The following is a 288,358-nucleotide window of genomic DNA, read 5'->3' as shown; positions in this document are numbered from 1 at the left end:
TCAGTGAGGGTTTTGCCTTTTATTAGTATAGATAGCACATGAATGAAACTAAAAATGCCTAAAGTGGCCTATTTTAGCTTGATAAATCCAATATTATGTACTGTATGTCATAACATAACAAAATAACCAGTAGTTTGGTGAAGGTATTAAAAAATATTCAATTATGCCTCTTTAATAGGAATTACTCATTATAAAATACACTGTCCAATGTGTCGTGTAAACTGGCTATGCTTTAATCAGATGTACACTGCAGTCAAATATGTTACCATACAGAGTAGCCTCCTCTGTAGACTAGCTAGACCTCAAAAGTTAATCACTGAAGTTTAATTCTGTAGCCAGAAACAATCTTTTATTTACCTGGGTTCCTGCTCCATATGTGCCTAAATTCACGGTGCTTTAATGTATGTTTTGTTGTCTCAGCACTATATCACTTACAAAAGAGAGTTATAACTACAAAAGAAAAGAAAAGAAAGGAAAATTTTTGATACCGAATAACTGAAGCCCCTATGGTATACAGTAATCCCTCCTCCATCGCGGGGGTTGCGTTCCAGAGCCACCCGCGAAATAAGAAAATCCGCGAAGTAGAAACCATATGTTTATATGGTTATTTTTATATTGTCATGCTTGGGTCACAGATTTGCGCAGAAACACAGGAGGTTGTAGAGAGACAGGAACGTTATTCAAACACTGCAAACAAACATTTGTCTCGTTTTCAAAAGTTGAAACTGTGCTCCATGACAAGACAGAGATGACAGTTCTGTCTCACAATTAAAAGAATGCAAACATATCTTCCTCTTCAAAGGAGCAAACAAATCAATAGGGCTGTTTGGCTTGTAAGTATGCGAAGCACCGCGGCACAAAGCTGTTGAAGGCGGCAGCTCACACCCCCTCCGTCAGGAGCTGAGAGAGAGAGAGAGAGAGAGACAGATAAAAAAATCAATACGTGCCCTTTGAGCTTTTAAGTATGCGAGGCACCGTGCAGCATACTTAAAAGCTGCACACAGAAGGTAGCAACATGAAGATAATCTTTCAGCATTTTTAGACGAGCGTCCGTATAGTCTAGGTGTGCGAACAGCCCCCCTGCTCACACCCCCTACGTCAGGATCACAGATAGTCAGCGCAAGAGAGAGAGAAAGAAAAGTACGTTGGGTAGCTTCTCAGCCATCTGCCAATAGCGTCCCTTGTATGAAATCAACTGGGCAAACCAACTGAGGAAGCATGTACCAGAAATTAAAAGACCCATTGTCCTCAGAAACCCGCGAAGCAGCGAAAAATCCGCGATATATATTTAAATATGCTTACATATAAAATCCGCGATGGAGTGAAGCCGCGAAAGGCGAAGCGCGATATAGCGAGGGATTACTGTACAGTGTGTTAGTACTATGTTCTACACCTACTTACTGAGTACTATGGAACCCCTGATCATATTTATGCTCAAACTGAATGAAGTAAAATTCACTGGAATTACAAAATCATTACCAGTCATAAAAGAGAATTTTAAAATATACACAAACAAATGCATATAGCACATGTACAGTTCTATGAAAGAAAAGCTTGGGTGGTATTATTTGTGTTATAATATATGACAGTTTTCCTCAAATTGTTAATTTAAGATTACAAAACACAAATATGGGAATAATACAGATGTATGAAATTACAACCTGATGCAATTTATCAGCTGAGTCCCAAATTCTGCCATGGCCCTTTCAGTACATTCAAACTGTGCATTAAAACAAGAAAGGCTTAAAGTGAAGCTGAGAATTTATGTATTTTTAATGAAAAGCAGCAGTAGAACCTTCTGTCATCAGAAGCATGCTTACCTTACATCAATATGCTTGGAATCCATAGTAAGATCACTTTATCAGCTTATCAGTTATCATTTATTGTTATCAACATAAACATCAAATGAATCACATAATCCTTATATATATGTTGTGGCTTCATGATAAAACTTCAACAAATGTTTGCGCTATGCATTAGTATGCATACATAATACATAAGGTCTAATGCACAAGGTATACTGTCTCAGCTTTTATCTTTTGATATGCACTAAATTTCTATAGAGTCTCTGTAGAAATACTGTTGGTTTTACTGTGTTAATTACTTTACTAACACTGCCCTATGGCTTTTGCCACCATTATAGTATTTTTCTCAGCTGGTATAGGAATGTCTGTGAATCCCCTAGAAAGACCTAGAATCTTTAGCTGGGGACAGAGAAATCTGGACTGATCTGTGTGGCCTGTGCCACTGTGATCATCACCAGGAAAAATGGTTTGACAACATGAAATGAGATTTTACATGGTCCTGGGCACTGAGGCAAATTAAGTTAAAATAATTTAAAACAATTTTTGCATGAATAACTACATTAAGGGACAAGGTCAGTATTTTTTCCATGTCAAAGCTATTTCTTCACAATTGTGCTATAAATTAGTCTACCACGTGAAATAGGCTATATGCCAGCTCAGTCTCTTGTGTTGAGAATGTCTGAGAAAAAGAAGTTTAAGTTTCAGCGTACAGATAGCTCTACAGTTGAACACTGTAGTTAGTTTTCATAAATTTCCCTGCAATGTGGATAGCAGTTGTCGACCTACCGCTTGATGGAAAAATGTCTCTCAAAGAGGAGATCTCCAGCTGTGGAAACAAATTGAGACCTTTACAATGAAGCATCAGTTTGGCATTCACCGTTTTGCTGGCTCAGACAGAGACATTCGCTTTTTTACAAGGTAAGATGTCTAGCAGACTCATGTTCTTATCTACGAAGCTTACATACATATTCACTTGTCCCTGAAACAAGTTTAATGACTAATTATATGAAGTTCTGTTTTTTAAAGAAGTCTAATGTAATCATATATTTGTTACATGTAAATTCATAGTACACACAAGTTTTTACATTCGTAATTGAAACATATAGTTTGAAGCCCTTCTCCTTTAAGCTCCTGACGTTTGGCATGATGTTTGAATAACGTGACTTGCATTGTTTACTGTAAGTCTGGGCACGACTTGACGCAATCTGGTGAAACACACCATAGCTAGTCAGTTTTGACATCGGCGCCAGAAGTGCAGTAGCTGGCTGACGAGTAAGCTGAGTGTGCATATAGCCTATTGCATTGTAAAGTGAAGCATATTTTGCAAAATTAGAAAAACAAATAGCCCACTTTTGCATTTTGTAATGGAGCTAATGGGTATCGGGGTCCTGATTTGAAGACAAGTGTTTAAATATACCAAATACTTCCATTTTGAAGTAGCAAAGTCTCAATTTAGGTAAGCATGCCTTATATATTTCTGAGTTCTGCTTGTGGCAACAAAAGTGAACTGGAAATAACGCATTTTTCACAGATTCTTAGCACTATCTTCTTGAGATAAGGATGTGTTTCTTGCTGGCTTCTGTGCTTGAAGCGGGCATTATATGTGGAGTTGTGACAACCCTAATCCCCCCCTCCTGGCCCTCCATCACTTAGATACACAGTATACTGCTTATAATCCTATTTTTGCCTCTGCAATTATGTTTCTTTAGGGGTTATGTTCTGCCATGGTCTCTAATAACAGACAAATGCACACTCAAATCATATACTGTAATTTTTCCAAAACGACATCCACTGTACCTTTCACCTGTTACATTCTGTGTTGTTATTTTATATCGCTGAAGGAGTGAGATGCAATGTGTGGACAACAACACGTATGAGATTCACTATGCTTTGTATACATAAAAATACAACTGAACTGAACTGATTACACTGCATTGTATTTTTAATATAAGCCTTAGAGTTTTGAAAGGGTCAAGCCACCTGTATACTGTTTTTTCCATGGTAAGCCATGCGCCACACACAATAACAAAAAATACTCAGAAAATGAAAAGGGCAATGTGCATCACAGAGCAAATAAAATAATTGAATTTTTCAATGCATGATAACTAGAGCTTGCTGAAGATATGGTAACAAACTGAAGACAGCTTGTTTGAGTGACTAAACTCACTGACACCAATCAGTTTTTAAATACATTTGGAGAACATGGAATGACACCTCTGCATTACCGCTCTGCCTATGCTAAAAGATCTGTCCTAAACTTACTAAACTTTAACCTGAATAAACCTAGGTGAATTGGTGTTGCGAAACTGGCCCTATAGTGTGGGTGTGTCTATGTGTGTGTGCATGTGTGTATTTGCCCTGTGATGCACTGACATCCCATCTAATGATCGTTGCTGCCTTGCATTCAATGCTTGCTGGACATCAGGCTCCAGCTGCCCTGCAACCCTGCCCTGGATAAGGAGATTAGGAAGATGGATGGACTATTATTATTACTGTGTCTATAGCAAAGAAAATATATGAAAAGATTAATGGATGGAAGATACTGAGGACAACAATTATGATGATTATGTTATTATTATTTTTAGAACATTAGATCATTATTATTATCATCAATTAGAACATTAATATCCAGATGTTGTTCCTGCCTTGTGAACTATGATTGGTGGAACAGGCTCTGGCTGTCCCACGACCCTGCCCTGGGTAAGCAAGTAAGGAAGATAAATGGATGGTTTATTATCCATTCAGAAAAATATATAAATAATGGATGGAAGATATTGAGTACAGCAATTATTTGGCTTGAAAAAGAGACATATTCAGTAAGTTTTAAGGCTTTTCTTCAAAATGGGACCCCAGTATCCATTATCTACTATATTATATATATATATGTGTGTATATATATATATATATATATATATATATATATATATTTATATAAAATCCTAAGCCTATTTTAAAACCTTCATGTATATGTTTGATATAATTCTTTTCAGAATTTGTCGCACTTTAATATGATGTTGTTAGATTTTCAGATTCTTATTCCGTTTTTAAATTAGAAACTAAAAATTCAAGAAAGCCATGGTTTTTGGTCCGTGTACTTTTTGGCATTTGAAATTTCATTTTAGAGGCAAAAACGAAAAAAAACGAAAATGAAAGGAATTTTCAGATTTTGATTTTTGATTAAAGAATAAAATGATGGAAAATAAGGTATTTTTTAATTCTGTGGTAACAAATAGCAGTCATAAACTTAAAATTACACATACTTTTCTGGATTCATTTGTGATTCAAATAATGAAAGTGTAATAGCTCAAAAACAACAAAACAGACGCATTTTCGTTGTCTGGCACCAGAGGTGGTACTTCTTCTGTGCGATTTTTGATGACACATGCGAACAGTTCTCCTCACAACTCATCGACCGATGGCCTTGAAGTTACACTGCATGGCATCAGCAGGGGATGGACCATTATGTTGTTTTTCAGAACATTAAAAGAACATTTCAATGTTCACTCCGGGACGAGGACATGACTGTAGAAAAACTAAGTCGCATCTTTCAGGTAAAAATACAATCTTTGCAAACTTTGCTTCATTGATGTAGCAGTTCTTTTAAGAAAGTTATTGTTATTACTTACTGAGAAACAGCTAACATTTGGTGATTTCATTTACTAACACTAAGTCTGGCAATTTTTATAGTGCTAGCATTTTGAATGTGTGTAAATGTGTGAATGGTCGCTCATTGACAAGTGTGACACATGTTAAGAAAACTTTCTGTAAACCACGTTGCTCTCCTAACGTGTTACACTTTGCACACTGTTAATACTCGAAACGTGTTTACTAGCTGTAGTAGCTGGTGAAAGTCAATGAGCAACCATTCAAAATGTGTCTGTTTTATTGTTTTTGAGCTATAACACTTTCATTATTTGAATCACAAATAAATCCAGAAAATTATGTGTAATTTTAAGTTTATGACTGCTATTTGTTACCACTGAATTAAAAAATACCTTATTTTCCCTTATTTTATTCTTTAATCAAAAATCAAAATCTGAAAATTCCTTTCATTTTCGTTTTTTCGTTTCTGCTTCTAAAATGAAATTTCAAATACCAAAACGTACATGGACCGTTTTTAATATCAAAAAAGTCATGGTTTTTATTTTTGATCGAGTAAACTTTCTTTCACAGGAACAAACTATTAAAAATAATCTATTCATAAAACCAATGTTTGTATTTAGGAGATTTAGTTAGCTGAAGGTCAAGGCACCAAAGGCGCCAGGGGGCTTGGGCACTGAAGGCGCCAGGGGGGCTTGCCCCACTAGTTTCAACTATAAAATGCAAGAGCAGGCTAGTTATTTTTTAAAATGTAAAAAACATGCTTCCACTTATAATGAAATTTCATGTGGCAAGCTAATAAATACAATGATGGTGAAAAAATACTGCTGACTTGAAAAATACCATACGTATTTTTAAAATCTGATAACTAATAATTCTTATGGCACAATCTTCTGCAATCACTTACAGTTATACTGTGGAAGTTGTTAAAGATCTCACCGGCAGTTGTTCTGGTCATTTTATCTATTGTTGACTGGAGATATGTTCCTCACTAGATCTGGCCACTGCTGATGATTAAGTGTACCAGCAGTCCCTTTCTTTTCGAAGATTGATTTTCAAGAATTATCCATTCAGCTAGTTCCAAATTATGTGCCACGGTTTCTTTTATTATCCAAAATAATTGCTTATCTTTTATAGTCGTAAGTCTTTATGCTGGTTTATTACTAATCACAGCAAAAGCAAACACCAAGCAGAAAAAAAACAAATTCAGCTCTACACATTCTTAACTCCTTAATGTCAATGCAACAGAAAAGTCAATGACATGGGAACTAAAGAATGCAATGAACTTGAGTAAATAGTAACATAAGTAGGTAAACTGTACTTTAAGAGAGAACCTAGTAATTATGTATCCAAACAAAAAAAAAAACTTAAGTTGTTTATTCTAGACCCAAAAAATAAATCTGCCTATAAAATGAATCACTTAACCCTACAAGAAAGCATAAAACCAGTCTGAAATTATTTTTGTTAATAGAAAATCATTAAAATATGTAAGATGAATCAGAATTACAAATTATAAGAATCATAATACAACATAAAGAAAGTGAGTTCTTTCCCAAAACTGATGAATTTCTTGCCATGTCCCGCATGTTAAAATTTGGCCAATGAAGTCAGTAAAAAACCTTCTTTTAATCCAGCAATAACTTTGCTATCACAGTCTGTAATGTTCAACTGTCTGCAGTTAAGCATAAGTAGCTAAAGCATGTTGGGTTTGTCTAAACCTTACAAAATGGTGGCACTGACTTATTAGATTGTTTACTGTGTATTCGATATACAGTAGGTCTGTATTTTTAAGATAGTGCACCATATTTATTATGCTTTTAAATCAAAGGTGATTAATGCAAGGTATGTTTAATCATAAATTCAGTAATAGCTCCCAGAAAGTAAGATAAAGTTCCAGCTGCATACACAGACATGTCAAGTGGTAAAGAAATTGGCTAAATGGCTGGACTTTTTTTTCCTACAAGCAAAAAATACCACTTAGGCCAGTGATATCAAGAAGGCAGAGGCAGAAGTCACATACTCTGCACATCCCTGTTGTGGGGCATAACAGAATCGAATATTCATGAAGCACATATTAGTTCGCCTTGCCACATCTCTATGAGGTGATTTTCTTATTATATGACTACACTGGATTTTCAATGCAGTAGTGTGCCAAGGCAGCACTGTATGTAGCAGAGGAAATTTTACTAAATTCCAATTATATTAGACACTAAAGAGGCTTCACAGAAAGTAAAGGAAAGAACAGACTTAGACAATGAAATAACATTTACAGGTCCTAATCTATAGGATATACCCACCATCCCAAGCAAAACCTTCTTTAAAGAATATTAATAATAATAATAAAATTGTTCAAACCATAAACCTGTGCAAATAATACAGTTCAACTGCTGTAATACTGAGACCCAAACTGAATCTGCTTCAGTCAGTGAGAAAATATTTGTTTAAAAGATTCAAGTAGTCATCTTCTTCTGGAGATGTAAATTGGCTTTTCCCACACCAGAAGAAATCTTTAAACAAGCTGAATATTTTAGAAAGTTTACATTATTTGTCGGGCAGCATGGTGGCGCAGTGGTAGATCTGCTGCCTTGCAGTAAGGAGACCTGGGTTCGCTTCCTGGGTCCTCCCTGCGTGGAGTTTGCATGTTCTCCCCATGTCTGCATGGGTTTCTTTAGAATTTAGAATCGCCAAAACACCTAACTTACATGTCTTTGGACTGTGGGAGGAAACCGGAGTACCCGGAGGAAACCCACTCAGACACAGGGAGAACATGCAGACTCCACACAGGGAGTACCTGGGAAGCAAACCCGGATCTCCTAAGTGCGAAGCAGCAGCGCTACCCACTGCACCACCGTGCCACCCATCACATGACCATTTGTAATAAAAAAAATGATGTTTTATGTTTTTCCTAACCTCAGAAATTAGAAAGAATTGCATATAATGACCATAGAACTTGCCTGTGATGGTTGTACATTCAGGAAATTAGTAGAATCTGTCTCTGTTCAGCACAAAGTAAAACAAATACATATCAGCAATGTAGTGATAAAGAGTAATAGATTGTAAAGAAGAAAAAAGCACTGGTGGTATATGTGATCACGTTGGAAAAAATAGGAAATGTGCACTCATTGATACAATGAAAACTTCAGTGTCTATAAACTGTAATGCAGATCTCTTATACGATGAAGGATACTGGAAGCAAATCAATAAATCAGCTGTAAAAAAGAAACGTAGAAAGCATCACAGCTGAACAGAGCTCATATTTCCAGTACAAACCAAGGGATGGCCTACGAATTAAAGCTAAATAACATTTTATTGTGTTTTTGCCATACTGCTAGTCCGATCCACATCAGGAGCAGCAGCAGATCTGATGAGTTCTCAAACGTTTGTGGAGTTACATTTAAAATGTAGCACAGTTCCAATTTGTAAGCTGCAACACTGATTTACACAGACATATCAGAAATCATTCTGAAGTTGGTGTTGAACACATTTTGTTGCATTTTAAAAAGGACTTCAGTGAGCTAATATTTGCTTCATGGTAGCACCCATACACACTGGGTGTCTTTTGTTCCAGAATGCCATGTAAGTCATTTTGCAATTGTGATTCACCATCGGCCATTAAGAGATCTACATTGTAAACCTCCTTCCTCCAACACACAGATGTATGAAGACAAAGCTTATCTTTGCATAATCAGATACAAAATAACAATTCTCCTGAAGAGCAGTGTGTCTGTCTTTGGGTACAAATCTATACTAAATCATGCTGGAAAAATTTTGTTACAAATCGAACCACACATCATATGTTTAGACTGTGATAGAGAATCAAATTCTCGTCTCTGTTATTTTTTTATGAGAAATGTACATCTGAAAGTGTTGTGTATGCATGGCCGCTGTCCAAGTTGTGGATCTTTCATGCCATTTTATGTTTCTGCTAATGGCATAACAATTAAGAAAAGCAGATATTATGAACACTGAAAAGAGGAAAAATAATCTAAAAGTCATTAATCAATCTTAGTCTTAAAAAATGTTCTTTCAGAAAACAACAATCTCAAAACCCTCTGAATCCATTTCAGGGCAAAATTTTGGTTCATAGACCAGGAAATTAAGAAGAAAAGGCCTGGGAAGGTCTGAAAAAATTGATTAATGGGAATTAGTTGAATGCCAAAAAATGGCAACAGAAAACCGATTGCAACTCTGCGAGTATTCAAAATAAAAGGCAAAAATCACAGTCTAAAAATAGAATAACTTCTCCAAAACCAGTCTAGTATCTCTTCTCTAACTAATTCACTGAAGCACATTTGAATTTATTCAAAGCATGGGCAAAAGTATTAACGCACTGTTATCTTCGACAACAACAATGCATTGATGTCACATGTTGCGGCAATGCCAATCATATGACCTAAGGACTGTCTTCATTACAAACAGCACAACTGCTACCATAAAAATAGCATGGAAAATGTCAGCATCCTTGGAAAAATCATGATAACAATAAGAAAAATAATGTCAAAAACTGTTAAAAAAAATCCACACATTCCTAGAAAAATCATAGCACATCATATGCATACCCATGATGACCAATTAGCCTAAAACACACAGCTCTGGGATGTTGGGGAGAACATCTGGGTGCAACCATGGATGAGATTTGAGCCCTGCATCTGCTAAATCCTGAAGGCAACAAAACTAATGAAAATAAAAACATACTTATAGTGTTCTTCAAAACACCAAATTAACCTAGGCTTAAAATGAGGTTGATAAGCAAGCAACATGCAACATTTTGCCACAGAGTAACTTAAATAATAGTGTTTAATTTTGTAGTAGAATGTGAATTTCTAAATAAAGCACATTTAGCAGTACTTAAAATGAAATAAAAAAAAGAGTAATGAAAAATTAGAAAGGAAAATGTGCCATTTCATTATTGATTTACAACATGTTGTTATTACTTACAAAAACTGTAAGAAAAAATTTACCACATGATAACTAAACTAGACTTACCTGATAATTCTGTAGGGTCACAGTTGATAACTGTCATTGCAGGACCCTCATGGTCCAGTTTACCTTTGGTCAGAATTATGACATCAGCATCATATGCCTAAAAAGAAAATAAAAAATAAAAACAGGTTTCTCATTACAGCTGTTTAGCACAAGACTGCACAAAATTGCTTTATTAATGTCTTGAAGCATGTCCATTTATTTTATACAGAGAAAGAATGGATTATGACAATACTGTGTTTTTCCTAGTCTTTGCATGAGATTTCTTTTCATTCAGTTCATCTCAAAGGCAGCCTGTCAGAAACATACATGCAAGGGCTAGACGTTCAACCCCAATTCCAATGAAGTTGGGACGTTGTGTAAAACGTAAATAAAAACAGAATACAATGATTTGCAAATCCTTTTCAACCTATATTCAATTGAATACACTACGAAGACAAGATATCAAATGTTCAAACTGATAAACTTTATTGTTGTTTTGCAAATCTTCACTCATTTTGAATTTGATGCCTGCAACACGTTCCAAAAAAGCTGGGACAGGGGCAGCAAAAGACTGGGAAAGTTGAGGAATGTTCAAAAAACACCTGTTTTGAACATTCCACAGGTGAACAGGTTAATTGGAAACACGTGTTTGTCATGATTGGGTATAAAAGGAGCATCCCCAAAAGGCTCCATCGTTCACAAGCAAGGATGAGGCGAGGTTCACCACTTTGTGAACAATTGCATGGGCAAATAGTCCAGCAGTTTAAGAACACCGTTTCTCAACATACAATTGCAAGGAATCTGGGGATTTCATCATCTACTGTCCATAATATCATCAAAAGATTCAGAGAATCTGGAGAAATCTCTGCACGTAAGCGGCAAGGCCAAATACCAACACTGGATGCTCATGACCTTCGATCCCTCAGGCAGCACTGCATTAAAAACCAACATCATTCTGTAAAAGATATTACCACGTGGGCTCAGGAATACTTCAGAAAACCATTGTCAGTTAACACAGTTCGTCGCTACATCTACAAGTGCAAGTTAAAACTCTACCATGCAAAGCGAAAGCCATATATCAACAACACCCACAAACGCCGCCGGCTTCTCTGGGCCCGAGCTCATCTGAGATTGACTGACACAAAGTGAAAAAGTGTGCTGTGGTCTGACGAGTCCACATTTCAAATTGTTTTTGGAAATCATGGATGTCGTGTCCTCCGGGCCAAAGAGGAAAAGGACCATCCGGATTGTTATTAGCGCAAAGTTCAAAAGCCAGCATCTGTGATGGTATGGGGGTGTGTTAGTGCCCATGGCATGGGTAACTTGCACATCTGTGAAGGCACCACTAATGCTGAAAGGTACGTACAGGTTTTGGAGCAACATATGCTGCCATCCAAGCGACGTCTTTTTCAGGGACGTCCCTGCTTATTTCAGCAGGACAATGCAAAGCCACATTCTGCATGTGTTACAACAAAGTGGCTTCGTAGTAAAAAAGTGCGGGTACTAGACTGGCCTGCCTGTAGTCCAGACCTGTCTCCCATTGAAAATGTGTGGCGCATTATGAAGTGCAAAATACGACAACAGAGACCCCGGACTGTTGAGCAACTGAAGTTGTACATCAAGCAAGAATGGGAAAGAATTCCACCTACACAGCTTCAACAATTAGTGTCCTCAGTTCCCAAACGCTTACTGAGTGTTGTTAAAAGGAAAGGTGATATAACACAGTGGTAAACATGCCCCTGTCCCAGCTTTTTTGGAACGTGTTGCAGGCATCAAATTCAAAATAAATGAAGATTTGCAAAACAAAAATAAAGTTTATCAGTTTGAACATTTGATATTTTGTCTTTGTAGTGTATTCAATTGAATATAGGTTGAAAAGGATTTGCAAATCATTGTATTCCGTTTTTATTTACGTTTTACACAACGTCCCAACTTCATTGGAATTGGGGTTGTACATGCTCAAATTAATGCCCCTTGAGACCTAATGTGTGCTAGTTAACATCTCCAAAACAATTAGACTATCACCACCAGGATGAACCAACAGACTTGTGTGGTTTATGTTAAATTCAGAATTTATCACCTTGAGGTCAAGAGTAGAAATAATGACTCATCAGACCAAGTGATTTTTTTTCTGTATTCAAATATCCAGTCACAATCATGTGCCCATTGTAACTCTACCTTCATGTTCTTAGCTGACAAGATTTGATTCCAGCCATGCTGCAGCTCAAGTGCTTCAATCTATGACATATTTTGCATTCAGAGATACCCTTCTGCACATCACTCTTATAAAATAGGTGATACCCAAGTATATGTGGCCTTACTGTTGGCTTGAAAAAATCTGACCATTCTCAAACCTCTGTCCCTTTAACAAGTTGTTTTTGACCAAGGAAACTGCTGTTCACTGGATGTTTTCTGTGTATCACATCTTTCTATGCTGGTTTTGTAGTGCTGGAAAATCTCTGCAGGACAACGGTTTCTGAGAAGCTGCAATCACGAAATTTGATTCAAAATACCACAGTCAAAGTTGCTATGATCACATCTTATCCATTCTGTTGTTGAGTTTAACAACAAGTAAACACCTTGACCTCATCTGCATGCTGCCTACAGTATTTTAAGTTGGAGCTACATGATTTGAAGGAGCATGGTATTAATGCCACTGAGTTTGCATTTAGAGTACATAAACTGTGTTATTTTATATTATCAATTTAAGACAAAATGTTTTTATATTCAAGAAGCATTTAAGAACTACAGAACCTCAGTAGTCTATATTTTTATATAACATGCTGCAGTTTATTCTGATATATAGTACATTGGTTATTTCAGCAGATGAAGAGAGAATTCATGCAATGATTCACAGGTTAGGTGTGTGAGGTTTTTAAAAAACACTACACCCATTTCCTCTCCTGGCTCCATCTATTTTGTTTGATGCAGCTTCTTAAAAAACAGCTCAACGACAAACCTCATTGTTAACTGTGGTCACAGAAAAGAAGGTTAAGAAAAATTGCATATGAGGTCACATCTGGATTTTACAAAAAATAACACAAAAACTGAGTTGTCTAGTTTTACTGCCAAGAACTATGAAGGTTAAACATGGAAAGATCCTGGAGTAAAGCCTTCTCTAGTCTAGATTAGAAACTAGGATAGCAATTCATGTTTCAGCAAGACAAAGGCCCAAACACAAAGTGAAAACTACTCTTGAATGGGTTAAAAAGAAAAAGCTGAAATTCCAGACTTAGATCTCATACAAAATCCATGGCAGGACTCTGAAGACAACTGCAAGAAGGTTCTATGGTGTGATGAGAACAAAATATAGTATCTGGGCCATCAGACTAAACTCCATGATTAAACAATGTACATTATTAAAAACATACCATCCCCACTGTGAATTACAGTGGAGGCAGCATCATGTTGTGGGGATGTTTCTCTTTAGGATTCTTGGAAGGCTTGTGAAGGTAGAGGGTAAAATGAATGCAGGAAAATACAGGGTACTCCTGGAGGGACTTCTGATGCAGTCTGCAAGAAACCTGCATCTTGGTAGAAGAATTATTTTCCAGTAAGACAACAACCCTAGAACAAAGCCAAAGCTACACATGAAGGGCTTAAAAAAAACAATGTTTAGGTCTGCAGTGGACAAATCAAGAGTCTGGATCTCAATCCGATTTATAATTTGTGGCTGGATTTGAGAAAGGCTAATTCATTCACTTTCATTAAACAACCTGACACAGCTTCAGCAGTTTTGCAAAGAAGAAAGGGGAAAAATTGCAGTGTCTAGATGTGCAAAGTTGAAATAGACCTGAGCACACAGACTCGACGCTGGGATTCCTACCTAAGGAGCATCTATTAAATAGTGACCATAATGGGGTGGCCATAATGGTATGAATACTTATGAGATCAATTATTTTGTGTTTTATTGTAACTGTATTACCTGGTTTCGCCTGGGAAATTTTCTAAGTCAATGGGCCTCTGTTATAGCATCACTGGTTAATCAGATGCATCTGAAGTACTATGTAACTACATACAGTACTGTACATATCTGTATACAATATTTGTATACTTTGTTTTTAGGTAAGAGCTAATATTAGCTCACTTGAACTGCTTACTTTTCAACATGTTACATATACTTCTTGGTGGTGTGGGTGTAAAAGATATTGCAGCAGAACTCCATAAGAAAGTAGTATTATGTGCTGATAAAAATAAGATGTAGTGTTATATCACATGTGACACACCCCAATCCACCAAAGTGATCAACAATGCTGCATGAAATTTTTATCTCATTTCTAACTTCACTCGTTTCATCAAGGGGACTCTCCTGCCTCCACTCTTCTAATTGCACTTTATTCAGAACTTAAGAAGGTAAAACTGGGTCCCAAGGCCAAACTGGGTCCCATTACATTAAGGTTAAGAAATACCACTCTAAGTTAAACACTGTAATCCAATGAGACGATGAAATTGTTATACCAATGTGGTTAAGGAAAAACAATACAGCAGTTGCTACCTTTATAACACACCGTGTTTGTCAATGCTCTTATTTAAACCTTATGAGCACTAATGAAATCATCTGGGGCAGCACGCTGGCTGATGAGAATTGTAGTCTCCACTCTGGCATTTGCACAAGTTTGCAGAGGTTGATGAAGGTGTGAGGGTAATATACAGTAAATTAATTACATTTCTTACTGGATCAGTTGTGCGGATATGACTATGCTCACAGGTACAGCGTCTCACAAGCACTTGCTAAATGAGTCTTCTTTGAGCTTCACCAAGCTTTGCTCCTTTTATTTAGCTTCTGCAGACAGCCTTCATTTGCATTAACCGGCATGCCCGATTTATCCGTGAGATTTGTGTTGATCAATGTCAATAAAGCCAAATTAAATCCATTGTGATTTAATATTATATAACAATAAAATGTGAAAATAACCAAGGAGTGACTAATTTTTTTATCCACTGTACCATAAAAGACCACAGGCTTTCTGGGGGCTGAAAGAGCTGAATATTTTTTGAAGATACAGGTTTTTTTTTATACTTTCTTTTCTGAACATTGCCAATAAAAATTTAAAATATGTTTTTCCAAAACACACAAAAAAAACTAATTATTAATTGTTCTGACTTTCCATTATAACCTAGCAAATTGAGGTAGAAATACAGGTCACATTTTTATAGTTATTTGCTTCTTTCAGATAGGCATCCCTGAAGTCTCTTATACTTAGAAGTCTCTTGAAAAGTTTACTTGATTAAAACAAATATTACTCCTCTTCATCTAAAGCTGTATGCAGCAATCAAAGATGACTGCAAAATTCAGTTCTGACTGCAGGTTTTGGTTCTAAAAACCAGAAGCTGTACACTGTAAATAAGCTTTTTTTTGTACATCCGTTAAGTCCGAAATTCTAATTAGTCTAACTTTGTCATACATATGTCTGTCATCCAGCTGGCAACTGTACCTGAGTACCATTCTTCATCTTGCCTGAGCCGGGCCCACATGGTGGTTCCCTAGAGCTTGGGATCACTGCTATATTCAATGGAATTTTTAGACTTGCACCTCTCCCTCCCACTTCTTTGCATTCATGCGAGTTTTGAGTTGATATTTTGACAGAAATATTTTGACCACAAAAGAAGCATTTCTGGCTGAAGTAGTCATATCACACAAAGAACAACAGAGAAATGGAGTAAGTTACAAATTAGTGATGTAGACACGCTAAGCATGGGAAAGGCTCTTTATAAATAAAATGTTTTATTAATATTATTATTATTACTCTGAGGACCTTGATAACTCATCTTGGTGTCAGTTTACAGAAGTTAGTTGAATATGAATGAGGGGTCTGTTGGGCTGTATGGCCTGTTCTTTTAAAAATTATTTTAGTTCTTCTTTTTAATATATATTATCAAATGAGGGGAAAGGTCAACAGTACTTCACTATTTAATTTTCAGTACCATTGTTTTTGAAGATCAATTCTTGTGAAACTTGGAGATTCTTCTTTCTTGTCTGTCCTAAATTACATGAAATGCAGCATTAATATTCGAGCTGGTCTGAACATACAGTAATTATAAAATAAAATATATAAAATATACCTACAAGTATACCTACAAGCTGACATACTATATATGAACTTCTAATGTCTCTTTTTAAAGATGTTGTAGCTGTCCTGATTCTAATCAAGCTGATGTAAATAAATGGAAAATGTAAATCTACTGTAAATAAATATATGGTAACTACTAAAAAAATAAAAATAAGACAGAGTAAATAAAATAAATAAGTATGGGGGAATACTAGAACATTTTTCCTTCATAAATTAACTGCACACAGATTGTTTTAAGCAAATGTAACGTCATTTTAACGCCCTTATTAGGCAGAACCTATTTAATTCAGTTCAAAAGTAAAAACACAAGATTGAAGTAGATGAACAGTCACATACTTGGCTAAGCCCATTGAAGATAGCTGTTGCACATCTAAATCAAAATCATTTGCAAGATTATGTAATGGAAAAGCCAAAGAACCAGAATCCCACAGGTAGCCCACCCCATCTGACGTCATGTGTTTGGGAAAATTCTTGTTCCCTTATTCATGTCTGCTGTGCACATTTTCTAGGAATAATCTGTGAGATTTACAAAAGCAAAGACATTTGAATTGTATATCAGCAATGAAATTTGTACCAACCTAATAATAACAGTAGAGAGGAATTTGTGGCCGATTGCTTAGGTTAAAAGAGAATTTCAAATACATCTAAACATAAAAATACTACAATGAATATTACAATTCTTTGCAACTTAGCTTTAAAACAATGAACTACTCCACTTGTACATCATTTATAGAAAGAGCATCAGTCTCAGTTTAAAGAAAAAAAAATTATTTGGTATTTTAGAAAAAAACAGAATTATAATATTTTTATATAGGTATTTTGGCTAATATTTAAAAATGCAAAATAAATTCTAGTACACATTGTGAGACACTTGAGTCTAAGAAGCATTTTATAGGCTCAGACTAGGTAATCACCAAGGGATATGCAGTGGTAAATAAGTTAGGAAATATACTCATGGCATAATATTCAGCTACAATCAAGGACTTGTTTAACTGTCTTGAAAGCTGAAGCATTTTTTATTTTTATTTATTGACTTAATTACAGATATAGATATCACATTTTTGTTTTATTATATTTGTAGCAATGAAATTCATCCAAAAATAACAGAGATAAGAGAATTTAATTATATGCTCCACTGTACATAAAATACATGATTTTTAATACCTTTTTATAATATCACATAGGGAACAGCTGAGAAAAATTTCTTCTGGAGGCGGAAATAGTGTTTATAAACACAGACATAACCCTAAAAATTGAATTTTTTTTGTACTACTGTTAGTTGTTGGTTGTAGGGGGTTTCTGGCCAAATGTAGTTCATATTTCTTAAACATAAAAGAATTGTATGCTTAAGTCTCAAGCTAAAGTTACTGGCTGCAACGGGTGCTGAACATGATAGGTGCTCTGTCAGGAAATTATGTCAGTTAAACATTGAATCATTATAAGCTGCAGATAATGAAGCTGTTAGGTTGTTTTTGAATAACGTAAATGCTGAGTACATATTCGTTTAATGCTGTGGTGTAGCAATGGATTGTGCAGTTTGTGCAAACCACAAGGGCCTACGAGCTTGGGGGGGCCCACTCGGGGCCGTACAGATTTTAAAAAAATGTTAATAAATTCAATCACTTATACAGTTCATTGTGTTAATAATTCACAGTTTTATTTGATTGTTTTCACAATCACCAGGCCAGTCTAATCCAATCCATGATGATTTGATGTATTCGGCAGGCCTACAGTTTACACAAATTTAGAGCCTAAACAGAGGCACAACACGTCCTAGTCTGCCTTATAGAGAAGTGCACATTCCCATATTTAGTGACCTTTGGTGTGCCATAGCGGATGTGAACAGAAGAAGTTTTGAAGGACGTCACATGAAAAGTGTAAATATATACTACTGAAAAAACTTTTTAATGAGAGTATAGCATCAAGTCAGTGAAACTTCTGGGCTACTGATCTGGTCAGTTAAGTAGCAGAGGGGGTTGTAAATCAGTTTCAGCTGTTTTGGTGCACTAGATAAGATGACCCCCAAAACAGGAATGGTTTAACAGGTGGAGGCCACTGACATTTTTCCCTCCTTATCCTCTTTTTGGACTGTTTTTTTTTTTACTAGTTTTGCAGTTGGTTGATGTCAGTGTCACTACTGGTAGCATGAGGCGATACCTGGACCCTACAGAGGTTGCACTGGTAGTCCAGCTTCTCCAGGATAGCACATCAATACGTGAAATTGCCAGAAGGTTTGCTGTGTCTCCCAGCACAGTTTCAAGGGCATGGAGGAAATTCCAGGAGATGGGCAGTTACACTAGGAGAGTTGGACAGGGCTGTAGAAGGTCCTCAACCAATCAGCAGGGCCGGAGGAACAGGACGAACACTGCCAGAGCCCTACAAAATGACCTCTAGCAGGCAGGCCACTGGTGTGAATGTCTCTGACCAAACAATCAGAAACAGACTTCATAAGGGTAGCCTGAGGGCCCGACATCATCTAGTGGGCCCTGTGCTCACTGCCCGCCGGCACTGTGGAGCTCTATTGGCATTTGCCATAGAATACTAGAACTGGCAGGTCCACCACTTTTCAACAAGATGAGAGCAGGTTCACCCTGAGCACATGTGACAGATGTTAAATGGTCTGGAGAAGCCTTGGAGAACATTATGCTGCCTGTCACATCGTTCAGCATGACTGGTTTGGTGGTGGGTCAGTGATGGTCTGGGGAGGTATATCCATGGAGGGACGCACAGACCTCTATAGGCTAGGTATTGGGATGAAATCCTTGGACCCACTGTCAGACCCTATGCTGGTGCAGTGGGGCCTGGGTTCCTCCTGGTGCACGACAATGCCCAGCCTCATGTGGCAAGAGTAGGCAGGAAGTTCCTGGAGGATGAAGGAATTGATAAAACTGACTGGCCCCCACGCTCACCTGACCTCAATCCAAAAGAACACCTCTGGGTGTGACATTATGTTTTGGTCCATCCGACACCGCCAGGTTGCACCTCAGACTGTCCAGGAGCTCAGTGATGCTCATTAGGACGTTGTCAGGCATGCATACAAGAAAGTGGGGGGCCATACAAACTACTGAGTATGATTTGGTTGCTGAAATTAAATTTCAGCAAAACGGACTTGCCTGCCACATCATTTTTTCACTTTGATTTACCAAGCGTCTTTGAATTCAACCCTCTGTAGGTTGATCATTTTCATTTCCATCAAACAATGTGGCATCTTTTCATTCCAAACACATTACCCAGTCCATATCAGTAGAGATATCCAGCAGGATATTTTCCCATTGTGATCTGATGTGTTTTCAAAGTGTTCATTTAATTTTTTTGAGCACCATACATTTTTATTGTAAATAATTGTTACTTTTGTACTTTGATTTGATGTCAACACTTTTCAAAATTCTAACTCATAAATGGTAAATCATAGTAATTCTGTTGTTAAGTTATGGTCTCTGTTAGTCTGAAAATGCTGAATATTTAAACAATTAGACACTTTTATACTCTCGCCAGATGACACCATGTCTGCCAGTAGCAGCGGACCCGGCAAACATTACAAGAGTGGTGCTGCTAAATGTAAGTCATGCCTGCAACAGGAATTGAAAAACACCAAGCTTACCAAGATTTCTACCTTTCTCAAAACTGAGTGAGGGCCAGCGTTGGTAACTGAGAATGCTGATGCTGGTGAATCGTCGCAACGCCGCAAGCAGGTTATGCAGACAGTGCAGTGAGTGAAAAGGTTGCAACTACCAAGTCTGGAAGTAGCAATGCAACAGCTTCAGATCAGGTGCTATCTGCTGAACGCGTTACAAATGGAGAAACTACTAAAGACAAATAAGCAATATATATGACCAAGCAATTTCCTACCCACAAGGCAAATTTCTTGGAACCATTGACACCTCACTTTATGACGTCCATTTTCTCAGTACTTGTGTAAGACAGGTCCATTGTGTAGTAGTATTCTGTGTTGTCATTTTAATTTGTTACAAATTGAAACTGCTAAGAAGGAACAAGCATACCTCATTTGTCTAAGTAAAGCTAATGTTTAATAACATCATGACAATGCTGAAAATCATAATGTTGGAATTTATTAGAAAGAAATTAAACTGTTGGTTAGTTACAGTAAGGAAAACTATTGTAAAATTAGTGTACTTAAAACTATGACAAACTGTTCAAAACTTCTTTAAAAGTTGGAAACATTTATTAAGAGTGTCCCTGATTAAGCATGTTGAACATCTACCCCCTTAACATGCCTTTTTTTTTTTAGTAAGTAACTCAACTGATTTCTTACTCAATAAAGGGTTAGGGGAGGGAATGTTGTATTTGATTCGAAAAAGATGTTGCATCGAGTGTCTAATTATTTTTTGCAATCCCTTCCTTAGAATGCAATTTTTAAAGCAATAAACATAAAATATCATTGCATACACCCTGATCAGGACTTTGAATATATACTGTTAAACTTACAGTACCTTAATTTCCACTTGGGAAGAGCAGCAAACCACAGCACCGATGAGGTCTGAAATTATACCAGGCACAACCTGCCTGGCACAGCCTTTTTATTATCAAACTTAACCTAGACACAATATGAGCTTCCTAGACAGATTCAATGAGGGCTTAAAAACAAACCAGGCACAATGGAATTATGGGTTTTTTGTTTTTTTTTTTTTTTTTTTACCATGTGCCATAAACTGATCAGCCATAACATTAACAGGAGAAATGAATAACACTGATTATCTCATAACAGTGGCCGTGGTTACCGTGGTTATTAGTCAGCAAGTGAACGGTCAGTTCTCGAAGGTGGTGTGTTGGAAGCAAGCGGAAGGATATAAGTGACTTTGACAAGGGAATGTGTGTCATTTATCTGGGGAAAAGATTGGCAGCAAGATGCACAATGGGAAGATGGTAAGCCGGCTTAGACAGTACGATGCTCTAGACAATTTTTGGCTGGGAAACCTTGTGTCCTGGCATTCACTTAGCTGTTACTTTGATATGTACCTTCCTTCGCAAAGTTGTCTTGGAAAAATAAGCAGGTCCACATCTTACATATATTTATGCATTAGTACTACTATCCACACCTCCCACATTCCATTCCCACAATTTACTTTATTTTTGCTAACTTATAGCTGCTGTAATAAAGCGATTAAAAAAGTTATTACAAATTCCATTTTGAGAGCTGGTTTGTTTATCACCGGTGGGTGATCTGATAGTGACGCAGTCCTGGATGCCACTACCCAGCCAGCCCCTAGGATCTAGTTGTGAATAATTTACTTACAGTTATGCTAGACGGAGGGGCCCACCTCAGGGCACTGCACAGGGTCCTTCAGGAAGCTAGCTACCTCACTGGTTCAATGTATATACAGTATAATGACTTAGAGGGCCCCACTTAGTGAGCTTCTTTCCTCTTCAGTTCATTTATAGAGAGGTTAAGTGACCTCTTGCTTTACTTGCTTGCACTTTTTGCTTTCACAAAGATCATTAACTTACCTGGTACAAATTCAAGCAGCATGAGAGCCGAGTTGGTACTGCAGAGGTTTGTGCAAGCTGCTGATGTGACAATGACTTTTTAAACAACTTTATTAGCATTCCAATAACATGTATTAAGGATTTATTTGTCTGTGAGGAGCAGCTATCAGACAAATGAAAGAGGTAGTATAAAAAATATACAAGCTGAAATGTCCAGCGAAACTGAATCTCTCAACAAATTTCCCTGATGAAAAAATGTACTGAAATTCAAGTAAATCAGTCCACTGGGAATTAAGTTTATAATGCAGACAGACTGGTGGGATGACAACAGTAAGTATTTTTCATATATGTTTCACACCTAAAATCAAAAAATGATATTACTAGCTATTCTACCAGACCACCCAGAATAATAATAAAATGTATGTTACATTAATAAAATAATTAAAAAGCACATCTGACACTTATGATCGCCTCATTACAGCAGAAAGATGTATAATTCAGCATCTAGTACTCATGTGCTTATTAAGCCTTTGCAAAATTTCACTGTGAAATAAAGTGAACGTTTATAGCAAATAACAATTCGTAGAACAGTAATAATAATTAACTCAATAATTCAGTAATAAAATTGAAATATTATAGAGCATGTAGAATGCGTAACAGTCGAAATGTAAAACTTGATTGCTAAGAGACAAATGAGGGCGCACACCCTTCTCCTCCCTGAACAGCAGTCATGGTGGATTATCACAAAGTGTGAAACCTAACTCACTTACACCTTCAGCTCAAGCATGGAACTCGTCACAAATGGGTTATTTGCTTACTTATAATTTTCTCTAAACAAAATATGATATGATCAACCAACAGACTTATTGAGCAGCAAACATAAAAATCTCATTCCTTTTTAACATGCTTAAATGATAAAAATTCTCAACCTGAACACCTGAAATTGGCTTCGTTTCAAGTAAAAATCATGTTGATATCATGTTGTGTTCTGGAAATATTGAGATTAAAAGGACAATAGTACAGCAAAAATAGAAACCTTAATTTAAGTTGTCTCAGGTTTTTTTTCTTCTAAATATTTTTACCTATTATACCTTTTATTAGCCTATATTCAAAGTTTTTTTAGAAATAGGTATGGTGGTTTTCATGTAATGCTTTATTTAACACAGTGCAGAGTGTTTCCAAGCCTTTCTGTTGTCATGAACCACTTTTTCACATGTAAATGTCTTTGTGATGCATTAAGGGAACTAAAGGAGGAGGGTGACCCCACTCGGTAAATAGAGCACAACCATGAGAGAAATTCAATCACAACCCACTATCATTGTAAACAATAACAACTCATAACCCAACCAGAAGCAGTGGTTGAGAGACACTGCTTGAAGACACAGACAAATAGAAACGTAATTTCATACTGTACATACAGATAGGTTCTGCATTAAATAGAAAACACAACATAAACTTTGCTAGTTGTTTGATTTTCTTATCCTTTTGTCTCTTCCTAAAGTAGCACACATGTTACTTTACTTCCTGCAAGTATAAATATTGACAATATAGAACAACACAACTGACGGGGAAGCTGCATTCCGATTATATTATTTTAAAGTACAGTAATCCCTCGCTATATCGCGCTTCGCGGCTTCACTCCATCGCGGATTTTATATGTAAGCATATTTAAATATATATCGCGGATTTTTCGCTGCTTCGCGGGTTTCTGCGGACAATGGGTCTTTTAATTTCTGGTACATGCTTCCTCAGTTGGTTTGCCCAGTTGATTTCACACAAGGGACGCTATTGGCAGATGGCTGAGAAGCTACCCGGCTTACTTTTCTTTCTCCCTCTCTTGCGCTGACTATCTGTGATCCTGACGTAGGGGGTGTGAGCAGGGGGGCTGTTCGCACACCTAGACGATACGGACGCTCGTCTAAAACTGCTGAAAGATTATCTTCACGTTGCTACCTTCTGTGTGCAGCTTTTAAGTAAGCTGCACGGTGCTTCACATACTTAAAAGCTCAAAGGGCACGTATTGATTTTTTTATCTGTCTCTCTCTATCTCTCTCTAACTCTCTCTCTCTCTTCTCCTGACGAAGGGAGTGTGAGCTGCCGCCTTCAACAGCTTTGTGCCGCGGTGCTTCGCATACTTACAAGCCAAACAGCCCTATTGATTTGTTTGCTCCTTTGAAGAGGAAGATATGTTTGCATTCTTTTAATTGTGAGACTGAACTGTCATCTCTGTCTTGTCATGGAGCACAGTTTAAACTTTTAAAAAAGAGACAAATGTTTGTTTGCAGTGTTTGAATAACGTTCCTGTCTCTCTACAACCTCCTGTGTTTCTGCGCAAATCTGTGACCCAAGCATGACAATATAAAAATAACCATATATGGTTTCTACTTCGCGGATTTTCTTATTTCGCGGGTGGCTCTGGAACGCAACCCCCGCGATGGAGGAGGGATTACTATACATCATTTATGGAATTAATGTGCAGAAGGCTGCCCTTTGAAAACTTACAAAGGTTCCCGTTTAAAATAATTAAGGGGAAATGTATTTACAACCAAATCCAGGAAGTACTTCTTTACATTGAGTTGTGGGAATATTGAGCAAACTACAAAGTCATGTAAGTTGAAGTGGAAACCTCAACAACTTTTAAGACCTATTTGAATGGACTATTCTGGCAATTTAGCTACTACGTAACCAAACAAATCTGATGGACAGAGTGGTCTCCTCTTGTTTGCCAAACGTCTTCTGTTCTTATGTTCTAACACAATGTCATACAGAAGCTTAGCAAGAAACCGATATTCTATGAAGACAAAATCCTAGGCACCGGGGTCTCACTTGAGAAGTGACAACTGACAAAACCAAAAACTTTCTTTGATGCAAACATACAGCATTGGCCATCTTAAGAGAGAACAAAATTATAGTCTCTACATCATAGTTATCACTTTTGAGGTGTCTGTCACACCCATGCACATTCTAGTAATAGCTCTGGTGAGCAAACCACAGGGAGCAGTGTTTTCTTTTAAGCAGGTCTATGCTGGGTACCGTTCTGTATTTATAGTGAGAAACAGTCCAGAAACCAAGTGTGCACATGAAAGTTTCCATCTTTTAGCCTTATGTTGTGGGTGTGTCCTATTATATTATTTTTGATGTAGTGATTGTAATGTACAAGCAGCTTTCTTGTTTCACTTAGCAGATAGCAAGCACTGCCTTTCAACTTTCATTTATGATGTATTAAGACTGCGCAATAGCTAGCTGTTCTGTTCTTTTTTGCTGGAAATGCCTCTCCTTTTCCAATATACAGTATATTTCAGATAACATTTTGCAGCTGCAGTACTTTAAGAATTCACAAATGTTGTTAAATCAGACTTCACCATGGGGGGGCTAGGCTTCTGCACTCCTACTATTCATGAAGCCTTCAGACTTCGAAAATTCAGACATCCACAAATGGGTCATACCCACCACAACTCAAAGTAATCAAAGCCAGAGCCTGCAAACAGCCCTCCTGAATTAGAAGACACTGGCTAAGAGAGGGGATAACTCAATTTATTTAAACATCTGTAGACATTAAATGTCTGTGGCTTTTGCAACAGCTGCACTTAGATACACAGACTCAAGTGCATAAGTGCCCTACCTCCTTGTTCAGTATGGACAGTTTTAAAGCTAACTATTCTACAATACATTTCAAAAGTTAAAACTGATTAAGAATAAGGTTAGTGTTACAAAATGCCTGCCATAGTTGCCAACCTTGAATTAAAATACACAATATATAATGAAAGCAGGAAGCAAATAGAACAGCAAGAAAGGTTTCCACCTTCACATAGTATTTGTATTAGCGTGACTCCCATTGGTGCAGTTTTTATGTCCTCAAATGCTCATATAAGCTTTCTCTTGCAGTCCAAAGGAATTCTGTTAAGCTGAATGCCATCTTTATAATGTTCCATTGTGAGTAAGTGTGTGTACAAGTGTGTTCTTTAAAGGAGTAGCTTAGCTGGAGGCAAGTAGTGTCATGCATGTTGATGCATGGGTAAGTTCCAGCTTCCTGTAACTCATGACAAGCAATCAGATATGTAAAATGAAAGCAAAGACATAAAACTGTATGTTATGCCTGATTTTCTTTCACAGAGATCAACTTCCAAGCATCCCCCTAACAAGATATAGTACTGGCAGCTACAAAAAAAGGGGATACTTTAAAATTTACAGGAAAGTCTGATTTGTATCTTACCTAATGAGAAGGAAATGTGCCACAGCCCTGTGAATTATGACCTTGTTAATTGGTGTGACACCTCAGTGGTAAAACATAATTTTAACACACAGCAAAAAATGCTTATTAATTTTAGAATAAGCATTTTTCATTTATCTGAAACATCGACCAAGGATCAGCCATTACTGAAAGTTTTAAATATCTTGGGATAGTTATAAAACTGATTTCAGTCAGAAGCAGTCTGTAAGAAGGAACAAGCATACCTCATTTGTCTAAGTAATGCTAATGTTTAATAACATCATGACAATGCTGAAAATCATAATGTTGGAATTTATTAGAAAGAAATTAAACTGTTGGTTAGTTACAGTAAGGAAAATTATTATAAAATTAGTGTACTTAAAACTATGACTAACTGTTCAAAAGTTCTTTAAAAGTTGGAAACATTTATTAAGAGTGTCCCTGATTAAGCATGTTGAACATCTTCCCCCTTAACAGGCCTTTTTTTTTAGTAAGTAACTCAACTGATTTCTTACTCAATAAAGGGTTAGGAGAGGGAATGTTGTATCTGATTTGAAAAAGATGTTGCATCGAATGTCTAATTATTTTTTTGCAATCCCTTCATTAGAATGCAATTTTTAAATCAATAAAAATAAAATATCATTAGCATCCACCTTGATCAGGACGTCGTATATACACTGTTAAACTTACAGTACCTTAATTTCCACTTGTGAAGAGCAGCAAACCACATCACCAATGAGCTCTGAAATTTTATCTGGCACAACCCACCTGGCACATCCTTTTTATTATCAAACTTAACTTAGACTCAATATTTGCTCCCTAGACAGACTCAATGAGAGCTTAAAAACAAACCGGGCACGATGGAGTTAGGTTTTGGTTTTTTTGTTTTTTTTTTTTTACTGTGTGCTATGCATACCATTAACAGGAGAAATGCATAACACTGATTATGTCATAACAGTGGCAGTGGTTACCTGTCAAGGGGTATGATATACTGTATTAGTCAGCAAGTGAACTGTCAGGTGTTGAAGGTGGTGTGTTGGGAGCAAGCGGAAGGATCTAAGTGACTTTGACATATACTGATCAGCCATAACATTAACAGGAGAAATGAATAACACTGATTATCTCATAACAGTGGCCGTGGTTACCTGTCAAGGGGTAGGATATATTAGTCAGCAAGTGAACTGTCAGTTCTTGAAGGTGGTGTGTTGGAAGCAAGCGGAAGGATCTAAGTGACTTTGACAAGGGAATGTACGTCATTTATCTGGGGAAGAGATTGGCAGCAAGATGCACAATGGGAAGATGGCAAGTCGACTGAGGCAGTACGATGCTCTAGACAATTTTCCGCTGGGAAACCTTGTGTCCTGGAATTCACTTGGCTGTTACTTTGATATGTACCACCTACCTAAAGATTGTTGCAGACCACATACACTCCTTCATGCCAATAGTATTCACTGATGGCCATGGTCTCTTTCAGCAGGATAATGTTCCCAGCCACACTGCAAAATTATTCAGGAATGGTTTGATAAACAAGACAAAGAGTTCAAGGTGTTGACTTGGGCTCCAAATTCCAGACTTCAATCCACTGAAACATCTGTAGGATGTACTGGAAAAGTAAGTCCAATTCATGGAGGCCCCAGCTTGAAACATACAGGACTTAAAGGATCTGCTGCTAACATCTTGGTGCCAGATACCACAGGACACCTTTACAGAACTTGTGGAGTTCATGCATCCATGGGCTGCAGTTGTTACAGTAGCACAAGGGGGACCTACACAGTATTAGGCAGATGGTTTAAAGGTTGAGGCTGCTAAGTATATATAGTAATGTGCTAATGAACCATTATGTAAAAATGTCTGCTTACAAAAGTAAGTATCTTCATTTGAAAACACGTTAGACTGTATTAATACCATGGCTGGTTATAAAAAGTGATGTTGATTTATGATATGCAAATATTGATTTTCACATAGAGGCATAGTTGTTTGTTACCCTGAATTTGCCCAGTATAAGAAAGTGTCTGTAATTATGTGGATGTGCTCTGCAACAGACTGGAACTCAATCTGTGATCTTTTTTGCCTCATGCATATTGCTGCCCGATTATGATTTATCATTACCCTGAACTGACTTTACTGGGTATAGAAAACAAATTGATCAATGGAAAACAAAGCAGTTCAAGAAGTATGCAAGGAATGCTGGAGCTTCATGCACTTATATTGATATCTGGGAAGGTTTGGATGCTGCTGAATCTGAAGGACTAATTTGGGTTTACACTACCTCACCAAAAGCATGATTTTGATATGGAGATACAGAACATCCTTTACACTACAGTACATTTATATTGTATCCTATTTTGTCGTGTAAATGTATCTGTTGGATACTATAATAGACAGATGTTTGAAAGACAAAGGAAGTTAAAAATATTTTTATAAAAATGATAAAGCTATAAAAAAAAAGTTAAAAAGAAAAAAGTCATAACAAATAGTTTACAAGACATTTTGCCAGCTTAAATAAATATGGAATGGTGTAGCTTGAATGACCATTGTTTTAATACAATTCTATATGTTGCAAAAAAGTGGGTTGTGAAAATGCAGTATCCCTTATGAAAATCCTGCTTCCTATAAAAAAAGCACTAACTGCGTGCCTTCAGTTTCAAATACAATACTCTCGTTCATAGGTACCTAACTTTTTTAAAAACTTGGTCTATCCCAGAACCCACCGTAGATACTGTGTTGTCAAGATGCACATGCCATGCATTTTTAATAGTGTTCAAATAAATGCATTTTTAAAACTTAAACTATGACTTCAAAAAAAAATACATACTTGGCTACTCATACACATTCTTAAAAGGCACATCAAAGTCTAAAACATATATTTAATTATTCATAGAACAAAAATTTACTTAGCATCTAAATAAGAAGACGAGCTATTAATAAATTATATCTGTTGCCAGTCATGTGAACCTAAGGAATGCTTAGTGGGTTCTGTTAAGGAAACAAATTGGGAGAATCATAATGGGGTACACAGTCATAAAATTTTTTTCCCCTCTTTAACCTTAAGAGTGAAGAAGGATGTACAGGAGGTGCTCTGCCATTATTTCTGTCATGGTTCCAGAAGTCCCAGCCCTTCCCACCATTCTACTATTTAAGAAGTGCCCAGAAGTCACTGTTTATTCATGGACATACGACATATCCTCCTACAGGGAAAGATTATCATAAACCTGAAGAAGCCATAACATGACCCAGACAGACCTTGGAGATTTCCTACTCTGCATTTTTTGTTTTATTTGTGCCAAATTAAATGAGGCATCCATTTTTGAAGCCTAACACTTAAACTGTTTATTTTTCGTACACACAGATACACATACACACTTATAAAAAGAAGAGCTGGTTAAGGAAAATATTGATATGACCCTATCTTACTTAGTCCAATACACTCTGGACCAACCAAAATCAGGCTAGTAATGTAAAAGCCTTTAAATGTCTTATTAAAATATATGAAAATGGTAACAAAAACTCCATTCTAAAATTGAACTGCATCCAAATATAATACATTTTGGGTTAACAAATACAATAAAGATACATGGGTGTAAATGTTAAACATTAACTGCAATTTTTTTTCTTCTAAATGATACATATTTCAATAAATGAACACAAATTCTGTTTTATAATTTGCATTTTAAAGAGATGAAAACTCTCAGTAGAACAGAATAAGCAAAGTGCAGCATTTTGCTTCCCTCTAGTGGCTGATGCATGCAAATGTATGATGTCAATGTTTAAGGCAGTATTTTGCAGATTAATAATATTGTAGATCTTGCAGACATAAAAACATACATAGAGAAACTTTGAAACAGGTTAAGAATTGTGCAGGGTAGTGAGCAATCTCTTTCTCGTCTTCCACGGTATCAAGAGATATAAACTCTAACGAAATCTGGGAATATTTCCTTACAGTAAATCAATTTAAATGCTAATAAATCCTAATTGACAATTTTTATTCATTTAAAAGAAGACTGGCATCATAATAAATGCACATATAGGAACTTTCCAAAAAATAATACTGACATTATGCAACCATATTATTTTTTATAAAATAAATCTTAATCCTAAAGATTTATAATAATCTAGGAATATTAATCCAAGATAAATATATAAAAAAAAACTGGATCAATAAAGTTTCACATGTTCATTGTTTTCTTGTAATAACAGAGATAAAAACATAATATTTCTCTTAATCATACGGGTACAAAGGCCTTCTGAACATGGCATGTGTTTTGAAGAACAACTTTTGAGAACTTATATGTTATATGGTCTGATTCAAAATGTAGTTGAAGTGAAATTATCTAGCAGTCTATGAAACTCTTTCAGTCCCACCATTCAAATCCATGATTTACAATTTCTCAAACTGACATTTTTGCATTGTCAGTGACCCTTACTTAAAATTCCTTCATCTTTCTGCACATTTCTCATGTTGTATTCTCATAATATTACCAAATAAATCTAAAGATATATGCATAAACAACACCTACATCTGTAATTTTTTTGTGAAACATTTTAGTTTGTAAAATTAGTAACGCTTACTATTAAAGTGTGGGGTCAGAAAAAAACAAATTGTTGAATATCCACAAATCATATGGTTCTGGATTGTGAAAGCAATTAAAGCAATTCGGTCTTTCTTGGTGATGCTCTAAATAGGATACTGTTACATCACGGCATTTGAAAAATATTGCAAAACTAACAAAACAGATATATTTTCAGTTTCTAAAACAGCAGTAAAATGTAGGAAATTGTTATAATCCTTTCAAATGAACTGCTTTTGGTTTCAGGTCAATTTTTGTTTCTTTAAAAAATGGCATAATTTCTATGTCTAGATGTATGTGTACTCTCCCACATACTGAAAACACCTACATTTATTGTAGCTCATTTCAAATTTTTGTTATTCTAAATATCACAGTGAAGTTTGATCTGAAAGATGAGGTTTCAGTTTCACTTGTAATACTGTACAAATTATAATAGTACTTACACAAATACTTCATTGGAAATATGGCCATGACTTTATCTAAAAGATGATGATACATAAATAATACATTACCAGGCTTTGTAGGTTGTTAGCATTCCAGAGACAGCTCACAACCACCCCTCCACTCTTCTGAATGAGAAACTGTAAAGCAGCTTCAAGAGGTCCATTCTCTCCTGCTATCAGTACAGACTTTCCCACTAATGATGCATCTGTAAAGAGAACCTAACTTTTAATATACATTCTTTCAAAAGATAACTCAAATAATCTAAACAAAAAAAACATTTATGGGAACATTACATTACAAAAGACATAATACCTGTTTTCAAGAGATTCCCATTACCACCATTACCATTAGTCTGTACTGTACATTCAAAATTATTACGTTTGGATATACAAGATAATATATTTAAAAATACCAGAGGGTTTTGACTTATTGAATATTTAAATGTGTGAGTAGCATGCAAGCCTCTTCCCTGCAAAAATGTTTTATATTTAGATAAAAGCTGAGTAATGGCTCTTTACCTTTGCCACAGCTAAACCACAATGAACTTGGTGCAGTTTTAAAAGCTAAAGTACAGTAACAGAGATTTTGTGTGTGCACAGTCAGTATATCACCACGCTGAAGTCAATAAGTACAGACAGTGCACTGGGGCTTTCACTCCCTCCAGCACAGCTATATCAAGTGCCTTATATATGAAACTTTAATGTAAACGAGCATGAAAACATGAATATGACAATGACAGTTTGTGATTTGCTTTGAAACTGTTGATTTTTAATTAAACAGAATGAAAAGTAAACCCTGAAATGTGCTATTTACAATTAAGTAGATCACAGTTCCACTAAGTGTAGATGGATAATGCTGTATCAACTGCTACTGTATATTACTGAAATTCAAAACTTATCTATATGCTGACGAAAAGTTTCTAGGACATCTGTTATTCATGGTTAAATCTCTCTCTCTCTCTCTCTCTCTCTCATGCTGTATATATATATTATATATATATATATATATATATATATATATATATACACAGTGCATCCGGAAAGTATTCACAGCGCAACACTTTTTCCACATGTTACAGCCTTATTCCAAAATGGAATAAATTAATTTTTTTTCTCAGAATTCTACACACCACACCCCATAATGACAACGTGAAAAAAGTTTACTTGAGGTTTTTGTAAATTTATTAAAAATAAAAAAACTGAGAAATCACATGTACATAAGTATTCACGATGCACCTTTGGCAGCAATTACAGCCTCAAGTCTTTTTGAATATGATGCCACAAGCTTGGCACACCTATCCTTGGCCAGTTTCGCCCATTCCTCTTTGCAGCACCTCTCAAGCTCCATCAGGTTGGATGGGAAGCGACGGTGCACAGCCATTTTAAGATCTCTCCAGAGATGTTTAATCAGATTCAAGTCTGGGCTCTGGCTGGGCCACTCAAGGACATTCACAGAGTTGCCCTGAAGCCACTCCTTTGATATCTTGGCTGTGTGCTTAGGGTCGTTGTCCTGCTGAAAGATGAACCGTCGCCCCAGTCTGAGGTCAAGAGCACTCTGGAGCAGGTGTTCATCCAGGATGTCTCTGTACATTGCTGCAGTCATCTTTACCTTTATCTTGACTAGTCTCCTAGTTCCTGCCGCTGAAAAACATTCCCACAGCATGATGCTGTCACCACCATGCTTCACTGTAGGGATGGTATTGGCCTGGTGATGAGCGGTGCCTGGTTTCCTCCAAACGTGACGCCTGGCATTCACACCAAAGAGTTCAATCTTTGTCTCATCAGACCAGAGAATTTTCTTTCTTATGGTCTGAGAGTCCTTCAGGTGCCTTTTGGCAAACTCCAGGTGGGCTGCCATGTGCCTTTTACTAAGGAGTGGCTTCCGTCTGGCCAATCTACCATACAGGCCTGATTGGTAGATTGCTGCACAGATCGTTGTCCTTCTGGAAGGTTCTCTCCACAGAGGACCTCTGGAGCTCTGACAGAGTGACCATCGGGTTCTTGGTCACCTCCCTGACTAAGGCCCTTTTCCCCTGATCGCTCAGTTTAGATGGCCGGCCAGCTCTAGTAAGAGTCCTGGTGGTTTCGAACGTCTTCCACTTACTGATGATGGAGGCCACTGTGCTTATTGGGACCTTCAAAGCAGCAGAAATTTTTCTGTAACCTTCCCCAGATTTCTGCCTCGAGACAATCCTGTCTCAGAGGTCTACAGACAATTCCTTTGACTTCATGCTTGGTTTGTGCTCTAACATGAACTGTCAACTGTGGGACCTTATATAGACAAGTGTGTGCCTTTCCAAATCATGCCCAATCAACTGAATTTACCACAGGTGGACTCCAATTAAGCTGCAGAAACATCTCAAGGATGATCAGGAGAAACAGGATGTACCTGAGCTCAATTATGAATACTTATGTACATGTGCTTTCTCAATTTTTTTTATTTTTAATAAATTTGCAAAAATCTCAAGTAAACCTTTTTCACGTTGTCATTATGGGGTGTTGTGTGTAGAATTCTGAGGAAAAAAATGAATTTAATCCATTTTGGAATAAGGCTGTAACATAACAAAATGTGCAAAAAGTGGTGCGTTGTGAATACATTCCAGATGCACTGTATAGTCGCAATAACGAGACATTACACAGATAAAGGTTTGGGGCAGCCACCCGTATAATGTGGTATCCTGGCTGCAAAGTCGTTTGTTCAATAAAGAGCACTGATGTGCATACAACAGAGTCCAAAACAAGACTGACACATAGAGGAAACGGTTAGACTTTAAAAGGGGAAGACAGGAAGTGAGGTTATATGGGTCTGGCTCAGGTTCATCTGCCATTGGTTCAAGCTCGGAGGTGACATCACAGGGGCCGGAGCCGGTAAGGTCTTCTTCCATTGGCTCGGTCCCGGAAGTGACGTCATGAGAGCCAGGTGAGATCTCCCGGGAATGGTCTACAGGCAAGGGAAAAAAAGAATCAGTGCACTCTGCCACATCCTGGCATGCCTCAGAACTGCCTTCCCTTGAGCCCTTTAGCTGCCTCCCATGCGCACATGTGTGACAAGGCCCCCCCCCCTTAGCCCAGACCCGTCGGGTCGGGCGGACCCAACCGAGAGGTCGTGAACCCGAGAAAGAGCATCAGCGTTGGCATGGAGATAGCCCCGACGATGGATGAGCGAAAACTTGTACGGCTGTAGGTCAAGAAACCACCTGGTGACCCGCGGATTCGACTCCTTGTGCAGGGCCATCCACTGTAAAGGTGCATGGTCCGTGACAAGGGTGAATTCCTGGCCCAACAGGTAGTACCTAAGCTGAGTAATCGCCCACTTAATCGCCAAAGCCTCCCTTTCCACCGCTGCAAACCTGGTCTCCCGGTCCAACAGTTTCCGGCTCAGGAACATGACGGGGTGTTCCACACCATCGACACTTTGGCTCAGCATGGCCCCCAGGCCTCTGTCCGAAGCGTCCGTCTGGAGGATTAAAGGCAGAGAAAACTTAGGTGCTTTCAAAATGGGTGCGGACGTAAGGGCCTGCTTCAAGTCACCAAATGCAGCGCCTGTCTTTTCAGTCCATACCACTATGTTCTTTGTTCTTTGTTAAATCAGTTAAGGGCGCCGCTCTCTCCAAGAATCGGGGTACGAACCGGCAGTAGGACCCCGCTAACCCGAGAAAGGCTTGGACTTGCCGCTTGGTTCGTGGACGGGGCCATTTCAAAATGGCATCTACTTTTGAGGACTGTGGCCTTACGGTACCCCGACCCACCAGGTAGCCTAAATATTTGGCCTCGCTTAATCCAAAGAAGCATTTCTTGGGATTAATCCAGAACCCGGCCTCACCAAGTGCCCGCAATACCGCTCGCACCTGCTGTATGTGCTCCTTCCATGTGCTGGAATAGATGACCACGTCATCGAGGTAGGCAGCACTGTATAAATTATGAGGTTGGAGCACTTTGTCCACCAGATACTGGAAGGTTGCTGGAGCCCCGTGTAACCCAAAGGGAAGGACATGATACTGCCAGTGTCCGCTAGGGGTACTAAACGCGTTTTTTTCCTTCGTAGAGTCCGTTAAAGGAACCTGCCAGTACCCTTTAGTCATGTCAAGTGTGATCAAATATTGAGCCTGCCCAAGCCTCTCGAGGAGGTCGTCCACTCGCGGCATTGGATAGGCATCAAATTGGGAGACTTGATTAAGCCGACGGAAGTCATTGCAAAACCTCCAACTCCCGTCAGGCTTCCCGACTAGCACAATGGGACTGGACCAGGGACTATAACTTTCCTCAATCACACCTAGATCCAGCATGCGCTGGATCTCAAGCTCCACTTCAGCCCTTTTTGCCTTGGGAAGACGATACGGGCGTTCTCGGACAATAACCCCGGGCTCTGTCACTATGTTGTGCTTAATCAGAGAGGTCCTTCCAGGGTTTTCACTGACTACCTCCCGAACGGCCCGGATAACTGTTTTCAGCTCCTGCTGTTGTCTAGGACTTAAATCTGTACCAAAGTTAAGGTTAGCTGTGTAAGCGGAGTGAGCGGTGCTAGCCGGAGGAGGGATCAGGCTCCCTGTCCTTCCACAGTTTCGGCAGGTTCACATGATAAACCCGCTCCCTCGGCCGACGATTTGGTTGACTCACCAAATAGTCAACGAGGCCCTTCCTCTCCTTAACTTCGTAGGGGCCTTGCCAATGGGCAAGCAACTTAGAGTGGGAGGTAGGCACTAGAACCATGACCCAATCTCCCGGTTGGAACTCCCGGAGAGACGTGCCGCAATTGTAACAACGGACCTGTGCTGCTTGAGCCTCTTCCATGTGACTTTTAAGGAGAGGCCTAATATTTCCAAATCTATCGCGTAATTGCACGATATATTCTAATATATTTGTAGTAGGAACAGCCTCTTCTTCCCATCCTTCTTTTAGAATATCTAATATGCCCCGGGGTTGTCGCCCATACAGTAATTCAAAAGGGGAGAACCCCATGGAGGCTTGTGGGACTTCCCGATAGGCAAAAAGGACGAGGGGGAGGAGCTGATCCCAGTTCCTTCCATCCTCGCTGACCACCTTACGTAACATTTGTTTGAGACTCTGATTAAATCTCTCCACTAGACCGTCGGTTTGAGGATAATACACCGCGGTCTTTAAATGCTTTATTTTCAGTAATCTGGCAGTCTCCTTGAACGTCTCCGAGGTGAACGGTGTCCCCTGGTCCGTCAAGACTTCCTTGGGGATACCCACGCGCGAAAAGACCCCTAGTAATTCCCGTGCGATGGCTTTAGAAGTAGCTGAGCGCAACGGAACAGCTTCGGGGTATTTGGTAGCGTAATCCACGAGGACCAGGATGTATTTGTGCTCTCGGGCTGAGGGTTCTAAGGGTCCAACTATATCGACCCCAATTCGATGGAAGGGAACATCAATCAGGGAAATAGGAATGAGAGGAGCACGGTCCCTTCTTGGAATTTGTCGCAATTGACACTCCGGGCAGGAAGTGCAAAAGCGACAAACCTCCTCATTGATTCCCGGCCAGTAAAAACGGAGCTTGATCTGCTCCAGGGTTTTTTCGGTGCACAAGTGGCCACCTAGGATGTGGGCGTGTGCTAATTCACAGACCTGCCGCCGGAAGGTTCGTGGGATTAGCAGTAGCCTTCTCTCCTGCCCATCATGCATTGCTACCCGATAAAGAAGGTCATTTTCTAACACAAAGTAAGGGCCCTGTGGCATGGACTGATTAGTGCGCTGGCCGTTGACTAGCACCACTGCATTTTTTGCAAATTTCAGGGAATCGTCATTCCACTGCTCTCTTTTAAAAGAGGCCGGTGTCTCTCTAAATTGAAACCGTATAATGGAGAGAGGGTCTGAGTCGACCTCAAGGGGCGTGGTTTCCTCCTGCTCTGCTGCGGCGCGTGTGGATGACGTGTCCACACGCGACGGCCCGGGAGTTGCCACGTCACTCAGGCTGGCCGCTTCGTCTCTCTCTGCCGGCTGATTACACGGCGTAGAGGCAGCTTGAGACGGCTCATCTCCGTCCGCAACTAGGCCCAAGTGAACCCCGGGAGTGGTATGTGTCTCACCGCTTTTAATGTTAGGCCAGTCCCGCCCAAGTACCACCAGGAACGGAGGATCGGGAAGGATTGCCACGGTCACTTTCTGTACTGATCCTCTGTAGCTGATGACACAGGCAGCGGTCCTGTACCAGCGGGTTTCCCCGTGGACACAGGTTATACTGGCCTTAGCTTTGAACCACTATCGCGGTAGCACAAAGCGGCGAGCAACAATGGAAATGTTACTGCCAATATCGAATACAGCTGACGTTTTAAAGCCGTTAACGATCACCACGCCAGTGTGAGGGACCGTCAACGGGTTTGTCAGAGCACACCAAGCCCTCTTCCCCCTCCACCTGCATTCCACCTCGTTCCCAAGCGGTTTGCGTGCCCGCAGCTCCGGGGATGTTGGCACAAGCTCTGGGTTGTACAAGGGGGGCTAGGTCTTGGGACACACTCCGGTTGAGTTTGACCAAGGGACAGTTCAGCTCCCCCAGATTGTGAGGCCCTCCTATGTCTTTCTGTGAGCTCTGCTTTTTGAACTGTCTACCCCAGACCGGCTGGGTGAAACTACCTGGGGTAGTGTTTTTAAAAGTATGAAGCAAGCCACCTTCTCTATCACTTGAAAGGGCTTAAGTTCCTGTGGCCATAGCCACTGCCCTACCTTTGCCCATAGGGACCAGGCTTGTTGTGAGGTCGGCCGCTCAGGGTCGAACCTCCATTTTTTCAGGTTACTCACCTGCCAGTCTGGGGCGCCTCAAGGTGGGAAATGGGGTTCTGGCTTCACAGGGAGGCGGGCACTCTCCTCCGAGAGAGCATAAACAGCCCTCCTGGCCTCCCCCTTCCGAAGCAGCCCACGTCTGTGAGCCCCTCCCTCACACCCGCCAGCCTGCCTAGGTTGCCTAGCGGAGCATGCTGCGGGCAGAGCCTGTACCGGGCCACTCCGAAATGTGGAACACCCTCCCCGCCTGAAAACTCGGCCCCGGTATGCTCCCACCTGGGTATGTTGCAAGTCCTGTCCCCTTCTCTCCCAGGACTTCTCTATCCTGCTGACTACGCCAATGTCGCAATAACGAGACATTACACAGATAAAGGTTTTGGGGAGCCACCCGTATAATGTGGTATCCTGGCTGCAAAGTCGTTTGTTCAATAAAGAGCACTGATGTGCATACAACAGAGTCCAAAACAAGACTGACACATAGAGGAAACGGTTAGACTTTTAAAGGGGAAGACAGGAAGTGAGGTTATATGGGTCTGGCTCAGGTTCATCTGCCATTGGTTCAAGCTCGGAGGTGACATCACAGGGGCCGGAGCCGGTAAGGTCTTCTTCCATTGGCTCGGTCCCGGAAGTGACGTCATGAGAGCCAGGTGAGATCTCCCGAGAATCCCACATCCTGGCATGCCTCAGAACTGCCTTCCCTCGATCCCTTTAGCTGCCTCCCATGCACACGTGTGACAATATATTATATATATATATATATATACAGTAATCCCTCCTCCATTGCGTTCCAGAGCCACCCGCGAAATAGGAAAATCCGCGAAGTAGAAACCATATGTTTATATGGTTATTTTTAGAATGTCATGCTTGGGTCACAGATTTGCGCAGAAACACAGGAGGTTGTAGAGAGACAGGAACGTTATTCAAACACTGCAAACAAACATTTGTCTCTTTTTCAAAAGTTTAAACTGTGCTCCATGACAAGACAGAGATGACAGTTCTGTCTCACAATTAAAAGAATGCAAACATATCTTCCTTTTCAAAGGAGTGCGCGTCAGGAGAGAGAGAACAAAGCAAGAAGTCAAAAAAAAATCAATAGGGCTTTTTGGCTTTTAAGTATGCGAAGCACCGCCGGTACAAAGCTGTTGAAGGCGGCAGCTCACACCCCCTCTGTCAGGAGCAGGAAGAGAGAGAGAGAGAGCCACAGAAAAACAAAGTCAAAAATCAATACGTGCCCTTTGAGCTTTTAAGTATGCGAAGCACCGTGCAGCATGTCCTTCAGGAAGCAGCTGCACACAGCCCCCCTGCTCACACCCCCCTACGTCAGCGCAAGAGAGAGAGAGAGAGAGAAAGTAAGCCGGGTAGCTTCTCAGCCATCTGCCAATAGCGTCCCTTGTATGAAATCAACTGGGCAAACCAACTGAGGAAGCATGTACCAGAAATTAAAAGACCCATTGTCCGCAGAAACCCGCGAAGCAGCGAAAAATCCGCGATATATATTTAAATATGCTTACATATAAAATCCGCGATGGAGTGAAGCCGCGAAAGGCGAAGCGCGATATAGCGAGGGATCACTGTATATATATATATATATATATATATATAAAATCCAGCGTCTGTCCGCTTTTCACGAGAGATCTATTTATTGGATTTAGATGTTTTTTTTGCTTGAACATTCCAATTGATTTTACGACTCTCATCACACTAACAATCATAGTTCGCTTGCATGAGCGATATATTCATACTAATCAGAGACAGAGGCTGCAGGCAAAGGGGAGAGGGAAGCGTGATGTCAGGAGTAGGGAGCCAGGCAGGGCCCTCCTCACTGTACTGTTTCACTTCTACACAGACTAAGCCGCGGGGAACAGCTAGTTTATAATAAACAGGTAGAAAATGTACCTGCCTTAGTTATGCACAAAACAAAAAGCAATCCCTTTTAACCCTATTACCAAGGGTATTAAGTTCACCCCTTTGAGATTAACCTGTTGTTCTAATTGATTCACAAATTACAAATGTCCACTTGAAAAAATGACCCAGGAGTGATGGCTAATCTACTTGATTGGTAAATGAAGCCAGACTCATTTTTAATAAAAAAAGGCATAAAGACACAATTAACTCCCTAAGGATTTTACTTTGCTATTTTAGACAAGGTAAATCAAGGTTTCCAATAAAGCTGAAAGCTTTTATTTTTCTAGTTTAACAAAACTAAATAAGACGTATTTTCTGCACAAGCATCAAAAAGAACTAAATTAGATGATTAATTAAACAAAAATATGAAAGTACAGTGGAACCTCGGTTCACGAACGTCTCGGCACACGTACAACTCGGTTTACGACCAAAAAGTTCGCCAAACTTTTGCCTCGGTTCACGACCAAACACTCGGTATACGAACAAGCCAGGTTCCCTTTCGGTTTGTTGATGTTCATTCTCTCCCTGTGCATTTCCTGTGCAGCGAGCGAGAGAGAGCGCGCGCGCACACGCACACACACACACAGAGAGGCAGCGCAAGAGACAGAGGGCTGTACACACACACACACACACACACACACACACAGGAACACGCGCAAGAGAGGCGTGTGCGCACACACACAGGAGCGCTCTAGACAGACACACTGTGAGCTGCAAAGCTGATCGCACCCCCAGAGAATACAGACACCCCTGGGAAAACCCCTAAGAAATATGGACAGACTACCTTAACATTCCTCCTTTCCCTTCTTGCCGGCTCTGTCGCGTAATATGCCTCTCGTGCGGTGCTCCGCCTTCTTAAAAAGCCTGCACGGGCTTCTTTCAGTTTGTTAAATTGGTTGCTTGCTTCTCCTTCTTTCTCTCTCAGACAATCTGTGCTCCTGGCGGAGCTGTCATCTCTGACTTGTCATGGAGCACGTTTAAACTGTTGAAAAGAGACAAATGTTTGTTTGCAGTGCTTTGAATAAAGTTCCTTTTTTTCTACAACCTCCTGTGTCTCTGTGCAAATCTGTGACCCAAGCGTGACAACACACACAGGCGCTCCAGGCTCGCAAAAGAGAGACGCACGCACACACAGGCGGGGGAGAGAGAGGCGCGCGCTAGAGAGACACACACAGGTGCTCCAGGCTCGCAAAAGAGAGACCCATGCACACACACACAGAGCGATTGAGGGACGCATAAGTTAGAGAAGGCTTGTTTTTGTTTTCAGTTCTGTTTCCGGTGATCGGTTCGTAGCCTGCATTGTTGCAGTGTTACTTTTCTTGGTGGTTTATTAAATTACGGATTTTTCAAATGTTCCTTTTTTTCCCTGTGCTTAAAACTCATTAAAAAAAGTGTTTTTAGCGAGAGCGGTTCCTAGCACTATAGCGCGAACTATTGCAGTGTTAGTTTTCTCTGTTGTTAAAGGTTTTCTCAGTGTTATTCAATGTTTTTACATTTAGTTTACCATTACGCTGTGCATTCTATGGTATAATTAACTATATTTGTGCTTAAAAACTGAAAAAATGTATATATTTACATACAGTTTCTACGGTCTGGAATGGATTAATTGTATTTACATACAATCCTATGGGAGAAATTGCTTCGGTTCACGACCAACTCGGTTTACGACCAGAGTTGTGGAACGAATTATGGTCGTGAACCGAGGTTCCACTGTATTTAAATACAAATAACTAATGTGAGACTTAATATATTTCATAATCAAAATAAACAGAAACATTGATAGCAGGTGAAGATTCAAGAAAATGTTAGTAGCTTTGACTTTCTATATATGCAGTTTACAGCATTTTAATGGTGTTGAAATTTTGACTAACTCTGTTCAGTAGGTTTGCTAACTTAAGCCATCTGCTCTGTTATGTTTCAGTCAGGTTTTTTGTCCCTGTTTTGTATTTAATTGATGTTTTTATTTTCAATGTATTATTTTTCATATTTTTATTTGATTTATGTTTTGTTTGTAATTATATACTGTTGCTTTAAATATGCAGATGGTCTTTTTGCTTTGTGAATGGTTCCCCAAGAGATGGAGTCACCCTCATATCACCACTGCTGAGCCTTCCCTGTCATTTGATTCTGTTTTCTGGATTTTTGTGTGTTCGTGCTTGTTTGCCTTAGGATTGCCTTTTGACTGCTCCCATTTTCATTTATAAAAGATTCAAGTTGACTTTTGCATCACAAGCCAATGTTTATTTATGGTTGGAGGCATTTTTGAATATTAAGCTTCTATTTTTTTTTAAACGTTTCTCCATTTTTGGGATTAGCAATGGTGAAACTAGTTCTTAGTAGTAACTCCATTTTAGTAACTCCAAATTACCTGGGCTGGGTGAGCCTTCTCTGAGCTGGCCAGTATACAGTAGGTCCTGGCCTGCCTTTACGATTTGTTTGGAGGCATCAACTACCTTTTCATCATGTCTGTGATTGCTAAACATAACATCCTGAAAATAATTTGAATATTTCCAACATGATTTAAAACTCATTGACACTTGCTTGCTAACATTTTTTACAACAGATTCCAAGAAGAATAAAGGATGAACAAAATAACTCACTACATGCCAGTTTTTAATGATAAACATACATTCAATATAAAATAGTCATCCTATCAAAACAACTTCAACTTCAACTATATATTTCCATCAAGCTTTATTCTCTACTTCTAATCATATTTCAATAGTAATATAAAAATGAATATCAGTCTCATACCTTGTAGACACAGTCATGTGAAAAAGAAAGTATACCCTTCTATCAATTCTAAAATTTTATGTAATAGGACGGACATAATAAAAAATCATCTGGGGGCTCATGTATAAACGGTGCGTACGCACAGAAATGTTGCGTATGAATGTTTCCATGCTCAAATCGCAAAGTATAAACCCTAAACTTGGCATAAAACCACGCACATTCCACAGTACCAAATACCCTGGCGTACGCAAGTTCTCTGCTCGGTTTTGCAGACTGGCGGCACGCAGAGTCAAAGCAGTGCTACTGTTCCTGTCTGGTTACCCTTTCTTTCTTAGATCCACATTCCTGACGCGGCTTTATAAATACACTGAAACTAACTGCATATTGTTTATTAGTGTATTGCATCTGATTGTAATTAACCTGTAACAATATAATGGTCCAGGGAATAGCCATAGTATTCCAAATACCATAACTGCTTTAGCGATGTTACTCTCACTGCACCTTCTTTTTCTTCTTTCAGCTGCTCCCGTTAAGGGTTGCCACAGCAGATCATTTTTTTTCCATATTACTCTCACTGCACCACTCGGAGTATTTATATCACTGTATCTGAGTTTGGAATCACAGCAGCAGCTTATCGGAAAGAGAATTATCGGTATACAGCATCAAGCACACGCTGCCTCAGCCACAGTAAAACGCTTCAGAGCCTTTCCTGTACGGACCTCACGGTTCAGAAACAGTTTTATCCCAAGAACTTTAAACGCACTCAATCAGTCCATCAAGTGCTCCTTGTACAACTGTTTGTAAGTACAATTATCTCACTGTAAACTTGCACTACTGTTATAATATTGCACAACCTGCGCCACTTTATAAAGCGCGTATTTACATATGATGACGATATCATTGTTAAGATGAAATGCAGCAAAATATGTTGATTATATTATACAGATAAAACTTTAACTTCATTTAAATAATCTATATTGTTAATAATTAAACATGTGAGGACACGGTTCCGCAGCGCTAGCTAGTTCACGGATTGTTCCTACCTTGTGCTGTATTCTTGCTGGGCTGGCACGACACTGGAAGGATAGATGGATAGAATAATTAAACACATACTACGAAGATATTTCAATGTTCCTTAAACATTTTGAAGAATCGTCGTTCTAAGCTTACAGATGGCTTAACGTCTATTACAGAGCTGATTGTGTGGCGATTGGGTATTTGGAGAAAGAAAAATAAGGACAGGAATTGGAGGTTAGTACGTTTGAAAGAGACAGTACTGCTGCAATAAATTATTTCCTCGAAGGTCGCGCATGGCGCAGCAAGCATTTTGCATGAGACATGAACAATCACTGCACCACCGTGTTCCCATGTTTAATACCATGCTTTCATTCCTATCATCATGAAAAAGATATCACGTATACATCTCAGTATTTTAATTATTCAGAGAGTTGTAATATTACGAATGTAACGGATTCTGTGTCCTGTCGGAGGAAGAGAAAGCCCGGAAGCACGTAGTGATTCACACACATAGAGCATATAGAAGATCAAATACAAAACAAAGCATTTAATGTGCTACTTTAGTTACGATGGGATTTGAGAAACTAGTAAATTAAACAATTTTAAGATGAAGTTTATGATGTTCTACTTTAATGACAAAATAAACTACATGATTAAAGTGGAATTTCCGGGATTAAAGTTGACATTTCAAGCTTTTTTCCCCACTGTATGCCTATTTTTTTTTCTCTGTACCCTAATAAGCTTTCACATGACACTCAGACGGTGGGCTACGACTCGCCTTTTTGTGGCAACTTTGATATGTGACAACTTCTTTTCTATTTCAGGCACTGTGCAACTTTGTGAACTTGAGCTTTCGAGTTTCTCCGACACCATATGTTACTCGATCAACTTCCTTTTGTTGATTATATCACTGTTTAAATCAACGAATAGTAAGTTTTTTCTTGCCTCCACTTGGTATTCACTGAAATTCTTCTATTTTCCCTCGTGCTTTTCCCATTGTCTTTTCACAGAACGCTGAGCTTAAGGGCTATTTATATTGATTTGTATATTCAAAGAGGCATAATTCTGGGAGGAGTTGGGATGGGGCAGCAGGCGTGTGCACGTGCGTTACTTTTCACGCTGTTTGGGATTTATGTAGTGGAAGAATGTGGAAGTTGGCGAACGCACAGATTTGTGCATCTGGATTTCACTGTGCGTACGCACATTCCCACTTTTGTGCTTACGCCATGTTATAGTGTTAGTTCTATGCACGGCGTTATACATGAGGCCCCTGGTCCTTAGCAGGCCTTATAATTAGGTAACTACAACTTCAGATGAACAACAACACATGACATATTACACCGCGACATTATTTAATTAACATTAGCTAAGGCAAAATGCAGGAATTAAGACGGTATGAAGCAGCCTGCTGCTGCTAATCGAATGAACTTGATTCACTGATCATCAGCAAGTGTAACAACCTTTACAAAAGCTGAGGTTTGGCAGTTTGCAGTGTGTTAACACAATGCCGATGAGGAAAGACATCAGCAATAATCTCGGTGAAGCAATTGTTGCTGCCTGTTAAACTGGGAAGGCCATTTCCAAACAATGTGAAACCCATCATTGTACAGTGAGAAAGATTATTCACAAGTGGAAAACATTCAAGGCAGATGTCAATCTTACCAGGAATGGCCAGCCCAGCAAATTCACCCCAATGTCAGACCGTGCAATTCTCAGAGAAACTGCAAAAAACCCAAAAGCTACATCCCATGCTCTACAGGCTTCACTTAGCATGTTAAATGTTAAAAGTTCCTAATAGTACAATTAGAAAAAGACTGTCTGGAATGGTTGCAAGGAGAAAGCCTCTTCTGTCTAAAAAGAACATGGGAGCAAAGCTTTGGTTTGCAAACTTGCATCTGAACAATCCACAAGACCTCTGGAACAATTTCCTTTGAACAGACGAGACCAAGGTGGAGTTGTTTGGCCACAATGCACACTGCCACGTTTGGTGAAAACCAAACACAGCTTATCAGAACAAACACCTCATACCAACTGTCAAGCAAGGTGGTGGAGTCGTAATGATTTGGGCTTGTTATGTTGCCACAGGATCTGGGCACTTTGCAGTCTTTGAGTCAACCATGAACTCTGTATACCACATATTCTAGAGGTAAATGTGAGGCCATGTGTCCGACAGCTAACACTTGTCCGAAACTGGATCATGCAACAGGGTAATGATCCCAAGCACACCACCATATCTACAACAGAATGGCTGAAAAAGAAAAGAGTCAAGTTGTTACAATGGCCCATTCAAAGTTCAGACCTCAACTCAATTGAAATGCTATGGCAGGACCTTAAGAGAGCTATGCATAAATGAATGCCAGCAAACTTCAATGAACTGGAGCCATGTTGTAAAAAACATTCGGCAAAATGTGAGATACAAATAAAGTCGTACAGAAAACGATTACTTTAAGTTATTTCTGCTAAAAGTGGTTCTACAAACTACTGAATCGTGTACTTAGTTTTTCAAACATGGCTTCTCCATTTTGGCTTCATTTTTGTTAAATAAATAATGATTTATTTAATGTTGTGTGTTGTTTTACACCTGAGGTTAGATTTAAATAATTTTAGAACCTGGTAAGGACCAAATGTTTTTTATTATGTCATGATACATAAAACCATAGAATTGTAGAGGGGTGTACTTTCTTTTCCACATGACTGTATATGATATTTATTGCTTACAAAACTAAGGACATTGATGGTCTCTAAATTCTCTACCTGCTACTCTACTAGTCTGCTATCAGAACAGTATCATTAAAATTAGCAGCAAAATTATTGTTTTACAAGTTCGTATTAATTTGGAAAGAAGAGCAATTTGATTCTTTAAGACAATAGCCATCCTTTGCTTCTGAACTTTAATTTGTTGCCATTTCTCTGCAGATTTAGGTTCCCAAAACTGGATTGGAACAGATTTAAGAAATCATTTATCCCAAGCTATAAGCATTTTGAACTCTATTAGTTGTAAGGATCCTGCTGATTTCTGAATTTTTATAGTTGTGGCAGATTGCCGGGGTTATTACCTGGCCGGGATGCCAAAAAGGACCGGAAGGTGGCAGGAATAGCTTCCGGGCCACGATGGGGCAACCGCCCTGGAGCAGGAGAGGACCACGGGAGAAGAACAAAGAGCTTCTGGCCTGTTGGGACCCGTGGCCACCGCCAGGGGGCGCTTCAAGCCTCGTAGGACTTGGAAATAGTTACTTTCGCCACACTCGGCAAGATGGCAGAGGAACCTGCCAGGGACGCCCGGAGTGCTTCCGGGGCAAAGGGCAGCACTTCCGCCACACCAGGAAGTGCTGCCGGATGGACGTCATCAGACACCTGAAGCACATCCGGGCAGGGATAAAAGGCGCCGCCTTCCTACAGTCTGAGAGCCAGAGTCGGGAGTGGGAGCAGGACGAAGCTCCCAGGAGGAGAATAGAGGCGGTCAAGGACTGAGAAAAGACTTATTTGGGGTGATTATTGCTTTGTGCATTGTGTGGTGTTGTGAGACTGTGTTTATTTATGAATAATAAACGTGTGGATTTGATAAAGATGTGGTTTCCGACTGGTGGTGTCCGGGAAAATCTCACACTGTGTACTGTTAGAGTTCATTATTCATAGTCGTAGAACTCTTACTAAGGTGAGTACTGATTTTAACAGTGGTTGTTATTTGTTATTTCTTGGCCTATTTTTTGTATCCATATGTAACAATGTCCTAGGTTTTGTGCTTTCCTGCTGCAAAAACACTTCTCCATGGTATAGGAAATTAGGAGATATTTAACATGATTAATTATCCATTTTGCCTTTGGCAATGCCAGTAATTAAGTAAATAATTCAGAAAAGCTTCAACTTTTATTTACCTTACCTTCTTTGTTATAGGAGGCAAGTCTCTGGCCATTACTATACCAGGGTAATTGAAGCACACTCATTTTAAGAAACAGAATAATATAATTTACTGATAAACAGAATGATTAAAAAAATATGATAACTGCATGTATATATTGATATATAAGACAGGATGCAGATAGACTATACAGGCAAACATACAACATAAAAGAGGGAGACTGTTTACTGGTTATTTAGAGCTCCAATTTATCTTGACATAAATAAACAGTTTTACAATGCCAAGTCTTCAAAGATGCTGTTTAATGTTGTGTGGCATTTGTTACTTTGCTGCTGCTATGGGTTCAAGTGGAGGATTCTTCTTCATTGGAATGCACCGTTTCTCTGCTGCATGATCCTTTGTCTGTGGTGTTCTGTGCTTTTCTCAATTAGGACCGTTGCAGTGTCATCTGCAGTTTCATAAGGAAAACACTACTTTTCTGGCACAAGCAGTTAAATGCTGAAGTTCCCTTCTTGAAGTAATCTCTGCTTTGTAGTCAGACTGGACTTGGTGCTTTGCTTGGCAGACTGGATCTCAGCTTTTAGGTCCACAAAGAGGGAGCGGATTATCAGTTTTTTAATTTCTGAGAGAAGTTTCGGAGGGAGGATATTTTGGAGAATGTGAGAGAAGAGTGCTCCCCTGAGAGTTTCTTCACTGTGCACTTAGAATTCTTTTGAGACTTTATCAAGTGTTTCAAAATGAGTGCCCAGAGATTTGAGTGAAGCTAGTTTATGAAGGAAGGTGGAACCTCTCCTCATTTGATGATTCCAGTTACAAAATTAGGGTGTGCTCTAAAGAGTTGTTCTGTCCGTTACAGTTTTCCTTGAATCATAGGTTTTTGGTCTGGCTTGAGTCCATTTCACATCTTCAGGCTCAAGAGGTCTACACAGGGGTCTCTGTGAAGATAGCAATTCAACTCTGATTTACACCTATGATTTCAGATGAAGTACAAGCAGATCCTGGCACTAACTTGAGTTCAGTCACTTAGTTTGTAATGTAAATGGAGGTTTTGCGCAGTAGGATGTCTGTTAAATCTGCTACCTTAACAGGCCTGGTGTGCCACTAAAGCCTACCAGAATGGGCATTGCGCACTTTGTCCTACAATGGGAAAGTAAAAGTCTCTCTAACCTAATATTTGTCCTTATTACCCTTAAGTGCTGTTCATACTTGCTCTCTAACTTTTTGATTCCTAACATAGATTATGACATGCTAAAAGTCATTTACAAACAGACCCAGTTGCTCATTATAATGGAAAAAATATACTATATACTAAACTATAAGAGAGGACTGATTTTTGGAAACGTTGGGCAGGATTCAGTGATGAAGACTGTTTAGTTTTATTGATGCTTCATGAGGAAGAATGGATAAAGAGAAGTTGCCATGGACTACAGAGGCAAAGACATTACTACTCGAAACAACGGCAGACAAAAGTGCAAAATACTTTCCAATGATGTCTACAGATGAAGATAAATATCAGTGCATTCTTGTTACAAAATTCCACTTCAGAGAGGGCATTTAGTATAGGGAACATTAGGTAACATTTTAACAGGTCACAGTTTTTTTTTTCTTAACACAAGTGGATGCACAGTATAAAATTCTGGAAACTCCAAAAAACAAAGTTCATACAGTATATACTAAACACACACAATATAGATATCTTTGCATCACTCTTCACCACTAGATGGCAACCAAGAAACATGTTTAGCTACTGCACAGTCAACAAAGCACCTATGACAGAAAAAAGATTAATGCTGTGGAAATTAAGACTTATTAAAACTGTAACCTAAATTATTCTTCTGACACCAAATATTGGCCTTTATCTTCTTTGAGTTTAGTGCTGAATGAATATGATACATGGTCTAAATGCACTAAAAATTATATAGTATTCACAGTTAAGTAATTCTTGATAGTAAAATTACTTTTACCATTTAAAAATTATGTTGTATTATATAAAATACATTATTGGACATTTACGCTGTTGATTTTATTAACATGCCTAATTTAATATGGAGCTGCTTGCCTGCATAGCCAATGGTGAAATTTTTAACCTTTAAGCTTTGCTAAACTTCTATGACTCTTTCCTTCTGCTAATTTTATGGAAATTTTTCTGTAAGTATTTAGATGTAATATGCAAATGAATTTAAGTAAACGTCCAAAATATTGTAAGCCTTTTCATGTGCAGGGCCTACTATGAACGACTTACTAGAGCAATTGACTCTTAAATTTGTATAACCTTTTTCCTTACCTTCAACAAAAGTCACTGCAGCTGTCTCGATGAATGTTTTATATTTTATGATTACTTGATTTGTGAAAGGTTACAGATTACTTTCTGCTTACTAGGCTGAAAAGCATTATCTCGTTTACCTGGTATATTTTTACAAGAATAATTTATCCATCAATATTTTAATCCATTTATCTAGATCTGCATCACCGAAAGCCAATGAATCCTGGTATGATTAATTACAACATGAGAATCAGCATTACAGGGGGTGTCAGTCTAATGCTGTTAATACTCGTGCCTACTCTTATCATTCACACACTTTCAATTAACCTAACTTGGATGTATTTGGGAAGTGACAGAAAAACCTGACTATGCATAGGAAAACTCATTCTGATACAGAGATAATGCCAAAAATCCTCAAGCATAATACCCAGTTCATGATTTTAAAACTGAACTCTGGAGCTGTGAGACACCAATACTAATCACTGTGTCATCGTGCCACCTGATGTTCACTAAAATAACACACTTTCAAAGATGCCTAATCCAGTTCAGGGTAACAAGGGGCTAGAAAAACAGCACTAGACAGCCCATGTTCACTAAACATTTTCAATAGCTTCCATCACAGAAAATTGCTGAGAGAGCTACTGTATTGTCATTGCAGCATTAGTCAATTTTGTCATATAAAAACTTTACATACTACAATATTAATTATATTGATCTACATATCTGAATATCTTCTGTCAATTCTAGAAAAAATATCTATTTAAAACATTATTAACATAGTAACTTTCAAAGGTGAAGTAAAGGTTAATTGATTATCTGGAATAATCAAACTTTATTTGTAAAATCTGTAGTAATGAATTTCCACCAGCTTTGCTTCTGTAAAATGCAGTGTGATTCTGTGTCCAACCTACCTATCCAGCACATTTAAGTGTGAAAAGGTCTTAATTGAAAAGACTATTGGTTTTCAGCTTTTATAACAAGTACTCACCACTTTCAGTTAACAGCTCCAATACCGCACTTGCTATTGGAGGGTCAAAGCATTTATTCATATCCCCACGTACAAGCCTTCCAAAATTCACATCAGATATACTGTGGAAATAAAAAGAAAGTTGAGTGAATATTATAAAACTTAAAACATCCATCCATCCATCCAACCCGCTATATCCTAACTACAGAGTCATGGGGGGTCTGCTGGAGCCAATCCCAGCCAACATAGGGCGCTAGGCAGGAAACAAACCCCAGGCAGGGCGCCAACCCACCGCAGGGCACACACACACACACACACACACACCAGGCACACACTAGGGACAATTTAGACTCGCCAATGCACCTAACCTGCATGTCTTTGGACTGTGGGAGAAAACCGGAGTACCCGGAGGAAACCCACGCAGACATAGGGAGAACATGCAAACTCCACGCAGGGAGTACTGGGAAGCGAACCCAGGTCTCCTAACTGCGAGGCAGCAGCGCTACCCACTGCGCCACTGTGCCGCCCTAACTTAAAATATTTTTGCACTAAATTAAATTACATTCCAAAACCCTATAGCCATTGTGGCCCTCCCAATTAAGGACTAAGCCCCCCTGATACACATTAACAAGTTAAAAACAGCTAAACTGTTGCTTTTAAAAAGTAAAAAGCATCTATAAATTAGATTTATAAACCCATACCTGATCATTTTTATCACTGTCAGCAGTGGCTATCATCACAATTATCAGTATTACAGTTTAAATGTAATTTAATACTATATACTGTAGCTCTTACATAAAGGAGTTAATGATCCTCAACATGAGTGCTGAACACCCTGCTGTACTACTTGTTTACCTAATGCTTTATGGCCAAACACAGCTTCATCTGTATGTTTGCTGTAGACACTGCCATCATAGGCCTGACAATCAACAATAATGAGACAACTTAAAGAGAAGAGACTTGTCTTGCAACACTGGGCACCAGAACAACAACTTTACCCTTTACAACAAATCCAAGAAGCTGGTTCTAAACTCCTGCGGTGGGTTGGCACCCTGCCCGGGATTGGTTCCTGCCTTGTGCCCTGTGTTGGCTGGGATTGGCTCCAGCAGACCCCCGTGACCCTGTGTTCGGATTCAGCGGGTTGGAAAATGGATGGATGGTTCTAAACTCAGAAAGTAGGAGACAGACCACACTTCCATATGAACCAGATGAAATACGATGGATTGGGTCAGTAGAGTCATTTCTTGGAATGACCATCACTGACGACCTTATGTGGACACAAAATATCTTTTGTGTAATCAAAGAGGCTCATTAGTCTAAGGAAAGAGCAGAAGCCTTGGTCTATGCTTACCAAGTTCTACGGCTGCACAGTGAAGTCTATACTCCTCAGGCTGCATAATATTCTGGTATGACATTTGCTTGGCTCAGGACCACACAGCACTGCTGAGGGTGGTGATGTTGACAGAGACTGAAACTAGCATTAACCTGTCCTCTTTTCAGAGCATATATGACAAATGCTGCCTTAGAAACATAAATAGCATTGCTTACTGTACCTTCCTGCTCAGTCACTGTTCTCTCCTTCATTCATTGTGGCGGATGATGCAGGACCATTACCAGTAGCAGATTCAGAGTTAGTTTTAATTGACAGGTCATAAGGTTACTGAGCAGCCACTGATGCTGAAAACTGTATGATTGATTATTATATTTATATGTTTAGTTCAATACATCCATTCCTTTTTTTCCCCTCTTGTTGATAGCACTACTGTCACTACTTTGTGGGTTTCATTGAAGAATTTCACAGTGCACTTAAACTTGTTATCAGCAACATTTTCTCATTAAAGTTCAAATGCAGCTTCTTCATAAATGACACTATTTTTGGCTTGGTTATGATCCGAAAGTATCATATTATACTTTGTTAAATGGAAACCCATTTTTCAAGAAACAGTGTTGCTGGTAGGTAACAAATTTTAATAATATAAATAGAAAGAACATAAGACATTTAATTACTATTATTTTTGACACTAAGAGGAGAACATCACCATTTTCTCACCCTGACCTGTATCAGTTTTTGCCTGCAGACCACACAAATCAATTAAAGTTAATTAATCTCTCTATTCACTCATCTTCTTCTTCTTTCGGCTGCTCCCTTTAGGGGTTGCCACAGCGGATCATCTTCCTGTCCTCTACATCTTGTTCTGTCACACACATCACCTGCATGTCCTCTCACACCACATCCATAAACCTTCTCTTAGGCTCTTTTCCTCTTGCCTGGCAGCTCATCCTTTTCCCAATATACCCTGAATCTCTTCTCTGCACATGTCCAAACCAACGCAATCTCACCTCTCTGACTTTGTCTCCCAACATTCCAACCTGAGCTGACCCTCTAATGTACTCATTTCTAATCCTGTCCATCCTCGTCACACCCAATGCAAATCTTAGCATCTTTAACTCTGCCAACTCCAGTTCTGTCTCCTGCTTTCTGGTCAGTGCTACCATCTGCAGCACATATAGTTAGGTCCATAAATATTTGGACAGAGACAACTTTTTTCTAATTTTGGTTCTGTACATTACCACACTGAATTTTAAATGAAACAACTCAGATGCAGTTGAAGTGCAGACTTTCAGCTTTAATTCAGTGGGGTGAACAAAACGATTGCATAAAAATGTGAGGCAACTAAAGCATTTTTTAAAACAATCCCTTCATTTCAGGGGCTCAAAAGTAATTGGACAAATTAAATAACTGGAAATAAAATGTTCATTTCTAATACTTGGTTGAAAACCCTTTGCTGGCAATGACAGCCTGAAGTCTTGAACTCATGGACATCACCAGATGCTGGGTTTCCTCCTTTTTAATGCTCTGCCAGGCCTTTACTGCAGCGGCTTTCAGTTGCTGTTTGTTTGTGGGCCTTTCTGTCTGAAGTTTAGTCTTCAACAAGTGAAATGCATGCTCAATTGGGTTAAGATCAGGTGACTGACTTGGCCATTCAAGAATTTTCCACTTCTTTGCTTTAATAAACTCTTGGGTTGCCTTGGTTGTATGTTTTGGGTCATTGTCCATCTGTATCATGAAACGCCGCCCAATCAATTTGACTGCATTTAGCTGGATTTGAGCAGACAGTATGTCTCTGAACACCTCAGAATTCATTCGGCTGCTTCTGTCCTGTGTCACATCATCAATAAACACTAGTGTCCCAGTGCCACTGGCAGCCATGCACGCCCAAGCCATCACACTGCCTCCACTGTGTTTTACAAATGATGTGGTATGCTTTGGATAATGAGCTGTTCCACGCCTTCTCCATACTTTTTTCTTGCCATCATTCTGGTTGAGGTTGATCTTGGTTTCATCTGTCCAAAGAATGTTTTTACATAACTATGCTGGCTTTTTTAGATGTTCTTTAGCAAAGTCCAGTCTACCCTTTCTATTCTTGAGGCTTATGAGTGGCTTGCAACTTGCAGTGCACCCTCTGTATTTACTTTCATGTAGTATTCTCTTTATGGTAGACTTGGATATCAATACGCCTACCCCCTGGAGAGTGTTGTTCACTTGGTTGGCTGTTGTGAAGAGGTTTCTCTTCACCATGGAAATGATTCTGCGATCATCCACCACTGTTGTCTTCCATGGATGTTCAGGTCTTTTTGCGTTGCTGAGTTCACCAGTGCTTGCTTTCTTTCTCAGGATGTACTGTAACGATTCGTCTTGAGCACTAGCCTGAGAGAATTGCTACCACTATTCTGACCTAGCTAAAGTCAGATGTTAAAAGGATAGGCCAATATCACACCTTAATAAGTTGCCCGTATAGTCTTTATTCTAATAAAACAATCCCTCAATATCAATGCAGGTATATGTCACAGCCCACCATAGACCATCAAATAAACAACAAATAGAAAAATAATCCCTTACACATGGATCGCCCGCCCGCACCTAAGTAACCCTTAGTTTTGCAGCGCCACCAACATATACATGTATCTATACATCAAAAGTATTCATTCCCCCAATTCCCGTTCTAGCGATAATAAATAGATCCGCTGATAGTCCACAATAATATTCCTGTAACGGCCGTCAAGCTGATGCGGAGTCCTGAAAATAGCGGACTATATATATCCAATCTCCTCTTCGTCATACAAGATGTACAGTCAGACTTGCGCCATGATTAAATTAAAGTAAGTCCGTTTCGATAGCTCACCCAAGTCCGTAGGTACTAGCAGAACGATCGATTCCCAGGAAAAAGAGAAGACCATCCACCTTCGAACAGGACTGAATAGGAGCTCCTAGGCTTTTCCCATGGCCAGAGCAGAATCTGATCTGCCTTGTCTGTTATACGATGCTCTTCTTTTCCTTTTACGCTCCCTCCTCCTTCACTCTTTAAAACGGCGCGATTTATGCAAATCACTCCTCGAACAAACCGGAAGTTCCACCTCTGGGGCACCGCTGTCAATCTCTGTCGGAAGACTGTTCGCCCCCCCCCAACAACCGATCGACAGCAGAAAACATTATTCTTTATGTGGCAGCGCTACAGTACCACACTGTAGATTTTGCCACTCGTAATATTGTAGCAATTTCTCGGATGGGTTTTTTCTGTTTTTGCAGCTTAAGGATGGCTTCTGTTCTGTTGTCTGTTCACAGCAAAATCTTCCACATGCAAGCACCACACCTCAAATTAACTCCAGGCTTTTTTTATCTGCTTAATTGATAATGATATAACGACGGACTTGCTCACACCTGCCCATGAAATAGCCTTTGAGTCAATTGTCCAATTACTTTTGAGCCCCTGAAATGAAGGGATTGTGTTAAGAAAATGCTTTAGTTGCCTCACATTTTTATACAATCGTTTTGTTCACCCCACTGAATTAAAGCTGAAAGTCTGCACTTCAACTGCATCTGAGTTGTTTCATTTAAAATTCATTGTGGTAATGTACAGAACCAATATTAGAAAAAAGTTGTCTCTGTCCAAATATTTATGGACCTAACTGTATAACAAAGCTGGTCTCACTACTGTCCCGTAGATCTTCCCTTTAACTCTTGCTGATAACCCTCTGTCACAAATTACTCTTGACACTCTTCTCCACCCATTCCACCTGCCTGCACTAGCTTTTTCACCTCTCTTCCACAAACCTCATTACTCTGTACTATTGATCCCAAATATTTAAACTCATGCACATTCGCCAACTCTTCTCCCTGCATTCTCACCATTCCACTGATTCTCCTCTCATTCACTCACATGTATTCTGTCTTGTTCCTACTGACCTTCATTCCTCTCCTCTCTAGAGCATATCTCCACCTCTCCAGGGTCTCCTCAACCTGCTCCCTACTCTCGCTACAGATCACAATATCATCAGCAAACAACAAGGTCCAAGGGGACTCCTGTTTAATCTCATCTTTCAACCTGTCCATCACCATTGCAAATAGAAAGGGCTCACAACCAATCACTGATGTAATCCTACCTCCACGCTGAATGTGGACAACAATACAGATTTGCAGATTTCTAGTCACTCATAACTTTGCTAATTAAATTAAGACTTTTTGATAATGCAAGAAACTAGAAACTTTTGTTGTTAACTCTCTTTTCAGGGCAAATTAAATTCAGGAGAAGAATTCCCACAGTGAAAAGTGAAAACTGCAAGTTATAATATATTTACATAATGTGACTTAAATAGAACTGTAATGATGACAGAGGATTTTATATAATTCAATACTGAACCTTGACCTAACTACAAATTAATCCAAAGATGTGCAAGTGTCCAGTTTTGCAGATACCCACTAAATAATGCAAATGAACTGACTTGGCTGCAACTTTAATAGCGGTGTGTACAAATACAGTGCTGGACATGTTCAGTGGGGGGATCCCATCATTGTTGTCAATGTCACAATGGTTTGAGAACTGCATGCTGGTAAGGCTGCTCGGTTGGATAAGATCTGATCAGAGGAACAGAAAGCACTGGACATTGTTGGGATAGCATATTTAATGTGTCTATTCAATGTTGTATAAAAGGCAGGTAATTGACCCTTGGGCTGGCAGGCAACTATAGAGGGACTATACTCCTCAGGATTCCAGGCAAGGCCTATGCCAGGGTGCTGAAGGGGAGACTCTGGCCTAATAACAGCCTAATATATAAGAGGAACAATGTGGGAATTGCTGCAGGAATATGGGGTAACACAGCCAAACTTGCATGTATTTGGTCCCTATATGAACAGATTAAGAGCTGTGTCAGAACACTTGGCATTAAGTTAAATTTATTCATTGTGGATGTCGGACTCTGTCAAGACTGTGTTATGTATCCGTTTTTGGTTTTCATTAACAGTATATTATGGCACAGTCAAGGATGTGAGGGTGTCCTGCTGGGGAGGCTTAGGGGTGGCATGTTGCTTTATGCAAATGATGTTTTTCTTTTTTGCCTCTTCTGAATGTGACCTTTGGCACAAAGCTGAGAAATTTGCTGTTGTGTATGAAGTGGCGGCATGGATGTGGATCAGCACTTCCAAGTCAGAGGTCATGGTTCTCCCTGACCTGCCTGGCTTGCTTCTGTCCTGACGCTGACCAGGAAGTGGTCCACGAAGATGAGAAAAAGGAGAAAAATATTTATTATCCTTGAGGGGCATTTTAAAACCACCAAGGCTGTACAGAAAAAAAAATATATATATAACAAATTAATCACAGAAGAAATTACATAAAAGAAATTAGACTGATCAAAGAGAAAACTCACCCATCAACATCCTTTTCTTTTTTAACAGAGTTGAGTACCCTGCTGGTCTGAAAGACTAATGGAAGGTGCAGAAATATGCCATGAACACTAGAGTCTTCATTCAATTTTATAATCTCATCCACAATCTTAAAAGAGACAATTAAAATGCTATATTTAGAATTTAGTTGAAAATATACTGTATTTTCACTATTGTGCAAATTAAATATTAATTAAAAATTAAATCAATTAAAGGTACCTAAAATAGAATCTTGAAAGTAAAATTAAGAAAGGGTAAAGCAGGTTATGATTATTTTCTAATATTTCTAAAAACATTTTTAAAAATCCATTTTAAAATGTGGTGTATTAATAAAGCACATTAGGTCAACATTAAAAAACATACTTTTTGTGATTATTTTTTATTCTACAATTAAAAAATAATACAAAAACATTTGGTAGAAGTGTTTTAGAAAAACAGCACCCTTAATCGATCAGTGAATTATTTGCTCTAACTTATTACAAAAGGGTGACGCTGCTGACTCACAAATTCAGTGTGAAAATATGCATATGCCAAAAAAATCTGATTTATAAAACTTGGCATACACATATTTCTATGCAATTTACCTTTGTAAGTCACAATTTTGCAGTTTTCTCAGTAAAGCTTTGTCTGCTATGCTGTAAAGGATAGTTCAGCTAAAAGATAACCTGCAATTTACCAGAGCCAATGCAAATTCCATCCAAACAGTGGAATAGTATACCAATGATTTGTCCTTGAGCGGATATTTGAATGGACATTTACATTTGATATGTTTTCAGGGAACACTGTTGCTGTCACTATATTCACGCAACAAGAGTTTCTATTTGCATTCTTAGCATTAAGTTAAATGCATTAAAGGTGGGCAGAAGAATGCAAGATGTTTAACTTCTCACCTCCTTTCAAAGGACAGAATCTCAAGTCAGACTTGAAGGTTTAGACAGTATAAAATTAGTAAAAGGCCAGAATGTTCAAAAAGTAAAAAATTAGGAGCATACAGATAGCATGTCTGACATTTAGGAATGATCTGAGTGTGATCCCCTAAATGCACTTGTGTGGTCCATAGCGGAGTGCAGCAGTAAGAGTCAGATTCAATATCTCCTATCCAAATTTATTGTTCCTTCCTTGAAAATCCTGCAAGTCATCTGAAGATGAGTAAGGGAAAACTAGCCTACTTGAAAATGCTTAAGTGATTCAGGGTCTTGTTACTGTAGATGATATCAGAAGACTGACCAAAAAACTGGAGGAGCAGCAGCAGAAGCACTTAAGGCATTGTAGATTGTGGACAGTGAAGCTATAAATAAAACCCATGCACAGCACTACTAATTTCAAAAACAATTAGTAGAATTAGATAATTGTATGATCAGTTTAACAGCTTGCTGCATGACAGAAAGGGAAAGCAGAGATCAGGGAGATTCTCACTGTAGAATCCCTATAACTATGGATTGACGGGAGCAAGGTGACATTATTTGTTTCATCTTGTGTTTTAAGTATGGCTGGAGCCATCTAAGAATTGCCAGGGTGGAACTTAAGATTGCTTCTAGAAATAGAGGAAATAGTGCAGGGCTCTTTTTTTTTTTTTTTTTTTAAATAGAACTCCTACATGCTTTCTTAAGTTTTCATAATGCTCCTGCTTGTTGACTCAACCAACCTCAACCTCATCAGCATCTGCATCAGCATTAAAATATTACATTAAATATTCTCTTCCAATCAACAAGAATGAAATATGGCTAGTTTTCTTTTTTAGCCAAGGTAACAGCTATTTCTAATATCATTAAAAATCTGTACTGACACATATTTTCTATCTGTGTAGAGTGCAAGAAAAAGAGAAATAAATATCCCTGTTTTGACCACCTGTTCCTACTTGTTTGACTGCCCTTAAGACCTCAGTCATCTGCTGCCGAGAACTGCAGAATGCAAATTGTTCAGTCAGCAGTCAGTTCAGAGGACCACCAGTTGCTTGACCCCCTCCCTCCTTTGCAGAGTGTTTGGCCAGTTTGGGTGCAACCATACAGCTAAACAGCACTACTGTAAGTAACAAGCATGTTCTGTGTATCCAGTGTCCTACAGTGCTTCATAATAAATCCCATTATAACTTTGCAAATTGAAATTTTTTTTAAAAAGTAATAATTAAAACAAGAATTTTTATAATAATACACAGTAAAATCATCTTTTACCTGAATAATGCAATGTTCTGAAATGGTTTTAAAAATAAGAATGGTTGAATTCAAACAACAAAGTACCAGTTACAGAATGAATGTTTTCACCTGGTGTGCATATCCAACTACATATCCATAATAGAAAGAGTTTTGGTGGGCATGCCATCAAACGCTCCTCAGAGGATGTACTAGATTACCAAAAAAAATCTCCAATAAATGTTTTCTCCATCAAATGTGTTTTTTTTTAACGCCACAGGTAATAATCCGCGAATACGATAATTAAATCCATCCTAACTAAGCAACTCTCACGCCTCGCCTATCCTTAAAACAAATAGAGCAAAATTACAGTCTACATAAATTGTGTATTAGTTTATTGTTTCAAATTCAGTTTGGGAGAGGTCACTTCGACTAGAAAATTTTGTATAAAATAGTTCCCTCCTTCACACGTCAGATAGACGCTCCTGTGGGCAAATCAACCACCAAGGGTTATTTAAATGACCTCAAAGACGCGTGGGTGTCTAGTGTCTGAATATGTTGCCTGAACAAACCTCAATGACATGTCACACACACATCTGTGGCAAAATCTATACTAATAAAAGGCAAAACCCTCACTGACTGACTGACTGACTCATCACTAATTCTCCAACACTGCAGTCTCTTGTATAGCAAATAATGGGTGGCTGTGCATTATCCATGATCACAGTTTACAGTTTTTGCAAGAAGCATAAACTACTTCGTACATGACCATGATATCCCATTTGATATGTAATTTAAAAATATTTTAAAATTGCTTTCAGATGTAAAAAGAAATAAGGAGTGTATGTTGAAATGTAAAACAAAACAAGACCTGCATAATAAAATGTAAAATATCATGTTGCAATATAAAATTTAAAGATGAAAAAACATACACCAACAAAAAGGAAATATGCAAAGTAAAAAACAAAAAATAATAAACTGCAGAATTCAGAACTAAAAAATAAAATACATGAATAAGTATTGCAATAAATTAAAAGTTGGTTCAGAATTCTTTACTTACTGGCAGTAGAACTTCACAATGCCCAGGTTAGTAAGTTTAAGCTCCATGCCTGTATTTATCAAGCATCTCAGAGGAGGAAATCAGTATACCTGGTTCAAAAGTCTCAAAGTGACACAAATTTGGCCTTAGTTTTCCAAAGTCAGCAAACTACTAACTTCACCAAGATTTAGGAGAGCTTCTGAACTGTTCTAACTCACTAGGAGATGTTACTCATTCCCACTGGGCCTGGGAAAAGCATGTTTCCTAACTGCTCATGTCCTACTCTGCGGTAGGTCAAATTCTTATTGAAATTGGACCAAAGATGTGGAATTGTATAAAAAAACGAACACACACATTGAGCTTTATATATTAGATTCATTAAGAAGTTTATTCTCAAAACACACTTTATACAGGATTGGAGAAAGGCTGAGCCTATCCCAGCAACAATCAATTAATGGCAGAAGGTAAACTTACATAGAAAATTACTTAATTACAGAGCTCATTCAACTACAAAAGGTAAGTTTAGACCTGCCAGTAATCTTAACCTGTACATCTCTGAAATGAGAGAGGAGAGAAACCTTAGAATAACTATGTGAGCATAACACAAAAATGCCAAATACATAGTGACAGTTTTTTAGCCATGACTTGAAATGGGAAGTACCAGCACTAGCTACTATACTACAATGTTTCTTTTAAATTCTTTTAATTTTCAATCCACTTATCATATTGAAAATTGCAAAAGAAACATCCTGAGAGGCCATTCTATTCTTAGAAACATCTTCCACCGCCTCCTGGAGACACTCTTGGCCCAGCTGCCTGATTTAATTACTTCAGTATGCCCTAGATCTGCCCTGGGGATTGTTTCATTGGACTATGCTTTGAACATCTCCCACCCGAGGAAGGCATCTGGGGAAATCCTAATTACATGACCAAAACAATTGGCTCCCCTTGAATTCAAGGAGCAGTAGTTCCTCAATAAGGTTCTTTCTAATTATACAATTAAAACTCCTCACCCTATCACAGATAATGAGCCCAGAAACCTTGCACAGCAACCTGATTTAAGTGCTTGTACTTCAAAACATATTCTTTCTGTCACTACCACCCAGAGTTTGTGGCAATAGGTAAGGATCAGCATGTAGACTGATTAGTAAATCAAAAGCTTTTGCTGTCTCCTGCTTCAACCTCACATTCCAGTAAAATGTTCATGCAACAGCAGCTGCTACAATGATTTGTTGGTCAGTCTTATGATCATGTCATACATCACTCATGAACAAAACCTTAACACACTCCAACTACTGCACTTGGAGCAGCGGCTCACCTCTTAATTAAGGGGAAATGCCACTCTTTTTCAGGAGAGGACCATGACCTCAGATTTTGAGGTGACAATTCTCATTCCAACTGCATCAGTTGTAACCCAGCCGCAAATTGCACAAATGCATTTCTTAGGGGTCCCTAACTGGATACTCTCCAGTCCTCCCCACCAACTTGATATCCTGTCCATGAAAATCGTGAATAAGACATACACCTTGACTTAAAGCCAAGTATGTAAACAAAGATCTTACTCTGCCAAATAGGGAGTAACTGGCATGCATCAGTGGCCCAGGATCCCCATTATCTCAAGGCAGAGTTATCCACAATCTCATCAACCTCTAAACCTGTCACACTGATAATGCAAAAGTCGCAACATCCAAGACCACATCCTCCAGCAACCAAGAGCTGCCTTATAGCAACAGGACTTATGAAATGGTGGCACCCACATGCAAAACACAATGGTGTTGGAAACTGAAAAAAATAATTTCAGCATTTCACACAAGCTACTATGGAGTACACAATTATTAACTAATGTACTCTAAAATGTACTTGCATAACTAACAGGTCCAGTAATAAACAACAATGTACCTCGTCTTCACTGCACTCGGATGGAAGGCAGATGTGTATAATGTTTAATCCAACCTAAAAAGAAATAGGTTCATTTTAAATAATAAAACAAAACAGTTAGGCAACATCATATACATTATTAGATAAAGACACCCTTTAAAAGAGTACCTCTGCTGCAATCTTTTTGTTCACTTCCAACACATAGTCATCTTCCCCTGCCTGTAGAAAAAAAAACAGACATATCAACAATTACAAGAAATTATATACACTACCATTCAGAAATTTGGGGTCACCACGAAATTTTCGTGTTTTTGACAGAAATTGTTACCTTTTATTATCAAGATACCATTACAGTACATTATAATATAAAAATGTAGGTTTTATAAGTTATAAGTTATAAATAAGGCTTTACTAGTGTTTATAACAGCTATCCCTGCTTGAAATGACTGATTTGAATTTACTATTCACATATGGGTGCAAAACCCCATTTTCAGCAGCAATTCTCTCATTGTCCTATTGGTAAACTTCCTTAGCTTATCCTTACTTATTCATGCTAACTGGTTATTAGAAAAACCTTTGTAATTGCATTAGCACTGCTGAAATCTGTTATTCTGTTTTCTTAAATTTCAAGGTGCTAGCATTGCTAAAGTTCAATTCTGGGTTCAAAAATAGCCAAAATTAAAAATCTTTCCAAAGAAAAATGTCAATCTACTGTTTATTTATTTATTTAGCAGAATGAAGGTTATTCCATGTGATAGATATTCAAGAAAGTGAAGATTTCATACAAAGGTGTCTATTACTATCTTGAAAGAAAAGGGCAAACTGGATCTAACCAGTATAGAAAAAGATGGGGTAGGTGTAGATGCACAACTGCATAAGAGGAGAAGGACATCCGAATCTGTAGTTTAAGAAAAAGATGCCTTACAGATCCTCAGTTGACTTATTTAAAATATACTCCAAAAAACAGTGTCATACGCAACAGAGAAAAGACAATTCTGGGATGATGACCGTAGAGGCTGAGTTTCAAAGAAAAAAAAAAAGTGAAATTGGAAAATAAAAAGAAAAGGTTAAACTGGGAAAAAGAACACGGACATTGGACAGAAAACAACTGGAAAAGTGTATTATGCTCTGCATCCTGGAGTCGTCTTTTCTCTGTTGCAGCTCCTTCTTTAACCACTAAGGATTAATATAACGAACATATAACTGCGCTCACCGCCCCAATCCGTCGGTCGATCTCACCCTTCCTATTCCCCTCACTTGTGGAAAAAACCCTATGGAGGACCATGGCATCATTCACATTCAGTTGCAAACCTTCCCAATACATGGTGGAGTTCATAGCTCAATAAAGCCAACAGAACGGTGTTGTCCCCAAAATGAAGTGATGCAATTTTAAGGTCTCCGAACTTGACAACCACTCCTCTCCGGCTGTGCCTTGATATCCTGTCCATGAAAATCACAAACAGGACAGGAGACAAAGCACAGCCCTTGCAGAGTCCCACACCCACTGGGAAGGTTGCTGATGTTTTTCCATGTATGCAGACACACCTCTCACAAACAATTATATAGAGACCAAATTGTCCTTAGTAGGGGCCCCGGAACACCATACTCTCCCAATACCTCCAACAGAATCCCCCAAGGAATATAGTCATACGCCTTTTCTTAGTTAACGAAACACATGTAGACTGTTTGGATGTATTTCAATGCCTCCTCCAGGATTCCTTATGAGGGTACAGAGATGCTTCATTGTTCCTCAGCCTTGGACACAATTCACATTGCTCCTCCTGAATCTGAGGTTACATAACTGGGCAGAGTCTCCTTTCCAGTACCCGCTCCACCTTATCCACCAACTCTTAACTCCTTCCTCCCCAAGATAGGTGATATTCCACTTCCCAAGGGTGATTTATGTGTCTGGGTTCCAGTCCACCAAGACCTCTGCCTTCAGCTGCCACTCTGGTCACATCACACTGATCCCCTATACCTCCTGTAGGTGGTGGACCCACAGGGGGGATGTGAGTATCTGCTAACTTCATTCAAGACAAGGAAGACAGAAATTTTTAGGTAAGGTAGGTCTACTTGCTAATCACTGGCTGCCAATTAAAAATAAACAATCAAAATTAACATTTAATTAGACAAGCAAATTAAAATGGGGGCACATAATGAGAGAAGTTAAGAAGATTAGTTAACAACAAACACTGATAGCACAATTCAAATACTAGTTCAATAAATGACAACTGAGAGATTCAAGCACAAGAGTTGGTAATGCATGAAACAAATGTTTTTACACCATTAAACCATCCTTTGTCTGACGAGGCTTTTCCATAACAGATAGCCAAAGGCTGTCTTAAAAGCATCAGGAACACCACAGGAATAACCACTGGATAAAACATACCATGTGCACTAAAACATATAATCATACTCAGTTTTAACTAATATTAGGTTACTAATTATCCTTAAATGCATGTAGGCTTAATACAAGATATGGATAGTCCCTCAAAGTATTGCCCTGGCTTAATAAAAAACTAAAAAGTTGGAAAACTTAAATAATATCCAGCAAGAAATACAGAAAAGGTCAGTGAGGATCTGCTAGATACATCTAGACAATATTGTTTATAATTTTTATCATGGTTAACGATCATATGCAACGTATACGTGTTTTACTCAAAACACAAAAAGTGGTAACATTCCCTCCAAAAAACCTCAAAAATAAAAGATAACATTCTATATTTTTTGTAATTTTGTCTTTTCATCTCAAATCTGAATTGCTTGTGTGTTAAGGAAATTGAAATTTTGACTTCTCTGTCCCAGTATTTAATAGATGACAGTGTATGAGATAAATCTCTTCCATCATGCAAATGGCACACAGTAATAAAACTAATATGCAACTGAAACATTCAACAGTATTACAGAGAAAAGTGAAATTAATGGGTCTTAATTTGTTGGATTTTATTTTCACACACACTGCCTGTTAGAACAAAAGAGAATATTTCAGGCTCACCAGTAACAAAGACTACTTTTACTGAAGCCTGGTACTGTTCGTTTGATTGGGCCAAGGTTCTTTCCAGAATAAGTTACTTTTAGGATAATCTCTAGGTTTTCATAGTCTTGTAATTAACAAGTGTGAAAAATGATGCATGAACAGAAATAATATAGCATAAATTCTACTTTTTTTTCTTTAGCGAAGACAAAAATTAGAACACAAACACTGCTCACCTGTATAATAGCAAGGACTGGCTTGAAAGTGGGACGTGCTCTCTGCAATAATGCAATTTCTTCTTTAGACTTCTGAATGATTCTTCTGCAATACAAGAAAGAAAAGTTTAAATTCCAAAGGAAAATGCCCAATCATTGTGCTCTACAAGATTACAGTATACTCATGTATTCATTTGTTTATTACCACTTCAGTCACAGTGGATCCCCATAATCCTTTCAAATTTATTTTGCATTCTTTCAGATCAGAGCACAATTTATTAGCATGGTTATTTTACAGCTTCTGAGTCCCAGGACTGAATCCCAGTTCAGATGCTGTACGGATGGAGTTTGCACAATTTACCTATTCCTATACTGCAACCTCCTGTACCCCAAATGCATGCATGTTAGGTTAATTATTGACATGAAATTGTCCTCATTTGGATGAATATAGGTGGTTGAGCATGTGAATCTGCCCTGTCCTGAGATAGTGCCTGCTCTGCACCTGATGTTTTTGGGATAGGTACCAGCTCCTTGTTACTCTAAACTGGGTAAATCATATATAAAATGGTTTAAAAATATTCTACCAAAGTACATCCATGAAATTTAGGACACTAACCTACGGTATATTTAGCCTTTTTTTTTTTTACATAAATCAGCATTTCTAAACCACAGTTTGGAGAATATTTGCTGCATAATCACTAAATGCACATTTTTTGTCTTTGTCTAAGTATCTTACACGATTTGTAAAAAAAATATTGTTTCACTTTTCTAATCAAAGTCTTAATTTAAATTTTAGACGATGCTCTACTATTTCCATTCAATGGAGTGAAGAAAATAAATCTTTAAAAGCTGGTTTGCTTATTTGTTTGTTGCAAATTTGACTATTGTAATATTTTATATACTGTTTGGCTGTAAAAAACAATCACTTACTACTCTGCAGTTACAGTAATTCAAAATAGTGCAGCAAGGATCATAACTAAAATTAAGATCTATGATTATTGTCATGCTAGGTCCTAAATCACTAGCTTCCAGTTTACTTTAGAGTCAGTCTTCAAGTTCTCACCTATAAAGCCTATAAACAGTAAATTAAAAAACCTATCAATGCCAGGCTGTAAAATGATATCTCAAGATGCAGAACTTTTTAAAAATCTAAGGCAGAACTGGGCAATATACTGGTTGATTTGGTATACCTGGTGAAGTTCTTCTTCTGGTAATGATTTCATAAAAACATTTTATGCGTTTGCTAAAATTCAGTGTAAAAGATATTAATGTATATAAACATAAAATACAAAACATGCATTCAAAAGGAAATAGGAAATGTGATTTTATGTTGGGGTATTTATGTGTTAAAGGTAATGTTTTTGTGTATGGACTTCTATGTGAACTACACATTTGTTGTACGTTTAAACCTGAGTGAGTCTATGCAAACAGGAGGAAAAAGCATGAACGAGTGAGAGAACAAGTGAGTAAATAAATTGTAATAAACATGTACTGTACTTTTATTGTTTGAGAGAGGTGAACACCTGCTATTAAATATGTTTGAGCAGCGGAGTGTTAACAAACATTTTGACACATAATTGGTCGACCATACATTTGTTATTTATTAAAAAATATGTTTCAGTCTGAAACATATACATAATTTCATAATAGACAGAAGAATGGACTGGCTTCTCAAATGAGATAGATGGACCTTGCCTGGCCAGAAAGCCTATATAATGGAAGGTGACATATACTGTATACTCCCCCAGTGCACTAGGTGACAGCATTACTTTGTTAAATCGCTCTTGCACATACCCATTGGGCAATCTGGGATTTGTTGTCTCATTGGGCAGCCCTGCAGCGTGCCATGAATGCCTCCAGAGGAAGCTGCTGAGAACAAGTATCCCCACATTGTGGGATTTCCTCATGACCTGAAAGTGCTTCCTCTGTTCAGTGTGGTATCAGAAGAACTCCTTCGTTCCAGCATAAAGTACTGAGAAAAGCGCTATATAAATGTAATGAATTATTATTATTATTATTATTAAAGGGAACTGCCTCTCTTCTCTGAAATAGTCATGCTGCATTCCATTTACCACGGAAGTCAAAGCTGGAAATAACGTCATACCCGAGTTGACTGCATTCCAGTAAAACTTTCAGAATATTAATATGGACATATCTAGGAAAACCTTTGTTGTGCTTGCTCCATCAGAATAAACAGCAGTTGATAACAACGCATTACACGCTATTTTGCATATCCAAACACCACAGAAACATGTCCACAGATAGAAGTTGGACAGTAGTATTTGTATACCTGATATAGAGAGACACAAATAGAAGTGCTAATAAACAGTATAATACTACAGCTTTCACTGATGTTCGTGCTGTATGTCACCATTTTGGACTGATGTTAGGATCAGAAGCCAGACAAACTTGGACTTGACAGACCAGCCCCAATTTTTCAAGTTGAAAATTCGACTTACCAGGGTGTACTCATTGAAAATTAAGATAGGAATTCAGAAATTCTGACTTCCCACTTCAAATGGAATGCAACATCAGAATTAGAAGTTGATTTGGGCAAAGCTCACATTGGAGTAGTGCAGGAGAATTAATAAAGAAGCAAGAGAAGCAATGAAGAAGCCTGTAAAAAATATTGGGTGAAAATAAAATAGTTTATTTGAACCTAGGACTGTGTATTGTAGTTGTGTAAAGGATTTTTGGCTTTGAAACACTCCCTAGTTATCACATAGATACAGACATTACACTGAACCTGTCAAAATTTTTAATTACACCGTGATACGGCTTTTTGGGCACTGCCCATTCTTATTCCAAGGACAAATTACACTAAAGTAGGAGGGGCAGGACAGTCTTTAGCTATAGAGCAGTCAAACTATGGAATGAACTTTTTCAGTGATAGAGGCCCCATCAGTTTCAGTAATGTTCTGACCTCATTACTTTAGTATAATATACTCTTGTCAGATCTGATCCTGAGGCTATTCGCAGTGCTTGTTAGTTAAGTGTAGTAATGATTTCTAACTAACTCTTTTCAATTTTCATTCTCTTCTCAGCGTCTGTGGAAGTACTTGGTCACTCTTAGAGAAAAGATATCATCACAAATGATTCACCTGTTTTTAGGCTTCTTCCTTTCAGTTGAAATTGGATTACTCTGCAGGACAGCAATGACATTTCAAAATGCAGCTGACCTACACCAGTTGGAATTTGTATTTAAAACAATTCTGTATGCGTATACAGTACATGTACATTATTTTAGTCTGTATAAATGTCAATCTTGTGTTTTTTGTCTATGGTGCATTTGTGTAATTCATACTATGTTTGTAATTGCCGTATAGCATAGCTGGTTTGTAGATGTAAATGCCCTTAATAAGAAAAAAATGTAATTGAAACTTGTAGATAACAGACCCAGATGTAAGACACAATGTATAATTGAGCAAAAATAAACATTTAATTACAAAAGCTTTTACCTATCAAGCACTTTAATTCAAATGAAATTCTAAAGAAAAAACGGGGTCTATAACGAAATGGAGAACCTTGAAAGATTGCAGTGCATGGGCATATAATAAAGAATAACCTAAAGGCAAATAAAAATAATTATTTGTTAAACAGTTTTATTTCTATTCAGGGTTGTGAGAAACTGAAGATGTACACAAAGTTTACAGCAAAGCTCATAAGTTATGTATTGCAACACATTTTTGTTTATCATGATGCCAGAGATTACCAAAAAGTTGAATGTTGGTCGGACATGGAAGTAAGAATTTAATTATACTCTGTCGAAGTGACAGTAGTAATACTACTACTATTCCGTATCATACTGGGACAATCTAAAATGACCAAAACATCATTCACATCTATGGACTGAAATAATAAAACGTTTTATAATTCTACCCTCTTGTTTTAAAATACATTATAGCCAGATTTACTGGAATGCCAAACTAGACAGATACAGTACTTTCCATTGCTAACTTATAAGCAAATACACGTAGCAAGACAATTATACCATAAAGCACACCATTTTAGAATTCATCAAGGAAGGTGCAGCACCAGCTAAAAATGATAAACTGGGAACTGTAATCACAAATAATACAACAACCTTTTACCAGATACAACTAGAAAAAGAATTACAAACTATTACTGAATTGGCCCTGTAAGGGTGAGTACGAGTGTAGGTGAGTGGGCTCTGTTATGTTCTTATGTTCATGCCCCCATGACCATGAATTGGACCACAAATGTTAGTTACATACCATTGACATTTGTTGCTATAATGGCACAGTGCTCACTGTTACCACAATACAACTTCAGGCAACATTGTAAACCTGGACACCTTCAGTACTGTGTTTATATAATCCCATTGTCTGTGTAGGATTTCTATGGATTTTCTCTGACATCATCAAACTGTGCCGAACAAGTGACTTATTGCCTCTAAATTCACTTATAGAAGTGTCACAGGATATGTTTATGTGCAGACCATATAATGGACTCAAATTTTGTTCTATCCTGTCTTGACTTCCTTTGACACTGTTACAAAATAAGCATGTTTAAAATGGACTGACATTTATAAAATCACCAATGAAAGATGCTACTTAAAATCAGGGATTTATAAAACAAATAACCAAAGAAACAAAAAATGGTTAATACTAATGGTTACAATACCTTAATTGTAACATGTTCCTAGTGTGGTATCAATTTAATAATTGTTTCTTACACTGTGATAAAAGTTATACAGATGGAAAAAAGGTACAGGAAGAATTTATATTAATAGCACTATAAATCTACATGAGATTGCCCTATTATTTACTCCCAGTTCTGCACATTTATTTTCTCTGTATAGATGCTATGTCCAGTTGCTCCTTGCACACCAACTGTTTAAAGTTATTGCACAGTCTTTCTCTAAACGGAATGTTGACATGGACAAGCCTTTTCAGGAAACTCTCTAGAGTAACTTAAGAAAGGGTAAAGGTCAGAATTCTTGCCTTAGACACATAGCACATCAAGTGAAAGGTCATGTAGCAAGGTTTTTTTTTTTTTTTTTAAAAAAAGACGCTTGTCTCCACACAGCTCATCCTACCCAACAAAGGAACAAAGCAGAATCCAGTCTTCCCAGAAATATGCTGCTTAGTGTAAGTTTTTTGTTGTGTGATATATTGCTCCCGAATGTAATTGAAATAATGATTCTCTCGAGAGTCACTGCTCTGTTTTGCTTTTGACCACAAACTGGATTTCAGTTTTGTTTTTGTTAACAGGTAAAATGACATATGGAACAATATCATAAGAAAGAAAAAAATCTGAAAAAATAACAAAAAAATAAGAGTTCCAGAAAGTAACTCATATGAGTACAGGAATAAAACAAAGCTTCACTGTTACTGGAACCTTTAGATTAAATTGATATACTGTAGTAGTTTTTAACAATCTTCGCACATCAATTCATTTTTTGAATCAAAGCATGGAAAATCAATTTTCAGGAACCTAAAGTAGTTGACAAATGCCCTAGTTCATGAAGTAGGTTGAATAATTTTACCACCAAAAGAAAATCAATTACTGTGAAGGTCCGATAGGAAGCATATTACATGCATTTTATCAGCATGGATCCTTCCCACAGTGACCGCATGGTCTTGTGCACATCAACTACACATGCACTACACAAGAAAACATGGCCTCATTCGAGGAACAATTGCATGCAGTGATTCACACCAATACAATCCTATATTAAAAGCACACAGACATAGCCAAATGTACACCAATTCATGGCAAAAAAACTCCCAGATATTGGGCAAATATGCCTGTGAAACTGATGTGTAAAGGCAGAGAAAAAACACAGTGGGAGAAGCCAGGGGATTTTATAAATGCATTGTGTCATTCACTTGAAGATTTTTACCATGAACAGACCAGGGTGCACATTCCCCATGCACGATTGTGTCTTCAATGATCTTCTCCAAAGTATAAATGACCTTAACCCCTTATACACTAAGGGGTTTTTGGTATTACTATGTCTGAATTACATACCATGAGCTGAGCTGCAATTGGCTGATGAGTAATAGGTAGAACACTCACTGAGTAGAAGTCATAAACAAAATACTGCCTTTTACAATACAAACCAATATATGATGCATAACCTTGGAATTGATTTCCTTTTATGCCCCCATTTGTCATTGTGACAAATTTAAATGTCATATCCCGTAATATTGCAAAGTTATACAATTGATACAAGGTGTCCCCCTTTTTTAGAAACATTTAGTCTATTGCACATAAACAATCACACAAAACATGTATTGTAGTTGCAGTTATATATTTTTTTATTTGTTGGAAAAAAATATATAAACACACAAATATATACACCCTATATATCACTCTGAAGCAACAAGCACAACTATTTTTATGCCAGTCCTTGAAATGATTTCTTTTTACCACTAGACACAGTGAGATCTGACATTTGGTACAATAGTTTGGGGGTTTTGTGCTCCAAAACACACATTGTGTTGTAGTTGCTCCACAGACATTTAGTGTGTTTGTATTTATTTATTTTGTTGTTGATGATTTTTTTCTTGCACTTCATGCCTGGAATAAACTACATAAATATATATATTTTTTACCAGCTTCTTCCAGCTGGCACGTAGGTGTTACAGGGATGGGGACAATGCCTTTCCTGGAGGCCCTGGGCACAGGGCAGGAAATAGCCATGGACAAACCCTGCCAGGACAGTCATACACACCACACATACAACAAAACCAATGTTTCTCAGCTACTTTTGGATCACAGGTAACCATCACTGCATCGTGAGCACAAGAGACTTGTTCACAGTATAATCCGTGACCCAGATTACCCCGACCGCAAAACAATTCTAATTGCACTCACTTCCATTTCCACCAACCTCCCTGACCCAGAACATTCTTTGATTTTATTTCCTGTCTGCAATCATGCTAGTTTCTGTGGAAATACTTGGTCACTCTTAGGGTGTGAAGCAAGCGTGATTTGAAACGGGATAAAAAAAAATATTGCACAGCACAGTCTACCCTTTTGCTGGAGAGGGGGCAGGGAGATTATACCATGAACAAGACACGAGCTGAAAAGTTTTTTTCCTTATGTGCTCATGACACAACATCGTGAGAAGCATCACACAAGTGACACCTGATCAAAGCTGGGGCAGGGGGGGTTCCCAAAGTGAAACTGCAAGCACCAGAATGGAATAACATGATTCATTGACATTAGAACAAAGAGCAGTCCCCCATTAAAATTCATGCAGTGTGATTTGGAGACAATCAATCCGAGGGGGGATTATGGAGGACAGAGGCACGGCGCTATAAAAATACAGGTGATTGTTCTCAATACAGTCAAATCTGTGACTCAGGATTTTCATATTCTGTATCACTAGTGTTCTGTAACTTTTCTAGTATTTCCTCAACCCTTTTTTTATTGAAAATGAAGACATTTACCTAGTACAAACTTCAAGTCTTAATGCACATCAACCAAATAATCCGTATGCATTCTCACAGAAGATTGTGCATAACAATGCATAAAGATAAGCTGTTGCATAAGCAATATATCTCCTATCTATTACACACGGCTATAGAATGTAGTAGAAGTGACCAATCATAGACAACTATACATCACTGAAAAGGTCTGAAACTCAGCTATCCAATGATAATGAGTGACACAATATAGGTGGGAACTTTGATAGAAGCAGATTTACTCAGCTGACATGTGCCTTAAGTACTTATTTTTAAAATAAATATAACTTAAAATGTTCAATTGTTATTTTACTATTTACTGTTCTTTTGTTACTAGTCCTAATATCAATACATATAGTGACTGGAGCTTCAGGTTCACAAGCTGTGTGATATGATGAGCAGCTATATGAGGGAAGCACACACACAAACTGGGAAAGAGTGGCCCTTAAAAATACAACTACTGATCTCATTTCTCCAGGCTTAGCTTTTCTTCAGTTCCACCACTCCACTCCTCTTTGTCTCACGGTGCTGCTGCATCTCGCCCATCCATCCAATTCAAAGTCTGCCTTCTACTTGGGGTCTGAGATAACCCCACCCTCTCTCTCTCTCTCCCCCATCTCTTTGCAAGTACCCCACATTCAAGCCTATCTGAAAACCACATGTCAAAACTGATTGATTTTTGTGAAAAAAATATCATCTTAACAAACAGGCGAGTACTGTGTTTTTCACCCCCAATGAGTTGTCTGCACATTGTATGTGTGTGTGTCACTCTCTTGGGTCCAATCTACCAACATTATATATTTTTAGTTCCGATAAACATGTTAGTATACCATAATTGTTATAACATTGGTAGAAATTATCAGATTAAAGATGAATAATATACAATAAGGAACAAAGATGAATGTAAATAATTATTAATAATATATTATAGAGTTTACTAATGTTAATCAACAATGGAAAGGTTTTGCTTTGGACAAAATTATTAACATTCAGGAGCCTTCACCCTTTTTTAAAAAAAATAAATACAGGAACATGAAGAAACCAAAGGGTACAGCCAAGAAGCAAACTCAGCCTGCACATTGATTGTGTGTTATTTTACTTTTTTTTGACTTTAAGTAGTGTGTACAATTTGAATACTTCTTTTGATTTGAATTCACATGTATAGTATACTTAAACAGTACAGTATAAGTATACTTAGTATATACAAATTATAGGCTTTCAATTTTTATTTATTCCATATCAAGCCACACTACTGTTCTTACATAAAAATAACTTATTAAAAATGTGTTTGCATTACACAAGAACAACTAAAAAACACACTGACTCACACTCACAAAAAAACCTACAAGTATTCACTTATTAAAATCCCAAAATACAATATTAAGGATGGGGATTTAAGAAATGTCACTTTTAGTTATTTGTGCCTAATTGGGGTTCAGCATTTAATAATTTATGACTGAACATTTAGAGGTATTTCGAAAAACATTCAATTCCTGATGGGGGATGCCAATAAAAAAGGACAAGAACCCCTGGCATTGAGATATGAAAGAACATTTGATCACCTATTTCTCAGCAGTTTATTGCAGTTAAGAATTTACTTTAATTATGATAGATCTACTGTTATCTCAAATTATGCTGTGTTACCACTGTTAGCAATAGCTAAGATCCATGATTATGCTCTACTTTGCGGGCGTTAGATTTATAGGAAGAGACCTTACTTTGGGAGAGACCAATGTGGGGCAGTATTCCTTCAATGTGTTAGATTTCCCAAAAGTAAATCTTGAACGGCAAAAACAAAAAAGACAATGTGGCACCCAGGAACTAAACCTTTGGAATTCACCTGGACAGCAGGGTAAAAAGGTTTCTTTTTTATGAGTGATTGAGAGCAGAAAAAACTAGCTCATGTGAGGGGTGTTAACTCTCTAAGAAAAAAACTGAGGGACCAGCACTGAAAATTTTGCAGGCTGGTAGCTGAAATCAAAGATATCAAATAAATCCTGATGCCCATATTTCCCAGAAGCTGCCTTTAGGGATATGGTATTTTAGGAAGGGTAGTCAGGGGTATAGTTTGTCCAGGACCCACAAGCTGACACTGTGCACCAGCAGCCCAGAAACTGCACAGGGTGCCTTCACTCTTGAAGTACACAAAGAGTTTAACAGCCATTTTCTGTAAGTGAATGGAAGGTGCAAGTGGAAAAAAAGAGAAGTCTGGAAAGGAAGGAAAATAGAATCAAGAGGTTAGAAATGGGAGAAGCCATCCAACTTGACATAGTGCTAAAGAAGACTATAATAACAGTCCCAAAAAACACAAGGGACCACCAACAATTATAACCATCCAACTTAAATAATCCAAAAAGCAAGAATGAAACTTTTACACAAAGTCACATAAATCTTATTATTTCGGTTCTGCATCATAAGAAAAACAGTGGAAAAAATGGTATTCATGGCAAAGCAGCAAATGTAATTCATTGCTCACCTAAAGTTTACCAAAATATTTTTGAGAGCTCTTGAACGATGTGTTATGTACAGAACAGTGAACAGTGTAATTCATTTGCTTTTTTATCAGGGTGAATGCCAGCGCTCCACTGCACTATACATATTTCAAAGCAATGGTCACGCACAGTAATAGTAGCCTCATGGACTGGAGAATACTTGCTGTATTAGCACCTGTATAACTTCCATCCTCTGAAGAATCCAGGAATTTTAATTTGTAACAAAGGATTCTTCTGGAATCCCAAGTGGAGGAGTTCAAGTATCTTGGGATCTTGTTCATGAGTGAGAAAAGAATGGAGCCTGAGATCGACAGGCGGATCAGTGCAGCATCCGCAGTGATGCGGGCTCTGCTTCGGTTTGTCGTGGTGAAAAAAGAGCTGAACCATAAGGCAAAGCTCTCTATTTACCAGTCGATCTATGTTCCTACCCTCACCTATGGTCATGAGCTATGGGTAGTGACGGAAAGAATGAGATCGCAAATACAAGCGGCTGAAATGAGTTTCCTCCGCAGGGTGTCTGGGATTTCCCTTAAAGATAGGGTGAGAAGCTCAGTCGTCCGGGAGTCGCTCAGAGTAGAGCCGCTGCTCCTCCGCATCTAGAGGAGTCAGATGAGGTGGCTCGGGCATCTGATCAGGATGCCTCCTGGACGCCTCCCTGGTGAGGTGTTCTGGGCACGTCTAACCCTGGAGGAGGCCCCGGGGAAGACCCAGGACACGCTGGAGGGACTATGTCTCTTGGCTGGCCTGGGAACGCCTTGGGATTCCCCTGGAAGAGCTAGAAGAAGTGGCCGGGGAGAGGGAAGTCTGGGTATCTCTGCTCAAGCTGCTGCCCCCGCGACCCAACCTCGGATAAGCGGAAGAGGATGGATGGATGGATGGAAGGATTCTTCAAGAGAATAGAATGTCATGCAGTGTATCCATGACAGCACCTGGTTCACATAAGACAATAATCCACAACATGCAAATCTATATTAGAATGGTTGGAAAAGAAAAAAAAAACTAGTCAAAGTCAACACCAGAAGTCTACCACGATGCCTTACAGATCCTAAACCAATTACCTCAAAAATTAAATTCCAGCAGAAGCTCTACATAAATGCGTGGGCCACATTTCTGAGATTAATTCCTTTACAATGTGAGAGACTGGTCTATGGCTACAGGAAGCATCAAGCTGCAGTTATTGCTGATTAACTTATCCTAATAAGTAATAGAGTAATGAGTTGTTAATGAGTTAAGCTGATTCTGACTTTGAAGTAATGTAACTATTTCAGATAAAGAAAAAAGTTGTTTTGAAGTAAGGAAGACCGAAGTTTTGAGGTATGGTAATAACACTCACTGATAAAAGTGATGGAGAGTGTTGGTGTACTATACATTGATTAACACATTCAAGAAACAGTTTCATTGTCCATGTGATAATATTGACATGAATAAGGTATTTTCAGTTAATGAGTCTAAAGGGACAATTACGTTTTCATAGCAGGAAATTAATTTTAATCAGAGGCGTAGCAACAGAACAGGCAAGGCAGGTAGTTGTTTAGGGTCTTGAACAGGAAGGAGGTCCCTGAGGGCATCCGTTTACATAGTACTCATTACAACAACAAATCTGTGGGAACCCCACTGAAGCATCATTGACACAATACAATGATACAGTCAGAAATCCACCTAAGACAAGAGTGTGTGTGCTATATGTTACTTTTTTAGTATTGTTTAATGTAATCAGTGCCGATTTCATAAATAAGGAAGAGGTTTTTCATATCTGGAATCAAACACTGGATTAGCTCAGTTTGTTTAGACAATTCCTACTTTTCAGACAGAGCTGCAGTTTTCATTTTTTTTTGTTAAATTTCCCATTATGCGCTCTTTTAATTGATTTTTTTAATATTATGTTGTGCAATTTGTATTATTATTACCTCATAAACCTTACATTAAATGGCATTTATTTACTTTTTCATTTATTTATAATTTATTAAATTTGTTTTATCCTATTCTACAGTTTTTCTCTTTTCTATACAAATATTTTATTTATTGTGGTGTTTTATTAATAGGATTTTTTTTTTCAAAACATTAAAAATAAGGATTTGTGTTTAATAAATTTTCCATGTTAATTTGCAGTAAAATAATGGTAATAAATTTTACTACGTCAAGATTCGTGTTTTAGTGGGCCCTGTGGAGTTTTTTTTTTTGCCTAGGGTCCTAGAGTCTCTAGAATAGCCTGTATGTTACATAACTCTTTTCCATGAAAAAATACCAATATATTAAACTATCTGCTCACTCGATGGACCTTTTCATCTTATATTTGGTTTGACTAAAGAGCTAATGTAACTAATTATAAGATTATGCAATAGCACAAAACACCAAAGTAGGCTAATACAGTACTTTTTCATGGTATAGCATTTATAAGGAAAGCCTGTTCAATCACTGCGTTAACCCTGGACAAACTGAAAGCTGCTGCAGAAAAGAGGATGGTGGCATCATGAAAAATTCCCTCCATCCCTTCCAGAGGATACTGTCTCTGAGCACTTTAAACTCCAGGCTCATTCCACCTCAGTGTGCTAAGAAGTGCCTTTGGGATTTTTTCTGCCCACTGCCATTAGACAACTCATTGCTTCCTCCCGATGTCCCAAATTAAATGTTGATACTGTTTAAGTTTATTTTGCAATTTCTGCACAGTATTCATTATTTATTAATTAAATGATTGACTGATTATATTATTTTCCTATCAGTCTGTATTCTTGTTTTCTATGTTTCTGCTGCTGTATCCATCTGAATTTCCCTTTTGGGAGTAATAAAGTTTATCTAATCTAATAAAATCCTAAATCCAACACAGCCAGTCAGAATATCATCAAATGACCAACTGTGAGAAATCAGAGAGTAATTTTAATTTCTTAATACTGAATATGGTGCTACTCCATTTTCTTTCTTATGTAGAGGGTGACTCACACTGATAAACAGTAAACTTTGATTAACTTTATCCCATGTCAACACACTGTATTAAGAACATTTAAAAAGGTTTTTTTTTTTACAATGCCAGTAGGTGTTTGGAAAAAAAGTAATGGCATCTACTAACACCTAGGAAGACAAATTAGGCTGAGCATGATACAGTAAGATTACAAATACAACAGACACCCAAATACACATTATTTCTTTCTGCCAAATTATAGGCATTAGTGTTCTTCCATTTTAAGGTAAATGTTTTTTAAAGTTGAAGAAATAATAAAAAGAAAAATAAGAGACAATATTATTAAGTGCACAGCCACCAACATGATGGGCACATACAGAAAGATATTAAAATAAGATTCCAAAAATTTCCATATAACCGAACTGTTAGTAAAGTTTGTAAAATATTATTACAGTGGGTTTTTGTACTATGTCTTAAGTAAGCACATTTGTTTCTTCTTCTGACTAAATTCTATGAAACATATAATATTTAATAACATTAAAAATAATGAAGGATTATAATGTGTTTAATCTGTATTTATTTGTGGGTAAGTCTCAAAGCTTTATGACCAAAAAAGTGTAATAACAAACATTTTGAACATTGAAACACGCAAAATCCAATTTATGGTTGTAGGGACCCGTGGGTATTCCAACAGAAACAAGAATAAGGTAGGAACCAACCCTGAATGGAGCACCAGTTCATAAATCCCACACCCACACTCATATAGGGTAATGCAGCATCATAAATATAAATGAACATGCACTTCATGTGGGATGTTGATGAAAAACCCACAGAGAGGTGGGGACAACGTGCGAACCATACACAGAAAGGGTCTGGGATTGGGACCCACTTAAAGTAAAAATGGCTTACCACTGCACCAAGTTTTTCCTTCAAGTATTTAATTAATTTTGAAATAAGAAAATAAATAAGGCTAAATTATAAAAAAATATTTTGTCCTTATTTATATTTGATTATTAAGGTAAATGGGATTCTAGAATCAACATTGTCAATGTACAAAATAGTTACAATTCTTTCTTGTATGTGCTAATCAACACTATATTGTATATATGAAATTTTAAATTTCATAAAGGCACGTTAAAAACAAACCTGATATTTGTAGTAACGACCCATAAATAAATACAGGTAAAAGATGCAGTTATTATTAAGTATTCTCATGGTTTTGTCCGTCTAGATTTTTACGTCGCGACCGACTAATAAGCAAGACTTCCCTCAGGTTACATCATACCACCATGCCACATTACCCACGTGCAGCACCGCATATAAAAGTACAAACAATGACCCGGCTCGAAAAAATATCGCCGTAGTATTACGGGTTGAATTAAAATGTGGTGTGAAAACTGGGTGCGGAAAACAGAGACGCACCAAAACAGGAAATTGTAAAGTTTTAAAAAGAAAGTCCTTATAAGAGGAGTTAGAGATGTTCTCAAATAAAATGGTAAATAAACCTCGTTACAAAACGGAATTTATAGTTAATTTCAAAATCGTCTTTATGTTGTTAGTTAAATATAGGCATGTTACCTGACGACGGTGTCGTGACCAATCTGCCAGGGACCGAAGCGAGTCGCTGCCCCAGTTGATTTCCCGGTACCCGCGGCGCTGCCTCCGCTAGTGCTTGCATCCCTGCCGGCGATCAAAGTACACGTGCCTGGTGCTACTGCTTGTCGACCAGGCGGCTGAAGTTTTTTAAATCCGCTCTTGTAAGGACGTGGGGGGCATGGAGTGAAAGTTTGGCGAAGAGCAGATAACCTCCTCATCCCTGCAGCTGAACAGACTGCGAAACAGAGAAAAGCACAGCAGAGGCCGGACAAGAAGCTCGCGCGCTCCCGCCTCTCGGGGGCGAGCAAGTGTCAATGATGTCTACTTCAAGCACGTCGCCGAGTCGCTAATGCCGAGCACTGCTTCATTTGGAACGCCTTGGGCAGTTGGGGTCAGAGATTGGTTTAACTCGTCACTAGTGTTTATTTATTTGGTTTCCAAACATATACTAAAGTTCTGAATTAGCTCTGTAAAGAAATTTCTATCAAACTAATTTTCAAAACGTTTAATTGAAAATACCGTACCTTTTATTGTATATCAATAACACTGTGTGGACTGATTTATGTTTTTGTATAGCCTCAGCAAGATTGGAATTAACGTCTGTAAGAAAGAACTCAGTTCTTGATGTTGAATGAATTGGTATGAGGTACTTATCTACACAGAGAAGCACTGACAATGTCCAATCTGCTATATCTGTGATATGTTCGACGGAATAAGAGACACAGTACCTCATAAAAACTGGGTTGTTAACTGGGCGCCTCATTAGTCTGTTGAGTGAAACCCAGAATTTTCCATGTGAACATCCTGGACTGAAACAGATATATACCCCTGAGACATTCACCTTATACTAAAAAATGATGACTCATAGCCCACAAAAGGAGTGGCCATTGCAGTCCGAGATAGATAGAGTTCACCATTGGGGCAAGTTTTGGGAGAAGCTCTTGCATGTTCCTGTCCGGTGCCTTTGTGTATGTGACTGGGAGTTCTTGCTCCCGGCATTGTTTATGGCTATACTTGGCTTTGAAAGCCAAAGCAAAAAGCATTATAGAGGAGGATTACTGGTGAATCTAAACAAATTTTCGTTGGGTAGCAAGAGTGAGCTGATTCCTGTCCCCAATGTCTTTGCAAGCTCCCTATGACTATGCAATGCCTTCAGAAAGTATTCAGACCCCTTCACTGCAGTCTTATGCTGCAGTCTTTGTTAAAATCATTTCCATTTATTTTTGCCACAACTATCAAACAATATTCAAAACCCCAGAATGACAAAGCAAAAGCAGGATTTTAAGAATTTCTGCAAATATATTTAAAATAAAAAAATGAAATATCATATTGATACAAGCATTCACATCCTTTAAACAGTATTTACTTGAAGCACCTTTGGCAGCAATTAAGGCCTGGAGTCTTCTTTATGAAACAACAAGCTTCACACACCTGGAATTGGGGATTTTCTGCCATTCTATTCTGCAGATTCTCTTGTTTCCTCAGGCTGGATGGAGACCATCAGTGTACAGCTACTGTCAGGCCTCTCCAGAGATGTTCATCTCGATTCAAGTCCAGGATTTGGCTTGGCCAGTCAAGAACATTAACAGAGTTATCCCTGAGCAATTTCTGGGTAACCCAGTATGAGATCCAGATCACTCTGGAGCAGGTTTTCATTAGGGATATCTGGTGTTCTTTGCTCCTTATAGCTTTCTGTCAACCCTGACTAGCCTCCCAGTTCCTGCCACTAAAAAAACAACCTCACACCTCATATTCCCACCATCATTATTCATTTTTAGAATGGTATTGCAGAGGTGATTAGTGGTACCTGGCTTCCTCCAGATGTGACACTTAGAAGTGAGGCCAAACAGTTCAATTTTGTTTTCATTGGAATAGAATATCTTCTGTCTCATAGTCTGAGAGTCCTTTAGGTGTCTTTTTGCAAATCCCAAGCAGGCTTTCATGTGTCATCTGGCCACTTTGCCATTAAGCCCAAATTAGTAGGGTGTTGCAGTGGTGGTTGTCCTTTTGAAAGATTCTTCCATCTCCACACAGGTTTTCGCCAAGAGAGATCATTGGAATCAGGGTCACCTTTCTTACGAAGGGCCTTCTCCCCTGATTTCTCAGTTTGGGTAGGCAGCTAACTTTAGGAAGAGCTGTTGTGGTTCCAAATCTATTCCATTTAAGAATTACAGAGGGTAGGGGAGGGGGTTGATTTGTTTCAAACCTATTTTTGAAAAAAAAAAAAAAGAATTGCAGAGGTCAATGTGCATTTGTAAACCTTCAGTGCTGAAAGAAATGTTTTCTAGCCTTCCCCTGATCTATACCTTGACACAGTCTCTAAGCTGGTCAGATAATTTCTTCAATCTCATGGCTTGGTTTTTGCTTTGTTAAACCTTGACAACTCTGAGACCTTCTATAGGTTTGTGCCTTTCCTAATCATGTCTAGTCAATTGAATTGACTACAGGTGGTCTTGAAACATGTTGTAGAAACATCTCAAATATTATCAAAATAATGGGATGTACCTGAGCCAGATTTCAGGTGTCATAGGAAAGGGTCTGAATACTTGTGTCAATTTTATTTTTCAGTTTTTTATTTTCAACACATTTGCAAAAATTCTAAAAACCTATTTTTGCTTTGTCATTCTGGGGTATTAAATGTTGTTGGAGGAAAATTAATTTTAAACACTTTAGCACAAAGCTGCAAAATTATAAAATGTGAAAAATTGTAGGGGACTGAATAATTTATGAAGACACTGTAAATCAGGGGTGTCGAACTCTGGGCCTGGGGGGCCGTAGTGGCTACAGGTTTTCATTCTAACTCTTTTCCTAATCAGTGAGTAGTTTTCACTGCTAATTAACTCCTTTTCTCTTCATTTCAATAGCCCTGTTTTTAAGGATTCAGTCCTATGAATTGATTCCTTTCTTCATTAATTGGCAGCCAAACAGAAATGAGACATGAAACAAGCCAAAAGATGACCAGCTAAACTGGGATTTCAGACTCCAACCAATTTCACTCCAAACAGTCTCTTAATGAGAAGCTGATTTTTGCTGTTAATTAAGCCCGTTATTTAATTAAATGGCTTGTTGCTGCTCTCATTCTGCCACAGCAGACATTTCCAAATCTGTTGATTTTTCTGTTTTTTCTAAGAACATTTTCAAAATGTTTTGGTGACCTGAGAGATCAACCTTACTGAGACCTTCACCTTTATTTATTTTCAGATATTGTGTGATAGGCACAGGTGAGCTGGTCATATGGTGGCTTGTTTGATGTCTCATTATTGTTTGGCTACTAATTAAGGAAAAAGAGATAATTAAGGGGCCTGAGTCAAGTTAATTAAAACTAAAGCAAATGAGGTTAATTAGCAGTAAAAATGGCTCACTAATGAAGAAGATGGTTAGAATGAAAACATGCAGCCACTGCAGCCCTCAAGGACCGGAGTTCGACACCTGTGCTGTAAATGATGCTGAAAGACCCCAAAAGTGACTATTCCTCTCAGTTTTACTTTTAATATTGCAATGCATCAGCCAAGAACTGAGAAACTGCACAAAGGCTGCCATTCCCACAGGTGAGCTTAGGACAATAGTTAAAATCGAAAGTGGTGGATATATCACAAGGACCCTGTCTTGACTCAGAAGAAACTTGTGTGAAGAGGGTGATAGGCCTTTGTAAGAGGTCTGGGTAAGCTGGAGAGAGAGTGAGAAAATTACAAGAGAACAGATCATTGGCATCCTGTAGCTCAAACAGTAGGGAGCAGGAGTAATTATGGCAGGGTCTGCTGAAGAAGAAAATAAAAGCCGATGATGACTTATCTGTGAACATCCAGTATGTTATGTCCTTCATTCCAGTGCTTGTCATGACATATGCACTAGAGAAGGGTAGCAAATTACTATTTTTTAAGTTGTTGCAGGCTTGGTATAACTTTAAATATGCTTTTTGCTGATTGTTAGTGTGTATCCGATTTCAAGTAAGTTGAACCTGTTACACAGAGTAAAGACCAAAATTTGAACCTTAACTTGGGGTTCCTCAAGATAAAAAAAGATGATGAGACTTGCAAGTCAAAATTCATAGTCAAAGGCAGGAACCAGTTTAAATTCTACATGTAATGTAATTTTGGACAAGAAATTGCCATTTTACTCATGGAATGATTCAAATAAGTTGCATTGAAGATAAACTAAAGCATTTCCTGTGTAATGCAAACAAGGTCATTGGGGCGGGGGGTGCCCAAGTGAGCAAAAGTGAAGTTTAAAATATAAAAAGAATTTACATAAAGAATGTTCCTTTAGGTTAATTTGAGGAGACTTTGTTTTTTCACAGTTTATGGAAATCATAGTATCAAAGTTCAAATCAATAAAGGAGAGAAATTTATATGAAAGCACCAACTATGAAAAATGAGTATCCTGGTTTAATTTTAAGGTAGATGACTTGTCTTTTAGAAAATTAGGGGTCATTTTAACATAGTTTGGGGGATGGTGATATGCATGTTATTATATGGCACTTTACACATTATTTTTGCCTGTTGTGTCCATTCAATTAGTGTCTTAGTGACTAATCTATATGTGTGCATTGTCTTGCTAAAAACTATAAACATGTGTCTTTGACCCACCTCCTGGTCTGCTGAGGAGATTCCATGTTATATACAGTATATACAGATTGGTCAAACATACAGTACACAAACGTTTGTACTGTGTATTGTAAAACAAACAAAAACTACATTTATGCAGAAAGTCATAAGTTGTTATTAAAGGTATGGTTTACCAATAGGTGGTTCATTATATATGTCTCACATCATTTAGATGTTCTTGTTCAGTGTCTACTAGTACTGTAGATTGTGAAGTAAATACAGTATATCACTTGCAGCACATGAAGAAAACTCATTTTGTTCTAAGTTGAAAGGATGTTTCTATTGTGAAATTTGAATTTATGTAAAAATCAGAGGCAACTGGCATCAGCATATAGTAGGATTGAGTCCTTCTCTAAGGCTAAGTTCCTGGAATTATAGTGGCATTTGCATTTATGCACATTTTCAAAAAGGGCTTGAAACTCTATATTCCCTCTGGAAAAGAAATGCTGGAATCCCCAGTTAAAAGTTCAGTTTTAGACACAGTAGAAGCAATCTGGATTCTGTCCTTTCAGTGAAGTGGTGAAGTAACGTTTTGTTTTGCACCTGATGTTTAAGTGGTTGTGAATGTTTGACAGTGCGGTCTACATATATTTTGTAGGCTAAGGGATATTTACTATCACACACCATGAGGTATCCTGTCAAAGGTTCTATAAGAGCAGAGAGGCTGCTGTTGTACATGATTCAGTCACTGTATTACTGGAACATGACCTGTGTCCACTTTCTTCGCAACTAAATCATCTTCTTTTAAGGTGTGATTAGGACTCCACCAAGGGACTTCTTGGCCCATATGCTTCTGATGATTTTCATATAACTAGATATGAAGCATAAGCCATTTCCTGGATGGTATATAGTTTACACCTCCACTGTTAGTGGTTGACAGTGCCATCTTGACCCCTGTGATGTGCAGTGCACACAACAAAATGTGACGTGGGCAGGATAATTGCACTTCTAAATCTGACAATATACTGTAGTTCTCTACTAGAAACTGCAGAAGTTTACTGTGGCCTGCTTGTTCTTGTTGGGTGAAGGAAGAAAAAATGCACATTTGAGTTCAAGCACCTCAAAAATTTATTTATTTGTGAGGTAGGAAGGGCTGTAAAATTAACCAAAGAATTAACCAAAGGATTAGTGTAGAATATACAGTGTTGCTGATATTATGCCCAGCTATTAGATAATGACAGCCAGATACACATTTTCAGGGTAATAGCCATATCTCACATTACTTTAAATTGGTAACTACCTCTGCATTATAAAAGAAGAGACATTGAAATCATCAAGAGCTTTTTATTGTGCCTGTTTCCAAACACTGTGCCACCCAAACATAAACTCTTACCTATCTGTTCAGTTTGTATTTATAATCAAAAAGACTATGTAGTGTGCCTCAGGTGTCAAAAGCAATTATTTTAATAACTTTTGAACATTCCACATTTAACTGAACACAGGCAATATATGAAAAACTAAAAATAATGCACTCATACAGAGTGTTCTGAGTATGCTGTTAGATCTTGTTTCAGTGTGGCCTCCCTGGTAGACCTTCTAAATTCTCGAAGGGAAAGTGGAAGACAGAGTGACCTTGCCTGTCTACCTCAGCATTTTGACACCATCACCATTACCAGGAAAACAGGATGGAGCTTATGCTCTTATAACAACAATTTATGGGGTACTTTGTGTCATTGATTTATTAATACTTTTTATATTTGCTTTACTGAATCAAAGTTTATGCTGAAATAGGAGATTAAACTATGATGGGCGCAGCTTGGTCTGTAGATACAAATCTTATGGTAACCCAGTCAAAACATATAAAATCCACCGTACTTCTTAAATTCTGGTCCCCAATAATAATATATTATTAATAATATAATAATAATAATATAATTATTTAACATAATATAAACTGTTAAAGAATCAGAAGAATAACAGTCTTTAAGATAAAGAGGCCAATTTCCCTAAAAGTTTCTCAGGTACACCAGAAAATGTTATGTTTTAATAGCCCAGACTCTGTGTGTTCTTCAAGTCTCTACTGTTTTTTGTATTTCATTCAACTTTATAAGCCAACCCTAACTTCTTAGTGGTAGAAGCTGAGGTCTTTAATACTTTAAATATTTCTTGTAATAAGGCTCCTTGTATACTATATAATAAATCTACAGTCTGTCATATGATGCAAATAAAAATGAAGCTCACTCTAACAAACATGTGATGAGTTAAATTATCATATCCCTTCATTTGTTCTGGAGTTTTGGCATAAAGAACATAACACCCTCTTCGAGTTTCTTGAAGTCTAAATCAGTCAAGGGATTTTTCTGTGCTTGTCAATCTACCTATCTTGCATTTGACTATTTAAAGATCGCCTCTTTTTCTAAGAAATATCATGATGTATGTTTATGTTAAACAAACCCAAAGAGTTCATAAAACAGCTCGTAAGGAGCTGCCTGGCTGGTAAGTTTGTGGACATGGCCCCAGGCTTTTCAAGGGAGAACCTGAATTAAGAATAATTATAGAAGACCGGGTGGAATACCAGAAAAATATAGAATATTGGATAAACCCATTTAGAAATTACTGACTTCCTACTGAATATGATTAAAGAAGGTAACAAAGGTGTAATTTCACTAAGGTCCACTACAAATAATAATTAACTACATTTATGTAGGATTTTTCCAACTACTCCAAGCACTTTACATAGAAAATGGGAAGCCATTTCAACCACTACCAATGTGTGGTATCAACATGGATGATGCAACATCAGCCATTTTTGCACCAGGATGCTCAACACATATTAGCAATTAGGTGGTGAAGGGGTGAGAGAGATAGCCATTTAGAGAGAGGGAATGATTAGGGGGCCAGAATGGACAAGACCTTGATGGGCAATTTAGCTGGGACATTGGGGTAAGACCTACTTTTTTCAAAAGATTCCCAGAAATCTTTAATGACCACAGAGAGGCAGGACCTCGGTTTTACATCTTGTCCAAAGGATGGCATCAGTTTTTCAGCACAGTGTCCCTATCACTACATTGGGAACCACACGCAGACCATAGCGTAAATGCCGCTTGCTGGACAAACCAACACCTATTTCAACAGAAACCTAAACTTTCCTGGCTGGTCTCCTATCCAAGTACTAGCCAGGCTCAAATATGCTTAGTTTCAGGTGGATTCTTGACATACCTGTTCTTAAGTGCAGGTACTATGGCTGCTGGCCAAAAGGCAGCTAGTACCCTTGAGGTTTCACAGAACCACCTCAGAACGTAGAAGGGATTCTGGATTGTGAGGAAGGGTTTTTAGGGTTTTTTTATTAGTGTGTCATTCAGTTTAGAATTAGGAGGTGAGCTAGGAAATGGTTCATTGGAAGGAAAGAATTTTAATTTTGATTTCAATAAACTACTTTATTTTTGATACATGTCTGGTTCTTCATTCTAACTTGGAGTGGCTTTTACATGCTTTTCTCTATTGTAAGCTATTGGTGCAAGTGGTGATATTTAACAGATATAAAAACAAGTGTGTAGGAGTGTCTAGAAGAACTGGAAATTATAGATTATCTAGGACTTGTTATCAAATGAAAGAGTGGTTGCTCTTCCTGTCTTAACCCTTGGCTCTGTGGAGTTGATTCTTCATTATTAATGTCATCAATGCTTATTACGAACAGACAGGGTATTACTGCTATTGATGTGATTGTCATGTGCTATAAGCCCTACTGGATTTATTTACCATTTTGTTTTGAAACATTACTGCAATAGCAGGTTGCGGGGGAAGTGTCTCCAGAAGTTATGTCAAATATGTCATCAGTGTTACCATATTAAGGCCCAGGTAGGTAACTCTTTTTTGCAAGGTTGTGGATTCCTTCTGAAAGTGTAGTGTGATTCTGAGTATTATTTTCTGGCAAACAAACTTAAGTCCCTGTTTATGTAACATTTGACTTACGTTTCATTTATGAAGAAAGATAGGCTTGTTTATCCAGTTTTGACCTTGCTTGTTTCTGAATAACATTTAATCTTCCCAGCTGTCATTCCCTGCCCTTGTAGCTTGCTGTTTTACATCTCTTGGTGGAACAGTGGACAATCAACAGAACATCTGAGCTTCGATTATTTGAGTCTCCATCTTTAAACAATTCATCTTGTAAAATGTCTTCAAGTAAAACTTAAAAAAATATCAATGCATATTGTAATGGAAATTATTTCTCATATGTACATATATGAAAATTGCGGTAGTTAAAACTTATGGTAATCAAAAACACAAATACTGGTAAGTGGAACAGTACAGGCCCAATACATATTGGCAACATGATTTTTCCATGATAGGGACACAAGGAGCTAGAATCTAAATCAGCAGTGTAGAAACCAAAACGGGATATGACACCAGTCAGTCAAGGTGTAGAGTAACACACTTTCACCCACAATCCATCACAATAAGCAGCAGAGCAAATTCATACAATGAAACAATAATGTTCTCAGATTAACAGAAAGCTGTAAAGTGGTTGGTATGAGCAAGTATGTATTGTGCCCCATTCAGGGTTGCTCCTGTTCTGTATTCCATGGTTCTCTACAACTCTAAATTTAGAATAAGCGGGCTCATCAAATTAATGTACCTAACATATAACACCACTTCACACTTCTGATCCCTGGTTACAATATGTCTAAATAAAATCAATTTATAGTAAACCAAATTGTGTCTAAAGATGCAGTATACAGTTCTCAAACAGTATTTGAGTAAATGGACTGGGTACCTGTAGTCTGCATCTAGGACACATTGAAAGTATAAAATCTATTTGAGGGAAGCAATCAAAATGTCAAAATATCTTTTCATTCATATTATAAGTAGAGAAAAAAAACACAAAACCGGAAATCTTTAAATTATTTACCACCAAATATAAAATTGTCATCTAACAACCTTAACAAGAACGTTTTTCCTCATTTAAATATTGCAACCTCTGTATAAACATATCTTTCATTCTCACTGCTTTGAACTATTGCAGTTATGGCTTAAGGCTAGGCTTTAGCAAACACACCTAAAACCTGTGAAAGTAAGTTGTATTTGATTTTAATATCCACCCATTGATCTATTGTCCTCAGACAGAAGATTCTAACAAACACAGATCAGACTTTTATCTTCTCAATAATGTAGTTAAACTACTTCTAAGGAAGTTCAGAAAGGTTGTAGGTGGAGCCACACCAGATCAAATTCATTGGCCTAAAAAATCAGCCACAATGCATATGATATAAACCAATGTGAGAATAAATACTCTAGTTTGGCACAACAAGGTAAAACAGTGGGGAGATAATTTGTAACAACATTGTCAAATGCTATAACCCAAACTTGATTGTGTTCACAATGGCTTATTTATTTAATTTAACAGTGAAGGAAGTCTGGAATAGTTTTAGCAAGGAATTCTAGCCAGTCGAAAAGTGCAAGGTCGTTGAAAGCATGATTTAAAAAAAAGTTGTTCTAGTGCACACATTATGGAAAAGATTGTTAAACGTAAAACATTATCAGATACCCAGGAGCATGTCCATACTGATCTTTTTTGACTATACGTGTTTTGCTGCTTGGCATTTGTGCCAGTCTTGATGATGTAATGAAACAGGAATGTGTACAGGAAATTGTAAAGAAAGACATGAGTCACACTTATAAGTGGGCAGATGTTTGTGGATTTGCTTTCAGTAACTTCATGTCTAACCAGGTGCAGTTCATAGGTATTACTGCCCCCTTCATGGATTGCAACTTTAACAGATGAACACAATGAGGATATGTGCAAGGCAATACTGTATGCTAGAGTACTCTTGTCCTGAATTTAAAAGGTGGCATCCTAACTTGCAGTTTACAAACACTGTGAAATCAAGGTGTGTCAAGTGGTATTCACAAAGTGGTGGACTCAAAGAAAATTTGTTTGAAAAGTGTTTATGTTTACTTAAACATATTGGATGAGGGAATACACTGAACTGATGTGATTGGCCATCACTTTTTTCTTAGTGACAGCGCCTCCCCTTTCCTTTTTTGTAGGCACTAGTTTAAGACAGTTTGACTGCTGAAGTGCTTGGTCATTTAGACATGTATATATTTTGTTTTATAATAAAGTGTGCGATTTATTTTTAACCTAACTTCTTATCACTTTTGGATTTCTTTAAATTGTATAAATAATCAAATATCAATTCCTGGGAGATGACAGCAGCCAACAATGTAGTAGACTCATAGAATAACCTCTATATTTGTTGCTTTCATCCTGCTGTAGACAAACTAATCTGTTTACAGACAAACAATGTTTCCTACCAGTAGACCAAATAGGATTTATGTTGTTAACATCAATAAATACAGTGTGTGTCATACAGGAAAAGCAATACAGACACAATGACAGCATAATGCCTGGGTTTCTCTCCATTCTCTTCCCTTCCAAGGACACTATCATCTTCTTGTACACAACTTGTCTTCATGTCTTTTACATCACCCGTTACCTCTGAAGACTGTGCGTGTAATTTTTTTGTGCGATTGCCACCTTAAAACTTACCTGAAAAGAAACAGCAACAATCATCTGACAAATAATCAACTTGCCAAAAAGTAAAGTATGAGAAGTTAAAGGAATATCAATGCAATTACCTTCAACTGTAAGAATAGGTAGACTGTTCTGATTTAACACTTCTTTTGATAATGAGTAAACATGATTTGCTAATATATTTTATATAAATGAACAGAAATGCATATGCAAAATTAAAATTATTTGTGTCTTTGCAATTTTTATGTTGATACCTATTCAACATTTAAGTGAGGGAGGAGGATGATTACAGCCTATTTTTTGTAAAGTTAGGGCTCTGGTGAGATGAATGTATATTAGTTACATTTAATTTATTAAACTATTGCACTGTATATGTACTTGCAAGTACTATTTGATTGTTAGCCTAATTATTTGGATGTCAAAAGATGCAGTGTTAGATAATAAGTAAGTAAAATTTGTTGGTTCAACATTTGACCAGTTTTTTCTATATTGTGTAAAAATAAAAAAGGGAATATTAATCTTAAACTGGAACTGAATTGTATATTTACATAGTATGTTAATCTGAAGAACTGTAGTACTACAGTATTCAGAGACTTAGAATTTGCCCTGTGTGGGAATGTTCAGATAATTTTTGAAGTAGAGAACAAGAGATAAAAATATACACTTTATCACAGCAAAAACAATTGCTATGTTTAATTTTACTTTTTAAGGAGTTATGCTGTACATTATATCGGAAGTATATTAAAGAAGTGCTTCAATTTCTGCAGTATGTTATGCATGGATACTAACTCTGTAAAAAACCATCTCTTTGATAATTCACCTTCCTCAATGTAAAAATTTCTTCTCAGGGAAGCTTCATACTAATTTGATCTTAATCAGTTATTATTGTGCTAACAGTGAATTGCAAAAATGAATACTCTTTTTTTTCTTGAATCATCGTAAATTACAAACATGAAGAGACTACTGCCCCATTTCCTCTCTTTCTTGTGTTTCTAATCTAATTTTATGCGCAATGTCCAGTTTTAATAATGAAATTAACAGTTACTTTTATATTTTTGTACACATTTCCCTTGACTTTCAAAAAAGCAATTCAACATAACCCTTATGAAGCAGAGTTTTCTGTTTTAAAACAAATTTAGAAAAACAGGGAGAAACTCTGTCATTAAATGCTCTATACTATGAGAAGATGTCAAATAATTTTTTGAAATAAGTAATTGTTTTTCAAAGCTGCACAAGGCTAAAAACTATCTCCTTATTCCAAACCAAGTTTGGAGGTGTAGGACAATTGCACCCTCTTGTGTACAGAATCTGGCTAAATTTCAGCTCTTGAGAGAAATATTTTTATCTGCATCCTCTTAATGTTACCTAGTGATACTTTTAAACATGTTCAAATCACTTGCCACAGCTTCTTCTAGGAAAATAAGTAAAAGTGACATCTTGTAATGTCCTAAAAATCAGAATGGTTTTCCTTTTGCCCCCAGTAATTATTATGAAGCTATTTTAACTCAAGGGACTTAAATTCATTTTTTGCTTTGATTTAATCACAAAATGGAAAGCAATTTTGGCTGATGTAAAGCTTCCAGATTTAGATAGATAGATAGATAGATAGATAGATAGATAGATACTGTAGATAGATAGATAGATACTTTATTAATCCCAAGGGGAAATTCACATACTCCAGCAGCACCTTACTCATACAAAAAACAATATTAAATTAAAGATTGATAATAATGCAGGTAAAAACAGACAATAACTTTATACAATGTTAACGTTTACCCCCCCCCCAATCCCCCCCCCCCCCGGGTGGAACTGAAGAGTCGCATAGTTTGGGGGAGGAACGATCTTCCTCAGTCTGTCAGTGGAGCAGGACAGTGACAGCAGTCTGTCGCTGAAGCTGCTCTTCTGTCTAGAGATGACACTGTTTAGTGGATGCAGTGGATTTTCCATAATTGATAGGAGCCTACTGAGCGCCCGTCGCTCTGCCACAGATGTCAAACTGTCTAGCTCCATGCCAACAATAGAGCCTGCCTTCCTCACCAGTTTGTCCAGGCGTGAGGCGTCTTTCTTCTTAATGCTGCCTCCCCAGCACACCACTGCGTAGAAGAGGGCGCTCGCCACAACCGTATGATAGAACATCTGCAGCATCTTATTGCAGATGTTGAAGGACGCCAGCCTTCTAAGGAAGTATAACTGGCTCTGTCCTTTCTTACACAGAGCATCAGTATTGGCAGTCCAGTCTAATTTATCATCCAGCTGCACTCCCAGGAATTTATAGGTCTGCACCATCTGCACACAGTCACCTCTGATGATCACGGGGTCCATGAGGGGTCTGGGCCTCCTAAAATCCACCACCAGCTCCTTGGTTTTGCTGGTGTTCAGGTGTAGGTGGTTTGAGTCGCACCATTTAACAAAGTCATTGATTAGGTCCCTATACTCCTCTTCCTGCCCACTCCTGATGCAGCCCACGATAGATTTGACAGAGTTCTGAATTTAATTATTTACTTTTGCTTTGCAGCTCAGGAAAACATTGCTTGAATTATTGCTTCAGAGTCTTCAGTCCTCCATTGAATGTTACCAGTGCTCTCTAGTTTAAATATGATTGTTTTCACATTGTCATTATACCATAGTAAGGAAAGTATGTATTATAGGTCCCTGTCACTCTTGAATATGGGCATTAAATATTTTAGCTTTGCAATTTGAAAAAAGTTATTAGAAAATTAGTCTACCCTAATCTCACTGGCATCATTAGCATCCATTCACCTTTTGATAATTTATACATGGTTGGGATGAAAATCTGCAGCCACAGGGGAGGCAGAGGACTGAATCTGAAAACACCTGGTCCTGGATAATTTTTTTTATTGTAGATAATGGATTATGCATGTCCCACAAATGATTTGACTGTTTTAATCTCCATTCCATCTCATGCTATATTTTGGTGTCCTCTTAAATCCTGTTTGTTATCACAGTCAAAACTCATATAATTTGTATCTCTTTCTCTCTTTCCTTCTTCTAATAAAATTGATTGTCTCTACCATATATTCATTATTGTGTATTATAACCCCACTTATGCACCTTTTCATTATATTCCTCCTTCTACAATGATAGACAAATACCATCCATCCATCCATCCATTTTCCAACCCATTGAATCCGAACATAGGGTCACGGGGGTCTGCTGGAGCCAATCCCAGCCAACACAGGGCGCAAGGCAGGAACCAATCCCGGGCAGGGCGCCAACCCACCGCACGGCACACACTCACACACACACCAAGCACACACTAGGGCCAATTTAGAATCGCCAATCCACCTAACCTGCATGTCTTTGGACTGTGGGAGGAAACCGGAGCACCTGGAGGAAACCCACGCAGAGATGGAAAGTCAGATCACTGTAATTCAGTCTTCTTAAGCACACTTCCACATTTGTGGAATACAGCAATAAAGACACAATGAGAGAGCATGATGCCTGGGTTTCTCTCCAATCCTCTTCCCTTCCAAGGGCACTATCATCTTATTGTACACAACTTGTCTTCATGTCTGTTACAACACCTGTTACCTCAGCAGACTGTGTGCAGTTTTTTGTGCCACCTTAAAACTTACCTGAGAAGAAACAGCAACATGCTACACCATAATTACAAATATTGCATAGAAAAAGTCACATTTGTGAGGCTGATACATTGCTGTTGTTTAATTTTTCTCCTTTGTATTTATATTTCCTTTGTTTTCATGGTATTTATTTCGATGTGAATGGTTGCATCTGTTTTGTTATTATTATATGTTCGGTTTATTATTTTCGAAAATAAAATACAATATAAAAAACAATAAATGCAACTTGGAACACAAAACACCCTGAAACATCAACAGAGAATCACACGATATTGACATACGTTACATACTGAAATTAAAAATATTTTAAGTCCAAATTCCACCTATCAAACAATGACAATTTCACCTGTACAAAAGGACATCAGAAAACATCCGTCAAACATAAACATCATACAGACACATCTGAGCAGTTCTACAAGAAACCGATCTTTTCCATCCGGTAGCAACTGTCTTTCCTGTACACCGACAAGGTCTGTCTGCTCGATTAGCTCGGCCATCTGATGGGTTCCTTGTTGGTGGCTTCAGCCTGGTCGGTATGGCTGCAACAGAAGGTTTGGATAGCGTTTCGGCGAGCGTTGTGTCCCGACGGGAAATATACGATTGTAAATGCATATTTTGTAAAATTGTCACCCAGGAGATCAACACTGAATTGTTGTATCGTGTGAGTAACGAAACAAGCAGTTATATTTAAGATATGGGCAGGGCATTAAAAATGGAGTACTGTATCTGCGAATCACCACATCGACTCTTATTGCTTTTACTGGTAGTTAATAGTTGAATTACGTTGTATTGATGTATCAACTGCTGATGAAAACTGATAATTTGAGAAGCACGTTTTTTTTTTTTTTTATTTATTTTTTTTATTTTTTAGAAAATACTTTTTTTCTACCACCATCTCAGAAAGATGCCTTCAGTTTATTGTTTAAAATTAAAGTTGCGGTTTTTGCAAACGATAGAGCCCCAGTGTTACACTGGACGGGCACTATATAAATAAAATGTATTACTATTATTAAAGCTCTTGATAGTATACTGTCGCATAGAAAAATGCTATGCTTGTGACTCCCTTGACTGTTTAATCAAATCATTCCGAGGTTATTTGACGTTTTACACTGCAGTATTTTTAAGTTAAACATTGCCATCACAGCTAGTTTGATAGGGATTTATTGCCTGGTTTGTAACATTTTAGAAGGTTTGGTTCATTAATTTTCTGAACCTCCTTGTTCCAGGTCGTTTGGGATTGTGTGTCACCAGAGCCTTTCCTAGTATCAGCACTGGTAAAAAAGGAAGGTGCGGCACTAGATGGAACTCTATTCTATATAAGCATGACATTTTGCTTATATCAAGCAAATCTGAGATGGTTATCAAACTAGTTTTCGATTGTGGAATGAAACCTTTATTCCCAAATTAAGAGCACGCATTGAGGCGTGGTCCAGGGTCTCTAGAACACTGACACCCATAAACAGCATCAAAGACCTGATGTACACCTTAGAATTGATAGGTGCCTCATCCGGGTTTCATTTCTAATTTGCACTGATTGCCACTGAGATCTTCCACATCTGCCGTGTAGTCCTGAATTTAGTAAGAGGGTAGCAAAACTGCTTAACTAGTTACGTAAAAGTATAATTATTTAATCTGTTCAGTTTATCAGTCATAGAGATTTAATGATCATTTATACAGCAGCTAAAGTTCATAACATCAGCATTAGTGCTTTTGTAAAGCATTTCAAATGTTTATTTGCATTAACATTTTATATTTAAGCATAATCAATACTGCTTTACCTGAAAATCCTGTAAGAATATTGCTATTAATTATGATTCATTTTTATTTTGTAGGATGAAGAATTGGTGTGTTTTAAAGACATTAAGCCAGGAGCCCCTTATCACTTTTTGGTTGTCCCAGCTGACCATGTAGGCAACTGTAAGACACTCACACGTGAACACATACCATTAGGTAAGAATATTAAATTTTAAACTGCTCTCTAAAGAGTACGTTTGTTTGCAATATACAGTACAGTATTTGAAAAGACCTGAGCGTTTTTTACAATTCTTTCCTGCTAGTGAAAGTTCTATGCCAAGAATCACTTATGTCATTGTCAGAATAACTAAATGAAGTAAACAATTTTATTTTAGCCATTCAATATTGCATAGGCTACATTATATTTTAATATATATATTTCTATTTTTTTTTCTATATATACATTTGACAAATGTCTTTACAAAATGACATATGGTGCAATGGTCTACATATATTTTTAATGTACTATTACAAGCAAGTTAAATGAGGTACTTAGTGTCATTTTAAATTACCGCTTGGTCAAACCTCAAAGTGTGCTGGCATTCTGGAGTCTTCTATTTGCAAAAACATATAAATGGATGATATTAAACTATCTTACTCTTAATAAGCAAGGTGCAACAGTGACTCATAAAAGGTCGCATATCCAACAAAATAGTGTTGAAGTACACCAGTAATAAAGGCAGTACAGATGGCTTCTGGTAACAGATTTCTTATTTTTACTGGCTTTCTTAACAAAAATACAAAGCTCCATGATGGTGGAAATTGTGGTTGTTAAAAATAAGGTGTTATACTGTACAAGAAAGATTTAAGTCAGAAACATTAGCAATATACCTTCTATTTTTTTTTATTTGCAGAAAGTGTATGAGCACTTCCAGAAATCTAATAAGATTTGGATGTGGTTGTGTATTTATTGAATTTTACTCTGTTTTAATGTTTTATAAAGCTGGAGTACTAGGGTGTTGTACCGTGTTAGCCATTATGAATGTAGAGAAAAGCCAAGCAAATGACACCTTTTATTGGCTAACTAAAAAGATTACAATATGCAAGCTTTTGAGGCAACTCAGGCCCCTTCTTCAGGCAAGGTGTAATCAATCAATCAATCAATGTATAAAGCTGGATAATTTTCATCTGATTCCTAATCACAGCCTTAAGCCATTTTCTGATGAGATAAAACTAAGCCTGCCCCAAACCTCCAAAAAAACAGCTCAGTTTCACCATTCAAATCATCCTCCTTAAGATAGTCAATTCAAAGTATAGGATTACTGTTTCATACATTTCATTTGTTCAAATGAAAAAATAGATTTTTAAAATAAAAACACATTTAAAATAGTTGTTTAAATTAAATATATTGACTACAAGTGAACCACCTACTGGCTAAACTTTCTCATCTCCAGACAATGTCTGGTTTACATACTTTTTGTTAGATTTTCAAACAAGGTAAAAGGCCAACCACCTAAACCCTCATATATACATTATGATTACATGTGTGACAATACATTGTTTCTACTTAACATATAAATTTGACATTTACTGTATATGTATTTTTACAGTATTTTTTAAGGTAAATGCAACCAGCTAATTAAAGCTGCTGATGACGTAATGCTATTGATCCAGGGTATGTTAAGTGGTCTTTATGTTTTCACTAATGTCATGGTACAGCATATCTTTCCCTTAAGTATAACAAATGGAATTTTAATAATGCAGACCACTAAAGATGGAATTAGCAGTTTACAGTTCCAGTCTCAGTTTATCTACACCTGTCAAGCAGAAAAAGTACTTCTCAGATACTCTGCTAACCATATGACTTTGCCATCTTTATGTTTGTGAACAGTGGAAAAAATGATGGAAGTTGGAAAAAAGATGCTGCACCAGAACAATCTTACTGATCCTAATGATATCAGGTAAAACCACATAAATATGTATCATTAAATCATTGAGCCTTAGTTAGCGCATTTTCTTTAAAATTAGTTTTTTGAATTATTTCTTTTTTTTAACCTCAGAATTTAAATATTTGTATTCTGTCTTTTGGTTTATAATACTCTAGTACTGAAAAAAGACAGTACTATTTAAATGTTTTTTAATATGTAATACATGGAATGAAAGTTTAAAACTAGGTATATTTGAGGTGGTGTGAATTGTGTGTATTGTGAGCAGGGTATATTAGACAGAAGAGAGTTTGGATATGGATCTATTACTATCTGTATTCTAGAAAGCAAAATAATGTGGATTAACAGCTACCAGAGGTTGTATGCCTTCTGTGTTTAAGAGGTGAGCAAGAAGATTTACTAGCCTCTATAAGGTTGTCTGCCTCCAAGAACAGGTGTTCATGGGGACCTTAATGTGGATAAACATACTTTAGAGAATACATTTTTCTTTCAAGTTGTGCCCCTGAATTGGTGACTATTCTGGTAAAGAAATTAGGGGAGATGGGATGTCCCCAGACCTCATTTTTGCAGCATAGAATCCTGTGTTTATATTAAAGAGCAGCATTTGAAAGAAAGGCAAAGGATGCCTGAACCTTAAAATGTGTGTGGGCCCAGGATTGCAGGGAGAATTGGGGCTTGCAGAGGGTTATCTGTAGAGCAGGATATGTGACTTTTTGGGATGCATTACTGACTTTATTCTGAGGATTGCTCCAGAAACAGGTCCAGGGTGGGTATAAAGCTGCATCTTGATGGTAGGGGATTTTGCTTTTAGTAGTACATGACCTTTTGCTTAATTTCATTTCAATTTTTATCACTGGCATTAAATATAGAAAACTGAAACTTTTTTTTTTATTTTTCATGGTAACTAAAATATGCATGAAAATATCTCAACAGTGAACACTTTGTAAATGATTCATTCTTAATTGGTTATGCTACTTACTGTTTTACAGGTTGGGCTTCCACTGGCCCCCATTCTGCTCCGTAGCTCATTTGCATCTCCATGTTTTGGCTCCTGTGAGCCAGATGGGATTCATGTCCAGATTGTTTTATAGAATAAACTCTTACTGGTTTGTCACAGTAAGTAAACAAAACACTTTATTCTTCATACCTTTTAACAGGAACTTGACACTCTTTGGTGTTTCTCTAATCTAGAGTAATAAACATGAACCTAAATTGAAAAATTTTATTTCCAACAAAACTCAAGAGAAGGTTTAACAGAGGGCAAGGCCAAGGATGTATGCAAACAAAGACAAAAGAAACCCTACAGCCACACTGGATTTTACTAAACAGGTGTTGTTGCTACTTTTTTTGCAGGTAGGGTAGTTTTTTAACTTCCCACCTCTTGATAACACAAAATAGCACTTCTCTCCCTTTCTTGCTGTCTGTAATTTTGTCCTGCTTCCTTTTTGCCTAACTGATGCCACATTCACATGCTCTCTGACTAATTGGAGAGACAAGAAATGACGTTTCACTATCCCTCGAGTGCGTTCACATGGTTTTCCAATCGGAGTATTCAGAAAAAAATGTGATGTACCTTGTTAATAAGATAAAAGGCATTTTTGTAGAAATAAAGAGCAAAAAAAAACATAATGAATATGGATTGCTTCACTCCAACTGCATTTCAACCAAAAAATGGCATTTCGGGCAGACCATGTTGTTTGTTTTACTTTAAACAATTGACTAAATTTAAAGGTCAGTGTAATGCCACAACTCAGACAATTAAAGTAGATTTGTTTTTGTCTGAATTGTCCAAGTTGTAATACTGAGTCCTTTGAGTGTTCCTGTGGCATTGCCAACTCAACAACTAGAAAATACCCTTAGTCCAAGAGCATGTGAATTTAGCATTACCTCTTCAAGACTTAATGATGTGGCAGAGAGAATATATGTTAGTCTGATTCCTTTAACTTGGAGACATCCCTGCCTTTTTTTTGGTCCATCTGTTCCCTTCCATAGGAAAAGTGATTCCTAGCATACCACCTTCTTTGCCAGTCTGACTAATTCAGGTGCACTGGAATTTGAATGTGTCCTTGCCAGTGAAAATACATAATAAAATAGAAATTACATAATAAGTTTGACACCTCTTAAATCAATTGTATAAAGTAAAAATCAAGAGTGGTCTTCCCTAGACTTTCTCATATACTCGGATATGGGGATGGATAAACCATCCATCCATCCTCTTCCGCTTATCCAAGGTCGGGTCGCGGGGGCAGCAGCTTGAGCAGAGATGCCCAGACTTCCCTCTCCCCGGCCACTTCTTCTAGCTCTTCTGGGAGAATCCCAAGGCGTTCCCAGGCCAGCCGAGAGACATAGTCCCTCCAGCATGTCCTGGGTCTTCCCTGGGGCCTCCTCCTGGTTAGATGTGCCCAGAACACCTCACCAGGGAGGCGTCCAGGAGGCATCCTGATCAGATGCCCAAGCCACCTCATCTGACTCCTCTCGATGCGGAGGAGCAGCGGCTCTACTCTGAGCCCCTCCCGGATGACTGAGCTTCTCACCCTATCTTTAAGGGAAAGCCCAGACACCCTGCGGAGGAAACTCATTTCAGCCGCTTGTATTCGCGATCTCGTTCTTTTGGTCACTACCCATACCTCATGACCATAGGTGAGGGTAGGAACATAGATCGACTGAGTAAACCGCAAGACTGATTATTTTTTAAAATTATGTAAATTAAAGAACCATCAACAACAAATCAAATCAAATGAATAATATATTAAACCATTATTAAAAAAAATAAAGTTGAATAAATCGAACTCTGCAGCTGCATGAATAAAAGGTAAAGTATCACATCTGGTTAACGGAAATAGCCTAAAAGTTGATAGAAATCTATGTTTTGTACCTAGTACTGAAGTTATGATGTTTACATATTCAAACACACACACACACACAGACAGACATAATTCCAAAAATGGTATTCTCGGACTCCGGGAGGTCTAAAACATCGAGATTCATCAAAATCTCGAAATGGAATTTTTGGAGGATTCCAATACTTTCCCTATACGAGAAAGTAAAAAGTAATGGCACATTAGCTCTATGGTCACCTCTGCCCTACCTACAAAAAACACAGATAAGCTAATACAGCTTGAGTGAAAATAAAATAATTATTCCATGGAACACAGCATACATTGTTTGCGTATATTTTCACTTTAAACACTAACAAATGTTTTGAATTTAAAAAAAAAAAAAAAACACCTTTCCATGGGTGGCGAACTGTTTCAGTATTTATTAGTAAAAAGCAAAACAGCATATTTCTCTCACTTGGGCACATAATAAGAAAAACAAAAATAAAGTAATAAAATGTTAGTTAAGTAAAAGGTTGTAAGTTTAAAAAAGCATATACAAATTACACCCACAAAGAAGAAAATTATATGATTTTAGTGCAGCTATACTGAAATGCTTGCGCATGTGTTGAATCATATACATGCATCATTTTAAAGAAGATGCGTACATTATTTTTAATGTTTTTCTTTATTTGGACTTTTGCCTGTGATTCTGCCAAAGAGTGAGAGGTTGACCTAGGTAGATCACAAAAAAACACACTGACGCTCTTATTTGGCAAATGTAGTAGTAATAATTTTAATAATAATAAGTAAATGTTGCAAAGTAAATACAAAAATATAATGTAGGGTATTAATTAGCACAAAGGAGCTCTTTGTAATTTTAACACCTGTAGACAATTTAAGTTAATAATGATTCAACTAAACAGACTCACTGTGTCATCAGTCACATCCTTTAAAGTTGAAATTAAAATTACCACTTGGTACTAGCAACGACAATGACTGCTATGCAGAGAATGGTGCAACTCAGGTGATGATGCTGTATGAGACAGTGCAGTCCAAGAAGCCAGGTCGCTAGTCTAAATGCTGTTTTGTGGGTGGAAACAAACTCCATGGAAAATATTAGTAATCAACAATTAATAAAGAAATATAGGCAACCCCCAAGGGTGAAATAATGACACTGCTTGGTCTGGTATAGTACAAAACTAAAGAGGAACACACCAGAATTTTCCCTCAGTCCCACTGTGTTTCTCGGCAAGGCTGCTGTGTCCAAATCTGTACATGGTGGCCAGTTTATTATTGCATCATACACATATACAGTATCCAGCCCTTTGAGAATGTAACAGTCATGTAACTTTGTAATAGTTATTCAATGAGCATATACAACACAAAACCATACAAATGTTTCATACACACTATACTTAACATCAGTGAACATTTCCTTTGAAACTGTTAAGAGTCAATGTGAAATTTGTCTTTAGGTCTTGTTTCACATCCCAGAGTGCTGTCCCTTATGCACAACGACTATTTTTTAAACACCAAGGGCTTTTATTTGCATACCTGCCAGGCCAAACTTCAATATCCTTGTCAAATGGCACACTAGGTCATCCACTGAGCTGTGTAGAATGAACTGCGATGTTTAAAGGGCACAGCAGAGAGTTAAATAGTATTGTGGCAGTTTTTATTGTCACCTTTTTGACAAGATGGATTTCTAAGTTAAATTTCAAGTGACATTTACTCAGCCTAAATGTGCAGTAGGTACTCAAGTGAAATTAATTAGCTAACCTGCCAGGTTATAATTGCAGTGATGCATTTGGCATAACTGGGCCATGTCTTAAAAAGTCTGTTTGGTGTCTCACAGAGCAGACCGCTTAATGAATAATAATAATAAACAAAAACTGATCTACATGATTCTGTTTGTAATCTGTTGTATTTTGTTACTGGTGAACATTATGGCTGATATTATTTGAGTGTTTGTGGCCCATGACAGAGTGGCATTCCACACAGAATTGTTTTGTGTCCTAATTTGCTCTAGTTGTGTTTGCAAGGCTGGAGAAGTGAAATTCTTTATATTGCCTCAACAAGCACTAGTAATGATCACAATTTTGGCACAGTATAGAATCAACACACAACCGATTGAGTCCTTTATGCAGTGGACTCAATTTTACTTTTCACAGTGTTGCCACGTCAATGTTAAAACGAAAGTGAAAGCATACCATGTAATTTATTCCAACATAAGTAAAGTTGTTTAATTTCTTTAAGTCAAAACAATCACATCTAAAGAAGCACCAAAGACAAGTGCCTGATGGCCTTTTTTTCCTTGCTTTCTGTTTCATTAACTTAGTAGTAAAGACAGACCTCAAGGCAAGAATTTTAGGCTAAATTAGTCTCATTTGGACTTCTCTGGCCTATATCCACTTAGAGTGGCATTTACCTTACATCTGAGTCAAGCCTCATGACGTGTTGGGATCACAGTTAAGATATTATTGCTATAGGTTCTTCTAATATGACAAATCAATCAGCAGCTCTTACATTTTTACCTTAAGAAAGATAAAATAATCAATTTGTTGTAAACCTTTTGGCTTGGTTGACTTGGGGGTTTAGGTGGGGTATGGTGGGTTTTTGGAGTACAGTATCTGCCCTCAGTGAAAAAGAAGTGGCTAAACAATATCTTTCTGTTTATAAAAATCAGTACAGCTTTTCACATGTTCTTATCTTGCAATACAATATGTATTATTTATCTTTCATGTTTTCTACTCTTTTTGTTTGCCTATTTGACACATTCAATCTTAATAGACAAATCTGAAATGCAAAAAAGTTTACAGTCATAACTTATCTGTAAAAATGGGAAAGTGACAAAATTGCTGAGTAAATTTTTTGATTCCCATCTATCAGCAGGAGTGTGCAAGGGCCAACAGGATATCAGTACATGCTTCACTGTAGGGATGGTATTGGCCTGGTGATGAGCGGTGCCTGGTTTCCTCCAAACGTAACGCCTGGCATTCACACCAAAGAGTTCAATCTTTGTTTCATCAGACCAGAGAATTTTCTTTCTCATGTTCTGAGAGTCCTTCAGGTGCCTTTTGGCAAACTCCAGGCGGGCTGCCATGTGCCTTTTACTAAGGAGTGGCTTCCGTCCGGCCACTCTACCATACAGGCCTGATTGGTGGATTGCTGCAGAGATGGTTGTCCTTCTGGAAGGTTCTCCTCTCTCCACAGAGTACTCTGGAGCTCTGACAGAGTGAAATCGGGTTCTTGGTCACCTCCCTGACTAAGGCCCTTCTTCCTTGATCGCTCAGTTTAGATGGCCGGCCAGCTCTAGGAAGAGTCCTGGTGGTTTCGAACTTCTTCCACTTACGGATGATGGAGGCCACTGTGCTCATTGGGACCTTCAAAGCAGCAGAAATTTTTCTGTAACCTTCCCCAGATTTGTGCCTCGAGACAATCCCTTTGACTTCATGCTTGGTTTGTGCTCTGACGTGAACTGTCAACTGTGGGACCTTATATAGACAGGTGTGTGCCTTTCCAAATCATGTCCAGTGAACTGAATTTACCACAGGTGGACTCCAATTAAGCTGCAGAAACATCTCAAGGATGATCAGGGGAAACAGGATGCACCTGAGCTCAATTTAGAGCTTCATGGCAAAGGCTGTGAATACTTAAGTACATGTGCTTTCTCAATTTTTTTATTTTTAATAAATTTGCAAAAACCTCAAGTAAACTTTTTTCACGTTGTCATTATGGGGTGTTGTGTGTAGAATTCTGAGGAAAAAAATGAATTTAATCCATTTTGGAATAAGGCTGTAACATAACAAAATGTGGAAAAAGTGATGCGCTGTGAATACTTTACGGATGCACTGTATTTGAAAGAGGTTTCATTCAGACTTAAGCAGGATATGATTGTCCAAAGTGAAACTGAATCATTATCTCCTCAACCCTCTCAATTGCTCTGTGCCTTGTGCCTGGTTAGTTGAGGATATTCAAGTGTAGCCAGATAGCACACAACAGAACAAGACAGCTCATACATCATTTGAGTCTGAGCTAGTGCTGGGCGGTATGACCAAAATTCTATATCACGGTATTTTTCAAGATTGTACCGGTTTCATGGTATTCAACTGTATTTTTTTCCCATGCATGAGTTAATCACATTTTCCACTGCAATTACTGCAGTAGACTGGCTAAGAATAACCTATTCCACTGTCATGAGAATTGTACATTGTACAAAAAAACATTTTAATGTGCACACAAGTATTAATACAGGTTTGCATGGCTCCATAAAGTGATAGTTTTCAAAGGGGGGGGGGTGGGCACTAATGAAGAGAAGGAATCACACTGCATGACAGTTGCTGTCAAAATATAGAACCTTTTTATTGAACAAATTTTGCAAACCGCTTAAACTAAAACTTTGACAACAAATTGTCAACCATCCAAAGAGGCATTTAGTTGTATTGCACAGAACATGTCTTAGAAAAGGAATAAATGGCAAATATTTTTTGTAAACCAACTACACTTTGTTAATGTTAACAATCTCTGTCCACTGACATGTTAAAGTGACTTTTTAAACAACTTTACCATCATTAAACTGCATAATATATAAACTAGTAAATTATAACAATAAAATAAATAATAGTGCAACTTCCAGTAATAATACTATTACATCAAAACTTCAAGCCCAGGTACATTACACAGTATTCACCAAACTAAAATAAAACAAGTGCAACTTGGAGATGACATCTTTACCAACTGAACCGTCATTAAGGCAAATTGCATTAATATAGACCTTGCTTCAAGCTAAGCTATATGGTTGAAATAGTTTACTGTCAAATAATGCAAAGAGTACGCGACACGTGTTTCGCCCTAATTCTGGGCTCATCAGGCGTACACACTCACTGCACTCCCTCTCGGGAATCGAACCTCGGACGTCCGCGCTAGAGGCGAAGCCCCTAACGTTGCGCCACGGCGTGTGGTTCGTTCATTTGACAGCATGTAGATCGGGGTAATTACATTCACGGCATTCGTAGTCTGAATCACAATCTGATTGTATGGGTGGTTACCTACCAGGTAACGCTTGTGGTTGGTCAGCAAGTCGGCTAACATCCACCACGGTGCCCTCTTTCAGTTGCGAGAAGCAGATCATAGAATGGTTGAAATAGTTTACTGTCAAATAATGCAAAGATTACATGACACGTGTTTCGCCCTAATTCTGATATATATAATAAATAATAAAACTGCAACTTGAATTTATAATACTATTTGTTGTTTAGTGGGTCAAAAAAAACAAAAAAATGGTCCGTTTTTAAATCCAGTTCGCCGTGTCTGTCTTCGTGGGCGCGATTGCTCGACCGCAGGGAGTTGATGAGGTGATTGGGGCAGGTCGCATCTGATCATTCTCAATTGCTTCGTCGGCTTAGTGTGGCGTGTGAATAAGGCGCTGAGCCTACGCACAGAGACGTATATTTATGGGCCGGCAGGATGGAAGGAAAAAAGAAAAGATAGAACACAAGGAGGTTAAAGAAGGGAAAAGACAGTCATGGGAGACAATCCAAACACCACGAATCAGAAGGCAGCACGAGCTGGGGCTCCGTGAGGGAGTGTAGGCTTAGGCAATCTAGGGGCTGGTTCACCCCACTGAGTAAGCGTGTGGAGTGGGGCGAGCGAAATGTAAGACCTCCAAATGGATCTGAGGAGTGACTGAGTGAGCACGAAGGAAGACGGGAGGTGTGCCGACCTCGGACGGTCTGGCTGCACAGTGTGGCGGCAGCCAAAACAGGGGTTGGCAGAAAGCAGTTCGTGCTGCAAAGGCTCCATCAGCAACACCAGTGAAGGGTGAGCAATGGAGACAGAAGGTGGTGTGCTGCGATTGGGCGAGGAGAGAGACTGCATTTTAACGGATATATTTATTATGGATTTTATCCCCACATTTCACTGGCTTTATGGATTTGCTATGTATTTGGGTACTGTATTTTTCTGAACACTGTCCAACAGACACTTTTGGTTTTACTTTGACTGTTTTTAACAAAAGCACTTGAGCACTTTCCAACATCCCCTGGCTTCAATGAGATTTCTCAGCTCATCTCGGTCATAACTATCGACGGTGTTGGTTCAACAGACTCCCATGTGGGAAGAGGGAGTCTGTAGGGGACCAGCACCGTCACAGTATTACACAGTAACCAGATACATTACAGAGTATTGAAAAAAATAAATAAAATAAAACAAGTACAACTTGGCTTGCAGTATTATCCAGTAGTATAGAAACAGTATTCATACATTTGAACATAATGCTCCACATCCGACCTTTTAAAACCAAAGTATCTACAGATAACAGACACAGCACCTTTTTTCGTCAAAAGTTCTTCTGTGTTATCATGTTCAACTTTATCGTCTCTTACAGCTTCAGTTTCAGAATGTTCCCTGTCCATTTTCACCGCTCAATACCTCCACTAACACATGTACTCTGTTGGATGCGTATTTTGTGGTGCACCAGTGAAAAAGGTCCCCCTTAAACAGTTTCCCGCTGCGCCACGTTCCAAATGTTGTTTAGGCTATTTAAACCGGTGTTCCGGTATAAGAAAAATCCATATCATAACAAAAACAAAAAACGGTTTTTGGTATGAACCGGTATACCGCCCAGCACTAGTCTGAGCCACAAATTTTCGTGGTTTCACATTATAATGTAAGAGGTGAGATGGCAAGATATGGAGTTCACATCTGAACTTTAATTGTCATTGTTTCATGAATACTTTAATAATAAAGAATTTTGATGATTAAGAGGCTGCATTTTATATTGTGACTCATAAGGAACCCTTTTTGAAGCATCTGTGTGTCTTTACCAACATGTACAGTGCTAAACTCAGCAACACAATTTACAGAACAGGAGAGTAATGCAGTAAAAGTAAAATGTTAAGAAGTCCGATTTGTTTTTTTAAAATAACAAGTAACCAATAGTTATTTTATGTTAAAAATACCAGCATTGGAATTATTCCTGCAGCACTGGATGCAAGGTAAGAAACACACATACTGGGTTCATTGCGGAGCTCAAACACGCAGCCAAGCAGGAAAGAGTGAGCTGCATGCAATTCGGTAACAGAAACCTATAGATAATGCATCAGTTTGACTACATATTTATAAAACACTATAAAATTATCACAGGAGTCATGCTTATTTTTGGATTCACAGTGGCTGATGATGATGTTAACTCTTTTTTGTGCAGTTTAATGACATCAGAGCATTTTGACAAATGAGAACTCCAGAAGCTTATTTGCCCATATAAATGCGTATTTAAAAAAAAAAAAAAAAAATCTGGTTTCCTCAATAACCATGTTATTCATCTTAACTTAGTTATGTGTGTACATGTAAACACACTCATTGATCCCTTGACCTGCAGAGACATACTGCATTTGCGCAAAAGATCGCAGGGAGTCTCACCTTCCGGCAGGTGTATCCTTAGGGACAAGCTGACAGAGATGGGATTAGATTCATACCTGGTGGCATGGATCGTGGACTATCTTAAAGACAGACCTCAGTATGTGCGTCTTGGGAACTGCACGTCTGACATTGTGGTCAGCAACACAGGAGCGCCACAGGGGACTGTACTTTCTCCGGTCCTGTTCAGCCTATATACATCAGACTTCCAATACAACTCGGAGTCCTGCCATGTGCAAAAGTTCGCTGATGACACTGCTATCATGGGCTGCATCAGGAATGGGCTGGAGGAGGAGTATAGGGACCTAATCAATGACTTTGTTAAATGGTGCGACTCAAACCACCTAAACCTGAACACCAGCAAAACCAGGCCCAGACCCCTCATAGACCCAGTGATCATCAAAGGTGACTGTGTGCAGACCTATAAATATCTGAGAGTGCAGCTGGATGATAAATTAGACTGGACTGCCAATACTGATGCGCTGTGCAAGAAAGGACAGAGCCGGTTATACTACCTTAGAAGGCTGGCGTCCTTCAACATCTGCAATAAGATGCTGCAGATGTTCTATCACACAGTTGTGGCGAGCGCCCTCTTCTACGCAGTGGTGTGCTGGGGAGGCAGCATTAAGAGGAAAGACGCCTCACGCCTGGACAAACTGGTGGGGAAGGCAAGCTCTATTGTTGGTATGGAGCTGGACAGTTTAACATCTGTGGCAGAGCGAAGGGCGCTCAGCAGGCTCCTATCAATTATGGAGAATCCACTGCATCCACTTAGTAGTATCATCTCCAGACAGAAGAGTAGCTTCAGCGACAGACTGCTGTCACTGTCCTGCTCCACTGACAGATTGAGGAGATCGTTCCTCCCCCAAACTATGCGACTCTTTAATTCCACCCGGGGGGGTAAACATTAACATTTAACATTATACATAGTTGTTGTCTGTTTTTCACCTGCATTATTATCATTCTTTAATATTATTTATTGTATCAGTATGCTGCTGCTGAAGAATGTGAATTTCCCATTGGGATTAATAAAGTATCTATCTATCTATCTATCTATTTCTCTGAAATGGCATGACTGCTACACGTACTTTGGATGCTGGGAAATTTTTACTGCTGATTCCACACAGTTTCTGAGACTGGACCTCAATTCTACAGTCCACTACCGTCATTATGAAGAGAGTGTCATACCATCTAGAATCACTTCTGGTGTCAAGGCAGCTCCATTGATATTTGCACTTTTAGTGAGGGAGCATGGCCCAATCTATCCTCATCTTGACTCATATATTCTCTAGTAGTTCAAAGATACTGTAGCTAGAAGTCAGGCATCTCAAGAAATGCCCTAGAGCATGTGAGAGGAATATTTTTTTTTCTGCTACGTCCTTCTTGTATAGATTTGTCCCTGCCCATCTTTCTTCGGGTCCACATAGGACACCTAACCTCATACCTGTGGCTGTCTTTCCAACTGGCAAACTGTGTAGTGCAGGTTTCACTTAACTTGTTAGGGCATTGCTGAGCCCCTCTTATCTTGCTGTTGTCTTGCTCACTACTGTGTACCTCACACTGTTAATTAAATGGTATTGGTTCCTGGGATCCTTAACAAGCTTGGGGAGTGGCAGGATAAGGTGACTTTGAGTACAGAATTTTAAGGCTTCAGCTTCAGACCTTCTATAATTACTGTAGTACGAGAAAATGTTTTGCAGAATATTTTCCCTTTGGTTAATTTAACTCTTTAAGTAAAAAATAAGTCTTTAAATCAGTGTATTATTTTCATTTCTTCTCATGGTTGAAATCTGTTCATTATGTTCACTTTTATTTCTTTTTATAGGCTGATCAGCTCATAGAAAAGCTAAATGCTCTTCCTGACGACAATCAGATAAAATGAAATTGAAAGATATTGGAGCCTGTTTGGATTTGAACAGCAGTGCTTTCAGGGAGTTTGCAGTCATCTTGAAATTGATCATTACTGTACACAAGAATCCCACAAGAATCCTTTTTTCATTTCCATTTTTATATTTCCGAATGATGGAGAAGAATCTCCAGATTGAGATTCAAAATATGGCCATTCAACATCCTAATCTCTGACTTACTGTCTTGTTTTGATACAATAGACATGCCCACTTTATGGCAGCTCTCACTGCTATTACATAAACAAGTTGGAGAAATAAATGAAATTTATGAGTAGCTCTTACTTATTGTCACATAAATATATCAAGATGTTCATCAGAAAGTTTTAGGCAAACAACGTGGTGTTTCAAATATTCAATGACTTTAGACATAAGCAATCATTTTCATTGGGCATTGATTTTGTTTATAGACTGGATTTGTCAGTGAATAATAGCTTGGTTTGACCTGTGAATCCAGTGCTTATTATGGCTGTCAAGGAAGAGATCTGTGAACATATGTGAGGATGCAGTTGATTCAAGTATTGACTAATTTTTCAGATTATAGTTTTGGTTCTTAGTAATTTTGATATTTTGTATAAATTAGTAATTTTATAAGTTCTGTATATTAATTTATTAAATATTTTGAAGAGCTAATGTTTGGCTAATTATGCAAACTAAGCACTTCTAAATACAGTATACTATTGCAATTTGAATTATTTATATTTGTAAATAATGTAATAACAATCTCAAATGTTTAATTTTAACCAACTGTATTCAGACTCTATCAAAATGGGTGTATAAAACAGTTTGCTGTATATTCTGTGCATGAAACCATTATAATGAGCTTGTGATAATAAAAATTACTTTTGTTTGTATAGTATGCTGGCAAGCAGTAATGCTAATAAATAGTGTTAGAGCACTATGTCATGCATAATTCTGATGCTTTACATTGGGAGAAACTTGCAGATGTCTTATATTAAATGATGTAACAGAGTATGTGTTTGCTTAATTTTTTTTTTTTAATAGGTAAAATGGCTAGATTGCAATGCCATATAGTCTCAATTATAGAAGCAACATGTGCTTTACTTGGTTTATGATTTACAATCTGTTTATCTAGTCCATGGTAGACCTCTAATCAGTAGTTTGAACTTCTTGAAAGGTTTAAGTTTTCATGCTTGGTGGGCAGATTCTCTATATAAAGCTCAAGCAAACAACGCTATTCTGTGAAATTGATCCATTTTTACTACTCACATTTGCAGGTGTACTGAGCATGCAGCCTTCCTGTTTAGTATTTTTATGTGACCAATAAAGATTTTAGTGTTTGTTGGTCACATCTTAGTCTGCAGTGCCTTATTTAATTTTTGTTTAAAGATAAGTTATAACTGTTATAGCAAAGCAAAACCTTCAGTTGAAAAGTGAATGCTGTATTGTGTTAAGTAGTTTAAACCACCTAATTTTGCAATTTGCTTAAAAGTACCACAAAGCGCAAAAACATTCTTTACAGGATTTCCAGCTTTTATTTTGATTGTCAAAAATCAGAAGGAATGTGCTAGACTAGAACTAGCAAAATAAATGAATAGAATTGCACATAAAATTAAATTAATGAAACAGAATTCTGAAAATGTTTAACATAAATACATTCAATAATAGACAAATGTATTCAATAAGAGTACAACAAATACCTTTTCTAATGTATTGCAGTCCCAATAGATAAGTTTAAACAAACTGACAGATTCACTATGGTTAATAAAATTACAAAAATGTTAATTTCAGAACATTATCTAACTCCTAATCCAAGTAGTTACGATTTTTTTAAATAAATTTATTAAATTTCATGAATTCCTTTTTTAAGGAAACTTCAGAATAATTACACTTTCACATCATAGCTGCAATTATATGTAACCACTACATCACAATAGTTGTTTTGCTAGACCCCTGTAATATATGACAGCACCTGGTTTAATTTCATCTGAACTTTATTTTGAAGATGATTTCCTGTATTTACATGAATTATTGTATGTTTAATCTACATAAACTAGGGATTGGCTAAGTACATTTGAAGTACAGACAGATTTTATTTTTGTTACAACGTGTATTCAGAAGTGTTTTGAAAATAATTAATAATTCAATTTGCCCCCCTAATCTTTTCTACCTCACAGCAAAAGTGTATTTACTGTATCTATATAATTATACATACATATTTTACATTTGGAGCACTTGCACCCTATGCCCAGCATTACAAAGATTACAAAGTGAGTCAATGATTTTACCATTAGCCTTGTAACCATAAGTCACTCCGAGTAATATTGTAGAGTTTCATTCAAGATCCTAACTTAACATTCTCAAACAAGCTTTATCCATTTCAGGGTTGGGAGCCAATTAAAGAACAAGGCAGGAACCACCCCTGGATGGGGCACCAGTTCATCACAGGGCACCCTCATACACACACTTGCGTAATAAAACTGTTTGTAAAGGAAATTTTTCAGTTTCCAGTATTGGCTTTCTGGACCGGTATTTCCTCATAGAGAATCCATACTGAGTAAGCAACAACTGTCACCTAAATAATTCATATTATCCTTACTGAAAAGGATAAGTAATTCCAGCGGCGTATATGTGGGAGGAATAACATGCTAATGTGAACAGTAGAAATGTAAAGAAATTCAACTTGTATCTTTCTTTGTGCTAGAGATAAACTGTTACATTTATAAATTCATATTCTAACCACAACTATTTATTGTTTAAAGTCTAGTGTTGTGCAGTGGGTGAAAACAAGGCACTGGCTGGTTAGCTTTTAAAACCAGTAAGAAAAAAACATAGTCTTTATGGAATGACACACTCATTGAGGCCATTCTAATTAGTGGACAGCTTTTATTTTAAGCATTCTCCATGCCTTTGATCTTATTGCATACCTTTCTCTCTCTTTATACTGTGTGTGTGTGTATATATATATATATATATATATATATATATATATATATATATATATACACAGTGGGTACGGAAAGTATTCAGACCCCCTTCTAAGACCGCTTAGAATTAAGGCCAACTCCCGCATGGAGTTTGCTAAAAGACACCTGAAGGACTCTGAGATGGTGAGAAATAAGATTCTCTGGTCTGATGAGACCAAGATAGAACTTTTTGGCCTTAATTCTAAGCGGTATGTGTGGAGACAACCAGGCACGGCTCATCACTTGTCCAATACAGTCCCCACAGTGAAGCATGGCGGTGGCAGCATCATGCTGTGGGGGTGTTTTTCAGCTGCAGGGACGGGACAACTGGTTGCAATCGAGGGAAAGATGAATGCGGCCAAGTACAGGGATATCCTGGACAAAAACCTTCTCCAGAGTGCTAAGGACCTCAGACTGGGCCGAAGGTTTACCTTCCAACAAGACAATGACCCTAAGCACACAGCTAAAATAACGAAGGAGTGGCTTCACAACAACTCTGTGACTGTTCTTGAATGGCCCAGCCAGAGCCCTGACTTAAACCCAATTGAGCATCTCTGGAGAGACCTAAAAATGGCTGTCCACCAACGTTTACCATCCAACCTGACAGAACTGGAGAGGATCTGCAAGGAGGAATGGCAGAGGATCCCCAAATCCAGGTGTGGAAAACTTGTTGCATCTTTCCCAAGAAGACTCATGGCTGTATTAGCTCAAAAGGGTGCTTCTACTAAATACTGAGCAAAAGGTCTGAATACTTAGGACCATGTGATATTTCAGTTTTTCTTTTTTAATAAATCTGCAACAATTTCAAAAATTATTTTTTTTGTCTGTCAATATGGGGTGCTGTGTGTACATTAATGATGGAAAAAATTAATTTAAATGATTTTAGCAAATGGCTGCAATATGACAAAGAGTGAAAAATCGAAGGGGGTCTGAATACTTTCCGTACCCACTGTGTATATATATATATATATATATATATATATATATATAAATAAAATATAGACACACACATACATCCAGCTTCTTGACCAGCTGAGCTAATGATATTCTCTCCTTTTTTCATGGCCGAGAAAACATGCCCAGTGAGGGCAATCAAGCCCGGCAGTAGGGTCTGATGGAAGTCCCACCCTTTCCAGTCCTGGGGCCATAAAAAGGGAAACCCCAGGAAGGTGGCATTGTTCTTTAAAGGACTACAGAAGAGACAGTGAATTTAAATTGTTAGCCTTTCAGTTTAGCCAGAGTTGTCTTACTGTGGGGACTATTTTTGTTTTTATATTTTTTTAAGCTCTGATGTAAATGGGGATACCAGTGTACTGATACTCCCCCATTTTCACACTGCTTCCCGGTCACAACATATATACACCCACATACAGTGCCTTCCATAATGTTTGAGACAAAGGCACTTTTTTCCTTAATTTACCCCTCTGCTTCACAGTTTATTACAATTCAAACAATTCAGATGTAAGTAAAGTGCACATTGCAGACTTTTAATGTAAGGGTGTTTGCATATATTTCAGTCGCACCATGTAGAAATGACAACTTTTTTTACAAATGGGCCCTCCATTTCAGGATAATATTTGGGACAATTGGCGTCACAGGTGTTTGTGATGTCTCTGGTGTGTTTCATTGCTTCACTAGACCAGGCACAAGTTACCTAGGGTTGCTTCTGTCTGCAGACTCCAATGCCTTTGTTCAACATGAGGACAACAGCTGTACCAATGAAAGTCAAAGATGAGGCAGAAAACCAAGAACAGAACAATGAGAGACATCAGTAAAATGTTATGTTAGGATTACCTAAATCAACTGTCTGGAATATCATTTAGATCAAAGAACACACTGGTGGACCCGGTAATCGCAAATGGGCTGGTAAGTCAAAGAAGACCTCAACTGCCATTGACAGCAGAATACTCACTAAAGTAAAGTAAAAGCCCCCAATGCCAGCCCGACAGATCAGAAACAGTCTTCAGGAGGCAGATGTCCATGTGTCAGATGACTATCCATAGAAGACTTCATGAACAAGATGACTAGATTACAGTTTGCAAAAATCACTGAAAAGGGCCTGCAGAATTCTGGAAAAAAAGTCTTGTAGACAGACAAGACAAAGAGGACCCTGTATCAGAGTGATGGCAAGATCCAAAGAATACCACCTCATCTGTTCAATGTGGTATTAGAGGTGCTATGGCTTGAGCATATATTTGGCTGCCACAGGTACTGGCATGCTTATCTTCATTGATAACTGCCGCCATCAGTGACACTGAATTCTGAGGTGTATGGAAACATCTGCTCAAGTTCCAGTAAATGCCTCCAAAGTTATTAGATGACGCTTCATCCTACAAGAATATAATGATCCCGAAATCTATGCAAATACCCTTGAATTGAAGTCTGCAGCATGCACTTCAATCACATCTGAAATATTTGATTTGTAATTTTAAACCGTAGAGCAGAGGGGTAAATCAAGGAAAAATGGGTCTTTGTCCCAAACATTATGTATATACATATATAAATTTGGCACTCAGAGCTGTGGAGTCAATTGTCCAGCAGTCTAAAACCTAGACAGTTTGGTAATATTTAGAACACAAGTGTGCACTGCCTTCCTAGACTGTCCACTTATTGTTTGCCTTGGTTTGTATTGTTTCAGACATCACTATTGAGGTGCTAAGTGACCCTGAGCAGCTCACTTTTAATTGGATTAATAAGGTTTGCTGATATATAAGAGCAGACTTAAAAGAATGCAGAAAGAGTTTTAAATCTCATGTCAATAGACTTAATTCAGATGAAGGACGGTATCTTAACACACTAAAAATCTAAGCCACTTCAGAAGAATCATAGGTGATTATGTCATTTCACATTTGTGTAGATACAGAAAAAATCCTTTCACCCTTCAGATATTTAGGTGGTGAGGCCTAAAGACCACAAAGTGGAAGGAATATTATTCACGTTTTTTTACCGGTGAAAAATATATTTAGACAATTGTATTGTGAGCAAGTGATTTGAAAATAACTTTAGATGAAAGTGCCATATAAATAAATAATTTTCCTCCAGCATATTTGTATTAAAATATTGGAGCCACTTGCCACACCTCTGCAACTGCAAAAGTTGCTAAATATTACAGGTTGGGAGCAGGGTCCATAGGTGTTATAGACTCCCCTTTAGTATCACTGAAAAGCACTGGACATTATAGGAATGATGGTGACCCAGAGTTTAGTACTGCTGCAACCATTCAAGGGACCTTGGTTAAATCATGGTATGCTGACTGAAAACTCTGAATTGTCAGAGTGTGAATGAGCGTGACTTGTAATTATCTGGCATCCCCTTTAAAAGTGTTTTTTTTTTTTTTTTTGCCTTGTCTTGTCTCAAGTGCTACTAGGGCAGGTGTCAATTTCCCTGCAACCCTCTAAGGCAGGGGTGTCAAACTCCGGGCCAGGTGGGCCGCAGTGGCTACAGGTTTTCATTCTAACCCTTTTCCTAATCAGTTTTCACTGCTAATTAACTCATTTTCCCTTCATTTCAATAGTCCTGTTTTTAACGATTCAGTCCTCTGAATTGATTTGTTTCTTCAAATAATGACAGCCAAACATAAATGACACGTGAAACGAGCCAACCGATGACCAGCTAAACTGGGATTTCAAACTCCAACCAATTTCACTCCAAATAGTCTCTTGATGAGAAGCTCTCTTGCTGTTAATTAAGCCCGTTATTTAATTCAATGGCTTGTTGCTGCTCTCATTCTGCCACAGCAGACATTTCCAAATCTGTTGATTTTTCTGTTTTTCTAAGAACACCAACAAAATGTTTTGATGACCTGAGAGATCAACCTTACTGAGACCTTCACCTTTATTTATTTTCAGATATTGTGTGGGCACAGGTGAGCTGCTCACATGGTGGCTTGTTTGATGTCTCATTGTTTGGCCAGTTTGATTCACTGCTTAACTAACCCTAACTGACTCTGCACATCTATGGGATGTGGAGTGAAAACCAGAGAAACCAGAGACTGTGGAGACATGGGAAAACATGCAAACTCCATACAGACCGTGCCAAAACTTGGAGATTAACCTAGAACTCAGAAATTTGTAATGTGGCAGACTCACCATTGAGCTGCCTATAATCAGAAACATTTTTGAAGATTTCTTAGTCTTGCATATCTATTATAAAAAAAATCCTAGGAGAGAATGACTAGGGAGACGAGACATGATCGGGCAGCAAAACACTCAGTCGTGTCAAGGCTTTGAGCACACACAGATCCAGCGCTCTCAGCACATATAAAGCGTATAAGGACAATATGTTATAGATAAAACATCAATGACTAAGCGAAGAAGAGCAACGTGGAGAAAAGAGACTCAAACGCGTTGGAGAGAAAAAAATGCAAAAAAGAAAAAGAATAATCAAGGTGCAAATTCAGAAAATAAGGAAAGTAATCAGCCCGGAACAAGTGTAAGTGAAGAAAAAAAGCATGTCCAATCGGGCTCAGAATTAAAAGACAAAGAGTAAAAGACAAAGTAGAACTTCATAAAGACGTTCAAAAACATGGTTAGAGATTATGAAAGCAGTGGAATTCAAAAGTATTATAGTGTCCCAGGCAGGTTGAAGCCTTTTTTTTTTTTTTGAGTGACTGTTAGGTTTGATTGAGGGAGGGCGGAATACAGCACAGAAGACTGACAGCGGGGTATTGATTGATATGGTAAGGGGGGGGGGGGTTGGAGAGGGTGCTAGAAAGTTGTGTTTGGGGTTACGAAGTCGGCGTTCTTTTTCTTGATTGTTCAAGTAAAACTTTTGTGAGACTTTACTACGTCTGTTTTTTTTTTTTTTTTACTTCTTCTCTTTTCAAGCTGGATGCGGAGGTCGCTACAGTATCAAAAAAAGATAGTAAACATCGCATTAGCACAAACAAAAGGAAATTATTACTCAAAAAAAGGGAAAATAATCATCACGGACCAGGTATAATTGAAAAAAATAGCAGTAAAAAGCGAGGTCAGAAAAAAAGACAGTATAAAACAAAGTAAAACGTCATAAGGAGGTTAGAAAACATGGGGGCCAAACTGGTTAGAGGTAATGAAAACAGTGGAATTCAAAAGACATGCAGAGCAAGATACAGAATATGAAAGCAGAAAAAAAACAAAAGTGTCAAAACAAAGAAAGTAAACATCGCATTAGCACAAACAGAGAAATTATTACTCAGAGAAATAAAGAAAAGGTGAATAGAGATTGAATATATGGACATAGGTGATATGTCTGAAGTATGTAAATATTGTAAGGCTTTGAAGATTAAGTTAGAGAATTTCAAAAACGGGGTTTACCTCACATGCATGTATTGGTTACTTTGCAAAAAAAATTATTAACTGCTGATGATGTGGATCGGTTTGTCTGTGCTGAAATTCCAAACAGAGAAACCTATCCTGAATTATGGTAAAAAGTCATTAAACACACGTCTCACGGACCGCATTTAAAAGATTCAGCATGTTGGGACTCGAAAGATTCCAAATATTGTTTTTTAAAGAAGTTCTGAAATAAAAGTGAAACTAATGAAATAGCAACAATTCAAAGAAAAAAAAAAATCTTAAAAATGTGTATCTGGAATACCAAACACAGGGGTTGGCGAGTGAAGCGAGCAGGGGGCGAAGCCCCCTAGTTATTTAAAAATAAATCTGATGTGGCCAACTCATGACTTTCTCCATATTTAAAACAGTCATGAACAAAAATATTGGCACCCCTGCACTTCTTTCAGAAATTGCATTACTTCTCCCAGAAAATTGTTGCAATTACAAATGTTTTGGTATTCACAGTTTAATTTCTTTTGTTTGCATTGGAACAACAGAAAAAAGCAGGGGAAAAAAATTCAGAGCTGATATCATTCCACAAACTGGACAGGACAGAATCGTCATTCTCAATGTAATATTTTGTAGCATATCCTTTGGAAACAACTAAAATCAATCGCTTTCTGTACCCATGAATGAGTTTCTTTCACCTCTCTACTGGAGAACCTTCTCCCAACTGTTGTTTTGAGATCTTTCCACTGGTGTTCTTATGGGATTTAGATCTGGGTTCATTGCTGGCCATTTCAAAACTTCCCAGCAGTTTGTCTTGGACCATTTGTGGGTGCTTTCTGAAGTACGCCTTGGATCATGCTCCTGCTGGAAGAATCTGACAGAGACATGGCTTTCTGACACTGGACCCTACATTGAATTCCAATATTCTTTAACAGCCTCCAAAATATCTGTGAACATCCACCATGTTTGGCCATAGGGACCATGTTCTTTTCTTTGAAGGCATCATCTTCTTTTTTGTATACAGTACAATGACATGCTTTACCAAAAAGCTCTATTTTTGTCTCATCTGTCTCTAAGGTATTCTTCCAAGAAGTATGTTGGCATCTTCAGGTAAGTCTTGGTAAACACCAGTCTGGCTTTTTCATGTTCCTGTGTCAGCAGTGGGGTCCTCTTGAGGTCTCCTACTATAATGTCCCATTTCATTCAAATGGTGACGGATAGTACAAGTTGATCCTGTTATACCTTGGACTAGTAGCCTTGAGATTGTCCATGCTTTTCCATAGGCATGGCTCTCAAATTCTCAGAAAATTCTTTGATCTTCTGTCCTTGTTCCGTGCTCAGTATGGTACACACAAAACAGAAAGACTGAGTCAATTTTTCTCCATTTAGACTGGATGCAAGTGTGATTCCTACATTGCTAGTTCCTGTTATCTGCCACAGGTGAGATTAAACACAAATTAAAGAAGCATCACATAATGGAAATCCAATTATTTCTTAAAATATTTTAAAGGTATCAATAAATTTGTCTAGTCCATTTCTGGAGTTCTTTGTGGAAATATATTTTGTGTTGTTCCAATGCAAACAAAAGAAACAAACGTGAATACTACAACATTTGTAATTGCAACAGTTTTGTGACAGAAGTGCAGGGGTGCCAATATTTTAGTCATGACTGTAAGTACAGTAAATGGTGTAAGATTAACAAAATTAATTCAAGATGCAATGCTGCTACTGCACTTGAAAATCTTGAACTTTAAAAACTTGAGCTTTGGATTGAACTCTTTCTTTCAAAGTCTTAAAATAACATATCCAAATTTAGTGATTTTTTGTATTGGTTTTAATGTTTTTACCTGTAAAAGCTTGAAGATAAACAGCTGGAATTCACCCAAAATCTAGTCTACTCTTAAGACTAATAGTACAAGTGCGCCATAAAATTTAATCATAATTGGGCTATTTGTTCTTGACTTATAGTATCCACAAAATGTTTGCCATGGATCTACAGATATAGATCTTTCCAAAAAATACCCAAAACATTTTCCAAGGATAGAAAAATGTGTTTTTCTTTTGAAATTTCTAAATTGATTTTTTCATGAAAATAATATTTCTTCCATATGCAATGTGGAATAAGTAAAGGACCTGAGATTCCAAATATTCAGGATTTAGACAAGTCAAAAGCCATTAGCCCGAATGTCCATAAGCATATATAATGTAACAATCTCTTGTACAATCTCTAAACGTGATACACTGAAAGTGCAAGTGCTATTCTAATAAAATTAAACTAATAGTAAATCTTGAGGAGCAATAAGAATAAAAACAACTCATGAAATCTTGATATGTCCTATGGTAATCAACGAACTTGCTTTGTTTACGGTGTATTAAATTTAATTTACATGGAAACGTACATGGTTTGGAATTTATTGCTAATGTAATTGTTAATATGTGCAAGCACTTTAAGGCTGTACTCATTGAAAAGTGGTATACAGAAATAAAACTGACTGGTCTCACAGTCCTGTTTTCATCCATTCAGTTAATTTCTATTCACCTAGTAATTGTAAAACAATATCAAATTAAGATCCAAATGTCTCCAGTTCTTGTTTCCAGTGCTTTCACTCCCATTTTGTTACAAGAAAATAGTGTTTTTATGTGAATAGCACTTCAACACCATAAACCTTAATATTCCATCCGCCCATTTCTTAATCTACTTAATCCAATCTCAAAGTCACGGTTACCAGTGCTTGGTCCATGCCACACCAGACTCACTTAAGTGTTGCTAATTAACCAGCATACATATCTCTGTGAAATGGGAGGAAAAACAGAGAAACTCTCATACAGACAGTGACTGGAGCTGTGGGTGTGCTAAATAAACACAGTACCTCAGTGCTGCCAACCTTTGTTAAGACATTACCTGGATTGTGGTATCTCCCTTATTTGCTGTAATTTAACCTAGGCATTTGTATCTTCTAAATGTCTTTCCTAACAAATAAAAAGTATGTCTCTTAAAATATTTTCTGAGGGGTCAGTTTGGGGAATTGACATGCAACTGGTTGCTTCTGAATTCCCTGTAAACCTTGCTGTCTCTGCCTATGTTTAGGATAGGTTTACAAGTGCTACACTACTGCCTAAAATCTTTATCTTTCCAAATCTGATAAAAGAAATTATTTCTTCCTTTTATGATACTTAACAAGGCAATGCTATTCACACTTTTTTGTTTTTTTATGGACTGATCAGCGATGTTGTTCACTGGTCATGGTACTGTTCATTAATAACCGCCCATTGTGTTTTAGGATTAAGTTACAATATTCTCTGTTATAGTTTTTTCCCTATTCACTCCCATAATAATCTCCAATGATTCCTTGCTTTCAGCATCTACTACAATAGAAAAGAGATATCCCATTTAGGTGGGAATTTAACAGTGCATTTGTAAAAGTGTGCCTTTGTGTAACATGAGTGTAGGAACTGAAATGAAGGTAACAAGAAGAATCTGATTAATCACTGGCCTCCTAATCACCCAAAGTAAATCTTACAGGTAAGTGAAATTAACATTTTTTAGAATTTGTTTAAGATTGCTTCTAAACCCCAGCTCTGTGGCTCAAATAAACACAAAACATACCTTGTGACAAAACAACTAAAGAGAGAGTGGTAGTGTATATTTACAGTCTGTCCCTATAGTACACTTTGAAAGTGGAGCCAGGTGTTGGCCAAATTACTTCAGCTTCATTATGTAAGATAATTAGAGCTGCTTTACTTAGATGATGTCACATTGGTACAAACACTCCGGCAATATTTTTTATTTTGTAAAGACTACTTCCTAGGCCATATCTTGCTGTTCTCTGTTATTTGTCCCGACATCACCACTTCATTTTACTTTGGCCATTGTGGACATTCCATTTCTCCTCACTGTAGCAAAGTTATAACCACATGATCGTCTCTTCTCTGCCAAAGCATCTCCCCTTCAAAGGCTATCCGTCCATGCTTCCTGGCCCTCATCAAAACTCCAACCAGCTTATTAGAAATGTTCACATATTTCTCAAAGAGTTTGCCAAAGGTCACCTTGATTTTTCCATCCTCTCCAGTTTCTCCAATGCTGGCAATAATCTGGCACAGTTCCTCCACTTCTTTTCCAACATGTGTGTGGGCTTCCATTCCTCTACGTTCCGTTTCTGATCCTTCCCTGGGTTTCCCATAACCCTCTTCTTCTTTCTTAAATTGCACTGTCATCGCCCTATTGTTGCTGAAAGGATTGTGTTCCTGATATGCCGCACGATCATTAACCCACTTCTGCCAGCTCTGTTTCAGCTCTTCAACGGTGCTGAAATCAGCAGACATTCTATCGTCCTCCCCCTCTGTATTATCCTCTTTCTCCATTGTATTTATCAGGACCAAACAGCAAACACCGTCATTGAAGTAAATCTCCTTTAGCATGAAGTTATCAAGACATTTTTTGTTTTCTTTTAAGTTCAAAGGCTGGTTTCTAAAAAAGTAAAATAGGAGGCTTATTAGAACATAACTACCTTGACAAACTAGAGTATATACAGTGTAGTATATCAAGGTCACTTATTCCTAGCAGATCTAGAGATATCACTCAAGCTAATAGCATGTACAGTATTTCAACTGTAGAGGAAACCCATACTAATATGTAAAGAATGCAAACTCCATATGGAAGGACCCTGAACAAGAGCTGATTTGGGGTTCAGATATGGTGAGAAATTCTGGTTTCATTATTTCCAGAAAAAAGGTAAATGGCAATTATTGCAATGTGAAAACCAACCTTAGATAGTATGCTAGTCTATTTCCTGGTGCACTTACATACACTAATACCAGGCCACACTAGTGTCAATAATCTATATACAGTAAATGCATTTCATTGCATGGGATGAAACATAGACTGTGCTAATTTTACATAAAAGGCTCTACAAACAGATAATATAAAAGAACACAGAATAGTCATGTTATGTTCTAACCCATTTAATCTAGACCATGGTAACAGGGGTGCTGGAGCCTATCCCAGCTAGCACTGGATTGGATGCAAGGAAGGAACAAATCCTGGACAGGGCCAATTTAGTGCAGCCAACTCACCTAACCTGCATGTCTTTAGACAATGGGAGGAAACCCACATGGACACGGAGAGAACATGCAAACACCACGCAGGGAGAACCAGGAACAGCCAGCAACTCATTAGGTCCATTTTTTATCTATAATTACACAACTCTTTTGGAATAGTAGTGTAGTGGGGAATGATTCTTTCTCAAAATATTTGGGCCAAAGTTCAAATCTGAATTGGGTTGTATCTCCACAGATGGGACTCTCTTGTGTTCGCTCACATTTCAAGCTATTGTGCCTTCCAACAACTTCTGGTCCATATTTGATTTCTGCTTTGAGGCAGATGGTATTGGCTCTGAAACTGGGAAAAGAGAAGTTTGAAAAATAAAAAAGGATTGATAGCCCAATTCCACATACTTTTCCAGGCTTCTGTAGTGCTTTTTTCTTAGAATCGATATCCTTAACTCCATACGTGGGTTACGTTGAAATAACCCAGTCTGCTTTAATAATGCCCATCACTTTTTTGAAGATGGTACATACAGTTATGGTGTTGTAGGAAAGTGGAGCCTATCCTGGTTACATAGGCATAAGACAGGAACCAGCAAGGCACACACACGAATATCTGGCCAAGCCGCAGTCGTCAACTAATCAAACAAATACATTTAAATAAACATATGCCTTTGTAAAAATCTGCATAAATATGATTACTTCTTGATAGTTACTCAAGAACTTTACATTAAGAGTGTCTTGACACATAGACCGTATCAGACCGTGTACGATATACTATAGACGTTCCATTATACTGACCCACTTCCAAATCAAGATTATAAGTGGCAGGAAACCCCTCAACTGCCTGCAACTAGCAAAAAACACAAGTCTAAACTTCCATTCATTAAAGCCCCAAGCAAGACTAAACCCTTAAAATCACACCGACACAGTTTACAAACGGCTGCCAGTCAGGAAAGTTTGATTAGTTCACCGTCAAACTCACTCTCAGTCTCTTGTTCTCGACATTATCACAGCCATACAGAAATAAGGGGTCGGAGAAATAGGAGTTAATTTATCCGAGTTCTCATATTTAACATGAAAGGGGCGTGGGATATCCAACAACATGCGGGAATATGCTAATTAAATCTTTTTGTCTAGTGAAGAAAATACAATCAGTATTAACAAAACTAGCTCAATTAGTGCAGTTTGTACCTTTTTTGTCTCCGCAGTAGTTTGAAAACCTCGCATTCAGGAATGAAAACGCCTGACCTGGGACTCTATGGCCAAAGTCTCACCCAAGATCACAACACCCAATTTGTAATCGACACGCCCACCGACACGCCCTCTTCCTTACCAAAATCTTGGAGCGCAAACCAATGTCCACAAAGACATACATAACACACACTTTGGTTAAGCTTTTAATCGTACTGGGTTTCGAAGACGATAATGTAATTTTAACATTACAGTATGACTCTAGCATTAAATACAATGATGAAAACACCGCGATCATATTAGAAAAGGAAACCCAATGTCATACTCTTACCCGATGCCGCAGCCACACGAGCGCCGATTCCAAATAAGTGCAGGTTGCGTCGGCCGATCCGTTCAAGTGGCCGGCAGCGAAGAGAGTCCGCCTACAACTGAGACTCATGGGCAGAGCTGCTTAGGGTAAGAGGCTTACAGCAAGTAATTTCGTGTCAACTGTTTTATCTCCCCAGAGGAGGCTTGTTTATAATTATACTCGTACTAAGCGGTTTCTACCGAACACGTCGTGCGCTTCCGTAAAACTAATCCCACATATGAGGTGCTCTTTTATCTAAACTAAGTGCAGGTTACTGTGGTGGGTTGGCACCCTGCCCAGGATTGGTTCCTGCCTTGTGCCCTGTGTTGGCTGGGATTAGCTCCAGCAGACCCCCGTGACCCTGTATTCGGATTCGGCGGGTTGGAAAATGGATGGATGGATAAGTGCAGGTTAACAACAATTGAAAGGGAGGGCGTGAAAGCACAGCAGTGAAGGTGATTTTTCGGGATCATGACAACAAGTTACCTCGGACTGAAGAAACTGTCCATCTTTCTGTTATGTGAATCGTTTCTTGCTGACACGCACGACTCATATGTTACATTGTATTATAGGATCATCCATAATGCACGCAATTTGCTTTATTTCGTCCTTTTTAAGTACTTGTCAATGTTTGATAGTGTAATCTTATGTGCCCTGCTGAAAAGTAGGCTATATGTTGCGGTAGTAGATGAAAAGTTTAACAACAGACTTTAAAGAAAGCATTCTAATTTATGGAATTAGGCAGTACCACATGTCTGCTTATTGAAACCTTGTATTAACAAAATAGTCTTTGCAGAATCGCTGGGTTGTATGCTGGTAATGACCCAGGTTTAAAACTGTCTTCTTATCAGGGTACATATATGCATTATTTACCCTCCACTCTTAAAAATAATGGTTCTTTAATAGCATTTTATCGTCAATAGTTTCTCATGGTACTGTTGCTTGAGCACCATTTCGTTCATGTTCTTTGTTTATGAAGTTGGTTCAATTTGTGCTTTGGAAAAAAGAACTGAAATCTTTACTGTATGGTAAGCTAACTACAGAGTAAAGAAAATCTGGACTTAGCATGTGTTAATTATTGTATGCAGCAAAAGTCCTTTTAAAATCATGACCCATTGGTATTTTACATGTCAGTTACCATCTGTTAATCGTTATTTACTCTATGGAGCCTGTTATGGATCTAAATAAATGAAGGTTATCTCTGAAACCTTCATGTGGATAGGTCATTTGGGTACCAAAAATGGTTCCCCTGTGGTATTGCTCTGAAGAGCTACTCTGACCCCTTTATTTTTAAGAATGTCCTCAGCTGACTACAAACAGCCCATGGAGTATTAACTGGGCAGACAACTGGACTACCGGAGAACATTAAACTCTTGCCCATCATTTGCAACTTCACTTTCAATATGTTACCACAACACAAAAAACTGAAGGCAACTAACTAGCTGCCTCAGATTTTTCATGTTACTGAATGTAAAGATTGGAAGTTTACAAAACTATTTAAGAGAGTGAAAAATATGAAAAATAACTTTATTATTTTGATGTTTCATACTCACGTTATCACAACTATTTTCAAGTACCATAATGTTAATTTCAATCTCATTTGCAAATTTGCTTAATAAAAGATTTGTCAGCTAAAATAAGTATAGCATACTAAAATGTAAAAAAGTTACATCTTCAAACCATATGTAGTCTGAACTAAAAAAAATAAAATATACTGAATACATTTGCTATATGGCATGCATTGCGAATTAATTTTTTAGACATATACAACATCATTATGCAAATAAAAAATGGTCAGCTCTATTTGGAATGCACTTTAGACAGACTTGTGTTCTTAGAACTCGGCACAACCCAATCATTTTACATAATACTGTTAAGCTATTGTATACAAGTCAAAGTCAAAGTGAACTTTATTGTCATCTCAACCATATACAAGTATACAGACAGACGAAATTGCGAAGCTCAGGGTCCACAGTGTAACAACATGACGTGCAAATAATAAATTAAAAATTTAAATTTAAAATTTAAACACAAACAAGACAAGGCATTGTGCAAAGACAAGACAAAGAAATAGCAGCAATATTGACATGTAGTTAGCAATATGAACATTGATGCAATGTATGGTATTTGCAATCTAGATACATAAATATAGTCAATAGATATGTAATATAATAAATAAATAATAGATATAGATAATACAGAAATTATCAGTGTATGATGATAGTTGTTTAAGACATGTGTAAACAATGACAGGTCAGAATGTTTCACAGCAGGAGGATAACAAGAGTGTCAAAATACTTAAAGGTCAGTATGAGATTTTCAGTTCTTCTCTACATGCACACTCATCTTTGCAGGACAGTGGCTCACATGTATAAAAGTTCTGTTTTTAGAGGTGGTTGAGGCCGTGTGGAAGGTCCCAGGGGGCAGCCTGGTGTTAAGGAGTCTAACAGCTTGGAGGTAAAACTATCCTGCAGCCTGGCAGATCTGGCTTTGATGCTGCAGTATCTTCTCTTGGATGGCAGAAGTGTGAAAAGTCTGTGTGAGGGGTGTAAGGGGTCCTGCACAATGCTGCAGGCCTTGCGGATACTGTGTTTGTAAAATATGTCCTGTAGTGAAGGGAGAGGCACCCCAATAATGTTCTCTGCTGTCTTCACTATCCTTTGCAGGCGCTTGCGGTCGGATATGTTGCAGTTGCCATACCAGACAGTGATGCAGCTGGTCAGAACACTCTCAATGGTACCTCTGTAGAACATGGTGAGGATGGAAGGAGGAAGACTTGCTCGCTTCAGTCACCTCAGGAAGTGTAGTCTCTGCTGGGCTTTCTTGTTTAGTGATTAGGTGTTATGCATCCACATAAGTTCCTCAATTATGTGCACACAGAGGAACTTGGTATTCCTAACACTCTCCACATCTAAGCCGTTGATGCTGAGTGAGATGTGGGCAGGATGTGATTTTCTGAAGTCCACGTTTATCTCTTTTGTCTTGTCAACATTGAGAGATAGATTGTTGTCTTCACACCATGCAGACAACCATTCCACCTCATCTCTGTATGCTGTTTCATCATCCCTGCTTATCAGTCCCAGCACTGTTGTATTATGATGTGGTTGGTGTTGTGCGTGGCTGTGCAGTCGTGAGTCAGCAGGGTGAAGAGCAGTGGACTAAGCACGCAGCCATGCGGCGCTCCAGTGCTCAGTGTAATGTTGCTGGAAGTGTTGCAGCCCATCCAAACTGACTGGGGCCTCTCTGTCAAGAAGTCCAGGATCCAATTGTAGAGGGTCGTGTTCAGGCCCAACCTGCTCAGTTTTACAACCAGCTTTTGGGGGATGATTATGTTGAAGGCGGAGCTAAAGTCTATGAATAGCATCCTAACATATGTGTCTTTTTTATCCAGATGTGTCAGGGAGAGGTGAAGGGCAGAGCATATGGCATCCTCAGTTGACCTGTTTGAGCGGTATGCTAACTGAAGAGGGTCAAGGGAGGCAGGGAGATTAGTCTTTATGTGTGACATGACTAACCTTTCGAAGCACTTCATTATGAACTGGTCGGTAGTCATTCAAGCATGTCACTGATGACTTCTTCGGCACTGGTATGATGGTGGTCGACTTGAAGCATGTTGGGACTGATGACTGGCTCAGAGATGTGTTGAAGATGTCTGTGAGGACATCAGCCAGTTGACTGGCACATTCTTTGAGCACACGACCAGGTATGTTGTCAGGTCCTGCAGCCTTGTGTGGATTGACACTGGATAGAGTCCTCTTCACGTTAGTTATGGAGAGACAGAGTACCTGGTTAGTGGAGGGAGGTGTTGCTTTTCTCAAAGACTCATTGTTCTGCGCCTCAAACCGTGAGAAGAAGTTGTTCAGGGAGGCATCACCATCGCTGCTGTGTGGGTTGGGCTTGTAGTTTGTAATTGTCTGAACGCCCTGCCACATACGACGTGTGTCTCTGGTGCTGCTGAAATGTTTGTTAATCCCCTGCGCGTATACCTGAAATCTGTGCGGGCAGGTCACTCAAATATCCTGATTCACATTTCTAAAAAGGAAATGATTTTAAAGTGTAAAAAAGAAACAGTTCCGTCAGTTTTGAGTTAGGTAAAATTAAATGATTTAATATGCTTCAATGTTAACAGTTTACACTGCCCTTATAGACGCTTTGTCTTTTGTTTACTAATTTATTTGTATTCTAACACTGCTTGATTGCTTATTGCAAAATCAAGAATCGATCATATACATATAAATTTTATATACAGTATATGTATACTACTGTACTGTATACGCAAAGTCTGAATTGCAATCTGATTATTGGGTGGTCACCTAACAGGCAACGCTTGTGCTTGGAAAGCCAGTCAGCGAACATCCGCCACGCCCTCTCAGTAGCGAGAAGCAGATCATCGGCATGTATAGAGTACCTGCCAAATAATACTCGTATAAAGAGTACACTGCTCGTGTTTCACCCTAATTGTGGCTCATCACGTGTACACACCTTTGCTTTCCCTTGCTGGGGATATAGCCCGTAACAAATAGCTCCGTTAGCCTGTAACTAATTGGTAAACAGAGCCGGTTCTAGGATTTTTGCTGTCCTATGCGACGTTGTAAATGAAGAACCCCAAACACACACTCAATTGCTTTGAGAATCATCACTGCCAGACCTGTACATTGGGACCTGGTAAAATATTTATGACCTCGAATTCACAATTTGAAAATGGCGATTTATGGCAACGTCGGTATACAAGACTGTCTCTGAAAAATACGCTCTTGAGGGGTGCCATTTCAGAAATTAAGTAGGAATCGTGCTGTATTAGTAGTCTTTATTTATTACTTTTAACGTTTCTCTAAAGAGAATTAAAGAAACAATTATTAGCAAAACTACAGGTTTGTTTATATAGTTATCTGTTTAAACCACCAGCTAAACGTCTACCTTTTGATAATGGTGTCAATGTATATAATTTTGTTTGGCTAATCATTTCCGTAACATATACATGTTGTTTAAATTAATAAAGTAAAGTGAAAACTTAGCATAATGACAACATTCAGTGAAACTGAAAATCTAATGCTCATCTTTAAATATCAATTCTTATTTACCATTTAGTTTAAGCAAATAATACAATCTACCTATCCAATGAAACGCACAACTGCTTTAACGTGCCCAGCGCGAATCTCACAAAAGGTTAGTAGAAACAGAGGATTTTATTTGCTTAGTTTCAATACAAATCTTAATGTGTGACCATTTGGGAGATGATCATAGTTTGGGTTAAAACAACTTTTCCCATTTCACTCAAGAGCTACCATCCTGTTACCGTTTTGATCGTTTAATTTTATTTCACAATGGCGGTCTCTTCTATGATACAGTTTGAGGATTATTATTATTGGCATCATCATCATCATTGCTGTTGTTGTTCGTGTTATTGTTGGACTCTGTAGGTCGTCAGACGTTAAGACCGAACATCCCTAGTATGCGAAATTAATATAAAACAATCTAATCGGACATTCACTTTTGGGCCGATGTTCGTAGGTCTGTATTGTTTAAAAAATGTCGCGTCGCCCTGGGCAGTTTCTGGGCAACAAACTGTGCTGTGCATAGTGCAGACAGTGCAGGTGCTGCTGAGGCGCACACCATAAACATTTCTTGTGTTCATGTGCAGTCCAGACTAATTTTTCAGAACAAATTAAAGATATGAATCTCTACATAGGGTTGTAGTAATGCGCCCAGACCACCAGATAGCATACCAGGAGCTTGCCTATGCCTAGAAACGACCATGTAGGTAAAAGTTGGCACAGAAGTTTCGGCATTTCCTGACAATGGAATTGCAAGAAAAAAAATATAAACTCGCCTTAGCAAATGCCTTACTTGTGTGCACATTGTTAGCATTAGCATTAATTTGATTTTTTGTGAATCTGTCAGTGATACCAGGTAAAGTTCCCCAAACGTCAAAGGCAATATATTGCACTACTGTGCGAATAACGACACCGCCGAGCTAACACTGAGTAGGTAATACAGAAATCATTCAGTAGCATCAATGCACAGGTCAGTAAATAACATTTACGTGTATGACAGTGTCCAATTTAACATTCTGAAGAGGGCAAGCCCCTTCAGCCTGAGTGGATCATCGCACCAATGGCAGAAGCGGCAGTTTTATTTTTGGTTGCTAAATAGGCGATATACATTTACATATACTGTATATTCATGTACTGTATATTCTTGTAACTGATATATTAGTTATAGTATTAGTTATAGCTATAAATTAGTTATTATATATTAGTTATAGTACTGAATGTTCTAGTATCTATCCATCCATCCTCTTCAGCTTATCCGAGATCGGGTCGCGGGGGCAGCAGCTTGAGCAGAGATACCCAGACTTCGCTCTCCCCGGGCACTTCTTCTAGCTCTTCCGGGGGAATCCCGAGGCGTTCCCAGGCCAGCCGGGAGACATTGTTCCTCCAGCTTGTCCTGGGTTTTCCCCGGTTAGGCGTGCCCGGAACACCTCACCAGGGAGGCGTCCAGGAGGCATCCTGATCAGATGCCCAAGCCACCTCATCTGACTTCTCTCGATGCGGAGGAGCAGCGGCTCTACTCTGAGCGCCTCCCGGATGACTGAGCTTCTCACCCTATCTTTAAGGGAAAGCCCAGACACCCTGCGGAGGAAACTCATTTCAGCCGCTTCGGAGGAAACTCATTTCAGCCGCTTGTATTCGCGATTTCGTTCTTTCGGTCACTACCCATCGCTCATGACCATAGGTAAGGGTAGGAACGTAGATCGACTGGTAAATTGAGAGCTTTGCCTTGCGGCTCAGCTCCTTTTTCAATACAACAGACCGATGCAGAGCCCGCATCACTGCGGATGCCGCACCAATCCGCCTGTCGATCTCTCCATTCTTCCCTCACTCTTGAACAAGACCCGAGATACTTGAACTCCTGCACTTGGGGCAGGATCTCGCCCCCAACCCTAAGAGGGCACTCCACCCTTTTCCGGCTGAGAACCATGGTCTCGGATTTGGAGGTGCTGATTCCCATCCCAGCCGCTTCACACAGCTGCGAACCGATCCAGAGACAGCTGAAGATCACAGCCTGATGAAGCAAACAGGACAACATCATCTGCAAAAAGCAGTGACCTAATCCTGAGTCCACCAAACCGGACCCCCTCAACGCCCTGGCTGCGCCTAGAAATTCTGTCCATAAAAGTTATGAACAGAATCGGTGACAAAGGGCAGCCCTGGCGGAGTCCAACTCTCACTGCCGGCAATGCAGACCAAACTCTGACATCGATCGTACAGAGACCGACCAGCCCTTATCGGGGGTCCGGTACCCCATACTCCCGGAGCACCCCCCACAGGATTCCCCGAGGGACACAGTCGAACGCCTTTTCCAAGTCCACAAAACAAATGTAGACTGGTTGAGTGAACTCCCATGCACCCTCCAGGACCCTGCTAAGGGTGGAGAGCTGGTTCACTGTTCTGTGACCAGGATGAAAACCACACTGTTCCTCCTGAATCCAAGGTTCGACTATCTGATGGACCCTCCTCTCCAGGACCCCCGAATAGACTTTTCCAGGGAGGCAGAGGAGTGTGATCCCTCTGTAGTTGGAACACACCCTCCGATCCCCCTTCTTAAAGAGGGGGACCACCAACCTGGTCTGCCAATCCAGAGGCACTGTCCCCGATGTCCATGCGATATTGCAGAGGCGTGTCAATCAAGACAGTCCTACAACATCCAGAACCTTGAGGAACTCTGGGCGTATCTCATCCACCCCCGGGGCCTGCCACCAAGAAGTTTTTTGACCACCTTGGTGACCTTAGTCCCAGAGATGGGGGAGCCCACCACTGAGTCCCCAGGCTCTGCTTCCTTGTTGGAAGGCATGTTAGTGGGATTGAGGAGGTCTTCGAAGTACTCCCCCCACCGACCCACAACGTCCCGAGTCGAGGTCAGCAGCGCACCATCCCCACCATATACAATGTTGACACTGCACTGCTTCCCCCTCCTGAGACGCCAGATGGTGGACCAGAATCTCCTCGAAGCCATCCGAAAGTCGTTCTCCATGGCCTCCCCAAACTCCTCCCACACCCGAGTTTTTGTCTCAGCAACTACCGAAGCCACATTCCGCTTGGCCTGCCAGTACCTATTAGCTGCCTCCAGAGTCCCACAGGACAAAAGGGTCCTGTAGGACTCCTTCAGCTTGACAAGGTCCACCAACGGGTTCGGGGATTGCCACCACAACAGGCACCGACCACTTTATGGCCACAGCTCCGGTCAGCTGCCTCAATAATAGAGGCACGGAACATGGCCCATTCGGACTCAATGTCCTCCACCTCCCTCAGGACGTGGTCGAAGTTCTGCCAGAGGTGAGAGTTGAAGCTACTTCTGACAGGGGACTCTGCCAGATGTTCCCAGCAGACCCTCACAACACGTTTGGGCCTACCACGCCTGACCGGCATCCTCCCCCACCATCGAAGCCAACTCACCACCAGGTGGTGATCAGTTGACAGCTCCGCCCCTCTCTTCACCCAAGTTTCCAAGTCATGTGGCCGCAAGTCCGATGACACGACCACAAAGTCGATCATCGAACTGAGGCCTAGGGTGTCCTGGTGCCAAGTGCACATATGAACACCCTTATACTTGAACATGGTGTTCGTTATGGACAATCCGTGATGAGCACAGAAGCCCAATAACAAAACACCGCTCGGCTTCAGATCGGGAGGGCCATTCCTCCCAATCACGCCCTTCCAGGTCTCACTGTCATTACCCATGTGAGCACTGAAGTCTCCCAGCAGTACGAGGGAGTCCCCAGAAGGTAGAAGGTCCTCTAGCACCTCCTCCAGGGACTCCAAAAAGGGTGGGTACTACAAACTGCTGTTCAGCTCATACGCACAAACAACAGTTAGGACCCGTCCCCCCACCTGAAGGCGGTGGGAGGTTACCCTCTCATCCACCAGGGTGAACCCCAATGAACAGGCTCCAAGTCGGGGGGCAATAAGTATGCCCACACCCGCTCGGCGCCTCTCACCGGGGGCAACTCCAGAGTGGTAGAGAGTCCAGCCCCTCTCAAGGAGATTGGTTCCAGAGTCCAAGCTGTGTGTCGAGGTGAGCCTGACTATATCTAGCCAGAACCTCTCAACCTCGCGCACAAGCTCAGGCTCCTTCCCATTCAGAGAGGTGACATTCCACGTCCCAAGAGCCAGCTTCTGTAGCTGAGGATTGGACCGCCAAGGTCCCTGACTTCGGCCACCACCCAACTCACACTGCACCCGACCTCTTTGGCCCCTGCCATAGGTGGTGAGCCCATGGGAAGGGGGACCCAAGTTGCTTCTTCGGGCTGTACCCGGCCGAGCCCCATGGGTGCAGGCCCGGCCACCAGGCGCTCGCCATCGAGCCCCACCTCCAGGTATATTCTAGTAACTGCTGCTAAATGCGCTTCATAGTGCTACTGAATTACTTCTTTTAAGTGTTTAAAGTATGACGTCCTCAAACTAATATGTTAACATTTTTATGTGAATACTGTAATGCCTTTAATGTGTCATTAAGCAATGCACAAATTCAGAACCGTAAGACATGCAGGTTAGGTGCATTGGCGATCCTAAACTGTCCCTAGTGTGTGCTTGGTGTGTGTGCCCTGCTGTGGACTGGCGCCCTGCCCGGGGTTTGTTCCTGCCTTGCACACTGTGTTGGCTGGGATTGGCTCCAGCAGACCCTCGTGACCCTGTGTTAGAATATAGCGGGTTGGAAATGACTACAGTAATATACAGTACGTAGGCGTCGGTATGCTATACTGTAGATTGTCTTACAGCCTCTCAATAGCAGACGGATTTTTGTTTTATTATATGTCAAATTCTAGATCAACTGCTGAAAAGACCACCACTTCTCCCGTTTCATGTTTTTCTGTTCTATTGCTTAATATTCTAAGCTTTTCCAAGGTGTCACACAAAACATTATTCCTTTCATCAGTTTTACATTTAAAGTCACAAGTACTCAATCTACCGATAGTGCACTCTCCTTTGCGCGATTTAAGTCCTGACTGATGTTATCGGCGATCTGTTTTCTGGACTGCTTAAATGTCACGAGAACGCGCATAATCGTGGATTGCTTAAGCCCCGTCTTGAGTTAACTGGAAACATTTTGTGTTCGTGGAACCTATATAGCCTAGATTGGAAAACGAGGTGTACTGAACTAAATTTCGATTTCCTAAGTGCGCTTTGTGGAATTACACCCATTCCCCCCCCCCCCCCCCCCCGGATCTACACGAGTCAGATGATGATGTATCCCGTCGGAATTTATTTGAGGTGGCGCCTGAAGACATGGCGCTGCCCTGTAAGCAAGCGTGTAAAAGGTATTTGTTGCATTTGGCACAGGAGCACATTGAATTCAGACTCCCGGTATGTAAAGATTTTTTGGTATATAGCGAAGTCTCCGAATGTTCAGTAAATGTCTCTGACTTTAAGAGGTTGACTGTGTTACTAAGCTGTTCCAGAGAGAGATTGCAGTCTGTTCAAAACATAAGCAACTTAATTTGAAGTTGTTGTCACATAAAAGTTCTTTTTTGATTTGTGTAATATGAAGTTATGTAAAATCAACAGTGATATTAATTTCAATTTGTTTTTATTTGATGTTTCTGAGCAGCATTACAGATTAGTTTGTATGCATAACTAATATCAGGAAACAAGAGCTTGTCGTTTGATCAATATGACATTTAAGTGTTTGCTGGGAAGCTTTAAACGTTGCTTTTGTCTGTTCATGTTTTTCTTATTTATGCTGTGGTCCATTTACAATTCAAAAATGTAAGACTATTCAGAAGATTTCTGATTGGCATTTTAAAATTTATTTTCTTCAGTACGTAACATAGGTGATCAAGTATGTAAGTTCAGATGTTTGTTATATTCGTGTTGTTAATGGTGCCATGAACAGATATCAGAACAGAGTCCCTCCAGCGTGAACAGAGTGGCCATGGGTTAGGATTGCAAAAAGAAAGGAGGCAGCCATAAGCTGCTGTTTTCGTTTTCTTCACAGCTTTTTTGGCATATTCTGCAGTATTTGTAATTAATAGTAGAAATTAAAAGGGACAGAGTTGTTCCAACATGTATAATAATAATAATAGTACATAATACACACACACACCCACACACACATACACGTGTACACACGTACATAGCACCTTTCCCATATATGATATCTGTGACCCAAGAGCAAATTTCACACTTAAGGATGCATTTAGTATATTTGAAGTCAGTTATTTCTTCACAATCATGATACATAATTATTTGCCATGTAAAGGTTTGTTGTAAAGTGTTTAAATTTTGTTAGAAATTTAAAAAAGAAAAAAAAGTCCTTCTCTGTTGTTCCAGCTTATAATGGGGCCGAAGGGTACAGTGGTCAATAGGTGAATGAAAAAGACTTAAAAGTTACCAGATACACTTAATTTGAAGTAGCAAAGTGTTTTACCAAAGAAAACATGCTTTCTGTACTAATGTGGCATCCTTGTGATAAAGAAAGGAAACTAAAAATAATTATTTTATCACAGAGTCTGGGAGCTATTTGTGTTAAGAATACATTTCCTGTTTGCTTATCATGGATGGAGTTAATAACAACCTGAAAAGCCCCCAGCACCAAGTTATACTCCGATTATTATCCTACTTTTGCTTCTGCTCTTCAGTGTTTATATTCTACTGTGGCTTGTAAAAACACAAGAGAGGTAGAAGTTCAAATGACATGATTATTTTTTTTTTTCATAATCGGAGCTGACATTTCACTCATTACATTCTCTGTTGTTATTTTACATAGCTTACAGAGCAAGATTCACAGCAAGTGACAGTATAGTGAAAAGAACACTAAAAGAGAGTTTGATTGTACTTTGTACAAATAAGAATAAATCTTTAACTGACCCGATTACACTGCGTTGTATTTTTAATAAAAGTCTTAGATTTTTGAAAGAACCAAGCCACCTGCACCATCCTAGTTTCTGTGATGTGTTCTGTGCTTGCACAATAAAAGAAAATATTCAGAATGTAGGCGGAGTGTGTGATAGAGCAGATTTAAGTGCCACAAACCAACTATTGATTTTTTTTTTTTTTATGTATGCTGAATTGCTCTTGCTGAGGATATGTCAATTAAGAACCGAGGACAATGTTTCTGAGAGAGTAATTTCACTGACACTTACTGTTACCAATAAGTTTGCAAATACATGGGTTGAATGTGCAGACTCCATGCATATCCTGGCACTATGAGATAGGCATGACAGCTCTGCCTGCACCAAAATATCCGTGCTGAACTTACTAAGCTTGAACCTGCTTAAACTTGTGTGTGTTACTAAATTGTCTTATGAGTGTGTGTGTGTTCACCTGTGACAATGCGGGTTCCCTCCATGCTCCCATTCAGCTTCTGGGAGCTCTGAACCCGACACTGTCGGTAATGTCACCGATGAGCTTAGGCAGTGAGGCACAACATAGCAAGGGGATGGTGCAAAAAGTGCAAAGTGCTTTTATTGATAATCAACAAACAAAAACAAAGTGCAGTGCTTCACAAATCAGTCATTAAATAAATAATCCATAAAATCAGAGGTGAAATCATAGAGTTTAAAATCCATTAGATAAAAATCTTTACATAAAACAACGAGGTTAAAACAATGGGTGGAACCTGTCCCTTTTAAAAAATAAAGCCCAGTGTCTTTCTTCTACTGGTGACTCCCCTGCTTCTCCCATCCAGGCTATGCACCAGGGGAGCCACCCTACCTGCAGCTGACCTGCTCTGCCTTCTGATCTGGAGGCTTCCCGGTCTCTGGGTTCGGTTCAGATCTCCCCAGACCGAGACTTGGGTTCCCCCAATGGCCAGGATGCTCACGCTGGGGAATCCACCTCCTGACTCCTGCGGTGAGCCATTCTTCTTCTGGTCACTCCCGCTCTTCAAAATGCTCAGTGGGAGCGACCACAATAGACTGCCCTAGGTGTCGGCCAAACACCCTGCTAGGGCTCACTGTCCAGCTGCCTGTGAGCCTGCACGCATGCATGTGATTGCTCGCTCGCTCTCTCGCACGGCTATCCTCTCCCAGCTTCCTGCCTTCTTCTCCTGCCACCTTAACCTCCGTCCGTCTTTTCTTCTTCTCCTCTGCTAGCCACCTCACACTTCTATTTATTACGGGGACGTGGATAAGATGTGGCAATTAGCAGCTCCCGAGAACAATTACGGATGCGGACAACTCCTCACCTGTGCACTTTAAGCTAGGATCGCCCGCATGACGAATTCACCGGCAACCGATCCGCCACACTACCACACCCCCTTTCTAAGCCATGAAGGCGGCGATTATTTATGTAAAAAGTGGCCTTTTTGACGTGAGCTGTAGACCTGCTACACCACATCTACCTTGTAGTGAACTGGGGGGTATTTTTCGTACGTCGCTTAAACCATCCGAGATCAGGTGCCTCATCTTGAATGAGTTAATGCCAGTGAAACTAATCCAGATAAGTCGGTTTTTCAAACGCAGATGTGTATTAGATTAGTCGAGCTGGATCTAATCATACGAGATGAATGCGCGTGCCCGCGCTGAGTGAAAAGCCCATATATATTGAGTCTAGAAAACATGATCAGCAAGTCTTTGATAGGCTGTAACAAAATGACGAAAGAACGGGCGCATTTTTTTTCACACACGCGGCGCAAGACCTTTTATTCGAAGGACACGAAGAATTTCAAGATTTAATATGCACAAGCGGTAACACTGCAAAAGCAGCCCAGACCAGAAAAGACGGCTGGCAAAAAGTGGCCAAAAAAATTAAACGCTAAGTAGTGTACATTGTACTTAGTGAATGCAACGTTTCATTTCCTATGTGTCAGATTAATTATTATTTAATATGTCATAATTCCAGATCAAATGTGAGCACAAGGAGAACATGGGAACAGGTTAAAGTGAAGTACAAGAATATACTTCAAACTGGTAAATATTGGTATATAACTATTTAAAGAATTGTTGACATAAAGAATCATATATAATATAAAAAACATTAATTTTAAAGCTAATAAGGAGGCAGACAAGCAAAAAACAGGTGGAGGTCCACGCGGTCCAGACCTAACCCCTGCAGAAGAGTTGGCTCTCCAGCAAAATGCCCATCGCCCTGTTTCTGAGGGCATTCCAGGGGGAAGCTCCTCCTCAGAACCAGTGGCAGGATGCAGTGGTCACTTAATTTCAGGTAAAGGATGGTCATTGCATATTTGTCCTCCATGTGTGCTATAGATATGTTCCATATAGCCCTCTTTTTCGTTGGGTCAGTTGCAGGGAATGTCATATCCTTTGAACCTGTGTCTGACCAACGAGATATTAACTAAGGTCAAATATTTGATGAAGACACTGTGTCTGATTATTCATCAGGAGGAGAGGTACACTTTCCAAATAATGTTTGATCAAACTCCACTCTGATCAGTCCCATGTGCCCCAATCACATTTGGAAATCCTGGTAATGAGAATGTTAGGCTGATTGTGGGATTCTTCGTGGAACTGTGGGTGTTTTTACCTGTGTATTACCTACCTGCAATGGCATGAAACGCCTCTTTTATTGTCTGCACACGCAGGTGTCCAGGAAACACAATGAAAACCTGAAGGAAATGTTTCAGAGCCAAACAGACTTTACGAATTGCCTGGAAAACTGCACTTTTCGATCGCTGTTCCGCATCGCCTACAGTATATAAAAAAAGTGCCGCTTGCAAGAAACCTCAAAGCAATGCCTACTGTCTGTGTGGTTGTGAGAGCCCGACTTCGCCGAGTTTGACTTCGAATATACGGAGCTAATAAATCTTTGAGGTACAATATTCCCCCTTGGCTAAAGTGGTATCTTTCGTACAGAATTTCCTCCGGGGGCAATAAAGGATCTTACCGATCGCGCAAAACCCTCTTTATATGAAATTCTCTTCCTATAATTTGCACATCAATATCAATTGGTCGCTCATTCATGAACGGCGAAGCCCTGACTGGATGACTTCCACTCACGGTCACTGATCACGTGTGTAAACTAATCCTTGTTTACGCAGAACAAACCTGCTCCGAGCAGGTTTGCGGATTTGGATGTGTTGCTATGACAACACTTCCAGCAAGAGTTTCAAAAAACCGACAGATCCAGGATCAGGCCAAATCGTCAACAATTACATCCGGCTAAACGAGTAATCCACGTACGAAAAATACCCCCCTGGTGTCCACTTGAAGTGTTTTTCCTGCCTGGCACCCAAAGATAAGTGAGGCTCCAGCTGCTCCAAAACCCTGCCCTTTATAAGTGGGTTAAGAAAATGGATGAATGGATGTCTATTACATCTCTTTAGTTTCTGCATGCCACACACAAGCTCAATATTCTCTCCTGGTGAATCACATGCGTGCATTATTAATCCAGTGGCAGCAGGCAATATCTTTGTGAAAAAATAAATAAGCTTCTGTATATGGAAGAAATATAAGCAATTGTAAGTGTGTCTTTCTAAGTTTATTATTGGTTAGCTGTCTACAGAACAGAGATTGGACATCAATATTCAATAAAGGAGCTTGGTGATGACTTTTTGAGGTGATCCCACAGCCTTGTGGCTGAATCAGAGGAAAATGAACAGAGTAGTTGGTGAAGTGAAATGCACAGCTAGTCTCCTTTTACAACGCTGAATCTCACAACAATGGTTTGCTTTTTGCTTTTTACTTTGTTAAAACAACATGTATACACTGTTTTGAAGTATGTGTGTTGTCCCAAGATGTGGATCATGACTCAATAACATTTTTGGCTTGAAAAAAATGGACATATTCAGGAAGTTTTAAGGGATTTCCTTATAATGGGACCCAGGTATCCATAAGCTCCATTATACAGTGCAAAAGCAGTTTAGTTATTTTTGAAAATGTATAAAATGTGTCACTTTAGAACAAATTTCATGTGATAAACTAATATATACCATGATTGTGAAAAAAATAACATGGACTTGAAAAATACCAAGTTTGTCATGTAAAACATTGTTTTTCCTTAAATTTTTTTTTTCTCGTGGCCGCCCTTCTTAGTGTCTTAAAGACCCAAAATCGCTGTTGACAGTCATCCCAGTTCCCCTTGGAGTGTCGCTGCCAACATACTGATCTCAGGATGTCCCTTTTGGAGAATTGCCACTGACAGTCACTGTGGGGTGGGGATTTGGAGGGGATTGCTTAAACTGCCCACGGTAACCCATTGTGTGACACTTTGCAAGCCATATGTGACCCTTTCTTATGGAATACCATGGTTAAGCAAGACTCTGCATAATCCACAGTCAAGCAAACCGTGACCCATTAGTTTAAGAAACTATGGTTTAACATATTATGTAAAATGTCCCTTGTCTAAGCATTACCAGTTCCACTCTTAAGTACTGCATGTACTTAAGGGTGGATCAGTTATGTATTACATTAGTCAATGATAAAATATAAATGTCTTGCCTAATAAACATGACACTTGTTAATAGAGTTTGTGAATTTTATTTACTATTATAAAGTTTAAAAATTGCACAATACAGTGGTTCCCAAAATCAGTCTTGGGGACCCACTGTGGCTGCAGGTTTTTGTTTTAACCAACGTCTGTTTTTAATTGGACTCCTAACCTAATTAAGTGAGCTTTTATTTTACAGTCAGTGAACAAATTACAAATGTAAATTTCATAAATTTATTTTAAAATGTACTATGCAGTTATATGAGGATAATGTAGTGTTTTTTTGGTTTTTTTTTTTTAACTTACTAGGGGGCTCTGCCCCCAGCTCGCTTCGCTCGCCCACCCCTGGGTTTGGTTTACTGGATATACAATTTAAAGAGATTATTTTCATGGAAATTGTTACATATGCATTATTTTCACTTTTACTTTAAAACTTTTTTGTAAAAACAATACTGTACTTATCCTTTATTTCCAGCCCCAGGTGTGGTTAAATCTTTCTTGCAGGACATACACCACTGCTCGCGTTGTGAAGGGGGGGCGGCTGAACACACGCTAAGGAGAAACATTTGGATCATCTGCTGGCTTGTTGCTGCTGCTGGCCTATACAGCAGCTGTCTTTTTGCCACTTCGCGTCTCTGCTGCTTAAATGTATGCTAAGGAGTAGCTGGCTTGCTGCTGTGGGCAAGCTGCGTGTTCTGCTTGTTGTTGTTTTAAGAGCCTGGGAGCACATGAAGCATGTCTGCCAAAAACATTCCAACATCTGCTTGGTTAGATGTCCGTGAATTGTTTTAAATGTTGTCTCACTGCCTTGTCTTGCGGGATGTTAAAGTGTCTCTCACGGTATGTCAAATTGTCTTCCGAGAAGATCACGTCTTGTCTCCCTTTTTTTTTTTTTACAATCAAGAGATATGATTTTCATTCTGCTTTTACAGGTTTTCTAGTTATTTAATACATTATTTGCTAATAAGTGGCTCTAATGTTGAAGTAGTTGCAGCTTTTCACATTGTTTTTTTTTGCCTGGTTGTCTACTCATTTTGTTTTTAATTTTCATTATTAGGATACAATGAAATAAGTAAGCTATACAGAAAAAAAGACAAAATAACAGGAAAACAACAAAAGAGAGTTAAACATTTAAGTAACTGAAATAGAATATTTCTAAAAGTCTTCTAAATGTAAAAATCATACTGTTGTGCTTTTCTGAATGCCCAATCAATGAGAGAGAGACCAGCTAATTAAATGAGATCACTTGTTATCACTGATTGTGAATCTGGTTGGAACAAAAATCTGCACCCACAGGCTGTGTTTGGAAACCACTGACCTAATAGCGGGTTGGATAATGGATGGATGGATGGATGACCTAATAATTACCAAGTGTATACTACGGTTAGGTAAAAGCAAATCCATCTGTTTTCTGATCTGCATATCCAGTTCTGAGCATTGAGTAGCTGGTGCTTATTATCATAACATAAAAGTAAAGAATTACATACATTTTTTTGTTTGTTTTTATTAGTGTTAAATGTTTATGCTATAAATATGAGACAAAAACATGTTATAAACAGTTAAACATTACCCTATTAGAAAATTAAGAGGTTGAAGAATGGTGCTAGAAGTTCCAACAAAGGGTGATGAATTGCAGTACTGTATAGGAGACAGACAGTGGCCCAAAGATATTCATACTGACATGTGGCAGCACAGTGTCACAAGCTAAGGAGGTTGGGTTAGTATAAAGTAAAGGACATTTTGTTTGTGGCCATTCTTTTCTTTCCTGGGCACTACTTTTTAGTCCATGTTCTGTGATCTGATACAGAGAAATTATGCTGCCTGTTTTAGGGATTGAGCAGCATGGAGGCCAGAGAAGACCTGTTTTTTTTTTAAGTGCTTGTGAAATTCCTGGTATGGTATGTAGGAAGACCAGCTTCCTCTTTGGAATTTCTTTCCTGGTGTTCATGTAGCAAAACAAGGGCTGCCCTTGATCTCAAAATTAACTGGACATAGTTAACAATGAATAAATGGGCAGATATTGTTAGGTTCCATATTAATGTTGATCAGTTTCAAACTACTTTGTTTTTCTGTGTTTTTTGAAGTAATCTTTTTCTTTGTGTGCATTTAGTTTCTCATGTAATTTATTGTAAAGTCTGTAATTGCATTTACCTGTGAACTTGTTACACTGCAGCTCTCTGAGCCTGCACTCAGTGAAGAGTGCTATGCCAAAAATAAAGTCAAACTGAAAGTGACTTCAGTATTTAGCAGATTTGTAACTCAAAGGGGCGGTGTGTCATTCCAGAAGGCAACTTAAGATAGGCGAAGTGGCAGGAAAAAGGGTTCAAGGTTTTGTATTAGATGGAGGGTAAAAGAAAAGGTGTGTGTGTGTGAGAGAGAGAGAGAGAGAAAACAAAATGTGTGGTACTGTACTTTGGTGGTAGTCAAGTAGAGCAGCCACCCCACTTGCAGGAATACTTGCGTAAGCGTTTCTAGTTTTACAGCAGTTTTTTTGTCCTCCTTTGGTTTGTAAATAATCGATTGGGTTTATGGTCTGTGCTTACTTGATACTGTGATGCATTTGTGGCTGATTACTTGCCCACACATTTCACTATTCTGTTTGTGAAACCAGTTTGAGATGATGCATGCTTTGTGACATTGCAAGTTACTCTGAAGGAAGTATAAATTAGAAAAAGGGTGCACTGTTGTCTTAAAGATTTGCTGCCTTGTGCTTATTGCAGCCAGGGTGGGGGACTATCCCCTATGATTGAATTGGATTAAGTAGGTTTGAGGTTATATTACATGATATGACTATCAAAGGTTGCACATAGGTTGAAAAAAATACATAACAGTTAAAAGGATTATCTCAGTGCTGGTCTATGCAGAGTAGCTTAGATGATATATGCAGAAAAATAATAATCAATACTAGGTAATTGATATAAATGAATTATTACTATAAAAATATTTTTTATCATAGAGGGAGTTGTCAAACATTGTTCTAGAATTTTTAAGGTATTTAGAATACTGAATGGTATATCTGTTTTTTATTTATTTTGATGTTAATTTATTTTATATTTTAATTTTCTGCTTTTAAAATAACATCTTTTGAATTCCTTTTATAATTTTGCCTTCACTGTATTCTGTAATTTAAACCTATAAAGCTCATTAAAAATCATTGCCATCTCTGTCTTTCTGGCCTGTTTTGCGCAAAGTGAAGGAAGAGAGAAATCAGACCTTTTTAAATGCCATTTAAAACAAATTTATCAAAATCCTGCATGTAACCTGTTTTGGAGGCAGTAGCACTTGTGAAGATTGTTCCTTGAGTGTACTCAAATGGATATATAGAGACTGTAGGCACACCACTGTTGCCAGAACAATGTCATCTGTTGGTAGAATTTCAAATTTGGTCTAAATAAAAATGATGTTCTAGCATCCATGTCATGTATGTTAAATGTGTAAAGCTGCTTGTATATGTTCATAATTCAGTTTTTAATGTAATACACAATGCACTTTCTAACTGAATGTCCTGTGCAATGCTTAAACAATATAAATAAACGTTGACAGTTTTTTTTTCTATTTTTCTATATGTTAGAAAAGTACAGTTTTATTTATGTGGTTTAATGTGATTTTTCACTTCATATTTTGGTTTAGGAAATCAAATCATTACTTTCTCTTAATGGAGCACAGTTCATCGCTGAAGAGAATTTCAATGAAAAGGTAATCATTATCAGACTTTAAGTTCTTTAATCACTGCAAAAAATCAATACTTAATGAACTGTGATATGAAGTATAAGTAATAGTGATAGAAACTCTTATTGATGGGAAAGAATATGGTATAGATCTCAATAATTCATAACAGGATTTAGTAATTAGCAGATATATGGCTAAATAAATTTATAATAATGAAATGTAATTTTGCTGGACAAACTGTGTGGCTTATATGATTATAGTAAACACACATTACTGAAAAAAATATCATAGGCAAGTGGTGATGCACTATAAATAAAAACAGTGCGTCTTTGGCCCTGTGGGAGCATGCAGTTGGGCAGTCACAGGGTGATCGGTGTGGAGGCAAGCTGACTGCTTGATTATGTTAGCTGTTCCACATTGACACCCGCGTTCATAATTAGGACACTGCACCCACAGAGGTATAAAAGGACCCTGAAAATAAAGAAATTGTGAAAAGAATGAAAAAGAAATTGTGGAGGTTAAATCTGAAGAAAAGAGGAGTCGGGATTGAGGCAGAGCTGGCATGGCAGCGAGGAAGCAAATGTTTGGGAACAATGCCCTGGGTGCAGTGTCACTCCTGCTTAGCATTCAGAGTAGCAGTAGCGACCTACTGTTCTGTGGTTCCCATAGATGCCATGGGATAGCGGTGGGAGAAGGGAGCAGGGCTTGCAGGGTACACAGAGACACTGAGGGATGGCCATGAGGACATGAGCCAGTTTAAGGTTGGTTAATCTTGGAAGGTGTGCCCTTTTGTTAAGCAGACTATATGGGTCAGCAGCAGGGACATGGATTAGAAGGAGGCATAGAAGCTTGTGGTGGGATAGATCCTGACAGTTTTCTCACCTTCAAATTTTAACAGTTTGGATTATTTATTTAATGGATTTTAACCTTTTTTTTTTTTTTTTTTTTGGAAGATAATTATTTTAATGGATTGAACTGCACTGCACTTTATGGATTTGTTTGTATTGAAAATAAAACACAAGTCACTGTTTGCACCATCCTCTTGTTGCAATGTGTCATCACTGCCCAGTCCATCCTCGGTTTACAACTATTGATCTCCAGGTTTCAAGGAAGTAATGCAAGCTACGGGTAACCTGGGTGCATTCCTTTTTTGGAATCAAAATATATTATAATGAACACAGCGATGGAAGAGACGGGTAAATATAGAGAGAGAAGAGAAACACCAATGCAGAGAGTGCAAACTTTTGAACATTAGAAAGATTTGACGAGAACAGACCGATCTGCCCCACAAAGCTTGCCAGTCCTATTAGTCCCCTAATCTACTACACTACTTAATAACTTATTTCATGTATCTGTGGTTCCCAACGTGAAGGAAAACTTCCTAACGTTTGTGTGAAATTTACCATTATCATTTTTCCAACTATGTTCCCATGTTCTTGTTTTCTCTATCCACTCCTCATAACTCATTTTCTGTAGTCCTGGAATCAGCCTAGTCACCCTTCTCTGGATTTTTCCCCAGCACTTCAGGCTACAAAAAAGACATAGAAGACCAAAACTGCACACAGTAGTCCAGATGAGGCCTTACTAGTGCTTGGTAAAGCTTGACCATGACCTTCTTTGACTTGTACTCTACTCTTTGTGCTATGTAACGTAACATTCTGTTAGCATTCTTAATGAGTCATGAACACTGTCTGTTAGTCCTTCTCATAAGGAATTTCAATTTTTATACCTTCCATTGTGTAATCAAATGTAACATTTGTATTTCCTATGTGTAATACTTTACATTTACCCACTTTAAATTTCATTTGCCACAAACTTGCCCAAGCCTATATGCTATCCAAGTACATCTATAATGATTCAACAGATTCTTGATTATCTTCCATGCTTGGTATCCTCTGCCAACTTAACCAGCTTGTTATTTATATTCCTATCCAAATCATATATGAGGGACACCACTCTTGACTTAACCCAATTTTGATAAGGTTTCTTGCACCATCACCCTTTGCTTTCTGTGTTTTTGCCTGTTCTACAACCATTGACACACTACACCCTGAACTCCCACTTCTTTTAGTTTTAAGTCCAGCCTCTTATGTGAGACCTTATCAAATTGTTCTCAAAGTCAAGGTAAATAATATCATATCTTCTAGGACAGCACTTATTGGTAAAAACTGACATCGCAATAATTTTTCTGCACTATGTATTGTGATATGAAAAAATATACAGTGCATCCGGAAAGTATTCACAGCGCATCACTTTTTCCACATTTTGTTGTGTTACAGCCTTATTCCAAAATGGATTAAATTCATTTTTTTCCTCTGAATTCTACACACAACACCCCATAATGACAACGTGAAAAAAGTTTACTTGAGATTTTTGCAAATTTATTAAAAATAAAAAAATTGAGAAAGCACATGTACATAAGTATTCACAGCCTTTGCCATGAAGCTCAAAATTGAGCTCAGGTCCATCCTGTTTCCCCTGACCAGCCTTGAGATGTTTCTGCAGCTTAATTGGAGTCCACCTGTGGTAAATTCAGTTGATTGGACATGATTTGGAAAGGCATACACCTGTCTATATAAGGTCCCACAGTTGACAGTTCATGTCAGAGCACAAACCAAGCATGAAGTCAAAGGAATTGTCTGTAGACCTCCGAGACAGGGTTGACTCGAGGCACAAATCTGGGGAAGGTTACAGAAAAATTTCTGCTGCTTTGAAGGTCCCAATGAGCACAGTGGCCTCCATCATCCGTAAGTGGAAGAAGTTTGAAACCACCAGGACTCTTCCTAGAGCTGGCCGGCCATCTAAACTGAGCGATCGGGGGAGAAAGGCCTTAGTCAGGGAGGTGACCAAGAACCTGATGGTCAATCTGTCAGAGCTCCAGAGGTCCTTTTTGGAGAGAGGAGAACCTTCCAGAAGGACAACCATCTCTGCAGCAATCCACCAATCAGGCCTATATGGTAGAGTGGCCAGACGGAAGCCACTCCTTTGTAAAAGGTACATGGCAGCCCACCTGGAGTTTGCCAAAAGGCACCTGAAGGACTCTCAGACCATGAGAAAGAAAATTCTCTGGTCTGAAGAGACAAAGATTGAACTCTTTGGTGTGAATGTCAGGCGTCACGTTTGGAGGAAACCAGGCACCGCTCATCACCAGGCCAATACCATCCCTACAGTGAAGCATGGTGGTGGCAGCATCATGCTGTGAGGATGTTTTTCAGCGGCAGGGACTGGGAGACTAGTCAGGATAAAGGGAAAGATGACTGCAGCAATGTACAGAGACATCCTGGATGAAAACCTGCTCCAGAGCGCTCTTGACCTCAAACTGGGGTGACGATCCTAAGCACACAGCCAAGATATCAAAGGAGTGGCTTCAGGACAACTCTGTGAATATCCTTGAGTGGCCCAGACTTGAATCCGATTGAACATCTCTGGAGAGATCTTAAAATGGCCGTGCACCGACGCTTCCCATCCAACCTGATGGAGCTTGAGAGGTGCTGCAAAAAAGAATGGGCGAAACTGGCCAAGGATAGGTGTGCCAAGCTTGTGGCATCATATTCAAAAAGACTTGAGGCTGTAATTGCTGCCAAAGGTGCATCGACAAAGTATTGAGCAAAGGCAGTGAATACTTATGTACATGTGATTTCTCAGTTTTTTTATTTTTAATAAATTTGCAAAAACCTCAAGTAAACATTTTTCATGCTGTCATGGGGTGTTGTGTGTAGAATTCTGACGAAAAAATTAAATTTAATCCATTTTGGAATAAGGCTGTAGCATAGCAAAATGTGGAAAAAGTGATGCGCTGTGAATACTTTCCAGGTGCACTATATATATATATATATATATATATATATATATATATAAAATAAATTATTATCATATGAATATAACAAATATATCATACATTTCACTGTATAACTTGAATAGTTCTTATTTGGAGGAATTCATCATTTTAGAATAATTTGGATAATTTTGTAGCGGAGTGCATCTGCATAGAAATAAAAATAATAAGAAATACTGAAAATTGAGTTTTGATGCTGAAGACATTTTCTTGGGTGCCAGTCACCCTTTAACTTTAATGCTATACAGCTGGTTTCAATACACTAAAGACAAAAGCAGGTGAGCACTGTGGCTACTCTTCCAAAGTGATTTTGACAGTGGCAGGATTGCTTTCTGTAAGGTTTAAACACTTAGACACTTCTGGTTGGTACATCACTTGGCAAAGCACACGGACTTTTGCTGCGTTTACGTGCTCTCATACTTCCTTTCCTACCCTCCTCAACTCTGCCATCCTCATAAATTTCTCGTCTGAGTAAGCACAAAATCTCCATAAAGGATGGGCAGAAAGGTAAAGGAGTTATCCGAGTCTTATGTACAATGGTAGGTGTACAATGGTAGGTGGATGATTGGCTTAATGGCAAGTTTGCTTAATCATGGACCTTCACCTGTGTGGTATCAGCTCTACATGTCAGGTCATGTGTCTGTTCTGTCCCACTCTGGGTAGCATTTGTAACTAGAATGGCAACAGAAGAGGCAGTTTTACACACGTACACATAGGGACCATGCAGGATGTGCAGGTCTGATCAGCTCTTTGCATTGCCTTTTCCTTCACATGAATCATCGGACCTTCTGAATACTGCCTTCTTGCTTATTCCGGTGTACACAATACTTTAACTTCTCCATCTAGCTCCTGCCATCCTTCTAGAGGTTCCTCCTCATGTAGTCTATTTCTGACACAGGAAGCACTATACCTCTTGATCCTTGTGGCATTCCTGTTTAACTACCCCATGCTGGGTGTCCTACCTGTGAAACAGACTGGAGGCTTCTAGAGACTTCGCTGTCAACCATGTGGTTCCACATTTTCTCTGTTACCTTGCATTAACACTGTGGATACGTATTCCCATGCAATTGATAAGTGTTTCAATCTGCTGGCGGCTACAGTATGTTTTCCAGGTTACATAATTTACAGTTGACATGTTAACCTAAAACTTTGATTTTAGATATATGCATTCCTTAACTGATAGTTTTAATTAATTTAGACATTTGTATTGATGAGTGAAATATACAGTTTAACAAAATTAACAATAAAGTTTTACATAAGAGAAATTCTAAATTCACTCAAGGTTTCTAAGTCTTTTTACTTTTTCGTATACATAGCAGTGTTCTCCCTAGTGTCTTTTAGCCGTGCGCTCCGCCCAGCTAATTTAGTTGTGCGCCCGGTGACAGCCGCAGATCTACAGGCACAGGCAGATCTAATGATCTGCAGAGATGGCAAGGGACAAGAGGGCGGGTGGGAAAATAGTTTAGGAGCAGGATTGCAAGTGGCGAGGGGAGAGGCATGGGGCGGGATGTTTCCGATCACTCGATGCTGAACAAGCTAGTAGGGGAGACGAGGCGGAGCGGAGTTCACAAGCAGAGAGTATGAGGAGGTGGGCTTTCGAGAGGGGGCTGTACATGGTAATAGCGGGGGCGTAGCAGCTTAATACAGTAGCAAGGAGTATGGGGAGGTGGACGGGCGAGAGGGGGCTGTACATGCTAATAGCAGGGGCAGAGCGGCATTTCACAAGCAAAGAGGATGTGGAGGTGGTTGGGCGAGAGGAGGACTGATAAAATAAAAAAAGAATAGTGGAGCCAGCCTGTCAGATATCGGAAAAAAGGGTGTCGGGAACTGACGTCTCTGTTCTCAGTGTCAGTCCAGTCTGTGTAGTGCTGCTAAGTGTACAGCTGCTCTCTTCTTGTTCAGTACATACAGTAGCAAACCTCTCTCTCTCTCTCTCTCTCTCTCTCTCTCTCTCTCTCTCTCTCTCTCTCTCTAATATATATATATATATATATATATATATATATATATATATATATATATATATATATATATATATATATATATATATATATATATATATATATATATATATTAGATGTGTTCTGTGTGCAAAAATCCTTGTAGCACTCACTGTGGTTCCTGTTAAAGTGACTCCCTCTGCCGTTTTTATATTTGCTGATACTGAGGGTTTTGTTAAAGTGACCCCATCTGCCATTCTTATATTTGCTCATATTTGGACCTGCGACCATATTGCAAAAAGTGTGCAGAAACCCTTGCAGCACACATTGTGTCCTGAGCAGATGTATTGTCACTGAATTGCTGAGGGTTTTGTTAAAGTGACCCATCTGCCATTCCTTTTTTTGTTCATATCTTGCCCTGCCGTAGTGCAAGTGTGCATTGAATATCCAACAGGCTCCCACTTTCCCACTCAAAAGTCTTATTCATAGGTACTTTTAAAATTTTTCCAAACATTTTACCAACATAAGTAAAAAAAAGTGTTCAGAAAACAACACTGCTGTTATTTCAGAAAAGAGACGCCACAAACTAATGAAGGTGCAGCGTCAGCTCCTGATGTGGCAATTTCAGACAAAGACATTGCACAGGCTGGTCCATCAGATGAAATCCCTTCAGCACACACTCTGACAATTGATAAATCTAGCACTGCTTATCCGGCATAAACAAACAATGGTTTAAATATTTTGATTGGCTAGTGGTCAAAGAAAATGGTATGTGGTGCTCATTGTGCATGAAATATTCAAACAAACACCCCCCAAGGAGGGAGTTACATTGGGTAAATGTTCCATGCACAAGAATTTGAAAAGAAAGCTTGCTGGACCATGAAAAAAGTAAAACGCACATTGAGTCTTCTGCTGACCTTTTAGGAAAGCGTGTACTAGAGCAAACTGGGATTTGTCAAATTGAAAGATCTGTATCTGTGTTAAATAACTTCTTGGGGGAAAAAAGAAGAAGAAATATTTTGAAGAAATATATTTCTTGGTTTATGTCATAACAATTGTTATTTAAAATTTTTGTTAGGGTTGCAAGATCCTGAATTGGATACTTCTTGAATTTAATAACAATATTCTGGCACAAGTGTCAAACCTTAACAAAGGAAGTCATATTGAGCATTGGAAAATAATTAATAATAATCAACTAAAAAAATAGTGCACATTTAATTTCCCCCACCACCAAATTTCCCCGTCCCGCCCCACCCAGGTACTTTTTCACGCCAACCGGCTGGAAAAAATTTCTGGGGAGAACACTGCATAGTGTACAGAAAGTATTACAATTGTGGGGAAAAAAGGCAACCTCGAGATTTTGATGAATCTTGACGTTTTAGATCTTCCCAAGTCCGAAAATACCATGTATAGAGAAAGTGTAAGAATTTTGAAAAAATTAAACCTTGAGCTTTTGAAGAATATTGATGTTTTAGACCTTCCCAAGTCCAAAAATAATACTAAAAAAAATATACTAATAAAAGGCAAAGCCCTCACTGACTCACTCACTCATCACAAATTCTCCAACTTCCCGTGTAGGTGAAAGGCTGAAATTTGGCAGGCTCATTCCTTACAGCTTACTTAAAAAAGTTAGGCAGGTTTCATTTCAAAATTCTACGCGTAATGGTCATAACTGGAACCTCTTTTTTGTCCGTATACTGTAATGGAGTGCACCTTGATGGCCGTGGGAGGTGGACTTGCGTATCGTATCATCACGCCACCCACGTAATCACGTGAACTGACTGTGAACAAAGTACGTACAAAACAAGGAAGAGCCCCAAAGAGCGCTGAAGAAAACATTCATTACACAATTGAGAAGGCAGCGAAACAATAAGAAGCGAGCAAGTGACGCATACAAGCATATTCATAAGTGCAGCTACAACCGTAAGTTTAAATTAAGTTTATAGAAACGCTCCCGCTACCGTTTGCAATACCATATTCGCGACATACAAGTTTAATGAAAAGACACGAGGGCACCGTGTAAACCTAAAGTTTAAATTAAGTTCATAGACCTACAAAAGGTTGCCATGGATTTGAGGCAAGATTGCTTTTCTCCTGTACAACTATACGTTGCATTCTTAACAGTAAGCTTGCACGGCTTGGTCATATTACAACCGGAGTGCTGAACTGACAACGTGGTATACAAACAGAACTATAACAATCGTGAAAAAAGAAAACAGCGGTGAACCCGTGGATTAAATAAAAAGGCGGCTTCCTTGGTGAAGCAAGGAAAAAGGAAGACCTTATATGGCGTTCGTTTATAAAACAGCGGAAAAGCAGTGTTGAGGCTGCTTCACAAAAAAACAGCAGAGCGCCTTATATGAGCAGGCAGTCAGCTAAAGAAGGGAATCAATAAATAACTATAATCTTAATAAACAAACAAAAAATAGTGGAGAATCCGCGGACTACATAAAGGAAATGGGTACCTGAACAGAACAGTGAGTCTCAAATAGCTACACAATAACTATAACAATCGTTATAAACGAACAATAAAAGAATTCAGAACCGCTAAGCTAGGAGAAAGGACGGCCTTATATGGCGTTCATTTATAAAACAGCGGAGAGGCTGTGTAAAGGCAGCTTAACAAAAAAACAGATCCTTAACAAATTGTTATTGGTATATTTTCCCTCAATTTAAAAAGGTTTTCTTCTTAATAAAAATTTAAAAGCAGTACTTCACCGATGCGAAGCGCGGGGATTTGGAGATATATATATCGATATATATATAGATAGATATAGATATATATATATATATATATATATATAATATAGATAGATATATAGATAGATAGATATATAGATATATAGATAGATAGATATATATATATAATATAGATAGATATATAGATAGATAGATATATAGATATATAGATAGATAGATATATATATAGATATATATATATAGATATATAGATATATATATATAGAGAGAGATAGATATATATAGAGAGATATACAGTATATATAGATATATATAGATAGAGATATATATATAGAGATATATAGAGAGATATAGATATTGATATATATATAGAGATATAGATATTGATATGTATATGTGTATATGTATGTATGTGTATATATATATATATATATATATATATATATATATATATATATATATACTGTATGTATATGTAGATATGTGTATATGTAGATATGTATATATATGTATATATGTTTACATAACCTCTTTAACACACTACTTCTCCGCTGCGAAGCGCGGGTATTTTGCTAGTCTGCATATAAACATGATAACTGAAACACTTTGACCTAGGTGAATGAGATTTTGTATACCTGCTTTATATCAAAAATAAGGAATCCTATCAACTTTTGGGCCATTTCCGGCAACTGGAAGTGGTACTTTAACTGAATACTTTTGTGAATTTTCAAGTAAACTATGGTTATAATTACAGATAGAGGATTCCAGTTTTGTATAGATGTTTATAATGATAAAAAGCAAACAGATATGAAATTTTAGAAAAATGACTCAACCAGAAGTAGTATTTTATTTAAACAACCATCCGAATTTTTCGTATCTTGGAAATATAAATGTTTACAAGATATTAAAAACTGTTCAATATAACGCATATTTTTCAATAACCATTATTAATTTTATTTTAATTTGTATATCATCAGTTTAACAATGTGTAAACATTGAACATGTCATGTAAATCTATTGATGTAGTGGGAACAAGTCCCCATCGTGTTCCTGGTAATACATTTAATATAATGATTTTTTTTTTTTTTCCATTTCAGCCATCATTATCATAATTAAATGTACCTAAATGCAGTTTTACATATAGCAATTTATTGCAGCAAATATTATATAGTACTAACACTTTTTCTGTGTTTTTAGGTGACTATAAGTCTTTTTACTTTGCACGTAATCTAGATAATGCATATTTAATCATGAAAAAATTCCACGACCATTTTTGACCTCCCTAAGTGTGAAAATATTATTTTAATATCAAGTTTGATTATAGAGATAAATGATTGTGTATTGATATTATTAATTCGCTATGATGTGAAATGAAGACATATGATATCTGTAAAATATTGCGCAACTGGAAGTGGTTCTGATTACCGTATTTTTCGCACCATAAGACGCACTTTTTTTTCCCCAAAAGAAGGTTGGAAATGTCTGTGCGTCTTATGGAGCGAATATTGCGTCACAGACCATGATGTGTATTACCAGGACAAAAGTCGACATCCAGGGGTAGAGGGCGACAAAACTCACTGTTACGTTACAGGCATTCCCTCTGTGCTTGGAGGAATGTTAGACTCATTGACTCGGCATCTAATCCTTGTGTGTGCGTGAGTTGCGAAATGTAAAAAATATAAACAAAGGCAAGATAGCATCTACATCTCATGAGGGAGCGAAGCGAGTGCAGAAAACAAAATACTCAGCAGAAGATGTTTTGCGCATTATCACTGAGTCGGACTCTGGACTCGACAGATTACCAGCCGCTGGACTACTTCAGGCTGTTCTTTCCTGAAGCTGCTTTTCAGCTACTGTCAGACGAGACAAACAGGTATGCAGAGCAATTTTTTGAATCGAGGGCTGTGCTTGCACCGGATTCTCATTTTTCAAACTGGAAACCCACAACAAAACACGAGATGAAGGGCTTTGTGGCATTACAAATATAGATGGGACTAGACTGGCGATATAACTTCAGGGAGCATTGGTCCAAACGTGCTTTGTCCCCTGGTGGCTTTGGACAGGTTATGCCACGTGATGATAGGTACGTGATGCTGCAAAGTGATTGTGAGCAACTGAGCTTAATAAATTCTGACACTAGCGATGAGGAGTTCTTGGGGTTTCCATAAAACTAGAAGAGTGCTTGAACCTTAAAGTCTCTCCTTATTTGTTAATGACAGTGATGATGTTTCTTAATACCGCTGTTGAATTTACATGGTTGAAATATTATTCTGCTATATTTTATTAAACATATTAGTGCACCATTTGGTTCAGAATATTTTTTTTCTTGTTTTCCTCCTCTAAACCTAGGTGCATCTAATGGTCAGGTGCGTCTTATGGTGCAAAAAATACGGTACCACTTCCTCTATCTCGGTATACAAGAAAGTTGAGGGGAGCACATTTCCGTTTTTACTTTTTTCTTTTTTTTTTTTTTTTTTTTTTAAGGTATTTTTGAGTGGAATGGCCTTGTTTACATTTCTGCAGTTAGTTTTTTTATGCATGTGTGTAGCACAGGTAATCCACAGTACACAAGTAAAATCAGATGTATCTTATGGCTGTCATTCATATCACTGCAGTGGAGTGTGGCACATTTTTGTAAAAATATGATTTCTGCACTAAAACGCACCAAAATTTCTCATCATGCATATTAATGCATTTTCTCTGCAGGAAAGAGCACCGCACTGGAACTCACCCCTTGTGTTTTCTAGAAATTGCCCTTTACTGTTTCTTGATGAGGCTGCCATCATCAAGACTGTCATTATAATTGGTAAACTGGACACTGTACAACCAGAACAACCACAACTCACCTGTTACGGTTCAACAAAATGTCTACACAAGACAGGCAATGAGCCAATTTTTTTTTTTTTTTTTTTTAAAGACTTATAGACCTTTATTAAAATAAGTGATGTTCAGATACATTTGAATTTAATACAGAAAAACTCTTTTCAGACAGAGACTAAACACTTTCTTCCTTTGTCAATTGCACAAATTTCACTGCTCCTGAAACACCATTTATTTTGCATATTTTTTTGTGATGTGAATCTCTAAGGTTCACTGTGAATTGTCTTGTTCATCACCAGATTCAGGTATGGAAAGAAAGTTTTCATTAAAATTAAATAAATGCTTATGAACAGGCTCTTAATCTTTTTGTAGTCTCCATTTTGGATCCTGAATATTTCTTCCGAAGAAGCAGCACAAGGAATCATGAAGCGAACAGTTTGTGCAAAGTAAGTTATTAATAATGTAAAGTAATTGAAAATTTAGTATGGGTATACTCTTGTATGTAATGAATAAAATAAAGCAATTTTAAATTATTACCAAATAATGAAAAATAATTTCCTTAATATCAATCTAGTAAACTTTTTTATGTCATATAAAGTGAGCATCAGATTTAAAATAAGAATTAGTTAATAGTATTGATAAGTTTTATTTGCTTTGGCTTGTGTCTTTGACTTTACAGATCCATATTTGAATTATGGGGCTATGGAAAAACACACGAAGAGCTATATACCTCTTTAAAGAAGTATCCAGAGCGAAACATGGTAAGTCAGAAGTGATAAAAAAAAAAACCCAATTGCAAAAAAAGCTGTGACAGTATGTAATAAAAGAAAAAACAACGTAAGACAAGGTATTTCATGTTTTACATAATTAACTGCATTGTTTTTCAGGATTGTTTTATTCTGAAACTTGTGTATGCCGCACATTCCAAAAAAAGTTGAGACAGGGTAGTTTAAGGATTATAACAGTATGAAAAGTTGAAATTACAAGGTGATGTGAAAGTAGTGTGGAAGTCATGTTATAGTATATAGAGAGCCTCCAGAAAGGCCTAGTCCTTCAAGAGTATTGGGGGTCAAGGCTTGGCAGTTTGCCAAATGCATCAGTGCCTAATTCAGCACCCTCTACATTATACAATATAATTAAAAGAGTCACAAAATCTAGTCAACTCTTGGTGCATAAAGGGTAAAGGACAAGACCAAAAACAATTTCTGAAAGTGCAAAAAAACCTATCATGTGTCTGTTAATGTAGCAAGGTTAGGTTGAGCTTGACTGTGTTATGGGGTAGGCAGATGGGTGCCAAGCATGGTGTTTTACCTTGTCATTCCTGTCATAATGGCTTATGTTCTCCTTTTAAAGCATTGGCTTTCTATTTCAATGAAAATTTGACCAATTAAAAAAAAAATCGTGCATCTGTTATGGATATCATGGCAAGCCCTTGTGAATACTTAAGTGAACCTTTTCATTTTACACCTTTTGGCAAGTTAGTGTGTTACTATGCAAGGCAGAGGCCATACAGTGCTGGAAACATGAGACCTTGTGCTATGAGTTACCATCTTTCATGACTATGCGAGGACAGCTTAAAATGCTATTTCTTTTCCATCCACAAGTTGAAATAGAGAGATATGAGACTAAGCATATTCATGTTTGTAGTTATATCCTTTATCTGCTTATCGAGTATGTGTACCTTAAATCAAGTTGCTGGGGTTAACTGCACAGGTTTTGTTTTCAACAAAGAGGATTAGTGCAAGTCACTCTTAGTAACCAAGGCAATAAGCTTCATCTCTTAGCTTGCTCCATGCTAAAGTAAAAATTAAGCCTAGCTGAGTGTTATGGATTGAGAGTTCATGAAATTCAAGTTCAATGTGAAACATAATTTTGTAAGATTCCAAGGCTTTTTTCTTATTATTTATTATTTGCATATCTGATGTTCCTATATTCTTATTTGAAATAATCTTTCATGTCATTACAAAATGGTAACCTAAATGATACATTGAAAATAAATTACATTTAATTTATGTCATTTATTTACCACTTTTTTGTCACCGACATATTTAGAATACCTAGTGTTGCTGTAATCTTAGGTTTATTATCATTATTATTCTGTTTGTTTCAAACTAAAAGCTATATTCTTTATTGAAAATGACAAGAATTAATACTATATCACCTTTAGATTTTTATGCCATTGCTTTTTTGTCAGCAAGAGACAAAAGAAAAAAGTAATAGTAATAAGAAATAGGTTAAAAAAGTGTGTTCCATAATCTTAAAATCAGCAGTTAAAAAAAGTGCCTATTCTAAATCATTAAACCTCTAACCAGAGCTATTATTTTTCAAATAGCATTTTTTTAATTTACATCCTTTTATTATACTCTTAGTGTTTTTCATACTTACATAAATCATCCAGACTTATCAACATGGTGGAGGGTAAAAGCAATGGGGATATATATATATATATTTTTAATATTTGCAACTTATTGTACACTGCAAAGAATTGTATTGCTGTCTGCAAGATCTAAGGGTCAAACATCATTGACACATCTTCAAGATTCATCAAGACAGTTAAGCTTGCTCGAGAGTTGACGTGTTTGAGTTGAGTTGAGTGATTGATGTGCTATTATTCTAACTAATGTACTACTTCAGCCCCTCTGCTTGTCTTATCGGTTGCATGTAAACTCCTCTGACCCTTTTTTGCGCTACACCTCTTTAACAGTGATCCATGCTCTTCCATGCTGATTCAAGTCACCCAGGCAGTGCTCACGTCATCAAGTGTGAGTGTAACGCACACTGCACTTGTTTTTCCATTAACATGAACTATCAGTCCCACGTGAGGATCTGTCCCACTGCTTCCCCATTGCGCCCAGTGCTTGCTTAAGGGTACATGGTGTCCTTAGGCCGTGGCTGGAGTTTGACATTGAGGCTTGGGGAGTTAGATGAACCATAAAAAATAACTGCCGTACTGGTACATATTTATGTCCTATTCCAAGTCACATATAAACTGTTCATAATACAAAGTTACAATACAAACTTAATCTTACAATAATACATTTAAAACTTTGAAATTTTGAAAAAGTTCAAAAGTCTTGTTAACAGACTTTCAGTAAAAAAAAAAAAAGGCATGCAGTGTGGTATAGTGGGCCACAAACCCTGAAGTTGTTGGTTCAAATCCTGCTACTGACGCTTAGTGACTATGATCAAGTCCTTTCACCTGTCTTCTCTCCAATTGGATAAAGAAAAGGAAATGTAACCAGTTGGAGCTCAAATGTGGCACATCACAGTGAATAAAGTTATCAAAAAAAATTAAACTGATATTTTTAGGCAAGTTAGAAATATTATGCATGGCATGATATTTAGATGATCTAGGATTGTGCTGAACATTTTGAAAGACATACAGCTTAGGAGGATTGACAGTCCTAGACTGGCACCTGGTTTGTGTATGTTCACCCTACAGTGGGCTAGCATCCCACCTTGCCCCTGATCCTTGCTAAGTTAACCTTCAGCTTTTCTGCATTTCTTAGAATTTAAAAAATGGATGGATGGATGGGTGAAAAGTTGGAGCATTTTGAATTTATTATACACCTCATCAAAGAGACAATTCTGTTTATGAAGTATTTTGTCACAGAGGCATGTGGGACATGTGCTTTGGGTTTGCTCAGAGTGCTGCACAACTATGTGTACAGACGGCACATTCAGGGAAATAAAATTTGTGCACACAAGCAGCAGGAAAATTACTTTGCAGTAATTTAAATTGCTGCTTACGAATCTGTTTGCCAACACAAATACAGTACGCTTCTTTCTGACATGAGAGAGAGGAAAATCCTGAATACAAAATATACAAGTTGGAGTAAATGCTCTCAGCTAAATTTGAAACAGTAAACTAATCCATAACTTATGTAGTACAGAATGTTTTTCTGTTTTAAGTGTAGGTGACATGCAACAAAGAGTAGCTCAGGTAGGATAAATTAAATTAACATATTTCACTGATTATTAACATAATTACATTAGCTGTGAATTAGGTGGGTTGGGGGGACTTTTAAGGGGAAAAACACAAACCTTTATTGGAGATTTAATCTAGTAACACAAACCTGTGGTGGGTGGATGCCCCGCCAGAGCACAACCCCCCAGGGATCAGAGTGCATTCAGATTTGTACTCCTAGTTATGTACAGTATATTACAGTCACATTCAGTAGAAGTTGGGGGGGTTATATGGGCTCAGAGTTTGGCTTGGATATGCCTCGGTGTACCTAAGTCATGGTGCCATGCTGCTTGCTTGCACATGTCTTATTCTCTGAGGTTTGTTTGTACAGGAGGCACATTCAATCACATGTATCATACACCACTGTGAGAAAATAATATTCAGTTAACAAATATGTCTTTTTAATTAGGTAAATAAATTAATAACGCTACAATTTTCCATTTGTTCATCCACAAGGAATTTGTGGTCTAGCAGAGCTGTTACCTGAACAAGACATCAGCCCATTGTGCGCACACACATACAAACACACACACTAGATATGCAGTATTTTGCTGGTATTTGTAGGACTTTGCATTAAAAATAATTAAAGTTTGCACACTCCCATATCTACAACACTGGTTGGACTCCGATGTTTAATGGGCACTCAATGACTTACTGATGTTTGGTCACTTTAAAAGAGACTCCTGTATTAAACTGCATGCAAATGTAATCTGACTCAATGTGACTGCTAGTAAACCTTGCACATCCCCAAATCTGCAGCACAGGACTCTACAGGTACTGTAGAATTTCAGAGGTAATAAATAATAACCTAGTAATACTATTTCCATTTTTCAGATAAAGATTATATAACTGTCCTTGCTTGTAATATGTAAATCCATAAAAACTAAAATAAGGCATCTTTTTCATATGACTGAAAACATGATAACAAGGCAGGTTAGCTAATGAATTTCACAAGTGTACTTACTGAACATTTGGGCTAAGCAAATAGCACTTGTAATTTAAGTTTGGGATCCATCTTGCCAAAGAGGCAATAATTAAAACTGCCACAATACTATTTAACACTCTGCGGTGCCCTTTAATTATAATAATAATAATAATAATAATAATAATTCATTACATTTAATATCATATTTCATTCTGCACAGCCCAGTGGATGACACAGTGGGCCAGGTTTGCCAATGATTTTTGAGTAGGATATTCATCTTTGGTCAGGCAGGTATACAAATAAAAGCTGCTTTTTTACATTGCATTATCAGCAATTGCCATTGAAATCTTTAAGATCACAGAGTTTTGTACTGAGGACCACTCTTTTAAAGTCAGATCACATTGGACAACTTGAATCTGACAGTCACTTGTTAATTTCACTTTTCATTTCACAAATTTATTTCTTAAAAACCATTTATGTCAGAAATACTAATATTCAAACCCAGCATTTCTGGATTTTTGTTTCAAAGTTTGGTATCTGTGCCAGGTCTTTTACTTCTTAAACAGTACAATGTGTGCTCCCCATCCCCCAGTTAATCCTTAAGCAAGCTGAGGGCACAGGAAGTACTGTATAAAGTTGTGAAAAGCTCTTTATTTCTGCAGGTCTCCATATTTAAATCTAATTGAGCTAGTATGGCATTCAGTAGAGCAAAGCCTTCAACCTGACATCTGGGACTTGTTGCTGGTTCAATGACAAACCTCAGAGTGTTTTAAGATAACTGGTTGATCATTGGAGTTGTTACTATGAGATGTGAAACAAGACCAAAACACCTATTTCCTTTTCACAATTCTTGTGAAAATGCATAATATTGCCTCTTTTTGTTTGAAAGGAAATGATGTATAGTGTGTATGAAGTGTATATTTGGTTATGAGTTGTATAAGCACATTGAATGACTATTGTAAAGTTACAAGAGTGTTACATTCTCAAACAGCTGGAAACTATGTTGTTGCATACATGGTGCAATAGTAACCTGGTTACCTCATGCATGGATCTGGACACAGCAGCCTTGTTGAGAAAAATAAAAATAGAGGGCTGTCAGAAGCCGCACAGTGAGGCTGAAGGCAAAATTCTGCTGTGTTACTCTTTCCATTTTATGCTGTACCAGACCAAGCAACTTTGATTTTTCACCCCTGGACAGCCTATATTTCTCTATCAAGTGTTGATTACCAAGATGGTCCAAGGAGTTAATTTCTACCTGCAGTACATCATTTACTCTAGCGATTTGGCTTCTTGGACGGTGCCGTCTCAAATAGTGTCTCCAGTTGAGTTGCAAGAACAGTTGCAATTATCGTTGCTGATTTACCTTCCCACTTTAAAGGATGTGACTGATGACATAACAAATTTGATTAGTAAATCATTATGTACTCAAATTGTCTACAGGTGTTAATGATACAAAGAACATCAGAAATTTGACAAATGAAATGAGACCATTTAGTCCATTAAGCCTGGTAGTTTAGTTAATAGCAAAGCTGTCCGAATATCTCATCCAGAGATTATTAAAGGCTGTCAAGGTTTCTGCTTCAGCCTAGAATGTATTTTTGTATTTATATTGCAACATATACCTATCATTATTATTATTAATAATAATAATAATATTATTATTTTTGTTACATTTTTCAAGCAAGAGCATTAGTGTTTTTTTGCGATTACTTAGGGTGACCTCTGTTTCTCTGACAGAAATGCAGGTAAAAGTAAAAAATAAAGAATGACATTAACAAATAAACAATGTTTTCTTTGTTTGTGTACCAATCTTCTGTAAAACGATGCCTGTGTGTGATAGCTACACTAAAATCATACATTTTTTTTTTCTTCTAAAAGGCACCTCATTCATGGCCAAAAGTACCATGTTTCATCTTTCTTCATGTTGGAAGCCCACTATTCAAAGTGATGCTGGCAGTGTATGGTGTTTTGTATTTCGAGTTGTTTGGAAAACAATTCAAAATGGTTTCAGTTGAGTTTATATAACATTTTTTATATAACAGTAGGTCAGCATATTGATTAATCCACCAATGATATTATGACATTACTGTTAATAATTACAGTGTGGAAATGCACACAGTTTAATGTCTTAATGTTTCAAGAAATCAAGGCATATAACAAAAAATGTGGACTTTTTTAACCAAGTTACCCAAAGTATTCTATAAAATTTCAGTAATTATTTACCTCTCTGATGCGATCTTTCTAATCATGAAATGGGTCATTACGATAGCAATTGATGAGGAGAATTCATAATTCATTGCAGAATTGTGGTATTTGAGGGTTCCTCTAGAGCTGGGGTCTCCAACCTTTTTCCCCTAAGAACTACTTTTACAAAATGAAAAAGGCAGAGAGCTATTTTCTAACGTTTATTCTCATAGCTTATTTCAACCCAAACAAAACTGAATAAGCTTGTTTTGCTTGAACATTTACAAAATGTTGGTGTCCAAAACTCACATTTTGCATTAAAACATCCAAAAAAAAACTTCACCTGCAAGTGCATTTTGTATGTATGTATGCATTTTCTTGTTAATCTCACACTATTGAATTAAAACATGAATGCTGTCAATACATCCATCCATCATCCAACCCACTATATCCTAGCTACAGGGTCATGGGGGTCTGCTGGAGCCAATCCCAGCCAACACAGGGCACAAGGCAGGAAACAAACCTCGGGCAGGGCGCCAGCCCACTGCAGGCTGTCCAAATAATACAATGCAATTCCAAATACACAGATATTACTTATTCATTTGTCATTTTGTTACATGTTACTGTTTCACTTCACAAGAGTATTCACATTACCAGTTGCATGTGTGATGTGTTTTTTAGTTCGTCAGATGACTGGCACTGCATGGAGTCAACAAGAGAGGTGTATGGTGGAGTGTAGCCACTTAGGTTCATTCTAATGGAGTCATTTAAATGTTCATCTGGCAGTCTTGTTCTGAACTTTGATTTCATGACATTCATGTCAGAAAAGGCAGACTCACAGAGGTATGTAGGCCTAAAGAAAGCAGACATTTTCAGAGCTGCTTGGTGAAGGTTCTTATAGTTATCTGGCTCTACTAAGCTCCAGAAATGCTGAGAATGCTGTTGAGACTTTAACTGCACGTTATTTTGAAGGTTTACTGATATATATTATATAAAATCCAGTGTCTTTCTGTCTGTGTGTCTGTCAGCTTTTCATGACAGAACTACTTACCGGATTTAGATCGGGTTTTTTTTTTCTATAACTTGCTTGAGCATTCTGGTTGATTTTGCGACTTCTATCATTTCGCTATGTATCATAGTTTGCTTGCAGTACTGATTTATTTGCGCGAATCCGAGATCCATGCAATGGGCCAGCTTCGGGGCATGTTCCTTATATCCGCTTAGCTAGCGAATGAGAGAACTATTTTAAATATCAAACAAAGTTGAATTCAATTAAGTGTTACTTATGTCTTGATGAGTTTGAGTCCAGATATTCTCTTAAGTGTATGCCACATTGAAAAGGTAGATTGCAATTCAGATTGTGGATCGTGATTTTGTGTTAAAAGGTTTGTGATATGATTTTTTTGGAAAGATCACCCACCCCTAATTTGACTAATCAAGTTTTCAAATTTATGTAGGATTCATTAACCCTTTGGCAAGCTACTTGGAAAGGGGTGGCGGGCTACTGGTAGTTCGTGAGCGACGTGTTGGAGACCCCTGCACTAGAGTGTCTCTTTCTCTTGCATGGTTTGGCTCAAAAACTAGTCAGCAACATTGTCCTCTCATAACAGGCTTACGTTTAGAGTTATTTTTTCATTCAGCTATTTTAGCTCTAGACCATCCTCAAAAAACTCCAAAAACTGACACACCCATCATCGAGATATCAATGTTTTTGGTATCAGGGAACCCTAAAATGACGAGATCTGTTGAAAACTGGAGATCGAAATTTTTGATGAATCTAAAGCTTTCGCTCCTCCTCTGTAGACAATAGGTGATAGTGGGGAAGGGTGCAAAGCAATAAGCAATGGCAAGTAAAAAAAAGAAATCCTTAAGTATACAACATTTTTATTCAAATTTTTGATTCATCAAAGTAGCCACCTTTTGCTGAAATAACACCCAATATCTGGTAGCCCTTTTGATTCAGAATGCCAGTCACTCTGTTCAAGTCACCAACTCTGCCTCCAGCAGAAGCACCCCAGATAGTCACACTTCCTTCTCCATGTTTGACAGTTGGTGTCACACACCAAGGAGCCATTCCTTTATCAACTCTATGGCATACAAACACCCTGTGTGATGATCTGAAGATTTCAAATTTTGATTCATTGGACCATAAGACATTCTTCCAGTCTACAGTAGTCCACAGCCACTATTTCAAGACCATATTTTGTCTTTTAAGGAATGGCTTTCTTACTGCCACTCGCTCTGTCAGAGCTAAAGCACAAAGTCTTCTCTTCATAGTAGAGAGAAACTGAGACTTGCTTTTTTCGACCACTGTTAAGCTGTGCTTGAAGCACTCAGAAATTTGTATTCTGATTGGGTTGTGACTTTGGGTCTGCCAGATCTCTTCCTAGCAAGAGTTATTTCCCAGTTGCCTTTGGATTGTGTAGGACACCTTTCTCACTGATACTTTTTTTTCTTCTGCAATTTCTCTAAATGAAAGACCTATACTTCAAAGGGTAATAATGCCCTGTCTCATTTGTTAATTGCTGTTTTCTTGCCATTGTCACTGGAATTTACAACTCTGTACAGTGTAATATTGTCCAAGTAGTACTTCAGAGGGTCTAGTAACACAGTCTGTTTCAACTCTGCTTTAAGACAGACAGAGGGATTTTAAGAAATCAACAGAAGTTGGGACACCCATGCAAATTTTTAGCTTCACCTTGCAAGGCTTAATTTACTTTAATTGCTGCAGAACATCTGTAGATGGTAACCTATTAATTCACTGTAGAAGACCCTTTTTTCAGTTTTTGCTAACCTAAATTTTCATTTAAACCTCTGACAGTTTACTGCTTACCATTTTACCAGGTCATTTATTGCATTTCAACTGATTAAATGTGAAGAAAAATTGAAGTGTTCTAAAACCTTTTGACTGTTAGTGTAGTATTCTAAGGTTACAGCTAGTTTTACTTTCATGGTGATGTTTTCTATGTTACAGTTTATTATGAGGAGAAGCAGGAAGAAAGAAAAAGATGGAAGTCTGGCGACCAAAGATCAATATAAGCCTGCAACATGTGGGAATTTTAAGCATGATTGAATTTATTTACCCCATTTAATTGGTTGTTGAAAAATAACATGATATAATTAAATATATACAAAGAATTTAGAAATTGCCCCAGGCTGTAAAGGTAGCAAAACAAGGTGGTATGTATATAAAGCATTAGAGACTTCAATACGGAACACACTCACACACAAAGTACAGAAACAGGTCAAAGTAACAACTTGCACCATGTAGCACTCCCTCAGGTATTTGTTCATTACAGCTTGGTTAAGATTGTCCGTGCCCCTGCCAGGTCATCTGCAGTGATTGAACTGTAGATGTCTTGGAGATCACACATGTGATTCAGTCTGACTGTTCTTTTGGAATGCACAGCTTTGTGCACATTCTTCTGAAGTGACGGAAATTTTGCTCAAGTATGTTTATGTTACTGGGCTCCTAGGTGCCATCTGCTGGTTAAAGGGTTGCAAATACATAGGCTTGGCATGACCGGACAACATTGAAAGTTACTGCATTTTATCAAATATCTGATACTGTATATCGAAATTGTCTAGGAATGTTGCTGACATTTCTGGGCTCTGTCTCATCTGAGATGGAAAGTAGCACAGTGGAATCGTGTTTTGCCATCCAATGAGTCAATATTTCAAATTGTTTTTGGAAAAATAAACAACTGTAGTGTTCTCTGGGCCAAGGAGGAAAAGTATATCCAAGCTGTTATCAGCATCAGGTCCTAATCCTAGTGTCTGATATGGCATGGAGGTGTTTCATTGCCCATGGCATGGGCAACTTGCACATCTGTAAGGGTACCAGTAATACAGAAAGATATGTGCAAATTTTGTAGTAACATTCTGCCATCCAGATGCAGTCTTTTCCAGGGATGACATCTTATTTTTGAGAAGGACAATGCCAAACCACATTCTGCTTGGATAAACCAGTGCATGGTAGCATAAGCAGAGTGTGCTGGTGCCATATTGGCCTGCCTACAGTCCTTACGTGTGTGAGAATGTGTGAGACATAAGTAAGTGCAACATACGGCAATGAAAAAACTGTACAATTGCACATGAATGAATGGGGGGAAAATTCAGCTTGCTAAACTTAACCAACTTGATTTTTTTAAGTGTTATTTAAAGAAATGATAATGTTACATAGTGGTAAACACTCAACTGCCCCAACTATTAAAAAAAACAAAAAAAATAATTTGTTCTTGTACTGTTTTCAGTATAGTACAGTGTGAATAGAATTTACAAATCACTCATTTGTTTTTATTAGAATGTTCCATTCTTATCCAACTTTTTGGGAACTGAGGTTTTAACCATGTGTTTGTTTTAATTTAGGGAAATTTTCTTAAAGTGGATTCAACCTACAAGATTAATGTTTATACATTCAATAAGACTTTAACCCATCAGGAACGAGTAACGAAGATTGATGTAAGTACATTAATACAGTATATGGAAACTGTTGTGACCTAACTAAAATAACTTTGTCTATGTGAGTTTTTTTGCAGTAAATAATCTTAAAGCCACAGAAGCTTCCAGCCATGGAGTGTTACTGTGGTTGCAGGTTTTCATTCTAGCCCTTTTCTTTATTAGTGATCAGTTATTGCTGCTAGTTAACATATTTTGCTTTAATTTTTATTGACTTGCTATTTAAGCACCAGGCCCCTTATTTTTTCCATAATTAGCAGCCAAACAGTAAGGAGACACAAAATGAGCCAACACATGACCAGCAACCCGCGTCCAACATACAATATTTGAAAATAAAGGTGAATGTCTCAGTAATGTTGATCTGCTCAAGTCTACAAAACATTTTGACAGTGTTCTTATAAAAAAGGAAGATTAACAGTTGTGGAAATGACTGCTGTGTTAGAATGAGAACACCAACAAGGCACAGAATTAAATAATGGGTTTAATTAACAACAAGAATTGGCTTCTAATTAAGAACCTTGTTGGAGTGAAATTGGTTGGAGTTTAAGGCCTTGACTTAGCTGGCCATTTGTTGGAGCACGTCACGTCTCATTTCTGGTTGCGTGTCATTTAAGGAAAAAAATGAAGCAATTCAGAGGACTGAATCTTAAGGAATACATCAATTAAAATGAAGGGAAAAGAAGTTAATTAGTGACAAAACCTGGTCACTAATTGAAAGGGTTAGAATGAAGATCTGCAGTCACAGTAGCTTTCCAGGACTGGAGTTGGAGACGCTTGTTCAAACGCATGCAGCTATTCACAGAAGCTATCTGTGATTTGTGGGCTTTAAAGGATACTTTTGGTATTTTTCAAGTCCAAATGCATTTGTCCATAATCCCGATATGTTAATTTGCACTGCAAGCTGTGTTTTAAAGCAAATCATTTTTTAATACATTTTTAAAAATATCATGCCTGTTCTTGCAGATTACTGTAGAATGGGTTTCTAGGGGTACAAATCCAAATGTGGAGTAAAAGCCTTAAAGCTTACTGAAGACGTTCATTTTTCAAACAGAGTGATGTCTAGTATTAATATGTCTTGAGATTACACACTTATTGTAAAACAATGCAACAATGTTCAATAATGATATAAATGATTATTAAATCGATAAACACAAGGATTGTAGGAATATGACAATTGCATATATTTTTATTTATTGAAATATAGGATGGGATACAGACAGAATAGACAGACAAACATACTGGTTATTCAGAGTTTTATCTTGATGCAAATAGTTTTACAATACCAAGTCTTTAAAGGTAATGTTCTATGTTTTGTGGAGTTGTTGCTTTTGGTTCAAGTAAAGGATTCTTCTTGTATTGGAGTGCACTCTTTCTCTTTGCTGTATTATCCTTTGTTTGTGGTGTGCAGTGCTTTCCTCAGTTAGGCCCTTTGATGTGTCATCTGCATCTAAACTCTTAAGCCAGAAAGGGTAATGTTTTTCCCTCAGAAGTGGCAGAAGTTTCTTACTTGAAATAATAGCTATTTCTCAGCCTTTTCAAACTAATGGCATATTGCTTTAGCTTGGCAGAGTGGATCTCAGCTTTCTGGTCTACAAAGAGAAAAAGATTACTAGTTTCAGCTCCCCAAATAGTGAGAGATCAGCTTTCAGTTTCAATGGTTTTCAGTCATTTTTGGAGAGTGTGCTTAGGAGTGACCATGGGCAGATTGATGCAGGGAATCCGTTGATAGTGTCTTCAGTGTTCCCTTGAGAGACCTACTTGAATGAGCCAGAGAGAATCTTCAGGATGGTGCAATGTATTTTTAGGTGAATGTCTAACTTCTGACTGAATTAAAGTCATTTTCAGTAAAAAAAAAAAAAAAAAAAGGTGTCTCCTCATAGGCAAATTCTTCTGTCCATCAGAGTTGTGATTCATTGATTTACAGTTGTTCCTGGTTGAGTCCATTTCGCGCCTTCTGCGTCAAGAAGACTGCAGGGGGCCTCTGGAATGATCTCAAGTCAACTCTGACTTGTACACCTTTGTTATCAGACATACAGGCTAATCCTGGTACAAGCTTGAGTACAGTTACTTGCGTTGGAAGTTAAGTTCAGGGTTTTGTGTGGATTTTGGGTGATGTGTGTTAAATCTGCTACTTAACAAGCCTGATGTACCACTAAAGCCTAGCAGAATGGGCAATGCGCAGTTTGTCCTACAATTGATATAATTAATATCCAACTGGTTCACCTGTATTCTCTTGGAAATTTTCTTCTGTGAAGGGCGCTTTGTAATATTAATTTTAATTCTTCTGAAGTGATTTTTAATATGGTTAGTCAAATGGATTTTTTTCCTTTTTAATGTATTGAAATAAAAGAAACTTTAAAGAATCACAATATCAATTGATAAGACTCATTTTTTTTTATCAAGTAGGCTTTAGAGTTTATGCCATTTCAAGGAAAAGTAAATTTGAAAAATCCTGAACATGTCTTCTGCTTGCTGGAAGACTATGGTTCTGACCCTAACAGAATACCTGCGCATCCATTGAATATTTATTTTGGCCGATGGGTAAGTATTGGTTTAAAAATATCTCTGTAATTTAAATAATTGTAGCATGCTATTTATTGTTAAGAATTGACCAGTTAGCTATCGCATCGTTCTTATTATCTTATTATTACTAGTACTTTAAAAAAAAAACTTTTCAATGTTTATAGTATGTCTAGGTTATTTTTCTGTTCTTGTTTATTTTTTCTTTTTTAATAGTAATTAATTTTTTTTAAGATTGCAGATGGTCAAAGAGATTTAATCCGTTCCTTCAGTGTGAAGAAAAGGCACTTTATTGGAAACACCAGCATGGATGCAGGCTTGTCATTTATAATGGCAAACCATGGCAAAGTTAAAGCCAATGATTTGGTATTTGATCCATTTGTTGGAACAGGTGATATATTTAATATTTCAGATTAAGATAAGAATGGAATAAAAGATTCTTATTTATTAGTAATATCTTCAGGCAATTTGTTAATTTAAATTTTTTGTGTGTTTTTAGATGTGCTGTTTTTAAAATGATTGTTGTATCAAACAGATAAGTTGCACTGTAAGTTAATATTGTGATTCTCAATGACTTCATGATCAACATAATTTACGTGTAATGGATGGAAAATATAATGTACTTTTACATCGTTTATTAAACAATGTTTAAAAGTATAAAATGATCCAAGTAACAATGTTCACATTGATGACTTTTCCATCCATTCATTTATGAACCTGCTTCCTCCATTTCAGAATTTCAGGGATCAATGGTTTATCCTATTGTGATTTATATTAATATTTTTTTATTGTGGTATGGCAACAAATAAGGCATCTACTAAAATGTTTATAAATAACTTGTATATAGTGTTGCCACCAGGGAGTACTGCAGCTCCCCAAACACCTTAGACACACAGCCTCAGACATAAGTAACAGCAAAAAAGAGGATTTTGTTATGTTTTCCAAGAAGTGTTTCCCATCATAGCCACAGTTACAGTAAAGCACACCTAGTAGTACATAGCACTTTGCAACTCTGTCATCTTAGTGTTCTGTCTCTGTCTATCTTTGTCACTACCTCCTTCACTCCTGCAGCAAGCTTTGTCAACCTTCTCCCGACTCTGGCTGCTGGAGATGTGGCAGGCAACTCCATTTATGTTATACCCTATTTTCATCCAATGCATCTCTTGAAAAAAAAAATTGAGATTTGCGCCACTTTCTTGATTTTTAGACTTGTGACATTGCACCTGAATCTCTCAGCAGCTCCTACATGCACTACTGGGACAGTGCCTGCAAACTTCTACAGTTATGTCCATAAATATTTGGACAGAGACAACTTTTTTCTAATTTTGGTTCTGTACATTACCACAATGAATTTTAAATGAGACAACTCAGATGCAGTTGAAGTGCAGACTTTCAGCTTTAATTCAGTGGGGTGAACAAAACGATTACATAAAAATGTGAGGCAACTAAAGTATTTGTTTAACACAATCCCTTCATTTCAGAGGCTCAAAAGTAATTGGGCAATTGACTCAAAGGCTATTTCATGGGCAGGTGTGGGCAAGTCCGTCGTTATGTCATTATCAATTAAGCAGATAAAAGGCCTGGAGTTGATTTGAGGTATGGTGTTTGCATGTGGAAGATTTTGCTGTGAACAGACAACATGTGGTCAAAGGAGCTCTCCATGCAGGTGAAAGAAGCCATCCTTAAGCTGCGAAAACAGAAAAAACCCATCCGAGAAATTGCTACAATATTACGAGTGGCAAAATCTACAGTTTGGTACATCCTGAGAAAGAAAGCAAGCACTGGTGAACTCAGCAACGCAAAAAGACCTGGACGTCCACGGAAGACAACAGTGGTGGATGATCGCAGAATCATTTCCATGGTGAAGAGAAACCCCTTCACAACAGCCAACCAAGTGAACAACACTCTCCAGGGGGTAGGTGTATCAATATCCAAGTCTACCATAAAGAGAAGACTACATGAAAGTAAATACAGAGGGTGCACTGCAAGGTGCAAGCCACTCATAAGCCTCAAGAATAGAAAGGCTAGATTGGACTTTGCTAAAGAATATCTAAAAAAGTCAGCACAGTTCTGGAAAAACATTCTTTGGACAGATGAAACCAAGATCAACCTCTACCAGAATGATGGCTAGAAAAAAGTATGGAGAAGGCGTGGAACAGCTCATTATCCAAAGCATACCACATCCATCTGTAAAGCACGGTGGAGGCAGTGTGATGGCTTGGGCATGAATGGCTGCCAGTGGCAGTGGGACACTAGTGTTTATTGATGGTGTGACACAGGACAGAAGCAGCCGAATGAATTCTGAGGTGTTCAGAAACATACTGCTCAAATCCAGCTAAATGCAGTCAAATTGATTGGGCGACGTTTCATGATACAGATGGACAATGACCCAAAACCTACAGCCAAAGCAACCCAGGAGTTTATTAAAGCAAAGAAGTGGAAAATTCTTGAATGGCCAAGTCAGTCACCTGATCTTAACCCAATTGAGCATGCATTTCACTTGTTGAAGACTAAACTTCAGACAGAAAGGCCCTCAAACAAACAGCAACTGAAAGCCACTGCAGTAAAGGCCTGGCAAAGCATTAAAAAGGAGGAAACCCAGCATCTGGTGATGTCCATGAGTTCAAGACTTCAGGCTGTCATTGCCAGCAAAGGGTTTTCAACCAAATATTAGAAATGAACATTTTGTTTCCAATTATTTAATTTGTCCAATTACTTTTGAGCCCCTGAAATGAAGGGATTGTGTTAAAAAATGCTTTAGTTGCCTCACATTTTTATGCAATCGTTTTGTTCGCCCCACTGAATTAAAGCTGAAAGTCTGCACTTCAACTGCATCTGAGTTGTTTCATTTAAAATTCATTGTGGTAATGTACAGAGCCAAAATTAGAAAAAAGTTGTCTCTGTCCAAATATTTATGGACCTAACTGTATTTGCTTTGTTATGACAGACATGTGAGGTGGCTGCATTTATCAACAAATTGTCATGTAATCATGAAAAATTGTACCAATATAGAGAAACACAGTTTAAGTAGGACAGTGTTATTTATTTTTCACATAAATGGCATAAGTACATTTTGCTGTGAGATAAATCCTAGAAGGAGAGTCTTACCTCCGCAAAGTGTCACACTCCTATTGATGGCTAATGTGCAGAAACATTCTCATTAATGATCTTCTTAACTGTGTCTTAATTAGGTTATTCATAAATGAACTATTTTAAATCATGGAAAAAGCAGTAGTGGTTATATAGTGCTAGTGACCGTGTTTAACAACATTTATCCCTGAAAATTTGCTATGCAGCAGGTTAAGACATTTTTTTTCTTTTTCCAGTGCCCAGTTATGCTATGTGATGCCAGTATGATATCACAGAGCTATAGTAGCAATTTTAGATGATATTAGCGCAGATGGGTAGTGACATCTGCCCAATTTGCGTCGTACATGCACAGAACTTTCACTCATGTACTTTTAAGCATGTCTACTATACCTCACACTTTACAATGCTGCCCAATGTGCTTTGAATAATTTACGGTGTATACTTTTTTTTTTTTAAACCTACACTATTTACGTTCAAGGTGTACATTAACTGACTATAATAAAAATAATTATTTGTTTATTCATTGTATGATGTGTCTTGAATGATGTGTCAAGATTTATTGTATGTTGTGGCTTCACTGCTGGATTAGGCATGTTATGCTTCTTGCTATATAGCACGGATATGGTAGTGACCGGCCAGCTCTCAGAGTATATACAGCTTATTCCTGCATCACAAGTTCTGTGGGTGTTGGTTAATCATAGTGATTGGAGCTCGGGAGACATAGACAGAGATGAAGAACTCTTGAGTATTGTGGAATTGGTTGTCATCTACTAACAGTATTAAAGATGACACACAGATGAATTGGATTGTGATCAGATCTGCCCAAAAGTTTACAGTTAAAGGCATCTTTAACATTTGAATAGAACAGGCCCGGCTTGTTATTTCTGCAAGTTGAACATGACAAAAACAGATGGAAATTTGTCATTGTTTCTTTGAAAGTCACGTGGTTGAAGTCGCCACACATTATTACTGCAGGATCAGAATTGTTCATTCACTATGCTAACAGAGTGAATCATTTACATTGATAAGTCCCCATTTGCAGAGGAAGGAATACAGACATTAATAAAGATGTCTCCATTGCCAGATATCGTGGATAAATTCCATCAGCCAAGATTTTAATATCTGAAATACAAATTGTAGTTTTAACCATAGTATGCTCCCATGTACACAATTCCTCATTCACATAGATGACCAGACACCTTCCTGTCTTTTTTCCACACTGTACTGGGTCTCTGTCTGCTCAAATAAGAGGAAATCCATCCAGCATTAAAACAGTGTCAGGTATATCAGGGTTTAAGCTAGCTCTCCATAAAATACAAAATGCTCCTGCAACTGTGTGAGTTGTAACCCACTATGAGAGCAGACAATTCATCCATCCTATTTGAGAGTGATCAAACATTGGGCATTACAATGGATGGCAGACCAGTTCTGAATCCTCTTGCCAAGCTTTTATTGTTACATCAGCTTTTCACCTGTCTGTCATCAGACAAACAAACAAACTGAGCTGCTTTGACACTCGTGATCACAGCACAAATAGTTGATAAAATATCGAAATACAAGTAAAGGAACTGTTGTAGTTTAAAAATTGCAGGCATTGCAGCATTTCAGCACTGAGAAACCCTGTCACCACTTTGAGCAGGGGAAAGGTCCTGTATAAATATAATTTGTTAATAGTTAAATAAACTGCATAATTAGTCCAGAAATCTTCATAGGTGTGTAAATGCTAATTGTACTCTCATGGATTGAACAGAAATGTTAGTTGCCATTTCTACTCTACAGTCTTGATATTCTTTCTGAGCTTACAGTAATACCCTGTCATACATCGATTTGTGTTACATCGAATTCGATTTTATGGTGTTTTTTTTGTTAAAAATATATGTAAAAATACAAATTGCCTTAAGTTGGTTTACGCAACCGTATGTCAGTCAGCCAGTGTTAAAATATGTAAAGTAATACAGTAATCCCTCCTCCATCGCGGGGGTTGCGTTCCAGAGCCACCCGCGAAGTAGGAAAATCCGCGAAGTAGAAACCATATGTTTATATGGTTATTTTTAGAATGTCATGCTTGGGTCACAGATTTGCGCAGAAACACAGGAGGTTGTAGAGAGACAGGAACGTTATTCAAACACTGCAAACAAACATTTGTCTCTTTTTCAAAAGTTTAAACTGTGCTCCATGACAAGACAGAGATGACAGTTCTGTCTCACAATTAAAAGAATGCAAACATATCTTCCTTTTCAAAGGAGTGCAAAGCAAGCAGTCAAAAAAAAAATCAATACGGCTTTTAAGTATGCGAAGCACCGCCGGTACAAAGCTGTTGAAGGCGGCAGCTCACACCCCCTCTGTCAGGAGCAGGAAGAGAGAGAGAGAGAGAGATAGCGAGAGACAGATAAAAAAAATCAATACGTGCCCTTTGAGCTTTTAAGTATGCGAAGCTCCGTGCAGCCTGTCCTTCAGGAAGCAGCTGCACACAGCCCCCCTGCTCACACCCCCCTACGTCAGCGCAAGAGAGAGAGAGAGAGAGAGAAAGTAAGCTGGATAGCTTTTCAGCCATCTGCCAATAGCGTCCCTTGTATGAAATCAACTGGGCAAACCAACTGAGGAAGCATGCACCAGAAATTAAAAGACCTATTGTCCGCAGAAACCCGCGAAGCAGCGAAAAATCCGCGATATATATTTAAATATGCTTACATATAAAATCCGCGATGGAGTGAAGCCGCGAAAGGCGAAGCGCGATATAGCGAGGGATCACTGTACAGTATATTGTAATGTGTAAAATCAAATAAAAGCTTATAAATTTAAAAAATATTGTCTTATTTACCTGGTGTTTGGAGCCAATAATTCTGAGTTCCACTGTGTGATGGTGGTGTTGTTGGTTGACACTCTTGTTTGCACATGTCAATTCATTTCAAACTTGTGTTTGTGCTATTTGCAGTGTCTTGTTTGTATTGCATTAGTGACTTTAATATTTGCCCACATGGCTATGAAGAACGTTCCTAGCCTTAAGCATCATGGTATATTGTTAGACGGTAAATTTAGCATGGTAAAACATCATGAAGGGGGTGAAAAGTTTGCTTCCATTGCTTGTGCTTTTGGTTTGGTTTGAGTTGAATGACAGTATTGGCAATCGTGCATGACAAGGAACGGATTTTAACCCACGGGATGTAGGAACACAGTGCGTAAAATCGACATCACTCATGTAAAAATTTATTGTTTTTTCTTTCATGTAGCATTAATAAAGTTTATACATTTAAAAGAAATGCTTTTTTAGGGTTTTTTCTTGTTAAGGCATGCCTTTCTGAACCAATTACTGATGTAGGATGATGTAGTACTGTATTTTCTTTCTTGAGCACCACAACTTCTACAGATGATATATAGATATACAGATGGTATATAGGATTGCATGTGGTAAATGGAGAACATAAGATTATATCTAAGTCATTCAGCAAAGTATAGCTTATTTATTTTATTAACTTAGTGATTGCAAAATAATGTTGAATGCATGTCAAGCTATGATACAAAAGAAGTAATTGCAGTTCCCTGAAATAATGTGCTTTAAATTTACTTTTATCCAGTGAAAATAATTGTTGTGTGTCCCTGTTAAACAGTTTACATTAAAAACAGCATTCCAATAATATGTGGCACAGTAACATAGTGTTTAGCTCAGCTGTTTCACAACCTCAGTTAGCCCCGCCTGGTGTTCTTCCACTGTTTTTTTAAGATACTCCAGTTTTCCTCCCACATCCCTTATACATGCAGGTTATTTAAATTTAGAATAAAAAATCTCACCCAGTATGATTGGTTGTGTGTGAATGTGTGCATAAGCATGCCTTTTGATGAAATGTCCCTCCATCCTGAAGTTGGGTTTTGTCTGGCACTTGTAATTACTCCAGTTTTCACAACCCTGAATTAGACAGATCAGGTATCGAAACTTTCAGTTACATCTAACAGTTCATATTTTTCTATCATTGGTGGATATTATTAGGAGACTTAAGATTTCATAGAGAAGTCAATGCAGTTGTGCTCAGTGGCAGTTAATAACTCAGTGCTGTTGTAATGTCTAAGTTTCCTTTGCTTTTTTTTTTGACCTGGTAAATGCAGATCCTAAATTACACTCCTATATACATTTTTGAATGCTGTATCATAATGAAAAGTTTAGTCACTGTATAAAATGTGATATACAAAAATTTCCAGAGATCTTTAAGTTAGAGTGATCAACTTGTCACCCTTAAATTTGGTGAAGTTGTCACTCTTCAAATTATTTACTCCATTTCTGTTACTTTCTAAATGATTTGTGTCCAGTTTTTACAATCATAACTAAAACTGATCGATAAAAGTATGAAGTGAAATTAACATTGTTTAGAGTAGGCAGTACTTTGAAGAACAATGGAATATGCTATATATAAAACAAAAAAAATGTTTGAGTATAAATGGTTGGATAAAATCTTAGTAAAGTTGAATGATCTGAAACAAATATAGTTGTACAAGTTTTATAATCTATTACATGCACATAGGAATAATCTATTGTATTCAGTTTAATTTATTATGTAGATATCGGTTCATCAGGGTTTGATGTCTGCATAAATGTTTCTCTGACTCATTCCTACAAAAAGCAGCACTGATCTTTCAAATTACTGAGACTTTCTGCCAGTGTGTTGTTGACTTTTGGCGAGTTATATTTTATGGACTTTTCTTCCTTTTCCCAGAAACATTACCTCTCTATAGGTATTTAAATCTGTTTAAATAATTAGATATTAAATGAGTGATTGCAAAACAGGAAATGTATTACATTATGTAATAGTTTTAGTAAGTATGTTGATAATAAGTATGTGCTGTATGTCCCGCTCCTTTATCAGATGCTACATATGTGAGTTGTGGTCTCTAGAGGGTGCTGTTGAGCCAAACTCAAATGTTGTCTGTGAAAAAAAAAAAAAAAATTTTATGCAAGAAGTTTTCTGTGTTGGTAAGTATACACTACTGGTCAAAAGTTTTAGAACACCTTAATTTTTATTGAAATGCTCACAGTTTAATGTCTTAATGTTTCATGAAATAAAGGCATAGAACAAAAAACAATTGCAAATAAAAAATAAGTCGAAGCATCATTAAGTATACAAAATTTTACATATTTTTGATTCTTCAAAATAGCCACCTTTCGCTGATATAACAGCCAAATGCCAGTCATTCTGTGCAAATCACGTACTCTTCCTCCAGTAGAAGAACTCCAGACCATCACACTTCTACCTCCATGTCTGACAGTTGGTGTCACACACCGAGGAATCATCCTTTCACCAACTCAACAACGTACAAATACCCTGCATAATTAATGAAAGATTTAGAATTTTGATTTGTTGGTCCATAAGACTTTCTTCCAGTTTGTAGTAGTTCACAGCTGGTATTTCATGGAATGGCTTTCTTACTGTCACTTGCCCTGTCAGACCTGCACCACAAAGTCTCCTCTTTACAATAAAAGCTGAGACTTGCTTTTTTTGACCACTGTTAAGCTGAGCTTGAAGCTGTTTTGCTGTTTGGTGTCTATCATGTAAGCTGGTGACCTTCAGAAACTTGTCTTCTGATTAGGTTGTGACTTTGGGTCTGCCAGATCTCCTCCTATCACAGTTTCTTCCAGAGTCCAATTGCCTTTGGATTGTGTAGGACATTGTACTCATTGACACTTTGAGGTTTTGTTTTTTTTTGCAATTTCTCTAAATGAAAGGCCTACACTTCTAAGGTTAATAATGCTCTGTCTCTTTGCGTTTGTTAATGGCCTTTTCTTGCCATTATCACTGTAATTTACAACTTTCTACTGTTTAATATTGTCCAAGTAGTGCCTCAGAAGGTGTGGTATAGTAACACAATCTGTTCCAACTCTACTTTAAAACAGATAAAGGGGTTTTAAGTAATTGACTGAAATTGGGACACCTGTGCAAATTGTTTGCTTCAAATTGCAAAGCTTAATTTACTTTAATTGCTGCAGAACATCTGTAGATTGTAACCTATTATTTGTTTCCTGAAGAAGGCCCATTTGTAATATTCTGAAATTTCCTTTTTTTAGTTTTTGCTAACCTAAACTTTATATTTAAACCTCTGGCAGTTTACTGCTTACCTTTTCGCAATTTTTAGTCATTTGTGGCTTTTCAACTGATTACATTTGAAGAAAAACTGGAAAAACTGAGGTGTTCTAAAACTTTTGACCGGTAGTGTATATACAGGGAAACTCATTTACTCATTTAATCAACCTGGCTGCTACTTGCAGTGAGCACAGCTCACAACAGTCTGTCTGTAGTAATCATACCACAACAGTAAATTGTGGAAGAAGTAATCATTTTTCCAAAATACTTTGGTTTCACTTCCCTGCCCTGGGTATTTTTTTTTTTTTAATTAGCTAATGCCCCTGAAATATACAACTCTAGTAGGTTCAGCACACTTTATACGTGCTAAGACAATGACCAGTATACTATATGCAGCAGATATGTAAAAATGTGTGAGACACCCTGTATATTAGTTATGTTTTATTTTGACATCATTAAGTCAAACAAGTTGTGCAAATGTAAAAATATTGACTTTGGAGTGAAGAAGTTTATTTAAAGCTGTTTTTGTTACCTTAGTAAGAATGTTCTAAGTTGTTGAAATATGTGGAATTAATTTACTTTTCATTAAAATTTTTGCATCATGTATTCAACTGTTGACATGACTTCTAAGAATATTTATAATCGTTGGCGATAACACTTCTTTTTTTTTTTATTATTTCTAAATGAATTTTTTTTAATAGGCGATCAAACACAGTTAAAAGTTTTTCTTGGTAATGTAAATTGCATTAACTCACCAGTAGTGGAAGAATGTTCACACTGCACGCAGAGTATAACACATACCTTTAGTTCCAAAGTGTGTACACACTTGTTAGTTTTTGAGTAGTAAATTATTTGAAGATATGAAGAGTAAAGTTGGAGGGCATGACATTGTAATTAACTTTGTATATTTTATGGCCCAGATTCATGACTGTTGCGTAGTTGTACACTTGGCAGTGCAGTTTGAAAGTAATGCGGAATGTGCAGCCCAGATGTACTTACTTATAAGCTGACTAGCAAAATACCCGCGCTTCGCAGCGGAGAAGTAGTGTGTTAAAGAGGTTATGAAAAAAAAAAAAGGAAACATTTTAAAAATAACGTAACATGATTGTCAATGTAATTGTGTTGTCATTGTTATGAGTGTTGCTGTCTTTTATATATATATATATATATATAATATACAGACACACATAAACATATATATACATATACATATATATATATACATATCTACATATACACATATCTACATATACATACGTATATACACATCCACATAAACATATATATACATATACAAATTTACATATCTATATATATATATATATATATATATATATATATATATATATATATATATATATATATATAGACATACATATATACATACATAAATTCACATACATACATACATATATATATATATATATATATATATATATATATATATATATATATACACTGTGTATATATACTGTATATAAACATATGTACTTATTGGCTCCTGTATTTAGGATATAGCAGGTTGGATAATGGACGGATGGACATCTGTATGCATAGCCGTATTTGCCCGTTTTCGTTTTTTTTCTTTGTTCAGTAATATTTCAGTAAACCCGGAGCTTGTCAGTTCAAATCCTGGTACTGACACCACTGTGTGACCGTGAGGAAGTCACTTCACCTGCCTGTGCTGCAAAAAACAAAAGTAATGTAACAAATTGTACCTCAGATGTTGTAAGTTGGTGGAATAAAGGCATAAGTAAAATAGATAAATATGTATTATACACATAGGAACTATTCATTTATTTTCAGTTAAGTCATCTGCAGCAAACTTTTATAAATGAGGGTTTCTGATTTTTAGATAGTGCAAACTGTTTCTTCTTCATTGACGTTTTCTCTTGGAGAGCTTTTTTCATTTCATTGAAAATGAAAGCAGCAGCTGCCAAAATATGTAGCTTTCTTATTAATTTTTCAACATTGTGTAAAATAAATGTATAAAGTAACATAAAAGGTTTAAATACTGGTTATTCTTTTACACTAAAATATTACCAAAGAGATACAAAAAAAGTAAAATGGATATGTTGTTTTTCTTTAAGGAGATTAAATATTACTGAAGAAAGAAAAAAAAAAATTAAACAGCCAAATGGGGCTATGCATACGAACTTAAAAGGTTTAAATAAAACAGAAATATATATTTTATTTTTACTTGCTTAACTTGTGGAGGGTGTATCCTGTAGCAAAGCCGTAACTTTTTTCGTGAAAGCCCGTTTCAGTCAATAAGTCTTAAAAAAACGTGTAAAGATATTGACAATAAGCTAAGTCATCTGCAGCAAAGTTTTATAAATGAGGGTTTCTCCTTTTTAGATAGTGCAAACTGTTTCTTCTTCATTGACGTTTTGTCTTGGAGAGCTTTTTTCATTTCATTGAAAAAGAAAGCAGCAGCTGCCAAAATATGTAGCTTTCTTATTAATTTTTCAACATTGTGTAAAATAAATGTATAAAGTAACATAAAAGGTTTAAATACTGGTTATCCTTTTACACTAAAATATTACTAAAGAGGTACAAAAAAAGTAAAATGGATATGTTCTTTTTCTTTAAGGAGATTAAATATTACTGAAGAAAGAAAAAAAAAAATTAAACAGCCAAATGGGGCTATGCATACGAACTTAAAAGGTTTAAATAAAACAGAAATATATATTTTATTTTTACTTGCTTAACTTGTGGAGGGTGTATCCTGTAGCAAAGCCCTAACTTTTTTCGTGAAAGCCCGTTTCAGTAAATAAGTCTTAAAAACAGGTGTAAAGATATTGACAATAAGCTACGCAAACCCAGGAAGACATGGAATCGTTTAAATCAAGTATCATTACATCTTCCTTTCTTAAAGAGAAGTAAGGCAGTACTTATAAGCTTACATATTTATATATAGACATACACATATATATATATATATACATATATATCTGAAGCCGTGCAAGCACACTCTTGAGAATGCAACGTATAGTTGTACAGAAGAAAAGCAATCTTGCCTCAAATGAATGGCAACCTTTTGTAGGTCTATGAACTTAATTTAAACTTTAGGTTTACACGGTGCTTTCTTTCCGAAGTACCTGCACTCATGAATATGTCTGTATGTGTCAGTCGGTCAAATCAACGCGCTTCGCACCGGCGAAGTACCGCTTTTAAATTTTTATTAAGAAGAAAATAAAACGTTTTTAAATTGAGGGAAAATATACTAATAACAGTTTGTTAAGTATCTGTTTTTTTGTGAAGCTGCCTTTACTCGAGTGATCACTTCGACCTGACTTGGTGGCCAAGTATAAGCGTTACCTCGTAGGTAACCACCCATACAATCAGATTGTGAATCAGACTACGAATGCCGTGAATGTAATTACACACTCACTGCACTTGCTTACGGTAATCGAACCTCGGACGTCAGCGCTAGAGGGGCTTAGCAGCGGTGAAGTATTGCTTTTAAATTTTAATTAAGAACAAAAGAAAACCTCAGAGCTTCGATTCCCGAAAGGGAGTGAAGTGAGTGTCCGGTTACCTACCAGGTAAAGCTTATGGTTGGACAGCAAGTGACGTAACATCAGCCACGGTGCCTTCAGTTGTGAGAAGCAGATCATAGAATGATTGAAAATAGTTTTGCATTTACCTTTTTAGTAAAAGGCGAGCTTTTAAGCCTGAGAAATCACCCCGTAAATGCACACGTTTAATTGCACGTGTTAATATGTGTGCTTACACAGTATTAAAAGACACTCAAAAATTAACGTCATTTACCATCAGCCACGGTGCCTTCAGTTGTGAGAAGCAGATCATAGAATGATTGAAAATAGTTTTGCATTTACCTTTTTAGTAAAAGGCGAGCTTTTAAGCCTGAGAAATCACCCTGTAAATGCACATGTTTAATTGCACATGTGTTAATATGTATGCTTACACAGTATTAAAAGACAGTCAAAAATTAACGTCATTTACCTTCGTTCCCGCGTTTGACTCGTGCTGTAAATCTCTTCCTTGTTTTTAGTTCACGTGATTACGTAGGAGGCGTGATGACGCGATACGTGACTCCGCCTCCTCCATTAGAGTATATGGACAAAAAATATGTTCCAGTTATGACCATTACGCGTAGAATTTCGAAATGAAACCTGCCTAACTTTTGTAAGTAAGCTGTAAGGAATGAGCCTGCCAAATTTCAGCCTTCCACCTACACGGGAAGTTCGAGAATTAGTGATGAGTCAGTCAGTCAGTCAGTCAGTCAGTGAGTCAGTGAGGGCTTTGCCTTTTATTAATATGTATAGATTCAGTTTAGAAGAATTCTTTTGAAAAGTCAGGATGCATTAGTAGAGTTTTATCATGCAAAGGAGAAATTTTAATTCAACAAAACATTTATAAATCTGTAATTAAAAATGTATATTTTTTATATATCTTTTATTCATTTTTTTACTTAGTGAAAAAAAAAATGCCAGTTTAGCATTAAAAAAATTGTTTCATACCATCAATATGCTGACAGTATTTCTTTTTTTCCTCAACAGGTAGTCTTCTTGTTGCATGCTCGCATTTTGGATGTTACGTTTTTGGTACAGACATCGATTACAACACAATTCATGGAATTGGTATGGTATTATTATATGGCACCTTCACATCAACCATTTTGCCATTCAAAGTAAAACTAGAAAATTGCAAGGAAATTCATATTGAACCTTGCAGTTTAAAATCCCATAATGATTTAAGCTCTTTAATAAATGTAATACGTGTTATTTGTGTGCTAGTTATTCATAAGAAAGTAATACATTACAACAAATGCTTGTTACGTGTCCTATACTTTGAATAAAAATGTAAAGGTTTTATTATGCAAGACATTCCAGTTCTAACATACTTTTTATATCCTATGTAATATAGAAAATAATCTTCCAGGTTTCCATGCAACTAACAATTCCAGATTTTAAATACCAATATAATATTAAGCACTAATACACTAATATGCAATGAGTGTAAAAATACTCTGGCATACAGACATTCAAAACAAGCAGATATAAACATTTTTTTTTAGAATTTGTTAATCTAATGGGACAATAAAACATGTTTCAGTTAAACATTTTTCCATGAACCCCTAGTGCTCTCTCTCAATGTCTAACCCAAATCCTTTTTATGCCTTCAGCCATCTTAATTCATGGTTCTCCTTGATCATATTGTTCTGAAATGCAAAGTAAGCTGGCAAGAGGAATGATCAAATCTACCTTGGTCAGTAAACTGAGAACTAGCCCTTAACCAAATATATAAAAGTGAACGGATTAATTTCTGACCAGTCGATATGATAATGTACTCCAGTATATCACAAGAAAACAAATCGGAGATGATCCTTTTTTGAATGTTTTTATTAGCTCACACTTCATGCAGAAATGCTGAAATTATTTTATTTTTAAAGAGTTAATTTTTTGGCTTCAATTAATTATTTTTTAAGAAACTGTCAACTTGGACACTTCTACTGCAGAGGCAGATACCTGACCCATTTATCTTTTACTTTTTTAACATGAATAAGGGTTTGTGTGAATATTGCAAGTTGTTTGTTACTTTATTAGAGGCCTACACTTGGTATACTTAATTGTCAACATGATAGTCTGCCTATACTTAATTGTCAACTCGATAGTGTCTCCATCCCTGTGATTTGATAAATGGTTAATATATGGTTAAGCTAAATCTTAAGGTTGAGGAACTTTACCTATATACATATAAACATTTGAGTTCAATAAATATTACATTAAAATATAACTTTAATATTAAGAAAGCCATAACATAAGTAAATGATTAACATTTTCCCAGTTTTTTCCCCAGACATGTTCAGTTTTCTTTCCTTTGATTTTACTTTGATTACATTTTTAGGTGCACTCATACTGAACACTGAATTACACAGCAGCTGATTATTAGTATTTCTTAAAGAGTTACCTTAATGAAACACTCTCCGATATCCTTCATTTCTGTATTTTTATGATTATTCACTCTTGTCTTAAAAAGCTGATTATGACTTTGTGATGCAAATAACATATTAAAAGTATACATTACTCTTACTTATATAGGATATGTCATGTAAGTCATTTGAGTAGTTTCAACTTACTGAAGAATATTTTTAGGGCATATTAGTACTTATAGCCTATGTAATTTTCCTTTTGCTTTTTTATAGGTAAGGCCAGTAGGAAAAACCAGAAATGGCGAGGGCCAGATGAGAATATCAGGGCCAATCTGCGACAGTATAATACTGAAAAATCATATATTGATGTTCTAGTGTCTGATGCTTCAAAATCAATTTGGGTACCAAAAATGCTGTTTGATGCTATCATCACAGACCGTAAGTTTAAGAGCTAACTTATAGCTAACTCAAACAATTGTTAAAGTATTTCTGCTTGATTTTGTAGTTCATTCTTAGAATAAACTTTTTTTAAATTCATTTCAGCTCCTTATGGTATTCGGGAATCAACCAGAAAAATCGGTTGTCAACGAGAAGCTGCTAAATCAAATGAAGAATGGTGGTATTGTGCCTATTCTGTAAAATATTAACATATAGGGATTGATTTAGATATTTTTTGATAGAACACATTTCTTGTTGTTTTCTGCATACAGAAAGATAACCATTTAAGTACAATTTTCTTATTTTATATTGTCTCTTTATATTTATATATATATATATATGTATATATTTATCTTTATCTTTAAAATCCGGAGCAGTAAATTACTGAGTGATACTAAAACTCTGCTGTTATTTAGCTTAGGAAAAATAATTTAATATCTAAATATTTTATTTAATTTGTAAAAGAATCTATTTGAATCATTTAGAAATAGTTTTCTCTCATACTGCTACTGTATACTGCTACTGCTGCTAACTACAAAAAGTTTTGAAAGTTGTATTTTTCAGGATCTGATCTACTGATTAAAGCAGATTACTGTTTCAGTTGATCAAATATGCAATATTCAAATGCAATATATTTTTGACATGCAGTATATACTACTAAACTATTTGCTTTTATTGTTGTTTATGGACAAATTTAGTAGATATCTCATTTGGCATTTCTTTATTATTATTTTTTTTAACATTGATTAAAATCACCGCTGCTTTTTTCATTATTGTCTAGATGCATTTGCAGTAACTACAAAGTGCTTTAGATTTCTCATAAGCTTAAAAACAGTTGAGCTCATTATACATGACTGGATACATTTTTTTATGGATATTGTTTATTAATGTTCGAAATTATTGTCTTCTCACACACTGCTCAATAATAAATCTTAGAGATACTCTGATCAGATTTTTCAGAGTTGACATAACATATTACTGAATTGAACATTCTGATACCAATTATGATTTTTTTTAATACCTTTAAAAAACTTTTTACATTAAGTTACTGCATAACAAGACGTGTAGAGGCCTTATGTTCTGTATTAAAGTATTAACATGTTCATTTTTATTTACAAAATAAAATTCTGTGGGCTTATTGTTCAGTGACCTTAAAATGCATATTTCATTTTGCAACTCTTTATTTAAAAAAGTAGTTTTCACCATTTGTCTAGCAAAAATAGGTATTCTCACGGCATTCGGTACACTTTATTAATTCCTGAGGGGAAATTGTCTTTTCACATGTGATTCAATTAATTGATATGGGCAGTTAAACACTGCTTAAATGTAAATATACATGCAGTTACAGTTTTGAATAATTTTTAATCATTAATTGGAATACAGCTTTTTTTTCCAGTTAAAATAATGAAGAGACACAAACACACTTCAGAGAGGCAGAGACACTTTCACTTCCCGCGACAGTGTCAAGTCATGTCATACTGACATCCATTAGAAGCATGTTCCCGTGAGATGGTGACTTAGGCAAGGAAAGTAATAATCAGCCTGGAACAAGTGGAATTGAAAACCTTGCTGGTCTAAATGGGGTCAGAAATAAAAGACAAAGGCAGGTCCACAGGGGTCAGAAATAAAAGAGAAAGAGTAAAAGACACAGTAGAACTTCATATAGCCATTCAAAAATGTTGGCGCCATACACATGCAGAGCAGTGTACAGATTATGAAAGCAGTGGAATTTGAAAGGCTCCAAAAAAACCTTGGTGCGATACACACGCAGAGCAAGTTAAAAAATATGACAGTACTAAAATTCAAAAGTGTCAAACAAAAGAGACTACAGATCGCATTCACGCAAACAACTGAAAATTATTACTAGGTGAAATAACATCAAAAAGAGATTAAATATATGGACATAGGTGATATGTCGGAAGTATGTAGATATTGTAAGGCTTTAAAGTTTAAGTCGGAGACTTGTAGATTGTCTAATTCGTGTTGCTATCAGGGAAAAGTGCTACTGCTTCCCAATGAAGAGGCGTTTCCGCAAGAATTAAGATTTGTTGTTTGGTGAAAGTGAAATCCACAAACAGTACAGCCAAAATATACGCGTCTACAATAATCTTTTTGTGTTACCATCATTCAATGCACAAAGCGTTGATTTAGATAGATAGATAGATAGATACTTTATTAATCCCCAAGGGGAAATTCACACAATAATGGGCCATACGCTATGAGAATCTGTGTTCCCGCAACAATTACAGCTATGAGAAGTTTAATTTCGAAAAAAACACAATTTGGTCAGGTGCATCTTTATGATCACAGACAAGCGATGCAACATAGAATTGAAAGAGTTAAACGATCCAACGTAATAGAAATTATACAGCCAATAATGGATACAAATCCATATGTCGAAAAGTATCACACTTTACACAAAATTTATCAGCAAACACGAACAAAGAAATTTTCTTGGATTTCTATATGAATCCAAAAGATCACAGTCGCATTTATAATAAACCCACATATGATGAATTGTCAGCGATAATAATTTCTAAAGGCGTAGATATCAAAGACAGAGTAGATATTTGTGTATATCCAAAGGCAAAACATGATTCGTCATTTATGTCAAATACATCGCCACATGCTGACCCTTTACTCTTTCTTTTGCTTTTCCCAGATGGCGAAACAGGATGGTTGTACAATATGAAACAAATGCATTCATAAAAACAATTAACACCCACACAATATTTCTGGTCAAAATTAGCGATACGTTCCCATGTATTTAACCAACTTCTATCATCTCAACATCTATCGCAACATTACATTATTAATGCGTATGTAAATGTCGCAGCTAATTGTCTCTTCTTTATTGAACTGAATCAAGCTAAACTTAGAACTGAACATATGCAAGGTCTCATTGATCACGTTCAAAATTCAAATATCAATAGTTGAGACAAATTCAAAATTGGTAAAGCAGTAATATTACCATCATCATATCAAGGTAGTCCAAGAGCATTGCTACAGTTGTAAAATGATGCAATGGCAATATCCAGAACTGTCGGTCGGCCAGATTTATTTCTTACAATGATGTGCAATCCACAACGGCCAGAAATCCGCAGCTTCTTGAGACCAATGCCACCGGCTGCATCGGCTCTGGATATTCCCACTTTTATGTTTTCTCAGAAAGTCTTATTTTTATTACAGGAACTTGAAATGGTATTTGGGCAAAAAGGAGATCTTGATATGCCATTCGTATTAAACCGTTTACAGTTTCCTGTCAGAATAGCTTTTGTAATGACAATTAACTCACAAGGACATACATTTGAAAAAGTCGGTTTATTTATAAGAGACAAAGAAATGATATTCACTCACGGCCAGTTATATGTTACATTATCATGCTGTAAGACCAAACAAGGAATCAAAATTCAGTGCGATCTTGAAGAAAAGTTCATTCCAAATATTGTTTTTACTGAAATTTTAAAATAAAAAGTGAACATAATGCATATGTAACAATTCCCATGAAAAAAAAAAACACTTTACATTGTATTTCCACAGGACCAAACCCGGGGGTTGGTGAGCAAAGCGAGCAGGGGGCAGGGCCCCCTAGTAGTTACTATATTTATACAGGTGTTTTATTCTTTTTTACAGTGTATCAGCTAGACATTCCTGATTTGTGAGCTATAATTATAAATATTAACTATTCAAATTATACAGTGCTTAGTTTCTTACCAAAACTTATACTGTATCCTTAAAAAAAGCCACAAATCTATCAAAAGTTCTTGAGATGTTGATCGAGAAGATACAAGGCTAATATGCTTAACACATTTACAAATAAAATGAACAAGTTTTGTTGTTAAGCTAACAAGGCTATTGTTTACTAAGCAGCAATGTTACTCTTTTTTTATCTTTTCTTTTTCTAATTGAAAATTTTGAGTTGCTATACTAAACATAACCTTACTCACCATCCAAATTCCGATAAGCAGTGCACATTTAATTAAAGAATACAATAAAAAGGCTTGAATTCATTAAAGTATCTTTTCTTATTGTTTGTCTAATTGCACAGGATGACTCCTCTGATTCCCTTTTCTCAGTTTATTACTCCACTTTCTTTAATGTAAGGGTAGTCTTCCAGTCTTCTGTCTCTTTGGTAACGTCTGCCTTGTTACTGTCTGTTTACATGTGCTAGCTGAACTACCATAATACCTTGTGTAAAGGAGCAGTTCAACTACCTTATCATAAACTTTGAACAAAAATATGCTTAGAAAAATTGTTTTTTTGTGATTGGCCATTTTTACTGATCAATCGAGTCTTTATTGAAGTGAAAATCAGCCGATTTAGATTGATGGCCAATCAATTGGAGCATCACTAAATCTATATGCATTACTTTTTATTGTATTACAAGGTCTAATAATAGTAAACATCATTGAAATTAGTTTCATTTACAATTTATGCTTAATTTTTTCCTCTCTAACAGTGGAGAAAACCATATTCCTGCTTCAATGGCCTATCATCTCAGTGATATTTTCATAGATTTATTGAACTTTGCTGCTAAGCACCTTGTCATGGGAGGAAGATTGGTTTACTGGCTGCCAGTCTACAGGCCAGAGTAGGTATTTTTTAAGATATTAAAAAATGAATTTATGTGAATGATGCACAAGCAATTTAATTAGGTAAATATGCATTGCTTTGCATTATTGGTGCTCATGTACCGTATTTTTTTCTAATTTATATTGCACATTAAACATGTAACTGCAATCTGCTGTTTATTAATCCAAAATAAAAATATTTTTTATTCAAATATTCAAGATATAGTAGAAAGATGAAAAAGTCAACATTATCAGTTTTTTAAGGCTTACCAGGAAGTGGAATGATTTGGGTATTTTTTGGGTCTTAAACTGTGAAGTACTGAACTCATAATAGTTAAAGCTAAAGGTTATATTTCTCTATCTCCCTCCTTCACATTTTTACATGGTATGATGGGGAGTTTTATGGTTTTGTTTGAGTGTGCGTGTGTGTTCATCTGTCTTTGGATTTCAGTTTCTTATTCATGCCTAATGCTTTGTAACGGAAAAGTAATAATGTTGATTGTGTGTGTGTCCTGCGGTGGGTTGGCACCCTGCCCAGGATTGGTTCCCTGCCTTGTGCCCTGTGTTGGCTGGGATTGGCTCCAGCAGACCCCCGTGACCCTGTGTTCGGATTCAGCGGGTTGGAAAATGGATGGATGGATATGGAATGAAAATTAGGAACTCTAAAATTCCCATACCTCTAAGTTATAAATTTGTACGATTAAATATAAAGTAAGTTTATAAGAAGGAAAAAATTACACCAGTTACATACTTTTGTTTATATATAAAAAATAAAAAGGGGGAAGGCCATTAACACTTGTTTACAAAGAAGGTCTTTATGCCAGGTTCTCGTTTTCATAGCATGAAATGCACATATGTCAATATGCGCAGCCTATTCCTGTGTTTATTTTTTAAAGAAACGCTACACCTAAGAAATTTTTGTATCTGTTACTCTTCTTGCGTTGTTTATAGTGATGGCCAAGAACAAAAGTTAATCTTGTGTTTTCGTGGAAAGCGGAGATGGCATGGTCTTGATTGGGGTCAAACTTGAACAACAGCAAACATTATTAAAATGTAGAAGGACCGTATTTTTTTTCAAAAAAGCAGAAGCTGTAGTGGTAAATCAACAATGGACGTGTCTTCAAAGTGAAGAATCTTTATTAATTTATTTTACCAAAAACGCTACATTTTAATAAACTTCATAGAAAACTTTTTAAACATTTGTACAGCTGCTATATATGTTTTATAATGGCAAAGAAGGAAAAAACAAAAATGCCTAGGCTTGTTTTAACTGTAAAAGTATTAACATTTTGCACGATAATTGTTGCCGTCAATTAAACAATTGGGACATTTACAAAAGTAGAATGAAAATCAAGATGAAAATATTGTTAGAAAGAAAAAAATAGATTATTCCCATAATAGTAGTATAATATAATATAATATAATATAGTAGTATAATAGTCTATATAATAACTCTTATATAGTATAGACCGAGGTTGGGAAACACTGTTTTAGAGGTTTTTCAACAGGATATGTTGCAGTCACAATATTAATGATTACTTATACATTCGTGATGTACATCATAAATTTGTGATTTCTGAGATGCTAAAAACCATGTTAATTGTCAAAACATTCTCAGCTGCAATTATAGTGTCCTCTGTTTTTCTCTCACAAAATAGTTAGTTTTGCTGAGGAGTTGTCTTCCTTGACAGTGGTTGTGTGCTTTCTAAAGTGAACATGACCCTATAAGTTACAGACGCCTTTATTTTCTACTGACTTGTAAATGCGAGCATTACATATAGTTTCAGTTTGCTACTCGTTGTGTCCAGGTTAAAAAAAAACAAAACAAACAAAAACTCATCTGTAAATGACACTTTCGTTTGGACATCTTTTGTGGTTATGATGTGGTGTTTTATCGTAATGTGCCTCTTGTCCCGCCCTCCCTAACTGTCGGACTTGCTGTGCATACCTTTCCTTTTACACAAAGGGATAGGTATTTGGGCTTCATCTGCTGTTTAACCAACTTTTTTCACATTGTCATTATGGGGTGTTGTGTGTAGAATTCTGAGGAAAAAAATGAATTTAATTCATTTTGGAATAAGGCTGTAACATAACAAAATGTGGAAAAAGTGATGCGCTGTGAATACTTTCCGGATGCACTGTATGACTAGATAACAAATGTGTGAATGTTGCGATGTGAGTAACTTAAGATTCTGACATGCATCTTATATTGTTTGCTGCTGTTCAGCATTTGCCCCATCTGGTTCACCATTGACAATGTTTATATCAGAAACTTATCAATGAAGATGTGAAATTAAATGTTTTTCTCGGCCATCACTACATATCTAGGTAAATAGCCGATTTAAAAAAAAAAAAAAATCCTTTAAGTTATTTGAGAGGCTATGATTTGAATTAAAAGAGACAGTCCATAAAAACTAAGTATCAAAGAGTGTCATAATTTCTGTTTAGAGAAATGGTCCAAGATCCCTTTCAATGTATTCTCCAGTCTTATCAAACAAAGATGTGATTTTATTCACACAGGATGAGGCCACAATATGTTTTTGAGAAATTGGGTGCAATAATTTTGACACGTATTTTTGAAATAAAATTTATATTAAAAAAAAAGTCATAATTATATTGAAACATGTAATTTTCCAATTTTTCATCCCAAAATATAGTTTCATAATCTTCTATGAATAGAATTAATAATGAAATTAATGCAGTTTAGAAAATAATTAGTACATTTGCAAAGGATAAGGAGAGCTGGAGGGCAAAAGTGAATTTTATTTATTTATCCTTACAATGCATAGATTGCAAAGTGTGAACATAATAAAATTCTTCGTTAAGGGATAAGTAGTTTTTAAGATTTTGGGGAAAGCACATTGATATACGAAAAGACTAACTTTAGAAGGTTTTATTAGTTTTGAAACTGATGAAATATGCTTTTAAATGTGTTAATTTGTGAACTGAGAATGGTGTTGTCAAAACAACTTTATAAAAAAACAAGTGCGGAGCTGAGCCTAGTAAGATCACCTGGGTTTCAGTTGGAGCCTAGAATATTTATGCTAAGACCTTTGTTTTTCTTCACCAACCAGCAGAATTAACACCCTTTTTACTTTTTTATTATAAGATAGTGACATTTTTCCTATTTTTGCAAATATTTTAGTACTAGAAATAGTGCACTTAAAAGAAATATATTTATCTCAACCTAGAATTCTACATACTTAATAACATATTTTCAGTTCAACACTGTCGAAATACATCAAAATATAGAACTGCAAAAGACATCTTTCCCTAATAGGGGTCATGAGCCAAAGTGCTTTGCTTGAAGTCGGCCATTAAAATCCTGGTTGCTTTAAATTCTTTTAATTTTTGGTTTGATCCCTTTGCTTTGTGGGAGACCATTGCAGATGGACACGTTTGATGAGTCATTGCTTTAAAATTCTTTAGGGTTGTGTCATTATTGAATGAATGCATATTTCTAAAAGCCACTAAAGTGGCAATTGCCTGAAATTAAGAAAAGTGTATGGCAGATACTGGTGGTGAGAATTCAGTTAATAATAATAAAAAAAAAAACCTGTCTTTTACACTTCTATTAAACAGGAAATAGCAAATTTATTACTGGAAATAAAACTCTCAATATTAACTTTATTCTTGATATAATGCAGATAACCAGGCAATTTGTTTTCATGTTTATTACAAAACTATAACCTATTCTTGTATCTAAACCATGGATCTTAAAAAAATATTGTAATTTAAAAAGTAGTCCATGCATTGTATATGTCCTTGTATTCCCTGATTAGCTTATTATTTTAAGCATTGCTGGGGCTGGAAGCATATCCCACCCAGTTGGACTGGGCACAAGGTAGAAACTGAAGTATAAGAAGTTTAGATCAATGTACAGTTCTGACTATTTAATATTTTGTGATCTACAAATTAGATTTTATTATATGGTTTAGACTTTAATACTTAAATATTTTTATTTTGTAAATATACTAAATCATTGCATCTTTTAGTGCTTATAGATTGTTCCATATATACATTTTCATATCCATGTGCTTTTTATTGTTTAATAATTTTATTTCAAGAAAGTAACATAGTATACAATCAAATAAAATATGCAGAACCTATGCAACAAATAACTTCAAAACCTCCCAGGGCAAGAATTCACCCCCCACCTGAGAGGAAAAAAAGAGGTCCAAGGGCATAGGGAGACAAAAAATAAACATACTAAAAACAAAACCATTATTTTCCCCCTTAATGAATACTTATTTTTTATTTTTCTAAATTAATTCTTGCCATAATTTTTAAGTTTTGAACAGATTTGGATTTTTTTTTCATTTTCAGTTTATAAAGAACGTCAGTTACCCACTGACTTATAAAAGGTGAGTTGGGATTCTTCCAGTTATAAATAAAATGTATTATTATTATTATTATTTTGTAGGCATCTTTCTAAACACTCAAGGACACCGAACAATAGACAAAACACAGAGGAATTATCAATAACAAATGAAAAATGATAAGTTTTGGATAATGTTGATTTTGTACCAATGAGGAGAACCTCAGTTTTGTCACTATTTAATTTAAGAAAATTTGAAGAAAACCAGGATTTGATTTCTGCTATGCAATCAGTAAGTGAGGAGGTTGGAAAGGAAGCAGTAGGTTTGCTAGTGAGATAGAGCTGGGTGTCATCAGCATAACAGTGGAAGCTAATGTCATATTTACGAAAGATATTACCAAGGAGAAGGAGGTAAATAATGAAAAGGAGGGGTCCCAGGACAGAGCCCTGGGGCACATGTGAAATAACAGCAGTGGATTGGGATGTGAAAGTTTTAAGCTGAACAAACTGGTTCAGATCCTACCTCTCAGGCCACACTCAATCTAGTGGAGTGTGGGTAATGCCAATCGAAGATAATCTATTGAGATGAGTAGTGTGACAAATAGTGTCAAAGGCTCCACTCAGATCAAGGAGGATGAGAATAGTAATTGAACCAGAATCAGCTGCCATAAGGAGGTCATTAGTAATTTTTATAAGTGCCGTTTCTGTACTATGGAGGGGACGAAAACCAGACTGGAACTGTTCATACAGATTATTTTGAGATGAATGAGAATGAAGTTGAATAGCCACAATTTTTGCAAGAATTTTGGAAATGAAGGGTAGATTAGAAATAGGACGAAAATTACTGAAATTAGTCGGATTGGCACCAGATTTTTTCAGTATTGGGGTTATTGCAGCAGTTTTAAAAGACGAAGGAACAGTACCAGTAGTGAGAGAAGAGTGGATTATAGCAGAAATAAGAGGGACCAGAGAGGGGAGGCAGGCTTTGACCAGAACTGTAGGGAGGGGGTCCAGTTGACAGGTGGATGGCTTAGACTTAGTTAAGTGGGATAAGTCTACGTATTAGTGGTGAGTTACAGGTAGTTACAATCAATTTGTCCTTCTTTACTTTAAGCCCATCTGGAAGTACATCAAATATAGCTATTAATGGCTGTCCAAAATGATCTTAATTTGTTACACTCCCAAAACATACAGCATGGCTTACTGAGGCTAGAACTAGCTTCCAACACTAGCAGGTTGGAACTTAACCTGGATACATTTTGAACAATTTTAAACGAGAGAAAGATTATAATTTGCATTATTGACTGCTTTGCACATATAGAGCTAGAGTATATTCTTTGTATGGCTGACTTCCACTCCTTTTCTGAGATGTTAATTGAAATTACCCTTTCCCACTAGGACATTAGGATATTTGAAAGGAAAATTCTTTGAGATGATTATTTCTATATTGTTGAGATGCTGTCTGACTCTTCAAGACTGATCAGTATTTCCTCAGGAATAGGAATGGACTGGAGGTGTGGAAAATTGTGTAGGTTTCTCTGAACAAAATTGGTGTCACTGAGAAGTTAAATTTGAAACGTGATTGTTCACAAGATGCAAGTACGTTATCCATATACAATCCTCTAAGCATACTAATCTCAAATGTCCTCCAAAAAATACTACCATGTAGGTATGAGAGGGCTCACAATGGTGGTTATTGTGTAGAGGAGCAACTGATAAAACCTTCTCTGCCTTGAAGTGCATCCTGCGTTGTTTCTGGACGCACCTGGATTATTGGTATTTTGACGAAAGTTGGAATTTACTGAGATGTGAAGCATTGCATAGAAAGTAGTAGAGCAAGGTTTAATTTCTAAGCTGGTGGAAATTCATTAATTTGTGCCAATTTCTAGGACGTTATAGTGTGTCAATTTATTGCCCAATAATAAAATTTAAAGTTACGTAGTGCCATGCCACCTTCTGCTTTAGGTCTTTTTAGAATTGCCTTTTGAATGTGTGGACATCTCAAATTACATATAAAATAGGTTAAGTGTAGTTTCTAAAAAAATGATTTCTTGATGTATATAGAGATACACTGAAATCGAAGCTTAGGAATAATGTTAATCTTGATGGTATTAATTCTTGCTGCTAATGTGAGATGAAGGGCAGACCAGCTGTTAAAATTTTGTTTGATTCTTTCCACGTTGTTACCAAAATATATTGAAAAAGATGTTTATATTTACTTGTGATGTTTATCCTTGGATATTTAAATTGTTTTGAGAACACATAGATGTCCAATCTAGGTTTTGTTAGAGCGTTCATTGAAAAAAAAAAATTTTCTGGTGAATTTATAACTTCGTCTGCCATACGTACATTTTTTTCCATTATTGAACATGTTTCACAGTTTTTTTTTTTGACATTTTTTTTTGTGGGTCATAGAGAAAATAAATTAAATTCAAGTTTCATTGATTTGGTTTGTAATGAAAAATGCAGTCTTCACTTATGAAATATGTTGTTCCCATCATTAATGCAATTTCAGTAATACCTTTTGCCAGCTTTTTTTAAGTTTTAGTTGTTTGCAACTGGATCATACATAGGAATACCAAAAACATTTTCTATAGACAGATAAAAAATGTGAACTTCCTGGATGAGCCCCTATTTTATATTGGAAGATTCTTTTGAAAAAAACCTAGCCATCTATCTATGAGTTAAAGATTTGCAGTGGGGGGTTATGTGACAACATGGTAAGCTGAAACACAAGCAGGTCTACATCTAAACACTACATTATAGTACAATGTGGTATCATCCAAAATATTTTTGGGTATTTTTTCTTCTGGTACTGCATAAAATAGGCAATGTAGATATAGTAGTTTAAACTATTGTGCTATGTATAAACACCTGGATGGTTTTGTTTTATACATCTTGTGTGTGTTTTTAGGAAATAAATTAGGGAATAATGCTAGAGTGGCTTTATAGTTCAGTTTTTTCTGAGGTTTTCTTTGAAGATAGTATAAAGTTTGTATATTTGGTTATTTGGCTTTCTTCCCACACCCAAAAGACATGCAGGTGTAGTTAAATGGTAAGTATGGGTTTTGCTGGTGCTAATGGGATAGCCTTTGGCCCACACAACCCAGAAACGGATTAAGCAGGTTTGGATGTAGATAAATGAAGTGGCTCGTACTTAGTTTATGAGTTGTGGCAGTAATAAAATTAGCTTTTGGCATTTTTTCTTGTTATTTCTCTAAGGTAATACTTAATTAGTTAATTTCTTTAAATAATGTCATAAATGTATATCATATGCTTTTTAAGCAACACTTCATTAAGGTTATAAAATGCGTTTCTTTTGTATTTTTCTACAAAGTTACCTTTTAAATCCACTAGAGGGAGAACTTCACTGTAGATTAAATCATCATAATTTTTTTTTAGCAGTCTCTACATCTTGTTTACCTAGCAACATTTTAATATGTAAACATTGTTTCTAACAAAGGCCGTTCCACCACAAAACAATTATGTTTAATAGTGTTCAAAGTAATTGTACATATTTACCATGTGTTATAAAACCTTTCAGTAATAATATCTCCATTTGTAAGAGTTAAATTGGAGAAAAACTGTTAAATCTGAAAGGAGGTGATGTAAGAAATTATGGTTACCTAATTAAAACCTTTTTAATTTGTTTGACTTCCTGCATTATTAAGTTTTTTTAATATGAAAGGCCTTGATGTTTTAAGGGCTGTAAAGACATATTTATTTATTTTCACTTTTTATTGCTTTTACTCCATTAGTTATTTCCATTTCTTAATGTATTTCTAGTCACTGAACTACACTTTTTAAGTGAACTAGCTGAGTTACCTGGTAGAGCCCGGGTAAGAAATGGAAAGGTGTAAAAGTAGTTACAAATTATATACAGTATTACCAAACTTTATAACTCCTGTATTTGTTGCATTTGCTACACAACTATTGTATCAGAATGATCGTTTTATACATTATTCATAGTTTTTCCTTCAAATTAAACAATCCCCAAATTGTAATAAATGACCCTGCAGACATTACGACAGAACCTGGCACAGTTTGGTGCCGTGACAACAGTAGTGAGGGAAACTCTTGATTAAACAAAACTAGCCATATCACTATGTCCTACTGTTCCTGAAAAGAAGGTGGTTATATTGGATGGGTGCACAGCACATATGGCTTACATGCTTCAAATTAGAGAAAAGCCAAGCAAAATGACACCTTTTATTGGCTAACTAAAAAGATTACAATATGCAAGCTTTCGAGGCAACTCAGGCCCCTTCTTCAGGCAAGATGTAATCAAATTATGCTTCAAATTATAAATTTAACTTGTATGCTTAAATATTTGTTGTGTTTCTTACTGAATTTAAGTATAATGTTATATTTACTTGTACACAGTATTTTGAATTATCACTCTCTCTTCTTCGAGAATTAGTTTTCCTTGTTTTTCTTTATCAAGAGCTTTAACTTTTGCTCTTGAGGTTGGTCTAGGCTAAGTAACATACCATGTGTAAAATATGATGGCAGTTTAGGAAATGGCATGTGTGCTTGCACATCAAAATGTAATTTGAAAATAAATACAGTAATTGTGTTATTATCAAACTTTTGCATTAGCCTTAAAATCTGCATTCTTTACTCAGGTTATTCAAATTGGAGTTTCTGGTGTACATTTATTATTATCTACCTATTTACTGCATTGATTTCCACATGTTGCTCAGCTTTATGCTTTATGGTGCTTCACAAAATATGTGTGATAATTAAATTTGTGAAATCTAAAACATCATCCGTGAGCCAGTTAAGTACGGTACATAGTTTTGTGTTTTGGCTCAAAAAGCCTCTCTAGAGACTGACAAAATGTAAATGCATATCATAGTCTTCTTGGATACAGATTATCCAAATTTGTTATTCCAGTTAAACTTTCTAGTAGTCCACTTTTGTATGTAGGAATAAAAAACACAAACTACCAATTTTTTAAGCAATGTTTATTTTAAAGTATTGGTGTACATAATTATATTGCCCCCCTTTGACTCAAAATACATTAATCAATATGAGTAAAGTACTCTGATTATATTAAGAGAACTGGGCACTGCTGCAAATTGCCTATTTATGTTGACAAAAACATGTTATTTTTTACTTATGTGCATTCTCACCACACAAAAACTGAATGTAGTGCCTTGCTGATTGATTGATGCCTTCCAACACAGCAGGTATGATGAAGTGAAGCTTGGCTGTATATTTCAGACTTGTTGGCTAATTCCGAGAACTGAAAACAAGTAGACACAATAAACTGATAAAAAAAAAAAACAAAGTTCTTTAGTACAATCTTAGTATTGGCCCTTTTAAAAAGGAGCTAAAACGCAATCTGTGCATCATTTTCATTGTTTTGTCTTCATTTTCTTCTTTGCTTCTACCTCCAGTAAGCCAAGAGTGCATCACATGACTGAGTTTGCATTCTTAGTTTGTGGTTTCGGAGGGCATCTCTTGAAGTGATGTTATCACTCCAGAACACCACAGTTTAGAAAAATGTGCTGGGTATCACAGAGTTGTAGAACATGTAAAGGATATCACTACCTACATTAATGGAAAGTTGCCTCCTAAGAAAGTGCCTCCTCTACCTTTTTATTTTATTAAAAGTTCGTCTTTGTTATTAGGAGTGTCCAGCATGTCAGGAATGTGGACTAACCCTCCCCAAGAACATGTAGCAGTCTACCAACTCAATATCCTCACTCTGAATAATGACTTGAAGTAGAAGCTCTTTAGTACTGTATATCTTAAGTCAAGAACCAGTTACTTGGTTTTGCTGATGGTAAATTGTGGACAATTCTCTTTGCACCAAGACGCAAAATTCACCACCTGACCCCTATAGTCTATACCAGGGGTAGGCAACGTCGGTCCTGGAGTGCCACAGTATGTGCAGGTTTTTGTTCCAACCCAGTTCCTTAACGAGAACTCAATTATTGCTGATGAAGCACATATTGCTTAAGTGACATTTTAATGCTTCATTTTAGTGGTCTCGCTTGTTGAGGTTCTCCAACCTTAATTGCTTATTTCAATCTTAAACTGCTGCATTCAGTGTTTTAATTGCTCCTTATTAGCAATAAGATGTAAAACAGGGGTAGGCAATGTTGGTCCTGGTGAGCCGCAGTGGCTACAGGTTTTCATTCAACCCAATTGCTTAATTAGAAACCAAACATTGCCAATCTCAGACCTTATTTAATTTTATGGCTTGTTAGTCTGTGCAATGTAAGGCTTTTATATCGTAGATTTTTTTCCTTTCCAAGGATATCATCCAAATGATTTGAAGCCTAAAACAGATAATTTTCAGTCTGTCACATTTTTCTATTAAGTGTTTTATTAAATCAAACCGTGCATGATGAACACACACAGATGTAATTGGAAAAAAGCTAGCTGGAGAACTGCTGGCTGCTTTGTCTTTTACATCTTATTGCTAATAAGGAGCAATTAAAACACTGAATGCAGCAGTTTAAGATTGAAATAAGCAATTAAGGTTGGAGAACCTTAACAAGCGAGACCACTAAAATGAAGCATTAAAATGTCACTTAAGCAATATGTGCTTCATCAGCAATAATTGAGTTCTCGTTAAGGAACTGGGTTGGAACAAAAACCTGCACATACTGTGGCACTCCAGGACCGACGTTGCCTACCCCGGTCTATACCTTCCCCCTTGTCAATGTACTCCATTAGTGTAGAATCATTCTGTTAAATGTACTAAGCAGGAAATATAGCTTTTCTTAAACATTTGTTTATTAAAACACTGAGCTACAGCATGCCCCTTTGCTTCTGAGTACCTCAGAACATATTTATGAATTTAATTAGAAATATTTGTGAGCCTTTCTAAGGGCTCACTGACAAGAGTTTTTCTAGCATTTTAACGCTACACCAGAACACTCCTAAATTGTTTGAAAAGGTATTTGCCAATATTTTCAGAGACATGATTCACACAGCTAGCGGTTTAGAAAAATCCTACAAGCCAATGACAATCAATGACAACACTCCTAGAATACTGGTAAAAGATAACAGAGAGCATTTTGGAAGCATTTTTGCAGGGTTACTGGCTCTTCCTGGATGAGCTAGGAGTGAAGCAGCTTGTTGAAACAGAAAAACCATGTGCATGCTTCTGTCATCTAGTGACAGCTGTTGAAGTCACGTGTGAATGTACCTTGCAATCAAGTGACAAGAATTCAAAATGACTTCTTTCTTGCAGTGCCAACTGCATAGGGTTTGCATACTCTGCCTGTATATTTCTAGATTCTTATTTGCAAGTGTCCTTTATTCTGCATGATTACCTGTATTAACACTGAATGCTAGTAATGTATCAGTGATAAATTTTAATTAAAAAAATATGTTCAGTCCTCCGTGAAGTGAATAACATCCGTCCCCTTTTTCCATCCCCAGTTTGAGATCCTGGGTGAACACTGGATGCTGCAGATCACACTATTTCACAATATGTTTAAAACTACACATATATTTTAATAACAGATTTCTCTTGCTGGATTGCATGCAACACACTCTTTTCAGCTTGGCTGTATGATTGTTCCTTACATAGGACTGGCATATTGTCCAACAAGGTTGCGTCTTGCCTTACATCCACGGCTGTTGCAATAATCACTGGCTCCCAGTGACCCTTACCTGGACAGATTAAGTTTACCCTTCAGCACATATAGGATTAAATGTAAGTGGTTACAAAATATGATCCATTCTTTTGAGTTGATAAAACCTTTCCTCACTTGCTATTCCTAGATGTGCTGGCATAATGTTGTACCAACGTCAGCAGGCCTTTTTTTTTTTTTTTTTTTTTTAAAAAACAACTAGGGGGCTTTGCCTCCTGCTCGCATCGCTCACCAACCCCCGTATTTGGTTTTCCGGAAATACTTTTAAGATTTTTTTTTCTTTGAATTGTTGCTATTTCATAAGTTTCACGTTTATTTCAGAACTTCTGTAAAAACAATTTTTGTTATCTTGCGAGTCCCAATATGCTGAATCATTTTAGTGAGGTCAGGATAGTTTTTTCTGTTTGGAATTTGAGCACAGACAAAACGATCTACATCATCAGCAGTTACTTTTTTACTTTGTAAAAAAAAAAAATTATTAAGAGTTCAGCATTGGACTCCTGTCTGTAAAGTCGTGGTATTTTCCTCTCACAGTTCCAAAAGTACATGGATTTACCAAGGTGATACCCCAGCTTTTGTCTAGGTTTTTGTACAAGGGCTAGACAGAATGTTTTTGACTCCTGGGGTAAATTTAGGTTTTTAAATAAGCAGACAGATAAATATATATACATTAACAAAGTAACCAATAAATGCATGTGCGGTAAACTCCGTTTTTGAAATTCTCAAGATTCTTTATTTGTCACATGCATAGTTATACAGGACAACACGCACTATGACAACAAAATGCCTCCTGATCTGCTTATCAAAAACTGTGCAAAGTTAGAAGAATATCAGTTAGATTAACAAAAAGTCATAGATTGAAAGATAACAGTATAGTAGAACATAATAAATAAGTACAATTATGTGAATAAAGTAGAATTACGTGTTAAGATTCAATAGTATAGTAATTATTGTGCAAAACCAAAGTTAGACTGGTACCTTCATATCCTTTAACTTTTTCCACGTGTGTATAGCGCCAACGTAATTTTTTTTTGAGCCTTTCTAATTTCCCTGGTTTCATAGTCTCTAACCTGCTCTGCATGTGTTTAGCGCCAACGTTTGTAAACGTCTCTATGAAGTTCTACTTTGTCTTTTACTCACTGTCATTTAATTCTGAGCCGGATTGGACGTGCTTTTTTTTCAATTCCACTTGTTCCGGGCTGATAATTAGTTTCCTTATTTTCTGAATTTGCACCTCGATTATTCTTTTTTGCTCTTTTTTCTGTCCAACGCATTTGAGTCTCTTTTCTCCGCGCTTTTCTTTCTTCTTCGTTTAATCGTCGACGTTTCATTTCTACCCTATTCATTTCATTTCTACCATATTGACCTTATACACTTTATATGCACTGAGAGCCCTGGAGCTGTGTGTGCTACATGACTGCCTTTACACTACTGATTTGTTTTTTTTGATATTGCTTGTAAGTAGGGTGTGTCCTGCAAGACTCTCGTTCTATGTTCCCATGAGATGCACCGTGGCAGGTCTCTTTCGTCTCGCGGGTCTTTAAATTATCTTCCGAGAAGGTCACGTATTGTAGACTATCAGGACAGGGGACAGGATTTCTTTTTATAATAGATAGAAATATTGCAATTATTTTTTTTTGTCTTTGTGTATCCCTACATATGTGTTTATTGACACCCGTGTGTACTGTTGGAAAGAGTTCTTCATAGAGAGTCCAGAATATTCCTCTCAACTCTCTTTTGCTGCAGAACAGTGTGAGCCCACTATGTGCAATTATGAGGCTGATGACACCTGCTCTTCAGGACTGTGATCGCCAGGAGTAATAGAAGACATTCTTGAAACACAATATTCACCTCACAACCTACAAAATGGAAATAATGTCAATCAAATTTTTCCTGCAAAACGATTATTTGAAAATGCTAAAAACAAAAAGATGGAAAAACTTTAAAAACATCCAAAAAGTCTCCACAAAAGCCTGAGAAAGGCTTGCAAAAAGCCATTAAAAAACTTGAAACATGCAAAGCGAAATTTAAAACACTCAAGCATGAATGGGCCATTAAGGGTATTTTAGAAGAAACAATGTACTACTTCAGTTAATTACTCAGAATGTTAGAGATGTAAAATTTCTTTTTTTCATGGAACCTGCTTTCACCCAGTAATGTAATGGTTACTTGTCCAAGAGTATCCAGAGCCTGTCTTGGCAGTACTTGTCATAAGACCATACACGCAGTATGCCTGGAAACCACTCACTGCACTCAGGCATAGACACCACCCATACCTACTCACAGTGGGCCATTTAGTGTGTAAAATCTGTCTGGACTAAACAGAGTATAAAACTGCAGGAGTCAAGTGATTAAGTGTTGTGACAAAACTAAAAGCATAAGCATCTTAGAAAACCATTTTAGTGACTTTATCCTGTTTGAATTCAATTGAGACAGATATTTTAAAAGGTTAGAAAAAGACAGTAAGTTTTATGAACATAAACATTAGTTAAGAGCCCCAGTCAAACATATCTGCAATTAGTTTTAATGCAGCTTTGTTTTTGAATAAAATATCACTTTAATATGAATTAACTTCACCCAAATTATGATGTGCTTTGCTTTCAAAGCATTGCATAACTTTCAATGAAAAATAGGTGGTTTTGGTTAAAGAAGACTGAATTAAATATGTTTAAGAGTATTTGGTGATGTTTACACCAGAAGATTTTTTTTAAATGCATTGTCTGTTTAATCCATGGATACACTGAACACATCTACCAGTCATTACAACTGTCACATATGACTAATGACAGTTTAGACATGTATACATTTTTAAAGAAAGCCTTTCCCTGTCAAATGTCAGCTAAGCATGTACTCTAAAATGTTCCTTTAATTTAGGCAAGTGAAGGCTTATTTTTATAGTGATTTTACTTATACAGTCTTACTAGTAGAAAAGTTAAGATTATGGATGCTAAAGGTTTAATGTGGGAATGACCACTTGCTCAGTCTGGTCTGCAGGCAAATTGATAATGACAGGTAGTAGAGCACATCCCTTGCAACAGTGTAGTCTGTGCCTGTTTCCAGTAATTTGCCCAAGTATATGTGTGTTTTTACATTTGGGGATTCTGTTTTTTTCTGCAGTTCAGATATTCCACCCACCCATCCATCCATCTTCATAACCTGTTTGTTCAAGGCTGGCTTTTTGGAAAGAAGCACAAGCCAAAACGATGGTATCAGAAAGGAGAGAGTGGGAAAGTCCATTTCCAAAGGAATTCTTTTTCTGAGTACAGTTACAGTTAGGTCCATAAATATTTGGACAGAGACAACTTTTTTCTAATTTTGGCTCTGTACATTACCACAATGAATTTTAAATGAAACAACTCAGGTGCAGTTGAAGTGCAGACTTTCAGCTTTAATTCAGTGGGGTGAACAAAACGATTGCATAAAAATGTGAGGCAACTAAAGCATTTTTTTAACACACAATCCCTTCATTTGTACAGAATGTACAGAACCATAATTAGAAAAAAGTTGTCTCTGTCCAAATATTTATGGACCTAACTGTATATGCATGGAAATTTACCCTTTTTCTGTAGGGCTATGTAATTATTCCATCCTTATTTACCATATGGCTTTTTCAAGCTGCTTGTCTCAGGCTGCCCTTTCTGCATGTAATACCAGATTGACAGTAGGTTCTTCAGTTAACATCTTCACAAGCCCTGAAAAAATCTCTGAGGTGATAGTACTCAAATATACAGATGACCATGCCATTTTGCACACTTAATGAATGCTCTCAGAACCACTCTGAACTAATTCAGTAAGGCCTATCAAAGCTTGAGACTGGCCCACAATGGAAAACCAATGTCCCTTTCTAAGATGAACCTAGCCCTGCAAATGAACCCTTTGCAATCACTGTTTCCTTCAAAAATAGATTTTTTTTTTTTGTTTCAGGGGAAATTTCGATACCGTGGCAGCTATGCTATACCTGCATGTGTTGTACAAAGCTAGACACCAAGTCTTCAAAATCTGTGATTTGAGAAAGGAAAATGGGCCATGATCTTTAGGGGTAGCTGTATCGTAATTGACCTGTTTGGCCAAGAGATCTGAGCTACTTAGTGCTGTCACCTGAGGACTAAGAAATTCCATTTGTGCTGTCCGTACAGGATTCTACTAGTCAGCCTGGATTGCCTCATCTACTAAATTGTTCTTACTAATATATAGGAGATCCCCTGACAATTTGACTGAAAATGCTCTTCTTTTAAAAAATAAACATAAATAAGATTGGGGAGAATTATTGCAAACCCAGGTATGCCAAGTTAGAAACCTATGCAATCAAACCTTTTGCTGTAATCAAAGAAAAAAATATGCTTCCAGGAAGAACTTAGTTAAATGTTGTGCACTACTGCAACCATGGTATTAAAAGCTTTTATTTTTATTATTTTACAAATTCTTTTTTTTTTTTTAAAAGAGCATTAGTTATAGTATCTTATTAAAGGTGAAAGCACATTCTGAGATGATATGAATTCCTTTAATGTTTTTACCTTGACAAAAGTTGAAATTTCTTTGAGGGTGTGCATATCCAAACTGGTATATTTAAATATGTTTTAAAAAAAGATTTATGTGACTGATGTATTCAAAGATTCTTTCATATCTAAACAGATGTGCCAATATTATTCATTAAAATGGGCACATCTCATATTAGTCTCAAATTCTAAGCCTTTGTATTTAAACCTATACGTATATCCAAAATGCTGCATCCAAACCAATATATGTAAGAACTATCTTATATACATTTACAGCCATTCCATTTTTCACAGATTACAGGTTGACTGTCTCTCTCCAGATGCACAAACAGATTTGTTGAATAAAGTAGTGCTATACTTTGTCTTTCTGAACTTAGTATTTTTATTCATTGCATTAGGTGATGAATATTAAAACAGTCTTTAGTAGTGAGACTTTCAGATTACATTCAATTCATATTACTTTAGTCTGTATAAATCATAGATTAATTATATAAAATATCTAAATAATAATGTGTAGCTTTTACCCTTAAATTGTGTGAATGAGTGTGTGATTTCTTTTCCATACCATTTTTGTACAGCTATTAATCAATGTCTATATACCAGTGAGCACATTTAATTTGAGTGTTTCTGATGGCTTACATTAAAGTATTTTATCAGTAAATAAAGGAGTTCCAAAGTGGTCATCTTAAATCCTCTTGACAGTGACACTATTTATACGAGGGACGTTCAAAAAGTTTCTGCACTTTTTTTTTTTAACTCTATTATTTATCTGCTCCATGGAAGGTTTCTTTCCTTCCTGAGCTGGCCTTAGGACATTTGCGTTATGGTGTGACAGGTACACCGTCCCAGTCAAACTTGTCACTGTCCCTGGTGCAAGTTTGGGTGCTTGATGCCAAAAGCAAGAGCTCAGTGCAGAAGAGGAGATGCGGAGTGATTGATCGGAAGGCAGTGGAAAATCATGTGAAGTGTTCCTGTGCATTACTTCTGCAACTAAAAACTGTTTTGATGCATTGTCACTCAAAAGTGCATTTTTGGCCTTAGGTCCTTATAATGGGTGGTACAAAATGATAAACTTTGAGACTGAAAGTGATACAGCTTGTTCTATAGTATCAATTTGTTGTTATAACATTGTGGCTTATCATCATATTACCATAAATGTGATGTGACTCTTAGTGTTCTGCAGAGTGGTTTGTTACAATGAAATGACCTGTTGGCACAAATGTTAATGTGCAAAAAATTCATTTTATATTGATTTGAAATGTTTTATGTTATTTGCAATTACCAGGTTTAAATAAATACTGTTTTGTTAAATTTGACTTGGTTGTGGTTCCCTCTCTTTTGCATACAAGTTTAAAATTGTTCAAATAGAAACCACTAATAAATATGAAGAAGAATAATTTAATGCAGAAGGACAGCTAGAATTATCATATCAATGTGATTGTATGAATCGAAGGGTTGAATCAAGCATTTATAAAGTGCTTTAGAGGAAATTTCAAAATATCGAGATATATATTGTGTATCACTACATAGCCTAACATATAAAAATAATTTATAGGCAGTATCACCCAGCCCTATATGCACTGAAGGACTTGTTTGTTTTTGCATTAGTTTATATAGGCTACCTGTTGTCATTTGTCAGGGAACAGGCTGACAGGTCAGAAATATCTTATCCAACCTTCACTTCATCTCAGTTATGATCAATAACATGGGATCCACTTTAGCCAGATTTTAAGTGTCATAGCAAAGTGACTGAATACTTGTGTCAGTGTGATATTTCTTTTTTTTATTTTTAATAAATTTACAAAAATTCATAAAATCATGTTTCAGCTTTGTCATTCTGGGATATTGAGTGTTGTTTGATGAGGGCAAAAAATGACAGTGATTTTAGCATAAGCCTCCAATATAACAAAATGCGAAAAAAGTGAATGGGTATGAATACTTTCTGAAGGCAGTGAACTTGGTTTTCTCAACCCTTTGTACCCATAACTGTCATTTTTTGTAAAACTGTAAAATTTAATCCTCGATGGCTTCTTAATAGTACTGTATTATGAGGTTTATTTTTTGTTTCTCTCACAGGAATTATCTGACTTTTTCATGTTAATTTACTATATACAGTAATCCCTCCTCCATCGCGGGGGTTGCGTTCCAGAGCCACCCGCGAAATAAGAAAATCCGCGAAGTAGAAACCATATGTTTATATGGTTATTTTTATATTGTCATGCTTGGGTCACAGATTTGTGCAGAAACACAGGAGGTTGTAGAGAGACAGGAACGTTATTCAAACACTGCAAACAAACATTTGTCTCTTTTTCAAAAGTTTAAACTGTGCTCCATGACAAGACAGAGATGACAGCTCTGTCTCACAATTAAAAGAATGCAAACATATCTTCCTCTTCAAAGGAGTGCATGTCAGGAGCACAGAATGTCAAATAGATAGAGAAAACAATCTCTAGCAAACAAATCAATAGGGCTGTTTGGCTTTTAAGTATGCGAAGCACCGCGGCACAAAGCTGTTGAAGGCGGCAGCTCACACCCCTTCCGTCAGGAGCAGACAAAGAGAGAGAGAGATAGAGAGAGACAGAGTTTGTTTTTCAGTCAAAAATCAATACGTGCCCTTCGAGCTTTTAAGTATGCGAAGCACTGTGCAGCATGTCATTTCAGGAAGCAGCTGCACAAAAGCTTCTCAGCCATCTGCCAATAGCGTCCCTTGTATGAAATCAACTGGGCAAACCAACTGAGGAAGCATGTACAAGAAATTAAAAGATCCATTGTCCGCAGAAATCCGCGAACCAGCAAAAAATCCACGATATATATTTAAATATGCTTACATATAAAATCCGCGATGGAGTGAAGCCGCGAAAGGCGAAGCGCGATATAGCGAGGGATCACTGTAGTAGAATGCTAAGGTCTGTGTGTGTGTGCCCAGTCCCTATGGATTAGTCAGTTTAGTTTTTGTGTGATTGGTTGTTTGGTGACATAATCGAAAGAGGAAGTACAAGTGTGAGAGGAGAGCAAGGTGCCTCAGAATGACAGACTTAAAAACAGTTGTTACGAGATTGGACTTGAAAGAGGGAGTGCTGGTCAAGACAGCTTCAGACACACAAGGATACTAAGGAAAGGGACGGATATTAAACATAGGACAAGAGTAATGTGGTAATTTGGGTGGTATCAAATATAATGTTCTCATATTTTTTCTTTGTATATTTCTATTAGAAATGTACCCCTACAGTTAATCATTTTTGTAATGTTCATTGGAATGATATTAAAACATTTGAAAAATAAACACTACTTTCTGAATCAAGTAATGATATTTATGTGGTTTATTCCTAACAGATATAAGGAAGAAATTATACCTCAGCACCCTTGTCTGAAGCTTATTAGCAATTGTGAACAGATTCTTTCCAGTCATACATCCAGGCGGTTAATAACGATGGAGAAACAGAAGGAGTTTGAGGTAACCATCTGTGATTTTTTTTTTTTTTTCTCTCTCATGGATGTTTCATTTGAATTTGCCATGTTATTTTTACAATTAAAGACTAGTTTACAAATAATTACATTAAAAATTATCTGTCTTCTTTATGGCCTTAATATTTCTCCTGCTTGTGAAAAGCAGTTCAGCTGTTTTTCTTTTTATGGTGGACTGAGGATAGTAATATGAATTATAAAGATACCAATCTCTGTAAGTCCTATGTAGAATTCTAAAATTGAGAATCAGCTGCTAAAAAAATTGTATTTAGACTTCTATAACTTCGCTCAATAGAATATAGTTTATCGTTAACCAGATATGCTTTTTATCAAAGCAGAAAGAATCTACCAAAAATGTAATTCACTGAAGAGCAGTAGTTTGTTCCCAGTATTTATTTCTCATCTTTAACTGATAATCATTTGTAATTAGATTATTTTGCACTGTTTTTCTATTGAGTTCTGTTTACTTATAGATAATAATTATTCACACTCACAGTGATTGTTCTTGCTGTCCGTCAAGGTATAGACCCTTCAGTAGAGGTCTGCATTTCCACGGTTTTAATGAACTGATGATAAAATTCTTGAAAAAATAAATATATATCCATGTTAATTAAAGGACAGATCTGTGTGTCTGTCTGGTTTCTATGTCTCTGTCATTGAAACAGATGGCACATCACAAACATTTGTAGTAATAAAATGCATTGTATTTATCATTCTAAAAGATCATGCATCACAAACATTTGTAGTAATGCATTTGTTTTTGTTGGAATTGTGGAACCCTTCTCCCATGATTGCTCAGTTTAGCTAGGCCCCAGCTCTAGGAAGAGTCGTAATTGCTCCCAACTCATTCCATTTAAGAATAAGGCATCTGTGCTCTTGGAAACCTTCAGCTACAGGGATTTTTTTGTTGACTTCCACAGATCACTGCCTCAATGCAATCCTGTCTCTAATCTCTGCAGGAAGTTCCTTCAAACTCATTGCCTGGTTTTTGCTCTGATGTCATCCTTTGAACCATATATAGATAGGTGTGAGCCTTTCCTAACCATGTGCACTCAACTGAATTGACCACAGGTTGACTCCAAACAAGGTTTAGAAATATCTTGATAATGGCCAGAAGCATGTGATGCACCTGAGCCAAATTTCAAGGGCCATATCATAGGCTTTGAGTTTTGTCAATGTGATACTTCTGTTTTATATTTAATAAATATGCCAAAACATCTACAGTCCAGTTTCACTTTGTCATTCTAGGGTATTGAGTATTGCTTGGTGTGGGTGACAGAAACAAACTTAAATGATTTTAGCACAAAGCTGCAACATAGCAAAATGTGAAGTGAAGGTGTCTGAATACTTTCTGAATCCACTGTTTATAATGTATAGTAGACAATAATGTATATTTAGATAAATACATAAACAAAGCCATAGGTTGCTTTAGAGAATGTCTCACATGATTGTAGTCAGCTCTGCTCAGTATAAACCTAATTTATTTTGACTTGCGCCATAAAATCAAGTTTCCAGTAGGTGATTCTAGGAACACTTAATGCTATGATCAAAGAAAATTCCTGAAGATACTAGAAAAAAGTAGTTGATATCTGTCTGGAAGAGGCTGCAAAGCCATTCCTAAGTAACCGGAACTCAAAAAAACTCAAAAAAAAAAAAAAAAACTCAAAAAAAAAAAAAAGACTTGAGTCATAATTACCCAATGGAACGTGTATGAATAGTTGTGAATCTTCTCATGAGTGTTTAGGCTGCCAAAATGACTCCAACATCTCATTATAAAGTTATCCATACAGTCACAAATGATGCTGAAAAAATCCAAAGAACTGCCGAAGTGTTTGGTTGCAGTCATTACAACAAATGGTGGTTCAAAAATGATCAGGTTTAAGGAGAGAATTTTTCATACAGTACATTTGGTATTTGATAACTTTGTTTATTGAATAATTCGAAAAGTTTACTCATAAATTTGCATTAGAGGAAATCAGAAAGGTAGAAGACAATTTTTCACTGCACTGTATATATTGTAAATACTATATTAAAGTTGTTGAAATTGGCTTTATAATAGAAACATTGATAATACTTACATTTTACATATAAATATGAGATTCTGCTCTATTGTCATGTTTTCTGGCTTTTCTTTAGTTTGCCCTCCTAATATTTTCTTTCTCTTGTTTTTGTAAAGTTTTAACTAACTAGGGGGCTTCACTCACCCACCCCGTGTTTGGTTTACCGGATATACAATACAATTTATTTTTTGTATAGCCCAAAATCACACAAGAACTGCTGCAATGGGCTTTAACAGGCCCTGCCTTTTGACAGCCCCCCAGCCATGACCCTCTAAGAAGACCAGAAAAAACTCCCAAAAAAAAATCCTTGTAGGGACAAAATGGAAGAAACCTTGGGAAAGGCAGTTCAAAGAGAGACCCCTTTCCAGGTAGGTTGGGCGTGCATTGGGTGTCAAAAAGAAGGGGGTCAATACAATACAGTACAATACATAGAACAGAATAAATCTTCAATACAGTATAAAAATAAAAATTCTAGAAGTACGAAGTAGAATTTCACATTAGATGATATCACATAATATGATTTGGATTTGTTTTAAGTCCTGGAGACCTCATTCATTAAGCTGCCTCCCCCATTTTGCCATTCCGCTAATCCGATGAAAGGACCCCTCATTCCCACATCCCCAGTCATCAGGGATGACTTTACCTTAGGCAAGCAATCTACAATTTAAAGAGATTGTTATTTTCTTGGGAATTGTTACATATGCATTATTTTCACTTTTACTTTAAAAACTTTTGTAAAAACAACACTTGTCCTTTATTTTCGGCCACATGCGTGGTTACATCTTTTTCTTGCCAGACATATAATACTGCTCGTGTTGTGAAGGGGGGTGGGGCGTCTGAATACACGCTAAGGATATGTCTTTGGATCATTTGCTGTCTTTCTGCTGCTTGCGATCTGTCTCTTCTGCCTGTCGCATGTTGTTGTTTTAAGAGCTGGGAGCACATGATGCTTGTCTGCCAAAAGCAATCCAACAACTGCTTGGTTAGAGGTCTGTGGACTTCTTTAAAATGATAGCTCACTGCCTGGTCTCGCGTGACGTTGTAAAAACAATACTTGTCCTTTATTTCTGGCCCCAGGCATGGTTAAATTATTTCTTGCAGGACGTATAACGCTGCTCGCGTTGTCGCTGGGGGATGGGGTGGGGTGGGGGGGGGGGGGGGGGGTGCTGTCATGCTGCCCTTCGATCTTTTTAAAGCCTGTACAGCTGCTGTCCTTTTTGCTACGGCCCTGGGACAATCTCTTGGCACCAAGTCTCATGTTTATGGTCCCTGCAAGGCGCACCGTGGCAAGTCTCTTTGGTCTCGCAGGTCTTTTAAATGTCTTCCGAGAAGATCACGTATCGTTGCATTGCTTTTGCTTTCCAGGACAGGATTTTCTTTTTATAATAGAGAGACAAGTACAGATTTAAAGCACTCCCCAACCAGCACTTTATAAGCAAGGTGATCATTTATGATGTAATTGTTTAGTTGTTAAAAGTATACTGGATCCGTCTTTTGTGCATCTTTGTGAGCTTTATATTTTACTAGCAAAATACCCGCGCTTTGCAGCGGAGAAGTAGTGCGTTAAAGAGGTTATGTAAACATATATGTACATAAACATATATATATATATATATATATATCTACATATACACATATCTACATATACATATATATATACATATATATATATAAAATCTCTAAATCCCCGCGAAGTACTGCTTTTAAATTTTTATTAAGAAGAAAAGAAAACCTTTTTAAATTGAGGGAAAATATACCAATAACAATTTGTTAAGGATCTGTTTTTTTGTGAAGCTGCCTTCACACAGCCTCTCCGCTGTTTTATAAATGAACGCCATATAAGGTCTTCCTTTTTCGTTGCTTCGCCAACGGAAGCAGTCTTTTTATTTAATCCACGGGTTGTCCGCTGTTTTTTTGTTAGTTTATTACGATTGTTATAGTTCTGTTTGTATACCACGTTGTCAGTTCAGCACTCCGGTTGTAATATGACCAAGCTGTGCAAGCACACTCTTGAGAATGCAACGTATAGTTGTACAGGAGAAAAGCAATCTTGCCTCAAATCAATGGCAACCTTTTGTAGGTCTATGAACTTAATTTAAACTTTAGGTTTACACGGTGCTTTGTTTCCGACGTGCTGCATTCTGCGTGCTGTTAGCTAAGACCCGGTACTTAAAAGTTTCTCGCTACAGCAATTTTTAATCCGTTACAAAGTCATCCAAAGTGTCATTTATATCTCGTGTCTTCTCATTAAACTTGTATCTTGCGAATATGGTATTGCAAACGGCAGCGGGAGCGTTTCTCATTAAACTTGTATCTCGCGAATATCGTATTGCAAACGGCAGCGGTAGCGTTTCTATAAACTTAATTTAAACTTACGTTTTACACCGTGCTTTGTTTCCGCAGTATCGAAGTGATCACTCGTGCTGCATTCAGTCAGTTCACGTGAGCTGCTCTCTTGTGCCTTCTCAATTGTGTAATGAATGTTTTCTTCAGCACTCTTTGGGGCTCTTCCTTGTTTTCAGTTCACGTGATTACGTAGGAGACGTGATGACGCGATACGCGACTCCGCCTCCTTCATTACAGTATTTGGACAAAAAAGAGGTTCCAGTTATGACCGTTACGCTTTGAATTTCGAAATGAAACCTGCCTAACTTTTGTAAGTAAGCTGTAAGGAATGAGCCTGCCAAATTTCAGCCTTCCACCTACACGGGAAGTTGGAGAATTAGTGATGAGTCAGTCAGTCAGTGAGGGCTTTGCCTTTTATTAGTATAGATAACCCTTTATGGCTTATTGCATTTTATTAACCCCAGATATCCATCTTTCTGTCTATCTAATGTTTTCATTTTTTAATGATTTCTATTAATCACCTACAGTAAATCTGAACAAAATAGTCAAGAATATACTACTACTTCCCATACATGTACATACTATGTCAAATAAGATTAAATTATATTAGTAATTAACATTCCTCTCTTGCCCAATTTGAAAAGCATTGCTGACAAAACACCACATATACAGCATTTACTCCTGTATATTAAGATTGTGAAAAGCTTAGGGAACCATCTTGTTTATGTTAATACTATATATGATTAATTTTGATTTAGTTTTAGCCTATATGTAGTATTATATATGTAGTATTATTTATGTATATTATCAAGTCCCAAAATCTTAATACTTTTAAGTAAACTACTACAAATACTTTATCCTGCACATCTAATGAAACATTGGAAAACTGTTTGTCCCCCTTTAGAAGTAGCCAGTGCTCACAATTCTCAATTTAGTTAAATGATCTATATCGGGGAGCTTTTATAATCCAGTTAAATGGTATTGCATGCTACCTTCACTGTTGAATATATTTGGCAGTTTTTTATTAGCGCTTTAATAGTTTACACAAAGAGAACCATTTTCTGTACCTTTCTATACCTTTTTAGTAGCACATAAATATATATGTTTGTGTATTTTTCAATTAGTATCTGCAGAATTTTTTTTTTATCATCTTATAGGACTTTTAGTATTCATTTTGTATGTTTCATTTCAGCTCCTAAAAAACATCTTTTTGTTTAATATGGTATCTAACATTTACTGTTATCCCATTTTATTCCATAATATTCCATTAAAAAAATTACTTTTTTTTTGTTAAAAATTTCTGTTACCATCTTGTCAAAGCCGTCCTTTGCCATTGAATATGGTTTTAGGCTCTTTACAGCCACGATCTCCTTATGTAGCTTTAGTGTTCATTAATCATTAGCTTATGTGGCCATATGTTAAAATTATAATTAACAGAAAGGCTGTTTTGGTGCAAGATGTTTTAAGTTTCCTTTATTTTACTACAGTTACCTTTTAAATGTTCCATTTTTTTCTGTTTCATAATATTAACAGTTTTAATGAAATTGATGTGAAAGGTCTGTGTTGATTGTTAACTGTTTAGTGAGGTCATGTGTTGTTTTGTTTAACTACAGATGTCAAGAGGGATGGACGAAAAGGAATTCCCCTAATTTTAGCCAATAGCTATCTTGGGTACTCCTAGGCCACTTAGCAACAGTATCTGTGGAAAGTTGTTAACACATCCTCCTGATAATTCAGCTTCACTTTAGCTTTGCAGTTATTACTGTCCAGTTCTTATTTAAGTGGTGTATTGTGTTTCGCCTACAGTGTAACAAAGTAATGGCCCACCAGCTGCAGATAAATCATGTTTTAGTAAATATTTAAGTTTCTAGGTCATGATTTTTTGTTAAGTATACAAAATAGAGTAAAATTCTTACTTTTATGCAACACATCACCACCCTTTGATGCTATGTTTAGCAAGTAGTACTAGTCACATGTGGACTTTTTCTTGAAACCTCTCAACTGTTTTTTACCCCAAAATATACTGTTTTTAATCATGCCACAATGTGTAGACACACTATCCACATGTATGCTTTCACATGTGAATTTGTGCTGATCTCCTATTACTTGATGAATCTTTTAAAAGAGAAACAAAACCTCATTTGCCATCTTTAAAATCATATTAACAGGGTAAAGTAATGCACAGATATCAATATTTCAGTCTGTATATTTGTGAGACTTTCTGAACCTTTAACATTTTTTATTAAGATTATTTCTGAGGAGTATGACACAAAAGCTCATCTGGCATAGATGAAAATAAAAATGACGTTTTTTTTTTTTTTTTTTTTTTTTACATATTACTGATGGCAAAGTACATGAGGTAAAAAAGTAAGGATGAAATGTACTTTGAGCATTGGTAACATACTAGAATACAAACAGTACAATAAAAAACAACTTCACTCTTAATGCTGTGACATTCTTGCTTGTTAGCTGTTGTTATAATTAGCCTTTCTGAAGATGAACCTTTCTTCTATCAGCTTAAATGGAGTTTGTCAAATGGAGCCAAAATTAAACTTTAAGCATTTCCAATTTTGGAATAAAACGAGTAAAATGTAAATGCCTGATAATAAGAGAGCACTTCTTTTCTATACCTCAAATGTATAAAGACCAGCATGGAAAATATCTGAAACTGCCTTTTAGAAGTTGTCTACTGATACTCAGATACAAACAATAAACTGCTTAAATGAACCTTGGATAGAGCACCACAGCTAATACTGTGGGGATCAATGTGTTTCAGTTAAATGCCTGATACAATTTACGTAATCTAGATAAGAAATTTGCTTCACTAACATTCCTTAGAGTTATTAAAATCCATGGAAGTTCTTGTCTGTCAGAACATTTTTGTATTCTCACATTCCTGAATTAATAACCACTGCTACTACTTAATAAGATGAGGACAAAAAAAAAGATAGCTGGTGAGGGTGATCCAGAGCATTACAGGAATTTTTTCCCCCAGAAGTTGAATATCATGGAGACCTTGTCAGATTTGAACACTGTATGTTTTTTCCTTTTGTATGATTGTTTAACAAATTATTTTAAATATGAAATTATGTGACACAAGTACAGTAATTTGTAATAAAAATTTTGATATTGTTTGTGGTGGTTCAGCATTGGTTTCTATTCGCAGCTTTTTTGTCTGTAATTTTGGTACGATCATTCTCCAGCTAAAAACACAGGGAAAGTTAAATATTAAAAAATGTAATTTTTGTAGGAGTATTGCTTTAAGGAAGGAAGAAGCTAAATAGTAATAAACTGCCTGTAAATAAAATAAAATAAACGGGCAAAAGCTTTGTTTAAAGGAGCTAATGTCATACTGCGGATATAGCCTATGCTCCTTGCATATTTCTGAATTTAACAACAAAGTTCTGCTTTAATTATATTGTTGATATTAATATCAGTAAAAGCAAATGTAAACTGAGTGTTAGTGGAATTTAAAAAAAAAAAATAATAATAAAAAGCCAGATCAGTTGTGACTGGCTAGTTTCCAGGATTGTTTAAGAAAAGAATGCTGACACAAACTCTGTAATCTAAAATAAAATGATCAGCTGGGCTCTTTTTTATTTAATTTTTTGCATAAGCTAAAATGTCTGTGCCTTTTTTCCTGTTCTTTATACATTCTCAAATTATTGATGACTGCTCATACTTTACTTAACGTCACAAAATAGACTCGGGCTAAATGATATGGTTCAAGTCAGTTTTGTGATATCCAAGTGTAGCTTAGATTATTGCTAGATAGAAGAAATTTGTGCTCATGATTACATAGTTAAATTTCATTGAGTTGTGGGATATGTTACATGTATGACAGTGTCATAGTATACAAATGACTTACTGCTTGGTACTGTAAGCCTCATATGCTACTTGCCAGCCTGGTTACATATGTATTGAATACATAAAAAAGCATACATTTATGTAAGAGCTCATATAAAAGATACAAAGGAAATTACTACTGTTGTAGTGGTCATTAATATTGTTAGTTATATTTTCTCTGCTTCATTGCCCTGTATGCAGCTGTACAATGCTGTGCCTTATCATAGATAATAATTTCCAAGACTCATTGAACAAAACTTGGTATATATATGCACCTATTTTGTGGCCCAGTACATGTTATTCCATTGTGACAGGCAAGTATTTTACAAAGACAAAAACATTTCAGACAAAGGAAATAATAATGTTAAAAAAAAACAAACAAAAAAAAAAAACCAAACAGAGCAGTTTTCCTTCATGTACTACACGTTGTCTGCATGATGACACAGGTTATTTAGAAACTTCAGTGTCAGTATAGCCTCATTGTTGTATTCTTAAGTTTATGAAAATTTGCAGGTCCTTTATAACGAATACCAGCTTGTACATTTGTTAGTTTTTGGTTGCCTTTGCTTTACATGAATGTATGTTAATTTACAAGCCGACGTAACTTTAATGCCTAATTCTGGCTCTGTATTTTACGTGGTTTCATTATATTATGATATCTCACACGTTGTCATTGATTACTCTTAATTGGCTTAATGTTGGGCTGTGTGTGGACACCCTGTATTGGCTTTGTGACTTCCACAAGGATTGCAGCTTCTTCCTGTTGCTGCTGAGATAAGCTTCAAGTTTGTGCTGTTAACAAAATAAGTTAAAAAAAAATCTACACAACAGGGTGCCATTTCAGCACTGCTTACACTAACTAATCTCATCAGGAGATTGCACCAAGTGTTAGAATTGGTGATAGGGCTTTGTTGCATCATGAGCATCCTTGAGACTTTAAATGCCAACTCAATATGTGACATGAAAGTGGTGATGATATGCCTGAGGGAACATATTGGTAATGATCTTTGTTTTGTCTTGGTAGAGTAATATATTGCTCTACTTTCCCCTGTTGTATTATTAATATGTAGCCTTTGTCAGAAAGCCTAATCTCACAGACTTACCACTGTTTATAAGGTATTATTGTATATAACTTATCCCCACCTTCCCTTCTATATCTATAGGCAATTAGGTGTACTAAAAAGCCAAGCAGGAGTTAAGTTATACATAAAACAATGTAATATTGGTAATTTTCATAAATAATAACCATATGCAAAGTACATTTGAATATCGGCAACCATACAACCTGATTAAATGGTGATATGTAGTTCAGGCGACACACAGACTTGTAGTTACTTAAATGTCTCTAGTTAAGGCATCATTGGTGCTCAGCTTTCAGCCACATGTCTGTTCAAAATGGCTGCTAAACTGTGCTCTTCATTGTGTTGTCTTCATCATCACAGGTTAGCAAGAGAGATACTTCCATCATATGTTTGTTGGTAAGAGAGAGATTGTGAGGTTAAACACATACATTTATAGATGTTCTGTCCAACCCCTAGAGCCAATAGGACATCATGGTACTTAAAGGCCTCTGAGACAAGCCAATTCCAGACAGCCATACCTCAGACCAATGGGGGAATAGAACATCTTCACACCTGCCCCCAAACCATATGTTAAAGTACACCTTAGCCTACTTGCGGGGGATAGAAATGACTTTAGCAAAGAAACACTCGGCAAACTGGTTTAAGACACATCCCCCAAATCCTGTCGTAAAATTCAAACAGACCCATCCCTGCTTTGCCTAAATTACAAATAAAGACATACAAAATATTTATCAAGTTATATGTAAAATCTCACATCACAACAATCTTAAATGATGTAATATGCAGTACAAATTCAGTATACATGGGTCATATTTGGTATTGAAGATGCACACTTCATATAACAAATCCCTGCATTTTAACTCTATATGTGAAAAAAGTCAAGTCATCAAGTGCTTTACATCTGTCAGTATTTATGACAGATGGGTGAAAAGTGATGGTATGGTAATCCAGTAAATATGTGATTGTATCTTCTATAACATGACATTTAAAGGGAAGTAATTCTACTTTTTGTGTGCATTGCTAAAGTCTGTTCTCTCACTCTTCCTGTGTGGGACAGCAGTTGTGAGAGTGGCGGATATTATTATTAGTGTTACTAGGGGGCTTTGCTTGCCAGCCATTTCACGTCTCTGCTGCTCACGTTGTGAAGGGGGGGCTGAATGCACCCCAAGGAGACGTGGTCGGTCCTCGGAAACCCCCTCTAAATGACGATACAATGGGAAACAAATAGTTTTTTGTTTTTTTTTAACCTCCTCTTTGTTCGATCAGCTGCTGGCTTACTGCTGCTGCGGTGCCGCGTGATCTGCATCTTGCATGGCGCTTTGAAAATTTAAAAACCTGTACAGCAGCTGTCCTTTTGTCTCACTGCCTTGTCACTCTTCTCCCCCAGACATTCTTGGCTCCTGTGGGGGTCTCACTCCTGAGGTGCACCCCTATGAAGAGGAAGATTTTCTGTTCTTTTAATTGAGAGACGGAACTGTCCTCTCTGACTACACACGGAGCTTGATTCACTCTTGAAAGAGACTTATGTTTGTTTGAAGTATTTGAATCACGTTTCTGTCTCTAAAATCTCCTGTGTATCTGTGCAACTCTGTGACCAAAGCGTGACAGCATATGTGGATTTTACTTTCACCACACAACAAATTTTTTAATTCTCGTGGATACGCCTTTTCATTGGTAAGAAACACTACTTTTCCCTGATGGCAACACGAATTTGACGATCTTACAGTTATTACCAAGTAATACATTTTTTAAAAACTAGGGGGCTTCGCTCGCCAACTCCCCTGGCTTGCGCTACACGCCAGCCATTTCACGTCTCTGCCGTTCACGTATGTGGATTTCACTTTCACCTAACAACAAATCTTTTAATTCTTGCGTATACACCTCTTCATTGGGAAGAAACACTATTTTGTCCTGGTGGCAACATGACCTACAAGTCTCCGACTTAAAGTTTAAATCCGCACAATATATTCCATCTCTTTTTCGTGTTATTTCACTGAGTAATAATTTCCGTTTGTTTGCACTAATGTGATCTTTACTATCATTTTTTTGAGACTTTCGAATTTTAGTACTTTCATTATCTCTAACCTGCTCTGCATGTGTATCGCGCCAACGTTTTTGAATTCTTTACGATGTTCTACTTTGTCATCTACGCTTTTGTCTTTTATTTCCGGCCCCCGGGCGTGGTTAAATCTCTTGGCACAAAGTCTCGTCTCGCAGGAAGTGAAAGTGTCTCTCTGAGAACGTCTCGTTTCTCCTCCGAAGATGTTTTTATTATAATAAGAGATTTATCAGTTTCCCAAATATCCTTAATATTGTAGCCAACTGTATGCTGTGTGTAATATTACATTTTACTGAAGTATTATAATATGATATGAAATCAAAAACTGGGAGGATCACTGTAGATCATAGACAAAATGACCCCAAAACCAATTCCAAGTTCTGCAGCTAGTCACAAAAGGTCTTTTTAAATCTGTGCCTCCTCAGGAGAATTGCTGGAGGTAAAATCTATCCAGTCTGTTAGAAATATTTTAAAATGAATTCAGTTCCCAGGACTTTTTATGTGTGTGATTTGGCAAGAAAGCTATTTAATGCAGGAGTGTGCTCTATAATTCAATGAAATGGGATTAGCATGGATGTAGTCTGAATATGTGATAGACTCAATCCATGTGTTGTTGAAGTTGACTTGGTGTCCTTCTATTTTCTTAACTATAATCAGCTGTGATTTTAACTGGCAGTGAAACTCTCTTCCATTGAATGATCTCTTGCCTAGCTTTTCATAAGGGACAAGTAAGCTCACAGTTTGGTAGTACACAAGCCTGTGTCTTGTTATACTGTGACCAGGACCCAAACTAAAAACAGAACAGAGTGCATTGTCTTCAACTTACAGGTCATGTTTTTGTATCATAGACTTAACTAATAAATTAATTTATGAAATAAGTAAATTTTCTTTTTCAAAAACACTCAATAATGGTGAAAAAGAAAATCTTATAAAATATAAGTTTTTAAATAGTATTTTTTAATCTTTATTGTCTACTAGAGCCTTCCAATTTTTTTTTTTGTGAACTTTTTTTGAAATTTTGTACACATTTCTGCCAAGAGCATTTTTCTTATGTATTGTAAGTCAAAGCCTTATTTGGTGTTTTCACATTAGAAAGACAAAAGCAGGTACTTAGCTACTAAAATGTAAGGAAATGTATAAATGTTATTCAATGCCCATACAGGGGTACAGGGAATTATTTTGAAGCTTGCTGTCAAGTTATTCCAAAATTTAAGGCCCATGTAGCTAAAGGCAGCAACACCAAATGTTATTTATCCCTTTATTTCAATAATAGGCTTTGTCTATTAATGTGAAACAATAAACTGTCTGCACTTATATATTCATGGCACCATTAACAATCACTGGATAATACTTGAGAAAGACAAGGACACAAGTTAAATATACTATACCATATAATGTTACATATTAAATGTAAGAAAAAAAATATTTTTTTAATAGTGAACATTTTATTGACAGGTAAAAATCACAGTAGACATCTTCTAATTTATTTTAATTGAAACTTGAAATTTTAATTATGTTCTCATAGCTCCTTATAGTAATAAAGTAAAGTTTAAAATGTAGGATGTTAAGCTAAAATCAGCTACTAATATAGGAAAAGAGAACAAACTTCTACTCAAGAGAAATTATTACGCCTGGGTATATGACTAGTAGGGAAAGCAGAGCTAAAGTCTTTATCACCTAAAACAGCTGGTTACCCAGCTTCTCTCTGAGCATTATGCAGTGTACTACAGTGCTGGATGGTGTCAGTGATTTTGACTGAATAAAATTAAGGTCCGTTCCAAATGATGCTGATATTTCCAAGTTACTATTGCCTATCTTTTTTTAAAGGCCATTAGGAATAATTTGAACAAAGTATGGATAACATTGACCACAGGGCACTATAAAGAGAAAAAGTGTAAAATATGATTTGATAACAACAACTGACAATATTATTATAGGGTAGCTTGAACAGTTTCATATGTAGCCCTTCAGAAGTATTTTATGCTAAATCAATGAACCTTGGCAAATTTTAATAAGCGGAGGTTGATGCTGCTTCCCTGATTCTGATAAAGAAATCATTCCAGACTTTATTGACCTATATGATTAAAAAGATAAAATACAGTACAGACATACTTAGTACATGCAGTATAAATTGCAAGTAAACAAACTAGGAGGATTCTGCAAAAGTAAAAAACAATTCATAGAATACAGGAGTAGGTTGGCAATATGGATTGATAGTACACTGGTAACATTTGAGTCAGTTAGACAGTAAAAAGTTGCACTTTAAATAGATTAAAAGTGCATGGAAGAGTAAGAGGGTTTTCAATCATATGTACATTAATATTAATAATAATAATTCTTTACATTTCTATAGCGCTTTTCTCACTACTTGACACAGCTTTACAGATAAACCTATGAAGAAAACGTTAAAGGGAAAAACCTTGTGCTAAACTATTTACAAGGTTAGTCCAGTTAATATTCGGATAGTTAAAGTCCTCCATTACTATAATATCACCTTGTAAACTTACTTTTTTTGCATTACTAACAAGGATGTGAATTGAAAGTACTATCTGCATTAAAGGGGGGGTGGGCTATAAAACACTCCTAAAATAAAACCTCTTTCCCTAATGCCTTCCAGACAAACCTAGACATCATTAAGATGGTGCTTATCGTCTAACTAAAGAAGACTTACATTTTAATTCTATTTGACATAAATAGCACCCCCTTCTCTTCTGTCTATCCTTCCTAAAAATGTGCACCCATCTATGTTATACTCATCCCCATCTTTATTTTTTAGAAAGTATGTTATACTCATCCTGATCTTTGCTATTTAATCAGTAGGACTTTGAGACAGATGTCTTAAGATCAAAAATGGAAACTAAGGAGAAATTCATTGTTGTGAAGCTATCGTTTGAAGTCTGGAATATGACCATGTTCTAAGTAAAATCTGTCGAGATCCAATTGTTGACGTGCTTTGAGAAGTGAATCCTCTTTTTCAGGGGAATTCTACAAAATAATAAAGAAATATGGAAAGAACATTACTGTATGTCTGTTGAAATCTATATTACTAAACGACAGTTAATTTATGCACGGCGGATGCGGCGGACGCACCGAAGCGCATGCGCACTGCGGTGCGCCCCAGAGTCAAACGCAGCGGCTTCCCAGAGTCAGTAGGTGGCGCCCACACAACACAACCTGTACACTACACTTGCTCTAATCCACTGTGCCAGTAATATAGTTCACATAACGGTCACAGACTCTAACCCAGCGGCTTCCCAGACTCAGTGGCTGGGACACGAACACCACAACCTGTAAACTAAACTTGCTGTGCTCCACTCTGCCAGCAGTCGGTGTCAGCAAAGGCAACGGAATCACGTCTCCACAAAACGAAACTGCCTTAGTACAGATATGCTTATTTAATTAAATGACATTTCCCCAGACGCACCCACCCTCCATAATATGTCATCCATCCAAATATTGGACAGAACAGAAACTGATTGCCATTCTTGGATTTACGATTCTCTAGAGAATCGCGGGCTTACTTGTAAACTTAGAAATGCCAGGGAAAAGGGAATACAGAAAGAAACAATGAGTAATTGAAAGTGAAATTTTACTGAGGACAAACAAGAACATTTTTTGAAAGACAGTATTTTCCGGCATAAGTAGTACAAAAAAAATCTGATTCTGATGAGATCAATGCAACTATATTTAAAAGAAAAGTGGAGTGTTATTCCAATTATCATTTAAAGAGAATATAGAATAAATGAGGCAAGACTTCTCTTTCAGTCATAAGAACTGTGTGGATGCAGCTATTGGCAAAACTATTTTTATGGAGCTGTGTGGAAGCAGGATTATATATAGAGAGAATAACTATATCTTAATATATGTAAATGAACTGAGAGATAAGTTTACACATACAGTCATATGAAAAAGTTTGGGAACCCCTCTCAGCCTGCATAATAATTTACTCTACTTTCAACAAAAAAGATAACAGTGGTATGTCTTTCATTTCCTAGGAACATCTGAGTACTGGGGTGTTTTCTGAACAAATATTTTTAGTCAAGCAGTATTTAGTTGTATGAGATTAAATCAGATGTGAAAAACTGGCTGTGCAAAAATTTGGGTACCCTTGTAATTTTGCTGATTTGAATGCATGTAAGTGCTCAATACTGATTACTTGCAACACCAAATTGGTTGGATTAGCTCGTTAAGCCTTGAACTTCATAGACAGGTATGTCCAATCATGAGAAAAGGTATTTAAGGTGGTCAATTGCAAGTTGTGCTTCCCTTTGACTCTCCTTTGAAAAGTGACAGCGTGGGATCCTCAAAGCAACTCTCAAAAGATCTGAAAACAAAGATTGTTCAGTATCATGGTTTAGGGGAAGGCTACAAAAAGCTATCTAAGAGGTTTACACTGTCAGTTTCAACTGTAAGGAATGTAATCAGGAAATGGAAGGCCACAGGCACAGTTGCTGTTAAACCCAGATCTGGCAGGCCAAGAAAAATACAAGAGCGGCATATATACAGGATTGTGAGAATGGAGGTGATCTGTGGGTTGTCTGTAACCAAAGACCTGCAAGAACATCTTGCTGCAGATGGTTTATCTGTACATCGTTCTACAATTCAGCGCAATTTGTACAAAGAACATCTGTATGGCAGGGTGATGAGAAAGAAGCCCTTTCTGCACTCACACCACAAACAGAGTCACTTGTTGTATGCAAATGCGCATTTAGACAAGCCAAATTGATTTTGGAACAAAGTGCTTTGGACTGATGAAACAAAAATTGAGTTATATGGTCAGAACAAAAAGCACTTTGCATGGTGGAAGAAGAACACCGCATTCCAAGAAAAACACCTGCTACCTACTGTCAAATTTGGTGGAGGTTCCATCATGCTGTGTGGCTAGTTCAGGGACTGGGGCCCTTGTTAAAGTTGAGGGTCGGATGAATTCAACCAAATATGAACAAATTCTTCAGGATAATGTTCAAGCATCAGTGACAAAGTTTGAAGTTACACAGGGGTTGGATATTCCAACAAGACAATGACCCAAAACACAGTTTGAAATCTACAAAGGCATTCGTGCAGAGGGAGAAGTACAATGTTCTAGAATGGCCGTCACAGTCCCCTGACTTGAATATCATTGAAAATCTATGAGATGATTTGAAGCAGGCTGTCCATGCTTGGTAGCCATCAAATTTAACTGAACTTTGTATGGAAGAATGGTCAAAAATACCTACGTCCAGAATCCAGACACTCGTAAAAAGGCTATAGGAGGCGTCTAGAGGCTTGTTATATTTGCAAAAGGAGGCTCAACTAAGTATTGATGTAATATCTCTGTTGGGGTGCCCATATTTATGCACCTGTCTAATTTTGTTATGATGCATATTGCATATTTTCTATTAATCCAATAAACTTAATGTCACTGCTGATATACTACTGTTTCCATAAGGCATGTCATATATTATCCAGGTCCTGCAGATATCTCCTTTACAACATTAGGAGAATCCGCCCCTTTCTCACTACAGAGGCTACTCAGCTTCTCGTCCAGACCTTGGTCATCTCTAAGCTGGACTACTGCAACTCTCTGCTGTCTGGAATTTCACTAAAGGCAACACGACCACTTCAACTGATCCAGAATGCAGCTGCAAGACTCGTTTTTGATATTCCCAAATTCTCGCACACTACACCTCTGCTGCGGAACCTGCACTGGCTCCCTGTGGCTGCCCGCATCAGGTTCAAAACCCTAACACTTGCCTTTAAGGCCAAAACTGGAGCTGCACCACCTTACATATCAGCACTGGTCAAGCAGCGTGTCACTTCTCGCTGTCTCAGAACATCAAGCACTGCACGTCTCGAACCACCCTTACTTAAAAGAAGAGGACGACATGCATCAAGACTCTTTGCAGTGTTGGCTCCTCAGTGGTGGAACGAACTTCCTCTTGCTGTACGAACAGCGGAGACCCTCACTGTCTTCAAACGTCGCCTGAAGACACACTTCTTTCAACAGCACTTGGACTAAAGTCCCCATACTTTTTTTTTCTACCCTTTTTTTTTTCAAAAAAAAAAAAAAAAAATTTTGTACTAACTTACTATTTTCTTCTAGCAGGGTTTTGTATACAACTTGGTCAGCGGTAACTTGTTTAATGACAGTAGATTTAATCCTAGCCTTAAAGACTGAAGAACAGTCGTAGACTACTAAGCACTGTTGTAAGTCGCTCTGGATAAGAGCGTCTGCTAAATGATGTAAATGTAAAATGTAAATGAAGTTACTACTTTGAAAGCTCAGCCAATGATAAACAAAGATCCAAAGAATTAAGAGAGGTTCCCAAACTTTTTCATATGACTGTATAAGTGGCATATAGGGACTTGCCTCTAAGAGCACAATAACTATGAATAAGTTGGATTAACCTTTCCAGAAAGCCTCAAAATTATAAGAAAATGTGAGCAAGAAAAGGTTATGAAAAAAAGTAAAAATATAAAGTACTAGCCAACCCGCGGCGTAGCATACGCTGCATAATTATGTATTGATGGGTGAACACTTCCTGAAAGACACAGTTGTCCAAATGTGGTTGGTTTTGAGGATACGACTGTAGATGAATGAAAAGATGTAACTCTGGAGAGGGCGACATACAATACAGCGTTTTACACGCTGCATACAGCGATTCACATCGAAATATAGACACTGCTAAGACCATGGAATACCCCTCGCAAACTGTTTTACACGCTGCATACAGCAATTCACATCCGCGACAAACAAATTGTTTTACACGCTGCATACAGCGATTCACATCCGCAGCAAATATGATTCTTCTTAGATGGTGCTGGTGCGTCCACCCTCACTCTCGAAGCATACACACTGCCTGGTCATGTGACTGCTCGCAAGAGCAACTAACAGAGACCCACCCACCAACTGTAAGACCATGGGATACCCCTCGCAAACTGTTCTACACACCGCATACAGCGATTCACATCTGCAACATGATTTTTCTTAGATGGTCCTGTCGCGTCCACCCTTGCACTCGAAGCATACACACTGCCTGGTCATGTGCCCGGTCGCAAGAGCAATTGACAGAGACCTGCCCACCAACTCTTAAGACCATGGGATACCCCTCGGAAACTGTTTTACATGCTGCACACAGCGATTCACATCCGCGACAAACGAACTGTTTTACACGCCGCATACACCGATTCACATCCGTGACAAACATGCCTCTTCTTAGATAGTCCTGCCGCGTCCACCCTCGTTCTCGAAGCATACACACCGCCTGGTCATGTGCCCGCTCGCAAGAGAAACTCACGGAGACCTGCCCACCAACTCTAAGACCATGGTGTGTAAAACAGTTTGCGATGGTGGACGCGGTTGTGTGTCATAACCGAAAAGAATACAGTGGAACCTTGGTTCACGACCATAGTTCGTTCCAAAACTCTGGTCGTAAACCGATTTGGTAATGAACCGAAGCAATTTCAACATAGGATTGTATGTAAATACAATTAATCAGTTCCAGACTGTACGAACTGTATGTAAATATATATTTTAAGTTTTTAAGCACAAATATAGTTAATTAAACCATAGAATGCACAGCGTAATAGTAAACTAAATGTAAAAACATTGAATAACACTGAGAAAACCTTGAACAACAGAGAAAACTAACACTGCAATAGTTTGCGCTATAGCGCCACCAACCGCTGGCTAAAAACACTTTTTTTTTAATAAGTTTTAAGCACAGGGAAAAAAATGAACATTTGAAACAATCCGTAATTTAATAAACCACCAAGAAAAGTAACATTGCAACAATGCACATTACGAACCGATTGCTGTAAACAGAAGTGAAAACCAAATCAAGCCCAGTGCATTCTTTAACTGCCTTCCTACCTTATGAGTCCAGCCCCCTCTCTCTTGCGCTGCCTGTGTGTGTGCGTCTGTCTCTCTCTTGCGCTGCCTGTGTGTGAGCAGGTCTCTCTCTCGGGCTGCCTGTGTGTGTGCGTCTGTCTCTCTCTGGCACTGCCTGTGTGTGTGCGCGTCTCTCTCGCGCTGCCTGTGTGTGTGCGCGGCTCTTTCACGCTGCCTGTGTGTGTGTGCGTCTGTCTCTCTCTCGCGCTGCCTGTGTGTGTGTGTGTCTGTCTCTCTCTGGCGCTGCCTGTGTGTGTGCGCGGCTCTCTCTCTCGGGCTGCCTGTGTGCCTCTGTCTCTCTCTGGTGCTGCCTGTGTGTGTGCGCGGCTCACTCTCTTGCGCTGCCTGTGTGTGTGTGCCTCTGTCTCTCTTTGGCGCTGCCTGTGTGTGTGCGCGGCTCTCTCTCGCGCTGCCTGTGTGTGTGCCTCTGTCTCTCTCTGGCGCTGCCTGTGTGTGTGCGCGGCTCTCTCTCTCTGGTGCTGCCTGTGTGTGTGCGCGGCTCTCTCTCTTGCGCTGCCTGTGTGTGTGCCTCTATCTCTCTCTGGCGCTGCCTGTGTGTGTGCGTGGCTCTCTCTCGCACTGCCTCTGTGTGAACTGAGGTTCCACTAAGGTTGACTAATGAAAAGTCAATGTGGCTCAGAGGTGCATGTGGAGTCTAGCAGAGACGAACGTGAATGACGCCCGGTGTTGTGAGTTGCTGCGTCCGAGTTGGTGGGCATAGCTCTGCGAGTTGTCATCGTATCCAATTGTCTTAGAGTTGGTGGGCGTGGCTGTCTTGTGTGTTTTCCATGAGTGGCTACTTGTGGGCGTGGCTGTCTTGCGTGCTTTCCATGGGTGGCTGCGTGCTTTCCATGGGTGGCTACTTGTCGGCGGCTTAGTGAATTATATATATAGATACCAGTAATGAATGCTTACCCAAGACTGCAAACCAACTCATGTATCCGACTGAAATACAACTCAATGGAAGTGTGTACTAACTAAAGGAACCTGTCTTGTCACTCTGTTACATTTAAGCCTGAAGACTACTTATCCAATAGGCTTCTCTACATAATTGACAATTATTGTAATCACTGTGCTGTGTGTGCTTTCATAGCCCCTAGTACTGTAAATTTTAAACCTGTTATTGTATGTTGTGCAAATGTAAAGTGAAGACAAACTGAGTGTTTAATGGAATGAGTTCTAATATTACTTTTGTGTTCCAAAATGCGAAGAACAAAAAGCTTTTCCCACATACATAGAGGGCAAGGGCAAAGCAGTGAATACATAACCCTGTATATACTGCAACTAGAGTGATGTCTTAATGGTAGGGCCAGAATTAGTCATAATTGAGTTACCCTTCAGGACACTTGAATACCAGCTGCAATGGTTTTAATGATTGAACAGGACTAGAAAGAGGCACAATGAAAGCTGTCCAGAGATGGTTTACTACAAAGTCCATAATATTCCATCCATAAGAAAATGCAAATAGCAGAGGTTCTGAAAAGATGGGATTAAGGTGAAGAATGTGCCAGTACTTTAATATAGCAAGGCGGATCCGATTAGCCTGTGTTGAAAGCCTAAGATTACACAGAAGTCTATTGGTTTTGTTTTTTTGTTGTGCAGTGAAAAGTTGATTGACACATGCAATAAAGTATCGCAATCAGTGGGTCTTCTAACTAGTGAGAATGGAAATGAATTATTGATAATTAACACCATGATATCTGAAAAAGAGAGAGGTTAAAATCATAATAAATGAAAAGGACAAATTAGTATCACAATGGTTGATATATTAATGAAAATGTAAAAGAACCTCCAATTCTCCAGATAAAAAAAATGTCATCTATATAGTGTAACAAGACAACTGTATATACCATGTGCTGGTTATCTTTGGAGTATATATACTGTTCTTCAAAAATGAGCAACATAAAAATTTTCTATCCTCAAACTAAATGCAGAATCCATTGCAACTTCTTTATGCTGATGATAGAAATTGATTATTGAAGATGAAAAACTTCCTTTTTCAATGCAAAATTGGTAAGTTGTTCTGGAGCTTTTTTTCATTCCTTTTATTACAGATGAATATATCTGTATATTTTTTGTATATTAATTTTTTCCATATTTTCCCTTTCTTATATTGTTTGTATAAATCAATGGGTTTCTTCATTATACATGTATTCAATTGTTTGTATATACACATTGTAAAAAATAAACAGAACAACATCCAAGTTTTGGTGCACTTTGCGGCCAACCCCATATAATTTTAACTAAAGCATGGGGAAAAAAATGAGTTATACAGTGATCCCTCGCTATATCGCGCTTCGCCTTTCGCGGCTTCACTCCATCGTGGATTTTACATGTAAGCATATTTAAATATATATCGCAGATTTTTTGCTGGTTCGCGGATTTCTGCGGACAATGGGTCTTTTAATTTCTGGTACATGCTTCCTCAGTTGGTTTGCCCAGTTGATTTCATACAAGGGACACTATTGGCAGATGGCTGAGAAGCTACCCAACTTACTTTTCTTTCTCTCTCTCTTGCGCTGACTATCTGTGATCCTGACGTAGGGGATGTGAGCAGGGGGGCTGTTCGCACACCTAGACGATACGGACGCTCGTCTAAAAATGCTGAAAGATTATCTTCACGTTGCTACCTTCTGTGTGCAGCTTTTAAGTATGCTGCACGGTGCTTCGCATACTTAAAAGCTCAAAGGGCACGTATTGATTTTTGACTTTGTTTCTCTCTCTCTCTCTCTCCCTGCTCCTGACGGAGGGGGTGTGAGCTGCCGCCTTCAACAGCTTTGTACCGGCGGTGCTTCGCATACTTAAGAGCCAAACAGCCCTATTGATTTGTTTGCTTTACTCTCTGTTTCCTTTGAAGAGGAAGATATGTTTGCATTCTTTTAATTGTGAGACAGAACTGTCATCTCTGTCTTGTCATGGAGTACAGTTTAAACTTTTGAAAAAGAGACAAATATTTGTTTGCTGTGTTTGAATAACGTTCCTGTCTCTCTACAACCTCCTGTGTTTCTGCGCAAATCTGTGACCCAAGCATGACAATATAAAAATAACCATATAAACATATGGTTTCTACTTCGCGGATTTTCTTATTTCGCGGGTGGCTCTGGAACGCAACCCCCGCGATGGAGGAGGGATTACTGTAGTGCATATATGAGTCGTTTCGACTTTTGTTTTAGGTAGACTGTCTTAAGAGAGATTTTTATTCTACAGCACCATCTTCTTTTTTGGCGGAGAATTACCACCACCTAAGACTTTAAGCTGTTGTCCATGAACACGCATATGATGAAATAGTGTTTGCCCAGATCCATCAGATTGGGCGTCATGAGCCGTGAGATCATGAATCATGGAGTACCTTGACGATGTAAGACTTTGAACTGACAAGGCTGAAGGTCTAAAAACTACCTGGCAACATGGGGATTCGACTCTTTGTGCAGTGCCCTCCACTATAAAGGAGCATGGTCCGTCACTAGAGTGAACTCGTGTCCCACAAGGTAGCACATTAGTTGTTTAATAACCCATTTAATTATGAGGGCCCTCTTTCCAACACTGCATACTTGGTTTCCTCATCCAGTACTTTCCGGCTCGAGTACATTATGGAGTATTCAACACCATCAACAGTTTGGCTCAACACAGCACCCAAAGCTGTGTCTGAAGCGTCGATCTATAAAATAAAAAAAGGTAATGGAAAATCAAGCGTTATCATGATAGGTGCTGAAGTGAGAACCTGTTTCAAGTCACTGAATGCGGCTTCTGTTTTCTTATCCCACATCACTGTGTTTGGTGACCGTTTTTTTGTCAAATCTGTCTCAGGCACAGCCCTCTGTGAGAAACAGGGATTGAACCAGTGATAGTACCCTGCCAATTATAAAATTGCTTCAACCTGCCTCTTCGTTTTTGGACAAAGGCCAATTCATAATGACTTCAACTTTAGCACATTGTAGATGTATGGTATTGAATGTAAATACCTGGTGTCTGTCAATTAGAAATAACATGTTTTTGGATTTATCTTTAGCCCAGCTTTGCTTAGTGCCAGGAGTACTTCCTTCACATTCTGTATATGTCCCTTACTTGTCCCAGAATAGGTGGCACTATAGTTTTGGTGGGTACGAAGTACTCTATCCACCAGATGCTGGAAGGTCACAGATGCCTTGTGCAAACTAAATGGAAGGACCCTATACTGCCAATGACCACACAGTGTACTAAAACCGCAATCTTTTCCTTTGTGGATGCTGTTTAAGGAATTTGCCCAATGCCCTTTCATCTTGTCAAGTGTGGTAAGATATTGAGCCTTTTCAGGCCTCTCGAGGAGTATGTCAAATCGAGGCATTGGGTAGGCATCAGAACCAGGGGGTCTGAAAAGAGTTGAAAACCTGAGTGGAATCCATGTGAGCAGACTTGAGATGATCCACTGTTTGCCACCAATGTCAAGCACAAACATTCTATCTCCGCTTTCCAGGATTTGGAAAGGGCCATCATAAGGTGGTTTCAGTGGACCACGATGTGCCTCTTGCCGGACAAACAAAAACTTTGCTGATTGCAGGTGGTGTGGGAGCCATGAGTGAGGTAAGCCGTTCTGGATTGGAGGCGACAACTGGAAGGAAGTTGACTGCTGTGTCTGGGAGTTGAGAGCGGTATCTGGATGCAGTCCAGGGGACAGAGCTCTGAAGGATAAAATCCCTGGACGCTTGGAGAGGCTGACTAAAAGCCAGTTCAGTGGATGAGGCCTGCAGATACTTTTTTGGAACTGTATGTAGCCACAACAGATGAGGCTAGGGATCTGCACTGGCAATCGGAAGGTTGCTGGTTCGAATCCCGTAAATGCCAAAAGTGACTCTTACTTCGATGGGCCCATGAGCAAGGTCCTTAACCTGCAATTGCACCATCCTGGGTATGACGTTAATCTGTATCCAGCCTTGCATGTAGGCCCTCCGCCCTGCAGGGAAAAACCTGGGGGTTGGTGGCAGAATTAGCAATCCAGCAACCATAAAAAAAAAACCTCACACTGGTTCCATTCCATCTGAACTAGTGTGGTGCTGAGGTGTCACCTGTTGCATGGCTGCACTCGGGTGCTAATCTGGGATCCTGAGTTGGTTTGTCATGTGGTGGGTGCGGCAATGCGCTGTATCAGCGTGTGCTCCTAACCTCTCTCTCTCTTAGATCATTACTTATAACGGGTGCCAGTATGTGATGCCGTGTGGCAGTTCTTTTGAACACCAATAGGCATGTCTCAATGTCAGCATTGTATTACCTGGGATTGGACCCATCTGGATGTCCCTCTGGAGAGCAGCACAAGCTTGACCACGTACCTCTACTTCAGTGAGATGAGTCTGTTACTCTCCCACCTGGACCTTTTAATTCCTGGATCCCTTTTCCTTTTTTCTTTTTGTTTTATTTTGAACATATTTATTTTGCTGGTCTCTGCTGATCTTTTACGTTCTTATCATGCTATTGAATATAAGCAGGTCATTTTCTACTTATAGTCAGCATTTCATCTGTCACCGATTTATCATAGTTCCATTCATTTATCCACCAACTGTAGGAAGAAGAAAGACTCATCATATGTAAGGAGGAAGTTGGTGTACTATGTAGACCACATACTCAACAAGCACAATCATTAAAAGAACTGTTCATTTTTTTTCAGTCAGCACCATTATTTATAATTACCATTTCATTATGTATCATTCATTTATTATGTGTTCTTGAATCTTTGAGTGCATAAAGCAAGTCCTCACCCTTTGTGATTGACAGATGAGATATGAGCTCAGTCAGTACAATGCATAAGCACGGAAATCCCTATGAATACTTGTAAATAACAATAGTTTTACATAACACAGCTCTAAATGTGATAGCATTTCCTTTGTAAGGAAACAGTAAATGTTGTGCTCGCAAAGCCATAGAATAATTAACTTAATACAGAAAAGGAACATTGTTTCTTTCATTCAGATTTATTTGTAACCTTGGATGATCTCATCTGTTTAAGGTATGTTGAAAAAAGTTTACCAGTGTTTGTTGATCATTGTGAATTTAGTTTGCAGCCTGTCCATCGCTTTTTCAGAACCTGTCTATTTTTCCATTCTTTCTCCTTATCTATTTATCTGAATTTTAGGGTTAGCTGGATGTAGCTGACAGCCAAGCTCTGGTTGAGACACAAGATTGTTGTTGTTTTGTCATTGTTGATAGCAAATAAATAGCCAAAAACTATTTTGCTGGCAGAACTGTCACTGTGAAATACAAACTCCTAACTAAAACTATATTCTTGTTTTTACTTGACCAAAATATATCTAAAGTGCAAAACATGTCACAAACTGCATCCGTTATTAGCATCTTACACTTTTTTAATCAAATATGCCAATTGAATTACATAAGCAGACAGGAAGAAAAGTTTCATTTCTCATTTATACTTCAATATCCAAAATATTTGTTTGTATAGCCATTTTCTTGAAAAAGCACAACTATAACAACTATAAGGAGTATGAAAGCATTTGGATGCTGGGTTGGGGAAAGAACAGTTTCAGTTTTAGAGGTAATATGTATCCTGTTCTAAACAAGAATATTTTATTGCCTTTGGACTTGTTACAGTTCTCTGAACCTGCAGTCAGTAAATAGCGTTATTAAAAAATAAACTGAATATGTACCATACTTGTGGGAGTGATCTTCAGAAAATCAGATTTACTGCAGAAAAGTAAAGCAAATAACTAAACATAATCTGAATGAAACTGATCTTTAAATAAACATTTCTAATACCACCTTTGGGCTGCTGTACTGTGTTCCATGGTAGCTAATGATTTGTGAGTTTGCTGGAACAATTATTTAGCAACTAAACACACTGCAGAAATCTTTACAGTACCTTTTTGAAATTTCATGTTTTTTTTTCTTGGATTGGATTGATATTTAAAAGTCAGTAAACACCATTTCAATATTATTTGATAAAGGTTAAGCTCTGAAACACACATTAAAGAAGATAACAAGGCCCTTTGTGTGGTTCTAACAAAACAAGTGGTCATAAATTTAGAATAAATAAATATTTTAAGCAAATGTAGGCATTGGTATAATATTAAATTAGAGCCATACCTGAGCCTAACATGACTATCTGTAACCTAAGCCCAAATTGAAACCATAGTTGACTCCCAGTACCCGACTTAAAACTTTGTAATTACATGAAATAGACTGAAAGAACTAAGAGCTTTTGCACTTATTAAACAAATTCAAAATTACCTAAGATTGAAGGCTTAATTATCCCTCTTCTGATAATAATCAAAGATTTTTTATGGTCATTTCAATTGTAAATGCTTTGCTATTTTTTAGTTTCTAAAACAACCTATGACTTACAAGAGTGGCTATGATTTTACTGCTTAAACTTGTCCTTTTTTTTGTTTAGTAAACATATGAGAAATAATCTTAATTATTTTTCCAATGTAAATATAATTGTAACTGTTTTTCTTATATTTATTTTTCCATTTTTCATTACTTACCTAATCAGTAGGTATTTTAGTTTGTGTTTACTTTTTTTAGAATAATGTGTTGAGTAAGAAATGAAAATATCTTAAACTATTTTGAATAAGCAGTTAATAATGAAATGTGGGTGAGACATTTGAATTACAGATAAGAAAATTATTGAAATAATATTGTGATGCTCATCTTCTCACAGCCAGATTCTAGCCATGCCTGTGGAGAGAGTGATGACATTTTGTTGTCAAACAACACTCAGAACAATAAAACAAATTGTACCTGTTACTATTCAGAACATTCAGTGTTTATTTTGGCAAAAGCGTTAACACTTGGCTCCTGGCCACTTTTTAAAGTGTTTACTTTCAAGACCTGTCAAAAATGTAATCATTTTTCTTAACATGAGATTTGTACTGGCTGAAAAATTTACTGATTCATGGCATTTATTTATTTAGAAGGAAGTAGGTGGTGGGAGTTACATGGCCTATCAATGTAAAAATGATGTTGTGTTTCTAAATAGAGGGACCAAGAAAACATGCAGAGGCAATGTATATCAAGAATGGTATTTTATTTATGTTTATTTTCTTCACTCATGCTACTACAGGGTAGAAAACTACTTCTTGTATATGACTTTTATTACCTGCTTCTAGCTTTCAAGGTACTGTAGGATATCCTTGGACAACTACATTTTAGGATAATGAGATTTTTAGGAGAAATATAGTTTTATTACTTTATCCAACAACATTTGTTTTGTGCTCTTTGAGTGAGGTTTTCACTGTACATTAATTTACTGAATCATTTTTGGATCTTAGGAGATGGAGTTCATTCCAGCAGCATCAATGAATGGTAGGAGCAAATCCTAGATGGGATGCCAGTCCCAGAGATCAGGCCAACCTTGATGCATAATTATGGGCCAGTTAGCTTAACCTGTAGATCATATGAATTAAGGGAAGCAAAACATAAGTGCAGATACCTAGTACAAGTGTATTGAAAGTATCAATTGAAATATTACGTACAAATGAATAATGAGAAATTTCACAAAAGAGATTGTTTGGTTTATTAAGCTATTTTGATAATAACAGTAAATTTGACTTTTTTAGTTTTGTAATAGAGAGTCATCAAACTACAAGCAAATGGATTCAAAACACAGTATACAGAATAGTAAAGAGCCTCAAACATAGAAATGTGTTAAGATATAGAAATATGTTTTTGAATAAAGTGATGTTAAATGGAGTCTCTCATTGGTGTTTGGTAAGTTTTAACTTATATAAATAAATTAGAATGTATTAAAGAATTTACTCAAATTTCCAGAAAGGAAATCCTTACAAATATACTTGGAGGGGAAAAACAGTTAAGGTAAATAAGTAGTAAATAAATGTCAGGTTTTACAGATAGCATTAAAATATTATATAATTAAAAAATGGAGGACTTATTAAATACACATTATGAAAAAGACTTGGTTGTCACATTTTACAGTGTGAAGATATGGTTAAAAGGCTAATGCCTTTAGGATTAGTAGGATAAGGACTTGGTCCGTTTTGTGTGGAGTATACATATAGAGAGCATATGCTTAACTTGTACAGGTTGATTGAAAGAGCGCTAAACACATCTCTCTATTATAATAAAAAAAACCCTAGGACGAGACGTGACTTTTTCAGAGAGATACTTTCACGTCCCATAAGACGAGACTTTGTGCCAAGAGATTTAACTATGCCTGGGGCCGGAAATAAAAGACAGAGTAGATGACAAAGTAGAACGTTGTAAAGAATTCAGAAACATTGGCACGATACACGTGCAGAGCAGGTTAGAGATCATGAAAGTATTAAAATTCAAAAGTCTCAAAAAAATGATAGTAAAGATCACATTAGCGCAATCAAATGGAAATTATTACTCGGTGAAATAATGGAACAGTGAAAAGAGATTGAATATATTGTTCGGATTTAAACTTTAAGTCGGAGACTTGTAGGTCGTCTAATTCATGTTGCCATCAGGGAAAAATAGTGTTTCTTCCCAATGAAGAGGCGTATCCGCAAGAATTAAAAGATTTGTTGTTTGGTGAAAATGAAATCCACATACGCGAGCGGCAGAGACGTGAAGTGGCTGCCGCATAGCGCAAGCCAGGTGGGTTGGCAAACGAAGCCCCCTAGTTTTTTAAAAATGTATTACTTGGTAATAACTAAGTATCTTACAATCATGTAGTCTAAACCATTTTGTAAAGGATCTCTCAGTTTTATTTTAGAATTAAAGATGCACCCCTCATGTCACACATCACCTCAATTCTGTAGTCTTATTCATGCCAAACCAGTAGTATATCACAATCAAAGGTTGACATAAACAATGGCACTATTTTCCCTCATCTACTCATGTGATAAAATAAGGAAAAGAAGTTAAGGGTAACTCTGTAATTCGATACATACTACTGATTCATGTGATACATAGTTATTATGTAATATATTTTTGAAAGTTAAAATTCTTTTTGAATCACCCTGTATAATGCTCTGATACAGCACGTTGCCACACCCACCACACGACAAACCCAATTTGATTAGCCCCAGAGGGATGCTGGAGATGGTGTGGTTGAAGGTTGAAGGTAGATAATGTAGAAAAGTATGAGTAGCACAACAAAGGATGCTTTGGACACCGAGGTAAATGATTTGGAAGGCAACTGGTAAACCTAGAAAATGACTTTTAAACTGATGATGAGTATGATGATAACTTTTCTGACCATATCCAAAATATCAAAGAAAATGTAGAAAAAGCTACTAGACTAATTTTTAGGTTTCAGGGTGTATAGTTTGTGGAAGAATTAAATGAGTTGAATCTTGTCAGCTTAAGCAAGCAAAAATAAGAGACGACCTGAAAGATTATTTAAAATCATAACAAGCCTAAATAAGCTATTGATCTTAAATTTATTTTTCTCAAAAATTAAGAGAGAGGTTTATAGCAAATGCTAGAAACTATTTAGTCATGCAAAGAGCCATAGATGTCAAATTAACTGTCAGTATAATAGAAAGAGAAAAGGCAAAAATGGCATACTGTTTTGTGCTGCTGCCTCACAGCTCCATAGTCCTGGGCTCAAATTCTGCCCAGGGTACTACCTGGACTACCTTAATATAGATTGTATATTACCCCTTCCTCTAGGAATCTCTGGGTTTCTTCTCACATCGAAAAGACTTTCAGGACAAAGAAACTGGTATCACTAAATTAGCCTTGTGTGAATGTTTATGTAAGATTATTTCATACCTTGAACCCAGAGCTGCAAATTTAGAGACAGGCTGCCAGTGGCTCTGAACTGGATGGATGGATGAATTAGAGAAACTGATGGATATAGTAGATGGAAACACCCTGAGGACAGGTGAATCATGTTCCTAACAAAACATATCTTGTAAGTTCTAACTGACATTTTCTCAGTAAACATTTTACATTTTTTGATAAGAAATGAAGGAAGACTCGAATTGAATTGAATTAGGTGTTCACGTATCATGTTGATAATAGGCAAAAATTATGTAGCTTTTCTTAACTTCTTATATATTGTTGATTTTAGCTACTGTCATGATGTGGATTGATTTTTTTTTTTTTAGGCTTTTACTTCCAGAATATCTTATTTGTATGAGAGTGCAGGTCCTACCAGCTGCAGGGCCTTGGGTTGTTTCATATAGCAGTTTCTGTACCAAGCTGCAGCTAGTCAGTATGCACTCCACTGCTTTGTCAAAAGTGAGGAATGTACTTCATTCTGATTCCCTGTCACTAATGCTATTTTTTTCTTTGTTTAAAAACACTAGCTTTGTCTCTTAGAAACCTGGTTAACAGAGGTACATTTCTCTACAAATAACCCGATTACGTGACCATGTAAACCCTTAATCGATGCTACTGTTAAGAATTTTGTAGCCTGTGCATATCTCTTGCACTCTGTCAGCTTGTGCTTCACATACGCTCTCAGCAGCCATGGGCAGAAGCATCCAGAAAATACATTTCTAGAGAAAAATGTTTAGGCAATCACATTATTCCTTCTCCTGGATGAAATACTCTGTCTCAGTATTTCAGAAATCACTAAATTTATGTTGTTAAGCTGAATGTATAGTGATAAACTCAGCAACACAATCTTGTGAGCTTGAAGGTAACACATTAACAATAACTTGCGTTACATGGTCCGATTTACCTTTTAAAGTAACGAGTAATCTAACACAATACTTAGTGAAGTAAAAATACAGGTGAGACCGAAATATATGCAATGTGCATTTTATTCATGTCTGAATAGTTTGAATTGTAATTTTAAATTGTGGAGCAGAGATCTAAGTCAAGGAAAAATGTGTCTTTGTCCCAAACATTATGGAAAGCACTGTATCATTATTTTTAGTGTAAGCACAACAGCATTACAAAACTGCAATCAACTGTATTCATGGCTATACCTTTTATCTTACATACATTATTTGAATGTGTGCATCACTAAGTTACATTCTGTGTTACAGTTGTATTGGGATGGTGCATGTGTTCTTTTAGTATTTTTCTGTGAGTACTTCAAATAGAAAAACATATCTCTTCATGTGCCGATTATTTCCTTTATCTATCATAAAGTCAAAATCTCAGCCCATTCATTAATCCTTGGAGTGATGTTCTGCTCAGGATTATTTGGATGGTACTGCCTCCTGTGACCCTGCACTTGATAAAGCAGATTTGATATAGAATGGATAAAAATCTGTTTTATAAAATATCACTTATCAGTACAAAGTTACTTTCTTTGAATACTAAGATTAGACATTTCTCAATTTGAAATATACAGTATGATTAAATTAGCATGCTTTACTTTTTTGATGTTATTCATAAAGAAGCATTTTAAATGCAAATGTGTATGTAGTAACTGAAAGATAATTTCATGTTTGTTCTTCCTGCAGGCAGAAGATGAGCTTGCACACCTTATTGATTCCAAATTTAACCCATATCAAGGTCACAACTCATTCCGGGAAAAGTATTTCAGTGGCCTAACAAAGAAGATTGCTAAGCAAGTAACCAACACTTCAAAAATGCAAGACTGAGTGCTTCCTTCAATATTTTAGATCATTGTGCATGTGTTTCATTACAAAGATTGTTCATTTAAATGATTGTTTTACATTTTTTTTTACATGTGGCTAAAATAAACTTTTTTTATGGATGCTGTTTTATTTACCAATGAAACACAAACAAATTCCTTGACACTACTTTTCCAGTTCAATTTTTTGTATAGTATTTGTTAACATATCACTGCTTTTTAATTTTATTAATACAGTTAGTAATTCAACAGTGTATTAAAATGCCCTCCAGATACAGAAACAAATGAGTTCTTAATTTGAAGACATGGCATATACTTGCTTTATTTGTCTGTTAAAACATACAATAACAAAGTACATTTTTATAATTCTATTTTCTACCAGGATCTTGCAAAGTAACCATCATTCTTATTTTTAAATCAATTTTAAAAGCATTTGAGCAGTCTATAGTTAACATACAGCTGCTTAAGTTAATTCAGAGGTTATTCTGCATCTTCTAGAATAATCAAGTTTAGTATTACTGATTTACTTTGTAAAACACCTTAAATGCAGTAACCTTTATTTTTCTCTTCCCCTTTTTGCAGCACTTGTATTTAAATAGGGTTAAAAAATTTTAGGTCAAAAAAATAGTTTCTTACACATACTGGAACTTTTATGATCGTTTTATGTTTGTAGTTAAATGTTTATTATTTTTAATTTTGATCTTAACAAGACTGTAATTTTTGTTAAACTCACACGACTTGAGAGTAATACTTGTCCACTGCATGAAAAGGTGTTACATGGATTTTATGTGGATACTTAAAACCTTTGACTTCTAAAATACTATATTCACTTAATTAAATACGCTGTCACATGCACATTTCCATGTTCATTTTGTGTAATGATGTCACTTTACAAAAAGTATATTTTTTATGTAGAATTCCTCATGTGGTATTTTTTTATACTTAAGACTTTTAATGCATCTAACTTACCATAAGAGTAACAATGTATTATTTTAGAAAATATTTTAAGGAATGTCAGATTAATAGTAGTATTTATCTTTCATCATACAATATATTAAATGTACACCAGGTTATGAATGTTCATACTGAGAACAGTTCTATGTGATGGAAGATATAAAACTTCATTCCACTTACTTTTTGGTTCTTAGTGGAGGTTTCACCACTTATTTAACTTGAAATCAGTAACCATCGTTGTGTTATAACCCTTTCCAACATACTTTCACTTAATGTTAATGGAAACAATTACTTTATAATCCTACTTTGGATGCTAATGATGTTATTTGTTTAGAAGCTTCAGATTTGGCAGCAGCTGGTGCTGTTCACTGCTTTTACTGACAGAATTTGTTAAGAAGTGCAGATGTGAGTTATAATACTGAATGATCTAAATTAGAAATGTGTAAACAGGAGGTTAAGTACTGATTATAAGTTCAGGTCAAAATCTCAGGTCAGTGGCTTCCAATAACAGTGCCAATGAACTCCATATTTTTCCTGTTCGTTTTGTACAAGCAACAGCAGTATTGTGTAATATAAACAATTAGTTGATAAAGAGCATGCCATTCTAATTATAAAGACTTTATCTCATCATACAATTTAAGAGTGGAATTAAAAAAAATTAAGGAAATGCATGGTGGATAGATAATGAGATATAGAGCCATTCCATCCAAGGTGCTTTTGGGTTATTTGTAAATTCATTTTATAATACTGGGAGGTCAACAGACTAGCAGGCAAAATTATTTTTCATCTTTTTCATAATTCTTTTCAGTAGTTTTCATTTTTCATCTCCTGATAATGTCACATGTTTTTGATTATACACTATAAATAGTAGTCTTCTACTTTTGGCAGAAATGTAAGTGAAAAAATAGTTTGTAAAGGGAAGATGTATAGATTTTACATCACAGATCACAAATCCCTTTTAATTGTTTTTAGCATCATGTTAAAGCATAACCTCCATTTGTAGTCTGCATAGAATTCTATTTAGTCTTACTTCCCAGTTTACTTTCATAAGTAGCCTCTTCCAAAGTTTCATGACTCTCATATCCCCAATTGTTTAATTATATATGATATTTTACTTCCTGTTCCCTTATTCTGAATTCTGTCTTGGTAGTGCTGTAGTAAATTTGTCCATCAGTTGCTGTACTTTAGTGCCTCAGAAATTGTATCCAGCTTTGAAGTTAGGTTTATAGTAAGTTCAAGATCATTTATGTAAAGTAAAGAGTGCATCAGCACTGGTTCTCGTTGGAGACCCCAATTTTAACATTACTTACAAAAAGTCCTTTTACCATAACTCTTTGCTTGTTCTGCACAATGTGGTCTGAATTTATTTCTTTTTGTTTGATCTCTTGTCTCTCTTATGGTCAATTATAAAAAAGATTGTTGAAAATAAGATTCAAATGTATTTGTAACTTCCCTATAAAGTTGAAACTCAAAGAACAAAAACCTACAGTCAAATGTGTATATTTCATACATGTTCATTCATTTCTCTGAATATGTATACAGCATGTTAACATCAAGGATGTAATACAGAATATCAGTATTTTAAAATCATTTTCATGTCATTTTGGCACATTCAGAAAATAGGAATTTTTAAAGTAAATAGTAAATTCATCTCCAGCCCTAGTTATGCTATTGCAGAGAGAGTTGGAGTCAAGTCATCCAGAATTTGTGAAGGCTTGATTCTATTTTCTTCTACCACCAAATACATGCTCAGTTAAATTGGTGTTTTCATGAAGGACCTGTCTGTGGTGGACTAGTGTCCACTTCAGTTATAGTTTCTGCCTTGCACCAGTTGCTGTTGAGAGAGACACCTTTTATTGCAGTTCTAGCTAGGAAGAGGCATAGATGCTAAATGGATAGATGGAATTTGGTGTACTCTAAATATATACCAAATATAAATCAGATTTTGGTTTGCATGGTACAAAAATAAAGTCACAAAGTTAGTTTGAGTTAGGATTTAGAGTGTTTGTTTTGAACTCATTTGTGCATTTTAATGCACTTACCGTTATTTTTATAACATTGTGCCGCCATTTGTCAGTTGTTTTCGTAACATGCAAATTAGACTGTTTCACATCTTTTCCTGTTTTTCATAAACTTTTAGCAGGTCAGACTGGGGTTTTTGATTTGTAAAACATTATCTCCAACAATAAATAAACTAAAAATGAATAACGTTTTATGGGCTGGCTGGACACCCTTATGCACTCTGACAGTTCAAAAGCTGTAATAGTAATATTTTATTAAACAGCCCAGTATTACAGCGAGAGAAATTTCACCTTTTGAAAGTATTTGGCTAAGTCCCGTTTCAGGTTGTTTTACTACAGACACTTTTCTTTGCTTGACTTTTACTTTCTTTTTCGGGCTAAGTTAAGAAATGTAACTTTGATGACAATTCAGGTGGACTACTCAGTAGCTTGGTAACTGAAGCTGGTGATCTCTGTGCTAAACACTCTAAAATTCATCAAAAGGCAAACTAAACACATATGTTTTTCAGTAAGAAGGCTGACTAAGGAGACAGTTTGCATGTGAGTAATTTGTTTTTTTTCTGACGATTAGCAGGAGCCAGTGCGACTGAAGAGTTAAAACAGTTGATGCTGAGGCTCTTATCAGGCAGCATTAGCTGAATCATTTATTTTCCTGACCCTTCTTTTCCTGCATTTTGTTTCTATTCTAAGCCTAATTACCTACATTCTGCAGTGCCTCAGTTTTTTAAGGATTGTTTGTCTGTTGAATATCATATGTTCCTATCCACACAAAAAAGCCAAACTTTTCACAGTTCTCCAGATGTCCTGCAGTTTTTCATTCCAAGTAACTGATCTTGACAAGCCACAACTTTTTCCCTCCTGATATATTGCTCATCTCTTTTCTTTATATTCTGTTTCCAACATTTTTAAATCTTGCTTGCTGTTCAGAGGGAAACAAGGGATTCGCGATGCATACAATGTTTTGAGGCAGAAGACTTTCTTGATTTATCATTGCAGCAGTTTAATAAGTGTAAAGGATGCATCACTAATTAACGATTACTACAGATGTTTCAGTACATTTAGAAGCTGTTCATAGACGCACAAGAATAAATTGTCTACAGCATTATCTATAATAATCACACTTCAACACCAATTTCCATTGAAGATCAAAGATTTTGACTAATTACTATTCAACTCCAAAACAAGTCCCCTTATTTACCATATTTCATGCTTTTAGATGATAGAAGTAATCAGTGTCTGTGAGACATGCGAGTAAGAATCTCATTGTTCTATATACTGCATGACAATAAACATGAACTTAATTCTGTGCTGATACTGCAGTATTTTCTGTAAATACTGAAAGGTACTCTGTAGTAACAAAATGATCTAAATTATCTAACAGGTATTTAAAAACATTTATTTTCTGAAAGCATTTCAGTCATATGTTAAAATATCCTACCGTGGATTCTGTCCCAGTTATTAAAAAAAAAAAAGATTTTTTGTTAATTCTTGAAATAAGCTGTAAACCTTTCAAATATTCAGGACCTATATATACATTACTCATGGGAACCAATCGTTAAATATGCAGAAGGGTCTGCAAGTGTTATGATTAGTATTTTTATGTTATATCTCCTGTCTTTTGAGGTTATACATAAAATTTTGCATAATTTCTAGGGTTTTGACTCCTAAGGACTTAAGATATATAATATTGGTTTTTTGTTTTGAGATTTAAAGTTTATTAAGTTATTTTTTTGCATTTTTTCTGACACAATTTTGTTTTTCACAGGTGCTGCCATTTTATGTCTTCATTGCCATGATGTGGTGGCCCATTGTTAATGGATGTGGTCTTGGAGGTCACCACCAGTTATCAGGGCCTGCACATTAAGTGAGACAAGGAGGCGATCACCTCACGTGTTACTTTAGTCAGGGTGGTATATTCAGGCAACTTTTTTTTTTTTTGTTAGGAAATAACAGTACAAAAAAGTTAGGCATAAATGTTAAATGTTGCACACACATTCACTGCCTTATTTATATATTATCTTTAAAATGGTGATAAATATTTTCATTTTAAAGTGTTTCAAATTTGGCATAATGCAGTTTACAGGACCTCAACATGCTGCAAGCATCCTTGGATCTCATTTGAAAGTCACATGCCAGTCCATGTTATTGGCGTTCATTTTCCTAATATATATCCTGAATCTGCAGAATTAATAAAAATTAATTTATCACACCAATGTGACCTTATAAATGTATATAGAATCTACATGCTGGCTTCAAATTCTTTACAGTATAGGACATCAGCACATGGTGGCCAGTATTCAAAGATGCTTTCAATGGAATCATCACGTCTGAGGTGTGATATTTTGGAAAATATGTGGAAACCGTAAACTGAATTTTTATATTTCTGTAGAAAGAATCAAATTTATCTTATTAACATTAAATACAATGACATTTATTTATATAGCACATTTTCATACAAATTATGTAGCTCAAAGTGCTTTACAAGATGAAGCAAGAAAAATATAAAAATAAGATTAGGCAATACTAAGTAACAGAATAAAGTAAGGTCCGACAGCCAGGAGGGCAGAAAAAAAAAAAATCAAACAACTCCAGAGGGCTACAGAAAAAAAAAAACAAAATCTAAAGGGGTTCCGAGGCCATGTGACCGCTCGGCCCCCACTGGGCAATATGACAATAAATGGCAATATTTATAGCTTTATGATAGGATATCTTGGTATTTAAACTCATCAACTTGGAAGAAGGCTTACAATAATGGTGATAGCAGCATTCTAATTTTTTTTAAACTTTGTAGACCCGTAATCTGTAACCATGCAAATTGCATTTAGGCTATCGAACTAAACTGACTAGCATACTATCAGATTCAGTGGAGTTGAAGTATAATGATTGTCTTTGACATTAATTCCTCATTACCCTGTCAATAATTTATGCAAATAACACAATATTATTATCCAATAAAGGCACAGCATCATTTTTTCTAGGTATGGAGGATTTTTTTTTTAGCATAGTAGGAGAAGGAGTGAATGTGATGCTAATAATTCATGGTGTTGAACAACAGAGGATTGCTGAGTTTTAAGAAAAGTTTTAATGTAAGCCCATTTGAAAGATTCTTATACTTTGAATTAAATTGCTTTTAGCAGTGCATTTAAAGTCTACAGTTGCTGTCCTGTTTCATTTTGACTGTTTAAGCCAGGGGTCCTCAATCACGGTCCTGGAGGGCCACAGTAGCTACGGATTTTCATTCCAGCCAGTGTCTTAATTAGAACTCAGTCCTTGCTGATAATGAAACTTGATGTTTAATTCTATGCCTTGTTAGTGCCTTTATTTATCAAAGACAAATTTTACTTTGTAGATCAGAGGTCCTCAATTGCAGTCCTGGAGGTCTGCTATGGCTGCAGGTTTTCACTTTAACCAATTTCTTAATTAGAACCATTTTAATTACTACTAAAGCAATAATTCTGTGCTTACTTTTAATCATAAATTAGTAAATTTCAGGGTATGTGCTTGGGGTCTGCGGGCATGCAGGAGTTGGCTGCTAATGGGCATTATTATAATGGGCCCTGCCTGTGAGACAGTATAGAGTTCATCACAATGCACTTCCTAGCCATCTGAGATTTCATATTAAACCTGAGAGATAGCAGGTGCATTTCTTTAACTTTTAGTATACTGATCATGGGCTTTGATTATTGACAACAAATTTTGGTTTCTCTTTGGGCCGAGGAGAAACAACAGACCTCTAGTTTAGAATTTTGGCTTGGTTTTTTGATGCCGTTTTACCTTCCGGGCTCATACATTCCCTCCTCCTCCTAGCTCTTTCTGGGCAGGGCAGCAAGCATGATAGGAGAATTTCTTTGTCCCCAGGGGGAAAGTCGGCTTTTTACAGATGCTTGATAGATTAGACAGATAGATAAATAGATAAAAAATATATGCAGACTCATTATAGCACACTCACCAGAATGACTGAAAAAGAAGAAAATTAAAAAGAAAAACATCTGACTTGGCAGTTACAGTCACAGTGAGGCACTAAGTAGTCATATTGCTGTTGTTGTAAAGGAGTCCCAGCAGTGTTTCTTGACACACTTCTGGTGAATAATTTGTTGGCTGAAGGTACTCATTGTGCTTAAATATCAAAAATCAAACCTATACAGTTGTGTAGATGTTCATCATAACAACTTTTCCACACATCTGTACTACTGACATTTCTTGAGTATAACTACCTTACCTCTTAATCACCTTTTAATTGCAGTTTTAACATTTTTGTGAACTGTCAGATGCATTTTTCACCTGCACTTGGCTTTTCAAAAGATCAGAAAACAAAAAATGCCAAACAGACTCCACAGAACGATTAACTGTAATTCTCATCAACTTAATAATATGTTCAATTAACTGCTTATCATAACATAAAACTCAATACTAAAATACTATATGTGCATCTCCTTTTCTGCAAGATTTGTGATGTAGTGCTTTGATTTAATAGGAACTATTAGACTGGTTAATATAGTGTTTTTGCAGCATTCTGTGAAATATTACATCCTTGTGACCGTTTGTTTCCATGTGCTTTTACAGCTAATTTGATTTAAAATGGCTTTTTGTTTTTAGTCAGCAGCTGTGAATATTTCCTAAAGGTGTACAATTTGTTCTGAATACTCAGAATTGGGTCTTATTTATTGGTCTTATTATGTTCATTGGCTACAGAAATCTAAAACTGACCTGACAAATGCATATAAGTATATAAATTATGTCATTTAGGCAACCTACAATAGGGACTTGTCAAAAGAGTAAAAAAGAGAAAGCAGGCAAAGCGACAGTGTTAAGACAAGCACCCAAGCAGCTTTCTGACAACCTCAACAGTGATCCCTCAAAATAAGAGTCTCATTTATACACGTCGGGTGCTTTAAAAGGCATAAACGTGGGCATTACTGGATGGGATTATTTGTCTTTCTTCATGCGAGAGTTTACAGGGATGCAATTGAAGAGGACTGACATGTGACTACTGGTGCAACATTCAAACCCTTCTCCTATAATTCAATGCCATAAGACCAGAGGCACAGTGACTTTCTGGTCAGAGCACATTCCATCAAAACACTGTGGACACAAGAGGCAAAGGGAGACAGTGGAGGAGAGCATCAGCGATAATGCCGGAATTCCAAAGACCACCTAACCATCTGTTGTGATGAGCCATTCACTCTAATGAAGCGTGGTCAGTGACTAGAGTGAACTTCCAACCGAGGGAGATTCACTCAAAAGAGGCCCCGAATATTCTGTTGTAACTCCCGTTAGGATGAAGCAATCTGAACCAAAAAAATACGCTATATACCTTTTACGTATGTGTAATCGATTGCATTACATCTGATGCTGGAAGTGGTTTCCGCTTTCTGCCAGACACATTTTGACACTACGCTCCATGTTCCTGAACGTATCGGCAAGCGTCTCGGGGGGGGAATAGTAGCAATTTCACGTTGGATGTTTTCCTTCAAATCTTCCACAGTGCAAGGCTTAATCCGATTATATACTTTTTCTTTGAGCATACCCCAAAGGAAGAAGTCTGGTGGTGTCAGATCCAGTGACCGTGGTGGCCAAAGCCCCTTTGAAATTACCCTGTTGCTGAAGAAGGACTCCATTTCTGTCATGCTCCTTGCCAATGTGTGACACGTTGCTCCATCTTGCTGGAAGTAACCTTCTGTTAACTCAACGATCATCCAATTGATTCTGATATCACGTAAACAAATTGGTAACCCCATGAAGACACACTGCTCAATACTGTACACCACCATCCTGATGAGAAGTCGAGTGAAGGAGTATGCACCCAGAAGTTGCAAACGAAGGTTAAACGTTGTGACGGCTGTCCAGCACCTATCTCATTGCTCCAACACGGGCATCCCAGCTGGTTCAAAGCTCCATATACTGAGGAGCACATTGCGCATTGTTTCATTCAGATTGCTTCATCCTAGCGAGAGTTATTGCAGAATATTCAGGGCCTCTTTTGTGTGAATCTCCCTGTAGTATTTCAGTTATATAATAATCCACATTGATTCTAGCAGGTTTTGCCTTTTATCTTTCATCTTAAGCCTTTTATTATTTGCCTGATTCTTAAACACTTGCACTTTAACCTTCCCTTGACTAAATATGTATATGTACTCTAAATACTTGCCTTCAGCGAGTCCAAAGAAATATTTTTTAGGATTAATTTGAAAACTGGCCTATTTAACAGAATTAAGTATGGCCACAAGACAAAGGATTATATTGCCTATGTAAGTGTCAAGGTAGGCTTTATGAGGTCACACCAGGCCATCCATTAGAATTTTGGAATGAAGCCCAAATTGAAAAACATGATATTAACAAATATCCATGTGGAAGAGCTAAAGGTGGTTTCCTTTGCAAAATGCATCATATCAATTGTTGGGAAGTGGGTGTCTCTAAGCCTCTCAATGAGATTGTCATAGACTCCAAACAAGTCTCTCATCATGATGCATGCATTGAATTTTCAAAACCAATAGTCTCCTGGAAACTAACCTTCTTATATTATACCCATGTCTGGAATTTTCTGAAACTCCAAGTCCACTTCTGGCTATTTTTACTCAGTTATATGATTTGGTAATTCCCAAACTACCACCCTGGGTCAGTGAGAAATCAAGCTTGTTAAACCAATCATCTGATTTAACAACTCCTGCAACCAATCTTTCTGAATAGATGATAGCTGAAGTCCAAACGTTTATTTTGGGGTTCTCAGAAGAAAGTCTTAGTAACACCTTCCCATTTCCCGGCATGCATTCCATGGGACCAAAGGGTATAGCAGAATGATGTGATACGTTTGTTCTCTAAGCCTTTTCTTAACTTTGGGACTTGCCAGTGTGTAAAGTGTTTTGAGTGGGAGATAGATACCAATGCCATTACCCTGTACCTTGGCTTAAACTCACTCCACGTAGTATTATGATTGTACAAACATGCTTATGTCCACTGCACATACCACACCATACAAATTTTTCAAATTGTTTGCTCCTACCAAGCTTCCTTGACCAAGTCCAAGGTGTCTTTTACACCAGTTCAGTAACTTAAGGGTTGAGAAGACCATCAATACTCTGGGCACTTTACTATAGGCAAATAAAACAAAAGAATCAGTATTATCAACTCTTTATGGGTCTAGTCATATCACTTCGTCACAGCTGATCACATTTGGGATAGTCAGTTATTGTTTTTAAATGTTTACTTCTAAAGAGTCTGGCAGTTTGCTTAAGGATTCCTGGCATGAAGCCCCTCAATCTGTGAGAATCTCCTTTAGGATTATTACCTATGCAAACACCTTCAAACATTCATGAATGGTACACATCCTTTGCATTAGCCATTCACATGAGAATTGTTCAGGATAAAAAGTGCCATAATAATACATTCTTATAAACACTCAGTCCCTTTGTAACCTGGCCCCTAAACTGGAATACCTGAGCTCTTAATGATTTCTCCAGGTCATGAGTGTTCCAGTAACAACTAGATCACAATAAGCTTATAGGGCATCATCAGATAAAAATGGGGAGATGATGGGAGCCCAGGCTCTGGCTACTGCCAGTCAGACATATCTATTTGCCGTTCTCAAGACCGAGTACAGCAATATTTGCAGAATTTGAATACTTTTACAAGGCATGTTAGTTAAGCAGCATATATTTTAAAAACCAGCATGTGTTCTTAATATTGGCAGCATAACTTATACTGAGGATTTTGAAGTATCATTGGTGATTGTCAAGAAGTTAAGAACTCCAGATTTCAGTTAGCAAAACCTTAATTGCGGACCAGGGACTAAACTAAAAACTACTTAAATACAGAAATAGGTTTCTAAGCAACTGTATGAACCTCCTGCTTTTAAATCATTTTCCTTAAATAGCTGACCACAGTGGCTTCCCTTGAGGTATTTTATAGTTCTTCATAGTAGATTCACACATGCATTCCTGGGTTGCTGAGATTGCAGGATTGGGCATTCTGAGAAACTTGAAAGAAAAATGTGATTACAAATGGCCTATAAAACCTTTTGGTCAAACATGAGTATGTCTATAAAGTATCATTAAATAAAATGTGAATAATGCTGAAGAGGCTAGTTGTGTAAATTGTTTTATTTCCGTCATCTGTGCCTGTCACATTAACAGGTCTTGGTTTTGCGCTATTAATAGCAATTTAATATGTTTCATTTTTATGCCTTTTTTAGGTTTTGTACATCAACAGATGGATCAAGTCCTGTAAATTGAGCAGGCTATACGTTTAGGCAGTCTTTGTTTTAAATAGTGCCATATGCACCCTACAGCATATAAAGGAACTTAACAGAACAAACTAGATTAGAGTATAGTAGCAAACTGAAAAATTCCTATCATCAAAAATCAAAATAACAGTATAATTAAAAGCAAGACTGTAGTATTACAGAACAATCTAGCAAAGGAGCTGCTATCAAGAATAGAGAATCATGCAGTACTTAAGGAGAGACTAACTGAAACATGGCTCAAGCACAGACAGTACAGTTGTTTTGATTCAACTGATGATTACATCAAACATAATTGTTAAGTTAATATTGTTTTCTGAATTAGTGACATAGAATGGTTTACTCAGATAGCTAAGTAAACACATGGTTGTTATACTTCCCAAACGTTTGGATCGGTTTTAATTTAAAAATCTTCCCTGGGTCCTTTTAGCACTCATTTTTATATGTTTCATTACCTGTTTGGTGTTTTTTAAAACACATATTTTGTTTCTGTCTATTTTTACTTTACTTTTGTTGTTAATTTATTTTCACATCTTGGCTATATTTTGTTTTTTATGGGCACCGGCACTTTTTGCTCTGGCTGTTAGGGACAACCAGAAGTGAGCAACATGTAACCTCACCGTTGTTACAGGCAGAATGATGCACTCCCTTGCTATTCATGATTGTGGATACAAACACACAAAATATTTTCTTCTGTTCTCTTCTTCTTGATTAATTGTTACAATTCTCTATCCTCCTCCTTTCAATCACTGACAATGATTTTGGTTAGTAGTTTGGCTTTGGAGAACTCGATTCTTTTGAATTCAAACTTTTGAGCTTTGGCTCTTCTTCTGACTAATTTAATTTCCCGATCCCTTATTTTTCTCTACGCCATGTTACCTAGTGCTAGCAGAATACCAAAGATCAACACCTAAATACTGTACATTATCATGTAATTCAAAATTGTAAAGGTAAATCAAAGCTCATAGTGTATAAGACACTCTAGTCAAAAGCCCAAAATAATCATTTGTATTTTTTTTTTCTTTTTCAAGTTCTTTTGCTGCTAAAACATACTTTCCCTTTCTTTTATATAATGAAGATTTTAGACTAGGAAACAGAGTGATGTAGAAAAATGGTGCCTGTGACATGAACCAGGCAATGATACAGCATATGTAGCATGCCAAAAACACACTCCTGCATATGACATGAAGCACAAAGACACTGACAGACAAAAAAAAAAACAATACTGTAGAATCAAGTGGCATTTCATATAAGTTATAGATTAGTTAGACTAATTCTAATTTTTCTCTTCTGTAATGTTCAAATAAAGGTTGTGTTGCCCACTGTCATTTAGATGTGCCCTGGCGTCGTGAGCTATAGAAAGTGGTTTTGTTAATTTTGCATAGGATGGCATCTCTTTCTGGATAGCTATCAGCGTAAGTGTTAATATAAGTGTTAATAATAAAGTGCCAAAAGGTAAAAGTAACACAGAATGATGATTGAATGTCTCCAGCTCATGGTGCAAGTAAAGTCTATTTATTAGTTCTAATCAGAAGTACAATTTTAGAAAACCAGTAAGAGATGACCGGTCTTTAGCTTTAATTTAAACGGAGTGTGTCATAACTCTGTCAAGGTAGTTTGACTGATTGCCTTAGTGCTTTACAGGGGCTAGAAGGAGACTACTGAAATGAAAGAAATCCTGATCTTCAGATCTTTGCAAAATGATCTGTTTTTGCATTTGTAATAAACATTTGGTAACTGCCTTTAATCTGTTTAAATATGGGAAAGCCTTGTTAAATAGCATTCATATTAGTATGTTCACAGACACAAAGTGAATTCAAACCATATTAGGCTGTACAATTTATTAATTAAACAAACCTTTGCTTGATAAATCTGTGCTAACCTGTTAACAAAAGCGCTCATATTGTTTTCTTTTTCACATATTTAGTGCCCTCTTTTATTTAAGAAATGTCTTGTAAAATGCAGTTTCAAAGGTCACACAAAAAGACAGCTTCCCCTTAGGGATTAATAAAGTATACCAAAAATGGAGGTCTGAAAGAAAAGTCTCTGCCTGATGATTTTTTCCTGCTGTATGACTATGAATCATTACTTCATTTATGTAATTGGGCATGTTAAAGCCAAACAGCGTCAGACACTTTTATCGTACTGATTTGCGCCATACTCTCTCGACATCACAGTCAAGTCTGATGGTGTTCTTATCCTTCATACTGTAGGTCCTATTCTGCCTTTATAATTATTAAGCAGAACTTGCATCTTTTCTGTGACAATGTGTGCTGCTGATTCCAATAAATGCATTCTGAATTCAAATATTTGTAAGCAAATATTAAATGTTTTTAAATAAATGAGGGATAATATTTTCTACTTAAAATTTTGTTTAAAATAATACTTCAGCTGGTCAATCTTTGGTTGTATATAAAAAACTTTATAGCTTAATTTAATTACCACCACAAAGGCCAAAATAAAAATGAAGCATATTTACTGAATAAATGTATGTTTCTGATACACAAACAGTTTTTTAATTGCTTTAGTTAAACAGAGTAAAATTTTAAAAATGTCAGAGTCGTCAGAATTTTACTGTAGATTAGTGGCGGTTTTGGTATGAACATTCTAGTGGGACCATACCAGAATTTTCTGTTTACCCAGTTAATAATATCTAATGACATGTGCAAATTCAGGCACTGTTATCATCAAAAAAAAAAAAAAATGGGATGCTGGGTTCTGGTCTGTCTTGAGAGGCATTAGATCATTCTGTTACCGTTTAACATTGTCATCATCTGACAAAACACAGACATATAGATTTAAGTGCTATTAAAACAAGATCCTAGCAACTACACGCTTCTCAGGAAAATCTATTGGCTATGACTTGCCTAAACTGAAGAGGCAACACCTCAAGTTTAGAATGAGAAAAATTAACATTAGAAAAATTTAGCTAAAAACAGGAGATAAAGCCTGCCAATCCTAGCCACTTAAAGTCTCTAAAGGCCTACTGCCCACCACATTACTTGGTAGCTTATTCCAAGTGTCTATGATTCTCTGTGTGTGAAGAAGAACTTCCTAATGTTTGTGCAAAATTTACCCGTAACAAGTTTCCAACTGTGTCCCCTTGTTCTTGTTGAACTCATTTTAAAGTGACAGTCTCGATTGCTGTACTAATTCCCTTCATAATTTTAAACACTTCAATCATGTCTTCTCTTAATCTTCTTTTGCTTAAACTGAAAAGACTCAGATCTTTTAATCTTCCTCATAATTCATCCCCTGTAGCCCTGGAACCAGCCTAGTCGCTCTTCTCTGGACCTTTTCTAGCACTGCTATGTCCTTTTTGTAACCTGGAGACCAAAACTGCACACAGTACTCCAGATGAGGCCTTACCAGTTCGTTATAAAGGTTGAGCGTAACCTCCTTGGACTTGTACTCCACACATTGTTCTATATAACCTAACACTCTGTTAGACTTTTTAATGGCTTCTGAATACTGTCTGGAAGGTGATAGTGTCCACGATGAGTATCCTTCCTATTAGCAGTACAGTGGAACCCCGGTTTACGAGCAGCTCGGTATATGAGTAATTTGGTTTACGAGCCGCGACCCGAGCAAAATTTCTGCCCGGTTTACGAGCCGAGCTCCGATATGTCACCGCTAGTTTCCGCTTCGCCTTTCTTACCCGGAAACCTCTACCCCTTCTACCCAGAGCCGTTTCAAAGGCTTACCCCAACCATTCCTTTACTGTCCTACGTACTACTACTGTACAGTACTTGTACCCAGAATCCTCTTTTACCCACAATTCTCTGGTATCACAGCATCTCTTCCTTCTCACGTGTTACCGCGCGCTGGAAAGATGTATCGCTCTTCTTATCGTAGTACATCCACGTTTCTTGAACTTTTTTGTGTGTGTTTCATACATATTGGGCATTAACCATGTCTCCAAAGAAGGTAGGAAGTGGAAAGGACAGCAGCAAGAAGAAAAGGATGCTGTCAGTCGAGTTGAAGCAGGAAATTATAGAAAAGCATGAGAGAGGTGTGCGTGTGATGGAACTCGCCAAAATTTACGACCACAGTACGTCCACGATATGCACAATACTAAAGCAAAAGGAGACCATAAAGAGTGTAAAAGTAGCAAAAGGCATGACCGTAATTACACAGCAAAGGTCGGCTATCCACGAAGAAATGGAAAACCTGCTGTTATTGTGGATAAAAGAGAAAGAGTTGGCAGGAGATATGCTTACTGAAACAGTCATAAGCAAGAAAGCTCGCATCATTAAGTTGGTTTATCTTTTATTTAACTATATTTACTAATGCAATATTTTGATGTTTGTTTCTTATTTAAAAACATGTTTTTTTTCCATTATTTATGATATTTTGGGGACTTTTTGGGAGGGCTGGAACGGATTAATCTCATTTCCATTATTTTAAATGGGGAAAATTCGTTCGGGTTACGAGCTCGGTTCTGGAACGGATTAAACTCGTAACCCGGGGTTCCACTGTACTTTCAATTTTCAGACCTCCCATTGTGCATTCAAAACTAACATTTCTGTAAGGTGTCATACCTTACATATACTTAAATTACATTTCATCTGCCCAAGCCTGTAGGCTGTCAAAGTCGTTCTGTAATGATTCAGCAGAATGCATACACTGTAGGACTGTATGTCCCATAGCAGCATTGACTACCATGCAATCAAGTTAAGTCAGCAGCAGGCACAAAGAAGGCTACAGACAGACAGTTACACACTCCCACACTGAGCCAGTTTGGAACCACCAATCATCCTAAATCTCATGTCTTGTGGATGAGATGGAAAAACCCGAGTACCCAGAGCTAAACTTTCTCAGACATGGGGAAAACATGTGGGCTCTTAATGGAGAAGGACCGGCACCGGATTCGGAGTCATGATACTAGAACTTTTAGTCAACAGCTATAACCACTGCACCACCCAGCATATTAGTGAAATGTAATATAAATGCAATATTGTTTTAGCACGGAAAGAGTAAGCCTCTACCATCCCCAGAGCAGTGCTGACAGTGCAGTCTCTGCAGACAGAGTAGAGCATTCATGTCTTGTTCCATCTGTCATCATACCTGTGACAGACTCATGATATAAAAGTTATGACCTATCACTTGATCTGCCAGAGCTCTTTTTTTCCCAGGATATGCTAAGTCAGGGCGAAAGATGAAGCATCAGGACCTTTCTGCACATATGGTGCACATTACTTTCAATGTTTTTAAACATGTCTACATATAGGCAGATTCCAGACGCACTTATTTCAAAGATTGTAAGAAATCATTTTGGAAATCGGCACTACAGAAAATTGTCTGGTATAAATACAGTTAGTCAAGCTAAAAAAGACAAAATGCTACAACTTGAAGATCCCTTTAAAATGAGTCACATACTTAAAGCCACCATCAATTGATTTTTCACATCTTTAAATGAATATGGTTATTTATTATAATGCAAAAGCAATACTTTATGAGTACCACATTAAAAGAACTATGGCAGAAAACCACCCTGACCAACTTTGTGGGTTTAGCATACTGAATACCGTGTCATTAAAAAGAGGTATAAATCTTACATCTTACTTTTACAAAAAAGTACATTTTCTGCTGTATCAAAAAAGATATTTATATTCTATAAAGAATAAAATAAAAGTGGCGGCACAATCATCATCTAATTAAGAAGCACTGTTGTCGAGGTGAATTGCAAAACAAGGCCTTGCACCCTTTAGGGTTGACTGGCTGACATGGAAACAATTAACTTTTACCACAATATACTGTATAAAATGTTAAGAGATTTACTTCCAGCAGATTTCCTTCCCTTTTAAATAATTATGGTCTCCTACAAAGAAGGGTAACGTACTTGCACCATGCAAACCATTAATAGGAACATATCGCCTGCTCCTGCTTGCGTTTACAGCCGCTGTAATGAGTCTTCTAGAAATTTCCCCGGTTTCATTTTTGTTGTTAATTTTATTTTTGTTTTTTGTATTTTAATGATGCATTAAATTACATCTTATTAATGCATCATGTATATTGCTAGGGGTTGTTGGTTTGCTTTGATGCATAAATCAATTTGCTCATTGTGGCTTTGCCTGTTTGCCTCTGCAACACGTGACATAATGGGCACCGGCTAATTTAATACCCAGAGGCTGCCATATTCCTCGTCTGATCTTCAAGATAAGTAAAGGTAAGACTCCTCATACTCATCAAAAAAATAAAACTTAAAAGAACTTCAGATTTCTGATTTTGCTAGTTTCAAACTTTAAATTATAAATTGCCCTTTTCACAAAAGTTCATCCAACTGTTTTGCCAAATGCCAGTTTAGTTTGTTTACGGATTACACATTCCCTGGTCAATTACGGTGCATCATTGTATATTTACAGTATGGGGTACAATATTCCTGTATGGTCCAAATTGTTAAAAATAGAGTGTAAAGCAGTGCGTAAGTTTTGAGAACTCTTTTCAGATCAAATAAAACTATGAATGCAATTTACTTTCTAATTGTGGCTCCAGGTAAGAATGATGATATAAGACATTTATATAAAAGTTTACACCTACTAACTGTTATTGTGAACCTTTCCACATAATTTACCATCCCCTCATGTTCAAGGGTGATCCTGATCTTTTTACGTTGATCAGTCCTGGTTGCATTTTAACCACTGACTTGCTCATATTGTGAATCAACGATATTATTGCCTGGGTGTTATTAAACTAAATACAGAACGTATTCCTAAAATGGCTGTAGCTGAACTCAAGAACTATTCACCTTCAAACTGGAACCCTGCTGTCCTAACTGCTTTTATTGTGGGTAGAGTTGGATTATCTAAAACTTTTAGATAATTCTGCACTTATGGGGTGTATCGATAAGCGGGATAAGACTTAAATGGAGAACTTTGTTAGTGCAGAAAGAATTTTCTGCAATGTAACATGAGTGAAACCAAGGAGCTAGTTATTGACTTTCACCACACCAAAGAGCCTCTGTATCCTATCACTTTTCAGGGAGAGGATGTTGAGGTAGTGCACTCTTACAAATACTTGGGGGTCCATATTAATGACAGGTTGAACTGGTCTCATAACACAGAGAAACTATATAAGGAAGGGCACTGAAGATTCTGGGCTTTGGAAGACAGAGAGATGAAGATAAATAGGAAGAAGACAGAGCATATAAGGTTTAATGATTATCAGGATTCAGAAGTTAGCCTGTAGGGAGAGATGTTAAAAAAGTGGATAAATGTAAATATCTAGGAACAGTGGTAGCCCTAGATGGAAAGTTACATGCAGAAATAACCCATAGAGTGCAATATAGATGGAACAATTGGAAGAAGGTATCCGGAGTGTTGTGTGATCGAAGAATTAAGGAGAAGGTTAAAGGTTTTTAAGACTGTGGTAAGACCAGCAATGATGAATGGAGGTGAGACATGGGCATAAAATGGAGCACAAGATGTGGCAGAAATGAGAATGTTGAGATGGATGTGTAGAGTTACAAAGATGGACAGTAAGAAACGAGACAAGCAGAGGTACAACAAAAGTGGGAGAGATATCTAAAAACATACAAGAAAGTAGTTTGACATGGTATGGACATGTGATAAGGAGAGACAATAAATATGTGGGCAAAGGAATGATGGGAATGGAAGTTAAAGGGAACAGGAAGCGAGGAAGGCCAAAGCAGAGGTGAATGGATAAAGTAATGGAAGATGTGAAGGAAAAGGGACTTGACTGGTGTTTAAAGAAGCATATCAGCCCCACACAGAAGTGGGAAAAATGAAGAAGTAGAAGAAGAAGAACAACAACAACCACCACCACCGGTTACCACCACCCTTTAATGTGGTGTGGCAGATAGGGGGCGCTGTCGTCCCCTTGAACCCCCAGATCAGAAGCCAAACACCAGATAAAAGTCCAATAAATAATTTTTTTCGGACAATAATGTGCACCAAGCACCCTCCACTCCACAATACAATACAATACTCACAATCAATAATCAATCCTCCACCCCCAGACGCGTTGTCACCCTTCCTCCCAACTCAGCTCAACACTCTGGTGTTTCCCACAGTCTTTTATAGTCCTTGACCCGGAAGTAATTCTGATCCTTCAGTCCATGTGATTACCCAGCACTTCCGGGTCAGGTGAAAACTCATTTTCTTCTTTAGCCCGGAAGTACTTTATTTCTTCCGTCCTCGTGACAGGGAAGTATTTCCGGACTATACGGATAATGCATGTCCTTGAGCCTCCCTGCAGCATCCTCTGGTGGCCCCCATGGTATCCAGCAGGGCTGTGAAGGAAAACTCCAAGGTCCATGATGCCCTGCCGGAATTCGGGGCATCTCCACACTGCAGGAAGGGCTCCACCTGGCGGCTTGGGGGTATTGGCTGGGATAACTCCACAATACCACAATACTCCCCGACAACCCCCACCCCCCCACCCCCAGCGAAGAACAATGGTTTGAAGCGGCCAGCCCCTAAAGAGACATCTTCCTCCAGGAGGATCTATTGGTTGGGTCTTGGCAACGTCTTGAACACTCTCGGGAGAACCTAGGGGGAACATTATATGAATGAGATATTTTATCCCCTGTCCTCCGAGGACAACTTCGCCATATGTGGCCCGGCCAGCGGCATTCGTAGCACAGCCGCCGCCCCCCTGTTTGTATCCCTCTGCGAGACTGGAAACACTTGGGAAATTCTGGCTCTGTCCCTTTTTCCTCTGAGGAGGGTTCTACCGCCACCCCTGAGCTCTCAGCTCTCTTTTCTAGTTTGTCAGGAGACCACTGTTTCATTTTTGGGATCTCCTTTTTACTCTGGGGCTTGTCCACAGTTTGGGTCTCTCTATGGGAAAGAGAGAACCCTTTTACTGTCTGTGTACCCCTTTCCGGTGGCGGCGTCTTTAGAACCACATCGCTCCGGGAGACAGCACTATTCAGCTGCTCCAGCTCGATCGGTTCTTCCCCCGCCCACTCGGTCAATGTACTTGACACCCTTGTAGGGCTCACAGAGAATTGGCACCCGCTATTAATCAATCGCAGGCCCGGTTCACTCTGCATCCCTCTATTCTGTACAGTACAGGTCTCACTTACCTGTACCACCGAATCAATTAATACGGGAGCCTCCCGACCCAATTGCCACAGGTATGTGTCTACCTTTCTTAAAGGCACTTCAGCCATCGCTCCCAGTTCTTCGACGAGTTTCTTCACGTCCTACAGCATCTGGAAGAAACTTTGTACGGGGTGGATCAATGTTTCCAGCTTGCACATATTAATATTATTATTTAACTCGGCCAGAGGTGGATTCGAGCCATCATCAGCCCTACCTCCTGGCCAGGAGCCAATGAGCACGCCCGCCTCTGGCACTGGAGGGAATTGGAGTTGAGAATTATAGAGGTCCGGGGTGCCGCCGCTGGCCGACTGCGATCCGCCTTTTCTAATTTAGTGGCGGACCATTCAGTCATATCCCGTCCCTCTTTATTTTTAATTGTGTCTGGCGTTGCTGCGCTCATGTCCCCCTTCCCCTTCAGGGAGCTCGATTCCGTTGGGGAAACGGTGACCTCACCTACGGACAGACGCTGACCTTCTCCTTCCCACAATCCTTCGGGAGAGATCATGTGTCTTGTTTCAGCAAATGGAACGATACCTTCGTGGTCATGTGAGTCTTTATTGCCATCTTGGTCTCCCCAGCCTGCCTCGGGGTAGTCCATGTGACTGCTCCGGTAGAATAGGCTTCAAAGGTTCAGAGTCCTAGATCGGCAATACAACTCGTCATCACGGCCATCTTCCTCAGGTGGGAAGTAGGATCCCGACTCACTGTCAGATTCAGGAAGACAGGCTTCTGTAAAATAACAAAAATAAGGTCCCAACAAATCGGGACCATGTGATTACCCAGCCCTTCCAGGTCAGGAGAAAACTCTTCTTCTTTAGCCCGGAAGTACTTTATTTCTTCCGTCCTCGTGACAGGGAAGTACTTCTGGACTATACGGATAATGCATGTCCTTGAGCCTCCCTGCAGCATCCTCTGATGGCCCCCATGGTATCCAGCAGGGCTGTGAAGGAAAACTCCAAGGTCCATGATGCCCTGCTGGAATTCGGGGCATCTCCACACTGCAGGAAGGGCTCCACCTGGCGGCTTGGAAGTATTGGCCGGGATAAGCTGCCGGCCATAGTCCACAGTGGATGATGACATCTTTCATTCAACTCTATCATGGCCACTGCATTTTTCTTCGCTGTGGTGTGCTGGGCTGGTAACAACACTTCAAGAGAGGCCCACTGAATCAACAAGCTAATTAGAAGAGCAGGCTCAGTTACAGGATGCACTGTGGATACACTGGAGGTCGTAGCAAAGGAGAGAATTCAAACAAAACTGAGTGCCATTATGAACAATGCTGCACATTCTGTCTCTGACACATTAACAGTGAGGATTTTCAGCCAATGAATTATTCAGCAGCAGTGTGGCAAGAAATGCTACTGAAGCTCCTTTATACCAACAGCAATACATCAGCATAATGTCTCACTGTGACTGCCAAGTCAGATGTTTTCTTACTTTTAAGTTTTTCTTTCTTTATAGTCATTTTGGTGTGTATTTCAGAGGGTTTTGTTGTTTATAATAATAGCATTATTTATTCAGCTTCTGTATAATTGCAAATTTCCTCCTGGGGACAAATTGTTTGTTTGTTTGTTCTGTCTATCATTAATGACAGGCCTAAACCTTCCTAATCAAGACACAGATGAATTGGACATTCAGCACACCTCCATGGCTGCATTAATATAACATTAATTCACTCATGCATAAAATTAACCTTAACATTCTTTGTGACTGGCAAAATAACAACAACAACAGTCATTTATATAACACATTTTCACACATGAAAGTAGCTTAAATTGTTTTGCAATAATAATGGCTAAACAGAGTTACAAAAGACAGCACATAAAAGCACAATGCCACCTTGCCAGTTCTTTTATGTTTCATTCACAGAATACACAAAAAGCCAGTGGTCCAGGATCTAAGATTATGATTAGAAATTTAGGAGATCACACACTCCAGAAGGTGTTAGATTGTTCAGAACCTCTTATACAAGTAAGAGTATCGTATAGTCAGTCCTAAAGGACACAGGCAGCCAATGTAATGATACTAAGACCAGATGCTTAGCTTTTCTTTTTCAGTTAAAATTCTTGCTGCTTCATTTTGGATTACTGCAGTCTAGGTGGTCAGCAAAGATAGTAGGAGAGCTGGACAGATCAGACTAATCAGTCTGGGATAGTAACGGTGAACTGAAAGTGGTTCTCTGCTCCAGGATTGCTGTGATCGATATGTTTCAGGTTTGAGAAGAGGTAAAATAAGACCTGACTTAGCCACACAGATTTAATAAAAGTAGAAGTGGAAGAAACTGAAGCGGGAAAGGTGCCTTGACCTGTCCACAAAAGTGCTTTCTCCTCTTTAAGTTTCTTTTGTCATCTTCTTCTGTATGGCTGGAAGTTCTATGCATTTTTGCCAAAGCTTGGAACGACTATTCCTCTTTTGCAAACTCTTTGCCATTTTGTCAGACCCTATTTGAAATCTGAACACTTGGGCCTGTTATGCATACAGGAAAACTGAGAAAGACAATAATGAAAGAAAATGATTGTAATACTCCTTGGGCCTCATGCATAACACAGTGCGTAGAATTCACACTAAAACAAGGTGTATGAGCAAAAGCAGAAATGTTTGTATGCACAAAAAAATCCAGATGCGTAAATCTGTGAGTACGCCAAGTTTCACGTTCTTCCGCTACATAAATCCCAGTCAGCATGAAAAGTAATGCATGTGCACGCTCCTGCTGCCACTCCCCAACTCCTCCCAGAATTATGCCTCTTTGAATATACAAATCAATATAAATAGCCCTTAAGCTCAGCGTTCTGTGAAAAGGCAATGGCAAAAGCATGGGGGAAAATAGAAGAATTTCAGCGAATACCAAGTGGTATACTTGGAGAAAGAAAAGGAAGGACAGGAATTGGGGGTTAGTATGTTTGAAAGAGACAGTACTGCTGCAATAAATTTTTTCATCTCAAGGTCGTGCACGGCACAGGAACAATCTCTGGACAGGGCGCCAGCTCGTCACTATCACTGCGCCACCGTGTTCACATGTTTAATAACATGCTTTAACGCCTATCATCATAAAAATGATATCAAGTATACATCTCCATATTTTAATTATTCAGAGAGCTGTAATATCATGAATGTAATGGATTCTGTGTTCTGTCGGAGGAAGAGAAAGCCGGTTTAAGAAGCACGTAGTGATTTACACACATACAGCACATAGAAGAACACATACAAAACAATACTTTAGTGACGATGGGATTTGAGAAACTAATAAATTAAACTTATTTAAAGATGAAGTTTATGATGTTCTACTTTAATGACAAAATAAACTACATGATTAAACTGGAAATTTCAAGATAAAAGTTGACATTTCGAGCTTTTTTCCCACAATGTCCCCTATTTTTTTTTCTTTTTTCTGTACCCTAATAATCAGACGGTGGGCTACGACTCGTCTTTTCATGGTGACTTTGATATCTGACAACTTCTTTTTTATTTTGTGCACTGTGCGACTTTATGAACTTCAGCTTTCAAGTTTCTCTGACACTCTATGACACTTGATCAACTTCCTTTTGTTGTTTATACCGTTTAAACCAACAAATAGTATGTTTTTCCTTGCCTCCACTTGGTATTCGCTGAAATTCTTCTATTTCCCCCCATGCTTTTGCCTTTTCACAGAACGCTGAGTTTAAGGGCTATTTATATTGATTTGCACATTCAAAGAGGCATAATTCTGGGAGGAATTGGGAAGTGGCAGCAGGCGCATGCACGTGTGTTACTTTTCACGCTGACTGGGATTTATGTAGCGGAAGAACGTGGAAGTTGGCTTACACACAGATTTATGCATCTGGATTTTTTTGTGCGTACGAACATTTTTCCTTTTGTTCATACGCCATGTATTAGTGTGAATTCTACGCATGACGTTTTGCATGAGGCCCCAGGTCACTCCAGTTTCTTATGTTTTACTTTTAAGTGGTATCCTCAGCTCTTGCTTTCTTTAAATGTTCCATTTGATTCCTTTAATTATGTCATTGTTTTTAAGTTTAGATAAAAAGACAACCTGACAATGAGATACAAAATATGTTGGATTAACTTAAGGAAGTAACTTCTACATTCCTGTAATCAAGTATTGCAGTTTTGTTTAAGATTCTACTTTAAGAATGTGTGACAGCCTGGATTGTCTCCAAGCTCCCTGGTTGCTTCCAGAAGCCTCTTGAATCTGGCTGGGACTGTCGATAGTCATTAACTGAGATGAGCCAGGCAAATAAGGACACTCACCGTCAACAAAGGGCTTGGTGCAAAGGTGACAAGTGCTTTTATTAAAACCAATCCAAAGTGTTCAAAAAGTGCAATGCAAAAACAGATTGTCCATCAATACATAAATAATAAAAAGCAAAGTGATAATCCAAATAATAGATCTAATAAAACAAGATTAAAATCACAACAAGAATCTGTCCGTCCATTTAAACACAAAGCCCAATGCATTTTCCTAAAATATGGTATCTCCTTAGCTTATTCAACAAGGACCTTGCTAAAGGAGGACGTGGTTTGGCGTCCTACTGTCAGTGCATTGGCATCTGCAGGACTTCCTGCCGAACCCCAATCACGTCTCCCTCTGCCAGTCCGTTGGTGTTAAGAGGGAGATGCCGTACAATGGGACCGCTCCTACTCCTCTGCATTGCTCTTTCACGATTGCAGGCCTGCCTCTCATTCCCCTCGGGTATACTCCTGACTACCTGCCTCCATTCTTTACCGCATCCGCTCCTCACCATCCTGCTTCTTTCTTGTTCCTTAACCTCCGTTCTTTCTTTTCTCTTTTCTTTGATCCTCTCAATCTTTTATGTTGCCCAATTGGGTGCAGATGTTGTCCTCCACCTACTCTGAGGTGTGAATGAGGCACCTGAGTGATCTGCTTTCATTTGCATGTGAATGTGCAATCAGCCAAGCACCCCAATCAACCCTGGAGTGGTGCTGGCATGTGCTCACCTGCACCTGTTCAGAGTATGCAGGCTCTGGGACCCAATTATTTATTTAAAAATCTCACTTCACCCGGTGCCAATGCTAGGTTATTTTGTGCCCTAGGCCCGAGGCTGTTTAAAAGTATTAAGTACATCTGAAAAAAACTGATGCCAGACCACATGTGAGTGAAAACTCTTACCACCATGAAATAAAGAATTGGTCTTCACTTTTCCTTTACAGCTTCAGGACATTTCGTTTGAAGAGAATAAAAGAAAAGTTTAATTGAAATTTGCTGCTTTTTCTCCAAAAAAGTTACTTTCAGCTGAATTTAAGCAATCAGCGTTAAAAGAACTTCAGCTAAACACAGTCCTTTATTTTACTTTTAGAGTACTAGTCCTTATTTTTATTTTTATGGCAGTACGAGGAGTATAGGGACCTAATCAAGGACTTTGTTAAATGGTGCGACTCAAACCACCTACATCTGAACACCAGCAAAACCAAGGAGCTGGTGGTGGATTTTAGGAGACCCAGGCCCCTCCTGGACCCTGTGATCATCAGAAGTGACTGTGTGCAGAGGGTACAGACCTATAAATACCTGGGAGTGCAGCTGGAAGATAAATTGGACTGGACTGCCAAAACTGATGCTCTGTGCAAGAGAGGACAGAGCCGGCTATACTTCCTTAGAAGGCTGGCGTCCTTCAACATCTGCAATAAGAGGCTGCAGATGTTCTATCAGACGGTTGTGGCGAGTGCCCTCTTCTACGTGGTGGTGTGCTAGGGAGGTAGCATAAAGAAGAGTGACACCTCAGGCCTGGACAAACTGGTGAGGAAGGCAGGCTCTATTTTTGGCATGGAGCTGGACAGTTTGACATCCGTGGCAGAGCGACGGGCACTGAGCAGGCTCCTGTCAATCATGGAGAATCCACTGCATCCACTAAACAGTATCATCTCCAGACAGAGGAGCAGCTTCAGCAACAGACTGCTGTTACTGTCCTGCTCCACTGACAGACTGAGGAGATCATTCCTCCCCTACACTATGTGACTCTTCAATTCCACCCGGGGGTGGGGTGTAAATGTTAACATTATACAAAGTTATTGTCTGTTTTACCTGCATTTTTTATCACTCTTTAATATTGTTTCTTTATCATTATGCTGCTGCTGGAGTATGTGAATTTCCCCTTGGGATTAATAAAGTATCTATCTATCTATCTATCTATCTATCTATCTATCTATCTATCTATCTATCTATCTATCTATCTATCTATCTATCTATCTATCTATCTATCTATCTATCTATCTATCTATCTATCTCAAGGGGTGGTGTTTGTTGGCCTGCATAACAACCTTTCATAAAGAGAAGTGATGTTTATGAATAAATACAGGTCAAGGACTACAGCTTTGTTACTTGCACATACTTATTCAGCAGTTCGGCAGATGATGTTCTTGCTCTGTTCTGAGAGTGCCACGCAGTGTGAGGCATCAAAGTGAGGTGATGGCAGTCTGCATTTTGTGTCTATAGACTGGGAATGTTAATAGAAGTGTTGCTAAGTTAAATACACTATTATAACTTTAATATTGTTTATAAACAATGTGGTTATATGGTTATGTTCATTCAGTAAGCTGACTGCTCATTTCTTTGAAATACCGTTTGGGAAAGGTTCAGTTTTAGGATGTTAAGTAGGTGAAAGATTTGTTGAAGTTCATGTATTCAGTACAGTCTTGTGGTTGGAAAAAATATTGTTTTTAAAAGTGTTGAAACTAGTTGTTGAAAGAATATCATGGAGGTAATTTCATTTATGCACCCTGAGTTCCTGCGTTTACTGATGTAATCTTTTATCGCTTAAAATGCAGGAAATCCAATGCTCTGACTGACTGAGATGCTCTGTCTGATTAGCGCTGAAAATGTTGAAGGATAAAAAATCTCTTTGGTGAAACATACTGTATATTGGGTAGTGATCCTAGAATATTTTTTATGTCCATCTTTTTATTTGACATGCTATTACATTATATTATGAACAGTCAGACAACTTTTGGTTATATTTACTCTTTTTGTTGAACACCCAAAGGCCCACTATAAAAATTCATTTAATTAACACAAAAAATGCAAGCTCTGCTTTTTACTTTACACTGACAGCACAACAGGGCACATGTAAACTAAACCCGTTTGAAAGGACAATATTTCAAAGCTTCATAATTGTTACGATGATTTTTTTTGGGAGGAAAAGTAAAAGGAACCACGAAAAACTCTTTGAAATTAAGGACTCTGATGTAACCACCGGGGGTGTCACTGTACCCCAAACCTCAGACACAATAATGCGCAACACAATACTGGGATAAAATAAAAGATATTTATTCACCCAAGACACCTTTTAACAATCACCTGCACAAAGATCAATAAATAAACCACAATATAAATCTAATTCTTCTGTCCTCTAATCGAGTGCCTCCCAACTCTGACTCCCCAGTGTGAGGCAGCGGGCTCCTTTTCAAGCCTGTCACAGGAATTCTTCTGGTGCCACAATGTGTCCTTTTAGTAGCACTTCCGGGTCATATGGAAAGCAGGAAGGTCCTCCCTTGACAGTGCCCTCTATTGGCACCCAGGGACCCTGACAGGGTTGCACTTCCTGACTCCAGCTCTGAAGCACCCCTGTGTGTGTCCCAACTGGGCCACCACAAGAGGACCACTGCCACCTGCCTTAGGGGAAATGGAGCTGCTCCCAACTTCTAGCTTCTGCTTGTCCAACCATCATATTATTCCGGCTGGGCATAAAGTTGTTTCCTCTTTGAGCTGGCAAACCCGTGTGTCCTGCTGCTCTGGGCTTCAGTCAGGAAGGAGGATAGTTTCACACCTGGATGGTAGGCCAGAGGCTGTTCTCCTTCTTGGACATTCACACTAATAATGATTATATTAAACCAAATTATGATATTTACATTTATAAGCAGGGCAGCATGGTGGCACAGTGGTAGCGCTGCTGCCTCGCAGTAAGTAGACCTGGGTTCGCTTCCTGGGTCCTCCCTTTGTGGAGTTTGCATGTTCTCCCCGTGTCTGCGTGGGTTACCTCTGGGTGCTCCGGTTTCCTCCCACAGCCCAAAGACATGCAGGTTAGGTGCATTGGCGATCCTAAATTGTCCCTAGTGTGTGCTTGGTGTGTGTGCCCTGTGGTGGGCTGGCGCCCTGCCCAGGGATTTGTTCCTTCCTTGCACCCTGTGTTGGCTGGGATTGGCTCCAGCGGACCCCCGTGAGTCTTTTAACAGAAATACGAGAAACCAAGATAACAACTAGATAATAATAATATTATTTGAAGAAAACAACATTCCATACAATCATGTCAAGCTTAACAAACCATAATTCATCCACCACCTGAACACCTTAGTGCCACCTACAATTCTGTTATTAGACGACAGCAGCTCTCTTATTATACAAGCCAGGTCTTGTGTATGTTTGGGGGGGCTGTGGTTAGTTATAATATTTTTCTTGCAATTCTGTAAAGTTTTAATATCCCCTTGAGGACAAATGAAGTATCTATCTATCTGTCTATCTATCTATCTATCTATCTATCTATCTATCTATCTATCTATCTATCTATCTATCTATCTATCTATCTATCTATCTATCTATCTATCTATCTATCTATCTACAATTAGAAAATACAGTGCCTTCTGTGTGTTGGAAACAGCAGAGAGGAACTCATTGTCCCAGTGATTAGACTTTAGCTCAAAGTCTTCTTAAATAAGGAAAAGACAGCAGCACGTCTACAAGATTGGGCGTCGAAACCTCAGGCTCTATAACTAAAAGGCAAAATGGCATTCAAAAATTAATCATTAACAAAAAATAAAAATAGAAAACAATTAGCCGAGGAAAATTACAAAAAATAATTACATTTCAAAACTTAAAACAACTCAAAAAACAAACATTAAAAATGATGTAAAACAAAAGATAAAAACAGAGCCCCATGTAACCCTAACAGCAACTCTCCAATTCATTAGAGTAACCAATGAGGTCAGCTACAAAAGAATATTTTGTAGATAAATCAAAAGCTAGTGATGGTCTATGTTTATTTTCTGTAGTTATTTATTGCCCGGCTTATTTTAATGCTGGGTTGTTTAGCGGCAGGAATGCACCCAGATTTGGATGCCAGTCCATTGTAAGTCAGATCTCTTCTGACACCACATACTCAGACAGAGCCAGTTTGGAGTCACCAGACAACCTTACTGAGACAACTGTGCCGTTCATACTGAATGCAATGAAAGTCCAATCAGACAGGTATTAGATACGAGAGTGGTAGAAATGTGTAACCATTTACTTTAAAGTGTGGAACGAAAGGAAGCAGGACAGAACATAGTGTTGGGGTCCCCAGAGAGATCCCTGTTTAGTTGCAGCAACTGTAATAAAGTGAAGGAGAACGAAGAAAGGAATAACAAAATAAGGTCATATAGGATTGTCTCAGTGATCCGGTTTTGATGGCTTCTGAGGGCATTCTGGCTCCATCTAACACAGTCTGTTGAATGAATGCCTAATTCAGGTTGCATTGTCTCTTATAAAGTGGGTTGACCAGAAGGGATGTGGCTTCCAGGGTGGACCAGAAGCATCGTCATGGCTGTTTAGAGGCCTCCTCCTCCTCCACACTAGGGCCAGAAGAGGAAGAGGTTGGAACCTGTTTAATCCAAAGCTTTCTCCCAGTTTACCTCATGAGCAGAGCCTCCAACACACTTCTGTAGTACGCATGTGTGACACAGAGTTAAACAAGACTGACACAATCATTCCAAATCGCCATAAGCATTTCCCAAAATATTTTTTTTTCTTTGGTAATTGCTTGAGTGCTAATCTAAAACACTAAATGAAAAATTAACTTTAGACTTATAAGAATTGCAAATGGACAAGTAGTGTTCGGAGAGAGGCAAAACTTTGTCAAGGGACAGGCAACAGTGTCAAATGCCAGAAAAGCCACAAAAACCAAGTAACCACAGCTGGAACATAGTTATGATTCAGAGCTTTTAGATACTGTAGTTTTATTTTTTTTCTACTCTTTGAGCAAATATTACTTCATTTTCCATGTGTTATAAAATTTTAATGTCACATTAACTTTTTTTTTCTATCACCAATTTGTATGTTCTGGGAGTCACCATGTTGACTTCTTCTTCTTCATGTTGCCATCCATTTTAATGGTAGGTCTCTATTGCTATTGTGTCACCTAAGGAGATTAAAACACTTGACATCATCGCCTGGAAAATATTTAAGATGGGTCATTTTCTTTGGTGCCCAATATTTTGTGCTGAAAACAGAAACATGTTTGTTTTGCTACCCAGCACAAAATTCGTTCTTAGGTGTGTATAGTTTGGTTAACTTTTTTGGCTTTTTTATTTTTGGTTCATTTCAATCTTCTAACTCTCATCCCTTCATGTTTTTATGAGAAAAAAAATTTACTTTAGTCTGCTGGTCAGTTCTTTTTCTCTTTCTTCTCACTATGGAGTGTCACAGGAGGCTGGCAGACCCAGCCGGGATGCCTGGAAGGACTGGGAGGTGGTTTATATGTCACCCGGGCCATGAGGGGGCAACCGCCCTGGATATTGAGGGGACCACGGGTAAGGAGCAAGGAGGCTGAAACCCACTGGGGCCCGTGGCCACCGCCAGGGGGCACCCCGAGTGTTGTGGAGCCCAGGATATCGTCACTTCCGCCACACCTGGAAAGATGGAGGAAGGACCTTCCAGGAACGCCCGGAGTGCTTCCGGGTGCAAAGGCAGCACTTCCACCACACCAGGAAGTGCTGCCGGAAGAGCGTCATCAGGCACAGGGAGCACATCCGGGTGGAAATAAAAGGGCCCACCTCACTCCAATCAGAGAGCTAGAGTCGGGAGCGGGAGCAGAACGAAGCTCCCGTGAGGAGAGGAAAGGCAGCCCACAGACTGTGAGAGAAAGGCCCTTGTGCAGGGTGATTGGTGCTGGGAGCACTGCGTGTTGGGCAGACTTTATTGTGTTAATAAACGTGTGTTTTGATAAAGTGCTGGTGTTAGTCTGATGGTGTTCGGACCCGTGTTCACAGGAGATACATTAGTCAGAACAAAGAAAACCCTAACACTAACCTGGGCTTGATTTTTCTCTAGCTAACAGAATAGAAAACTTTCTATTTATGTATAAAACATCAAACACTAGAATACGAGAAGCTGTGCCCACCAGACAGTGTCCAGAATTGATCAGGAAAGCTATTGGATGTTAAATTATTTTGCGTGACGTGTAGAGTGCACATCATGGGAGGTTACGCTTAAGCTACAGTATATAACTCACCGATGAGACCTTATCTGCAGTAATGTGTTCAGTTTTGGTCTCCATATTATGAAAAAGTCCAGCGCAGACTGGCTAGGCTGATTCTGGGTCTAAACGATATGAGCTATGAGGACAGATTAAAGGAGTTGAACCTTTTCAATTTAATCAAATGAATATTAAAAGACAACACGACTGATGTGTTTAAAACTAAGAATGGAATTAGTATAGTGGATCCTGGCTAAAACTTTATAAAAATTTCTTCAACCAGAACATGGAGACACAGCTGGAAGAAAATTAGTAAGAGCAAATTATGCACAAATACTAGACACTTTATCTTCACACAAAAAAGCTACAGATAAAGGTGATATACAGGTACAAATGACACGTACAATTGACATGGTGTATTCATTCTCATAATCTAAATTAACAAACATGCAGACTTCTCATATGTATGGTAAAAGTAAGTACACCCCTACATTTATCACCACTTCAAATCCATAAAGTTAGAATCAGGTATTCCAGATTAGGTGCCAATGATCAGAGCCTCCTTAGGCAGTATGCAGGTGGAACCTGACTTATTTAAGCAGCAGATATCTAGGGTCTGCTGTTCTTTTTGCTATTGATGATGTGCCAGACCACCGGGGGCCTTGCCCAGTTGGGACACCCTTCTGATAAGAGGACAGGGGGAGAGGACATGTCAACGGTAATACCTTTCCCGGGACACGAGAGGGCTTGCATCGGGGCCACGGGACTGGATCTTGGAAGCTCAGTCCTGTTGGGGACCGTGGCCACCACCAGGGGTTGTTTGGACAATCCCGGAGCCTTGGACTGCAGCACTTTCACCACACCAGGAAGTGCTGCCGGAAGAGAACCCGGGCTCATTGGAAGTGTTTCCGGGTACCCATGCAGCACTTCCGCCACACCAGGAAGTGCTGCAGGAAGAGTGTCAGGGAGCACCTGGAGCACATCTGGGTGAACTATAAAAGGGGCCGCCTCACTCCATTCAGTGAGCCGGAGTCGGGAGGCAGATGACAGAGCTTGCGAGAGAGGAGTGGAGGCGGCAGTGAAAGAGTACAGAAGAAAGGAGAAAGGAAAGGAAAAGAAAAGGACTGAGAACATTGTTACTGGTTTGTGCACTGTGTGTTGAAGAAAACAATAAACGGCTGTGTTTTTGGGACTTGTGAGTCTGCGTGTCTGTCTGCGTCGAGGCTGATTTTTCCACAATGTTTGTAGTGTCATCATGCCAAGATCAAAAGAGCTCTCTAAGGCCCTTAAACAGAAGGTTGTGGAATTCTAAAAGTCTGGTCAGGGAGTGAAACAATTCACCAAAGTATTTGAAATCAATCATTCCACTGTAAGGAAAATCATCTACAAGTAGCGTATATTTCAGTTTTTGAGTTTTAATACATTTGCAAACCTTTAGGAAAACGTTTTCACTTTGTCATAATGGGTTATTGAGTGTAAATTCATGGGCAAAAAAGGAAAAAATGTATCAATTTAAAATTACATCTTAAACACAATAAAGTGTGCAAAATATTAAGAGGTATGAATACTTTATGAATCCACTATAAGTGGTCCACACTGTTACATCATGGCTCCAGCAGCCCAGTCACTGTCTGTGTAGGATTTTTACATTTTCCTTGTGTTTGCCTGCATTTTTTTGCAGTAAATTTGTTTTTCATCTGAACACCGTGAAATGTACAGGTTATATTAAGTAGTGACTTCAAGCTGCACCCTGTGCAAGTGAATGTTGGTAACTGTGCCATTAGCTGCCTTTATAGATACTGGCTCTCCATTGATACTGAATTGGTTTAAGTAGGCTTACAAAATGGATTCATGAAACATACAAAAAAGTTGGTACAAATGTTAAAGTGTCAAGTAGCCTTGCCCTAGATAGATAGATAGATAGATAGATAGATAGATAGATAGATAGATAGATAGATAGATAGATAGATAGATAGATAGATAGATAGATAGATAGATACTTTATTAATCCCAAGGGAAAATTCACATACTCCAGCAGCAGCATACTGATACAAAAACAATATTAAATTAAAGAGTAATAACAATGCAGGTATAACAGACAATAACTTTGAAAATAAGTAGGTCTAAACATGGATAGATGAATGGATTACATACCTGTAGTTGTGATTGAGTAGATTTGATTTAAATATAAAACATTCAAATAGTGACAGAACAAAATGCTGTTTCTAATATTTACAGCAGGTTTAGTACAGTTCTTAGTGTTACACAGACGGCCTAAACATTTAATGTGTACTTTGGTGTAGCAGGTCTTCACTTAAGCTCAGCATGCATTCCTAAATGTCCATCACAGGCTTTTTCCATGTGGTTGGCCAGTCCAGACGCAGCAACTGTCTGAGGGCTGAGGACGGGGGTGAACCCTCAGCACTGATAAACATCCTTTCAACTTTGATAAAATGATCAACTAAGGCGTGCTTTGGCAGCACAAGACCATTTGTACCTAATTAGGTGATTTCAGGAAGTCTAGTAAATGCAGTTAACTAATGAACTTGTTTATACCCAGGATGTAAAACATCTTCACTGGGCATGTGGTTTGACGTTTTTAAACAGCACGTTTGAAGACGCATACTGAGCAAGGCCTAGGAAGGAGCAGATGTACGGTCACAGAGCTGCTTTTAAATGCCCCCGTTTTCTTATTCATTTCAAGTCATCAAAGTATCAGAGTTTTCAGACTTTCTTTCAGTGTGCATGTTTGAATCCCAGAGTGTTTATCTTCAGAGGATGTTAATGAATAAACCTTAAATCACAAAGCCACTTCTGTGTCACTATAGGGTTGATGCAAAACCACTTCACTGCTAGACTGTGTGTGTGGGTCGCCTACTTATAAATGCACACTAAAGAGCAGATAATTACAAATGATTTTTGGTTAAAGTCTATATATAATTAAAAATAAATCATCATTTTTTATGGTTTTAACATTTTAAATCTATTAAAGTAGTATCTGCTGCCTAGCCCAGAACTGGGATCCAGTTCCAATAATGCTAAAACTCTTTTCTACCATAAACACATATTGTTGTATAGAGACAAGGACACATTTATTTAAAAAAAAAAATCCAAAACGTAACTTTAACTTGCATTTTATGGTACCGTGTGTCGCGAGGTGCAGAAATGATAGCTCAGGATTGCAGCAAAGAAAATTTGGGGTGCCAATGGGTTTGTCACTTTTATTGTCCAGAGACAGAAAATCCAACAAAACTGTTACCAAAATAAAGCTTGTTGGCGTGTGTCCCTTCAATGGAATATTTAAAGTAATGCCAGGATGTATTCATTTCAGTGGGGCCTTGGCCAGCGGGTGGCTGTGGCCAGTAATGACGCCTCCATCCAGGATGCCCGGGGTTTTATGGCGGCTGGACTGGAACGGGCGCGGTTAAATTACTTCACTGGGTGGCTTCTCAGCACTGTGGGGAAAGAAGGAGATGAAAGCGTTAGCGACAATGCCCCCTCTCGTCATGGTGGGTTATTACATACCTCAACTGAGCTTGGGAGGAGGTCATCCGATGCGTATGTGTGACACGTGATAAAGACAGATCGTGCCACTATCCCAAGCTTCATATTGTGTTTGTATTAATATTTATATTATTGCTTACAGTTGGACCAAAACAATTTAACAGGAAGAATAATGCTAAATGTTTCATGGCATAGTGGAAAAAGCTGTCTGATAGAGAAATCAATGCGCTACCCTCTCAGTGTCAGTGAGCCATTATTGGAAATGAAGAAAGGAGGCAAATGGCAAGAGAGTTCAGTTGTAAACCATCAAGGCCTGCTGATCAAATGGGACATCTCTTCCATCTTTAGTTGCATTTTGTCTTAGAGAGTGCATTCATTTTAATTCCAATACTACAGCTATGATATTACTAGATGTAACTTTTCTAGTCTCACATTATCTTTTGAAAAAAAAAAAAATCACGTTGGGGTCTGCTGAACTCTGAGTGAAGAGTGGAAGCATCCTGCACCATGGCAAGCATTTTACTCAGCTGATATGTGGGCTCTTACAAGCCCTACGATTTGCCCACTGATATCCTCCCACAGGGAATCTGGCCGTGGATCAATGGTTTCTTGCTGAGACTGCAAGGCCTGTTGCCGCATTTCCAGATGGACTGAAAGAGATGCTGCTGCACTTGCAGTTGACAGTTTAGTTCCTGCTGTGCAGCTGTAACATTGAGAAGAGTTCACAGTATGTCACTCTTCTAGAACTGATCATGGAATGAAAAAAGGAAAAAGTTTCAGTAAGAATACACCACCATAATACAACTCGACAGTTTAGTTATTTTTAGAAATATGAATTAACCCCCATATTACTTTTTGCCCTTTTACTCACAATTTATTTTTCTTTAGGACTGATATAGAAGAAAGCAAGGCTAGACTTCAGTTGTTCAAAATGCTCTTATTATCACGATACTGTTGAAGCAGTGTCTTGTCTCCGTTTGTGTTTTTCTTTATAGATATTTAATCTTCCCCTCATCTTTACCTTTATTTTCTTTGCATTTTATGTTGAGTTTTTTGTTTTCCCAGTTACATTACCCTCCCTTTTGTTCCACACTTGACTATTTGTAAACTAAAACTCTGAAGTTATGCTGCCATTAGGGCCACAGTTACCTGAGAGGTCTATTTAAGCTCCCTGCCTGCCACAAAGCAGTGCCCTGGCATTAGCTGCTCTGTTATCCACTCCAATTTTTACTTCATTCCTGTTAGAAATATTTTCCATACATTTTTCCTCTCTTGAAACTTTTGTTTTATAATGATTTTGAGTCTTTTTCCTATTTAGAATTTGGGTTGTGTTAGAGGAGCGTTTTGGGCTTTGATTATTACGTTATTTTGCTGTTTCCGTTTTGAAAACATTTTTAGGTTATTTTCTTAGCTTAGTTAAATTATTGAAGAATTTACTTCCATCATTTATTTCTTTTAATTTATTTTTGATATCGTTCTTGCTCAAACACCTCATGTAAAGTAAACACAGCATTCAAATATACAGCACCACAATATTAATCTGAAATTTTTGAGTCAGTAAATAACTTTATATCTTGTAGCAGATCACTGAAGTATAAAGTTTTCCAAATTTTGACAGCATAATTTTAAGATTTATGGAAACCCAAAGCTATTATTGACATTCTTGGTGCACGCATGCTTCAATGATGCTATGATACAGGGAGATTCACTCAAAAGAGGCCCTGAATATTCTGTAATAACTCTCACTAGGACAAAGCAATCTGAATGAGAGAAATCAGTGCCACAGTGTCTGTTTGCATTTGTGCAGTATATATAATTAACTAATAATAAACTTACTAAAACATACTTTTTTTTGTGACTTTTTGAGTTAGGAAGGGTCGTTTCTATGGTTTTGGGAATTTCATAACACACACTTCCTCCTTATCATCCTTTTTTGGTTTTCTCCTTTTTGAGTTTCTTAAAGTTGTTAATTTTTACCCCTTTGTCTTCATAAATTGAGCCACAGGATGGGACCTTCACAAATGTTCTGCTACTGATTACAGCACAGCTACCTGAGGAGGAAAAATAATAGGACAAGTGTGGTATTCATCTTGTTTAGCAACTCCTCCTTCAAAACTTAACTCAGGTTCTGTTATGATCTGGTATATATTTTAATTTTCTGTGTAAATTCTAGAGTCTTTTTTGATATGTATGCATCTATTTTGGGATTTTTCTCCAAATGAATTAATTATGACATTTGCTTGTTTCTGGAAAAATTATGTAGCACTAGGGTGTTATATCGTGTTAGCCATTATGGATGTGGTAAGAAGTTAAGCAAAATGACATCTTTTATTGGCTAACTAGAAATTATGGAAAAAGTTATAAATTTGTATCGTTTTTGTAGGGGAGCACTGGGATTATCTAGTAGAAGGGTCCTTTCATTAGATTGACCAGCCCAGCACTGCGTCAGCTGTGGAAAGGCCAATTGGGGGGAGGCAGCTTGATGGCCGAGGTCTCCAGGACTCTGAACAAATCGGAATCCTAATATGTGATACAGCCTACTCTTGCATTTTGCTCTATACCTGAACTATTAATAGTGTACTATTATATTGTATTGAGGATTACTTGTGTTCTGTTCTGTGTATTGTATTGAATTTACCCTACTTTTTTGACACCCACTGCACACCCAACCTACCTGGACAGGGGTCTCTGAATCGCCTCCCCTGAGACTTCTTCCATTTTTTTCCCTACAACGGTTTTTTCTTGGAGTTTTTCCTTGTCTTCTTAGAGAGTCAAGGCTGAGGGGCTGTGAAAAGGCAGGTCCTGTTAAAGCCCATTGCAGCTGTACAAAAAATAAATTGTATTGTATTGTATCATTATATCACAATGCCATCATATATTGTAATAGATGATGATATTTTATTTTATTTTGTGTTAATGGCTTCCATGACAATATTACCCAGACAGAAACAGGAATGCATGGCATGTTACATCATCCAAGTGATTGTATAAGAATCAGCACACAAAAACAAATTTCAAAGAAAAATATTTTTGGCTCAATGAGTTTGATTCTTGATTGGTGTTTTGGTTCAGACAAAGGAGATTCTTAACTTCTATTATTTGATGATTACAAATTTCAATTTGTTCAAAGTTTCAATTCCAAGTCAGGACAGGTTTAGGTGCTGCTCATTTTGTTTTTTGATTCATGAGTGACTTTTGGATCACAAGCTAATTATTATTGGTTATTTACTATAATTAATGATATTCAGTTTTGGAAATGTAAAGTGAGAGCATTGCTTTGATCCTTTGTGTGTCTGATCTGGAATTAAGTTTGTGGTGAGTTGAATTTTATTTCTATTCAGTTTAAGTCAATTGGTTTATCTGTTGGATTGGTTCTATTCAATAAGGGCGCGCACAAAAAGGCGAGCTTCAAAAGGGTGACCTCAATTGGGCGCGGCGAGTAAAGGCAAATGCAACAAAATTATTACAGAAAATTTATTAGATAAAGGCAATGATTGAACGTATAAAAAGGCGAAAGCAAGAATATTAAAACATCCAATTAATTAATGCATGAACTTCTAACGAACTATTTCTAAAGCTCTCTATATTTCGTTGTTTTCTACTCTTACTCATTGTTGTGTTACACTTGAAGCTGTAGATTATGTGCAATGCCACGTAGATATTTTATTATTATCTACTATTATTATCTATCTATTGTTATCTAAATTATCTACGAACGCCTTTATTTGCCGCGCTCAATTGAGGTTGCCCTTTTGAAGCTCGCCTTTTTGTGTACACCCTTATTGCAGGATACCGCTCAGTCAGAGTGAACTGATCAATGGGAGGTGCTTGATATCATCTACAAAAGGTCAGTCATTGGCTAGTTGTTGTAATGACAGTTTTGCTGAAACGGTTTACTGTTAGGCTATTTCTGGAAGACAGCAGCCATTTAATTGAAGTTAAGACAATAGCTATAGACTTTGCAGAATTCAACATAAAATGTAGCATGAACTGTGCATGCCTTGAAAAGATTTGTTCTTTAATATCATCGTACCAGTATGTTCGTTCAGAGACCAAGACAAGTACAGAAATACAGGTTCATTTGTTCATTGCGCATCACTATCCATAACTTTTAAATGAAGTACAATTACCTTGCAAAACACACAATACAGAATCAAAGCAAACCCTAATCACCAGTAAGCACTAATACACACATTACTGCAAAATATTGCTTCAAAACTACAAAATCTGCTTTTATGCAGCTTTAAAATTGAGAACTGAATTGGAGTAAATTAGACTGCTGAGGGCTTATGCTGCACGGAATTGATGTGGCACAAGTAAGAAAAAGTGTTCAAAAATCTTTTTGTTTGAAATTGAGGGGCATCACAGTTGAGCTGAGGAGGGCAGTGCTCATTTTTGCCCCCTGTGGTGCCAGGCTTGGCTTGGTGTCAGAGAAAACTTACATGCAGCGCAGCTCTGAACCGCGGACTGCTAACTGATAATCACAGGTCTAATTTGTACTATAAAAATATATTAAGTGACCATATTGGCATGAAGTATTCTCTGATACAAAACACATTACTGAAAATAAATAAATTAAGCACATGCTTTGTGAAAAGCCTCAGAAAGGTGAAAGTATTGGTAAGTCCATCTTCCTAGTGCAGAAGTTTGTTTTAACGGCAATAATCATCTCAATCTCACATTATTTCTTAATTTATTTTTGACCTCTATCAAGTGTCTATGTGGGTAAAAAGTTAATAACTTCTGAGAATATTGGTAGTTTTGGAGAACTACTCTAATGATGACTTTGGCCTACTAAATAATATATGAAATTTAAGAAAAGGGATTTTGCCAATTACTCCTTGGAAACAGGCTACAGTTGTTCCTCTGCTAGAGACAAAGAAATGTTTGTTTAAATCTTTGTTAGGCAGCTTTTTGCTCTGACATTTGCTGTACAATATATGAACTGATGGAGAAAATGATTAATATCAGATAAAAACAGAGTCTTCTGTGGTTCAGTATGGTTTTAGGAAAAAACAAAACTACTGTGGAACATAATGACATCGATTATGTCTGGTAGTCTGATTTTAGTGGGATCCCTCTGGTCAATGCTGCTGAAATTTTAGAATCTTAAGATAAACAAGTAATGCTTAAAATTTATAAGTTAGCGATAAATTATGGGAGAAATAATACGTATCAAAAGTGGCAAAAATAAAATAAAAGCAAAAAAAAATCAAAATGAATATATACCACATGGCAGCCAAAACTAACATTCAATTTATTGGGCCATGGTCATAATGAACAGTGATTCTTTAAAGTTGTTCCAACAATCTTTCATTTTAAAGTCAAACACTTCAACAAAAATATACCATTCAAGCCAAAAGAGCGTTAAAATTACACAATCACAAAAAATAACAAAGATAATTTTATTTTATTTGGGTATTAAGACAAGTCGTTTCTGAAAAGAGGTTAAAGCAGTGAAATCTAAATCTAAACAATAATAATCGAGCGTTCACCAATGATGGCGTGAAGATATAATATCTTGGTGGGGATGGGAGTCATTTGTGGGTGGACGAGCAATGCAGCCAAAGCTGAAAGATGAACTGTTGCTTCTTCTGAAGCATATGCTGTGTTTCAAAAGTGTAAAAGCTGTTAATAACCAAATAGTGGAGTCAGGATTCATTTGTTTGAATTTTCTGCTGTCACATTAGTACATTCTAGAAGTATTCAATCTGAACTGTGGGAGAAAATAAAAAAAAAAAGAAAATAAGAATTTGATTAAAAAGTACATGTATCTTTGTAATTTATCTGGAAAAGTACAATTCTTTATAATAGTGTTACCACAAGAACATTTAATGAAAAAACATTTTCTGGCAATTATTTACTGTATTATTGGGATGACAGATGTTGAACACATAAACCAGAAATCAAAACCAAAAGGCGAGTGAGAGTCACATAATCATGAGTGAGAGGGTTCTTAAATTGGAAACCTGACTTTTTTTAATAAACAAAGCTTTACATTTTTTGGAAAAGACTCCTTATGATTTTTTTTTTTAATAAAGTTTATACAAAGGAACTTCTGAGCCAGTTGTTTGTTAAGCAATCGGTTAACACAGGGACACATCAATAGAAACTATGTGTCACAAGACTTACCTTAAAGAATATTACAATATGAATAAAAATAAATACAATCATGGAACAGGTTAATGAATTGCTTACTGGGACTTTTAGTTTTATATATTTTTAGTTTAAGTACTGCAGAAATGCATGTATTACTCATTTACTTTTATGTAACAAAGGCTTTTTTTTGGTCTTCATAACATTTATAAACCATCAGTAGATAGGTTACTCATCTCTGTGCAGTGTGACCTATTGACCTGATGGTAACATGACCTGTTAATATGAAGGATGATCAGAGTCTTATAATAAATATGGAATATCAAGAGAAATGTGTCTCAGATAAGCCACCTCAGACCACTCCAAAGTGAGGTTTTGTTAGTTGCTCACGTTGCAGAGATGAATAAACTCTTTACCGATGCTTCTGTGTATACTGTGTAACATTTTAGATCCTTTTCGTCTTCCCAACTGACTACAGGTATGTCTTACTGGTCAGGTGATTCCTGATGCATCGAGTTTGCACTTATAAAAGAGCTGAGATGTGTAGTGGAGGATTTAGCCTTTGCTCTTTCCTTTGTGAGAAGGTCAAACCCAGTGTGAAGGTAAAAGGATTGTTCATGAAGAAAGTGAGCAATCTAAATGAAATCACAACATGAACATATCAAAATCAAAACTTTTTAACATTTTGAAAAGAAACCAGACACACCAAGATAGTACAGTTAGTGTAGATATCAGCAAAACCAGGAAAACAACTGCAGGTTATCATAATAAAAGTAGCAGAGCTGATAAAAAAATACCCTGAAACAAGAGTTGAAGGTCTCGCATTCTGCTATATACAGAAGACTTCCAACGAGAACATTATATAGACCATATTACATGATGTAAATCTCTCATTGAAAACTGCTAAAAGTACAGAGAAGACCTGTTAAATATCTGTAATTAAGAAAAGGTAAAAATTAAACTTTACCAAAGTGAATAGGAAGTGAAAATGTAGAGAACAGAAGGAATGGCAGAAGAAAAATGAAGTAGAGGCCTGTATTCCTGCAGTAGTCTCTGGTGATCTACCATTATTTTCTTGCATTATGGAATATAATTTTTAATGCTGCAGGTAGGAGCATTTGGTTAGAAATGCAGTAACAATAAAGGGCAAAAATAATTTAAGTCTTTAAAAAGGTTTTTTTTTAATTTGCTTTCAACTGTTGCATACATGTCATAGAAGTGCTGTTAATTATCATTTAAACTATACCTGTTTTAAAAATTGTGATGTACACCGGCACAGAGGGACTAGTTAGACATAGACAACAGGAATTGTTCCTAGTAAGCTGCTGTTACAGGATTGGTGAGTCTCTTACATGGACTACTACCTTTAGAGTACACCATGGGCGTAGTAACAAGGAGGATCATTTTTACACGTAGTCTCATTTTCCCTGTTTAAAACGGAGGAACAGAGGTGGGAGAAGCATGAATTGCTCCAGTCATCAGCTCTGCCTCTCCTGCCCAACTAGAATAAAAGACACAATCTAACTAGCGGGATGATTTGACTGAAGGGCACAAGCTGTACAGACTCTCCTGCAATTCTGAAATCGATACCACTAGAGGGCGCCAAAATGCAATGATTATGGTGATCTCGCCCAAACATTTTGTTGAAAAAATGTCTTCTTATTTACACTGTACTTACATTGAGTTCATGCTGGATGACGCAGCTACAATAGACACAGAAAGGCTGAAAGGACTACAGTAATCCCTCCTCCATCGCGGGGGTTGCGTTCCAGAGCCACCCGCGAAATAAGAAAATCCACGAAGTAGAAACCATATGTTTATATGGTTATTTTTAGATTGTCATGCTTGGGTCACAGATTTGCGCAGAAACACAGGAGGTTGTAGAGGGGCAGGAACGTTATTCCAACACTGCAAACAAACATTTGTCTCTTTTTCAAAAGTTTAAACTGTGCTCCATGACAAGACAGAGATGACAGTTCTGTCTCACAATTAAAAGAATGCAAACATATCTTCCTCTTCAAAGGAGTGCGCATCAGGAGCACTGAATGTCAGAAAGTGACAGAAAACCAAACAAATCAATAGGTCTGTTTGGCTTTTAAGTATGCGAAGCACCGCCGGTACAAAGCTGTTGAAGGCGGCAGCTCACACCCCCTCCGTCAGGAGCAGGGAGAGAGAGAGAGAGAGAGAGAGAGAAAAACAAAGTCAAAAATCAATACGTGCCCTTTGAGCTTTTAAGTATGCGAAGCACCGTGCAGCATACTTAAAAGCTGCACACAGAAGGTAGCAACGTGAAGATAATCTTTCAGCATTTTTAGATGAGCGTCCGTATCGTCTAGGTGTGCGAACAGCCCCCCTGCTCACACCCCCTACGTCAGGATCACAGATAGTCAGCGCAAGAGAGAGAGAAAGAAAAGTAAGTTGGGTAGCTTCTCAGCCATCTGCCAATAGCGTCCCTTGTATGAAATCAACTGGGCAAACCAACTGAGGAAGCATGTACCAGAAATTAAAAGAGCCATTGTCCTCAGAAATCCGCGAACCAGCAAAAAATCCGCGATATATATTTAAATATGCTTACATATAAAATCTGCGATAGAGTGAAGCCGCGAAAGGCGAAGCGTGATATAGCAAGGGATCACTGTATTGCTAATTTGGATTTTAAAGCAGTTTAAATAACCAAAGGAAAATCATACATAGAATAGTTCATTTCCAGTGCCAAGTGAAAAGTCAAGCAAAATGACACCTTTTATTGGCTAACTAAAAAGATTACAATATGCAAGCTTTCGAGGCAACTCAGGCCCCTTCTTCAGGCAAGATGTAATACAGAAACTGGAGTTCCCTGTGTTTATATACACACTCTAGGACAAGAAACAACATTGGTAAATCTTTAAGTAAGAAATCTTAAATGTAAAAAATTAATAGACTCCTTCAGGCTAGGGTTCATTTAACAAGAGAGAAGAACAATGTATGGTCAAGATCTTTGGATAAGATAACTGTCCAACAAAGTCTTTTGAAGTTTGTAATGAGTTTTTCAAAACAATGTGGATCTGTAGACAGGTTGTCTGTCAGTCTGAGAGATGTAAACAATCCTCATATCTGGCCATAAAACTCTTGCCTTTATTAAAACCATGTTGCAATGTGTTAAATTTTAGCATGAGTTTAACTTCCCATTCTTTTCTCTCTTGCTATGTTTTGAAGTTGCCCATAAGCACTGTGACTTTAAAATCCCCCTCACAGTGTCCATGGCTGTTGAAGTGGGCCGCTACAGGAACATCTGTGTTGTCACGTTTAATGTGGAACCTGTGTAAATTCATTCTCTGGCGGAGTGTTTGTCCAGTTTCTCCCACGTAGAGTGCAGTGTCAGGACATTTCGCGCCATTAAAATTTCATGTTTTCTTGTGTAAACATGACTAAATAAAGAAACCTAAACCTAAACCTAAACCTATTAAAGAAAAAGGATAACTCAGATGTTTTGCTTTGCTGTGGTATGTTTAAAAGTTTAAATGTACATTAGCCTTAAATTGGGGACATCACATCCAAGGCATCACTCATTCACTGATATTAAAGAACAAACTGAACCAATGTTTATAACAGACACGAAAGTTCTAAGTGACTAGAAAGTCAATCCATCAAATAAATTTGTGGATTTTATTGGGCAGGGTGTGACATGGTGTCTGACAAAAATCTATTCATGATTTTAATTGACCCAACAGCCAGAATTAGCAAATTTAATATCAGTACACATCCTTCAACAATATCATGGCATGTGAGTGAGAGGGTTTAGGACCTAACAGCAGCGGTGGTATATGAATTCACACCTATAATAAAAAAAAACTGTGTGTGCTCTGACAAGAGACATTTGGATAGAGTTATTGCAAAACCTTTATACCTATAACTATTTATTATAACAATTGCAACCATGAACTTGTTTCTAAAACCCAGCATCTTGAACACAAGTGACAATATTTAGATTTTATTACTTCAGAAGCTTGGAGTTTTTAAAACTGATGCTCTGCAACAAAACTACTTTTGCTGTTCACTGTGGAGAAAATCTAGCTGCTGCTCTAATATGGTTCAGAAGACTTAACTGCAATCCCCACATATTAAAATGTGCGTTTCAAGGTCTTTCTCTTTAGCACTTCAAGTTTCTCATATACTAACTAACATGAAAAAATTGTTAGTTATTTCAAGCACTCTGATGAGTTGCGTAAGCTGAAAACATTCCTTGAACAATCCATCGGAAAACATAAATATATTACTGTATATGGGTGTGTGTGTGTGTGTGTGTGATCTCTCTCTTTTTAAACCCATTTAGTCTAATTATGAGTTTGGGGAGCAGAAGTTTAATCTGGTAGGAATTGACAGTAATTAAGTCTATAAAGCATACAAATTTATTGCAGAGCGCTGAATCAAGCACACATCCACCTTCACTCACAGCAGGCTTAACTTACAGCTAGAAATCCAAGTAACAGCTTATCTTTGGATCGTGGGTGGAAACTGAAGTCCCTGAATAACCTTAGCAATTGAATAAAAAATAAATTAAACATTAATATTAATCAATGGATTCCAGCCAGTTAAATTAGAATTGTATATTTAGTGCTGTGTATATTTATTATTCTTTATAATGACTTTGCTTTGACATGTTTAGAAGTGTCTCATTCTGGTAGAGTCCACTGATGTTAAGTTCTGTGATGTTTTATTAATCCATTTGGTTAATACACTACTTGACTAACGGCATCCATCCATCTGTCAACAAAATACCACTCGGGTCCAATCACACTCTTCCAGATTTCACTGTCCGCGCCCAAGTGAGCATTAAGTTTCCCCAGTAGAACGATTAAGTCCTCAGAGTAACAATACTTATCTTTAACTTTGTTTCATTGTCCCATGAGGAAAATATTTTCCACCATTTTGCAATAAACACGACAATTAATCCTATCAAGCAAGGATGACAATCCGTTCTACATTGT

At 37.5% G+C, this 288,358-nt stretch overlaps 4 protein-coding genes across 5 annotated transcripts in view; 2 read left to right on the top strand and 2 right to left on the bottom strand.

Annotated features, from left to right (window-relative positions):
* Positions 1-80,268, bottom strand: part of mthfd1l (methylenetetrahydrofolate dehydrogenase (NADP+ dependent) 1 like) — a 372,644-nt gene extending 292,376 nt beyond the window's left edge. Inside the window, exons 1-8 of the mRNA XM_028797690.2 lie at positions 79,945-80,268; positions 65,564-65,648; positions 62,522-62,572; positions 62,375-62,428; positions 57,292-57,416; positions 50,611-50,711; positions 31,177-31,313; positions 10,392-10,488 (exon numbers count right to left, since the gene is read on the bottom strand). Of these exons, the coding sequence (XP_028653523.1) occupies positions 10,392-10,488; positions 31,177-31,313; positions 50,611-50,711; positions 57,292-57,416; positions 62,375-62,428; positions 62,522-62,572; positions 65,564-65,648; positions 79,945-80,180 (886 nt within the window). The 5' untranslated portion in view covers positions 80,181-80,268. The remainder of the gene's footprint in view (positions 1-10,391; positions 10,489-31,176; positions 31,314-50,610; positions 50,712-57,291; positions 57,417-62,374; positions 62,429-62,521; positions 62,573-65,563; positions 65,649-79,944) is intronic.
* Positions 80,269-95,136: 14,868 nt separating this feature from the next.
* On the top strand, positions 95,137-111,321 carry hint3 (histidine triad nucleotide binding protein 3). The gene is made up of 5 exons (XM_051924550.1): positions 95,137-95,304; positions 96,476-96,593; positions 98,269-98,338; positions 99,313-99,439; positions 110,384-111,321. Exons 1-5 carry the CDS (start codon positions 95,179-95,181, stop codon positions 110,438-110,440), a joined length of 498 nt encoding a protein of 165 aa, XP_051780510.1. The 5' UTR covers positions 95,137-95,178; the 3' UTR covers positions 110,441-111,321.
* A 10,045-nt stretch (positions 111,322-121,366) lies between these two features.
* si:dkey-29b11.3 (actin-binding Rho-activating protein-like) lies at positions 121,367-125,407 on the bottom strand. The gene is made up of 2 exons (XM_028797687.2): positions 125,222-125,407; positions 121,367-123,121 (listed from the first exon to the last, which is right to left on the bottom strand). The coding sequence occupies exon 2, from the start codon at positions 123,070-123,072 to the stop codon at positions 122,545-122,547; it is 528 nt and encodes a 175-aa protein (XP_028653520.1). The 5' UTR covers positions 123,073-123,121; positions 125,222-125,407; the 3' UTR covers positions 121,367-122,544.
* Positions 125,408-135,460: 10,053 nt separating this feature from the next.
* On the top strand, positions 135,461-242,458 carry trmt11 (tRNA methyltransferase 11 homolog). Of its 2 annotated transcripts, XM_028797684.2 has the most exons (13): positions 135,461-135,603; positions 145,255-145,320; positions 156,961-157,034; positions 157,268-157,349; positions 168,033-168,125; positions 170,529-170,663; positions 170,877-171,033; positions 184,327-184,407; positions 185,973-186,137; positions 186,243-186,318; positions 190,597-190,728; positions 210,472-210,592; positions 242,202-242,458. In XM_028797684.2, the coding sequence occupies exons 1-13, from the start codon at positions 135,526-135,528 to the stop codon at positions 242,340-242,342; spliced, it is 1,401 nt and encodes a 466-aa protein (XP_028653517.2). In that variant the 5' UTR covers positions 135,461-135,525; the 3' UTR covers positions 242,343-242,458. The 2 variants fall into 2 exon arrangements, with proteins under 2 accessions (XP_028653517.2, XP_051780508.1); XM_051924548.1 differs by lacking the exon at positions 184,327-184,407.
* The last annotated feature ends 45,900 nt before the right edge of the window (positions 242,459-288,358 follow it).

The sequence above is a fragment of the Erpetoichthys calabaricus genome, chromosome 3 (genome assembly GCF_900747795.2).
Source record: "Erpetoichthys calabaricus chromosome 3, fErpCal1.3, whole genome shotgun sequence".
Classification (NCBI taxonomy): domain Eukaryota; kingdom Metazoa; phylum Chordata; class Cladistia; order Polypteriformes; family Polypteridae; genus Erpetoichthys; species Erpetoichthys calabaricus.
Note: the sequence above shows the minus strand (reverse complement) of the source record. Positions and strands in the feature narration are given on the sequence as shown.

What these genes read in the sequence shown, in the direction of transcription:
- hint3 (XM_051924550.1), top strand. Translation starts at nt 95,179, where the DNA reads ATGGCTGCAACAGAAGGTTTGGATAGCGTTTCGGCGAGCGTTGTGTCC. An exon ending in ACACTGAATTGTTGTATCGT is followed by an intron (nt 95,305 to 96,475) that starts GTGAGTAACGAA and finishes TTTATTTTGTAG; the next exon opens with GATGAAGAATTGGTGTGTTT. An exon ending in ACTCTTACTGGTTTGTCACA is followed by an intron (nt 99,440 to 110,383) that starts GTAAGTAAACAA and finishes TTCTTTTTATAG; the next exon opens with GCTGATCAGCTCATAGAAAA.
- si:dkey-29b11.3 (XM_028797687.2), bottom strand. Translation starts at nt 123,072, where the DNA reads ATGCTAAAGGAGATTTACTTCAATGACGGTGTTTGCTGTTTGGTCCTG.
- trmt11 (XM_028797684.2), top strand. Translation starts at nt 135,526, where the DNA reads ATGGCGCTGCCCTGTAAGCAAGCGTGTAAAAGGTATTTGTTGCATTTG. An exon ending in AAGAGAATTTCAATGAAAAG is followed by an intron (nt 145,321 to 156,960) that starts GTAATCATTATC and finishes ATCTTTTTGTAG; the next exon opens with TCTCCATTTTGGATCCTGAA. An exon ending in AGTATCCAGAGCGAAACATG is followed by an intron (nt 157,350 to 168,032) that starts GTAAGTCAGAAG and finishes GTTTTAATTTAG; the next exon opens with GGAAATTTTCTTAAAGTGGA.